General features: G+C 36.3%; 1 pseudogene; it reads right to left on the bottom strand.

Moving 5' to 3' along the window:
• Positions 1 to 214,666: 214,666 nt before the first annotated feature.
• On the bottom strand, positions 214,667 to 216,122 carry LOC149191015 (hydroxyacylglutathione hydrolase cytoplasmic pseudogene; annotated as a pseudogene).
• Positions 216,123 to 288,358: the final 72,236 nt, after the last annotated feature.

Here is a 288,358-nt window from a genome sequence, read left to right as displayed (position 1 = left end):
TCTACATAAGCCACCAATAAGGCATTGGTTCACTAGTGAGGTCAGCAGAGTTTAACCCAACCACCAGGCTTTACTATAACTGTTGTCCATGCCACCTAAATGGCATAACAGAAAAGCACCGGGCGATTTTGGTAGAAAAATTACCATCCAGACTTATCACCTAAACCAACGGAAGTCACTCATGGGCAAGTTTCTTGCATTAATTCTTATAATTAAACAATAAAAATGAAATGTAGTTACCTACCTCTTGAGTGGGTTTAGTATCCTCTAGAAACCTCTCCTCTGGCACAGAGCCTCGATCCTGCTTGTCTTAACTCACATCCATTTCCTCAGCATCTGATTTCATTGCTCCGGAACTCTCGGAACCCTGTGGTACAAGCAAATCTGAGGCCCTTTTTGTGTCTCTGACATTTATAGGGACGACTGGATCATCACAATCCACCTATGGCAGAGCATCTAGATGGTGACCTCCTATAGTCTTGGGACATTTTATTTCCTCGTCTTAATCAACACATTTTTGCTCTCTTTTCTACTTAATTTCTTCACTGATTTCAGGGTCGGAAAGACACCTATCGCTTCTTTGGAACATAAGACATACCTTCAGCTCCATATTCCTCTGTGGAATCTTGTACATACAGCCTCTTGAGTGCCTCTTACACTTGTCTAGAAGTATTTTAAAGTTGCAAAGAGTGATGGAGGCTTGGGGATGGGCCATCGCACAGGAGTGTGGGGAACCTTGTACAGATCCCTTCGTAGAATGAAACCACCACGATTGGAGACACCTAGAATCCAATTTCTTGTATTCAACCAAATGTATCAAATCAAACCTGCGACAACATGGCCGCGACCTTCCTCTTTCTTCCCTGGAAAAACCTTGCAACGTGAGGGAAAAGAATAAATTTTGATCTTTGAGAAACATAATGGGATGATATGGCGACCTTCCTCCCTGGAACGCGAGGGAAATGAAAAATTTTTGATATTTGAAAAACCCTGGAATGCGAGGGAAATGAACAAGCTTTGATATTTGAAAAGCAGAAATGCCGTGAAACCTTGAATGGAACTTAAATGAAATGCTTTTGTGTTTTTCAATTGGAATTAAATGAAATGTGTAAGTGTTTTTTTTGGCTTAATGGGGAGGTATTGCTTATGGTAAAGAATTCTATCCAGGAAAAATTATTTGAGGGGATTTTAGTTGAATTGGAATTAAATGAAATGTGTAAGTGTTTTCTTTGGCTTAATGGGGAGGTATTGTTTATGGTAAAGAATTCTATGTAGGAAAAGTTATTTGAGAGGATTTTGGTTGATTTTTTAATGTAATCATGTTACATTAAAGGTGAATTATGGTGACATAAAAACAAGTTGTGTGTGGTCAAAAAGTGCAATGAAGTCGTAATATTATAAGATTAATGATTATTTCTAATAAAATGTTTGGTTTAGTAAGGTTAACTAATCTATGGAGATGCTCCAATATTAGATAAGAAATTGTAGATAGAACAGAAATCAAATGGAAATAAGGAATTTGTCTAGAGAAGATCAGATGGAAGAATCCGAGAGGAATTTCCATGGCGGTCTAACCCTAGGGTTTTTTCTCATGCGAAGATGGGTTTTCACCTACACCCGGGAGCGATAACAGCGTGAGAGAATGGTCACAACGCTAGCAAACAAGGGTCAATACACTTGGTTTATATTTATCTGTGGCGGTTTTGCAACTTATGGTATCGCGGGTTTTCTTAGTCAACTAGTAAGGGGATCGAACAGTGGAGGTGAACGTTTTGTTCGGTTGGGCCAATGTCTCTCGGAGGGTGTTGTGCACAGCATCACATGGGGATAGTATAACAGAGTACATGCAAACATCATTTTATATCGATGAGGAACTTGTGGATTATTCTTCTCATTCTATGGAGGCTTCCCAAATTTGGGTTGAGGGGCCACATCAACACCAAACTGGGGTTTCACCGGCGATACACCATGAACTGGAAATCTAGGTCAACGCATTTATGTCAGAGATGGATGATGTGAAGGTTTCCCTAAATTCTCTAGGGTTTTCCCACCCGGGCTTGATGGTAAATCCAAACTTTCTTCAACTGCAGGAGGACCAGGCTCAACCGGTCCTGAATATCCCATCACCATCAGAGTTATAGTATTGGGAACTCGAACAACAAGGTCTCGCAACAAATGTACAGGGGGCATCTTATGTGGTGGTTGGGGGCATGAGCGTTCATGGAACTAATACATATGGTGTCTTAAATACTGGGAATAATGTACCATGCTCATCAGGAGCAGACCCCCAAGGCTAGCAGCCTGCTCATGTGGCTCGCACTTCAGGACGTTTTGATGGCATCACTCGTCAAGAACCTTGTATTGAGGATACTAGAGCAGCGGATTCGAATGAGTATGAGTCAGCAGAGGACGAACAACACCCAATAGACCACACATAGAGAATGGGGGGGAAGAAAAAAACAAAATGCACCAAGGTGCATGAGAAGGGACATCTATTGGTATTTGGAGAAGGTATTAGTATGGCCCAACAAGCTAGACAACTTCAAATTGTATGTCCCTTTCCGAAAGGGGCTTCCTTCTAACAACCATCTAAGAACTCTAACCACAATTGGAGGGATCTTAAGGAGAGAAGGGGATCCAAAAATTCAACTAGATAGGGAAGAGACAACCCACAACATCCTAATACATTGAACAATAAATCTTAATGCATTCAGAGCATATTATTTTGGATTAAATATTCCTCTACACGTTTCACTATAGAAGTAGATATGTCCCTCTAAAGTTGATCTAGTGTCTACTAGTAGATCTGTGCTTAAGGTTGATTGCTACCTTGTTCCATGAATTAGGATAAACTTTGGGTCCTCTTTTAGTAGACACTCAAGCAACTTTGGAGGGACATATCTGCTTCTATAATGAAATGCATAGAGGAATCTTTAATCCAAAACAATATAATCCAAATGCATTAGAATTTATTTCTTAATGCATTTATCTATGTTCAATATCATCTTTCTATTCATTGTGGTACTCACAACTTTGAGCCCAAGAACTAGCATGAGGATAGGGGATATTGGTTGAGCCATATATAGGGGATATTGACCTACAATGTGGATAGCATAGGAGGAAGACATCTAGCGATTAGGTCAATTTTGAATAATGTTTTGGCATATGACCATTATTAGCTTAGTGAGAATAAATTAGATGATGTGGGAAATGTGTGGGTTAACCCAATTCATTGTGTGCACTAATAAGTCTTGATTGTGGTTTGATGATTTGTCATCATGGTTAAGTAGAGATCTATGCTTAAACACAATTGTGGAGCTCAATGATAGTGTATGAATTATGGTGCATGTACTAAAATAACTCTGGATAGAGAGATAGAAAGAGTGAGTGAGAGGGATAAAGATATGTATAGAGGGAGAGAGAGAGAGAGAGATAAATATATAAAGAGAGAGTGGGCATGAAAGAGTAGTAGATAAAGAGAGAAGCAGAGGAAGAGATAGAGAGGGAGGAAGGGAGAAGGAGAGAGGGAGTGAGGGAGAGAGAGGGAGAGGGAGGTAGCGAGAGATTTAGAGAGTGGGAAAGTGTGGGAGAGAGAGGGAGAGTGAGAAGGATACGGTTCTCAGATATATTTGAGGTCATTAGGTCATATCAGATATATCATATTCTTTGGGCCACTCACATAAGTGTATCTTCCATCTTTGTCTGGCCTCCAATACCTCCATTACACAACAATACCCTTTTCCAAAAGATTCGAGAGAGAATGACCATAGGTAGAAATATCACCAGTCATCCAACCCATGAAAGGTATATTTTTAATAACATTAAAATTAAAATTAAAATTAAAAATTAATTGCTCGAATAAACTTTGAACCAAAGCCTTATTAATTCCAGCACAATACCCCTTTCCAACCCGAGAGAGAATAAGCCGGGAAGAAATATCACCATAGTCATCCAACCTATGAAGGATAGGTTTTTAATAACATTAAAATATAAAAAACTAAATTAATTTCTTGGATGAACTTTGAACGAAAGTGTTACTAATTGCAGCTGGTGAACGCTTAATATCTTTTCATCAGTGAAAATCACAAAGTCTTAAAGAAACCATGAAAACAAACTCAAAGGCTTCTATAGATCGCTTAATTGACTTTTTCTCAGTCTGGGACATTGAAGCTTCATTACTATTGTTCAAGTCGTTGGGATTCGACCATAGCTTTGAGCTAGCCTCCTTCTCCCCTATCTGTCGATCTTTATTTCGTTGGATTTGTCCACAATTTCACTGTCAAACCCTTAGCGTTAGGGTTTTTACTAAATATATTTTCTTTCAATCCTGAGCTTTACCAGGCTTGTTAAGCTGGAGTGGGTATGCAAAGACCAACAAATTATTAGATTTAGTCATAAGTCGTTGTTCCCGGACCCCGTCTTGTTCGAGGTATCCAGTGATGTTTTTTCCTATGGGAGGAAGAGGGCAGCCGCAACAGGGGGCTAGTAGCAATAATACTCATCGCAGTAATAGCAATCACAATGCGAAGGTGCATTAGTCCTGGGGATTTCATGGACCAGGCAATCGGTCCATCGGGCAGACATCCTCAAATATGGGGAGTGAGTGCATGGCCTAGATAGGGCAAAAACAGGACATTGCTACTAGTCAATGAGTTTCTTGTCACCCCTTTATGTCTTCATAGTCCTTGTCATGGAGCCACAGTAGCTCACAAGACCACTCACTTTTTATGTCCTCTGGTTATTCCTAATAACACTATGATTCTAGGTTTTCCTTGTTATCATCAATATTTAGGAGTCTCATAGTTAAAATTTGTATGGCATGGCCCCAACATGGCACACCATATGGTACCTCAACTCCTCCATGAGTTCATGCACGAGAATCCTTTTCTTGTGTCCAAAATAGGCACACATTGACATGATTGTTTTGATTGAGTTGTGATTTTACCTTGTACATAGAAGTGTGTGTGTTGTTTTATATCCTTTTGGTTTGATGTGTGATGCAAGAACTTTTCTACTATATAATTTTTGACAAAAAATACCAAAAAATTCTAGGGAATGAAATATTCTAGAAAAAATATATGGATGTTGGTTAGAAATGACTAATCTGATGCTTTGAATGCCAAACAATACACTAAGTATGGATGTTGGTTAGAAAAGACTAATTTGACGCTCTCAAAGCCAAACAATACACTAAGAATGAATGGAGGAGGCATATTCCTAGTGTTGAACTAATGTTCGTGCTCCAACAAGCTCAAAATGAAGGGCCCAATATATGCAAAAGGGTAAAAAACACAATGATGACTACAAATAAATATAAGGAAGGAAATTGGTTGATAACACTTCATATTATTTTCTTATGCCATACACAATACACTAAGATTATATTTAAATTTTAAATTAATATTAAGTATAAAATTTATTAAATTGCATAATAATTGATAAACTCAAAATTTGTCTTCTCAATTAATATATGTGATGAGTCTCCCATAAGGTTTTTCTAACCACTCCTAGGCACATAAAGGCCATATTGAACCTAATTTTGTTCACTTAATAATACTTTCCTAGCTTAATGAGTTCTTAGGAGAGTCCAAGATATTTTTCATACTTTATGTGCCTAACATGACTATTGTGTAATATTTGAATGGATTTTACACAAATTTCAAGGAGAATCATCTAGAGATATTTGTGGGGCCTACTACCTTCTACAAAATAAAACCAACACGACTTCCTAAGGATAGTAAATCCTCCTTACTATTGCTACGTGGTGATCTAGGAAACAAGATCTAGGTTTTTATTGATTTTTGGAGGGAAAGCAGTCCTCCACTCAAGGAGTTTTCCTCCTATCCACTTGTACAAACAATAGGCTTGAGTAGCATAATAGGATTAGAAGAAATTGTAGGAAAGCATGTGAATAATACGAGAGGTTTAGATTCTAAGCATTTTTTGTAACTTTGTCATGTACAAACAACATTTTTGCTAATCGAAGTGATATTTGATTTCAGCTCTTAGTTTAGCTTTCTTCTAAGGTTTTTAAGTTTCCTTGTGTTAAGGCCCAACCTACGTGGTCGATATCCCTCTTGTATCATTTCTGTTCACACATTTGTTTATGTCTACAAAATATTTATGAACATTACTTTCATGCACGTTTATTTAGATAGTTTATGAGCAATTTTTTCTTGTAGAGTATCTTAACATTTGTTGATGATAGTTGTAGCATTGTTATATTAGTTATATAGAATTTTTACTTTGAATTTAGTTCATTTCCATTACTATTTTTAATTTTTTGTTCATTATGTATTATTCATTATGTATTATTCATTGTTTCTTACACTCTACTCTACTTTGCAAGTACAAGAAGCACTACAACCTTGCATTTTGTTAGATTAACCCTACCACAAGTTGTTTTGATGCATTGGATAGGTGCACTTTTCAATTTTCCAACTTCTCCTTAGCATCATTGCCATCCAATATCACGTTTAGCATATTCACCTTCACATTACACTATTTCTTGTAGAAAAATAAGGACACTTGTAGTAGTTTGCAACTCGACTTCTAAGCTTGCCCAAATTCACATGAAACACATGATTTTCCTTAATGCTCTATACATACTTACTGTCTTGATACTCGACACCTAACATACAGACAAGCTTGTAGATTGAAGCCCTAATTTCTCAATACCCAATATATTGAAAGGCCAATGGTCGAGCTATCAAGCCACTGGGCCCTCAGGAAGAGGCTAAAGAGTGTCATTGATACTAATTAGTTGATATCTTAACATCCAAAAGCCCAACATCCACATCGCCACTATATGGTTACCACCTATACATCACCTTGGTGCCAAGTCAACCTTCCATTGCCATGTCAACATCCCACATCACTTGCCACATTGGTATGCCATATCATCTAGACCCACATTGGTGCCACATCATAATGAGACGTTAGCATGTCAAATCAACTACCACACAATTTACATGTGGTATCCTCGGGTCCACATCCACTAACCACATCATTACTCTATAGTTATCAAGGTTTCTTGTTGGTGACTAGTGTCCTACTTACTAATGTCTACTACCCAATATTGTGACATTTTGATAGGTCAATGTACGAACAACTAATACATTGCATTAGTGTTAGTTGACCTTGAGGTGTCCTTAACACAGTTAGCCCGACATTTGACCTCTTGATGGACTATAGTCCCCAACCATCAAGTGAGCGTCCTTGAACCCTCTATCTCCATGAGCTAATGGATAATGTAGGATAATATGTTAATATCGGGGACATCTAACCTAGACTAGGTTAGTTGGGGCTTTTTGCACAATTAGGTGATGAGGAACACTATTATCATCCTAGGGCCTACGAATAGTTTTTAAGATTTAGCAATAATATAAACCATGCACATTGTACAAAACCACTTCCCAATGCCTCTAAGATGAATAGTTTATAGGATGCAAATGTGTGTTTATAATATTTTTAGGATGAAAAGGTTAGTTAATATTATATGGTTTATACTAATAAAATAAATGCGCAAATTAATAGAACTGTTGGCAAATAAACATTTAAAAAATTATTATGATGAAGAATTTTCAAACATTTTTGTGAAAAAATTTAAAATTTTATGGGAAAATTTAAAATTTTGTGGGAAAATTCAATTAATAGAACTGCTGGCAAATGAACCTTTAAAAAAATATTATGAAGAAGACTTAAATTTAAAATTTTGTGGGAAAATATAAAATTTCGCTTATCTCCTTGGTTGGGCTTGGCTTGAATCGGCTGTTCTTATCTCCTTGGCTCGAAGTCCCATCGCCTGAACATTCTCTTCCAACGATTGATTAAGGTGTCACTGTCAGGGTTCACGCCCAGGAGGAAAGCTTATTTTCTGAACCAGCTGGCTTATATTATTATATGATATTTGGCAAGTTGGGCTCTAAATATTTGGTATTCAACGATTTGGGAAACTTTTGAGCAGACAGATAAGCGTGCTTTGAGGAGTAATAGCCAAGACAGGTTTACCAGCTCTGCATTTACTATTATTTTTTCTGTGAGGCCGATCTTCCATAGTTTTTGCCTAAAACAGGTATGTGTTTTAGCTTTCTGTTTGTTTTCTTAAAAAATAGCTCTTTGAAGATAGGGTTTAGAAACTGCACGCAAAATTTTTATGTATGTTTTAGCTTCTCGATCCTCTCGAGTGCCATTCCTGCCTCCTCTGTAGCCCCCTTTATATCCACCTCATGCACCTCCTTAGTTGTTCCTGGGGTCACCTCCTCAACTCGAAAATAATTTCTTTTGAATCATTTTTCGATTGTATGGAGGGCGCAATAGTTGTTCCTGGGGTTTTCGATTTTATGGAAGTTGTTCCTAGGGTCACCTCTTCAACTCGAAAATAATTTCTTTTGAATCATTTTTCCATTGCATGGAGGGCACAACAATTTTCATTAGTATTAGTATTTGGAGGGCATTTCTCTGTCGAGGCATACCATCCCACTTTCTTTGGTAATCAAAGATTTTTCCCTGATCAGTTCCTGCCCTGCAATCATCTTTGACATTGCTCCCATGCCCATCATAACTAAAAATGGGCGGATTAATTCAAAGGCACCTCCACTTCCCCTGAATTGCTTTTTCTGTTTGCACATCAAATCGAAGGTTTGAGGACATGATTGATCAAGAGGGAGCACATTTACGGCTAGTGCCGATTTGGGTGGAGATTAAGGAGGGGACCCTCCACTTTGAGTATTTTGTAAAGTTATGATTATGCTTAGGGAATTTCTTATGAATCATTAGGGGAGATGAATCCTTTGGGTTAAAAACCTTGACAAATTAGATCTCTTTTGTGGAGAGTAGAGTGAAGGTTAGCCATTTCATCTGCAGACGGGGAAGATTTTCGATCGTATACATAGACATTTGAATTGCAGAGACGGAAGTAGAAGAGACAGGGACCATAGCAGAACGAGGAAAGTAGAAAAGACGCACAACAAGCGATATCATAGCAGAACTAGGATAGTAGAAGAGATAGGGACCATAGCAGCTTCCTCCCACTCCAGCGAGAATCATTACATCCCATCGTATACCCTACTGGATTCCCAGTCGTTACAGATTTCGTCATAACCTGTCATCTCAGGGATAAAATTATACTAAAACACCCGCAACTATTGACCTTCCAAAAAATCATAAATTTTTTTTCTTGGCACTTCTACACTTGCTAAGAAAGTGATGAAGGAAAAAATACTAGTTGTGGCTGAGCAGTATACGTATATCTACACCGCAACCCAAAACTGGGTGAATCTAGCCGATCTTGCATTTCAAGACCTTGATAGGGGTATACAGATTTTATCAATAGGATGCATATGTTTGTATAGCTTTTTAGTGTCTTAATTAATCATATGATGAAAACCAGAGTACAAGAATATGGTTTCAATGCTTCCCAACTGTTAAGTTCTTGAGGCTCGGTTGCGACTTGGAGAACTAGGAATATTTTGAGAAGAGTATATATATTCTTCTCAATCCATGTCCTTGCCTTGCAAGACCTTGAGAGGGGTATATAGATTCTTCTCAATGGAAAACAATTACCGTTTGTGTGGTTGTTTATGATCTTGCCATTTATTCACGTATTTTTGTAATATGTGAAATGTTGCAACCTCATTAAATGACACTTACACAACTATAATACACCAGCGCTACCTCTAGAGAGATAAAATCAACTGTGTTCATCTGATTCCTCAGTGCTCAAGATACTGGCCCATTGTATACACATAATTGAAGGGAATATCCTTCTCTTTGACAAGTGAAATAACCAGTAAACTCAAGGCAGCAATATCAAGATGAGTCCATATGTGCCACATTATTAGATTGACTTGGTAAACTGATATCCTGTTGCCTGCTCAGATTGTTGGGGCTACCTTTAGATTCTTTCTTTTTGATTGTACAAACTTTAAACACATACCCAACCCATTTCCTTGTAAGCATTACTAAGCATAGGATGATAATATGGGGCATTTTCTTGGATCAGATTCCAACTTAGTTATTTCCTCTGCTTTTGGGCATATGTAAAGTTAAGTGCATTTTAATGGAATGTGATTGCTTGTTTTGTGTTAAGGTATCTGCAAATTTCCTTCCTGACACTTTCACATCAATGTAAGAGAAGTCCTTATAATCAAATGGGTATTTATCCCAGGAGTTTATTCTTGCGCATTCTCACACTTTCAAGGCATGCATATGTGCCATAAATCATAGACAAGTACCCAGACTAGAAGAAAACTCAAAGTTAGAACCTCTTTTGACAGCGTATAGGTCCTCCTCATAAGACAGTTGTAGAGACTTCTCCCTTCAATGCGGTTGGGCTTCAAGACTACGGCTAAGATGTGTTAGGTCTCCTTACTTGAACAACACCTAAATCACATCCTTTAGGACTATCTATTGAGTCTCTTTCTTATTGTGGATTAGGGGTTCATTTAGTCTCTCTTTGACTGCGTCTTAGCTGTGAATAGAAGACTGTGGCTAGGGCTCTTTTGGAGCTTCCTTTGACAGCGTATGGAAGCCTCCTTGCTGTGATGAAGAGCCTTCTTTTGGGACATCGAAGGAGCCTCTCTTCACTGTGATTTAATCCAGGCTTTAGGACAGCATATAAGGCTTGTGGCTAGGCCACGTTGTACAACAACTAGGGCTCCTCCAAGGCTGTGGCTATGACTCTTCCTTTAAGACTGCTTTTAGGGCAACATTAGCCCTCCCTTGATAGCAGATTAGTGCACAACTGAACAAGAATTTCAACTCCTAGTTTGGACTACGGTTAGGGCATCATATCTCTATTAGGACAACATATAGAATAATTCTTGACTGTGGCCAGACTATCTCATTTCCTCTTGCATCTAGGGCTTCATCATCTAGATCTCTCTAGCCAGCAAAACCCAAAACAAGTGGAGAGAGATCAAGAGTTAAGTGTGTGTACAAAGTGACTTGAAAACCTCTTCTATTTATAATAAAACATTGAGGCTAAGATAAAGATCCAGTAAATGAGCAAGAAGTAGGAAATGATAGATCATGATGTGGAACACCTTTCCATGAGGTTATATGTCATGATTGAACCCTAAACGTCTCTCTAATAAAAGAGAAAGAGAAAATAATGTGACAAGTATAAAATAACACTAACAAATTGCAAAAGAAATGTTAATCATGATTTCTTAGACTCTAATGTGGGATCAAAGACCCACCATATTCCAAAAATCGATATGAGGAAGTTTGATGGCAAGGATCCCTCAACATGGATATTACAGATGGAGCAATTTCTCGATATCAATAATGTGCAAAACACACAAAAGGTACGTATTGCAACTTTATATTTGGAACCAAATCAATTTGTATGGTATCAATGGTTTTGCTCTCATAAAAAAATTATCACTTGAGCAATTTTTACGAAAGAATTGACAGCACATTATGAGGATACAAAAAGCAACACTTTTTTTAGCCAATTGATAGGTCTCAAACAAAAGGGTTCAATAATGGAGCACATTGAGGAGTTCCAAAAATTGAACATAAGGGTAAAAAATATTCCAAAGGAGAATAGGATTGATGTGTTCATAGGGACTTTAAGGGATAATATCCAACATGATGTTCGCCTTTGGGAACCTGATTCATTAGAGAAGGCATTCAGGTTAGCAAGAAAAATGGAAAGCAAAATTATGGCAACCAGGAGGCATACCACTCACAACTATATAGATGGAAGTGCTGTTGCCCCTAGTCTTCCACAACCTATAAGGTTGACACCACAACATTTGGAATAAAAAAGACCAAAAGGGCTTTGTTACAGTTGTGATAGCAAATACACTAAAGGTCATAAGTGTGCTGAGAAGAAATTATTCTACATAGATTGCGAAGAGGAAGAAGAAAAGGAGCAAGAAAGGTCAAAAGAAGAGGATATACTCCATGAACAAAGCTTAGATAAAGAAGAAATGAATCCGACCATATCTTGTAAAGCATTGGCAAGAATTACCACTCCTTAAACCATCAAGATACAAGGACAAATCAAGAAGAAAAAGGTAATAGTGTTGATTGATTCAGGAAGTACCCACAATTTTATTCATTGTAAGGTAGCAAAAGAATTGAATTTCTTCTTATATCCAACACCAGAGTGTCAAGTGATGGTTGCAAATGGAGGAACAATAAATTTCTCTAGAAAGTGCCACAATATCAAGCTATCAATGGGAGAATATGTATTGACTAGCCCAATGCTTTCCATTCCAATGGGAGGTGTTGATTTTGTACTAGGAGTCCAATGGCTACAATCCTTGGGTACAATAGCTTTTAATTTTCAAGAAATTTCATGAAATTTTCTGTGGAAGGAAAGGAAGTTGAATTAAGGGGTATTGCAGGGAAACCGGGAAATATAATTAGCTCTAACGATATGACAAAGCTTCTAAGAAAGGAACAAAGGGGTGTAATGGCACAATTATGTTCGCTAGATGTTTCCACATTGCAATCATCTATTTTTCCAGATCTCAAAAATGTCTTGGACAATAATTCCAAGGTATTTGAGACTCCCAAAGGTCTCCCATCTATTCGTGATCATGATCATGCTATTTGTCTAATTCCAGGAAGTGTTCCTCCAAACATCAGGCCGTACAGATATCCCTATGCCCAAAAGAGTGAAATTGAATGTATGGTTGCAGAAATGTTAGAGGCTCGTATAATTCAACCGAGTCAAAGTTCTTTCTCTGCTCCAGTAGTATTAGTGCACAAGAAGGATGGATCATGGCGCATGTGTCTGGATTATAGGGAGCTCAACAAGCTCACTATTAAGGATAAGTTTCCCATTCCCGTCATTGATGAATTACTAGATGAATTGCATGGATCAATTTACTTCACCAAGTTGGATCTGCGTTCAGGTTATCATCAAATCAGAATGAAGACTGAAGACATTCTGAAAAGAACATTTAGAACTCATGAGGGTCAATATGAATTTTTGGTCATGCCTTTTGGCCTTACCAATGCACCTTCAACATTTCAAGGTTTGATGAATTCCATTTTCAAACCATTCTTTAGAAAATTTCTGTTAGTATTTTTTGATGATATACTAATCTACAGCAAGTCTTGGAAGGATCATGTTGAACATGTTGACAGGGTGCTACAACTATTGGAGGAGAAACAATTATATGCAAAAAGATCCAAATGTTTCTTTGGAGTACAAGAGGTGGAATATCTGGGTCATATTGTATCTCATGACGGAGTTAAGGGAGACCGTAGCAAAATTAAAGGCATTAAGGAATGGAAAATCCCCACATCCGTAAAGCATCTGCGAGGATTTCTTGGGTTGAGAGGGTATTATCACAAGTTTGTTAAGAATTATGGGAGAATAGTAGCACCTCTAACAACATTATTGAACAAAGATGCATTTTCATGGACTCCAGAAGCAACAAAGGCCTTCGAACATCTTAAAGAGGCAATGTGCCAAGCACCGGTCTTAGCTACACCGGACTTCACAAAAACCTTTATTGTGGAATGTGATGCTTGAAGAAATGGAATTGGTGTTGTTTTAATGCAAGATGAAATATCCATTGCTTTTGAAAGTTGTCCAATCGAGGGAAAGTTTTTACACAAAGCTATTTATGAGAAGGAAACGTTGGCAATACTCCATGCACTTAAGAAATGGTGACCCTACCTAATGGGAAGACACTTCAAGGTAAAAACGAATCATGATAGCCTTAAATACTTTTTAGAACAAAGATTATCCTATGAAGACCAACAAAAGTGGGTCACAAAGATGTTGGGTTATGACTTTGAAATCATCTACAAGAAAGGGAAGCAAAATGTGGTGGTAGATGCACTCTCAAGAAAGGATGAGGATGTGGAAGCATTGTTGTGCGCCATTTCTATTATCAACCAGATTGCATAAACGAAGCAAGGGAGGAATGGAATAATGACGAAGAAGTGTGGGCATTTATTCGAAAGTTACAACAAGATTCCAGTATGTCTGATAAATTTAGCTGGAAAAATGATTCTTTATGGTACAAAGATCACTTATACCTCTATAAGAATTCCCAACTAAAACAAAAGATTCTTATGGAATTGCACACTTCTCCCTTAGGAGGGCACTCAGGATTTTTAAAAACTTACCGCAAGGTTAAGAAGGAATTTTTTTGGGATGGCCTTAAATCGGATATTCAAAAATTTGTGGTGGAATGTTTGGTTTTCCAACAAAATAAAGTTGAAACAATTAAGACACCAGGTCTATTACAACCTTTATCCATTCCAAGCCAACGTTGGGAGGAGGTTTCAATGGATTTTATCACAGGGTTACCCAAGTTTGGGGGAAAGAGTGTCATCATGGTGGTAGTTGACAGACTTACCAAGTATGCACACTTTTGTGCATTATCACATGCATTTAAAGCCAGTACAATTTCTACTGCATTTATGGAAACAATTCAAAAGCTACATCGAAACCCAAAGATTATTGTAAGTGACAGAGATCCCATTTTCACTGGAAATTTTTGAACATAATTATTTTCTTGTCTTGGTACTCAGTTAGCTCATAGCTCATCTTATCATCCTCAATCTTATGGGTAAATTGAGATAGTAAACAAATGTTTGGAAGGATATCTTCATTGCTTTGTATATGATAAATAGACACAATGGGTCAAATGGTTGCCTTTGGCTGAATGGTGGTATAACACTTCCTTCCATACAGTAACAAAAATGACCCCATTTATGGCACTTTATGGATATCAACCACCATCCATCACATCATATTTAAGAGAAAATTCGAAGGTCCAAGTAGTGGAACATCACATCAAACATCAACAACAAGTCCTCCAGCTCTTAAAGGATAACCTCGTGTTTGCACAGAATAGAATGAAACAACAGGTAGATCAACATTACAGCGAAAGAAATTTTGATGTAGGTGATTGGGTATTCCTATGGCTACAACCATATAAACAAATTCCCCTCAAGTAAGCTAAGAAGAATAATAAATTATCACCAAAGTATTATGGTCCGTACAAGGTGTTGCAAAAGATTGGTACTATGGCATACAAATTGGAGCTTCCTGTAGCTTCTCGATTGCACCTAGTTTTCCATGTTTCATGTTTAAAGAAGGTTATAGGTGACAAGCTCCCAATTCAAACAATATTTCTAGAACTTGACGAGGAAGGAAAAATTATATTGGAACCGGAAGCAGTCACAGAAACAAGAACTCGACAGCTATGAAATCGAACAATTTCGAAGTATCTTATCAAGTGAAAGAACTTATCTGCTGAAGATTCCACATGGGAGGATGATAATTTTATACAGAAGCATCCAGGACTACTCAAGCATTGAGGACAACACTTTTTTGAAGGAGAGGGGCATGTTGGGTCCCTATAATACTAATGATTACCCCATTACTATTGTAGTTGCATCCCTTATTAATATTTTTGTGCCCCTATTATCCCCATATTGTTATTACTGTGCCCCATAGAATCCCTCTATTGTTATTTTTGTGGCTTTATATTATTATTGTTAGGTCGGCTAGGTTATATTATGACTCCTTAGACCCCTATATATAGAAATGAGGTTTTTTCATTTGTATCATCCAAGAATTGTTCATTTATGTAATGTAAAGGAGGTTTCCCCCTCAAAGAGCTGAATTCTAAGGCTTTGATCTATCTTTTCTATCTTTTCTTGAGCTAGTTTCATAATAGGCAAACATGTCGCTTTGTGTTTGGCGAGCTTAGCGTCAGTGAGACTTGTTCTTGTTTGGGGGGAGAAGTTTGTCGCTATTGTTTTAATGAGTTTAACGACAATGATAACTCGGTCCTTTTCATGTTTAGAGAGTTTGAAAATGGACGAAAAGGAGACTCCAACAATCCTTTTTCATGGCATAATCCCTTAAGTTTGAAAAGGTGTAAAATAATACGAAAGGGATGACTTTTTGATAGTTTTAACGAGCCAACAAAGACAAGCACTCGATATTTTTGTTTAATAATCCCTCAAGTCTAAAAATATTAAAATATATGAGAGGGATGGCGTTCCCCTTACTTTAATTAGCTAGGAAGGCCAATAGCTCGACAATCTTTTTATATTTAATGAGTCTAAAAAGAGTTTAAAAGAGACTCGTTTTGAGGAACGAGTGGTATTTCTGGGTAGCAGCTGGTTTCAGGTAAGTTTGGATCTTCTCAAAACATGGCAGTGTGAAGAGGGTGGCAATCAGAATCACTCGTCGCAGATGTTCCTCAAATGGGTAAACAATCAAGTGGAAGCATATAGTTGGCCGAATGAAATGGAGGTGACGGAAGGAACACAACCAAGGTTTAAAAGGGCTGATAGCAAAGCGATCACAAAGTTTATTTACCAAAGGCATGCTTATTTTTTAATGAGCTTAAACCTTGTGCCAACATGTGCTCAGTGCAGGTTGATTTTTTAACGAGCTTAAACCTTGTGGGAACATTTCTCTTTTTCCTTTTTATGTAAGCTCGGAATGACCAAACTATAAAGCTAAAAAGCTAAAAACGCTAAAAAGATAAAAAATGAAATTGGTCATTTTTGCTTGTATAAAAAGGTTTTCATGCCCCTAGCATAAAAAAAAGGACTTCATTAACCATATGGAAATTTATTGTGGTTAAGCAGGATGATTTTCTGTCAATACTTAGACAAAACACTTCCTACAGTTTGTCCACCAAATAGACAAAGGTGAAGGGTCACTCGGACCAATCACATAACTTACAGGGAAACTTATCTCTACAGCTGGGTTTGTTTGCAAAATAGACAAGGGTGTATGCTCCCTAAGCTTCGTTACATTCACCAGACTACTTGTGGTAATTAGGTGGATGGAATGAAGGTTCCTTTATGAGATCAAGTGAAAGACTCGACTTGGAACTTTGATCAGCCTTGTTTCATTTTTTAGCGAACTTGACACAAGATAAGGAATTCTGCTCGGATCCTTGGTTTCATTTTTTAACGAGGTTGACACTAGTTAAGGAACTATCCTCTGGCAACCTTTGATCACAACTCATAAGGGGTCATGAAGGAAAGATCTGGTTCTAATGCCCCCAGTACATATTGTAGAACATCACTTAATTGAGTCATGTAAGTCATATTTTCAACTATGAAAACCTTGCTATGATCAACACTATCAAAATGGTCAGAGTCCTTCTTAATCTTTGATGATGTAGAAGATATCATATGACAGGTTTCCACTATGGCCACTTTTGCCAGATTACTTGGAGGCGGAAGGGCAAAAGTACCCATTAAGGAAGGGTCTTTTAGGAGACCTACTCCAATATTTTGAAGCAATTGAGAGCTTCCATGGATCAAAGGAATGCTTCCGGTAACTTGAGAACTGTTGGGGAGGAAGGTTAGTTAGTCAATGATTGTGATTCCGCATTGAAAGGGGAATGCAATATTTCTAAAATATGTTGACACAACAGTAGCCATAGCATAAATCCAAGGCTTGCCCAGTAGGATGTTGTAGTCAAGGTTTCCATCAATGACCTCGACTTCAATTTCTACTGTCTTGCCCCCCAGTTCAATTTGTAAGTTACTTAATATCCCATATGGCGTGTATGTTCTTCCATCAAACATTTTTAATGTCGTTGATGATCATGACAAGGGTAGTGAGCCTAAAGTGTTCCAGCAACTCATTGACATAATACAGGTAGATGCCCCCTCATCAATGATTGTTCGATGAACAGTTTTGTTGAGGGCTTTTACCTGTATAAGGAAAGCGAGCTGTGCCAGTAACTGAGGTTTGTATCCTTTATGGTTGAAGGCCACAAGGTTGGAATCTGTATCCTTTTGGGAAGGGAAGTTCTACAGTACTTCAAGTGTTGACATAGCAGATGGCGATTGGGCCAGATCCTCCACTATGTTATAATTCTGTGCTGCTTGGGCATGAGGATTAAATGTTGATTTATATACTACTCCATTTGGCGGTTTTATAGTCAGTTCAGGAATGATGGGTGGAACATCTTCAGGCGAAGTTGTTGTCAAACTACTATGTTGATCCACAGGCTTGTAGTTTGACGACTATAGATTCCCATAATCTTTATTCCTTGTCGATATCAAAGCATCACTTTGTTGTTTCAAGATGGATAGCATAAGCACTTGGTATGGGGAAGCATGATTGATAGCAACCAGGTTTATTTCTGGGCTCAGAAACGGATTATTCAACACCGCTGGGGTATTTGAAGTTTTTAAAAATTTCATAACCTTAGCTTTATGTGGACAATCTTTGGTGAAATGCTCGTCGTCGCATATGTAACATGGATAACGTGGTTTCTTTTGCCCAGTAGGGTTTTCAGAAGATTTTTCAAGAGGTGAATTTTCCTGTTTCTTCTTATTATTTGTCCCTTTCTTCTTGCCCCCTGGTTTCTTAGGATTTTTTCCTTTGTTGGTTGACACGACATTAACCTCCGAGGTGAGAGGTTCTTCATCTGCTTTTTGACTAGAAATCGTACGGGCTTTTTTAGATGTAGCCTTTGCAGTTTTCATGCTTTTGGTACTGATCACACCATCATCCGCATGAGAGTCCTTGTTTGATTTAGGAAGTGGAGGAATAGAAAATTCTGGTCTAAGAGTGTCAAGAATTTTGTCATAGAGTGTGCCAGACTGAGTGTAGATCAAGTCTAAATATTGTGCACAAGCAATGACTTTCTCTTCAGTGACAACTCCTCCCTTAGCCACATCCTCTGTAATAGAGAGTAATAATGAATTTATAAACCATTCAGCTAAAAGCTGATCAGGAACAAACGTCTTTACCATTTTTTGACGATGCTGCCACTCATGAATATGAGTGGCTGTCATCTGCTTAAAGTTGGTAAGGAGTTCTGTCCCTGTTTCGTACCTTATGGGTAACTGAAAATGGGTTAAAAAGGTAGTGGCAAGGGTGCTGAAGTTATCAAACAAAGATCTAGGCAATTCTATATACCATTTTGCTACCGGACTAGTTAATGTTCGCTAGAAAAGGCAAAGCCTAATCAAATCATCATTCAGGGTGTTGGATGAACAGCACAAATGGAATGTCATCACATGATTCGATGGATCTTCACTTGGATTTCCATTGAATTTAGGAATATCAGAGGGAAGTTTATGAGGGATCGCAAGCCACCAAGGGGTGTAAGAAATTGGATAATTCATCAGCTCGTTTAGATCTGGTAATTCTAGAGTTGCCACAAAAGGAAACTGTTGATTCAGGCTAGGTGAAGCATACCCAGGATAAGATGGAATCGCCTGAACAACAGGTCTTTGCATACTAGCAAAATGTATTTGATGCTAGTAACTTTGATAAGGTTGATGGGCATAACCACTATAGTATGGTTATTGATAACCACTTTGGAAATGTGGTTGCCCATTACTTACAAAGCCTTGTTGCTTAGGTCCTTGCTATGACTGTTGGAACTGCGGTTGTTGATATTGCACTAGCAATGGTTGTTGGACCATTTGTTGTTGTCCAATACTGGACGATTGACCAAGATGCAGAGTGATAGTACATGTTTGAGCTTAAGTTGCTCCAGATAAGGAGGCACTAACTTGAGGTTGTGATTGAATCGCTGAGATAAGATGCTATTGTATTGCAACCTGAGAGACTTGAGGTTGACATATAATAGGTAGCGCTTGTACTTGCGATACAGTCACAATAGTAGGTGTAGTGGGAATATTCGACACAGGATGGACTGGTTGTATTGAATATACAACCCTTGGTTGTTGAGGCTTTATTGGTACCTGACCACTGGATGTAATTCCAGTTTGACCTAAATTTTGTTGTAAACTCTCACATGGTTGTTCTCCAGGAGGGAACAATGAAAAGGCATACTACCCCCCATATGGTGGCAATCCAGTACTTGAAGGGTAGATTGGCGTTTGAAGACACATTGGATCAACTTTTTGAGTTTTAACATAAGAAATACCAAATGAGATTCTGGATGAAGAAATAGGAACAGACCATGTCGTCGAAACAGTCCCTGAGTGGACTACAGCTTATTGTTGATAACTAGTCGAGACAGATGGTATACCAACAATCATTGTAGGAACGACATTAGGAATTTCTGCTGTAGCTGTGTTAGTTAACATAGTCCTAGATGTTGATGGTTTCTCAGAAATATTTAGTCTATCCAAAATATTTTCTAGTGATTCGACAGGAACTTGTGATGAAAAAGAACTAACTTCTGTAGTAGAAGGATGTAAGTGGATCCTAGTTCCAAAATGCACTGGAGTAATGGGTGGAAGATTCTCTACTATCTCTTCTATAGCAATCAATCCAGGTGGAAGAGGTAGACCATCAGGTCCGTAAAATATTTCTGGAGCCGAAGAAAGTGTAGCTTCTACAGTAATAGATACTGGAGGGGTGACACCTTTCGAATTCTGGAACTCAACTTCCACATGTTCAGGCAAGTGAACTTCAGTTTCTGGATTAGTCCTAGGTGGAGCTACTTCAGGAATAAAGGCATCTACCATTACACTAGGATCAGTTCTAATGTCCTCTTGTAATTACGAAAATTCTTCTGTAAAGGCAGATGTACCAGAGATAATTGGAGTAACTGTAGTCTCTGACGATTTTGAAAAAGTTTCAAATAAATTAGGTGAATTCATGTTATGCTCTTAACCTGCAAAATGATACCCAAATACAGAATATGCGAAGAAAAGATACCCAGAACACAGAATAGCAATGATTTTATTATTCAGAGAGTAATGTTCACTTGCCTCTTCGAGGGGGCAACCTCCAATAGAGCAGAGCTCGATTACAAAATAAGACACGATGCTCCTCGCAGGGAGTCTCTATCCTTTATATATGACTCATACATGCAATACCACAGACCAATACCGTGGGTTTTATTAATACCATCTATCTAATACTACGGCCCATTTGCAACTAATTGTGGTTCCGTCATTAATTGCGGATTAACCACTTACAATTATTAATATGGGCTTTATTGACTCTTGACTATGACGTGATCCCATTACATAAATAAGAGGGTTAGGGTGGGACCCTAACATGCCCTCCCCCTTAAGACTAGCCTTGTCCTCAAGGCTGAAGCTGTGGAAACTGCTGAAGAATAGTGGCTGGTTCCCAAGTTGCATCTTCTGGAGAGGTGTCTTTCCATTTGACGAGGACTTCCTTAATCATGTAGCCGCGCAGTTGCTTGTCTCGTGTGTCTAGGACCTGTTCGGGTTGAAGCCAGATGGACCCTTCTTCATCCAATTCAGGTAGACTGGTCTGAATTCTGCAATTGTTCCCAATCACTTTCTTGAGGCATGAGACATGGAAAACTGGATGGATTTTTGCAGTAGGTGGCAAGGCCAACTTGTAAGCCACTTCTCCAATGCGCTGAAGTACTTGATATGGTCCGTAGAATTTGGGAGATAGTTTCTGACACCCCTTGTCTTTGAGTGATGTTTTCTTATATGGTTGTAGCCATAAAAAGACCTGATCCCCTTCTTGAAATTGGCGCTTTGAGCGATGCTGTTCTACTTGTTGCTTCATGCGGTTCTGAGCTTGATGAAGATTCTCTCGAATATGGGCGAGCATGGTTGCGCGGTGTTGTAGGAGTTGATCGACTGCTTGTACTTTTGAGCACCCCTTGAGATACGAAGTAGGTGAAGGTGGGAGTTGACCATATACTGCTTCATAGGGAGTCATCTTGGTAGTGGCATGATAGTTGGTGCTATACCACCATTCAGCTAGAGGTAACCACTGTACCCAAAGGTGTTGCTTTTCTGAAGTGAAACACCTAAGGTAGGTTTCTAGACATTTGTTGACGGCTTCGGTTTGACCATCTGTTTGCGGATGATAGGAAGTACTGAGTTTTAGTTGAGTGCCTTGTATCCTGAAGAGTTCCTGCCAAAAATGACTGGTGAAGAGCGGGTCGCGGTCGGACACAATAGAAGTGGGCATGCCATGCAATTTGAAGATCTGATCCATGAAAGATTGAGCGACCAAAGTTGGTGTAAACGGGTGAGGTAGGGCGCAGAAATGAGCATACTTCGACAGTCGGTCCACAACCACCATGATGACTGACTTGTTCCCTGTCTTTGGAAGACCTGTAATGAAATCCATAGAAACCTCCATCCAAATTGATGCCGGAATGGGCAATGGTTGTAATGTGCCTGGTGTGTTGACGGTTTCCCCTTTGTGGCGTTGACAGACATCGCATTCTGCTACGAAAGGAAGGATGTCCTTTTTTGATGCCTGTCTAAAAAAATGATCTTCTGGTGCGAGCATACGTCTTCTAAAAGCCCGAATGTCCTGCAATGGGAGATGAGTGCAATTCTGCCAAAATGAGACTTTTGAGGGTGGATGTTGGTGATATTACGACTCGGTCCTTGTAGCGAAGAATATCATCCAGCCACGAGTAGCCCTTGGTGGAATTTGGATCTACCTGCAATTGAGAAATGAGTTGGGAGAGCCCGGGGTGTGAAAACCATTCCCTGCGAGCCTCTTCAATCCATTCTGGAATGGGGAGGGAAATTGCTAGCAGAGTACTTTCCTCCTCAAATTGGCGAGATAATGCATTTGCTACACTATTGTCTTTCCCTTTCTTGTAAATGATCTCATAATCATATCCCAGCATTTTGGCGAGCCATTTATTTTGTTGTGGGGAGGATAGGCTTGCTCCAAAAAATATTTAAGACTGTGATGATCTGTGTGGATTTGGAAATGTCGCCCCAATAAGTAAGGTCGCCAGGTCTCGACTACATGTAAGATGGCCATCATTTCCTTCTCGTAGGTAGATTGGCCCAGATTCCTCCCACTTAGTTGTTGGCGTGTGAAGGCCAACGGTCGCCCTTCCTACATTAAGACCACCCCAATACTTGTACCCGAAGCATCACATTCAATGACAAAAGATTTGGTGAAGTCAGGTAGTGATAAGACTGGAGTGGAACACATGGCATTTTTTAGAGCTGTAAAGGCCTGTTGTGCTTCCTCATTCCAGAAGAATGAATTTTTCTTTAGGATTTGGGTGAGGGCCTTCACTATGTGACCATAGTTGCGAACAAATTTACAGTAATAGCCTGTGAGACCCAAAAATCCTCTCAAGCTCTTCAAGGTCTTTGGTTGAGGCCATTCCTGCATTGCCTGGATCTTTTTGGGGTCCACCTTGACACCTTCATGCCCCACAATGTGGCCCAAATACTCTACTTCTTCCATGCCAAAAGAACACTTGGACATCTTGACAAATAATTTATGCTTGCGGAGCAGTTGCAAGAGTAGATCTACATGCTGAAGATGTGTGGCCCAAGTGCAACTATAGATGAGGATGTCATCGAAGAAGACAAGGACAAATTTCCTGAGATATGGTTTGAGAATGTGGTTCATAAGGCTCTGAAAAGTAGAGGGGGCATTACAAAGACCAAATGGCATGACCAGGAATTCATAATGGCCTTCATGAGTTCTGAAAGCAGTCTTGGGAATGTCGACTTCCTTCATACGAATTTGGTGGTAGACTGAGCGAAGATCCAACTTAGTGATGAATTGAGCCCCATTGAGTTCATCCAGCAAATCATCAACCACCGGGATGGGAAATTTATCTTTGACTGTCAACTTATTGAGGGCCCTAAAGTCGGGACACATCCACCACTCCCCATATTTCTTGAGCACCATGACCACTGGGGATGAATAAGGACTACTGCTGGGACGAATGACACCTGCTTCCAAAAGTTCCTTGATGATTTTTTCTATTTCATTCTTTTGGGTGAACAGATATCTGTATGGGCGCACATTTGGGGGTTGGTCCACTGGAACCAAGGTGATGGTATGATCATGTTCCCCTTGCGAGGGTGGAAGCTCATGAGGCTTGTCAAAGACTGGCAGATGGTTATTTAAAATCTGTTGCATCTCAGGATGAATTGGCAGAGGCTTGGTTTCGACTGCCTGGATGGCATTAAATTGAACTACAACTCCATGATTGCCCTTTTTTAACAATTTTTCCATCCTATGTGAGTTGATGATAGAGGGGGCTCCCGCCTGGAGTCCACGGAGAGTATGTGTGTAGTTGTTCTGCTTAAAACTCATATATAACTCCTGGAAATCCATTGTGATTGGCCCAAGAGTGCGGAGCCATTCAGCGCCGAGGACAATGTCGCAACCCCCCATGTGTATGGCAAACATGTGGGTTTTCAACTGACAATCCCCCGTTTGAAGTTTGACATTTTCACAGCGGCCTTCACATTTCATTGTGCCTCCATCCGCAATTTGAACTTGGAAGTTAGAAACTGCTCGTACAAAACAATGCACTGCTTCTGCGACTTTTTGATGGATGAAATTATGTGTACTTCCACTATCAATCAAGACTACTACTGGGCGATGTTTAATAAAACCTCTGATTTTGAGAGTTTGAGGGGAAGAAATCCCTGCCAAAGCATGCAACGAAATAACTGGTTCATCAGAGACATTGTCCTTTTGGTTGTCTTCTTCTAGCGGCTCATGTTCCTCAAGTGGTGGATCTTCCTCTGTTGAGTTGTAGTCAGTGGCATCAATTTGAAAAAATTTGGGCTCCTTGCATTTATGACCTCAGGAGTATTTTTCATCACAGTAGTAACATAGGCCTTGCTTTCTTCTTTCGGCCATTTCCGCAGGTGACACCTTTTGGACCTTAAGTGTTTGAGTCGTGTTGTGAGCCTGTGGGGGGCGACTGTATTGGGCTGCTAATGCACGTTCCATGTTACGAGCTACCTTGAAAGCCTCCGTCCATGTGGGAGGGTGGTGCAGTAGGACTTGGGCTTTGATAGCTTCTTTAAGACCGCTGATAAAACATTCCGTGTAGAACACATCTGAGAGACCCCAAGTGTAGAAGGCTAAGGCTTCAAAAGCTGTAATATATTCATCCACTGTACCAGTCTGTCAGAGCTTAGTAAGACGACCCAAAAAAGAAGATTCCTGGTCAAAGCGGTCTTGAAGAGCTTTTGTGAATTTGGTCCAAGTCCTAAAAGGTCCAGTGCAACGTTGATGCCATTCCCACCATTCATTGTCCAAGTACATGCTCCCCAACATAAGCTGAGTCTCATCATCTAAGATGTGATTTAGTTTGAAATACTGCTCCATTTGTGCTATCCATGCCGACGGGTGAGAACCGTCAAATTTATGCATATCCAACTTGGTAGGTCGTTGACTGGGTTGTTGGTGGGTGTGCCAGACGTGAGGAGAGTGGCTAGACTCACCCTCATTGTGTCCATTTCCATTATACGCCTCCTCGTGGGCTTGCTCCTTGCCCTTCGGGATTATTTTCTCGACCATGCTACATAATCCGCTAAGCTGAATGTGGAGGGTTTGCACTGATTCTTCAAGTTTTTCCATCCTTTCATTGGCCATCGCTTGAGCTCTAGTTTCTACCATACACCAACCTAATTTTTTGAAAATTGGGACCGCCTAAAAAAGTTTTTCACTAAGAAGTGAGTGGTACCATCGTGCTTAGCTCGTCGTCCTGATTCTGATGGGCTAGATCACCAATAAGCACCCCAAAAGATCTCAAACTTTTTTTTTTTTTTGAAAACTCCTAATGGAGTTTTACTCCTTCCTTATCAATACTACAGTGGCCAAATCCTCAAAATGTCAATGCGGCCAAAAGCCCTGCGAAAATTATACCCCAGTATAGGAACCCTTCACAACGACTCCGATCTGGTGGATCTGAGAGATCTGATAGCTCTGGGCGGTGGAACAGACTGCTTCTGCATATCTGATGGATCTAATAGATCGAAATGGCTGATCTACGAACTCGAAACTGTGGGACTGATGTCTGCTGCTGCTGCACCCCTTTGCATAAGCGGATTTGGAAGAGATGATGTGTGATCCCCCGATAGAAAAGGGAACTATGGTCTTGAGGAGTGTCAGGTGCTACAGATCGCAATATACATAAGGGTCTGGCAATAGTACTCGGCCCAATGTTTCAGGGCTCTGACTAAGGAGGATCGACCATACCCTTAGTCATACAACCCAACTACCCTATCGTATGGACGAGTAATCTCTCCGAGTGCTGTTCTCGGTGTACTATAGCCGCAAGACGGCCGACGGTTTAGCTATGGCAAGGTTTCAAGGGAGCCTAGGGGGCTTCCAATATACCCAGAGGGTACGTGGAAGACAGTCCGTGCATGGTTCTGTCTAATGTGCTACTACTCGAGGGGGTACCCACAGGGGTTACAAGGGAGTCCAACAGACGTGACCACCTCTTGTATTTCCTGCATGCATGCCTCCCCAAATCTGCAGGTTTATGCGCTCAATGACAGATCCGTGGTTTAAAGACATCGGAACACGTCTCTAGCCAAAAAAAAAAAAATTGCTAAGAAATGGAGATCCCACTGGCCTTGGAAAGTGCTCTGATACCACTTGTTATGCTCTTAACCTGCAAAATGATACCCAAATACAGAATATGCGAAGAAAAGATACCCAGAACACAGAATAACAATGATTTTATTATTCAAAGAGTAATGTTCACTTGCCTCTTTGAGGGGGCAACCTCCAATAGAGCAGAGCTCGATTACAAAATAAGACATGATGCTCCTCGCAGGGAGTCTCTATCCTTTATATATGACTCATACATGCAATACCATGGACCAATACCGTGGGTTTTATTAATACCATCTATCTAATACTACGGCCCATTTGCAACTAACTGTGGTTCCATCATTAATTGCGGATTAACCACTTACAATTATTAATATGGACTTTATTGACTCTTGACTATGACGTGATCCCATTACATAAATAAGGGGGTTAGGGTGGGACCCTAACAATTCAAATCAGTTAAACGAGAATGCTTTGCCTGGGATGGTTTCGTTTCCAGGGTCAAAGATGGTTGACTCGCTAGTCTCCGTGAATGACGGGGTTTTGATTGAATTTCTTCCACAATTGCGGATTTACTTGATCAACTCAAAAATTAAAGGGGAAAAAGTTATTCCGATTTAAATGAATTTTAAGACACTTTGACGAAACTTGCTTTTTCAATTTTTAAGAGTTGGGAAAAAGTTAAAGGTGACTCTAGTCGCCTTTGATTTTTAATGAGCCTAAAGTGATAAGTGCTCAGATGGACTTTTTCTTTGAAGGAGTCATAAAGGAACAAAAGTAACTGCTCTGCAAGTCTAGATAGAGGGTTTACCAAACCGATCGTAAAATTGCAAAATACACCTTGGTGTTAAATGATAGAGAAATTACCAAGGACTTATGTACGCCAGTCAATCTTCCTGAATGTTGTGTTCAGTGCATTACGATCGATAGGGAAGCAGACACGACTTCCTAAGGATAAAGGATATCAGCCTATTGTGGTCTCCCAATATATACTCAATGGTACGAGGAGCACAAGTCCATACTGGAACTTGTCGTATCAAAGAGGAGGAATCACCCAACCTTCAACGAAAACGATAGTTACCAGGTTTTACGACGCTAGAACACATCTCTAGCATAGACTTCTAGATGTGTTTCGTTAGGTTCCAAAGCATTTTTATGTTCATTGAGATTTATTTTAGAGTTGATCTTGCTTAGAAGTTTGTCTTTCAAGGTTCATTGTGTGATGTAGATGTGAAATTCCTAAATATGCAATCTAAAATGATAAACAGTCATTTATGTTCTTTTAACAATGAAAATCCAAGCTACAAAGGAAAGAAGATTATGATTTTCTTTCAGCAGAGAGCGTAGAGCACACACTAAATGCACTTTTCCTAAATCAAATTTCACAACCAGTCAAAATGCAGATGCACATGCATGTATTTGTTTTTTTTCTTCCTTAATGTGTGAATGCCAAAAAAGGAAAGCTAAGTATAGATCTGAACTTTTTTCTTTCAAAGCAACAATACTAACAATTTCTTTTCAAAATGAAAGGAAGACTAAGACGACACTTTTCGATTTCGAATTTAAAATTGTTTTCGACACTTCAAATACTAATAATTTCAAATCAAGTACAATGACAAAAGTACAATCACTAGAAGAGGAAGACTTTACGACACTCTTCTTTTGATTTAGAATGACAATTACGATACTTGCATCAAAAACGATAGTTCGATTAGGCTTCTGTCAACAAAGGAAGACTGTAAATGATTGACAAATACACAAAAAAAATTACAATTCCTAACTAATGGAGGCTGAAATATGTGAAGGAAGAAGGTTTCAGGAAGAAGATATTGATCATGTACAACAAAACTACTGAATAAAGCTGAAAACAATGAGGAAAAAACCAAATTTCAGAGAAGAAAACAACATCACTCAATCATCGAACCTGCAACACAGGGAAATAGGGATGCATATCACCTGCAACACATGGGAGGTGCGATGCATCTAGGTTGCACAGTTACAGACAATGCGATGGGCCAGGGAGCGAAACTGAGCTTGGTTTTTGCTCAAAACTTGTAGCTATGGACAGTAATAATAAAGCATAAGGGTAGAATCTGATGAGGTTCTGAGCTACCACAAGGTCACTTAGAATGCTTTGTATGTCAGATGTTCAATTCATAAACCAACCCGGAGATTGACTAAAGCAACATTCATCTACTTCACAATTGCATAGAAAAAACATTTCAAAGGCTAGCTGGCTAACTTCAGGCTCCGTCTGTAGTTTATAAAGCAAACAATAAACAAACAAACAAACTATTCGATCCCCAGCAGAGTCGCCATTTTGTTTCAGGGAAAACTAGTGTCGATTCGAATTGCTAGTCCCATTAAGATAGGTAGCTATCTTAAAAACAAACAATGAAAGCTTTTCAAGAGTTCCTTTAAGTGTGATAGTTGGAAGAGAAGAAAAGAGGACCAACCTGGATCTTCCACTTTGACCCTAGCTTGATTTCTCCTTTCCTTGATAGAATTTGCCACTCCTCTCCTACTTGTCTCGCTTCAAAGAGTATCTGTAGATTCAAAGTAACAGCGAACTATCAAATCATCTCTATCTAGAACATTATAAACAATGCGGAATCAGAAACACATTGACCATACAATTGCATTCATAAACAATAAGATTCACAAATACAAGATTATATGGAGAAAAACTCAAAGAAATTTATTAATAGTAATGTAAGAGAGGATTACAACTTAGCTGTCTGATCCAAAATCATCCTCCCAGTTGTAGAAGACCTCTTCACCTCATGAACAAGCAAATCACCCAACAATGCAATGTCTCTTCTCACCAACAAACCAACAACACTTCCTTACAAAATACAAAATTCTAGCCTCCAGATCTCTCAGATGAGGGATCCATTTATAGATGTCTTGCAAGGGTGTGAGTTAGCTCTGGGTTTTTGATTAGTGTCATTACACTGATAGTTCTTGGTTCCACTTGGAGATTTCATTGATCTCTTACTCATCCCTAACCGAATTCAGAGAGGCAAGTGTCACAGGAGAAGTTTCTGGAAGATTCCATGATCATCCACCTTGCAAAATGTTTCTGCCATTTGTCTATTCTCGCTCATCACACCCCACAGAAGGCCATTTCAGTATGCATCGCACCTGGTCGGTTAGGCAGTCAGTATGCATCGCACCTTGCCCATGGAGCAGTTTGTATGGTCGAGCTTTGGCCAGTTCTGAATAGTTTTTTAGGTGGAACTTCTGGGAAATGATGTAATCAGTTGACCTTGATCCTTTAGGGTATGAAACAACACTTTTAGGGACTTAAAGATCCCTTAGTTTATGGATATATGAGTTTGGGGTTGCAGTGCCCAAATATGTCTATAACAGGGCCAAACCTCCACACATAGCCATTGGACCACAACCTCGGGGACTATATAGCAATTAGTACAAAATATAATCTTTTTGTAGCTTGGGTCAGTCCTTCCTGTGAGGACATTCTGCGAGAAGAATCAATGTATTTGATTTCTCCAATATTTTCTACTTCCAAGCTCAATTTTTAATGAAATACCAAGTCATCTTTGTTAAGAAATAACATTTTCATTTCATTTTCTTTGGAAAGAGGATTTCTTCTTGTCAAGTAGCCCCATTGGATTTAAAATTTGTTTACTTTCATAATCGTTTAACTCATTACCCACAATTTTTCATAACAATTACAAATATCAATTTTCCCCCAAGGTCAATTTCACCCTTTTTGAAGCAAAGTGGTTATTCCAATTCTTCACAAAAATGACAAGATTATGTTTCCTTTGGCTCAGTCTCATTGTGATGTTCGTCATTAGTGTTTGGCATCCTTATCCCCAATGTTCACTTTCTCCTGTATATTGCATCAATTTGGACAATTCCTATTCGAGATTGACAAGTCGAAAATTGTTGCAAGTGATGTATAATGAAATATATAATATATTTTAAATATTATATATATTTACATTTTTTTTTGTTCTTTTATGATATCTATGGAGATATTTGAATATAAACATTTTTAGGGGGTTAAAGTTTAATATTCTATAAGGATTCTAATGTATATGTGCAATATATATATAATAAATTGATTTAATATTAATATTTTCATTAAATTATTAATTCACGTTTTATGATAAAAATTTAAAATAGAAGCTATCTGTAAAGATAAAAACTGTTCCATTTAATGTTCAGGTTCACCATCTTGATGATAACAAATTAAACTGTTCATCTAATATTTACACTAACACCAACGTATATTCAACCTAATTAGAAAATATGCTTTCATCGTAAACGGGAAAACATATTTACGAATTTGGAGTTTGCTTCCTGTAATTCGTATAAGAGGACCACTGACTTTGTTGGGGTTGATTTTGATATTTGATTCCGAAGGGCGACTTGTCGTTGTTGCGTTGGGTTTTACATTTAAAACAGACACCTAGGGCACATATCGATGTTGTTTTGCCTAATCGATATCTTTAGAAATAATGATAATTATATCACAGCCTTTTCCCAAATTATTTTGGTGTTTAATTGAAACCTTGAACGCCAAGCCTAATGTCAGTATTAGAGTATTTGCATATGCGCCAACTCCCAGCTCATAAAATACTCTGGTTGTGGCCAAGTTTCATAAGTGATTGTCGGGTCGGAAGGTATTGGAGTGACAGGAAAATAGAAGCTGATTTTCCTATGTCTCAATGCCTCTGCTTTGTCTTAAAGAGAGAGTGGTGATTGGAAGGGGTTCTCAGTTGGTTCATCCAATATACCAGCAACCAGAGCACTGGCAGTTCTTAATGCTGCCCTCACCATTTTCCACGAATGACAATTCCATGTGCTCCTTGAATAAACACATATCTGACGAGTTCAGTGTAAACTGCGGCGGGTGTCAGCATTCAGAGGTTTCTTAATCGTTCTGTCCCCACATGAACCACAATGTCATGTTCTCGTTGAATGAACATATATCTCATGAGTTCAATGGACATGGCCGTGGGTGTCAGGGTTCATAGGTATTCTTATGATAATTTTTTATTACGATTTCTCAACAATTATAGAGAACAGTGCGCTCAAATCTAAGAGTGCCATGGTGGTGATGCTATATGGAGAGCATCAGTGGCGTTGTCTAACGAGGGCACCATCTCAAGGAAGATTTCTAGATTTTTTTTCCAATTTTTTTTTGTTAGGAAAGTGTTTGAATTAATTTTTTTTATAGTAGATTTTGACTTACCCAAAATTTTGAAGCTTAACAATTGTAATTTGAATTTTCAAAATTTTTCACTAAATTTAATCAACATGGTATTTGATTTTCCATTTTTTTCTAGGTGAAAATCTTACTTTCTTAAAGTACTGCATGGAAGGAGTTAGGGACGTAGCTTGAGCTATGGAGATCTGGGACTTGTAACAAAAGATGGTAGAGGCATTTTGTGCGATGACGATGCATGGACTTCCAGAAAAATCCATGATAAAGTCAAATGGTTGGGGAATCCAGTAAGTTTCATTTCTAAAGTGAATATTATGTTGGGGAACAGAGCAAGAAGTGCAATTTTTAATGGAATCTACAAATGTTGATAAGAATGACATGTTGGTGGATTTGGCCCTTGTATCTACTAGATTTATCTCTGTCTCAGGACCACATAGTGGCTCGCTACATCTCTAATTGTGGGGAATTGAGACTAGCATGTGTAGGGTTGTGATTTGGGTGGTTACCTCTGGGAACTGTGGTCGGGGTGAGACTGGTCTTTGTTTTTTAGTTGTCATATCACGACCTCTATACCAAGTGGTTCCTAAAGTGTTTTTCTATGCATTGCTGCATACTGGGAATGACACTCCACCCTGCATGGGAGATATTCATTACATGTTGTGTATTTCTCCTCGCTATACACTTACTATATCAAATTTATGTGGGAATTAGACATCCACGGAAAGGTGCACCCATGATAAGTTGGTTAGATATCCTCAGGTATATTGCAACATTGGTCAATATTGAGATAAGGGATAAGCCGAACCAGTCTAGATATGTCTTTCTCTGGCATAAATGGATAGTAACATTCAATATTTCTCGCCCCTGCAAGCATATCAGTTTCAGATGTTGTCATAAAAGATAGATGTGTTGGGATTGCTAGTGTTGTTGTTGTTTTCATTGAAGACCATCACCTCCACCTACTTGCACTAGGATTTCCCTCCTACAGTGCTCGGGATTTCCATGTTTTTTGGCCCATTTCTGGCTTAGATCACATTTTTTCGGGGGGGAGAGGGGGGGTCATCTAATTTTCCAGGGAATTTTGAACATCTTCTCGATCCCTGCCATTTTAAATGTGGAACTAACTCTCCACATCTTAGATGGACTATCTTGCATGCAAAGTTAGATATTGGGTGGAGTCCATTTATTTCACCTAGGCACTCTCATACTCGCTCTTATTACCTACACTACAACTGCTCTGATATAGATTATTGTAGATTACGGTTTCATCCCCCAATCGACAACCATCAACGGTTGCCCCAGACACAACACGACGGATTGGGATTTACAGTCTTTACATTGATATGTGTGAGGGACTGACTATATATTTTCATTATTTAAATTAGGCATTGAGGCTGGTGCATATGGGACCTTGATGTAGTTATTTTATTTCCCTCTTTTTGATTTTGGTACAATCCTCTCTTGTGGATTTGTGCACTATTATATACTATAACATCATGGTTGTTTCTATCTATATCTGGTGGCATCCATATATGACAAACCAACTAGGGGCTACTGGTATTTATTCTCCTTTATTAGCTTGATTTATCCTCTTTATACTCCTGCACCTACCTGTTTTTTCACTTATATTCATGATTTGTCCCTCATCTTGACCACTTTTGTACTCGATGTGGACCTTGTATAAATTTAGCATGGCCCACCTGGCATACATTCTCGCCTCTCTAGATGTGGAGGTGTCCTCACATGAAGCCTTCATATAGGACACCCATGTTGTGGAATGTGCTCGCCTCCCTCAAGGCTACTACCCCTCATGCTCGTCATTATTGCCTTCATTGGTTGATTAACCTCCTACCATTCATCGTCCGCTTGTCCACCATGCATGTCGTGAGGGACTTTCTCTCTCCTCTCAGTCTGGACAAAATTCCAAACATCACTATCACAGGAAACCAATTCATCCTGCACCTGTGACTAAGCTACTGAGTCTTGGATACGATGTAATGTGGGATCATATTAGTAGTTTACAAAGGCGTGCACTAGTTGGAAAATGGTATTTTGGTGACATGCCAGAATCGGAAACGCAATCTTGGGTACATGAGAAATGGTCTCCTATCCTGGGCTATCCTCCAAAAGTCAACAAGCTCATGAGCGCATGGTACAATTTTCATTTTATGCACCAGGAGGATTTGCAGAAGATCTTGGCCCCACCTTGCGTAAGAGGTCAAAGTTTTCTCTCATTCCATAACTGGTATGTGGGGTTCAATCCACTCTGGGACATGCCGAAGAATAACTTACATTTGGGTAAAACACCCAGGCCTCCCTCTGGAGTTCTAGACTCGCAAGATACTTGCAAAAATTGGAAATTATATTGGAAAGTTTATATATGTTGACTTGAAGTGTCTTGGTGCTAAGGAAAAGTGAATTGCATGGATATTGGTCGAGCTGAGCTTCTTTGGGGGACCTAACAGGTCAGATTGACATTGCATGGGAGCTTGTGGTTGATCACCATCGTTTGGATTACTGGTGCATCCTCTGTCATTGCCTCCTCTGTCACTAGACAAGACACCTTCTAGAAACTTGCCTCGGTGTCATTTGGGGTTTCAGAGGATGGGTCACCGGGTTGGGGATCCTCAACAAATATTGATGGAGGACTCACTAGACCCACCGTAAACCAAATTCAAATGGAATATCGGGTGTTTTGGTGGCTCTTTAGGACCCTAGATGAGCCACTTTCTTGCCGTACAATTTCTTTGCTGGAACTTTTTTGCAAGGGTATATCAAAGGTTTTATGTCCAAAATACACATCCTTAATCTGTATGCTCCTTATGCTGGTAGACAGGATTTCTGGGACAGGGTAGAAGCATGCAACTTGCTAAAAATAGACTCATTGATTGTGGCTGGTGATTTCAATGCCACACTATCGAGGCAGGAATGTTGGGGGACACGGTGCTGGGGGATCCACTCGAAGAGTGTTTATCCCTCCTATTCTTGACAAATCATTTGTGGGATATCCACCCTCTCACTCTTACCCTGACTTGGTACAATGGAATATTGGGTGAGGACCACATCGACAAGAGATTGAACCATTTTCTTGTCCACGAAAACCTCATTGGACTATTTGGTGTTATGCACTCGAGGGTTATCAAGGCTCACATCTCTGATCACATGCCCAATATATTACAATGGAAATTGGATGCACTACGCCTGGAATTTCCTTTCAAATTTAATCGTACATGGTTGGAGGACGAGGGATTTGTCGCAGTCATCACTGATAATCTAAAGTCACGGCATAAGTGGATGGCCATCTCCCTGAGTCTACATCTCACGTATTTCAAGACTTTCTTCTAGAGGAGACTTGATGTAAACATTGAAGACCAAGTTTGGGTATATTAGAATATCCTCAAATTCTCAATGAGGACTTAAATAATCTTGTATACAGACCGATCAATACTTAGGAGATCCACCAGGCCCTAAAAAAATTTGCTAAGGATAAAATTCTAGGCCCAGAAAACTTGACTGTGGAATTCTTCCTATACTTCTTTGATTTGATTGTAAAAGGCTCTCCTGGATATGGTGGAAGAGACTAGAACACTAGGTTGCATATCTAGTTATACAAACTCAACATTCATTTCACTGATTCCAAAGACATCACAGACACAATCCTTCTTGGACTACCGACCCATATCCCTTTGCAATATTGTGTATAAAATTATCTCAAAGATTATTGTGGAGCACATAAAAGGCACCCTCTCGGTACATATCAGCCAGGAGAAATCGGGTTTTCTGCATAAGAAGTTGATACATGATGCGGTCACCATTGCATAAGAGACTATACACTCAATACATTCCAGGAATTTAAAAGCTCTGGTGATGAAGATTGACCTTTGTAAGGCTTATGACTACTTGGATTGGGAATTCTTGAGATTTGTATTACTGAAGATTGGACTCTCAAATCCTATCATTGAATGGATTATGGCATGTGTATCTGGTGCACACTTTGTTGTTTTGATTAATGGTTACCCATCAGATTTTTTTTGGTGCTGGGTGGGGACTCTACCAAGGATTCTCACTATCACCACTTTTATTCATACTGGTAATGGACTATTTAAGCAACAAGATTAGAGCAGCTACTGCAGAAGGTCTATTTAAGGGAGTCCATATATGCTCAGGTATATTGGTTTCTCACAACCTATTTGTAGATGATATATTGGTATTTGGTGTGTTGTCCAGGGTCTTATGGAGAAACTTCCACAACATATTGGCTCGATTCAGGTCTGCTACAGGATTGATGGAAAATGACTGTAAGTCATACATCCTATACTCTGCGGGGGATATGAGGGATATCACCGACATTGCCAACATGTTCAATTACAACTGTAAACCATTGTTGGAGGGACTCACATATCTGGGATGTAAATTAAAGCCAGTAAATTACAGGAATGAAGACTAGTACTGGATTCTAGATAAATTTAAAAAGAGGATAAATGCGTGCACTCACAGATGGTTTTTACTTGGGGGGAGATACATTCTTGTTATGGGAATGTACTAGGCACACCTATTGAGTCTTCTTGCAACCATGATCCATAAAATAAAAGCTATTTTGGCGCACTTCATTTGGGCTGGTCGAAATACTAAAGGCAAATATCACCTTACAAAATTGGATAATCTAACAGTTTCGAAGGAAGTGGGTGGATGGGGCATTTTGGATACCAAGGTATTTGGATGGGCACTCCTCTTGAAGTCCCTTTGGTGAGGTCTGCACATAGAAGGTTTGTGGCGTGACATCATATTTACAAAATATTTGAACAGGAGGGACCTTTTGGCATGGAGTAGGACGAGCACACTTGGGAAGGTAAGTGGATCATATATTTGGAGGAGTTTTCAGAAGGTGAAGGGACTTTTTCTTCAAAGACTTTGTTGGAACTTCGGTAGTGGCTTGCAGATAATTATCGTTACATATTCAATTAAGGATGTTGCTCACACATAACAGTTATTGCAACATCTGCTGCACAGTCTGCATGCACATGGCATATTCTATATGAATCATATTATCGCTGGATGGAATGATAACACACCTATATGGATATGGGCTGAGGATTTTGGCATACCTGATGATCTGATTTTGGAATGGGAAACATTCATTTTCACACTCAGACAGGTGGGACTGTGCAATGGGGGGGAGGAGGATCACATTACTTGGGTGGGTGCACTGAACTCAAAAGGAGTTGTGGTTGCAGATATATATAGACACCTTATATGCACTTCTCGAGGACTGTAGCCAAATTGGTACCATAACGTATGGAAATTTCATATTCATCCCATAATCACTCTGTTTAATTGGTTGTTGTGGCATAATAAAAACCTCACATTGGATAATCTATGCAGGAAGGGTATCCAGGGTCCTGGGAGATGCTCATTGTGTTGTGACACAACTAAACACAATTCCCATCTCTTTATTGAATGTCCTATCTCTCTCTCGGTCTGGCTGGGCATATGCCATTTTCTTAATATGTCTTATAGGAGTTTGACAAACATCCAGGATTTCTACATTTGGTGGTTGGAGTGGGAAGGCAAAAAGAAAGCCACCCCTTCTGGGTTACACAAAAATCTAGGTTACAATTGTCAAACTTCAAGATTTTGGGTGCCTAGGAGGTTTCTAATGGTGCTGAATATATTGCCACCATAAAAAATAAATAAAAATTCAAACACTTCTATGATCAATTGAAACACACTTATAATCAAATTTTTTTTTTTTTTGTCAAAATCATACGAAAAATAACTTTCCAAACAAATTTGTAACTTATGCAAACACAAGTTGAAATTGTCAAGAAAGACCATATGGTTCGTTCAATAAGCTCAGCATTTATTCAATATTGGAGTTTGTTATTTTGGACAACAACAAAATGAGACCATGCAAAATCTCAACGAAGTCTCTCTTTAAAATATTTTATTGTTTCTAATATATTTGATAAATGCCATATTTCAATTTCATAAATGTCATTTTTCAATTTCCTATTGCGTAGGGAAGGAATGCCAAATCATTTTAATACAGATAATTTTTTCCCTTTCATTATAGAGAGTTTATATGTACACCTATATTTTAGTGTGCAACTAAATTTTAGCATGGTGTTTATCTTATGTATTGCTTAATGGTTGTTCTTTTTACCTTGTGGCTTGTTTTAGAAAATTCTCTTCTTTTTGGTAGATGTAAGGGTGGTGACTTGTATATTCCATGCAAAACATCTAAAGGTAAAAGGAATTCATTTTATCTAGTGACCACACCAATTTGGACTCGTAAGTTGTCCCAAAAAACCTAAATGGGAACCACTTATACATTTCTCTACCTATTTTTTTATCTTTATATCAAGCACTCCATCTTAGTTTTGTTGTCTCTAACTTACTATTCACATACCTTTTTTTCTTCTCATTTAACACAATGTTTTCCTTGTGTTTCATTTACTGTTCAATCTACTTTCCTTGTGGCTGCTCTTGGAAACCCAGTATTTTTGGTAGATGTAGGGATCATGACTCATTTTACCTATGCTACTCAAGTCAAAAAAAATAAAAGAACCAATTTTGTTTGGGCTAGTAATTCCTTCCTTATGCATAGGAAGGTTTGCCAATTTGGGCTTGCAAGTTTTCTTAGAAAAGCTAAGTGGTGACCTCTCCCTAATTGGTAGTTTTGTTGTCTTTTTTACTAAGCACTCACTTATGGTTTTATTTCCTTTACCTAGTTGTTACATTAATCTTTCTCTTCTTGTTCTGCATGGTTGTTTCATTGAGTTTCATTTAGTGTTTGCACTTCTTAGGTTGTAGGTACACTGATGTGTTGACAAATTATAATAACCTAATCAATAACAAGGGGTTCACCCCAATCAAAAGTCCTTGTTTAGTGTAGGGAACCCACTTGATGGAAAGCATTATTAATTTAAGGTTTACGAGTTACAACCTAGTGCATCCTCTAGTATTTTTTAATACAAAAAAAATGAAAAGTAACTGTATATGATGCATGTATCCATACACAAGAATAAAGACATGTTAATAGAATTGAGGAAGCAAGCACAAACCAAACATATCACCACTAATATACCAAATAATGAGTTTATTGTGGAAACACAAACCAAACATATCACCACTATTATACCCAATAATAAGTTTATTGTGGAAATAAAAATAGGAAACTCAATAAGTAAATAGATACAAAACACAAAATAATATTAAATTAATTAAAGTTCTAACACAATTTTGGATAAACATTCCTATAAATAAAAATAAGAATAAAAACTATAAGCATCACATAGTTTACATGGCAAAAAAAAAAATCTTACAACAACACTAATGCTTAATAAATACACATAAATAAACTATCCAAAAGTCAAAACTATCTCTAAAATGTTTAACCCAAAAAATTATCCTACTAATAGTATCCCTCGTGCTTATTCATAACACCTCTCAAATTATCCATCTATCCCTCCGGCTTATTCATAACACCTCCCAAAGTAACCATCTATCCCTAAGGCTTATTCATAACACCTCACAAAATAACCATTTTTCCTAATTTAACAATCACAACATTATTGGAGGAGTTTTAATTTTCTTCTTTTACATTTCCATTTTATTTGCTTTCTAACTTAGTTTTCCATTTTATTTGCTTTCTAAGGTGGTTTTCTTCGAGTCAAATAGTCTAGACAGATTTCAAAATTTTCGACCTTTCATAATTGTTTGACTCATTATCCACAAATTTTTATAACACGTTATCCACAAAAATTTTCATAACCATTAGAGAGATAATTATGGCTTCATTTTAGATTTTTCTGAGCCATACTAATTTTGATAATGTCTCTTAAGTTGCTAGTAGACATTTCCAGTTCCAAAGATAACTCTTAGGAAAATAAAATATTTTAATAAAGATTTTGAATGTTAGGTTAGAGAATTGGTTAATATCTTATTATATTGTTATAAAAATAAAAATGAAGAGGTCAATATATTATATTATAAAATATCCAAAAAATCCCAAAAAAATCCATAAATTAGTTAAAGAAACTCTTAAAAAAACAATAATAATAATAATAAGATTAAATAGAAATAAAATAGATGAAAATAAAATTAAAGAAATAAAAATAAAAGATAAAAAAATGAATATATAAAATGGAAAAGAACAATAAGGGAAATGGTAAAGAAAACTAGAAGAAAAAAAAAATTAAATTAATATAAAATTATTTTATTATAAAATAAGTATTATATTATTTTATTCTAATATAAGCCTAAATAGCATTATATTCGTATAATACTAAAATATTTATTTGAAAAAAAAAAAGAAAAAGGATACTTTCTTATTATTATTGATAATAATGGAATAAAGGAAATATATGTTTAAAGGCTGGGAAACACTCAAGAAGAGAGAGTAGGAATGTAATTCCTATTTAATACCATTATCTTTGTTGAGATTAACTACATCTTTCTCAATCTCAATGGCTTCCCCTAACTTGTTATGATGGATGTGATAAAACCTCACGATTATATGAGAATTCTCAATACAGACAAGGTATTTAGCTTTCTCAAAGATCAATTTCTCCCTTATAAAACTAAATAATTATTCTTCACATAAATTGACTCACTCTTGTTGTTAGTATTTCCGGGTCCTTATCGCTATTATTTGCTTTCTCCTATATACTACATGAATTTGGACAATGTATATAAAAGGTTTTTTTTTTGAGGGTGTAAAGCTTAATATTCTCGAAGTATCGAAGTATCACAATATGTATATTCATTTTTACAAATATGTATATCTTTCCTTCCAAATATATATAGTTAGAGCTTTTGTAGATACTTTTATGATTTACATATAAATACTTTTATGCTTTACCTTTTATGACAAAGGTTTACGGTGTGAATTATCAATAAAAATAAACATTTATCGCCACGATAAAAATTATATGACTAGTTCACAATCCCATTAGTAAACACATTATTACTTCATTTAATATTATTCAGGCTTATCCCAACATAAATTCAACCTAATTTGAAAATATAGTACTCGTAAACGAGAAAACTATTTATAAATTGAGCTGTTTGAGTTTGCTTCCCTAGATTCGTATAGAGGGCGAGTGAGTCTCTTGGTGTCAATTTTGACATTTGATTTTGACGAGCTATTTGTATCATTGTTCTGTTGGGTTTTATATTTAAAACACGTTTAAAACGGTCATCTAGCCCACATATCGATGTTGTTTTGCCTCACCACAGCCTCTTCCCAATTTTTTTTTAGGTCTTTAACTGAAACCTTGATCACTAAGTAGAAGTATTTGCATATGCACCAACTCCGTTCATAAAATACTCTTGTTGTGGGCTAAGTTTCGTAAGTGTTTGTCGGGTCGGACAATACTGTCTTGAGAGAAAACTAGAAGTTATTTTTCGTATATCTCAATGCATTGCAAGGGTCGCAGCAGCATAGAGTAAAACCTCAGGTCAACACAAACAGCTTCATCTTTGTCTTAAAGAGAGAGGTGATTGGAAGGGGTTCTCAGTGGATTCATCCAATATACCAGCGACCAGAGCACTGGCAGTTTTCTTAATCCTTCCCTTCCCATGCTCCTCCAATGATAATGCCATGTTCTCCTTGAGTCAACACATATCTGACGAGTTCAGTTAAAGTGCGGCGGGTGTCAGGGTTCAGAGGTCCCCTTAGTCGTGCGGACCCAACTTTCCTGAAAGACAATGCAATGTTGTCCTTGAATGAGCATATATCTGATGAGTTCGATGTACAGGGCCGTGGGTGTCAGGGTTCATAGGCATTCTTACTATAAATTTTTATTACCATTTCTCAACAATGGTAGCAAACAGTGCCCTCAAGTCTCAGCTGACGAACAGATGCACTCAGCCCAAAAGAGTGCATGGTGGTGATGGATCGTAAACGTTCAGGGTACGAATGGCAGAATTTTGAGAAAATTTGATCGAAATTTTTTGAAATCTGAGTTACAATTGTCAAGCCAGGCTGATTCCATTTCCACTATAAAACAAGATTTAAACATTCCCACAATTATCTGTCCAATCAAAATCGCGACCTCTTTATCACGCCGAATACAAGATTCGTCTTTACAACGCCGAATACAAGATTTCACATTCACTGCTTTTCTAGGTAGTTGCGAAGACAACGGGACTGCCATCACCACGGGCAAGGTCAAAATATGTCCTTGAGTGCTGCCGTGTCTTGTGTATGTTTTGAAAAGTTTGATGCAAGGACAATCCTTGAATTGCTTTCCTATTTTGGTCTTACTGTACTCGTATCGAGGACTGGAGGACTTCAGGACTTTGGACTTGATGCACCCTTTGTCCCCTCATGGAAGAATTTTTTGTTCATGACCTAGCCAAATCCTTTATGCCTCTGAGAAATCCTTTTTCGGTAACACTCTAACCTACTCATCACTTAAGCCGAAGCTACATGCCATTGAAAGTAAAATTTGGACAAATCTCGGCCTCTTTGATGGGAAAAGAAGCATAAGCATTTTGGTTGTGAACCTTCAATGCCACTTTTAGTTCTATCTAATAGTGAAAATTTGAATTCCTCACTCAAACTTGGGATCATCTGAACTATTGTTATATTCCACCTGTGCATGGAAGCTGACCCATATGTTGAAAATATATGCCCAAAATATGTGTTTTATATTGGTTAATTGACAGAAATTAGTTATGGACGTTGCACATGTTTTTTGTCTCGTTTTGGTCAACAATATTCTGTGCAAGGATAAAGCACCGGGTAAGGGCGTAATTGCCAAAAGCAAATTGCACCAGTAGAGACAAGTTAAGAAGACTATATGGTCCGTTCAATGCACTCAACGTTCATTCAATATTGGAGTTATTTATTTTGGACCGCAACAAATTAAGATCATGCAAAATCTGAACGTGTGCTCTATATAAAATATTTTATTGTTTCTAACATTTTTCATAAATATCATGTTTCAGTTTCATATAAAGGAAGGAATGATAAATCATTTTAATAAGAATTTTTTCACTTTCAATATGAGGGATAGGGTATATATGTAACTTTAACTGTTAATCAAGTTTCTTGTTTCACAAATAAAGTCTTATATACTAATTTGATGTTGACTTTCCAAGTTTTGCTTTCTTTCTTTTTTTCTTAAAATTTGGTGATAAAATTTTTTGGTGATATTGTAAAAACCCATGGGACACTTGGATTATGTAGCCTTCACACTTGAAACTTGTGATTCCAGGAAATCTATGTAGGATTATGGACAAATTTGACTAGGAAACATGCTTGAAAAAGAACCCAGATGCAGAATAAGTTTGTGGTTGTCACATGCAATTTAACTATTTTACATTTTTTTTTCCAATATACAATGATGAATTTTTGTCCATCGCGATTTTATGTTATTTAAAAATGAGATGTCGAATAGATAAATGGATTCAACAACCTGAAAAACTCCTAAAGCAGTAGGATTGTGCAAACTTCACAACTGAAACTTGTGATTCCAATAAATCTTCATCGGATTCCAGAGAAGTTTAACAAGAAAACATGTTAGGAAAAGAACCAAAATGTAGAATAGTCAGGGTATGGGAAAGAAAAATAAAAGTTATTTTTTGGATGTCTCAATGCTCTACAAAGGTTGCAACATAGAATGAAACCCAAAGCCAAGCCAAAGAGATTTCTCTTTGTCCTTGAGAACTAGTGCTTATTGTAAGGTGTTATGAGTTGGTTCATAATATTACAACATTCAAAGGATACAAGATTTTCTTAATCACATCATCTCCCATTTCCTCAAATGGAAATGCCATGTTGTTCTTAATGAACATCAATAAAATGTATTCAAAATTGAGAAAGAATTTGTTAGAATCACAAGCTTTAGATGTGAATACTACACAATTCAAGTGTCACAAGTTCATTGATTAATCACATGTCCTTTTCATGAGATCATTTAATCACTTCCATTAGTTTCAATACAAATGATACTCTTGACTATGATTATATTGTGGGAGCATTCTTGTCTGAGGAGATACAAAGGAAATCCAATAGTCAAACCTCCACATCAATGGAAATGGTTGCTAGAGGTTCATCGAGAGCAAAAGGAGAGAAGTTAAGAACTATATCCAAATCATGATTTGAAGGTGATAATGGTAAAATCAAATTTTAGTATTGTAATAATTTAGTTCATCTCAAAAATGATTGTTGGAAGGGTATGAATAAAAGAAAGATTACAAAAAGAAGGTAATCTAGTTGAGTCAAGTCATGGTATGATTGATGAAGTTATATCTATTTGTAGTATCTCTTAATACTATGAAGACGATTCATAGTTTATGGTGCTTCTCATTAACTTTTTTGATATAGAAGTTGGTTTTGTTGTTATCAAGCTATTGATGGTGATATTGTTCTTATGGAAATAATGTTTATTGTGAGATTATTAGGGTTGGAAACATCAAGATTAAAATGCTTGAAAATATTTAAGGACATTGAAAAAGGATACACATGTTCCTAAACAAAAAATGAATTTAATTTCATCGAGAGTTTTGGACTCTTGAGGTTGCAAATGGACAAGGTGGAGCATCGAAGGTATGCAAGGGTGATTTGGTGGCTATGAACGTTACAAATATGGGAAACCTTCACAAGTTAATAGGGAGTACTAAAATCAATGAAGAAATGTTTGATTTGAGGAGGAGAATGAATATGCATGTCCATGGCTATTGATTTTTGATAGCTTGGAAGGTACTCCAAGCCTTAGGGTTCAGGGTTTGGAGAATGGAGCACCACAAGAGTCACTTGTGGGCTTGGAATCCAAGGTTTGGGTTTTGCAACCATCGTGATTTGGACCAAAACCATGGACACATTTTGACATCTGATGGATGAGGATGATAGATCTCATTAAGATGAATCTAATGCAATGAAAACCATCCGATTATGAGTTGTAGAAATGGATTTATGATTTTTTGAATGAATTTGGGGGTTAATGTGGCACTAAATGGATGTCGACTTGACAATCTGAAGTGCCACAAGTTATGTATTGACACCACATAGAATTGTATAAATATGATTGACATTGGAGGTTACTTCAATTCATCCAAGGGCATCAAATATCATCACACATCTCTGAAATTAGGCTGAGCTCAAGGACAGGACAAAACATGGGAATTTGTTATAGACATTTTTGTGCCCTACAACTCCAAGCATGAAATGTCCATAAACCAAGGGCTCCTAAGTCCCTAAAAGTGTTGTTCTAACCCCTAAAGGAACAAGGTCAACAGATTACTGCTTCTCCCAGAAGTTCTCCACCAGAAACTGCTCAAAATAAGTCAAAACAGGATCATTTCAGCTGCTCCACTGGCTAGGTGCGTTGCATTGCACCTAAATACACTGTAAGGGTGCGTTGCATTTCAAAAGTCCCTTCTGTGGGGTGCGATGGGAGAGAAATGACAAATGGCAATGTCATTCCGCGAGGTGGAGAGACAATGGAAGCTTCCAGAATCTTCTCCTGTGACACTTGCCTCACTGGATTCGACCAAGGATGAGTAAGAGGCCTTTAGTCTCCAAGTGGAAGCAAGAACTGACAGAGAGAAGACACTAATCAAATCACAAGCTGACTCATCCTCCTTACACATATCTATATATGGATCCCTCATCTCAGAGATCAAGAGAATGGAATTTTGCATATTGTAAGGAATTGTTGTTGGTTTTTGAGACAAACATCAAAGTATTGGGTGATCTATGCTTTGTTTGAGGTGAAGAGGGGCTTCTTTGCTGGGAGGTTGATGCTGGGTCAGAAACCACCGGTTGTAACTCCTCCTGGATCTTTTCTTGTTTATCAATAAAAACTATTTGAGTTTTTCCTCCATGCTTTTGTATCATTGATGCTTGTTACATTTGTATGGTTAACTTAAATCTGATCCTAAGTTGTTTATGAATATAGATCCATGTCTTTGTATAGTGTTCTTCTTCTGTGATCTTACAAGTACTTTGTGAAGCTGGGCAAGTAAGGGAACAGGTAGCTGGAGACTGTCAAAGAAGAGAGGGATTGGATCAAAGGATTAGTGCAAGACACAGGTTGGTTCTTTCTATTCCTCTCTATCTATAGTTCATAAAGGAAATACAAAAGTAGTTTTTCTCTGTTTGTTTCTAAGGCAGCTGTCACACCTTAGTGGGATAGAGCAGTTCTAAATAGACACTTTTCCCTGTAACAAAATGGCGACTCCGCTGGGGAATGTCTAATTAGTTTGTTTGTGTATCTCTTTGTTGTTTGTTTCATAAACTTATAAGTAGCATTCGAACTACATTTGCCATAACAAATGCAAAGTAGACATCTGCTGCTTCAATCCATTCACTGGATCTGTTTATGATTTGAACAACTGATTCACAAACTATCTGATTGCCCTTGTGATAGCTCTTAGATCCTCCTTAGATCTACCTCTGATTGTTGAATTACTGATTGCTTTTACTCAGCCAAAAACCAAAGACTGAACTGCAAACTGTGACCCGAAACCCCAGACAGATTCTCGTTTCTGGCCCAGCGCAGGTACTGTTAAGAGATCCTGAATTTCAGCGCACTTCCCGAAAGGGCAACCTGCGATGTATTTCAGATTCTCTGTGTTAGAGGTGCGCTGATCAGACTAGCCCTGTGCAGCTGTGGTTCTTGTGCTTCATTCTTTCCAGTTCTATCTCTGAATTTTGCTGCCTGTGATCAGTATATGTTTGTTTGAAACCTCTTTTCCTTGCTGTTATTCCGCCTCCTTTGTACAAAAGAACTGTAGATGTTTTTGTGTGTTTGTTGAGTCGTTTACAGTTTTCCATTGCAAAAGTAGAATAGTCGTACTGTCGTCCTTTGATTTGGATCTATCGCAAGTGTCGATTTCAATCATAGGAGAAAGTTTGATTGCTGTTGATGGTCGATTATACTGTTACTATTGCTTTGGTCTGAATTTGTGATTTTCTAGTGTCAAGAACAAGTGTTCATTTCAAAATCGCAAGGTGTCGTAATCATCTCTGTTTTTTATTTCGGAAAAGAGCTTGTTTATATTTGTCGCTTGAAAAGAAATTTAGATTTGTACATCAAATTTCTTTTTAGCATCAATACTAAGAAAGTCGAAAACAAATACGTGCATGTGCATTTGCATATAAACAGTCTGTTTGGCTTGATTTAGGAAAGTGCATTTACAGTGTGCTCTTTTCTCTTTGTGAAAAGATTGTGTCTTTCTTTTCCTCTAGTAGCTAGGATTTTCATTGCACAAAAGAGATAAAAGTTTGTTTATCATCTTTAGATTGCATTTTAGGAATTACATGTACATCTCGTGGTGAACCCAAAAGGCAAACTTCATAAGCAAGATCAACTTAAAATAAATTCAATGAATCTAACAACGCTTTGGAACTTAACGCACAACATTTAGAGGTCTAGGCTAGAGACGTATTCCGGCGTCGTAAAGCCTGGTAACTGTTGTTCTCACTGATGGTTGGGTGATTCCTCCACTTTGAGACGATAAGTGCCAGTATGGACTTGTGCTCCCACGTATCGTTGAGTATATTTTGGGAGACGCCTATAGGCTTAAATCCTTTTTCCATAGGAAGCTGTGTCTGCCGCCCTATCGATCGCAATGCACTGAACATAGCATTCGAGAAGATTGACTATCGTACCGTAAAAAGTATTCTGCAGTTTTGCGATTGGTTTGGTACTCCCTCTAGCTAGATCTCCAGAGCAGTCCCTTTCGTTCCTTTTCAGACTCCTTAACGGAAAAGGTCCATCTAAGCACTTGTCACTTCAGGCTCATTAAAAATCGAAGGAGACTAGAGTCATCTTTTGTTTTTTCTCGACTCTTAAAAACTGAAAAAACAAGTTGTGTCAAAGCGTCTAAAATTCATTTAATTCGGAAACATACCTTCCCTTTATTTTAGTTGATTGAGTAATCCGCAATCGTGGAAGAAAGTCAATTGAAACCCCGTCGTTCGCGGAGGCTTACAAGTCAACCGTCTTTGTCTCCGGAATCGAAACCAGTACGGACAAAGCGAACTCGTTTAACCGGTTCCAAATCTCCTATCAAAGTTAAAACAAGTGTTCCAACGACATCAGAGACTCCGGTTACTCCAAACATTTCTGGAATCCCTGCCTCTACAGAAGAAGTTCAACAGCCACAGAAGGACAATGATACTGATCCTAGTTTGAGAATAAACACTTGCGTTACCGAACTAGTTCCATCTACAACTGGTTCGGAGAGTCTTACTCTTCAAACATCTGCCGCTACCGATTTCACACCTTCTTTGGCACCAGAAATATTTTACAGACCTGACGGTCTTCCCCTTCCACCTGGTCTGATTGCAATAGAAGAAATTGTAGAAGATCCTCAAACAAGTACTCCAACGCACTTTGTAGTCGGGATCACTCTATATCCTTCTTCATCAGAAGTTAGTCTACCACCAGCGGAAACTCCTGTGGAATCGCTAGGTAATCTTTTGGATAGACTACAAATGTCTGAACAACCGTCAACATCTAGGACTGTGTCGTCTGACACAGCGACGACAGAACTCCCTGCTATCACTCCGACAATGTTCGTCGGTATACCATCTGTCCCGACTAGCTCTCAGCCGCTAGAAGGAGCCCACTCAGGGGCTATTTCGACAGTATGGTCCATTCCTGTTTGTTCATCCAGAATAATATCCGGAAACTCTTATGTTGAGTCTCAACAAATTGATCCATTTGGAGGTCAATTTGGGCAGTCCGGTCCCCAAGGGCAAACAATTCCCTTGAGTTCCGGATTACCACCGTATGGGGGGCAGTATACCCTTTCATTATCCCCTCCGGGAGGATATCCATACGGGAGTTCACAACAACATTCAGGTTATACTGGAATTACCTCAAGTGGTTGGGTACCTATACTACCTCAACAACCAAGAGTTGTGTATTCAATGCAACAATGCGTACCTATGTCGAATATCCCGACTACGCCAGCTATTGTGACGGTGTCACAAGTTCAAATGCTGCCTGTTGTATGCCAACCTCAGGTTTCTCAGGTTGTAATGCAACAGCCCCTTGACCTTGCGACTCAACCACAATCACCGACTAGTGGAGCGACACAGGTCCAGACGGGTACAATTACCCCTCACCTTGGTCAAACGGTTAGTATCGGGCAACAGCACATGGCTTCACAACCATGGCTGGTGCAATACCAACAACCGCAATTCCAACAAGTATACCAAGGTTCTGAGCAACAAATCTTTGCTAACAGTGGACAGCCGTACATTCAAAACGGTCAAAATCAACCATTTTACAATGGTCATGTCCACCAACCTTACCAAACATACCAGCAGCAGATGCACTATGCCGGTATGCAAAGACCAACTGCTCAGGCAATCCCATCTTATCCTGGGTATGCTTCACCTAACCTGAACCAACAGTTACCCTTTGTGGCAACTTTAGAGTTACCTGATTTAAATCGATTAACGAACGATCCAATTGCTTACGCCCCTTGGTGGCCAGCGATTCCGCATAAACTTCCATCAGATATTCCTAAATTTAATGGAAATCCAGGTGAAGATCCATCGAATCACGTGATGACCTTTCATCTATGGTGTTCATCAAACACCTTAAATGATGATTCGATAAGACTTCACCTCTTTCAGAGGACGTTAATGGGTCCGACGGCAAAATGGTACATTGAATTGCCTAGAGCTTCGTTCGACAACTTCAGTACCTTAGCCACAACCTTTTTAACCCATTTTTAGTTACCAATAAGGTACGAAACGAGAAAATAACTTCTTACCAACTTCAAACAGACAACTCCCACTCACATATCTGATCATATACATGAGTGGCGACGTCGTCGTAGGATGGTAAAAACGTACGTCCCCGATCAGCTCTTAGCTGAATGGTTTATCAAGTCATTACTGCCTTCCATCACGGAAGATGTGGCAAAGGGGGGAGTCATAACAGAAGAGCAAGTTATCGCTCGTGCGCAATATCTGGACTTGATTTACACTCAGTCCGGCACGGTCTACGACAAAATGCCTGACACCCCTAGACCGAAATTCTCAATTCCTCCTCCTCCTAAATCAAACAATGACTCTCATGCCAGTGATGGCGTGATTGGCACGACAGACACAAAATCGACAAAGGCTACATCCAAAAAGGCCCGTAAGATTTCAGGTCAAAATGCAAAAGACGAACTTCTTGCTTCGGAAGTAAATGCCGTATCGACAGATAAAGGCAAAGAAACCAAACAACAAGGAAGCAAGAAGAAAGGCAAAGGGAAGAAGAAGAAACAGGATGAATCATCACCTAAAAAATCTTCTTCAAACCCTCATGGAGATAGGAAACCAAAATTTCCATGCATGATATGCGATGAGGATCATCGGACCACAGATTTTCCACACAGATCTGAGGTTAAAAAATTCTTTAAGAATTCGAAAACCTCAGCAGTGCTAACTGATCCGTTTCCAACTCCAGGAACGAATCTGGTTGAAAGAGAAGATGCTTCCGGGTGTCAAGTGCTAATGTTGTCGGTTTCAAAACAGCAAAATGATGCTTTGATATCGACAAGGAACAAAGATTATGGGAATCCACAGCTATCGAACAACAAGGATAAAGATCAACCAAGTAGTTCGACAATGACTTCGACAGAAGTTGTGCCACCCACCATTCCTGAATTAACGATAAAACTGCCAAAGGGAGTAGTACACAAGTCGACATTTAATCCCCGCGCTAGAGCGGCACAACATTATAACATAGTGGAAGATTTGGCCCAATCGCCATCCACTATGTCGACTCTTGAAGTACTACAAAATTGCCCGTCCCAAAGGCAGGCTTTATTATCGGCCATTGGTGGGATTGACCCAAAGGATTCCAATCTTGTATCCTTCGATCATAAAGGATACGATCCTTAATTACCAGCTCAACTATCTTGTCGCGAGTGCATGTCACCAACAAAGGAATTGTCCAATCTATGGTAATTGAAGGAGCACCATGGAATGATTCCCACCATCGTTCTCTTCTTCCGGATTGTGGAGAAGATACTCAAAATGATCTTTGTCATCCTTCAGTCTTTGATTTTTTGTCAAATACTGTAAATATGGTGGATTCCGAGCGAAATTTGTCCAACATTGAAGAGACTATAGCCATAAATATCTCGACCAAAACAGATGTTATAGAGAATATTTATGTTGGCAAATGTTGTTCTCCTTCAGAACTGGAAATATATAACGCTCTTTTTCGCGAATTCAGAGATGTCTTTGCTTAGTCATACAATGAAATGCCAGGCATTGACTCGAGTATCGTTGAACACGAAATTAAGATGTATCCAGATGTCAAACCAGTACGACAACGGCTAAGACAGGTGCACCCCAAGAAAGCCGCTGCCATTAAGGCAGAAGTTGAAAAACTTCTCCATGCTGGTTTCATCTACCCGGTTCCTCTAACCGATTGGGTATCGAATATTGTCCTTGTTATGAAAAAACAGGGGACAATTAGAGTGTGCGTCGATTATAGGGATGTAAATCAAGCTTGTCCAAAAGACAACTACCCTACACCCTTCATTGACCAGATAATTGATGAATGCGCTGGATGCGAAATCTTTTCATTCATGGATGGATTCTCCGGGTATAATCAAATAAATATCCGCCCACAGGACCTGTCAAAGACTGCATTTATTTGTCCGTGGGGCACATTCGCATATCGAAGATTACCCTTTGGTTTAAAGAACGCAGGGGCGACATTTCAGAGGGCAATGAATTATGCCTCCCATGACATCAAAAACATCGTTCAACCGTACCTCGACGACCTTCCGGCTCATTCGTGAAAGCGGACTGATCATCCGCAGCATTTAAGAGCGATATTTCTATGTTGCCGACACTACAAGATACGACTCAATCTGCACAAATGTGTATTTTGCGTTAGTTCTGGTCGTTTACTTGGCTTTGTAGTCTCCAAGGATGGGATTCGTCTCGACCCATGTAAGGTCCAGGCAATCATAAATTTGCCTCCACCTTCGAATTTGCTTCAGATTCAGAAACTCCAAGGGAAAGCAAACTTTCTGAGGAGGTTCATTCCAAATTACACCGAACTTGCTAAAGGTTATACACGTCTTTTGAAAAAGGAAGTACCCTTTGTCTGGGATCAGGTTGCGCAAGCTTCCTTTGATGCTTTAAAAGAATCCCTAATGAAAGCATCATTAATGTACGCTCCTGATTATCAAAAAGACTTTAACCTGTATCTGGCTGCAGCAGATACAACCATCGTAATAGTTTTAGTTCAAGAAGTCAATGGAATTGAGCATGCTATATATTATTTAACTAAAAACTTAAACGATACAGAAAGCAAATATTCTTACGTTGAAAAGCTAGCGCTTGCAGCTGTTCAAGCGATACAGAGATTTCGACACTATGTCCTCTTTCGGAAAACTACCATTCTGTCAGATTGCAACCCCATGACTTATATATTGTCGCGACAGTTGCTGGGGGGCAAATACTCAAAATGGATAGCAATCCTACAAGAGTTTGATCTGGAATTTGTAAAATCCAAATCAAAGAAAGCTCTAGTTTTCACAGAATTATTGTGCGATCTCCCATTGTCGTCCAACGATGAAACATCCGAAGAATCAATCGTGGATGAAAGTTTGTTTCTGATATCTACAAGCAATGAGTGGTATGGGGATATAATCATTTATCTCCAAACCCAAAAATTTAGGCCAAACACCTCCCACTATGAACAAAAACGTATTCGATACCAAGCAAAAGACTACATGATCGTCGATGATACACTTTACCGTCGTGGTATCGATACAGTTCTGAGAAGGTGCCTCACCCATGAGGAGGCCGAAAAAGTCCTGAATGATTGTCATTCAGGCGCGTGTAGGGGGCATCAATCCGGATATGCTATAGCACAAAAAATTTTACGAGCAGGATACTTCTGGCCAACAATGTTCAAAGATTGCATAACCGCAGTCAGAAGTTGCCATGCTTGTCAAATTTTTGATAGCAAAACCAGAAGACCACCCACACCTCTGCAGCCAATAGTTGCTGTTGAGCCATTCGCCAAATGGGGCATCGATTTCATGACATGTAACCCCACCTCGACCGGGGGGCATGGGTATATCATAGTCGCAGTTGACTATTTTACCAAATGGGTCGAGGACGGTTCTTATCTCGTGTTGACCTCGTTAAAAAATGAAACAAGGAGTCATGAGGATAGTTCTTTTACTGTGTCAACCTCATTAAAAAATGAAACAATCCCCTTTCCTAATCTCAAAGGTAAACCTTCATTCCAACCACCAAGTCGAATGCAATGAAGCCTGGGGGGCATGCACCTCGAATTGCGTTATTATGCTGGGGGCATGAAAACTTATCATGATCAGTTTTACTGTAGGGTTCAAGCTCATTAAAAAATAAACCCGCCACGAGCAGTGTTACTGCAGGGTTCAAGCTCATTAAAAAATAAACCCGCATCGAGCAGTTTTAGCACATAGTTCAAGCTCGTTAAAAAATAAACATAAGAGATGAGCAAATGTTTCCACCCGCGTTTAAGCTCGTTAAAAAATGAACTATTCCCCTGTAAATAACCACCGTGAATGTAGTACTTCAGCCATTAAAGCCTTGGTCGTGTTTGCACCATCACCTCCACTTTTTCTTTGGCCGATCATTCACCTCCATTTGATTGTTTACCCATTTTGAGGAACAGCTGCGAAGAGTGATTTCACTAGCCATCCTTGTGACACTGCCGTGATTGGAATATTCCAAACCTTACCTGGAATCAGCTGCTACCCGTTTTATCACTCGTTCCTCAAAAGACGAGTCTCCTTTAAGCTCTTTTCAACTGACTCATAAAATATGAAAAGATTGCCGAGTCCTTGGCCTTCCAGCTCGTTAAAGGGATAGGAAGTGCTATCCCTCATCTAGATTTTAATCTTTTTTGGACCTGAGGGATTATTACACAAAAAGATCGAGCGCTTGTTTTGTTCGGCTCTTTAAAACTATCAAAAATTCATCCCTTCTGTATTGTTTTATACTTTTTCGGACTTAAGGGATTAGATGACGAAAAAGGAATTTTGGAGTTACCTTTACGTTTCTTTTCAAACTCTCTAAAATTGAAAAGGACCGATTTATCTTTTTCGTTAAACTCGTTAAAAAGATTAATAGCGACAAACTTGTCTTTAGACGAGAACGAGTTTCACTATCGCTAGGCTCGTTAAAACATAGCGATGGATTTGCCCGAAGGGAAAATTATAGAACAAGCATATGTTATCCTCCTCAAGCTTGACAAAAATAAAGAGGTACTGGTCAGCAATGACTGGGGAAAATTGGGAAGAAAACTCAAAGAATCTTTATTGGTAGCAAGTCGCTCTTGAACATGACACTTCCACTCCGTGTCCGAGTCGGGTTGGGTTGTTTCATTCACCGGTCACATCGCCATGGTCACACCATACCATCCACATTTGGGGTTAATGCTACCAATCCATCACATCAGTGTCACCGATATGTTCAAGAGAAGTCATCCATATAAGTCACCTGTGTCCCACCCACTACCATACATTATACTCCATTCTTTCATGACCGCCACCCTGAACATTATATCATCAAATCATTTTCACCTCCATCAAAATCATTTGCTCCGTTCCGTGTCATTGATGTGGGATTCATTAAGGCCCTCCTGTGACGGATCACTTCTTGTCGAAATCAGCTCATTATCCAAGAAGTTGATCTAGGAGTTCACCCCATTCAGTACTTTGAAGCTTGCATGCCTCAATGGCAAGTTTCTCACTTCCGGCAACAGGTTTACATCAATGACCTTCGACCAAAAGAATTTGCGTGGTGTTCGACGCCAAGTCCTTTATTCACACCACGTGGATTGTACTACAGTACCTTGAGGATCATTATCATTATCGGTGATTCCTCTCGCGCCGGTTAACAGTTTACATCATTGACTGGTAATCAAGCGATGTCTTTCCATGTTCGACTTCAAAACATTTCTCACATGGATCGACTTGTACTTCGAGTAAAGATCGGACGAGATTGAAGACCCCGGATCTAGTTTCATCCATCTGGGCTGCGATATATATTCAGGGAAATAAAGACATCAAATGTACAGCATTGCGACACAGATAATCATCCTACCAAAAGGATGATGGCTCTATCAGAATCATCAGTCTGCCCTCAGATGATTGTCTGTCCTATGTACATGAAAATGAATTTATAAAGCTGAGCATGGGAATGCCCCCCTCAGCTAGATCATGAAAACAGTATGAAGATAATGTATTGTATTGTATCTTATTACAGGTCTCCTCCCAGCATTGAAATAACTTCGGATCCTCATAATAAATCATTTCACCCGACACCAAAATGTTAACGGCCTCATACTTTAAGGGGCAACTGTTATAGACATTTTTGTGCCCTACAACTCCAAGCATGAAATGTCCATAAACCAAGGGCTCCTAAGTCCCTAAAAGTGTTGTTCTAACCCCTAAAGGAACAAGGTCAACAGATTACAGCTTCTCCCAGAAGTTCTCCACCAGAAACTACTCAAAATAAGTCAAAACATGATCATTTCAGCTGCTCCACTGGCTAGGTGCGTTGCATTGCACCTAAATACACTGTAAGGGTGCGTTTCATTTCAAAAGTCCCTTCTTTGGGGTGCGATGGGCGAGAAATGACAAATGGCAGTGTCATTCCGCGAGGTGGAGAGACAATGGAAGCTTCCAGAATCTTCTCCTGTGACACTTGCCTCACTAGATTCGACCAAGGATGAGTAAGAGGCCTTTAGTCTCCAAGTGGAAGCAAGAACTGACAGAGAGAAGACACTAATCAAATCACAAGCTGACTCATCCTCCTTACACATATCTATATATGGATCCCTCATCTCAGAGATCCAGAGGCTGGAATTTTGCATATTGTAAGGAATTGTTGTTGGTTTTTGAGACAAACATCAGAGTATTGGGTGATCTATGCTTTGTTTGAGGTGAAGAGGGGCTTCTTTGCTAGGAGGTTGATGCTGGGTCAGGAACCACCGGTTGTAACTCCTCCTGGATCTTTTCTTGTTTATCAATAAAAACTATTTGAGTTTTTCCTCCATGCTTTTGTATCATTGATGCTTGTTACATTTGTATGGTTAACTTAAATCTGATCCTAAGTTGTTTATGAATATAGATCCATGTCTTTGTATAGTGTTCTTCTTCTGTGATCTTACAGGTACTTTGTGAAGCTGGGCAAGTAAGGGAGCAGGTAGCTGGAGACTGTCAAAGAAGAGAGGGATTGGATCAAAGGATTAGCGCAAGACACAGGTTGGTTCTTTCTATTCCTCTCTATCTATAGTTCATAAAGGAAATACAAAAGTAGTTTTTCTCTGTTTGTTTCTAAGGTAGCTGTCACACCTTAGTGGGATAGAGCAGTTCTAAATAGACACTTTTCCCTGTAACAGAATTGAGGTCTGTTTTGGAGAGAAATTGCATCCGCAACTAGGCTAAGGTACCATAGCAAGACAACCACACGTCTAAAGGTAAGTTATGGGCAGTTTGTGGGTTGATTATAGGTTTGAATTGAGCATAGAGAGAGCTGCACTAGAAGAGGGTGTTGAAGAATGTTCAAGGGTGGTTTTTGTGAGGGTATTACCTATGTTTATGAGGTCGTAGGAGACTGAAGTAGGCCACAAGCCTTACTGTCCCTAAAACAAGGATACATGAGGGAATTAAAGGGTCGAACAAGTGTCTAAAGGAGCGACGTGATAAAGGAGTAAGATTAGGAAACCATGTCACACCATTTAAGGGAACTTTTGGTGGAGAAAAGAGGAGTTGTAGCAGTAAGCTATCAGCCCTAACCAGAACCAAAATATACAGCAGTCAAACAAGTCCAAGAACAAGGTATGTATTGATGATTGTTAGTTGATTTGATGTAAGGGATGGAATCCATATGTGGACATAATTTGTAGAAGCTTGTGAGAGCTATTTAGAGGAATTTCCATGATGGTTCAAAGTCCCTCCTAGGAGTAGATCGTGTAGTGAGTGCATTGGGAGCCATTGGATTGGTGGAGGGAATCATGTTGGCTCCCCAAAGTAGCCCTTGACAATCCATCATAAAGTGATGTTGACAACTAAAGGTTGGGTTAATATTGGAGCCTAATGTGCAACACTTTGATGGAAAAAAGTGACTGATAGATTGGAAGTTTGGAGGTCAAGTATTGGCCAGCCTAGAGAGCAGATTGGATCTACCCATTTTCTTTGTAGCAGAAGTGACCTACAGTAGTGATAGGTGGAAGCCATCTTGGAGACTCTATGTGTTTTCCTTTGATGGACTAAGGGGCAGTTAGAGAGAAGAACGGGAGTGAAGGACTGACAAGACAAGATACAACTTAGATTTGGTAGTGTGATTGTCATTGTATCTTGTATTTCAAAGACTATTGTATTATTCAGATTGGTTTAATATAACGAAGATTGGGTTGTACATTATTGTACAATATTTAGTTAAAAATTGTGTATACTTGTGCATATGTGATTTACTACTATGTTATATTCCGCTATGCAAAGTAGTTATTGTTGAGATTGTTGGTTTGGTAGCATCAGAGATTCTAAGATTCTATCCTAGACCCAAGATCGTGGAAAATCAACATGGTACCGGAGAGTGTCTAAGCTACTTTGGAAGTGAGTGAATCAAAGTGTGCACAATGAAAGTACAACCTAAGAGGGATTTGGTCACATTGTAGGTGAAGGACTCACTACAATGTTGAAGTTGCATGTTGGTCTTTGTTATGAGGACAAGTTGGAGGGGTTGTCCAACTATAGTCCATGGAAGATAATGATCAGGTAGGTCTTCTAGGTCAACAAGATCTAGGAGCTCTCCAAGAAAGCCATTAAGAGGCTAACTGATCAAAAGGAGATGGAAGTATACAAGGATTTGCATACAAGGACAAGATTAATCATCCTAGATGGTGTGAAGGATCCCCTAATACCTCATTTGTCCAGGAAGAACAATGCACATGAGATGTGGATGGTTCTTCAGAATCTGTTGTAGAATAAGAGTGAGAACCAGTTTTGGTATTGGAGGATAAGTTGAAGTCCACCAAGATGATACATGGTGAAGGAGTGACTTCATATCTAATGAGATTGCCTTAGGTTCGAGATGAGCTTATTGTCATCGGTGTGACTATTTCAGATTCTGATATGGTGAGGACTGCTTTGAAAGGGTTCACCGAGGAATGGAAACCCTTCATCAAGGGGATTATTTCCAGAGAGAAGTTTCTGGACTAGAATAGGTTGTGGGACAACTTCATTCAGGAAGAGTTGCGAGATGATGATCTTCATCTGAAGAAGAGGGCTTTAGATGATGACATGGCACTTGCATTATGAATGAAGGGTAAGCAGAAGAAGGACTTGAATAAATTTAAGTGTTTCAACTGTGGTGAGACGGGTCTTTTTTCGTTGAGATGTCCAATGAAGAAGAAGGGAGATGATGAAAAGAAGAAAGGGAAGCGGGTCATCAGTGTTGCCATTTTTGCTGAGATAGATTCTCTCACCAGGATGTTGGAGGAGGAGGAATTTGTTATGATCTTTCATTTCTCGTAGGGTCTTATCAATGAGGATGGATGGTACGTGGACAGTGGTGCATCAAAACATATGACAAGATCATAGGAGGTTTTTGAGATTCTAACTGAATGAGACTCGAAGTTGCACATGCTATTGGGAGACAAGAGTTAGAAGAAGATCCAAGGATCAGGAGTTTTGCCATTCAGCATGGAGACATGACGAGTGATACAGGTCCAGGATGTATTGTTTGTACCAGGACTCATATATAGTGTGATTTATGTCTTGATGATTAAGAAGAAGGGGTTTCATGTCTTGTTTTAGGATGGGAAGGCAAGACTTAGGCCTAGAGGCTCTAACTCCGATGGGAGTGTGCTTGGAGTTAGAGAGCAAGGTCTATATAGGATGACGAGAAAGCTTATGGATCATGAGAAAAAGAAGAAGAAGCAAGTTCTAGAGAAGCAGTTATAGGTGTAGGCTTCAAAGGGGCAGGTATAGGTTCCCAAGAAGAAGGTCCAGGTTCTAGAGGCTCAAAGGGAGTCAATATCTAGTAGGATCTTGCATATTTAGAGGGAGACTTAGTAGCCTAAGAAGAGCGTGTGGTTAGTCGGGAGAAAGGGTGCTTCCACTTATGCCAAGAAGGAATCATGGAGGGATTGGAAAGTGATACAGGAAGAGAATAAGAAGCATGATGCTTCTAGTGACAATGACACTTCTGAGAGAGGCATAGTTCATGCTAGAAGGATTGAGCCCTGTTTTGGAGAGAAATTGCATCCTCAACTAGGCCAAGGTACCACAACAAGACAACCGCAAGTCTAGAGTTACGTTATGGGTAGTTTGTGGGTTGATTACAGGTCTGAATTGAGCATTGAGATAACCGCATTGGAAGAGGGTGTTGAGGACTATTTAAGGGTGGTTTTTGTGAGGGTATTACCTTTGTTAATGAGGCCGCAGTAGAATGAAGTAGGCCACACTCCTCATTGTAGCTAGAATAGGGATACATGAGGGAATTAAAGGGTTGCATAGGTGTCTCAAGGAGCAGCGTGATAAATGAGGAAGCTCAGGAAACTAAGCCACACCAATTAAGGGATATTTTGGTGGAGAAAAGAGGAGTTGTCGTAGTAAGCTATCATACCTAACTAGATTCAAAATGTATAACAGTCAAACAGGTCCAAGAACAAGATATGTATTTATGATTTTTAGTTGATTTGATGCAAGGGATGGTGTCCATGTGTGGACAAAATTTGTAGAAGCCCATGGGAGCCATTTGGAGGACTTCTCGTGATGGTTGAAAGTCCCTCCTAGGAGCAGATCTTGCAGTGAGTAGATTGGGATCCATTGGATTGGTGGAGGGCAGTATGTTGGGTACCCAAATTAGCCCTTGGAAAGCCATCATAAACTGACGTTGACAACTAAAGGTTGGGAGAATATTGGAGCCTAGTGTGCAACACTTTGATGGATAAAAGTGACGAATAGATCGACAGTTTGGAGCTCAGGTATTGGCCAACCTAGAGAGAAGATTAGATCAGCATGTGTTCATTGTAGCAAAAGTGACTCGCAATAGTGATATGTGGTAGCCCTCCTGGGGACTCTATGTTTAGTCCTATGATGGACTAAGGGGAAACTAGAGAGCATAACGGGAGCAAAGGACCGTTAGAACAATATATGACATAGAGTCTGCAGCGTGATTGTCATTATATCTTTTATTCCACTGGCTGTTATATTATTCAGATTGTTTTAATATAACGAAGATTGGGTTGTACATTACTGTACAATATTTTGTTAGAAATTGTGTATACTTGTGCATATGTGATTTAATATTATTTTATATTCTGTTGTGCAAAGTAGTTTTTGTTGAGATTCTTGGTTTGGTAGCGTCAGAGTTTCTAAGATTCTATCCTAAACCCAAGATCGTGAAAATTCAACAATGGCATCAACAACTAGGTCATATGAGTAAGAAAGAGTTACAGATATTGATAAATCACAAATTCTTCAAAATTGAAAATCTTTAAGTTTGAACTTCTACGGATAGTGAATATTTGGAAAGTAGTATAGATAAAAATTCAGAGTAGGATATCATACTAGTAAAGGTATTTTAGGTTATATCCATTCAAATTAAAGAAGGTGCACAAATTTCAAAATCATTTAGATCTATTTAATAACCTTATATGCCAACTGAATAGTATGAATGCTAAAATCGATGAGGAATACAAAGAAGTTACATTATTGTGTTCATTTAGTCACTTCCATTAGCTTTAGGAGAACTTATACTCTTGAATATGATTATCTTGTGAGAGTGTTTTTGTGTGAGAAGGTGCAGAGAAAATCTAGTATTGAAACCTCCATACCATAAGAAATAGTGGCTAGAGGTCGGTCTATAGAAAAAGGAGAGAAACCATTAGGTACATCCAAATGAAATTAAAGATGGAAGAAGGGTAAAATAGAATGTTGGTTCTGTATAAAGTCAGAGAATCCCAAGAAATATTGTTGGAAGAGGTAGAAATCCAAAAAAGTCTTCAAAAAAGTAGAAAATATGGTTGAATCAGGTCCAAGTATGATCAAAATGAAGTTTTATCTATCAGTAATGTCCCTTAATATTATGATGGAGGCTTGTTATTTTTTAGTGTTTTTCATTAGATGCATCAACATAGAAGTTGATTTTCTTCTTATGAAGATGTTAATGGTAGTGTTTCTCTTATGGGAAATAATGTCTCTTGTAGGAGTGTTGTGGTTGTAAACATCAAGATTAAAATGTTTGATAGTTTTATAAGGACATTAATAGAGGTTAGACATGTTCCTAATCTAAAAAGGTAATTTAATTTATTTAGGGTTTCTGGTTTTTGGGGGTTACAAATATCAAAGTCGAGGTGGAGCACTGATGGTGTCTTAATAAACTTTGGTGGTTATGGAGGCTACAAAGACATGAAATATTTACAAGTTGGAAGTGAGTAATAAGTAGTTGTATCTAAGGAGATGAATTAATCTACTCATTTATGGAAGTGACTTGGTCACATGAGTGAGCAAGGGATATAGGTACTAATAAATAAAAAATTACTTTTAAATTTAAAATATTTGAATTTGAATTTTTTTTTTAAACATTGTACATTTGGAAATTAATGTAGACAGAAATTTCAATGGAGAAGTCATACTAGTAAAGGTGCTTTATACTATACCCATTTAGATGTTTATGGGCCATGTTCTATATTTTATTTAACATGATCACCATAACTGATAAGATATATGATTTCTATTGGAAAGTGTGGGTTTATGTCCTAGAAATAAAGGCTTATTTGTTTAGAAAATTCAAATAACTTAAAGTTACAATATAAAAGAGAATTAGAAGAATAATAAAATATTTTCCAGAAAAAATCATGGTAATGAGTTCACATCTTTAAAATTAAAAAATTATTAGAAAGGATTTGAGATTGAAATACTTGAAACCAGTAAACACACTCCCCAAAAATATGTCATGGTAGAAGAAATGAACATGACTCTTCTAGAAAGATCAAGGAGCATGTTCAACAATGTCAATTTGTAACAAGAGTTATGGGAAGAGGTAATCACTATTGGTTGCTATCTTGTAAGTTGATTGACATTTGTTGCAATAGATTGTAAAATTCCTAGAAAAGTATGGACATGTCTTTTATGAACTAGGGTTTCATAAGGTCATCCTTATGATTATTCGTTTATTATTATTATTATTATTGTGAAGCTAATGGTCTTACTCCTAAATATCAACATTCTAAGTTAGACCCCAAGTTGAGGAAATATTTCCTTGTTGGTTATGATGATATAGCTAAGGGATATGGATTATGAGATCATATTCCCACAAATTCATCATTAGCATAGATGTAGTATTCGATGAATCCCTTCTCATTAAATTTGATATGGTAAAAGTTGATTTGAAATAGAAACAAGTACCACTAAGTCAACAAATTTAGTTAGAGACTCAAACACCTATGGAAACAAGGGAGTGAGAAGAAACTTTTGTGGATAAAAAATATATGGATATCAAAAATATTTAGGAAAATGTGGAAATTCCACAACCAATACTAAGAAGATATATACGAGACATTAATCCTTCTAAAATCATACAGACTTTGTTTCACCTATTTTCTTTTATAACGGACGATGGGGAACCATTTTTTTTATTAGGAATCAATATATGATATCCATTATCCTAAATTAAAGATGGAAATGAAAGAAGATATGGATTCCTTGGAGAAAAACAAAATTTGGGACTTGGTAGAACTTCCAAAAGATAAAAAGTTATTAAGTATAAGTGGGTCTGGAAATTAAAGAAAAGCGTTGATGTTAAGGTTGAAAGATACACATACAGACTGGTAGAAAATGGGTACTCTTTAATGGAAGGCATAGGTTTTCATTTTAAAAAAAATCGAAATGTTAAGCTTGTTTAATCATATTATATTGCCACCAATTATTTTACTTGATTTAGATTTGAAGAAATTAGATGTTAAAACAACAATATTACATTGATATATCGATGAGGAGATATACATGGAAAAACCATAAGGATTTGTTCGACATCACAAAAAAAGTTAGTTTGTAAGCTCAAAAAATTATTGTACAACATGAAGTAGTCTCGTAGGAAATAATACAAGATGTTTGATTCCTTCATGATGAGCCATAATTGTAATGGAATAGTGTAATGCCATTGTATTTACTTCAAATTATTAAATTGTATAAATCGTGGTGTTATATGTTGAAAATATGCTCATTGCAAGCAAAAGTATTGAAGAGATCAACAAGATCTAGGAGTAACAAAACGTATCCTGGGCATAGAAATACACAATGATAGGAAAAATGGTAATCTTAGTTATCAAAACAAAAGTGGAGAAAGTATTCGTGAAATTCGATATGAATAATGTGAAACCTATTAACATCCCTTTAGATTCCCATTTTAACCTTTCTTAAGTTTATGTCCTATTAGAGAGGAAGAAGAATATTATATGTCTTGTGCACCATATGCTAATGTAGTATGAATTTTAATGTATGGGATTGTTAGCAGTAGACCACATATTTCACATGTAATGAATGTTATCAACAGATACATGAGAAATCTAGGAAGAGAGTATTGGAAGGTAGTGAAATGTGTGCTTTGGTATCCTAGAGGAACAAGCGGTTATTACATTACCTTTAATCATTGTAGTGGTTGATAATGTAGCATATATTAAGTTTTTAAGGAAATTAATCTCAGCATCCTTGCCTTTGTTTCAATTGGTAAGTGAATCAAGTTGCCAATAAGGTGAATCCATTTTTGGTACTTGAAAATAATTTTGTGGGACACATTATCAACACTTAGGTTCTCCTAAAAGTAAATTGTTAGTTTTCTCTCAATTTTCTCAAGGTGATAATAGCTCATTTGTAGATATTTTGGCTTCACCTAGTGTGTCATTAATTTTTTATGTTTCAGCAACCCCAAGTCCACTAACCTAGGACCCCCAAATTTCAATCTTAAATCAAGCCTTCACAACTTGACTTGTTTTTCTTACGCTTTACTCTTTTAAGTTCAATATATGATTTCTCATGGGTGACTAGATAAATTCTTATTGGGTGCACACTTGATTATTATGCTTCATATTAATATTTGATAATTGCATTATTCAACTAGCTTGTTATTGAATTCATAGTTTTGTATTTGTCATATTTCAAACGTCATATACTTTTCTTTCTTAGATTTACAGGTTGTGAATAGCTTTATCCTATGTCAAATTGTTTTATTTTTAACTAACCCTATGAAAATGTACCATTTGCTAACATACACTTGATTCTTAAGATCAATTAATGGTTTTGCTAAATGTTGGTTACCATATGCCCTACATAATAGTTCGAACTCTTCTCATATTAAAATCTCTCCACTTTGGATGAACCATGCTACTTAGAATCTTGAAAGGTTATATAACAAACATGTAAGAAGATACTTATAGAGAAAAAAATTAGGCAAAGGAATGCTGTGAACAAAGTCTGCATTTTCATTAATATTTGTTTGTTGCACAATTTTTATCTTGACAAAGTGTGACATTTTGAACTTGAAAAAAGATTTTCTATAAAATTTATGGCATTTCATAATAAATATAACTATGAAAAAGTAATATGAAAACATGTAATTTGTCCAAGAAAAAATGCTAATACATTACCCATAACAAACACTATAATTTGACACGTAATTTTGACATATGACTCATTTCAAATTCATATCCATCTTCTACTACTTGGAAAAAACTGTGGTTCACTAATCACAATTTATTAAAAAATTATAATATCCCAAAAGTGTGCAGCTCCAAGACCCTTTCCTAAGTCCAATCTTATCTTCCTAGAATTTGAAGTTATTTTGGTTAAAAGTATTGTTGACCTTAGTTTCATAATATATAATAAGTTATTTTCAAGTTATCCGTCTAAAATGAATGCATATTTTGAAATTTAAAGAAATTTTATCAACTTTAAAAGATTCATAAAGTATTATTAGAGATTAGAGATGTGTATTACATAAATTTATTTATGGCGTATCAAATTTTCTTAGGATTTTTTGAATTTTTTTATGATAAATATAAAAAATATGTGTAAATCTTTTTTAGTTTGTTTAATATGGAAGTAATATATAAATTTAAAAATATATTAATAATAAAAATGTATTTCAATTTATATATAAAAAAATATTTCAATTTCCACTGTAAAAATTATTTCAATAATTACTTCGAGTTTTTATAAATATAATTGAGAAAAAGAAACTTTTATTTTATAAATAGACTTTTTTTAAAAATTAAGATATGAGGATGATGTGCATTTTTATTTATCCTTAACCTGAAGTGGATGTATAGGATTGAAAAAAAATACTAAATGATTAAAGAATATCTCAAACTAAATTATAAATAAAATATTTAAATTTAATTCTATACAGTAATTAAAAATTAATTTTAAAGTTATAGAAAATTCAAACATTAAACCATAGTTATCCAATTAGATTAAATTTGGTAGTTTAATTTGATTCGACCACTAATATACCAAACTTGATTCAAGTCAGGAAAATATTTTAGCAAGTTGTGCTCCATTTGCACTTCACTTATTTGTAGGATTATGAGCTTGCATCATAACACTAGAATCATTAGGAAACCTCGCCTAGCCAATGGAAACACGTGATTTAAGAACCTATGGGTGGAACTAGTTGTCTGGGTGATATTTTCTCTTCACCATTACTCACTTTGGCCCTCCATCCTTCAATCTTTTGATACTTATAATTAGGAAGGTTTCCTTAATAGTGCAAGCCTTGCTTGAATAATTTTACATATGCAAGGATAACCATAGAGATTCGTAGAATGTTTTGATACTTTTAATTAGGAAAGTTTCCCTAATAGTGTAAGCCTTGTGTGAATAGTTTACCATACTCAAGAGTAACCATAGGGATTCAAAGCCTAGGATAAATGGGATGATTAGGGATGAGAATAATGTTGTGCTCACAATTAAAAAAAACCCCTAGTTATTTTCCATATGCAAGGATAACCATAGAGATTCGTAGAATGTTTTGATACTTTTAATTAGGAAAGTTTCCCTAATCGTGTAAGCCTTGTGTGAATAATTTTCCATACTCAACAATAACCATAGGGATTCATAGCCTAGGATAGATGGGATGATTAGGGATGAGAATAATGTTGTGCTCGCAATTAAAAAAAACCATAGTTTATTAGCTAACCCGTTTGCTTTCTCACCCATTAACATGCACATAAGAAGTGCCATCAACTCACTTCTTTTGGGGAAAAGGTTTTCCTTTTCTCATTTCCTTTCTTGGGCTAAACCTTTTAAGTTCACTTTCATTAGGTGTAAATCATAGATGCACTAGGTAGGTTGGTTCTTTTATTAACTCGGGAGAGTCAATGGTGTCCTATAAAATAATAGATAAATTTGATTTGAGGTTTATGTTTTTCGTATTCTTAAAAATAATATAACTATGTCTATACTTGTTTTTGTTTAATAAATTTAAATAGCTTAACTATAATTAAAACGAGGTGAAAAGTGACCAAAATTTTATAAAATATATATTCCTAAACTTTAAAATATAGACTATGATATTTGTTAGATATATATTACCAAATTTTTTTCAGTGACAAATCGAATTCGAAGTTGTAGCTATCCACTAGACAATTGGACTGGGCCCTTCGCACATTAACCAGAAAACAGATTTTGCTCACTCGGAAAGAGTGCCATCGTGGTGATGGATAGCCATTCGCAGCTACCGGAACTCACATTCACTGCTTTTCAACGTGGTGGCCAAGAAAACGAGACTGCAATCACCGCAAAAATGTTAGAACATGTCGTCTTAATTGCCGCGATATCTGCCGGTGTTCTGAAGAGTTTGATTGGGCGTAAGTTTTGAAATGTTTACCATTTTGGGCTGTGTGCCCGTATAATAGTACTTTTTGACTTCGGTGTTGTCCACCCTTTGTCGTGGCGTGGAATTTATTTTCGCTTGTTCGCCTTTTTACTTCGACACACGTTCTTCTTACGGACCAGTGAACTGTGATACCCTTTACATGTAGCACCTGTCATTGACAAGTTATTTACTTGCTAAAGCTCTAACCCATTTATGACCTTTTTTTTTTCAGACGAAAAAACAGAACCGGATGCTATTAAAAGAGCAAAATGAAAAACCAGTCACATATATGTCATTGGGTTGCATTTTCTGTGTTAATCATAAAAAGTCATCATGTTCTAAAGTACAAATTAACATTTCCAGCCTATGTATCTATAAAACTCATCATTTATTATAAACAAAAACTTGGATAATATTGACTAAGGTCCAAAGAGGAACAATTATTTGCATATGTCTGAAAATAGTAGTGAAAATAAACCAGTGGTGTTGAGAAATCTATGATAGAGCGATGCACCCCTCCACTTTGGTTGCTCCATCAAAAACAAAGGAAAAGTATATATTTCTTTCTGTATCGTTCAGTGTTTTTTTGGATAAGGAGTTAGTTATCACTATTCATTTCTCTATAGATGCATTGAATATCAAAATTAGTAAAAGATAAAATGAGAGCACCCACCCACTCCCTCCAGCCTTTGAGATTTGGAGGGTCAAATGTCATGTTGCCCAAGATGCCCTGAATAATAGTCATGGAATCCCCATACACATGAATGTTATGGACTTGTTTTTCTGTAGCAAACCATAGAAGGCCCCATAATGCCATGACTTCTACCGTGGTATTAGTTCCCATGCCCACATACCAATGCAAATTGTAGCGAGAATTTTCACTAATGCGAATCCATGTTCCAGAACTGCATCCCCCCCTTTGTGTAGCACCATTGAAAACTCCAGTAGGTAGGCTGATATGTGTCCGTAGATACCTCCCTGATAGGTCCCTGTAAGTCTTTTTCAGTGGTAACTCCATACATTTTGTTATGTAACTAGCTCATAAAATAGAAGAAAATACAAACCAACGACTTCAAAATCAGCCTCTTCGAGGAAGCAACCTCCTTTACATTACACAAATGAATAATTCTTGGATGATACAAATGATAGGACCTCCTTTCTATATATAGGAGTCTAAGGGGTCATACTATAATCAGAGCCGACATAACAATAATAATGTAAGGGCACAACAATAACAATAGTGGGCTTCTATGGGGCACAATAATAACAATATGGGGACTACATTGGCACAACAATATAATAAGGGGGTTGCACTAATAACAATAAGGGGTTACACTAGTAGTATAGGGACCTAACATGCCCCTCTCCTTCAAAAAGTGTTGTCCTCAAAAGTTGAGTAGTTATGGATGTTTCTGTATAAAATTCTCATCCTCCTATGTGGAATCTTCAGTGAGTAAGTTCTTCGACTTGATGAGATACTCTGAATTTGATCGATTTCGTAGCCGTTGGGTTCTTGTTTTCATCACTGCTTTAGGTTCCAGTATGATTTTTCCTTCCTCGTCAAGTTCTGACAATATTGTTTGAACTAGGAGCTTGTCACCTATAACCTTTTTTAAGCATGAAACATGGAAAATTGGGGGCACTCAGGAATATGTAGGAAGCTCCAATTTGTATGCCATAGTACTAATCTTTTTCAGCACCTTGTAACGACCATAATACTTTGGTGATAATTTATTATCCTTCTTATCTTATTTGAGGGAAATTTGTTTGTATAGTTGTATTCGTAAAAATACCTAGTCGTCTATATCAAAACTTCTTTCACTTCAATGTTGATCTATCTATTGTTTCATTTGATTCTGCATGAAAGTGAGGTTATCCTTTTTCTTCTTAATATGTAATGATATCTTGAGAGTTTGAGGAGTGGTAATTCCTACCAATGCATTACAAGATATGGTCGGATTCATTTCTTCTTTCTCTGGGGTTGGTTCCTGGTGTATATCCTCTTCTTTTGACATTTCTTGATAATTTTCTTCCTCCTCTTCACAATCAATGTAAAATAATTTCTTTTCTGCACACTTATGACCTTTAGTGTATTTGTTATCACAAGTATAACAAAGGTGATTTTCTCCTTTTTCTTCCAATTGTTGTGGTGTCAACCATGTAGATAGTGGAAGGCTAGGAGCAACAACACTTCCATCTTTATAATTGTGAGTGGTAGGATTTCTTGTTGCCATAATTTTTCTTTCCAACCTGAATTCCTTCTCCAAATAATCAGGTTCCAAAAGACGAACCTCATGTTGAATGCTATCCTTTAAAGTCCCTATGAAGACATCAATCCTCTACTTCTCTGGAATATCATTTACACTTATATTCAATTTTTGAAAGTCCTCAATGTGCTTTGCCATTGAACCCTTTTGTTTGAGATTCATCAATTGGCTAAAGAAGGTGTTTCCTTTTGTATCCTCATAAAGTGCTATCATTTCCTCTGTGAAAATTGACCAAGTGACAAGTGCTTTATGAGAAAAAAGCCCTTTACACCATAAAAATTGATTCGGTTCTAAATATAAAGATGCAATACGTACCTTTTGTAACAGTTGCACATCATGTAGATCAAAATATTCCTCCATATGTAATATCCATGTTATGGGATCCTTGCCATCAAACTTCCTCATATCGATATTTGGAATATGGTGGGTCTTCAGTCTAATATTAGATTCTATGAAATCATGATTAACATTTTTTTTTCTCATCATGAGTTTCCTCTTCTACCTTTTCGTCATTAGTAGGCCCTTCTTGTAGCAGCTTTGTCCCACCTTCATTCAAACCCTCCATGTATTTATTCAAATATTCCAAGTTTGTCTTCAAATTTTCTTCAACGGCACATATAAAAGTATTTATCTTAGCCTCGATTGCATTCTTCAAATCATCCATCCAATTTTTCTTACTAGGTGTTTATATTTTCTTGATTCAAGTCATTATTTTTCTGTCTTTTAGGAGCTCAATATTTAAATGAATATAACTCTTTAATTACGGATCTCCAAGGTCTGAAATTATGTCCCGCGGTAACCCTCTGAGTCCTCTTTCCAACTCCACAAGCATGATCAAGATTGGATTCACCAAGGAAGAGTTATGCCAAATCTACTACGATGACCTAATTATGGACTAGTTCAGTAAAGAAAACTTGTACGAAGTGCCACATATCATTGTTTCGACCTTAGGTCCCTATACTGATACAAAGAAAAACACAGGCCATCCTCTTTCTGTAACGTTTTACGGAATTTTAATCTGATGCTTAGAGGGAAGGTTATGACGATTTTCCCCAGGTCACATGTTTGGAATGTAATTTGAGAGTCTCCAAAAACCCTAAATTTCTTGGACCGTATCTACGAAAATATAGCGAAACAATATTTGAAATTCAGACCTGAACTTTAGCAAGGTTTTGGCTCAAATGGGTTTTAATTTTAGATTTTGAACCTTTATAGAAAAATAATTATAGCGAAAATTCCACGATGGACTATTTGCGATGGAATTTTGGAGCTTGCAAAAACCCTAATTTTCTTAGATCATATCTCCACAAATATAGTGAGACAAGATTTGAAATTCCGAACTGTAATTCAGATGGATTTTCGGCACAAATGGTATTTTTTTTTAGCTTTTGAAACTTCGTAGATAAAAATTTATAGCGAAAATGTCACGATGGCCTGTTTGGAGCAGCAAAAACCTAGAATCCAAAGCTTTGATATCAAATGCTATGTAACCCGCTCACAAAATAGAAGAAAAGATAGATCAACGACTTAAAAATCAACCTCTTCGAGGGCGAAACATCCTATACATTACAAAAATGAATAATTCTTGGATGATACAAATGACAAGGCCTCCTTTCTATAAATAGGAGTCTAAGTGGTCATAATCCAATAAGAGCCGACATAACAATAATAATGTAAGGGCACAACAATAACAATAGTGGGCTTCTATGGGGCACAATAATAACAATATGGGGATTACATGGGAAGAAAAATATAATAAGGGGGTTGCAGTAATAAGAATAAGGGGTTACACTAGTAGTATAGGGACCTAACACATTTTGTCCAACCAATAATCTTAGAGCTTATCTTGTGACCATTAAGTTATAGTCCTTGAAATATGAGATGATTTTGCGCCTTCCGAATCTCCCAGATGAAAAACGTGGGAATGTATCAATTAATTTCATTACTATCCATCCCCCACTGAAAGGATTGCTATAATGAAGTGAAATGCCTGAAAGTAATGTTAAAATGGGAAAGAGTGGTCGCCCATATCTCGAGGGAAAACCTGCGTATGAGAAAAAGATGAAGTACAGTTTCCATATCCTCACCACAAAGGGGACGCTGCCCAGGACTGTGAAAACCCCGTCTATAGAGATTATCCCATGTCAGAACGTTGTTCTTCCATGCCAGCCATCAGAGAAGTGTGATTTTTAAAGGGCCTTCAGACGCCACACAGTCATGGTCCACTACACCAAAGTGGACTCCTATGTGTTGCACATGTACTGAAAATAATTTTCAACAACCACCACAACCCCTTTCCTTAGAGGCCTGTTCCATGAAGGGGAATCACCTCTCGCACTTTGACACAAGCCAACTCTTTTAAGTGCAGTGACATAGTTATCCCAATCCTGAGCATGTTGTCTCGATAAACCAAAGTGTGATGCCTCTTTCCAAGTAGGATGAACACCATGTCACCCTTCGATAACCTGATACAACATTAATATACCCTTCTGATGTAGAGCATCAATAGTTTCCTCCCTCAATGTGATGGAGTCTAGCACACCAACTATCTGATCCCTCCCAACAACCAAGAGATTCCCATTACCAAATGACCACCATATCCTCTACAAAAACAATCTCCTCACTTTTTGGAAACCCCTCCATATATATGAACCCCTCTTGATTCCAATCTCTTGCATCTTGATCGAGTATATACTTGGCGTTTGTAAATGGTATTTGACGGAGATGATTTATGCACAAATTCCATCTCTAAATAAGGCACGCTAGAGTGACTTTATTAGCAAAGATCTACCAAAGGCCAATGTGTTCAATATTCCTTAGCCTCCAAGTTTTTTGGGCTTTAATATGGTGCCCAAGAAATTAAATGATATTTGCTTTCCCCTCGACATCGTACTACAAGAATTGAGCTAGTATAGATTGGATTTTGCATAGGATATAAGCAGGAAGAATAAAGGGATGCATCCAATATGTAGAAAGTTGTTGTAAAACATATTGTATTAATATGTATCTCCCACCTAAGGTGAGACAACGATTTGTCCACCCCTTGAGTGTTTTATCAAATTTTTAAAGGAACCAAGTCTAACCCTCCAAATGATAACCAGTAGGCTTCAATTTGAAAGCTAAATACAAAAAAACCATCCTAAAGTCGCATAGTTCCAACTCCAAAGATGTCAGAAATATGTTGTATCTCACCCATATCACTGGATGAGTATATGAGAAAATATTTCAGCCCGTTTTCAATGAGACTGGAAGCCTCACTAAAGAAATGGAATATATAATGGAGGGTCTCCCATTGCGCTATGGAAATAATACCAAATGTAAGTATATCATCGAAAAAGAAAAGATCAGTGACAATGACCTCCAGAGCCATGTGGACTCCCCTGGAAGTGCCCCAAATATTTTGTTGAGATAATCTTCCTATTGATTTCGTCCATAACCAGAATAAAGAGGAGTGTTGATAAAGAGCATCCCTTTCGTAATCCTCTTCTAGCTTGAAAAAAGTCAGTTGGGAAACTGTTTACCAAAACAACAAGCTAGACATTTGTTACACATGCCATGATCCATTCCATATTTTGTATTTCCAACCCAATCTTCAGTGGTATAATCCTAAGAAAGGCCCAGTCCACGCAATCATATGCCCTTTTTAGGTCGATCTTCATAACCACTACTTCCAATTTCTTAGTGTGTATTGTGTGGACACACTTCTGTGCGATAGCAATAACATCATGGATTGACCTATCATATAGAAACCCAAATTGTTCTATGGATATATGAGATGATAGGGCACCCTTAATTCTTTCTGCTATGACCTTTGATATAAGTTTGTATATAATGTTGCATAAGGATATGGGTCTGAAATAGGCGAAAGTGTCTGTTATGGATACCTTCAGAATAAGAGAAATGAAGGTCAATTTTTTAGATCCAGAAATGTACCTCCTTCAATGGGATTCCTCAACCATATCTAATAAATCTTGTCCCATAAGTTCAAATAAATGTAAGGAAAGTTAAACCATCCAACTGTTCGGGCCAGCACACTTATCCCTAATGAAAGATTTCATAATTGAGCGTATCTCTTCAATTGAAACCGACTTGTATAATGTATAATTTTCCTCCCGATCAAACATCCTCAGGTATTCCTCAGCAACCCAGTATTGATTTTCAATAAGGACCTCCCTCCTATCTAAAAATATATTTGGGAAATAATGTACAACCTCCTTTTGAATCTCAGCATCTGAAAACCTGTAATCCCCATCCGCCCCCCTTATGCATGAGATTTCATTGATGTTCCTCCTATGATAGGCATAACGATGAAAAAAATTAGTGTTACGATCCCCCTCTCGAATCCAGATGGCTTGAATTTTAAGCCTCCAGATTTTCTCTTAAATTAGTAAAATATGTTTTTTCCTTTTCTCTAGGAACTTCAATCTCTCAAAGGTATGTACAGAGGGAAGCATTGTTGCCAAACTCTCTCCAATCACATGAATTATTCAATCACGATTTTCAGTTTTCGATAAATTTCAACCTTTTTCTTGCACTCCCATATGCGAATGTCAATTATAAGGACCTTTAATTTCACTGTAATATGATCCATGGTAGTGCCACCCGATTCGACCAGATTAGATTTCCATGTCTCAGTAACCATATTATTAAAGTCATTGTCTTCCAACCATGTTCTATTAAACTTTAAATGGATGCCCCTTCTCACCAATTCCACACGCCATTAGAGTACAATAGGGCAATGATCAGATATATATACCTTCTCCACTTTAGATCTTAGGTTTATGGAACTTCAAATAAGTTTTGGTGTACCATGAATCGATCCAATCTTTTTCCAATGTACTCATCGCCACTTCTACCATTATGCCACATAGGCTCGATGGGAAAAGTATAGATATCCACCAAATGATTTTCATCAAAGAGTGTATTGAGGAGGTCTGAGAGGGTGTCATTACAACATTTTGGCCCCCAACACTCATTCTTGGTTAAAACATGATTGAAATCACCTACAATGATCATCAAGCCAATCTTTAAAATGTCCGAAGAGACCACCTTATCCCAAAAACAGAGTCTGCCATCATATGGTGCATATAGTTTCCAGATGTGAATCTTCCCTGACATGCCTCGAATGTGACCGGAAAGAAGGATCTAAGAAAAAAAACATTGGGCTTTTAGTTTAATCCTGTAAGGGTCCTAGAGAGTAAAAAATCCCAACGAGTTAGTGGCCACCATACACCAGTGTTGACTGATCAAGCTAAAATATGCAAGGGATCACACAATATCAACGATAGTTTCTTGTATAAGGACAATCGAAGGTTGAACAGAGAGGACAAGGTGTCACGAGGACAACATTTTGGCGGTGTCCCCCAAACCGTGTAAGTTCAAATAAATGATGGAGGACATTGCTCAGCTACAAGGGGATTTTTCACTCCAAGGGTCCCAGATGTAGAGATATCAATAACAGGAATATCAGATAGACCAGCTGAGTCATGAAAAAGTTGTCTCTTGAACAATTTACCCCAAAAATGTCTATTTCCTTTCCCCCCACAATGACTAGTGGTGATGTTCATAGCCAAGTTAGGGCTGATGACTGGAGAGACAACTCAGGATTTTCCATCATGGATAGTGAGGGTAGAGAGATCCATCGTCGGGTTGAGCATCAAAAGCTCCAAATCAGTATCAACCAAATTGTGTGGGGGTGAGGAAGGAAAGGTTTCTGATGGAGGATGGGGCGAGGGAAATGGGGGTTCAAACTGTAAAGGGCCGAGGGTGGGAGGTTGGGCCAATGGGTGGTACACCAGGGTTGTTACAACATTATGCAAATTTGAAGGGTTCAATAAAGAAGTGGAATTGGGTACCAATCCATCCATAGTAATAGGGGATTCACGTCAGAAGATCTAGGAAAGACATGAATGGGATAGAGGACCCCCCCTAGGCAGCAATCTGATAATTTGTGATGAACAGAAAGATTATAATCCTAAGGAACCAAAATATTCTTTTCTCCATTAGAAATAGGATCATTAGAGGATGTAGAATTATCAGGACCTTAGACCCAAAGATAGGTTGAGAATAATACCTTCCATGTTCAAACGACTTTAGAAATCCATCATGGTGTGACTCGCCCCCTCCATGAAATTTCTACAGGTCTCTCTCCAATGAGTGGTCTGCACGGTGGCATAATAAACATCAAAACAAATTTCCCCAATAGTTGACCCTCTTACTTATATGCAAAGTGTTCCATTCCAGATCAATGCTCCCCAAGAGTCCTACAGAGTATTTCACCTTCACAAGGATCCATTCCACCCTATTGTCATGAGTCCCTGAGACCTAAGGATCCATGTAAATGAAATGCCCAACCGCATTCCCAACCTCCAATAAAGCATGCCTAGTCCAAAATTCAGGCAGAAGGCTTACGAGTTTGACCCATATGAAAATTTTCCTATGGGTGTCCAGAAGAGGGTTAAACCCGAGATACCATCAATGTAGTTTCATGAAGCTCTCACACTGAACCCATGGTGTCATGAGGATCCGTTTTTCATCCTCCTTATGCAGGAAATGGAAATAGAACCACTAGCTTAGCAGTTTGCTAACCTTAGTGGTGTACCCTAGTATGGGATTCCACTAATACGAAACCCACCCCATCATATCCATGTCCTGAGAGCATGAAAACACCACCGACCAACCAAAGCCCTGTTTTGCAGGCTTACCACCCTATCCCATAAAATGTCTTGAACAAAGCTCAACAACTTTGGCTCCTCTACACATCTGATGATTTTGTTTAATATTCTTCTATGTGGTGCAGATCTAGAAGATTGACGACAATATTGAGAGTCCCCATCAGGCAGAAGAGATACAGGTGGATGTCGCACCACAGTTAATGTGCGCCCCACATTCATGATGGGTGATTCAGAAACTCGATCATAGATCCCCTACTTGTGATTTCATTCCACCTCTAGCGTGGCATTAACAAATGCCTCCTGAACAAATATGTCAACATCAAGTATGCCAAGTATGTCATCCATCCCCCACCACCTAGGATTCCATCAATGATCCTCATCACCCCAAAAGCTAGCACAATATCCCAAGTCATCTCGCAGTGCAATAGGAAAACAATTCCGCCCTCACACAATTTGGAAAATAACACTAGCCCACATAAATGAGAAGTGGTACCTATGCCACCTAACCAAGGCAAAGCCCTAAAAAGGAAATTAATGAAACTTGTTCCAAGATAGGAATTCAACTAAGGAGTCAGAGAAAAAGGATCCACAATCAGGTACAAGGATATACAGGGAAATGTGATAGATCCATGGACATAAGTGCCCAAAAAAGTAATTGCCAACACTTGAAAATAAACCTCGGGATAGGAAAAGTTGGGTCGGAATGTCAAAGAATAAACACCCTGAGAAATGTCAAGAAAGACCAAATCTCCCAAAAAATGCACCGAGAAGGAACCAACCAAACTGAAGTAATGATGTTAGAGCTTGAGAGAGTCTATAGGATTGTGAAAAAATATGACAGAGAAATAAAGGATCACTGTCATATTGCATGCCCCAGAAACCGACACCATCACCTGGAAACATCCACCATTAATGTAGGAAATATTGGACTGAATTCAGTGGAAAAATGCCAAAAAAAGTAGCTGGGAAACTTCCTCCACTCCTACCTCATCGACCCAACGTCAAAACTCAGCAGCGTCCACCCAGACTAGAACTAAGGAAAACGAAGAAACACTACTAGCCCAGAGGCCCCATTCAAAACTCACAATAACAACACCACCAAAACCAAAGATCCTCCCCAATCTATAGCAACATCTACAACCAATATCTTTGAAAGGCCAAGAAATGATAAAGGAGTTAATCCACTTGTGCCACAAAATCTTGAGGTCCTTCTATTCAAGTTGCACCTCTGACCTAGGATCAACCTATACCAAAACACCTCAGTGAGACTTCCCCCTATGTGGCATTTGATTTCCGACGTAGAGGGCGTGAATGTTCCTCCCAGTTGAGAATCAAAATGAATAGTGCACAACGAAACAATAGTGTAATATGAAACATTTCCAAAAGTGGATAAAGAAACATTCATAATATGGATGGTCTCAATGGGCAAAACAAGCCAGCTCCATCCCCAACAATCACCACCCCATAAGTAGGAAAATATGTCCAAAGACCCCCATAAAATAACAAACTCTAATGAAATTCCAGACACCCAACTTATACATCTCGAGAGAAAATAGACCTAGGCCACATACCCCACACTGAATGTCATAATAGCCAAGTAAACGACCATTAATCCAAAGACCCATGCATACCCAACAAGCTCATGACAACTAGAAAACCAAAAACATCTACATGGCTAGAAGTCAAATTCAGAGGGAAAAAATATACATACCTAAAGACCACAACAAAGAAGATGTGGTGTTGGGATAAGGTCCCTAAGGTCAATTTTGGGTTAGTTTAACCATTTTTTGTAATAGATTTTGTAATGAATGTAAAGTCTCCACAAGATGTGGAAGTGAAGCACATAATTAAGTAGGAGTCAAAGGGGCTTTAGCCCCTTGTTTGGGTAAGTAACAGATCAGTTTTGAGACTAAACCATAGGCCACGAGCCATGGTATTGTATTGGAAATGCTATATATATATTTGAGTCAAAGCGAGTCTAGAGGTGGTAACTAAGTCAAGATAGAAATTGTTTTGGGCAAGCGTTAAAGCATGAGAGCTCTATTTCCTGTACTTAGGCAAAAGGGGAAGGCTTCTATCTCTGAGTGTGCAGGAGACCTTGTTATGTCTACAGTTGAGTGAGCAGACACCTGCAGCTGAGTACACAGGGTGTAATAAGTTTGTAAACTAAATGCTGAACTTAATAAAGACTAATTTTGGGACAATTATCTTGCTTTTGAGTACTATTCTTATTTTTGTTCATGTTATGCTTTATCGCTCAATAATATGTTTTCTATGGAATAATGTGTAATTGCTGCGCAAACTTACAGAACCTTTAACATTCATGCATGAACTAAGTAACTATCTTTTTTCGTGAAGATAAGGATTAATTCTATTATGATTTTTGATGAATTTGATAGATCTACATGAAAGCAGATCTAGGGTTATTAATTAGTGTGTGAAACTAGATAGTTTTCTTCTTTACAGTCTATAAAGTCTGATTACAATCCTTCACGAAGGTCTAGAAGCCATTTCCTTAGAGTTGCAGTAACAGGCCATAGAAGGATATAGATTTGCACGAAGGAAGATTTGAGTGACAAAGGCTTAAGATCACTTATCACACTATCTTTGGATGCAGAAAAATGGTTCTAACATCCCCCAATATTGCTTTGGGTGAGACTACATCCTGCATTACGTAGGTTGTTGCCGAAAGGGCCATCATTTAGGGTTTTGTTGGTTGGCGCAAACAACTCTGAACTTGGGTCAGGCCCCTTAAGCCAAAAATGGTTTTGTTTCCGGGACCAGGATCTAGCTAAGAGATGTGTGATAAATGGTTTCCTACGAAGAAAGAGATTTACAAGTGGATTGATCGAATCGTGCACACAATTGTGGCTCAAGAGAACAAGAGCTACATGAGTGGTTATCTAAATTGGCTGAGAGCTAAGGGACATGGGGGATCAACGGTCTTATAGTGTGGACTCCTGAATTGGTTCAATGTTTGGAGGCATCAGAAATAAATATCACACGGGCTGTGGATCATTGGATTGATTGCACCCTGGGAAGTTTCGTGACTTATTTTGCAATCGACATAAATATCATCTATAGTGAAGCAGAACGAAGGCTCTTTAGAGGACCACGAGGTAGGTATTTGAAATCATTAAAAATTGGGATTAAAATGTTGTTATGTGAAAAAATGGTTATGCAATTACCTTGATTTTTGGGGCTACATGAAGCAAGATATTATTTAGAAGAAATGAACCCTCAAGCCTAGAATATAATCCACTCATTGAACCCCCTTCAAGCGACGACGAAGGGACGGTGATGACTATGCCATGAAGTGCAGTCCAGTTAATTACATAGGGTATCCTGAGGATTCCTCATCCATCCACTCCACCTCCACCTCCAGCTCTGCCTCATACACCTATACCTTTACCTCCTCCACCTCCACTTCCACCATTCAACATGGCGAACATGATGAAGATGCCGATTTTTACAGGAGTAGGGAGCAAATATCTTGAACAATTTTGGTTTTTCACATGAGCTGTATGGACAACACAACAAATTACAGATGATAGCATTAAGAAAGTGCAGCTAGTCACAGCTTTATAGGATCGTGCATTAACATGGTACATCAATAATTTCACTGATTACCCCAATGAGATGTTGGCAGAGACACAACAAGCTTTGAATAAGGAGTTCAGTAATCCTATGTCAGAGGCGAAATCAGTAATTGAGTTTAAGAAAATTTGGAAGAAGGTAGATTAGACACCTTGGGATTTTGAAATGCCTGATCAGGCAGGCCAATATGAGAATCACGGATTCCCAGCATCGTAACTGGTATATAGTGTCACTCTTGTCACATTTGAGAGTGCCTTTGTCACAACAAAGGATAGCAATGCAAGCAGAAGCTTTGGAAATAATGATGAGGCCAGATGCCTCACCCATACATGATACGAACCTAGGAGAGAAATAGATTCACTCATAGCTGTAAATCCTGCACTTGGAGTTGCAGATTATGAAGTAAGGAAAGGAAGCCCAACTGGAGGTGCAAACTGAGATCTGGTGTTTTAAGTGTAAGAGTGATGGACATTACAAGGACCATTGTCTGGTCTATAAGAACTATATTATTGGGGGAGGGTATATCCCCCTGAAACCATAGAATAAAATTGGGACGAGCACGAGATCTATGATGTGGTGTGCTATCTGTCAGGTTATAGGACAACACACCACTGATAACTGCCATTTACTTCAGAAGTTTGTACAAACCCCTCAATAGTTGTTTTGAAATTTCTCCAAATTTGTGGAACATGATGAACACCATTGTAGAAGTTATGAGCTAATGATGGATAGAACCCCTACCTACCGAATGCAGGTAGAGAATTGGCCTGAGGATCAGGGTGTAGGAGCTGCATGTGGAGGATTCCAAGGCCGAGGACGAGGAAGAGGTGGTAGACTAGGTCGAGGGCATGGGCAAGTAATCTGCTATAACTGTGGTGAAGTAGGGCACTTCGTGCAAGATTGTACAAACCCCATGCATTCGTCGTGTCAGTATTGGAGACATTTTAACCATGTGATAGAGGAATGTCTGGTCCTTATTGAAAATATGCAAGGAAATAAGGTGCAACCCCAACAACCTACGCAGAACATCCAAATGATGAGGGATGAGCCCCGCAAAGAAGATCAGAGCATACATATAGTGACAGGAAGTGGTATGGAAACAAGTGCAAATAAAGGTAAGAAACCTGAGGACGATAGGTGGGTGTGCAAGGCTGTTGAGAAGGAAGTATAACTTGATCTTAATCGCACTAAAGAAACCTTCATGGAAGAAAAGAAGAACTTCGTTGCGGCCTTTACCTTAGGAATTCAGGAGAAAATTCCAGAAACAAGTGTGATGCAAGAGGTAGATCCTTCGGTACTAGCTACTTTTCTAAAGACTTGTATGAAGCTTTTGCGTAATCAGAAAGTGGTAGAAGGGTTGCAAGAGTTAATTGACAAGTGCACAAATAAAGAAAAGACTCTTGTTGAACAACACATTGTGAGGAAAATTGGTAAGCATAAGAAGCAGACAGGGAGTGAGATGAGGTTGACCGCGCAGATAGGTGAATACAAAATGGACCAGGTAATCTTGGATTTGGGATTTGATGTGAATGTCCTGCCTATGAAAACGTGGGAAAGGATGGGGAGACATGTGTTGTAGTGGTCTCCTATTCAAATGTGCATGGCCAATCAACAAAAGATTATCTTGATGGGGTGCTTATATGGTGTGATAGTAGACGTTGAGGGCGCAAGCATGCTAGCTGAGTTTGAGGTCATTGAAATAGTGGATGATAGTAACCTATACCCCGTGCTAATAGGAATTTATTGAGTTTTTGATATAGATGCAGTAATCAATTTAAAGAAGTGGAAGATGACATTTGAAAGGAAGTCACTCAGGGTTGTAGTGCCACTAGACCTTGGAGAAGGAGCGCGTTATACCGAACCCGTTCGTGACTTTGTGGAAAGTGACGATGATCTACATTAGATATATAAGATCACAACACAAGATGGAGATTGGATCAATCCTACACTAGATGGACAAATTGCGTGGGATAGGGATAGCTCCTGCACCTCAGATTTGGATGAAGAACTGGAACACTCGCATAATTAGTTGCATGAAGTATCTATGCTCTGTTGCAATGGGATGACCAAATCACTGAGGTGTGTCTCGACTGAGGTAAGGAACCTTCTGCATTATGATGGTTTGACTATTGTGGATATGTTTCTAGATGAATTTGAAAGGGAAGTGCTGGAATAACATCGCTTCCAGGCATTGGAATTGGCGTTGTGGGCTATGACTACCTGTTGGTAGGGTATGAACAAGGAGAAATTTGCTAGAGATAAGGAATACAAAAGGATGATTAAATTAAGGTTTGGATATGATAATACTCGGATGGCAGAAAAATGCAGTGGGAAGGATGATCCGCACGATCATTTGGCATGATGGACTAAGGCCTGGGGAACAAAACCACAACTAGAATAGGTGAACATTTTTTGTCATACTTTAGATACAATTCCAATGAATTGGTATCTGGAGATGGAGCTTCACCATGGAGCAACTAAATGAGACATATTAACGAATATTTTTCTATTAACTTTCAACTTTGAGGATGGTTTTGAGAGCATTGATGAAGCGCTCCAAGAGATAAAAGTAGCTATATTCAGAATACCAAAGCTCAGCCGGATTGGAGTATGTAGTTGCACCATGCGCTAGAGTGTTACAATTTAACTGTTGAAGAAGAAGAAGAAGATCCACAAAATATTACTATTCCAGAGACAGAAGCAAAACACGAAGTCAAAGGACTGAAGGTGGCGAACCCAGATATATCAGAACCTTTGAAAACTCGACAAGTAAACATTGGATCTGAAGCAGAGCCTAAGTTCATGAAGATAGGTGAATATTGGGATGAAGACACGGTTGATAAGGTAGTTGAGCTGATGCACAAATACGAGGATTTATTCCCAAAGAAGTTTTCAAATTTGAAAGGGATCATTGAAGATTTAGGTGTTATGAAGATTACGTTGAAGCCAAATGTGAAGCCTATCAAGCAGATGCCTTATTGACTAAATCCAAAGTATAAGGAAAAGTTGCATGAGGAACTGGATAAGATGCTTGATGCGGGTATTATTGAACGAGTAGAGGAATCAAATTAGGTAAGCCTAATGGTGGTTCAAGACAAGAAACAAGAAGGCAAAATCCGTATATGCGTGGATTTGAGAAAGTTGAATGATGCATGCGTGCATGATCTGTTTCCATCACCATTTACTGATGAAGTGCTAAAGAATGTTGGCGGACAGGAGATGTATTCATTTACTAATGATTTTTCAGGATATCATTAAATAAAGATCGAAGCAAGACAAATTTTCGAAGGAATGGGGTTGCTTTCAATATACAATAATGCCTTTCGGATTGAAGAACATGCATGCAATTTTATCCTGAGTAGTAATCGGGGTGTTCAAGGAATTTATTCATAAATTTTTGGAGGTGTATTTTGATGATTGGACTGTGTTTTGCCTCGTGAAGCGCCATTTTGCGAGTCTGCTTCTTATGTTGGATACATGTCGAAGGTATCAAATTGCGCTGAACTTGAAGAAGTGCATATTCTGTGTGCCCTTTGGAATTTTTCTAGGTCATGTTGTATGTAAGCAGGGATTGATGGTGGACCCTGCGAAGATCGCTGTAATTGTGAATTTGGAAGCTCCTAGGAATGTGAAACAACTATGCGCGACATTGGGGCACATTGGGTATTATATGAAGTTTATCAAGGCATATGCTCAGATAACTATGTCAATGGAAAAATTGTTGAAGAAAGATGTGATGTTTTGCTGGGATGAAGACTATTAGCGCAGTTTGGATGTCTTGAAGGAAAAGATGGTAACTACGCCTATTTTGGTATTTCTAGACTAGAAGAAGGAATTCCATGTGCATGTAGATGCCTCTTGCATTGTGCTTGGAGTAGTATTAACACATGCAGGAGAAGGAGAGATTAATAATCTAATAGCCTTCGATAGCAGAAAGTTGTCCAAGGTTGAGAGGAATTACTCTACTACAAAGCATGAAGGGCTAGCGATGGTCTACATGTTGCAAAAGTTTAGGCATTATTTGTTGGCTGGACACTTTAAAATGTATACATATCACTTTGAGTTGAAGTACCTGGTGAATAAGCTAGTGTTGGGGGGGAAGATATGCCGGTGGTTATTTTTGTTTCAAGAATATGAATTTGAAGTCATTATGAAGCCTAGAAGGTTGAATGTAGGACCAAACCATTTGTCAAGGATCTAAACTGGCAAAGAGCTGAATAGTTTGGAGGAAGGACTGCCGGATGCACAACTCTTTACCGTGCACGTCGCGGACGATAATTTTTCCGATATCATTCAGTTTTTAACAATGAGAAGAGCTCCAAAAGGATATTCTGTCGAGCAAAAGAATGAGTTAGTAGTCCGTGCTGTGGATTTTTCAGTGATTGCAGGTCATTTGTATAAAATGGGAACAGATGAGATATTGTGAAGGTATGTTATAGAAGTTGAACGCGCTAGTATCCTCGTTGAAGTACATGGAGGAGTGGGAGGATGTCATTATGTAGGAAAAGCGACCACACAGAAGATTTTGCGTGTTCGGTTATGGTGACCAACATTACACAAGGATTCTAAGGCATATTGCAACACATTCGATGCTTGCTAAAGGACCAGGAAACCTTGCTGAAGAGGTGAGTTTCCTCTAAACCCTTAGGTTTCATTGTAGTTTTTTGATAAATAGGCCATTGACTTCATAGGTCCAATACAACAACCAGGTAAGAAGACATGCGCAATGTATATCATTACTACAACAAATTATTTACCCAGATGGGTAGAAGCATAACCAGTGAAGGATTTTTCAGCTGCCACCACTACGATGTTTTTGTTCGAATATGTCTTAACGCTATTTGGATGCCATAAGATATTGATGAGTGATAGGGGTACACACTTCTTGAATGAAACAATCAGTGCAATGCTTGAGGAATTCCAGGTGTATCATCAAAAGAGCACTCCCTATCACCCATAGGAAAATGGAACGATGGAAGCATTTAAAAAAAATAATGGAGAACGCGTTGACAAAGGTCTGCAATGCACAAATGAATGACTAGGATATGCGAGTGCCAGCAGTGTTATGGGAATATGGGTCGACCTGCAATAAGTTGACAGGCCAAACACCATCTAGGTTGGTCTATGGAATTAAAACAGTCATGCCCATGAAGTATATTGTGCCAAGTTTATGTATTACATCTTTGACATAGATGGCAGATCGCGAGACCTTGGAGGAATGTCTCATGTAGATCATGGAGCTAGAAGAGGACCGCTTTCTTGCAGGATTTCACTAGAAAGTGCAAAAGGAACGTGAGAAAGCATGGCATGATAGGCATATTAAGTTGCACACTTTTAAGATAGATGATTTAGTGTTGTTATATGACAACAAGTTCACAAAATTTCTAGGGAAATTTCAAATGCACTGGTTAGGGCCATATGTTGTTAAGGAGATCACAGATGGTGGCACAGTTTAGCTTGCAAAGCTAAATGGGGAACCATTCCCTGGGAAAGTGAATGAAAGTAGGCTAAAGTTGTATGCAAGGAATCCTACCCCTGTACAATGACTGTATGGTAGTCGGAAAATCTTAGTAACCTACGAAATTCTAAGGGATTGGAGGATTATAAATTATGCTGCCCAACGAGGAGAAAATTGTAATATGGAGGCTACACGATGGAAGACAGGAGTGCGACTGGTGAAGATGCGTTGGATGAGCTGCGCCATGGAGGATGGTGCCACACAGAAGGGTCCAAAAGTAGCAGTTGGAGTCACTATTCATGATTTGATGGAAAAAAATTGTTAAGAGGAGCAGCTAGGTGCCATTTATGGCAAAAATATTTGATGATTTTCTACCAAAGATGGATTTACGATTTAAAAAATAGAGGGAACGGTAGGATTTCAATTCAAAACTTCCTATAAATTGGACAGGTTGGCTCATCGAAGCACACTTTTCCTTCTGTGAATTGTATGTGAGCTATGTTGTTTTAAGTTTATGAGTCATTAGTTTTGGGAGGATTTAACTTCTAGCCCAATATTTGCAACCGTACGTGAGTGGAACTAGAAGATCATTCTTGCCAAAATTTATGCACTTGTCAGTTCAAAAGCCATTGTTTCTCAAGCGGAAGGATCAAAGGTTGTCTCTGTGGAAGCTACACCCGATATGCCTACGACATCGAGGTTTCCTAGGCCAAAGAAATGAACTTCAAAATAGAAGCAAAAGAAACCGATACAGGTGAGACATTCACTGAGAAAGAACCTAGGGGTGCAACAGAAGGAGAAAAAGGATAAGAAATGGGAGAAAGTTGTGGATACAGCAGTTATAGACTGAGCGATGATGTTTGATCAGGCCATGAAGCTATGACAGGCTTGTAGTTGGACCCAAACTTCCAAAGGATTAACATAGATATTGAGGAGACACAACACAAGTATGATGAAGTTCAAGCAACTGCACACACTTTGGTGCCAATCCAACACCTCGTGTGATTTCAGGAAGGAAAGCAATTGCAATCACAGATGGAAAAGCTACAGAGGGAACATGCCCTTCTTAAGGCCATATTAGAGCCATGGATAGAGGAAGTTTGTCAACTTAATCTATCACTTCAGGAAAATTTAAGGACACTACACCAGACACAAAGGATGATGTGCCTCGCATTTGAAGGCTCGACGACAGAGAAATTGGTAGAGGAAGTGTAGTAGGTTGCGGTGCAGAGTTCTACTGACATAACATCATTACAGGTCGAGCTCACTGACCTCTGCAATAATATCGAGGTGCCAACCTAGTGACTCGAGGGCGAGTCACCATATTTGTGTTGGGGGCCTGTTGGGATAGGGTCCTTAGGGAAAATTTTGGGTTAGTTTAACCAATTTTTGTAATAGATTTTGTAATGAATGTAAAGTATCCGCAGAATGTTGAAGGGGAGTGTACAGTTAAGTAGGAGTCAAAGGGGCTTTAGCTCCTTGTTTGGGTAAGTAACAAGTCAGTTTTGAGACTCACCCATAGGCCACATGCCATGGTATTGTATTGGAAAGACTATATATATTTGAGTCATAGCAAGTCTAGAGGTGGTAACTAAGGCAAGGTAGAAATTTTTTTGGGCAAATGTTAAGGTAGGAAAGCTTCATTTCATGTACTTAGGTGAAAGGGGAAGGCTCCTATAGCTGAGTGCACAGTTGACCATGGTAAGTCCATAGCTGAGTGTGCAAACCCCTGCAACCTAGTGTGCAGGGTGGAAGAAGTCTGTAAACTGAATGCTAAGCTTAATAAAGACTGATGTTAGGACAATTATCTTGATTTTGAGTATTATTCTTATTTCTGTTCATGTTATGCTTTATTGCTCAATAATATGTTTTTTATGGAATAATGTGTAATTTCTACACGAAATTATGAAACCTTTAATATTCATTAATGAACTAAGTAACTATCTATTTTAGAAAAGATAAGGGTTAATTCAGTTATGATTTTTGATGAATTAGATAGATCTGCATGAAGGCAGATCTAGGGTTGTTAATTAGTGCGCAAAAGTGGATAGTTTTCTTATTTAGGGTTTATAAAGTCTGATCACAGACCTTTGCAAAGGTCTAGAAGCCATTTCCTTAGAGTTGTAGTAGCAAGCCATAGAAGGATACATTTTTGCGCGAAGGAAGATCTGAGTGACAAAGGCTTAAGATCACTTATCACACTATCTCTGGATGTAGAAACCTAATTCTAGCATTCCCTAATACTACTTCGGGTGAGACTGCAGCCTGCATTATGTAGTTTTTTGCCGAAAGGGCTACCAGTTAGGGTTTTATTGGTTGGCATGAACAACTCTAAACCCGGGTCAGGCCCCCTTAAGCCAACATGTGGTCTAGAAACCCACACAAAATCTAAAACCCCTCTGGTATGTTCCCTTCTCTACAGGAGAAAGATGTAGAACTGTGCAAAACCATGGCCCACATTGCCGATGAAAACAAATGCACTCATCACTTACCTCTATGATCCAGACATGAAGCATAAGCATCTTGAATCCATTTATAGGTGAGGTTGAACCTTCAATGTCATTTCTAGTTTTATCCAACAATTGACTAACAATGTATTGTAGATTCCTTCTAGAAAATTAATGATCATCTAGACTATTTCTCTATTTCGGCTACAAAAAATATTAAAAATAAAAATAAATAAATAAATTGTCCCATAATACCTAGATTCTTCCTAGCTCATCTCGTAGAACACCATAAAGTATATGCCCAAATTCTATGTCTTATATTGGTTTATGGAACAAAATGCAAAGTAAATTGTTATAGATGTTGTTGTAACTTAGTTATTTTACATTTAGTTATATAAACAATATTCTTGTAAGAATATTGACATAGATCCATCTTAAGCACATATGTAACATGAGCCGAGAGGGATTAAATTTCTTCAGTTGCAAATATATTTTAAAGTGAAAAGGATGTGTAATTTTTCATTGTTTAAATAGTATTTTGAATTCTATATAGATTATCTAACTCAAACTTGTTAGTCCAAAAAACCTTTGTTGGATTTCCACAAAAAATCATATACCAAAGAAAGGATTAAAGAGTAAAATACTAAGACCACTTCAAATGTTGTAACCATAAGAACTTACATAATTTTTTAAAACAATATATAAAACATTTTACATAACATGTGCATTTTATCAGTGTACATTAACATGGTTTCTTTTATTATTAATATATTTTTAAGTATACACCAACATTAATGCATATTAAAATATTTTATTCATAACCCATATTGGATATTTTACTATATACAACATTAAAAGATTTTCTTTTAAATTATATCTATCTATCTATATATATTTATATATATATATCTATATAGATGAGTTAACATAGATCTTCAAATAGTTGTTTATTTGAATCACGTGTTAAAACATTAAACCTTGTTTATTTTACTTGTAATTACTTTATATGAAATTATATTAGGTCATATAACTAATTAAACATGCATAGCATATTCATTTCTACATAGAGAATATTTAATTTTAATTTTAAGAGGGACACGTGTCAAGTCCAAGTTGAGCACTAATATACTTATGCATCACCTTCACACAGGGTTGTAGAATGAGCCTCTCAACTCAAAATTATTGGTGAAGGGCATACTTTCTAGTGAATTTCACCCATCATATATAAGTTAAGATGATTACCAAACCCCTTCAATACATTCAGGATTCATTCAATCTTGTTTTGGACCACAACAAATGGAAATCTAGCAAAATCTCCATGTGGCCTACATGCAGGTTTTCCAAAAAGTTGATTGAATGAAGGTTGGGGAGTGATTTTGGGATAACTAGTCAGTAGTTTCCTATCTTTTTGTTTAAAGCTAGTTGGGTACTTCGAGAAGTTTCTATTTTTTTTCGATCATGATGAATAACTTGTTAGAGTAATTTGGCCAATCTCAAGATGAAATTTAACTATTGTCTCTATAACACCAAAAGTATATCCAACAATTTATTAGCCAAAAGTGAGGGAGTCTACTCCTTGAGCTTTATTACAAAATGTGAAAGATATCCTCCTTATAAAATTTGAAACTTGGTAGAGAAAATAATATCTCATTGTTCCCAACAATAATTTCTCCAACAACGTAAACAACTTACAAAGCCCCTAGAGTATTGAGATAAGAACAAAGTTTTAAGTTTCCAATTGCTCTGATGTACTAGGTGAATGAACCAGGTTCAAGTTTGAAAAGTTTTCTCTCATAATTCTTTTGTAGAAGTCCAAAGTGTAAAAGTTTGCCTAGCGGGTGAGTGTAAAAGTTTGGTTTAATAAAGCCAGAGTACAAGTGCAAAATTTTCTATGAGAATTTTAAAATTCAAATTTATTTTTCTGTTTTGTTAATGGTATAACATACTCAATGAAAGTGTCATTCAAGTAATACTCTCTTGGGTCTTTTTTAAGCTTCACAAATATCTTTGAATTCTAAAATTTGGCTTTTTGGATTGTCCCTATATTTTGAAATAAAAGATAACCATACCAAAATCAAAATAGATAGAAATGTTAAGAAGATAATATTTATCTTGGTCAAGAGTTTTGAAACAATTTTGAGAGAGGTTAATTTTTGTATATGAACTTTGATTAGTAAACCATGTTTATTAATCAAGAATATGAATAGGACTTTAAAACACATACTCACATGTTAATTTAAAAGTGTTTAAGATGGATAGGACTTTAAAACACATGCTCATATGTCAATTTCAAAGTGTTTTATTATTGGTAATGTACAACTTTTATCTTCGGTAAAATTATAAACTTTCAAATTTTTAGGCATCAAAATTGGATTTTGAGAGTTATTTTGAATTTGCAATCAATGAAAACCTATAGGTAAATATTTTACATTTTATCAAGATAAAAATTGCACAAAATGTATTTCTTAATAAAATTTAAAACTTTGTTTACAAGGTCAATTTGGCAAATTTTATTATGTTTGATTTTCTTGCATATTTGTTATATTTTATTTCAATTTGCTAATTAACATGAGCATGATTCATCCACTTCAGAGAGATTTGATTTGAGAAATGATCCAGGTGGATATTGGTGGCCACCCGCCTATTCCACCTAGACCTTCATTTGGTTTCATATGTTTCCTTTATTATTCTAAATTTACTATTTTTAGCAATTTTTCAGGGCCGAAATTTCCATAGTTGTTTTGACCCCCTAAACGATTTCTTTTTAAATCCATAGCAGACCCATTGCCTTAGGAAAGGGCCTGTAGCAAATCATGTGGTACCCAAAGATATCTTTTGAATGAGGTATCATACACACCAAATGGATATCATATGACCAAGTTACGACCCCAGGAAGTTGGATGCCCAACTAACCCCAACAGGGCCCACAAACTCTTGGCGTTTCATCCCCTAGGGTTATGGTATTGGTGGTTTAGGGTTTTCCCTTTTGGTTCTATAATAAAAATTTTCCTTCAGCATCAGTGTAACACAATTCAGAGTTATAACAACCCTGGTCAAAATTCGATGTAAATATAGTTAATAAAGATAAAATAATTACCATGGTCATGAGACAAGTATTCCAAGCTGAGTGTTGTGAAAAAAATCTTAGTGTGAGTATTTATTTAGTTTATTATGGCTAAAGAAATTTGTAAAGCAATGGAAAAGGCTTTGGAAAGGCATGAGGAATTAATTGGCATTTTATTTATGAAAATAATGGAAATTATGAGAAAAGAAAGGTGAAAGGTCACAAGCTGCATGTGAGGAGGAAAATGAAGGAAAATAATGGAAAATTGAAGAAATTAGAGGTCTCTGGATCAGTTGGTATCTTTTTCCATATCATTTTTGGAGCTCTCTCTCTATTCTCTGTCTCTCACACTCTTGGACACTTGGAGCATTTCAACTTTTGATGAAGGAAAGAAAAGAAGGAAAAGAGGAAGGAAAAGATCAAGCAAGGAAGAGTAGGATCAAGCAACTACATTGATATTATTTGCAGGTATTGATTTGCATGTGTGATTTCCTTTCTATATTTGGCATGCATGGTACATGCATGTGCGTATTTGGTTCTCTTGTTGTCATTGGCATGGGTTTTGCTAGGTGTAACAATGTTCTTAAGCCTTTCCATTCCATTTCTAGATAGGCATGGTGTGATGGGTTCTCTTGTATTCAATTGAGCTCGATTGTTGGATGGTTTCGAAACTGAATGAGGTGGTCCCTGAAGGAAGGAACACATGGCCTAGGAACCCCTGAAACATACTAGAATTGTGGTAAAGCTGTATTTTGTATGCCTCAGTGTTCATAGAAATCCTCAACTGTTAAATGGCGGGATATACGGTAAAGCCTAGAGGTGTGTGCCCTCGATCAGGCCTAGAAATCCTTAACTGGTGAATGGAGGGATATAAGGTAAATCCTGGAGTGTGGAGCCTTGATTAGGCCTAGGAATCTTCGACCATTGTATGGCATGATATATGGCAAACCCTAGCGACTAGTAGATAGGAAAATTCCTCACAGTGTAGGTGGAGAAATATGGTGGTATCCATGCTTTTTTACGACCTAGTGATCCAGTAGGGATTGCAGTAAAGCCTGAGGAAACTTGGTTTGGTTTGATTTTGAGTCCCACATTCATGCTTGGAATATGGCATAGGGGTGATTAGATGAAACTGAGATTTGGTTCAGGTCGAGTGGTTCGTGGAAGTCCCATACTTGGTTGGCTTTTGCATTGAACAATTAAAGTTCCTTTTCCTTGGTATTTCATGTATAAATGTATTAGCTTATATGTGGATTATATGGATGTTATATCCTTATTATTTATGTTGGTTATATGTTGGTTATGAATATGTTTTATGATTGACTTGATGTATGGCTTCCATCATGTTTTAATTTGAAAATGAATGTACAATGAATATATGACCTAATAGATCATAATGCAACTATTTTGATATGGAAACAATGCTTCTTTACAAATCTTAGATAATTATGAGACCCCTATGCTCAGATCTATTGTTATAACATGTAGAATGCATATTTGTGACATGTTTGATGAAATTTCTATCATGGCTAGTGGGGGTCCTGTCAAGTCATTTATCAAGTGTTTGCATTAGTACCTTTGTTCCAATGTTATTTATCATTTCTAAAAGTTTCATGAAGTTTTGGGCAAAGGCTTCAGCCCTAGCCCTAAAAAAGTGGCACATAATCTGGGGTCGCTAGCTCAAAACTAGCTAGAAAAGTCCATAGAGACTGGCATGCCCTTGTTGTGGGAGAGACTAGAAGGCCTCAGTCGCATGCATGGATTTTCATGGGAGCGGTTGGGGGTCCAAATCAGTGAAATGTCATGTTTCCTCAGGGGTTGGTCACCTGGAAGGTTTGGTTGGCTATTAAAGGTTTTGTAACATGTGTCGAAGGTCATAATGGTTTTTTTTTTTGTGGATTCCACTTCCTTAAGTTTACACAGGGAGTTAAATCACATCATAGTAGCCTCTCATCACATGTTTACCCCAGTGGACCAGTTAACTTGGGTAAATGTGGGAGTTGAGTGTTATAGAGTGGTATCAGAACATGTTTCACCCCTTGGACTGGATGGGCAGTGTGTTTTTCATGCATTCATGTCAGTTTCATATATATGTTCTCTATGCTTGTGGTATATGTATTTGTTTTGTATGCATGGTGATGACCATGGCTGGAGTGGTGTTGCCATGTGAAAGTGGATGGTTTGTTATTGGATGTGATCGTCATAAGTGTATGTTGGTTATGAATTGGTTATGCATGTCAGTGCTTATATATTGTTATGCATACATTGATGTGGTTCTAGTTGTCATGCATGAGGCCATGATATGTGGTCGGTATGGTTACGAATTGATAACTAGATAGTGGTTAAAATGGTTTTATATACTGATGTGATTATCATTACATGTATCGTCCTAATCTCGTTGGTCTTGCAGATGATATACCCTCCCCCAAACTATATTGAGGTATGTTTATTATGTTATGTTTTGGTTTTAGCTAGCATGGTATGCTTGCAGGAAAGTGATCAAAGATGACTAGCAAGATGGTAGACTACATTTCATGCAATTATCCCTATGGATCAGATCCGCAGTGTGTTATTGTGCACTCTTTTGAGTTAGCAGACATATTGAGAAGTTTGAAGGAAAAAATAAGAAGTTGCAAAGAAGATATTGACATGATCATTTAGGGACAAAAGAAACAAGCAGAAGTCAATGCAATAACCTTTCAAAGTTTTTTAGAATTGCAGAGATAGGGACCACTTAGGATTAACCATGGGCAGGAGTATTTGACTAATGGGGCATATGGAAGTAGATCTCACGGTAGGAATAGGTCAGATATATATGACATGATCAGAGATGGTCAACTCTTGGATACTCTGTATAGGAGAGGTGATGGACACATGTTCTATTCTAGTTCTAGTTCTTATAGGCACTGTGATCATCATCAGTATCATCTTTATAGGAGGAGTGACAAGGGATATTTTCCAGATGAGTTCAAGAAATCAAATCCATCTACCTTTGATGAAGAGTTGAAGAAGTCAGAGGATGCAAAGGCACGACTACTTGGGATGAATAAATTCTTTTAGTTGCATGATTACATAGAGAATATGAAGGCCAAAATAGATATCTCCAGCCTCAAAGGGAAAGAAGACATTTGGTGGGAAGATGTGAAGCGAGTTAGAGACAACAAGACAGAGGAGTTGAGTTGGCATGAATTCAAGAGACTTTTCAAGAAGAAGTGCTTATCAGAGAGGTATTATGACAGTAAAGCTAACGAGTTTTATGAGCTAAAGATCGGATCAATGACATATGAGGAATATATGACAAATTTCTTGGAGTTATTAAGGTATGTACCGTATCTTAAGGATGAAAAAGCTAAAGTTCATATATTTTTCACTAGATTTCCATTAGCATTTAGAGATCGGATTGAATATCATGAGCCTCGGTCGTTTGATGAATTTATCTAGAAATTGAAGCATTTTTATGAGAAATCAAAGCATATGATGAAATCTCAACATTGTTGGAAAGGGAAAGACAAAGTTAAAGATAAATGGCAGCCAAAAAGAATAAGGCCCCAAGATGCAAGTGAGAAAGAAAATTTTGCACCTTACAAGAAGTTTAGTGGGTCACAACATGGAGGGTAGAGAAATATAGGTGATGGTACAGTATGGTTGTAGTGTTGGAAATGTGGTAAGGAGCATCTTAAGAGGGATTGTCCGCAAAATCAGGGTGGTAGGCCTCAGATTTACACTGCATAGGAAGCACAGATAGTTGGGGATGTTGGGTAGAGCATTCCATGAATTTATGTAGCATTGGATAATAAGAAGGAAGAGCACCAAGCAACTATTATCGAGATTGATGGTAAACTTTGTGATCGAGTTGTTTCCATTTTCATTGACCCTAGATCTAATTATAGTTATTTTAGTCCTGACCTCGTGGATTAGGGTGGTTTGAATAAATAAGTTCATGTAGAATCTTGGTTAGTTCAGTTGGTTACAAGTACAAATAAGAGAGTGTATCATTTGGTAAGAGCTTATGCATTCAAGTTGAATGGTATGCCTACCTCAACACATTTGAATGTATTGTTGTTGGGATCATATAGTATGTTTTTGGGTATGGACTAGTTGTATCTTCAATAAGGATATTGAGTGTTTTGATGTCAATGGAGAATCGAGAGTCTTGCAGGGTAAGAAGAAGGAAACATCAGTTAGAGTGGTGAAATCTATGCAGGAAAAGCACTGTCGCAAAAACATGTGTGTGTGTTATTTGCAGTGCATATTTTTAGCGATAAAGGTAAGGATTTTGAGGATGTAGAGGTATTGAGAAGGTACTTGATCTTGTAGTAGTTTCAGAATGTGTTTCTAGTAGAGATTTCAAAGTTGCTGCCTCACAGAGAAGTTGAATTTTCCATTAAGTTGGTATCAGGGGAAGCACTAGCATTGAAGGCACCAAATAGGATGACCACTCTAGATTTGGTGGAGTTGAAGTTGCAGTTGAAGGAAATGCTTGACAAGGGATACATTATTCCAAGTGTATCGCCATGGGGTGCAACAATAGTGTTTGTGAAGAATAAGGATGGTACTCTTAGGCCATGCAGTTAAACAAAGTGACCATCAAGAAGGAAGCAACAATGTTCTCGAATAGTTTGATTACATGCAGTTAAACAAAGTGACCATCAAGAAGGGAGCAAAAATGTTCTCGAATATTGATTTGATATTAGGATATTATCAGGTACACATTAAATAAAAGGACATTTACAAGACAACTTTGAGGACCAGGTATGGGCATTATGAGTTTGCTGTAGTTCCATTTGGTTTGACTAAAGCTCTATCTACTTTCATGTGCTTAATGAATAGTGTGTAGCATCCTTATATGGACAAGTTTGTTATTATATTCATTGATGACATCTAGATATATTCTAAAAATGAGTAAGAGCATGCCAAGCACTTAGCAATAGTATTGAGATTGTTGAGAGAGAAGTCAATTATATGCTAAGCTTAGAAAATGTAGTTTCTTTTAGATGAAGGTACACTACTTGGGGCATGTGATTTGCAAGGAAGGCATAGAAGTGGATCCATAGAAGATAAGAGTTATCATGGAACGGAAAACTCCTAGAGATGTGGATGAGGTAAGATCATTTATGGAGCTAGCAGATTATTAGAGGAGGTTAATCATGAAATTCTCTAGCATTGCGTATCCTTGTTGGAATTGACGTGTGTTGCGTGGTTGTAGATGTGTTGGTCAGTTGTCATTGATTTCAACCTAGTTTCTTGGGTTACAGATGTGTTGGATGGCTGTCATTGGTGTCAACCTGGTTGCTTGGATTGCAAGATTGTTATATATGCATGTGTATGTGTGGCTACAAATGATTGAGGTGTAGATGGTCCTTAACATGTCTACGTGCTTGGACTAGCTTGGAGATGGTCCTTGGCTTGTATACTAGCTTGGAGATGATGGTTGAGGTGTAGATGGTCCTTGGTTGGATGACGGTGTGTGTCACTGGATTGGAGGCCTTCCCATGATGATGGTATTCATGATCATGTTCCTGCATATAGATATTTGTGGTTTCGATAGAGTTTAGAGTTGAGGAGATGTGATGATTAGGTTTCTTTGGCCTCCATGTTCCCAATTAGGTCTCCTATGATGATGATGTTATACATTGGGATTGGAGAGGATATACATGTTTCTATGGATGTTTCATATGGTTGTGTAGATGTTGGAGAATGTCTGATAGGTATTGGAGTTTACTATTGGTGGAAGGGATGTTGCGAAGAAGTTTGATGGCCTAATTTCTTAATATGATTATTAGTTGGCATCCTAGTCAACCTAATTTGACTTGTGATGATGTTGGTGATGTTGCAGTGACTTGTAAAAGTGTTTTAGAGGTGTTAGAGACTTCCATAAGTCCTACAGAGGTTGGTAAAGATTTGGAAAAAGTTGATTCAAGTTCTGAGCTGAGAAAGCATGATTTTGAGTCTCCTTAACCTGAGTCGCATGCATGATGGGTCAAGGGAGTGTTTTTAGGCTCCAGTCGCTTGCAGGATAGTCTCAAGGGAGCGGTTATAGCTCCAGCCACTTAGAGGATAGTGCTAAGAGAGAAACTAATGGATTTCACGAGTTTTTCTCCACATTCCTCGCATTCGTCAGCCAATTTTGGTGTTGTGGCACTGTTATTGATCGCAAATGTTTAGCATATGGTTGGAAAACATTTGTGGGTCCTCTAGAAGATGATCAAGGTTGAAGATATCAAAGGGCTAGTGGATTTAGTGATTTATTTTGTCAATAAGCCTTCCTCAACCAAATCTGAAGCATGTGAATAGATTTGTTGAGTCTTCCATAACTTGTTGCATTCGCTGAGTTAATCATCTCAAAAAATGATAAATAGAAGAAGGCTTTGAGTTCATTTGGTTGGTTTTGTGAGAGGGTGAGAGTATGAATTTGTGATGTAATCATGAGTGAATAGAGCATGCAATAGTTGCTTACATATTTTATGCAGAGATATATCAGAGCTTTGTGAGTAGAAATCAGAGTTTGAGTTAAGAACAAGATTTAGAATTTGCGTGTAGTTTGTAGCAGAACATTGGCAGCTTGTTGTATGTTTGGGAGAGTGTTTTGGTGTGTGAAGTAGTGAATAAATTCCTTTCTCTAGGTCAAATTATGATTAAGATTTGATGATCATAACAATAGAGCTGTTAGGTTTCTCATGTTGAGCAAATTAAGAACCTAGTATGAAACATTTCTGAAATGTGGTTGACATGGAGGAAGTGACGGCGTGGAGGATTTAATAGAGACAAGGATTCGAAGATTCATAGTAAGAAGAGTTTTGTTAAATAATGAATCCATATAGGTGAGGATAATTTTAAATAGAGGAGGAATGACCTGTTATAGAGTTTTATGAACCCATCGTTTCGGACTACAAAGTGAGTCCATCATTAGGGGATGCGTCAATAGATATTATAAAGATATTAATAATGTATCCATGAGCTATAAATTATAGATCATGGATACATTATTAATATCTTTGGAATATCTATTGATGCATCCCTTGATGATGGAATCACTTTGTATTCTGAAACGTCGGGTTCATAAAAATCTATAACAAGTCATTCCTCCTCTATTTAAAACTATCCTCACGTGTATGGATTCAATATTTAACAAGAAGAGTTTTCCCAATCCAATATGAGTTGGATAGTCCAATGGTGGTCGGGTGAGGATTGTTGGTCATGGGAGCTTCCAATGGATGGTAGTCTATAGATCCATAAGAGAAACGAATTTTTGAATTGATAGATGCCAACATACTGTAGAGGAAGCCAAGTCTTCTAGCTTATGGTTGTAAGATAATCCGTGTAAATTTGTTCAGTAAATTAATAGATGATTTGAGCAATGCAACAACAATAGCGTGGTTTTCTCCTGAAAAGGTTCCCACCAGAAATACTTGTGTTCTTTTGTGTGCTTGCTTGTATTTCTCATCATTGTTATGATTTGAGTTTATTGCTTCTTATATGTTTTGATGATCTAATGATGTATATGTGCAAGGATAATTACGTTTGGAAATAAGTTTAAATTGGTGAATTTGATACAAAGGTCATCAATACTAATTCACCCGCCCCCCCTCTCAACAGTGAATATATTTCCAACAATTGGTATCAGAGCTAGTGCTCTTAAGTGAAGCTTGAATAATTGGAGAGTGGATCATGGATCATGGCCAAAAAAAGGAGAAGGATGTCTCAAAAGACAAGAAGTTTGAAGAAGGAAGGAAATTTATCCATTGCAAAAGAAGCTAGAAATTCTGAATCAGATGTGTCATGAGGTAACATTTTTAAGGAATTTGCTAATTATAATTTTGATGGCTCTTTTGAGTTTGATAGTGATGATGAGAAGGATGTTTTTCACGTTAAGGCTGAATATGAATCAACAATGGCTGTAATCAAGGAATTATCTACTAAAGTAGGAAAGCTAACCACTGCATGTAAAGATCAGAAAAGAATTTTGTAGATTATTGATGAGAAAGAAAATGGCCTAAGAGAAGAGATCAATGGATTGAAAATTCAACTTGAGGAGGAAAATAAGATTGAGGAAGAAATAAGAAAGAAGTATAGAAATAAGGAGGAGGAATGTGAGAGATTGGAAGCATAAGTGGTTTCACTAAGAAATGATTTAGAGAAGAAAACCACTTCCTCACCTATCAAATCAAATTGAAGCATACACAAAGGAGAAACTAGTTTAATTGTTGCTACAAGAATAGCCAATGATAGCAATAGAAAAAATAACAAGAAAGGGAGCCATCAACACAATCAATAATCAAAGATGGAGAAAAATAATAATAAGAGAAAAAGATGAAAGAAGGAGAAAATGATCTACGAATGTTGACTTGTGGAGTAAATGGACACCAAGCAACAAATTATGAGAAAGAGATAAAATCTTCTCACCTAATAAGAGTAGCTGAAAGAAGATTAAAAAGGAGAAAATTATACAACTATCGAAAACGTGGACATATGGAAGAAAACTGAAAAAGTGATAAGATCATGTATTCTCATCAAAAGAAGTAGCGAAAGGAGAAGCAACCTCAATCATGGATGCAGAGAAGTTAAACCAAAATTAGGTATATTAGTCATTTCTATGGTTATTGCTACTCATGCAATGATTTTGGCACAAGGCTATTGAATGCAGGTTGCATACAATGAGGAGTAAAAGGAGGATCAAAAGATTCGAATCTTTTCCTCCATTTCTTGGTCATATCAGATGCTACATATGTGATAATATTGGTCATCTGGCCAAGGATTGAAACACTGTAAAACACTTAAGGCCACCAAATCAAAGAATGAAGAATATTCAAAATAGGCCAAACATGAGGATAGTTGGACATTTGCATGCAATAGAGCAACCACCCAAAGTTTGGAGGAAGAAGGAGCAGCAAGGACTGGCAAGAAGAAGATGAGGCTTGCATGGCCTCAGGGGGAACTATGGTGCATCTTGTTTTTCATGTAGAATCATTGTTGGTGTTTCCATAACTAGTGAAGTATATGTGAATATATCTGCTTGTTGAGAAGTTGTTTTTGATGATGCTTATGATTTCATGATGATGGATTTTATTTTTGCTACTGATGTTGTCCTTGCTAAGGTGTGATCAGGAGGAGAGATGACACATGTTTAGGGGGAGAAATTTATATCCTTCCATATTTTGATGGCTCCATGATTCCTTGGAGGAGTTGGCTATGCATCTCTTGCTATGTGCTCATTCGTTGTAGATGTCTATGTTTGATCATATATGTTGTCTATATGGTTTTCCATGCAGTTGGCATGTACTATGCAACTTGGTTTGATGATTTAATGCATGTGTTTGTGCCATGGATACTAGTATGATGATGGTACATGATGCTTATTGATGTTGCTGCTACATATGATGATGCTTATGTTTTCTAGTATGGTTGTTGATGAGATGCTGCTATTGTCATTACCTCATTGAAATTATTAGCTTTTATTATCTTGTATAGGTTCATGCTCCATGTGATGGTTATTGTTGCTACTAATTTTTTTTTTATAGGGAGATGATATATTGGGTTGCTTGGTTGCTAATTTCTCAATAATGATGATGATATATGTTGTTGGTTCATGATGTTGTTGATGCATATTATTGTTGAGCACTATGTATTATGGGCTGCCAATTACTACTGCTGAAATATTGATTCGTGGTTGAATTTTTGGAGAGGTTGTGTTGATGATTCTAGACCCGCTAACATGTGAGGGGATCTCCTTAGTAAGAATTACCAATTAGACCTTAGACCGTTTGGTGTAGGAGTCCTAGTAGTGGGTCATATGATAATGCCTTGACCATGATTTCGCACAGAGGCAAGTAAGATCAATTTGTTGGTAGCAAGGGTGTGACAGTTGCCGTGAGTCAAGGAAGGTGCATTAGAGGTTCTAACACATGGGGGTTGAGATGAGTGCACCCCTTGGAAACCTATGATAGAATACAGTTAAGAAGGGAACACATGAGCGAAGATGCATCGCAACATGGAAGGCAATTTAGAAAGCAATACAAAGCGATGGTTAAACCAACAAAAAATTTGAGAAAGATTCATACATACATACCAAGATAATGCGTAAGCAAACCAATATATATATATCATTTAGAGTAAACCAAATAGCATAGAATACAATACAACATATGCATGCAACATGCTAGCTCTTACTATATTAAGAAGTGTAAGTTCCAGTCATACAATACATCCGTGTCCAACCTCTAGTTCCAATAGTGGAATGTTACAACCACAACCGCCTACTCCTCCAAAGAGATGTACCAGCTTTGCACAGTGGAGAAGCCAAGGTTCATTACAATACTATCCAAGCTCTCTCCAAAATAGTCTTATTGGAAGCTTGGATGAACAAAAGCCTTTACAACGACTTATGAGGTCTTATTTATAGCAAAGGGTGAGGTGACCCTTGACATTCCCCTTTGTGATAGTTCATCTACTTTCATGACTCTTCATCTACTCTATTACTGTTACATCCAACTATCAACACTTGAACTTCCACTTGATTAGACGTTAGTTTACAATGCACATGTGCTCATGTGAGACAAAATGGCTCGAGCAAGACATGCAAGACATCACTGAAACTCAGTCTGTTGTGGTGAGACCAACTCTTTGACATGCTTGTGATGGTGAAGGTGATGAGTTGATGCCAAGCTTGATTGTCCATGATGGTGTGCATGCGCTCCATGGTGACATCTTGCTGAAGCAAACTCTTGCCTCCATTGCATCCAAGTGCATTGGTATGCCTCCTCCATCTAACTCGTCTGTTAACATGTGCATGGTCTTATTGGGTACAGATGAATCGAAAATACACTGATGAACAATGTCCATGTTGATCTTCCAGCATGTGCTAGTAGTCATGTGCATCAATTGTTAACTACAAGTTCAACTCCAGTTGGAATTACTTCTTGTCTTCACCTCGGTGAGTGTGCCAAATGGGTGGGATTGCATGCATGCGCACAATGACATGCATGCTTCTATATTCCCTTGCATGTGATCAAAAACACTGCTCAACATGTATACTCCATGCCAGCTACTTGGATGAATGTTTAACTTGTACGGGTGTAGTTTTATCTGTGAGTGCATGTTGTGCCCGCATCTATACCTGTTCTTACTGCAATTCATTCTCTTGTCTATGCAACTCTTGTTCTTCCTTGAGTTGTTGCTTGAGCACATGCAACTCCTTCTCTGTTCTATTCTTTGCCTTCATGTGATCTTCATGTCATGCCATCACCTCATAACCTGAGTCTCCAAAGTTTCTTTCACCACAAGTGGATTTGCTTGAGCTTGCAACTTTGTTCCACTTCTGTGTTGTCTAAAACCTTCTCTTGCATTTGTTCCATCTGGCATGCTTCCTTTAGCTGCTATTCATGATGTTTCTCAATGTGATGCCACTACCATCATATCTTGATGTCCTTGTCTACAAACAACTTGATGTCTTCATGGGTAGGAAAGTCCATAGACACTTGATCGACTGCATGCCCAAGTGTGCTCTGAATGGTGTCTTTAACTCTGCTCTCTTGTAAACCATCATACTTATATTTTTGAGAGGCAGATGAGCACCTACGATACCTGGAGACATGGAAAAACTCATGGCAGGTAATCCATCAGTAGAAAACAAAAATGAACTTGAGAATTGACTTGCAACATACCTGTGTGACTGATCATGAAGGTTGAGCAATTTTTGCCAGTAAGTCAGGAGACTAACTGCCAAGAATATGCAAGGCATATTCTGGGTTGCTGGGAGGCTAACTGATTGCTAGAACTGCACAGTGTATATTCCAGTCTAGCTATTGACCATTGGAATTGTGTAATGCACAATCTCAGCTGGAAATGGTTGCGAGCTCAGTCAGTGCATTGCACAATTTTTTGGGCCAGTAGTACCTGTCCCTCAAAATTATGCAATGCAAGACTAGAGGACAGTCACTGGGTAGAAATATGCATTTTCCAAGAGGAAGATAGAGCCTTCCCTCTCAGGATTGCGCAATGCTGTCTTAGTGAGGCAGAGTCTGGGCGAAGGCTGTCAAGACTCACTAACAGGCAAATGAAAGCGAATGTGAATGTGAATGCATGGTGATACTAAGTGTAAGAATAAGTGAATGATCATGCATACAAACGGTGAATGACAGATTCAAAAAATGGAACATCATGCATGTGGGTGAGGCGAGTCACCGAATCGGTTACCATTCATGAAAATCAGTGAATTCATGCATGCGACATCACTGAGATGTTAACAAAAACTAAAATGGTGTTAGTACAACCTAGTATTTATCACAATGACAGTAAGTGCTCACTGAAATCAAGCAGACAACATTCATATGAAGCGAAACACAAAAAGTGCCAGAAATGCAACACAAGACATGGGAAGCAGGCTTACCCCTAAAAAATTAAGTTGAATGTGACAACAACTCCCAAATTCAATGTTGATGTCAAAGCTGCAAGGTTAATGTTAGGAATGAGCTCTGCAACATTCAGTTCATCAGTTTTGATAAAATCGAAGATGTGACATGCATGCCACAAATCTAGGAAGAGCCATACTTGGTGGGAGGTTTCCAAGATGATCCTTGCATGCAACCTTCATTTTTTAAAAGTAGATCCATGAATAAAGGGATGCCTTAGCATGCTGCCTTTGGAGAAGTAGTCCATGCATGAAAAGTGGTTTTGCTCGGTCCTGGAGGGAACTGGTCAACCCAACTTCACATGCAAGAGGCTGCTTAATTGGTGGGAGAAAATACACATTTCTGGAAGGGAGCTGGGCTAGCTGCCCAGGGGATTTACTCAATTTTTTGGTAGAGCAGCTGAATGCTGCCTAAGATTGCACAATTCCTGGGCTAAGTAGCCCTGCTGGGAGGAATTGCACAATTTTCTAGATGAAGCCTGACTGGTAGAATTACACAATTATGGAGCCCTGCAGGCTGCCAGACAGAATTGTGCAATTTCTGGAGGGAAGGCTGGTTGCCCTCCAGAATTGCGCAATTTCCTAAGGGAGCTTCTTAGCCTCAAGCTGGACCAAGTCCAGAGGAACAACCTTTGAGGGGAATGCAACAAGCTCTAATGGACATGTTATCATTCTGCAAGAAAATCACTAAAGCTTGTGTACTTGACGAAGCAAGACATGCTGTTGTGAAACGTTGGTACGGAGGCTCCAAAACGAAGCTAAGGCAAAATTTTGGAGGGTGGCTGTAGCCACTATAACACTTGGTGACACACTGGTAGAAGTCTAGATCTCTGAATGGACCTTGTTTGTGAAAAACAAGTCTAACACCTTCAGAAGTGTTGTTCAGTTCTCAATTCGTCTTAGTTTCCACACTTTCTTGATTGTAAGATGTAGCATCTTGCCAAGCTCTTGGTTGATTGAAACACATTCCAAGCCAAGTCAACACAGTTGTTTCGATTGGAGTTGAGGGATATATTGGTGCACAAGCAGTATAGTCGTCAGAGTCTTATTTTCATCTCTAATGTTGCTCCATTGTGAGTAGGCCTGGACAGTACCCCGGCAGAGTCACATAGGAACACAAGCATGGCTTCGCTGCCAGCAAGCCTAGTCAGTACCCCAGCAGAGTTACTTGCATCACCTCTCTACATAGGAAGCCTTTCTCTTCTTTCACTTTTTTCATTTTCATTTTTTCAAAGTTTTTTCATTTTTTCATTTTTTTCATTTTTCATCTTCATAATTGTGCATAAAACTTATTCATTTCAAAGGTAGAAGAGGGATCTTGACTTATTGAGAGCATAAGAGGTTGTTCCTATGGAGAAGTAGTTTATTATAATTCTAACGTGCCTGTTAAGGTTTTCCCCCCCACCTTACTCTACTTGACTGAGATGACAAGGGTTAACCCAAAAACAATCGACATGAGTAGGTGATACTAGTTAGCATGCAAGCGTTGTGTTTTCACCAAGGTTCACTTCGAAAAGTACGTATTTTTCATCGATGTATCATGGACTAAAAGTAACAAGTTCTCCATACAAAGGCAAGATGACAAATAACCAAGTAGTAATAGCTGCACAAGGCCTCTTGTACTTTTCCTAGCTTGTTTGAAGAGTCATGCATTGTTTCATGTGAAACTAACCTACGAACAAAAACATGAAAACAAACAACAAAGAAAATCAGAAGTAGAAGTAAATGTAGAAGCAAAGTGAGTAAGCAAACAAATAAGAAAATAGACAAACACACAAAGAAAGAAGCAAACATGTATGCAAGCAAATAGCTCAAAAGCAAACACTACTCCTACTCCTAAGCTAATAGTGCATGGGTCATCTCACGTGAAGTGATACTTCCAATGTAGCCATTGGTGCATTGGTAGACCCATGTTGGTGAAGGCATGGCTCGCGAGTAAGACAACTGTTCAAACCAACAAACAAGAAAGATGTAACAAGTGAAGAAAAAAACACTCCAAGCTTACCAGTATCCATAGAATGAAAATGAGTGAAAGGCATGACATGAATTCTGTGGAGTTGCCATGGTGTTGTGCTACACTGCATGCAGATGTTGAGTGTATGCATTCTCTTGACTGTGACAAGCAAGCAAACGTGAGAGAGGTAGACCACTTAAGTTGCGCATGTGTGCTTGCTGTGTAAGATTGCTCCAATGAATGAACGATGGGGTCATGTAGTTCGAGTGGAGGAAGTGAAATCTAGGTGTTTGGTTGATCCTTAATGCAAAGAAGAGAGTGATGAGGAGCCTTGAGTGTTTCAAAAATTTCCTGACTAGAAGTGAAACCAACCTCAGGATAGCTCGGGCCTAACATAACCATCAGCTCGGGCTGAAGTGCCTCGACAGTCTTCGGAGTTTCAACTTCGTCGATAAATATATCATCATATACCAGTGTCTTGGACAAATTAACAATGATTGAATCAACATCGTGATCAGATGAGGAAGTGGATAGATCACGACAACCAAGATCAGAAAATTTAGGATGTTTGTCGGCATCCTCATGATTTGATGAATCGGGCAGAGGGGTAGATGGGAAGCAAAGATGTTCACCCTCTATGTTTTCAGGAAATATAGATGACAGATTGGATGGATTTTCTGAGGAAGATGTGTCCTCTCTGTACTTTAATGAAAGACTAACATCCGAAGTGTCTTATGAATGATGAGAAGTAGAAACATCTGAAAATGGGTTTTCACAAGGGAAATCAGTAGTGACAGAATCACAAGGGATGTTAGGATAAGTGGATGAGGTGCGACTAGAAGGGAGTCATCCTTCATCGCGGGTTCTTCTTTAGATTCTCACACAAACTCATCATGAATGATGGCACAAGTTGGCTACATAAAACCAATTCTATCGACAACTTGATCCTCATTCGCAAGAGGTGAGGAGTCCGGAATGGGAGAACACAAGACAGTACAATCTGGAGGATCAAAAAAATGCGAGGACAAAGGTTGAGGGAATGAATCCACGTGACAACCAACAGGTTTGCAAGCCAAATCTACACAGATATCAAGAGAAGGTGGGGTGGGACGATGTGACAGTTCAACAGAGGTGTGTGATCTCCCACATCACTCTGTGGTGGTGTAGCCATTTGATGGGGTGAAGGTGGATAGTCACTTGTGACAACAACTATGCCTGCCTATGATTGCGTAGCTCCATCACCGAAGTGTGATGAGTAGGGTTTGGATATGTGAAGAAGATACTCAAATCTTCCATCGAGAAATTCCCAATCAATATTATCTTCGAGGAATTGATATGCAAGATTACAAAAGCATGTGTAAAACTGATCAATGGATTCATTGAGTGCTTTTTGTAATTTCATAATTTCTTTTTTGAGTGCTTTATGGTCAAAGTGATTGAAAGCATGGTCTATGTCTATGACCAAATGAACAAGAGAATGAATATATTTTTCGGGCAGCATGGCACACTAGTCCATTGGGTTCCCTCGAAGCGTGTAGACGAACATCATGTAGGTCATGTATTCTTCAAAGATTCTACACCTTTCACATGAGCCTACAATGCCGACTACGTGCCTAAACAAGGCTACATGGCCTCAACCATCATATTTTTTATGCGACAAGTTATCCGAGATAATGAAATTGTTTCCATAAGACATACACTCCAGAAGAGCAACTCTGTACTTAGTCATGATAGATATGTAGAGATTCAAAACAGATGTCAGGACTCATCTTGTCATCTGGCCCTCCCTCTAGTGCCAAAATGTTGATGGTGCTGGACCCGTCAACATGTAATGGGATCTCCCTGTTAAGAAGTCCCAATTAGACCTCATACCGTTTGGTGTAGAAGTCCCAATAGTGGGTCGTATGGTAATGCCTTGACCGTGATTTTTCACAGAGGCAAGTAAGATAACTCTATTGGTAGCAAGGGTGTGACAATTGCGGTGAGTCAAGGAAGGTGCATGAGAGGTTCTAACACATGGGGGTTGAGATGAGTGTGCCCCTTAGAAACCTGTGATAGCACGCAGCTAAGAAGGGAACACACGAGCGAAGATGCATCACAACATGGAAGGCAAGTTAGCAAGAAATCCAAAGTGATGGTTAAACCAAAAACACATTTGAGAAAGATTCATACATACATACAAATATAGCTATACATGCATGCGTAAGCAAACCAATACATATATCATTTAGAGTAAGCCAAATAGCATAGAATATAATACAACATATGCATGAAACATGTTGGCTCTTGTTATATTAAGAAGTGTAAGTTCCCGTCATATAATACATCCATGTCCAACCACTAGTTCCGATAGCAGAACATTATAGCCACAATCGCCTACTCCTCCAAAGAGATGTACTAGCTCTGCGTAGTGGAGAAGCCAAGGCTTGTTACAATACTATCCAAGCTCTCTCCAAGATAGTCTTACCAGAAGCTTGGCTAACCAAAAGCCTTTACAATGACTTATGAGGTTCTATTTATAACAAAGGGTGAGGTGACCCTTGACATTCGCCTTTGTGATAGTTCATCTGCCCTCATGACTCTTCATCTACTCTATGACTGTTACAAAACATTAACGACACTTGAACTTCCGCTTGAAAATATGTTACATTACAATGCACATGTTCTCATGTGAGACAAAATGGCTTGAGAAAGCCATGCAAAACACCACTGACACTCGGTTCGTTGTGGTGAGACTAACTCTTTGATATGCTTGTGATGGTGAAGGTGATGAGTTGATTCCAAGCTTGGTCATCCGTGATGGTGTGCATGCGCTCCATGGTGACATATTTCTGAAGAAAACTCTTGCCTCCGTTGCATCCAGATGCATTGGTATGGCTCTTCCATCCAACTCATCTGTTAGAATGCGCATGGTCTTCTTAGGTGTAGAAGAACCAACAACACGCTGATGCATAGTGTCCATGTTGATCTTCCAGCGTGTGCTGGTGGTCATGTGCATCAATTCTCAACTACATGTTCAGCTCTAGTTGGACTTTCTTCTTGTCTTCACCTCGGTGAGTGTGCCGAATGGATGGGATCGCATGTGTCTACAAAATGACATGAATGTTGCTATATTCCCTTTCATGCAATCAACAACACTGCTCACCATGTCTGTTCCATGCTAGCTGTTAGGATGGATCTGTAACTTGTACAGGCACAGTTTCATCCATGAGTTCATGTTGCATCGGCTGCTATACTTGTTGTTGCTGCAACTCATTCTCTTGTCTATGAAGCTCTTGTTCTTCCTTGAGTTGCTGCTTGAGCACATGCAACTCCTTCTCTGTTCTGTTCTCTGACTTCGCGTGATCTTCATGTTGCGCCATCACCTCATAGCCTGAGTCTCCAAAGTTGCTTTCACCACAAGTGGATCTGCTTGAGCTTGCAACTTTGTTCCACCTCTATGTTGTCAAAAACCTTCCTCTTGAATTTGTTGCATCCGATATGCAACCTACAGCTGATGTTCATGATGCTTCTGCCATCATATCTTGATGTCCTTGTCTATGAAAAACTTGATGTCTGCGTGGGTAGGCAAGTCCATAGACACTTGACCGACTGCATCCCCAAGTGTGCTCTGAACGATGTCATCGAATCTGCCTCATGGAAACCATTGTACCTATACTACTGAGAGGTAGATGAACACCTGCAATACCTAGAGACATGGCCACACTCATGGCAAGAATTCTGTTAGTCGAAAACATAAAGGAACTTGAGAACTGACCTGCAACATACCTGTGTGACTAATCATGAAGGTTGCACAATTTCCACTAGGAGGTCGAGAGACTGACTACCATGACTGCACAAGGCACAGTCTAGGCTACTGGGAGGTTGAATGACTGCTGGAACTATGCAATGCATAGTCCAGTCTGGCTACTAACTACTGGAATTGCACAATGCACAATCTTAGTTGGCAATGGTTGCAGGCTTAGTGACTGCATTGCATAATTTTCTGGGCCAGCAGTCATTGTCCCTTAGAATTGTGCAATGCAAGACTGGAGGATAGTCACTGGGTAGAAATGTGCATTTCTCGAGAGTGAGATAGAGTCTTCCCTCTCAGGATTGCACAATGTTGTCTTGGTGAGGAAAAGTCTTAGCCAAGGCTACCGAGACTTGCCGAAGGGCAACTGAAAGTGAATGTGAATGCGAATGCATGGAAATATTGAATGTAAGCATAAGTGAATGATCATGCATGCAAATGGTGAATGACAGATTCAGAAAATGGAACATCATGCATGTGGGTGAGGTGAGTTGCCTAATCGGTGACCATTTGTGAAAAACAGTTTCATGCATGTGATAGCAGTGAGATGCTAACAAAAACTGAAATGGTGTTAGTACAAGCTAGTATGTATCAAAACGACACCAAGTACTCACTGAAATCAAGAAGATAACATTCATATGAAGCGAAACACAAAAAGTGCCAGAAATGCAACATAAGACATGGGAAGCGGGCTTACCCCAAAACAACTGAGTTGAATGTGCCGACGACTCCTGGATGCGATGTGGGATGTCAGAGATGCAAGGTTGATGTTAGGAATGAGCTCAATAGTGTCTAGTTCATGAGTTTTGATAAAAATGAAGATGTGACGCGCATGCCACAAATCTAGGAAGAGTGACACTTGGTGGGAGGTTTCCGAGATGATCCTTGCATGCAACCTCCAGTTGCTAAAAATAGATCCCTAAATAAAGGGATGCCTTAGCATGATACCTTAGGAGAAGTAGCCCATGCATGCAAATTAGTTTTTCTTGGTCTTGGAGGGAACCGGTCAGCTCAACTGCACATGCAAGAGGCTGCTCAACTGCTAGAAGAAAAAGTACATTTTTGGAAGGGAGCTGGGTTGGCTGCTTAGGCAATTTTCGCAATTTCTGGGAAGAGCAATTGACTGCTGCCCAGGATTGCGCAATTCCTGGGTAGAGCAGCCCTGCTGGGAGGAATTGCATAATTTTCTAGATGAAGTGTGAAGTGTGATTGGCATAATTGCAGAATTCTAGAGCCCAGCAGGCTGCCAGACAGAATTTCACAATTTCTGGAGGGAAGGCTGGTTTCCCTCCAGAATTGCACAATTTCTTGACGGAGCTACTTAGCTAGTAGCTGGACCAAGTCTGGAGGAACAATGTGTGAGGGGAATGCAACAAGCTCTGATCAACATGCTGTCATTCTACAAGAAAATGACTGAAGCTTGTGTACTTGACGAAGAAAGACATGATGCTGTGAAAGGTTGGTAGGGAGGCTCCAAAACGAAGCTAAGGAAAAATTTTGGAGGGTGGCTGTAGCCACTACAATAGGTTGCTACATGTCTCTTATGTGATTCATATTAATACTATGTTTCTTTCATAGAGAGCACATGTGGCTGAACATATGATCTATGTACTTGCATTATGACATTGTTTTACACATTCATAACATTGAGAGTCATGTTTTGCATATGTTGTGAAATGTGTTACGAGAGTTAGTGTAGCTATGTATCAGTTGCATGGGTTGTTGGTACAACCATGTATTTCTTGTATTGTCTTGTACACTCTCATGCTTATCATGGAGAGATGATCTAGAGTCATGCATGTAATGAGAAAGAGTCATGTGAGACATAGTTCAGCCTAATATGGGCTTATTGATGTAATTGTACAAAAACATATTATCATATTTGTAGCCGTGTAATAAACCTATGAGATCATGCATTTTGTTACATATCTTTTGGTCATAGTCATTGGTCCATGTGGAGTAGCCTCTTACATGTGGCAAGCAAGCATTGACAACTATGTAAATCAGTTTACATTCAACCATGGAGATGCTTCAGTAGAGTATTGTTGGTCATACTATTGTGTCCTATTATCACAATTTTTTGCTACTATGCCTACATCAGAGAGATGCCACTTGTAGACAATTATTTTTTTTGCTGGCATATAAGTTTTCTGCTATTGGGGACTACATTGGGGAGAGGTTTTATTTGTTGTTGTTGCCTCAAAGTTGGTTGGATGTTTTGGTGTTGCTTCTATGGGGTTGATCAGTGTTGTTTCTGCTAGTAGTTCACATTATGTTATTGCTGCTATGTGTTGGTGATATGATTTGCTGATGTCACTATTACTTGGATTATGATGTTGTTTCTTCAAGGGAGACAGTATGTGTTTCATTGTTTGTTGTTGCTGAGTGAGAGTCTTACACTCCATTTTTCATCACCTACATATGACTTTGAGTGGAGTTTATGCTTTTGTTGATGGAGCCCCTTGGATGTAGAGGAGTATATAGCATTCATCCTTGACATGTTTAGCCCTTTGCCATTGTTTTCAAAGTGGGAGATTGTTGGCATTGAGGTGTTTTGCACAGTTTCATATGTGTTGGATAGTTGTCATTGATGTCAACCTGGTTGCTTGGGTTGCAGGATTGTTGGATGTGCATGTGTATGTCTGGTTGTAGATGACTGAGGTGTAGATAATCCTTAGCATGTCTAACAGCTTGGACTAGTTTGGATATGGTATTTAGCTTGTTTACTAGCTTGGACTAGCTTGGAGATGATGGTGCGCTGCAATAGCTTGGAGGCCTTCCCATGATAATGGTATTCATGATCATGTTGTTGCATACAAATATCAATGTTTGCTACAGAGTTTAGAGTTGAGGAGTCATGATGATTATCTCTCTTTGATCTCCATCTTCTTGGATTAGGTCTCCTATGATGATGATGTTATAACTTTTGTTGGAGAGGATATACATGTCTATGGATGTTTGAGATGGTTGTGCAAAAGTTGGATGATGTATGACAGTATTGAAGCTTCCTACTAATGGCAGGGATGTTGTAGAGAAGTTTGATTGCCCTGTTGCTTAGTATGGTTGTTGTTAGGCATCCTAGTCAACTTAGTTTGACTTTTGATTATGTTAGTGATGTTGCAGTGATTTGTAGAAGTGTTGTAAAGGTGTTAGAGAATTATAGAGGTCCTACATAGGTTGGTCAAGCTCTAGAAGAATTTGAGGCAAGTTATGAGTTGAGGAAGCATGATTTTGAGTCTCCTTAGCTTGAGTCGCATGCATGATGGGTCAAGGGAGTGGGTTTAGGCTCTAGAAGCTTACAGGACAGGCTCAAGGGAGCGGTTATATCTCCAATCACTCATAGGAAGTTTCCAAGGGAGTGACTAAGGTATTTCACGATTTTTTCTCTACATTCCTCACGTTGCTCAACTAATTTTGGTGTTGTGGTGATGTTATTGATCAGGAATTTTCAATATATGGTTGGTAAAATGCTGTGGTCCCTCTAGAAGCTGAACAAGGTTGAAGATATCAAAGGGCTAGTGGAGTTAGTGATTTTTTTGGTCAAGAAACCTTCCTCAACCAAATATGAAGCATGTGAACATATTTATTGAGTCTTCCATAACTTTTTTCATTTACTGAGTTAAACATCTCATAAAATGTTAAATAGAAGAAGGATTTGAGTTGATTTGGTTTGTTGTTGTGAGAGTGTGAGAGTAAGACTTTGTGAGGGAATTGTTAGTGAGTATAGTATGTAGCAGTTGCTCACGTATTTTATGTAGAGATATATCTGAGTTTTGTGAGAAGAAAATAGAGTTTGAGTTGGGAAGAATATTATGAATTTGTGTGTAGTTTGTGGCAGAAAATTGGGAGCTTGTTGTTTGTTTGGGAGATTGTTTTGGTGTCTAAAGTAGTGAGTAAATTACATTCTCCAGGTTATATTATCATTTATATTTTATGAGTATAATGCTAGAGCTATTAGGTTTCTCATGTTGAGAAAATTTATAACCTATTATGAAGCATTTATGAAACGTGATTCACATGGAGGAATTGAAGGTGTGGATGCTTCAGTACAGACATTGATTTGGCGATTCATATTAGGAAGAGTTTTCTCCATCTAATAGGAGTTAGATAGTCCAATGGTTGTTGGGCTAGGATTGTTGGTTGTGGGAACTTCCAGCGAATGGCTGTCCATAGATCTGTAAGAGAAACAAATTTTTGAATTGATAGATGCCAACATACTATAGAGGAAGCCAAGTCTTGCGGCTTATGGTTTTAAGCTAATCCATGTAAATTTGTTTAGCATATTAATAGAATATATGAGCATCACAACAAAAATGGGGTTGTTTTCTACTGAAAGGGTTTCCACTACTAAGACTTGTGTTTCTCAGGGTGATTTATCTTCATTGTTATGATTTTAGTTTATTGCTACTTATTTGTTTTGATGATCTAATGATGTGCATGTGCAAGGATAATTAAGTTTGGGAGAAAGTTTAAATTGGTGAAATTGATATAAAGGCCATCACTATTGATTCACCCCCTCTCTCAGTAGTGAATATATTTCCAACAATCCTATTACATCATCGCAGAGGCAAGGTAATAAATTTGAATGGATAGAGGAATGTGCAACAAGTTTTGAGTTGTTGATCTAGTTGTTGACAACTACTCCAATGTTAAAGATTGCATATCTATAGAAATAATTTGTGGTGTGCACAGATGCTTGGAAGAGAGGACTTGGTGGAGTCCTTATGAAGGAAGGATAGGTAGTATGCTATGAGTCAGAAAAATTAAATGATCATGAACAAAATTATCTGAAATATGATATTGAGTTGGCAATGATCATCCATGCTTTGAATATGTGTAGACATTATCTTCTTGGAAAATAGTTCATCTTGATGAGCGATCACAATGGATAGAGGTATCTATTTGACCAACTAAATATGAATGTTAGGCAAGCTAGATGGTTGGCCATGATTAGTGAGTGACTTTGAGATTAGTCACATCAAGGGTAAGGAGAACAAGGTCGCATATGCTCTTAGCATGAGGATACAGGTCAATAATTTAGCAGTGATGAGCTCCTACGAGACAGATCTACAGGGTCAGATCTTACAGGTAGGACAACATGATGACATGTACATCAATCTTATGCATAGGTTATAGTAGGGTATAGGTGGTCGTGATGTGGAATATCATCTTACATCAGATGGTTTGATCATATATAGGGACAAGATATATGTTCCTGACAATAATGAGCTCAAGAATATTATCTTCAGAGAGTTTCATCCAAAATCGTATTCTTGTCACCGAGCATACCAGAAGACATTGACAACAGTCTATAATTTTTATCATTGGCCGAATCTAAAGAAGGGCATGGCAAAGTTTGTGGCTAGATGTTTGGACTGTTAGAAGGTGAAGGCAGACTGTAAGCATCCAAATGGACTATTATAGCCAATTCTAATTCCGAAGTGGAAGTGGGAGGTAATTTCTATGGATTTCATCGTAGATTTTCTAAGGACATCTAGATATCATTTATATTTTATGAGTATAATGCTAGAGCTATTAGGTTTCTCATGTTGAGAAAATTTATAACCTATTATGAAGCATTTATGAAACGTGATTCACATGGAGGAATTGAAGGTGTGGATGCTTCAGTACAGACATTGATTTGGCGATTCATATTAGGAAGAGTTTTCTCCATCTAATAGGAGTTAGATAGTCCAATGCTTGTTGGGCTAGGATTGTTGGTTGTGGGAACTTCCAGCGAATGGCTGCCCATAGATCCGTAAGAGAAACAAATTTTTGAATTGATAGATGCCAACATACTATAGAGGAAGCCAAGTCTTGCGGCTTATGGTTTTAAGCTAATCCATGTAAATTTGTTTAGCATATTAATAGAATATATGAGCATCACAACAAAAATGGGGTTGTTTTCTACTGAAAGGGTTTCCACTACTAAGACTTGTGTTTCTCAGGGTGATTTATCTTCATTGTTATGATTTTAGTTTATTGCTACTTATTTGTTTTGATGATCTAATGATGTGCATGTGCAAGGATAATTAAGTTTGGGAGAAAGTTTAAATTGGTGAAATTGATATAAAGGCCATCACTATTGATTCACCCCCTCTCTCAGTAGTGAATATATTTCCAACAATCCTATTACATCATCGCAGAGGCAAGGTAATAAATTTGAATGGATAGAGGAATGTGCAACAAGTTTTGAGTTGTTGATCTAGTTGTTGACAACTACTCCAATGTTAAAGATTGCATATCTATAGAAATAATTTGTGGTGTGCACAGATGCTTGGAAGAGAGGACTTGGTGGAGTCCTTATGAAGGAAGGATAGGTAGTATGCTATGAGTCAGAAAAATTAAATGATCATGAACAAAATTATCTGAAATATGATATTGAGTTGGCAATGATCATCCATGCTTTGAATATGTGTAGACATTATCTTCTTGGAAAATAGTTCATCTTGATGAGCGATCACAATGGATAGAGGTATCTATTTGACCAACTAAATATGAATGTTAGGCAAGCTAGATGGTTGGCCATGATTAGTGAGCGACTTTGAGATTAGTCACATCAAGGGTAAGGAGAACAAGGTCGCATATGCTCTTAGCATGAGGATACAGGTCAATAATTTAGCAGTGATGAGCTCCTACGAGACAGATCTACAGGGTCAGATCTTACAGGTAGGACAACATGATGACATGTACATCAATCTTATGCATAGGTTATAGTAGGGTATAGGTGGTCGTGATGTGGAATATCATCTTACATCAGATGGTTTGATCATATATAGGGACAAGATATATGTTCCTGACAATAATGAGCTCAAGAATATTATCTTCAGAGAGTTTCATCCAAAATCGTATTCTTGTCACCGAGCATACCAGAAGACATTGACAACAGTCTATAATTTTTATCATTGGCCGAATCTAAAGAAGGGCATGGCAAAGTTTGTGGCTAGATGTTTGGACTGTTAGAAGGTGAAGGCAGACTGTAAGCATCCAAATGGACTATTATAGCCAATTCTAATTCCGAAGTGGAAGTGGGAGGTAATTTCTATGGATTTCATCGTAGATTTTCTAAGGACATCTAGATATCATTTATATTTTATGAGTATAATGCTAGAGCTATTAGGTTTCTCATGTTGAGAAAATTTATAACCTATTATGAAGCATTTATGAAACGTGATTCACATGGAGGAATTGAAGGTGTGGATGCTTCAGTACAGACATTGATTTGGCGATTCATATTAGGAAGAGTTTTCTCCATCTAATAGGAGTTAGATAGTCCAATGGTTGTTGGGCTAGGATTGTTGGTTGTGGGAACTTCCAGCGAATGGCTGCCCATAGATCCGTAAGAGAAACAAATTTTTGAATTGATAGATGCCAACATACTATAGAGGAAGCCAAGTCTTGCGGCTTATGGTTTTAAGCTAATCCATGTAAATTTGTTTAGCATATTAATAGAATATATGAGCATCACAACAAAAATGGGGTTGTTTTCTACTGAAAGGGTTTCCACTACTAAGACTTGTGTTTCTCAGGGTGATTTATCTTCATTGTTATGATTTTAGTTTATTGCTACTTATTTGTTTTGATGATCTAATGATGTGCATGTGCAAGGATAATTAAGTTTGGGAGAAAGTTTAAATTGGTTAAATTGATATAAAGGCCATCACTATTGATTCACCCCCTCTCTCAGTAGTGAATATATTTCCAACAATCCTATTACATCATCGCAGAGGCAAGGTAATAAATTTGAATGGATAGAGGAATGTGCAACAAGTTTTGAGTTGTTGATCTAGTTGTTGACAACTACTCCAATGTTAAAGATTGCATATCTATAGAAATAATTTGTGGTGTGCACAGATGCTTGGAAGAGAGGACTTGGTGGAGTCCTTATGAAGGAAGGATAGGTAGTATGCTATGAGTCAGAAAAATTAAATGATCATGAACAAAATTATCTGAAATATGATATTGAGTTGGCAATGATCATCCATGCTTTGAATATGTGTAGACATTATCTTCTTGGAAAATAGTTCATCTTGATGAGCGATCACAATGGATAGAGGTATCTATTTGACCAACTAAATATGAATGTTAGGCAAGCTAGATGGTTGGCCATGATTAGTGAGCGACTTTGAGATTAGTCACATCAAGGGTAAGGAGAACAAGGTCGCATATGCTCTTAGCATGAGGATACAGGTCAATAATTTAGCAGTGATGAGCTCCTACGAGACAGATCTACAGGGTCAGATCTTACAGGTAGGACAACATGATGACATGTACATCAATCTTATGCATAGGTTATAGTAGGGTATAGGTGGTCGTGATGTGGAATATCATCTTACATCAGATGGTTTGATCATATATAGGGACAAGATATATGTTCCTGACAATAATGAGCTCAAGAATATTATCTTCAGAGAGTTTCATCCAAAATCGTATTCTTGTCACCGAGCATACCAGAAGACATTGACAACAGTCTATAATTTTTATCATTGGCCGAATCTAAAGAAGGGCATGGCAAAGTTTGTGGCTAGATGTTTGGACTGTTAGAAGGTGAAGGCAGACTGTAAGCATCCAAATGGACTATTATAGCCAATTCTGATTCCGAAGTGGAAGTGGGAGGTAATTTCTATGGATTTCATCGTAGATTTTCTAAGGACATCTAGATATCATTTATATTTTATGAGTATAATGCTAGAGCTATTAGGTTTCTCATGTTGAGAAAATTTATAACCTATTATGAAGCATTTATGAAACGTGATTCACATGGAGGAATTGAAGGTGTGGATGATTCAGTACAGACATTGATTTGGCGATTCATATTAGGAAGAGTTTTCTCCATCTAATAGGAGTTAGATAGTCCAATGGTTGTTGGGCTAGGATTGTTGGTTGTGGGAACTTCCAGCGAATGGCTGTCCATAGATCCGTAAGAGAAACAAATTTTTGAATTGATAGATGCCAACATACTATAGAGGAAGCCAAGTCTTGCGGCTTATGGTTTTAAGCTAATCCATGTAAATTTGTTTAGCATATTAATAGAATATATGAGCATCACAACAAAAATGGGGTTGTTTTCTACTGAAAGGGTTTCCACTACTAAGACTTGTGTTTCTCAGGGTGATTTATCTTCATTGTTATGATTTTAGTTTATTGCTACTTATTTGTTTTGATGATCTAATGATGTGCATGTGCAAGGATAATTAAGTTTGGGAGAAAGTTTAAATTGGTGAAATTGATATAAAGGCCATCACTATTGATTCACCCCCTCTCTCAGTAGTGAATATATTTCCAACAATCCTATTACATCATCGCAGAGGCAAGATAATAAATTTGAATGGATAGAGGAATGTGCAACAAGTTTTGAGTTGTTGATCTAGTTGTTGACAACTACTCCAATGTTAAAGATTGCATATCTATAGAAATAATTTGTGGTGTGCACAGATGCTTGGAAGAGAGGACTTGGTGGAGTCCTTATGAAGGAAGGATAGGTAGTATGCTATGAGTCAGAAAAATTAAATGATCATGAACAAAATTATCTGAAATATGATATTGAGTTGGCAATGATCATCCATGCTTTGAATATGTGTAGACATTATCTTCTTGGAAAATAGTTCATCTTGATGAGCGATCACAATGGATAGAGGTATCTATTTGACCAACTAAATATGAATGTTAGGCAAGCTAGATGGTTGGCCATGATTAGTGAGTGACTTTGAGATTAGTCACATCAAGGGTAAGGAGAACAAGGTCGCATATGCTCTTAGCATGAGGATACAGGTCAATAATTTAGCAGTGATGAGCTCCTACGAGACAGATCTACAGGGTCAGATCTTACAGGTAGGACAACATGATGACATGTACATCAATCTTATGCATAAGTTATAGTAGGGTATAGGTGGTCGTGATGTGGAATATCATCTTACATCAGATGGTTTGATCATATATAGGGACAAGATATATGTTCCTGACAATAATGAGCTCAAGAATATTATCTTCAGAGAGTTTCATCCAAAATCGTATTCTTGTCACCGAGCATACCAGAAGACATTGACAACAGTCTATAATTTTTATCATTGGCCGAATCTAAAGAAGGGCATGGCAAAGTTTGTGGCTAGATGTTTGGACTGTTAGAAGGTGAAGGCAGACTGTAAGCATCCAAATGGACTATTATAGCCAATTCTGATTCCGAAGTGGAAGTGGGAGGTAATTTCTATGGATTTCATCGTAGATTTTCTAAGGACATCTAGATAACATGATTCCATCATGGTTGTGGTGGAAAGGTTGAAAAAGGTAGCACACTTCATTCCAGTAAAATCTACTTATTCAGCTAGTCATGTGGCACATGTATTGATCAGAGATGTTGTGAGGTTGCATGGTGTTCCAAGGAAGATTGTGTTAGATAGGAATGATAAGTTCACATCCAAGTTTTGGAAGGATTTGTTTGCAAGTTTGGGGATAGAGTTTCCCTTCAATACAACTTATCATCCACAAACAAATGGACAGACAGAGAGGGTCAACAAGATATTGGAGGACATGTTGAGGATGTATGCGACACATCAACATAGGAGATGGGAGGATTAGCTTCTGTTGGTTGAGTTTTCTTATAATAATGGTTATTAGGAGTCACTAAGGATGATTTTTTTTAAAGAACTATATGGGTAGAGTTGTAATAGTCCCATCGGTTGGAGTGATCTAGTGAAAATGTTGTTAATTGGACCGAATATGCTGGCAGAGATGGAATAGGAAATGCAAGTAATCAAGAATAATATGAAAGAAACACAAGGCAGGTAGAAAATTTATGCAAGTTAGAACAAGTTTCTCAAGGAGTTTTAGGTTGGGGAGCATATGTACTTGCATATCAAGTCCAAGAAGAGTTCCTTATGGAAAGCACCATGTGCCAAGCTGGAACCTTGGTTTTGTGGAACTTTCAAGATCCCTAAAAGGATTGTACCAATAGCCTATCGGCTTGCACTGCCCCTGACTATGAAAGTCCATGATTTTTTCCAGTTGTCATTTCATAAGAAGTACGTTAAAGATGCTGAGATGTAATTGACTAGTTTGTATTTTAGGTGGAGACAGATGGAGAATTCTAGCTTGAACCTTAGTGTATATTGCAGAGAAATATGCTCATGCTTTGGAACCATGAAATAGAGAAGGTTAAAGTGTAATGGAAGCACTTCGGGCCCGATGAAGCTACATGGGGGATGACAGATCAAATGCGGGCTATGTATCCTTCTTTATTTGATAGATGAGTGAATGTTTTTGATATATCTTTTAGTGTGCTGTTTCAGTGTATGTACATATGTACATGGATGTAAATACTACCACGATTTGTGTTATAAAGCTCCAATAAGCGGTATGGGTGTCATGTTGTTATGGTTGTTTTGTGTAATTTTGGTTGGCTTCTGAGTAGGTTGATCATTGTAAATACTGCATCGAGCTAAGTTATAAATATCCATGGGCAATATAATTTTCTTACAACAGTATTGTAAGCAAAGATGGTGTTCCCCTAAGGGTGAGAGCTCTATAACATCCCTGGTCAAAATTCCATGTAAATAAAGTTAATCAAGGAAAAATAATAACCACGGTCATAGGACACGTATTGCAAGATGAGTGTTGGTAAAAACATCCTAGTGTGGGTGTTCATTTGGTTTATCATGGCTAAGGAAATTGGCAAAGGCAATGGCAAAGGCTTTGGAAAGGAATGAGGCATTAATTGACATTTTATTAGTGAAAATAATTGAAATTAGGAGAACAAAAAGGTGAAAGGTCACATGTTTCATGCGAGGAGGAAAATGAATGAAAATAATTAAAAATTGAAGAAAATAGAGGCCTCATTAATAAAAAGGCTTCTAAGGACCAGTTTGTACCTTTTGTCGGTTTAGTTTTGGATCTATTTCTCTATTATCCCTTTCTCACACTCATGAAAACTTAGAGTTTTCTTAGAGCACTATAGATTTGGATCAAGGAAAGGAGAGAAGGAAAAGAGGAAGAAAAATATCAAGCAAGGAAGAGAAGGATCAAGCAACTACAACACGATTATTTGCAGGTATCAATTTTCATGTGTGATTTCTTTGCTATATTTTCCATGCATGATACATGCATGTGTGTATTTGGTTCTCTTGCTGTCATTGGGATGGATTTTGCCATGTGTGATAGTATTCTTCAACCTTGCCTTTCCACTTCCAAATAGCCATGGTGTGATGGGTCCTCTTGTATTCCGTTGAGCTGGATTGCCAGATGGTTTCAAAACTGAGTGAGGTGGTCTTTGAAAGAAAGAACACATGGCGTAGGAATCCCTAAATTAGACTGGGATTACGATAAAGACAGATTTTTTGTTCCTAGGAATCCTTGACCAATGAGTGGCAAGACATACGGTAAAATCTAGAGGTGTGCTCCCTCGATCAGTCCTAGGAATCCTTGATTGGTGAATGGTAGGATATATGGTAAAGCCTTGAGGGTGGAGCTTTGATTAGGCCTAGGAATCGTCGACTATTGTATGACTGGGATATATGGTAAATCCTAAAGACTGGGAGACTCGAAAATTCCTCACGGTGTAGGTGGAGAAATCCGGTGGCATCCATGCATGTTTAGGGCCTAGTGATCCGGTGGGGATTGCAGTAAAGCACAGGGATACTTAGTTTGGTTTGGTTTTGAGTCCCACATTCATGCCTGGAATATGGCAGGAGGGTGATTGGCTAAAAGAAAGATTTCATTTAGCCAATCTATGGTCGTTGGTTCATGGAAGTCCCATACCTAGTTGGATTTTGAATTCAATAATTATAGTACCTTTTCCTTGGTATTTCATATGTAAATGTACTAGGGTATATGTGGATTATATGGATTTTATATCCTTTTTATTTTTTTTGGTTATATGTTGGTTATGAATATGTTTTATGATAGACTTTATATATGGATCTCATCATGTTTTGATTAGTAACTGAAAGTACGATGAATATATGAACTAATAGATGATAATGCAAGTATTATGATATGGAAACAATGTTTCTTTATGAATCGTAGATGATTATGAGACCCCTATGTTCATATTTGTTGTTATAACTTGTAGAATGCATATTTGTGACATGTTTAACGAAATTACTATAATGGATAGTGGGGGTCTAGTCAAGTCATTGATAAAGTGTTTGCATTTTTACCTTTGTTACAATGTTATTTATCATTTCTGAAAGTTTCATGAAGTTCTGGGGAGAGGCCCAAGCCCTAGCCCTGAAAAAGTGGCACAGAATCCTAGGTCACTCGCATAGAATTCGCTGAAAAATTCAATAGTGCCTGGCACGCCCTTGCTGTGGGATTGACTGCGATGCCTCAATCACATGGATGGCTTGTCATGGCATGGGATGGGGGTATAGATTAGTAAAATGTCAAGTCTCCTCAGGGGTTGGTCACTTAGAAGGGTTCGTTGGTTCCTTAAGGTTTTGTAGCATGTGTGAAAGGTCAAAAAGGTTTTGTTTTGTGGGTTCCAGTTCCTTAACGATACATGAGGAGTTGAATCACATCATAGTATCTTCTCGTCACATGTTTACCTCAACAGACCGGTTAACTTGGGTAAATGTGGGAGGAGGGTGTTGAAAGAGGCATGTAGTCACCACATCTCTTCTCAAAGATAAGTTACCATCACCCGAGCTAATTTATTTCGATTCGATATGTAAGCATATTTAATTTCATCGATATTAATGAAATGAAGTTTTATTTATGCTGAATCTCAGTGTTTATGTTTGTATCTGTAAGTTGTTACGTTCCTGTATAAGTCTGAATCAAGAAAGGTACTTATTATCATCTAGAACAACAAACGCTTAGCATTTAGAAAAAATACTGATTGATTCTAAGGAATAGTTCTAAGCTAAATAACAATGTGTAAAATATTTTATAGGCCTCATGAATGCAAATTTTTTTTGACATAAATTAGATCCATTTACATCCTAGAAATGTAGGAATGAAAAGGTTTTGATGTCTAAAATGCAATTAATCCAGAAACAATGAATTTAAGATGTAAGCTAACTCAATGATGCAAATGTCAAATATTAGTATGAATAAAAATAATCAGATGTGTATCCAACAAGTGCTATATAGTAGCTAGTACTTTCCATTTAATTTAAATTAAAGTAAAAATAATGAATTCACATTAGTAAAAATAGTGAATTCAAGTTAGTGTCAAGGTTTAGAATCTCGTCAAATTAGGTTTTATCGATTGGTAAATTGAGGTATGAATAATGTTGAATAATCCAGTAACTTATTAACAAATTATGTAGCCACATAAATAGTGTTGAATAATGTTTTTAGTGTTTAAACCTAATAAAATTTCACAAATATTGATGGCGGTATAAACCTAAAAAGGAAACTTACTATAAAATATGGTAAAAACATGTCACATGCTCTAAACCTCAATTAAAATAGTACCATCATGGAATTAATTTCCTTGCAATTTTATGTTATATTGCCAAATTATTCGAACTTATGACCTTGGGTGTGAACATGTTAAATTTGTTATAAAAATTCGAGCTCCCTTGTATATATATCTTGTTGTATGGATAATTTTATAAACTATGTCAAGATAGTTTTAGTATGAAGTTCTAGAGAGGTAGGCATTAGTTACATTCCGTAAGCACTATAAATATAGAACTTAATCAAATTACTAAGGTTTATTTAGAAGTCTCTCAATCTGTCAAAGTATTAGCTTCATTAAACACTTACCTGTCACTTTGGACACCTAGATTTGGATCTACCCTCCGTCCTTCTACTGCTTGATCCTACAGTTTAGAATTAAACTAAGTGGTTAGGGAAGCTAACCCTCTCTCTGTTGAGCTTACTGTCCACTCGATCTGTTATGACTTCGAGGATTTCAGGGTTCTGCAACTAGATTGATGAGGCTAGGGTTTAAAGTTACCACCGACATCGATAGGTATACACACAACATAGTGTTTTTCGAAACTTCTCGCATCTTGTAGTTTTGTTCCCTACTGTCTCATGCAAGTTTAATGGTTTTATAGGTAGCGACAGGGTTTCTCCTCTCTTCTTGTTGGATGAAACAAGGAAAGGTGACCATGGCACATGTAAAAGAACTCTTACCTTAACTCAAGTTCCTCTCTTTTAGTCAATAGGTCCAGTACACAATTACCGATGGAAATAATGTTTTTCTCTTAGCGTATTGGCAACAGGTACCTTCTAATTTTATCAAGTATTGACCCTCTATGCCAGCTCCATTTTCTTTTATTTTTTTCCTTGTGTAAGGTATAACTAACTCGTGTTTCTATTGGCTCATTACAGGTTAAGTGATTCTTACCTAGTTGTTTCAGTTCTCTCTTCTTGAACTTTAAGTTGCACTTACACAATCTTTCCATTCACGTAGGTTATACCTATAACCTATCTTGCTTCGGCACAAGGTTTCAATAATTATGTGCACATTTCTAGCTGATAATCTTTGTCTAAAACTGTTTTTCTGTACTAGGGTTTCTGTGGTAGTAATATTGTTAGCAGAGAATATCTGCTAGGTTGATCCAAGTTGAGGTTTTTTATGTTAAGTTTGTTATTACATTTTATAAAAATGGCCACGATGCCTTTTTTAACTTGGACAGGGTTCTACCCACTATGTTATGGAATTCTTTATGTTTATTTCTAATGGATTACCGCCTTACTTCTGGAGTTAATAATTTATAATGTCTCTTTTTAAATTGAAAATTTATTTATGTTCTCATGTGGTTCTTATTCCTGTTTTTTCTATATTTTCTAGAATGAAGCCTCAGAATGCTCTCGCTTTTATGCATCCCATTATTGATCACTGTCATATGTACACAATTTCATATAAATTTAGACGTTGTTATGAGAAGTTGAATATTTAGTTCTTTTATGCACGTTCTTTATGTGTTTTTAAGTTCTAGGTTGTATAGTCACATGGTTTTCTTGTAGGTTGTGTTCATCATAAACTTCTAGCATTATCACCCATTATGTGATGAAGTTTCGAAGAAATTTATTTTCCTTTTCTTCTTCTAATACATATATGGTGCCCAATAGGAAGTGGGGCCTGAGGTTCTCGGGGCCTACTTATTTCTCATGTGGTATCGATTCATTTCCTTTAAAGGTTCTGGAAATATGTCACAAACGAGTCCCATTCATGTGGGGTTCAACCAGTTCCCTATTTTTATTAAATGTCCCAAGTCTCATCATATTCCTTATGTTAAAGCCATATTCCTATTATTTAGAGATAAAACAAAATAGAAAACTAATTAAGATATATTAGAAACCAGAAGGCACACCTTTCCTTAAAACACAATTTATAATTAGGAAGATTGTCTCAATAAAAGACCTCTGCAGGAACCCTTTGTTTCTCATAATTAACGTGTTAAACACACATGGAATGTGGACAACAGATAGGATAGATAATCATGAGATCCTTTATTATTAACAATATGTACATTTATAATACATTGGTGTGACTCTTGGATTCATCTTCCAAAATCCCCTGGAATCCCTTTGACTTTTCAACTTCTGCACCATAAGCCTTAGCAGATTAGGTGTCCAACATTCCCCCCTTAATCTGAACGGATATATATGAGTCTAAGAAGATAGTTATAATACAAAACACAATCATGCATGAAAACAATTGGCTGAATGAAGTCTTTGAAATGATGGTATAAGGCAAGAGAACTTGAGGTCTCAACTGATTATGGTTTAAGGATGACCACCAACACTGGAACCCTTAGTGTAGTTCTGTGAACTCTTCCAAATCTGGAAAGAAGTTGAACTCTTTTGTTAGTGGAAGCGTTCCAAATATTTTTATGAAAAGGGAGACCTTTGGGTCTCAACCTGGAATGCTTAGTGCAGTTCTTGGAACTCTTTAAAATTTGGAAACAAGTTGAAATATTTTGCTAGAGACAATGTCCCTAATGCCTTGAAGAGGGAGAACTTCAACCTGAAAAAATGGAGGTCTACAACCCGTGGTGGTTTAAGGAAGGCTACCAATAAAAGGCATAATTAGGGGTTTTTCTGTCTATGGATACAACACTGAATCTATGTATGGATGTCTCTGGTTGTAGGCTCAGGAAGTAGGTTTAGGCTATGGCTTAGGCTCGCTTTATGTTGCTTTGAAGCTTGTATATGACTGTCAATTTCCCCCCTATTTGTAATAACCTTGGTGAAAATTCCATGGAATAAAAGTTAACAAAGGAAACATAATAACCATGTTTGATGGGACACTTAGTCCAAGTTGAGTGTTGGGAAAAATCCTAGTGATGGGGATCACTTGTGATTATTTATGGCTAAGGAAATTTGCAAAGGCATGACTAAGGCTTTGGAAAGGAAAAATGGCATTTTCGACACATTTTTTTATTAAAATAATGGAAATTAGGAGAAAATGGAGGTGAAAGGTCACAAGTTGTAAGTGAGGAGGAAAATGAAGGAAAATAATGGAAAATGAAGAAAATAGAGGCCTCATTCATAAAAAGGCTTTTCAGGATCAATTGGTAACCTTTTGTTAGTTTAGCATTGGAGCTCTCTTCTATTCTATCTCTCTCTTACTCTTGGAGACTTAGAGTTTTCTTGGAGCACTCTTGGTGGGTGTGGCATACTTGGATTTTTGGAGCAAGAAGGCAAAGAAAGAGCAGGAAAGCACAAGAAGGCATCGGGATCAGTAGCTACATCAGATTTTCTTGCATATAACGAGTTGCATGTATGTTTCCTTCAATAGTTTTTGCATGAATGTCACATGCATGTGGTTTCTTAGTTTTGATTGGTCATTGGCATGGATGATTGTCTAGATTGACAATGGCTTTCCTAGCCTTTCCATTTCCTGGATAGCCATGGTGATTGTGGGTTTACTTTCGTGACTTTTTTTTTGTTAGTTCTCATGCTACCTTAGCTTGGGTTGAGTTATTAGTTCCTGGAAGCCCTGATTGTACAAATGCTTTGGAAGCCCTCTAACAGTTGGGTTGAGTTACTAGTACTGGAAGCCTTGGTTGGAAAAATGCTCTGGAAGCCCTTGGCGGGTTGAGTTACTAGTCATGGAAGCCTTAGTTGGACAAATTCTCTGGGAGCCCAGTGGTAGATGTGGGTTAAGTTACTAGAATTGGAAGACTTGGTTGGAACAAATGCTCTGGAAGCCCTGGAAGGCTTGGATGGAGACCAATCTAATGATGGTTTTGTGATGTCCAACTGTAAGGTGGAATCACTATTTGATGGGTTGAGGTTGATGGCCTCTGGAAGCCCTAGATCAGTTTTGATTGATTTTTTCTATGAGATCCCACATTCATAGTTGGAATATGTCACAGGGGTGAATGGCTGAAGAGAGATTTGGCTCAGCCATTCTATGGGCGAGTGGAACATGGAAGTACCATCCTGGGTTTGGATTTTGAATCATTAATGAAAGTTTATTTCTCCTTTTATTTCTATGAGAATTTTGATGGATTATATGTGGTCTATATGATTGTACTTTCATGAGTATTTTTGCTACTATTATGTTGGTTATGTATGTGTTTTATGACAACATCCATGTGTGGATCTCATCATTTTTTTACTTGTAATTGAATGATCAACGTATCTATGACCTATTGGATGGAATGATAGTTGATGTTTTGAGGAATCAATGGTTCTTAGTGATTCTCAGCTAAGTATGAAACCCCTATGCTAAGAAATTTTAATTACACCTATAGATTACACATTTACAATATGTTTAACGAAATGTTTGTCATGGCTAGTAGGGGTCTAGTTAAGGTCTTGAACAAGGGATTGATTTAGTACTATCCTTTCCATGTTATTTCACTGATTTGAAGAGATGATTCAATTATGGCCAGTGACCTAAGCTCTGGGTGTGAAAAGGTGGCTCAAATCCTAGAGTTACTCGCATAACACTGACAATTTTGGTCTTTGGTTGCTAGCAAGCAAGATTGTGAGAGAGACTTTGGGTTTTTGGTTGCCATCATGCCTATAGCATGAGAGTGACTGAGGCCTAAGTTGTCTAAAGGTTCAGTGGGAGCCCAAGGAAAACTATCCAAAGCATTGGATTGGTTCCTCAGGGTCCTGTAGCTGATGATTAATGTCTGTATTGTGTGTTTCTGTCGGTTCCACTTGCTTAAACTGACTTAGGAGGTTGAATCATATCATAGTGACCTCTCGTTGCATGTTTACCCCTGCTCGCCAATTGCTTTGGTAAATGTGGGAGGAGGGTGTTATAGAGTGGTATGAGATCATGGTTCACCCCTCGGACTAGATGGGTTATGTGTTGGTCATTCATGCATGCCAGTTGTATGCATGTCTCTCACACTTTCATTCCATGCGCTTGTTGGATTTGCATAATGTTGTTCATGGTTGTAGTGATGTCGTCATGTGAAACTTGAGGTTGTTGTGGTGGAATGCAATTTCATGAATGTATGACTGATTACATGTTGATTTATGTCACTTACATGTATTGTTGTACTATTTTTGGTTGCGATCTTGCTTCATTGGTTACATTCTTGTATGCTTGGTTGCATGTATCATTTAGCAGGTTTGATTTCAAGTATCGTTTATTCACACTTGATCAGACGTGTTTATGCATATGTGTGGATGGTCATGCATTGCTTATGCATGTTCATGGTTTCATGTGGTCAAGTGCATAGTGACGTAATGATGGCGGTTTTCATGCATGAGGTTGTGTTGCGTATTGTTTTTGAAGTCAAGCATTGATGACTGGACCCTAGCTAGAATGGCAGTTGCATGGTCATACACTTATGTTTTATGTTTCTATATACTGTCATGATTATGTTATACATGTATCATGTTGATTTGTTGATCTTGCAAACAAGGCATCCTGCCCGAGCTATACTAAGATATGTTGGTTTATTGTGATTTGGTTTAACTAACATGATACACCTTGTAGGAAGAAATATCAAATGGCTAGCAGGATGGTTGACTACAAAGAATCTTCCTATGAATCCAAAGAGCAATATGGTGTTGGGAACCCTTCTGATTTGGCAATTACACTAAGAAGATTAAAGGAAGTGATAAGGATTTGTAAGGATGATAATGGCAAAATCATATAGGCATAGGAGAAACAAGTAGAGGTAAATGCAGTAATACTTTAGAGTTTGTCAGATTTGCAATGACAAGGACCATGTTGGATCAACTATGAGGAGGAGGATAGAAATAATGGGGATATGGTAGTCAACCACATGGTTGTCATAGATCAGAAAGAGATGACACAATCAAAGATGGCAGATGGTTGGACAATGCGAAAAGGATAGGGGATAGACACAAGTATTATTCTAGTTATGATTCAGATAGGCATCATGATCATCATCGTTATCATCCTTACATGAGGAGTGATAGGGGATATTTGTCTAATGAGTTTAATAAAGAAAAACCGCCAACATTTGATGGAGAGATGAAGAAACCACAGGATGTAGAAGCATGGTTGTTTGGAATGTAGAAATTCCTGAGGGTGCATGATTATTCATAGAACATGAAGCCTAGAGTGGCTACATTCAGTCTCAAAGGTAAAGAAAACATTTGGTGGGAATGTTATAGCACCATTTACCACTCTTGGTATTTGTGATGCTTGGTTTATGGCCTAGGGCAACCCCTCCTTCCAGACTTGGTCCAAATATATTAAAAACAATGTTTTATTCCCTGTATGCTACTTTGCCCTGAGCTAAAAGCGTGTACACGTGGGTCAGTCAATACCCAACCCATGTATATGTATTAAAACACTTAAAAAAATTAAATTTTCTTAATTATGAGTGGAGTTCACGAGCTTTACCTATTGATTACCTCCTATTTCCGATGGCCCAACTATTTTCCAACTGTTTCCCAACTAAAAAACTAATTGGGAGAAGTATAAATAGACTTCTATGGGAAGGCCTTAAGGAAGAGAAGAGATAGAGTTATTGTACTAAGATTAGCCCTGACTGAGTGTCATGAATCCCTGTGCCTCATGCACTTCCCCAAGCTTCAGGAAACCCTTGTTTTGTTGATTATAGATATTATCCCTTTTGCTTGAGATATCATGGTGTTGGTTATGGAAGAAGATCGTTGAAGGCTGGGATAGGATGAATCCAGAGGAAGGTTCTGCTTGGAGCTGGAAGAAGAAGACTCAGGTGAATTCTCTCCATGTTATTTATAGCTTACTGCAATAAAAGAAATGCTATCTTGTTTCCAAAATTAACTATGTTTATGCATCAAATTATGTTTTAATTCATATATGAATGATGTTTTGATGTATGATCAATCAATTGTTTATACGATATAAATTCAATTTTGTGAATATGATTTACTTCTATACTGCTATGTATGTTCGAATTGAATGATTTTCAGGTTTGAGGAACATCGAGAGTTGCAGAGGGTCTGAACCCTATGGGACCTACTCGAACGAAGGAAATCTGGGTATGGTCACTCTTAGGTAGTTTGATTATGTAAGAATTTTGCTGAACTGTATGAGTGTTTTTTGTTGTAGTTTGCTTCTGCTCTGTTGGGGTTCTAACCCAAAGCCCTAGGGTGCTTCCACCCGAAACTAGGAAGGTGTGAAGAATGTCAGATGCATTCATTAGGAGGATTTGACTTGGAGTGAGTTTGAGCGACTATTCAGGAAGAAGTACTTATCAGAGAGATACTTTGATGATAGGGAAAAATAATTGTATGAGCTAAAGATGGGATCTATGACAAATGATGAGTACACTAGCAGGTCCTTGGAGTTACTGAGGTATGTGCCTTATCTCACAAAGGAAAAGGCTAAGATTGAGAGGTTCATTAGTGGGTTACCAGCTGCATTTAAATATATAATTGAGTTTAATGAGCCTATATCATTGGAGGATTCCATTTGGAAGCTAAGGAATTTCTATGGACAATCGAAGCACAAAACTAATACTAAGCCAGACTGGCGAGGTAATGCAAAGAACAAAGGAGAATGGGACAGAAAGAGAGAAAGGCCTTAGGATACATGTAACAAAGAGAATTTTTCATCACCTAAGAAGTTCAATGCATCAGATATAGGACAAAGATTTTTATCAGGAGAATAAAACAAGGAAGACAGGCTGGAAGCCTATAGAGTCTTCAATTTGTGGGAAGGATCATTGCAAGAGAGATTGCCTGCAGAATCAAGGTGCTAGACCTCAGATATACAGTGTGCAGGAGGCAAATATTGTTGTGGATGTTTGTTAGAGTATTCCACGTATTTATGCAACATTGGATAACAAATAGGAAGAGCATTAGGCATCTATCATTGAGATGGATGGCAAGATTTTTGATCAAGTTATTTCTATTTTGATTGACCCTGAATCTAATTATAGCTATGATAGTCCTAACTTGGTGGATAAGTGTGGCTTGGCTAATCAATTACATGCAGAGTCTTGGTCAAGTGCAGTTGGATACAGGTACAAAGAAGCGAGTTCATCATTGGGTAAGAGATTTTGCATTTGATTTGAATGGTATGCCTACCATAGAACATTTGAATGTATTATCGTTGGGTTCATATAGTATGATGTTGGGGATGGATTAGTTGTATCTTCACAGAACCGAGGTAAACTGTTATGACAAAGCTATTGAGTGTGTTGATGAAAATGGAGAACCAAGAGTCTTATAGGGTAAGAAGAAAGTTGCATCAGTTAGGATGGTGACAACTATGCAAGCAAAACATAGTCGCAAGAAATGCTGCAAGCTATTTGCAGTGCACATTTCTAGTGGTAAGGGTAAGGAAGTTGAGGATATAGATGTGTTGAGAAGGTACCCAATTTTACAATAGTTCATGGATGTATTTCCTTAGGACATTACAGATTTTCCACCTCACAGGGAGGTAGACTTTTCTATTGACTTAGTACCAGGGGCAGCTCCAGCATCAAAAGTATTGTACAAGATGAGCACACCTGAGTTGGTTGAGTTAAAGTTGGAGTTCAAGGAAATGTTGGAAAAGGGGTAGATTAGGAGAAGTGTATCATCATGGGGTGCACTAGTATTGTTCATAAAGAAAAAATATGGAACACTCAAATTATGCATTGATTACAGGCAGTTGAACAAAGTGACTATCAAGAACAAGTATCCATTACCAATGATTGATGACTTGTTTGATCAGCTGAAGGGAGAAACAATGTTCTTGAAGATTGACTTGAGATCTGGATACCATCAGGTACACATCAAAGAGGAGGACATTTACAAGACTACGTTCTGAACCTGATATGGGCATTATGAGTTTGTTGTTTTTCCATTTGGCTTAACTAATGCTCTAGCTACATTTATGTGTTTGATGAATAGTGTGTTGCATCCATATTTGGATAAGTTTGTTATTGTGTTCATTGATGCTATACTGGTATATTCTAAAAATGAGGAAGAACATGATGAAAACTTAGCAGCAGTGTTGAGGTTGTTGAGAGAGCATCAGTTGTATGCTAAGCTAAGCAAGTGTAGTTTCTTTCAGAATGAGGTATACTACTTGGGGCATGTTGTCTCCAAGGATGGAATCATAGTAGATATAGAGAAGATAAGGGCCATCACAAAGTGGGTAGCTCCTAAGAATGTGGATGAGGTGAGACCCTTCATGGGTTTGGTACGCTGATACAAGAGGTTCATGAGGAACTTCTTATAGATTTCTTATCCTATTACATCATTGCAAAGGAAAGTTAAGAAGTTTGAATGGACTGAGGAGTCTGTGGCTAGCTTTGAGAAACTCAAGAAATTGCTGACACATGCACCAGTTATAGAGTGCAAATCTGGAAAAATAATTTGTAGTATGCATAGATTCTTGTAAGAGAGGACTTGGTGGAGTCCTTATGCACGATGGACAACTGGTATGTTATGAGTCTCGGAAACTAAATGAGCACAGGCATAACTACTGGACACATGATTTGGAGTTATCAACGTTCATACATGCATTGAAGATGTGGAGACACTATCTTCTTGTTTGGAGATTTATACTTATGAGTGATCACAATGGGTTGAGGTATTTGTTTGACCAGGCGAAAATGAATGCCAGGTAGGCTAGATGGTTGGCCATGATTAGTGAGTTTGATTTCAAGATCAGGTACATCAAAGTTAAACAGAACAAGGTGGAAAATGCTCTTAGTGGACAGGTACATGTACACCACTTGGAAATTATGAGCTCCTATGGGAAAGATTTACATTATATGATCTTGCAAGCATGCCAACATGATGTCAGTTATATGGATATTGTGCACAAGTTACAATAGGATGCTGGTACACATACATGTACAGGTACAGGTGCAGGTGCATAGGGTATGTATTATTGTCTTACAATAGATGGGTTGGTCAAGTTTTGAGACAGGATATATGTACCAGATAATAGTGAGTTCAAGAAGGTGATATTGAGGGAGTTTCACGCGAAACATTATTTAGGTTACCCAGGTTATTAGAAGACATTAACTAGAGTTAAGAGATTTTATTATTGGCCTAATTTGAAGAGGGATGTAGCAGAGTTTATGGCTAGATGTTTCAATTGTCAGCAAGTGAAAGAAAAATGCAAACATGAAGGTGGAATGGTACAACTGATTGTGATTCTAGAGTGGAAATGGGAAGTTATTTCCATGGACTTCATCACAGGGTTTCCGAAGATAGTAAGACAACATGTTTACATTATGTTTATTGTGGATAGGTTGACGAAGGTTGCAAATTTCTTTCCAGTGAAATCTACATTCTAAGCTAGTGATGTAGCACAAGTATTCATTCAATATGTGGTTAGATTGCATGGTGTTCCGAAGATGATTGTGTCAGACAGGGATGCGAAGTTCACTTCCAAGTTTTGGAAGGAGTTCTATGTAGGTTTGGGCACAGAGTTGGCCTTTAGTACGAGTTATCACCCGCAGACAGGTGGACAGACAGAGAGGGTCAACCACATATTGGAGGACATGTTGAGGATGTATGTGATGCATCAACATCGAAAGTGGGAAGAGTATATTCCATTGGTGGAGTTCACGTACAACAACGATTATAAAGAATCATTGAGGATGAGTTCTTTTGAGGAATTTTTTGGGCAAAGTTGTAAGACTCCTATCAGTTGGAGTGATCCAGCTAGCAGTTTGTTGATTGGACCAGAGATGTTGGTAGACATGGAACAAGAGATGTAGGCTAGAAAGAAGAATCTAAAGGAAACACAGGATAGGTAGAAAAGCCATGAATATCAGAACATATTGTTTAAGAAGTCTAGGTTGGGGAACATGTGTACTTGTGCATCAAACTGAAGACGAAAACCTTATGGATTAGATCATCCACCAAGTTGGCACCATAGTTTTGTGGACCCTTCAGTATCATTGAGAGGATTGAGCGAGTAGCCTATCGACTTGCACTGTCTTTGATAGTGAAAGTCCACAATGTTTTCCATGTATATTTTCTTAAGAAGTATGTTAAGGATGCTGATCATGTGATTGAATGGTTTGTATTGCAGGTGGAACCATATAGAGAATTCTAGCCGGAGCCTCAATGTATATTGCAGAAAAAGGTGCTCATGCTCTGAAATTGAGAAATCAAGCAAGTTAAGGTGTAGTGGAATAACTTTGGCCCGATGAAGCTACATGGGAGATGATGGATCAGATACAGGCTATGTATCCTTCCTTGTTTTCCAGTTGAGGAAAAGCAATTTTGGCTTGGTGTTTGGGTGTTATTTTGGTAAATGTTGTGGTATATGTTTTGATGACGTTGTCTTATGTACATATTTATATGGATGTAAATGCCACCATGAGCTATGTTATAAAGCTCCACTGTGTGGTATGTTGTTATGATGTCATGTTGGTTTGTTTTTCAGCAGGGTGATCATTGTAAATACTGCATCAAGCTAACTTATAAAGTTGCATCAAAAATATATATTTTTCTTATAGTAGTTTTTTGGTTATAGGTGTTGTTGAACACCAAGGATGATGTTCCCCCAAGGGGAGGGTTCTGTAACAACTTTGGTGAAAATTCCATGTAATAAAATTTAATAAAGGCAAAATAATAACCACGATTGATGGGACACTTATTCCAAGACGAATTTTGGGCATAATGCTAGTGATGGGGATCACCTATGATTGTTTATGGCTAAGGAAATTGGAAAAGGCAATGGCTAAGTATTTGGAAAGGAAAAATGGCATTTTTGGCACATTTATTTATGAAAACAATGGAAATTAGGATAACATGGAGGTGAAAAGTCATAGGTTGCATGTGAGGTGAAAAATGAAGGAAAATAATGGAAAATGAAGAAAATAGATTCCTCATTCATAAAACGGCTTTTTAGGATCAGTTGGTAACCTTATTTTAGTTTAGTGTTGAAGCTCTCTTCTATTCTCTCTCTCTCCTACTCCTCTAGACTCAAAGCTTATTGGAGCACCCTTGGTGGGTGTGGCATACTTGATTTTTGGATCAAGAAGGAAAAGGAAGAGCACAAAAGCACAAGAAGGCATCGAGATTAGTAGCTACATAAGATTTTCTTGTAGGTACCAAGTTGAATGTATGTTTCCTTCACTAGTTTTGGCATGCATGTCACATGCATGTGGTTTCTTTGTTGTGATATATCATTGGCATGGAGGATTGCCTAGGTTGATATTATATTTCCTAGCCTTTCCATTTCTTGGATAGCCATGGTGATTGTGGGTTTACTTTCATTGCTTGTTTTTGGTTCATTCTCATGTCTCCTTAGCTTGGGTTTAGTTATTAGTTCCTGGAAGCCCTGTAATAGCTTGGGCTGAGTTACTAGTCCTGGTAGCCTTGGTTGGAAGAATTCTCTAGAAGCCCTTGGTGGGTTGAGTTACTAGTCATGGAATCCTTGGTTGGACAAATGCTCTGCTATCCCGAATTCAACTATGGGTTGAGTTACTTGTCTTGGGAGCCTTGGTTGGAAAAAATGCTCTAGAAGCCTTGAAAGGCTTGGATGGAGACCAATATGATGATGATTTTGTGATGTCCGACCATGAGGTGGAATCATTGTTGGATGGGTTGAGGTGGATGGCCTATGGAAGCCCTAGATGATTTTTGATTGATGTGGTCTATGAGATCCCACATTCATGCTTGGAATATGGCATGAGGGTGAATGGCTGAATTGGATTAGCCATTCTATGGTCAGGTGGAACATTGAAGTCCCATCCCAGGTTTTTATTTTGCTTCATTGATGAAAGGTTATTTCTCCTTGCATTTCTATGAGAATTTTAATGAATTATATGTGGTGTGTATGGATATAATTTCATGATTATTTCTACTGCTATTATGCTAGTTATATATCTGTTTTATGACAATAGCCATGTGTGGCTCTCATCATATTTTTACTTGTAATTGAATGATCAATGTATCTATGACCTAATGGATGAAATGGAAGTTGACATGTTGAGGCATCAATGGTTCTTACCGATTCTCACCTAAGTATGAGATCCCTATGCTCAGAACTATTAATTACAACTATAGATTACACATTTGCAATATGTTTGACGAAATCCCTGTCCTATCTAGTAGGGGTCTAGTTAAGTTCTTGAACAAGGGATTGCTTTAGTACTGTCATGTCCATGTTATTTTGATGATTTGAAGAGATGGTTGAATTTTGGGTAGTGACTTGGGCTCTAGGCCTGAAAAAGTGGCTCCAATCCCAAATTCACTGGCATAGCACTAACATTTTTGGTAGCTGGTTGCTGGCAGGAAATCTTATGAGAGAGACTTTGGGATTCTGGTCGCCCTCATGCCTATATCATGAGAGAAATTGAGGCTTAAGTTGTCCAAAAGTTTAGTGGGACCCAAAGGAAAGTTTTCCAAAGCATTATATTGGTTCGTCAGGGTCTTGTAGCTAATGATTAATGTCTATATGGTGTGTTTACGTTGATTTCACTTCCTTAACATCACTCAGGAAGTCAAGTAATATCATAGTGGCCTCTTGTTGCATGTTTACCCCAGCTGGATGATTGCTTGGGTAGATGTGGGAGGAGGCTGTTACACTATCAGATAAAAGGTGAGAAGATGAAGAGATCTCAACTGCAAGACCTTTTAATATTGTAGAAGAAATTATGACATATGATTGAAAAACTTCTTGGTTATTGAATCCCATTGCCAAGAAGCGATCCATCTGAGGTGAATCTTTGTTCTTGCAGGAGGCTTGTTTTTGAAGAACATGTTTGAAGAATGAGTGTGCTAACCACCATGATTGCATGGGTGAAGATCAAAATAGTGATCTTTCACATGGCCAAATTGGTCATAATATTGGAATTTGAAAATATTTTATGATGGAGGAGGAGAAAAATCAGAAATAAGTGAAGATAAACTACAATGAAGAAACTGGACACTTTGAAATTTGATGTGTTTTGAATAATATGGAGTATGAAATGATTCCTTCTTATCATGTCCAAGATCTATTATGTTCTTGTTGCTTACAAGCTCTTCCCAATGTCTGTTGATTGGCTTGGGAAGTGTAGGCTAAATTTCCACACCCAAATGCAAATCTTCTCCTGAAATGGGCGCACGATGGGAGTCAACCTCAATGTTACTGCTTTGAACACTTTCTAGTAGTTGATGGGATTCTGTCTTGAACTCAAAAATAGGATATTTCTAAACAAAAGCAAGTTCAGAATGGTGCATAATGTGCTATAACTTATCTTGCTAAAGTTGTAATTTAAGCTGCAAAAACTCTATCTTTTCCTGTGCATTTTCCAAACATATTCTAATGTTAGAAAGAGTGTCCTTGTTGATGTTTACCATTCCATCAACAATGGAATGTATTAATGTATTAAAAAATTCTAATGCATCATCAAGTCTATCCATCTTAACACAAACTCAAGGTAGGTGTTAGTTTTGACTAGAAATGAGCTTGTAAAGATAGATATATGTAAATGGTAGATCACTACATTTGTGTAGCATATTATGAACAAAATAGTGAAAAATATTTTCTCAATGGTGAATCAAGTGAATATCACAAGAGCTTCTCCCTAAACTTTTACCACACATGAAAAACCATGGAATTATATCCTTTCTCTCTACAATGAAAGAAGAATCTATGGTGAATACAAGTATTTATATAATGATCTAGGATGCCTTTGATGCCTCGCTAACATGGCAATACACCATGAGATTACTAAATTTATGAATTTTGTCTGAAGTTTGCAGTTGAAGGATTGTTTTTTCTTTTTGAAGTATGATTGTAGGCATACCAATAGAACATATATACTCTCATCCAAACCAACACATATGAATATATTCATTCAACACATAATAGCAAGAGCACGAACATATATACGCAACAAAATCAACACAGGATTTTAATTAGCATCGGTCCATGCATTCCACTATTTCAACGTTCTAATCCATGCCATTTAAATGTGTTATTCAAATGAACTACCATAATGAGAAATCAATGTAGGCATAAAATACGACCTTCTACCAACTCACCATGAGTTGTAAACACACCTTAAACACATATAAACCAGTCATTGATCACAAAATTCAACACATAGGGTGCAATTTCGAATGCCGTATTCAATTAAAGCAAGACCAGGAATAAAAAAGGGATTTTAATGCCCTTATAGTTCCAATGCACCTATAAGTACACTCTTCCTTACTTCTATTGGTCATAGATCTGGTGGAATTCTAATTACCACTCAATCGGATAAAAAAACTACAACATTCTTCTGCTCTACCCAATTATCAATTCGAACAGAAGCATAAAATAAACTACCAAAGGAGAATCCAAAACAATCGAATACTATCTTCAACAAGGTCATAAAATTATGTGTGAGCAAGTGTGCTTGCATTAGACAAGCCACAACCACCTCATTAGTTTCACTAAACCTTCTCTACTAATAAATAGTGTCACGTGGAGTGTAGTAACCATGATCACTAGAGATTTATTTGCAACAATAACACATGAAAATCCAGAGTGCTTGTAATTAGAGAAAACCCAGGAAATTGGTGGCAGGGTATCCCGCCTATCAACTTTATGATCATATGCATTCCATGGACCATTGATTTTTTATTTTGTCAACACAAAGATCCAATTAACACACGAGCCTTCTTGAGATTTAGCATGAGCATACTCAGAGCTTCTAAGTAAAGAAGGTCATTTCTTACACAACTTCTAGCAAACCTATGATATCCATGAGATATATTTATTAGAAATATCAATGTTAAACCTTGATGCCTAAATTAGAAATTGCATAGGTTGATCAGAAGTAGTGAACAAATAATAGGGTCATTGGGGCATGCTTAAGAGGCTCGAAGGAAATGCAGTGAATGAATGCTTGCGGTGAATATACAAAAACACCAAATTCAGTATAGCAATTGGAACATGATGTAGTGGCTACAACCGCCCTCCAAAATTTTGGCTTGCACCCAATTTCGAAGCCTCCCCTAAGAGTTTCACTTGATGACTACACACACTCGAGTTCACTCCATGAGCTCGTATGAGTCTTTGCATCCACCTTTCTTTCTCATTTCATCCAAGTTTTGCATGTTGATGTTAGTGTCATGCTTGTGATCATGTTCTGCTGTACTTTTTGTGTTCACTATGAAAACATCTGTTGCACTCACACATGACGTCACATTCACTATCACACAAGCATCATCACGATCGACCAATGATTAATCACAAGTTTTGCGCTTATCGCTCACACCGTCAGTCAGTCATATTGAGCATGTGTGTCTGGATGGTTTGAGTCATCTCGTTGTCAATTCATGTAAGTGTGTGTTTACAAGATCACATATGCATATTTCACTCATTTACACACTTAGTCATATTGCTGAAGTTCTAATGAACAGATTCCCCTCTGACAGATGAACCATCACCCCGCTATCAACTTGATCAACTGTCACCCAAAACACTGCAAAAGCACCAACCAGGTCATTTCAAGCTACGCTACCTGCAAGAAAATCAATCAGCCTTCATGCTGGTCAACCAGAGAGTTTGACCCTGCAACCACCCTGGGACTGACTCCCCTCAAAAATTGCGTAGAGGCTGCAGACTTTTCCTACTCTACTGGCTAAGAAAATTGAGCAGATAGGCCAGATAGACACCTAGTGACTGTCCCTGTCTCCCTCAGAAAATTGAACAATTTTTCCAGTGAGTCCTCCCAACAGTTGACCCACTATTCACTAAGAAAATTGCATAGTTTTCATGAGAAAGCACTCTACTGCTTAGTAGTCTGCTCAACTTAGAAACTATGCATAAGTGATTAGTAGGACAACCTCCCAGCATCAGCGTAGTTTTTCCTACCAGTAGTTCCCAGTAGCAGATTGCCAGTTCCTTTCTTGAATTACACAGTTTTTTGTTGCTAGTAACCCAGCAGCCAACTGCAAGTTCCCTCTAAGAATTGCACAGTTTTGGTTGTGAAGCTTCTAGCTCGTTGCTCCAAAAAATTGCGCAATTCTTGTGTACTAATCCTCCATGCAACCCAGCCTGTTCCTCCAAAAGAATGCACAATTTATTTTGCCAAGCCCCACTGCCCACTCATTCCTGAAAATGCACAGATTTTTCCTACCCTTCCTTCCCATAGCACGGATTGTTCCTCCCAAAAATTGTGTAGTTTTGTCCTCCTACTAAGCCAGACCTTGCATACAGTCACTGTCAATCTGGATTGCCCCTATTCATCACCCAGTGACTCTTGTGTAGTTTTCATCAGTAGTGCCTGGAGTCTCCATCCCACCTTACAACCTTGTTACCTCTCTTGGTCATCTGCATCCGAAATGATCATGTATCATGGTAGACTAGGAGGTTTTGGATTTTACATCATCTCGACATGAGTGACTGTAGGTACAGGTACACAGACAAACATGGTGCAATGACGAATGGGATGAATGAAGGGAGCACATGTAGAAGGACAGGTTCACCAATGGACGAACAAACAATGCATGCGAAGAGATGTTCTCGCGAATGGATGATCATGCAAAGATGTGTTCATAGATAGAAAAATGAGAAAGCATGCAAGATGTGCTCATCGACATACGAACAGATGAACATGAACCTTTTGCAAACAGATGAACCTATCAAGCCTTCCAAAATACAAGAAAGGAGCAACGTGAAAAAGCAACATCAAGTGAACCAGTGACCATCGATGACTCCACGCACTTTGTCATGTGGAGGTGAAGTTGTGACACACCATGAAGACATCTATCAACTAGCAACAACACGAATGTACCAGCACTATCATGTCAAGTCATGTCATGAGTCATGTCTTCCACATCTCTACTGTGGGCCATACTATCTATCAATGTAATGTAATGTGGAAGTCCAAGAGACCCACTTGTTGTAGAAAGACTCATGTAAAGTCGAAAAGTCATGGAAGTCAAACAGTCATGAGGGTAGTCGAACAACCACAAGGATTAGTTTCACTCTTGTCTATAATTACCCCCTCATTTGTACATGCAAAGGACTTTTTCACCTCAGATCCTCCCACATAGCCAAGAGAGTCTACAATCTTTTCCTTGAGGAGTAAGCAGTGGGTCCAACACCCCTCAGACAGGGTTAGTGATCTATGGTGTAACGATGTGTCTTGGAACTTTCACTTAATTCAGAAGTCCGTTAATAGGCCACCACATTTTCGCACATGTATTGTATCTGTTGTAAGACTAATCTTTAACACTTGAACTAATTCACTTGTTGTAATACACATATTTAATGAAAATGTGTTGTATATGTTGTTAACATTGTCTCGCCCATGTAGACGACTCTTCCGGAGATCAGACAAACCTTTCACATAAAATTTTCTATAAAAACCATTGTACTCATGTGGACCAATCTACTGAGTTTTATACATGTTAACTTCCCTTGTGTGTTGTGACTACCACTTCCGTGTGCACTATTCTCTCGGAAGTTGTGCATGTCCTATTATGTTGTGTATTCCTAGCACAGTTGGGATTTCTCCCAACCGACTCGGGACTCACTTTCACCCTCTCCCTCTATAGTGAAAGTACCATTGACACAAGTAACACTTACAATCACCAGGCATGCGAATCTCACTTCTTGAAGACAAATCAAACCACTCTCTTGTGCTAACAAGCAAGAGTTGAGACAAATCTTTAAGATAATGGCAACCAAGCCATCATATCGGATGGGAATCCCACACCAAACAGTGTGAGGTCTAGTTGGGACTTCAAACTGGGGTGATACCCTGAATGTTGGTAGGTCCAACACCATCAACATTTCTAGCGTTTGAAGGAGGGAAGCTAGTTGTATATGACTGAATGTCCTCTCACAGTCATTCATCAACCATCAGATCAAGGGAGTAACTCGCACTCCCTCTCACCTACACGTGACTCTGTAATTGGTTACTCCTCACCTCCCACGATTGAACATGAGATTCTGTATCATCAAATTTCCTCCGTCCATCCCATCACTTGCCAGTTCGCGAAAGAAGTCGGACTGATCCCACGCATACATCATCTTCCATATGTGTCAAGAAATCCAAAATACTATCCTACATGAGTTTTTGTATCATCGATGGAAGAATCAGTCCTTTCCACACTTGAAGGTCTGGTAGAAGCTATTGAAGATGGAGAGGAACCTTCAGTCTTCCAGCAAGGTGAACAAGACACTCTTGTGATCTTGATGTTAGAGTCCAGTACAGGAGGCAGAGGGGAAGGCAGTGAAGGAGGCGGAGGTGGAGATGAACCAACAGACTCAGAGCCAAAACCATCAGATTCTGAAAGAGATGAGGAGGAAAAAGAGGAGGAAGAAATGGCTAACCCAAATCTGGAATGGATGACTGAGGGGCTGTTGGCTCTCTCGGATGTTTTGCACAAAATGCCGAGGCGAATGGTGAGAATGAACATCAAGTTCAACCCTGATAGCACGGTGAAGGTAGAAGATCATTTGGACAACTTCTACTTGCAGTTGCAAACCCTTGAGGTACGACATGATGATGTAGCTTGCATATTGTTCCCATGTACCTTGGACGGTTGCGCAGCTGCATGGTATCACAACCTTCCACCAAATTCCATACAGAACTAGGGTGCATTCAAACACATGTTCCTTGAAAATTTTAACAATGATAAGACCCCAGCTATGTTATTGAAAGAATTGGGTAGCCTGAAGATGGAGGGGAAAGAAAAGGTAAAAGACTTCAACAATAGGTTTACACCCATATTGAAGAAATTTGCGGTGGACACCAAACCTCATGACTCCATCACCATTGATTACTACATGTCTGCACTACCGACCAACATTGCACAATTCGTCAAACGAGCTGTGAAACCAACAATCTTCGAAAATTGCAAAGAGGCTATTGTTGTCGAAAAATACCTGTGCATGATTGGAGTCATCAAGGATGGTGAGCCAGTGAAGGACTCCATATATGCAAGCAGGAAGTCCCAAGCTATAGAGAGCAAGGGTAGAGATAGGGAATCAAATGATATTGAAACCCTCACTCGCCTCATAAATAACTTAACAACGGAAGTGTATGAGCTTAAAAAATGGAAAACAAACACATTTACAAGAAACCATCTGCCTAGACAGAGACCTGGAAGCAACTCATTAGGCAACAACTGGTCTGCTCAAAAAACTGCGAAGAGATCTGTGTTCAATGTCAATCAATGCATAGACCTAGAGTTCTGTTTGTTCCACGAAGAACATCACCCCGAGAGAAGTGTGCAAGAGCAGCTAGGTTACAGAGATAATGATAAAGGTATTGCACCTGATGAAGAATCAAGTTTTGGGCATGTGGTGAACACATATTAGAGCTCACAAGCAATGCCGAAGACGAACATCGAGGAGCAGCCCCCAAGAAAAAATGACCATTACAATCATAGGAGTAAAGGTGCTCCCATTACACTTGGGGAAGTACAAGAAAAGATGAGACTGTTGATGAGGAAGGCTGATCCACTGGCCACCCCAAAGCAGAAAACACAAAAAAAGTCTAGGAAGATAGCGGTGGGAAAGAGTACTTCCATGAGCAACAAACTATAGAACACTCCACTGGACAATGTGAACAACTGTCTTTCCCTAGACACCTCGATGAGTATTCCACCTCTGGACTACAACATTGTAGATGACATGAAGAAAACTCCAGCGAACATCAGTTTTTTCAAGTTAGAAAAGATCCAAATTTAGCGAGACATCTTGTTGCATGCATTGGGATAGACAACAACGAACAGCGCAGCCTCTACTACTAAGGGAGTAAGCACACCTCCCAGATCACTTTGTATTGTGCTCAACACGCTCTGGATGGAAGAAGAAAACTTAGGTTTCCCTCCATTCCTGCTATCATTTGAAATTTTTAGCTGCAATGTTCACAACTTCTTGGTTGATTCTAGCCCTACAGCCAACGTCATGCAACCCTCCATTGCAAAAAGGATCAATGTACAATGGAGAGAGACATCCATGCAGATCATCCAACTTGATCAAACATCAGTACTAGCCATTGGTGAACTACGAGACGTGATCATCTGACTATCTCATGATGATTGATTCCACCAATGCATCAACATAGCTTTTGTGGACATACCAGAATCATATGGTCTACTACACAGCATAAACTGGTCCAGTAAGCTGGATGAATATTTGGCTATAGACTGGTTGTAGATGTGGCTTCCATACAAGGGAAAATGCAACCAAATCTGGGTAGTGTCCAAGAAGTATATGAAGCACAATGTTACCCCGATTAATGGTTAGAATGAATCATTAGCCTTCACAGAACACATGTTTGGCAACTGCCTCCTAGAAACAACATTGGGGTGTTATCCTGCATGACTAGCTCCAACCCTATGAGACACACAGTTGGGTCTCCTTCCTTGCCCAAGTGATGGAAAAATCCTGATGAAATTTTCCTTTCACAAGGAAAATATGTTATGAAGCTACTGGAGAAATTTGGAGTGACAAAATGCAAGTTCCTACCCACACTGATGGAAATACACTTCAAGAAGTTATGCGGAGAGGCCGCAGGACTTGATTTGGTAAATCCATCTGAGTATAAAAAACTAATTGGGCATATGATGTTCCTAGTGAACACCCGTCTAGACATATGATATGCACTGAGTATGTTGAGTAAATTCATGACTCAACCTCTTCATGTACATTGAATCGCTGCCAAAAACATTTTGAGATATTTGCATGAGACGACCACACTTGGTCTGAGATATTTTTCTGGAGATGTTTGAATTCATAGAAACACCAATGTTGAATGTGCAGGACATGTTGTCGATAGGATGACTACATCTGGATTTTTTTTTTTAGCCTTCGGCCTGCCATGATATCTTAGAGAGTAGGAAGAAAAAGTTTGTAGTATTGAGTACCACCGAGGTAGAGTACATTACCTCTAGCGTGGCTAACTGCGAAGCAATTTGGTTGAGGAATCTCTTTGGAAAAATATTTGAGCAAGTGCTAGACACCACAATGAAATATCATGATAATAAGAGTGGGAACTGTCTAAAATATAATCTCATATTTCATGACAAGTCGAAGCACATAGAGATTTGATATCACTTCATTCGAGACATGGTGGATAGAGGAGACATTAGACTCCAACACATATTGACAAATGAATAGATTGCAAATATTCTCACCAAGGATTTTTTGAAAGGGAAGTTGTTGGTCTTCAAAGAGCAGCTTGGAATGACAGATGTGACCCTTTTTGATAAGGGGCATCGCTGATCGATGACACTTGGCCAACTCTTCCCCCCCTATTTAAGCTCCCAGGTTGTAGAATTTAGATTGAGGGATCTTAGGGTTGAGGGATATCTGGATAATAGGGTATCACCCCTCTCTATCACCCATAGGGTTAGATATGTTTCTAGGCTATCTTGTTCTTTGTAGAGTATCCCAGAGTCAACATCATACCCACAAGTTGGGCTTCTTGGGATTGCCCCTCCCCTCCTGGAAAATGGATTGAGGAGGCTTGGGGCATGTGATTCTTACCTATTGGTATGTTAGGTATCTAGCCCAAGCTCAGACTATGATGTAGGTTTTCTACCACATGAATCTTGGGGGTCAATGTTGGGAACATCAACAGGAAACATGATGGGTTGAGATGTGCTCCCATATATCACCTATTTCTTGATATGGGGTCAAATATGTTTATCTCCCCCATAAGTTCCAGATTGAGATGTTCTCTACAACGATGTAGAGGGTGGTAGCATTAGATCCCTAATGATTCTTCTTCTTTATATTCAATAATGTTCTAGCAAATAGAGTTGAGAAGAGATGGGACATGATATGATAGGATACACATGACATAATGCAGGCGGAATTCTCCCTAGTTGAGAGGGAGTGTTAAAATTGGAAACTAGGGCCTAATTCCACTTTGGAAAACTCATTTTATGGATATTATGATTGAATTTAATTCCTCTTTTTGATAGGACCAAAATCAACAAAAAGATCAACAAATTTGGACTAGGGAAAGTGTAGTTATGAAGAAAATACCACATATGCACATTTGGATAGGTCAGCCCTAATTGTAAATTCATCACCCTTGGAAGCCTATAAATAAAAGTGACATCAAGCTCATTTGGACATCACCAGGAATATTCTTCTTCTCTTCTTCATTGATTGATTCACATAGGCCTGAGGCTAGGTCGACAAAATAACTTTGAAATGATACGAAATTATATGGTGCAAAGCTCACATCTCTTTCTAGGGTTTTTGGGCTACAGTCATTGGCTTGTCAAAGGATAACTTTGGTTATAGTCATTGGATCGTAGGCTGAAGGGAGTGACTAAAAACTCTTAGTTGCTCCTACAACTCCTTCTCCATGCGACTGGAAATTTGGACTGAAATTTGACCGTTGACCACATATAGGAAAAGTTGTCTTTGATATATATTGATGCTAAAAACAGACTTCTAAATGTTATTGGGATATTTTGCTGCTTGATATTACATTGGGATTGTTGTACTCTCTACTAAACATTTTATGATAATCTCATAGAAGAAGAATTTCATAGGGTTTTCCCCTTGTGGGGATTTTGCCTAGTCTTTGACTAAATCTAGTGCTTCTTATTGACATGTTGATTGTCTCCTTTTTCATTCCATTTATTGTTCTATATTCAATTACTATTGATGGCTAGAAATATTAATTAATATTGAAAATATTGCTAATTTAAGTATCGAATTGGGCTAAATTAATTGGTAGAACATAAAATAATATGAAAATTTAATAGTCGGGGCATTGGTAAGCCTAAACGTAATTAACACAAACTTATCGTGACCATAATGTTGGAAATATTGAGAGGGGGCGTGAATTAATATTTCTTTTCAAATGTTATTTTTACTAGTTAGATCACTTATATTTAGAACAAAAAATGAATAATGATAAAGTAAATACTTTTATCAGCTTCTTCTTTCAATAAATCAAGTACAATATATGTAGGGCTTGAACCCTAGATGAAGACACCAATCTTCAATCTCCCAGGCTCCAACATGTAATATGCCAAGCAACGACTTAGAATTCCCAATGCACCAACCTTGTCAATTTCGAGGCACAAACCTCTAGTGCTCCAACCCTATTTCTGGTTTAGGCTCCAACCTGGTTTCTTGAGGACTCCTATCCTTTAGGGCTTCAACCCTATCTTCCAAGGCACCAAACTTGTCTCTATGAGGCTCCATCCTCGTGGAATCCAACCCTTAGCTTTACTTCATCAAGATATGTTTGGTTATTATTCATGGCTCCCAATGTCTTCTTCAATGAGCCCTATCAATCTTCAACTATGTCGTCACTTAGCATCCACGTCACATCATCAATGACAACCTTGCTCTCTTAGAAGGTGTCACCACTGCTCTTCATCATACGCAAACAATTTCTCCAAGGTTACCTCTTGATGGCTAGTGCATCATGTCCTTTAATGTTATCTCCAAGTCAAGGCTTCTTTAACAAAATGTCATCAAATGGCTGCAAGACAAATATACAATGCTTGTTCAATATGCTTACACACCACTGTTAAAGTGCTCTTTAATAGGATATCAAAACTTTAAGCGTCTTTCAATTATGCTTCAATATAGGATTAACATTGAACCAAGACTCAAGTATTCTTCACACAAGCTCCAAGATCTATATCTAAAAAACCTTCAAAATTTTTCAGACTATCAACAAAGTCTTCTTCAAAGATCATTCAATAGTTTCTCTAAGGAGGTTGTTCTAGGTTTTGAAGTGCTTCAAATAACTGTTCAAACTAAGTCTTCAAACTTGCCATAAATCCACCTTGAAAAGATCTTCAATGTGATACAAAAGGGTACCTCAAGACTGTTTCAAAAAGACTCTCGATTGCTTCTATAGCTAGTCCAAAACTGGATTCTAATAGCCTTAAATGGTGCTCAACAAATACCTTCAATAAACTGCTATAAAGATATCTCCCAAAACTAGGTTTTAAGTTTGAGAAACACTGCTTCAATATGGTGTTAACGTCTTCTCTTTATTTATGAAGAAAATTGTTCCAAGGTGAGACTAATCGCAGGTGGCTCCCACAACTTGCTCCACTAGTAACAGTCTTCTACAATTGAAGACCAACCTCCTTTAAGTGATTGTCTCATTGATTCAAGTCACTACCCATAAGAGTGTTTGAAAATTTTCCTCTGTAATCTGGGTTCTGAAGGTGATAGTCCACCACTATAAAAGGAATTAAACTAAACAATAGATATTCAAGTTTTCCTTGGCTTTTTGTAGTTTCTATCTGAATTTCTTTGTCTTTCATTGAAATTTGTTTAATGAAATGAGTGTTAGGACTTGTATTAATAGTGATTTCGTCTTCCAAATGAAGGGACACTTTTGTTGACTGAGAGGTCAACTTGCAATAAAATATATATATTTCTCAACTTAAAAATTCATTTTCTCAGCAACCAATGGGATTTTCAGGGCAAGAAAGGGTTTGTTAAAAAGAGGAAAGAATCCTCGTTAAGATGATCTAGGTCCCATTGAGAAAATATGCCTCTAAGGTGGAAAAATATTTTTTTCTTTGTGGATATCATTAAATTTTATACATAAAATGCTTGGGACAACATGAGGAATGTTTGGGAGAATATGACTTCTCCATTGTTTGGCTTCTTCATCATCATAGGATCGCGTAGGACATCCATGTCATCATGATAGTGTCCAACAATGAGTGTATCATCCCGTGTCATCATCTAATGATGCAGTGATATGCCATAGAAAACATCATTAGGAAAGTTCCAAGGTAGTCTTCCAACCATCAAATGAGATCTTCCACATCATCATCTAGTCTTCCAACAATGTTATCAAGACCTCATCAAGTGACATCACTAAGTATGGTCATTCATCAAGTTAGTCCTCCATATTTCATCAAAGATTAAGGTCTAGATCATCAAATAAGGCACGTGATTGACATTTGGCACTTGTCACTTCTTAAGGCTTCTTCATTAGTGGCTTGACATATTAATTGATGGCAGCCTTGTCAAACAAGAGTCATGACATAATCATTTGGAACCAAGCATCTCAAGAATATTTTCCATCTTGGTCGATGCCATATTGACATCAATGACAACCTTGATTAACAATATCTCCCTTCATAATTGATGGTAATATTCTTTTCCTTCCAACGTTCTCTCCCCCGTTGACATCAATGGAAAATGGGGTGCACCAATACTCCCTCTGTCAAGGTGCTTCGTTTCATCATATTTTCTTCATAAATAGTAGTTCTTCATAGGTATGTTACTCCCGCTATCATGGTGCTCTTTCATCTAGAAAAATGGTCCAAGCTGCATTTCTTCATGGATGAACCAACTCCCCCTATTTGCATAATCTCCTCTACCTCAAGAAGATTACTTGGTTAGTGATAGAAAAGAATAGATCCTCAACAATAGTCCACCGGATGAGAAAGGGATCATATTCTTCAATGGATTTTCTCCCGAGAGATGATCTATCAAAGGATGATTGTCCATGTATATGACTCATCAAGGATTTTATAGGGCCCATTTACGGATAGCTTCTCCAAGAATACTCAAGAATCAAAAACTCCCCCTAACTCTATGCATGGTCTCCTTTTTGGTAGAGTCTCACCAAAAAATACTTGGAATATATAGGATGAATTCATCAAATCAAAAACCTGTATTGTTGGTTGGAGTGATCAAGAGATTTCTAGATCCAATTTTGTTCCTTCTCCATACATGTTTAACTGTCTTCTCTGGCATGGTTGACATAGTTTTAGCTTGTTGAGGGACCCAAGTCAAGTTACAGTCACATGCCATATGTCCAATGTTATGGCAATTGAAGCACTCCATCTTGTTCATGAATAAGAAATCATGACTTCTTCTTTCAAAATTGCTTCTAGGAGATTGACGGGGACCATTATATTTTCCTTTGTGATATGCCCTACAATCTTTTGCCATGTGCCCAAAGTTTGTACAAGAATAACAATAACCAAGAAATATACTTTGATACCTGGGAGATGAATATTTCCTTGATGTACTTCTAAAGTCTTTTTGCCTTGGGATTCTTTGATGATATTCATTGTCTTATGTATTCTTGACACCATATACAAGTCTTCTCGGATTAGAATTTATTCTAATGTTGTCTTGAATCTTCTCCTTGACTTTGTTGGAACTGGGAGAATCAACATTTCTTCCAAGCTTCCTCGCATCCTTGATGTTCAAAGCATTATAATTCCTGCTTGAGGATTCACCTACATAGCCAAGTCCTGATTTATTTGGGGGAGACCTTTGATGACTTAGGATATCATACAGGGTTTGAGAGATTTTCAAGTTCTTATTCAACATGTCAACTTCCTTTTTAAGAAAGACAATTTCTTCCTTCATTTTGTTGCATTCTTCATTCTTCTTTGATAGAATGATCTCCATTTCTTCCTTCATCTTGGTTGCTTCACATGATTGGGTCTTAAGAGATGTGATTTTTGATCTCAACTTGGTGATGTAATCATCCTTTTCTTCTAGTTAGCATATCATGGTGTTTCTCTCCTTTGCTTCTTCATCAACTTGTCCTTCTATGAATGCCAAAGCTTCCATTACCTTCTTAGCTCCTTGTGCTTGTTTTCTTGCTTATTCTAGTTGAGATCTAAGGGAGGAGACCTCTTCCTTGTATTGACCAATCTTTTCTTCAAGTTTTTTCAAGTTCTTGAGTGTTTGTTCAAGATGGCTTGATAAAGTTTCTTCCATTTTCTTTGCCTTATCCAATTGATTTTTCATGGATATGACTTCTTCATGATGCTTTCTTTTGTTTTGATAAAATTTCTCCTTAAGTTTGGTGAGTTCCTCATCTCTTTCTTGTACTTGAATCTTGAAAAGGTCAACTTCCTTCTTTGTCTTGTTCTAGTCACTATCTTTTGCTTTCTTCTTAAGTTCCTCATTTTCCTTTTTCAGATTGTTAATCTCTTCCATGATAGTTATAAGTTTAGTCAAGAGATCTTCTTCAAAGCCTTCTTTTATTTCTTCTTCTTCTAGGTATTCTTTGGCCTTGATGTCATCATTCTTATTTTCAGCTTCCTTGATGGGTTCTAGATTTCCTTCTTTCTTTCCATCATATTCTTGACTAGAGGTCATGGTCAATTCTCCTTTTGAGTGAAGGTCATGAAGTTTGTCCCATATATCTTTCTTGGACGACCATTTTTCCAAATTGGAATTTATAAAATTTGGTAGCCCATTCAAAATTGTCTTCATTTCCCTTGTATTGTACTCCTTAGATTCATCATCCATTATGCTATCAGTAATCACTGATTCCCATACTCCAACGCCTTGAGTGATTAAGAAATTTCTCATTCTTACCTTCCATGCATCAAAGTTTCCATTGAACACTGGAACTTTCTCAATTTGATTGTCTTCAGTTTTCAAGGTTGAGGAAGAGACATCTTTAGGAACATTGGAGGCTTTCTTCCTTGGCTTTTCCATTTGTTTTCTAAGGATCAACCTTCAAGCTGTTAGGCTTTGAGTGAAGGTACTGGCCCTGATACCATTTGTCGGAAATACTGAGAGGGGGGTGAATCAATATTTATTTTCAATTGTTATTTTTACTAGTTAGATCACTTATATTTAGAACACAAAATGAACAATGATAGAATAAATACTTTTATTAGTTTCTTCTTTCAATAAATGAAGTACAATATATGTAGGGATCCAACCCTAGATGAAGACACCAATATTCAATCTCAGAGGCTTGAACCTGTAATATGCCAAGGAACGATGTGGACTTCCCAAGGCACCAACCTTCTCAATTTTTAGGCACAAACCTCTAGGGCTCCAACCCTATTTCTAGTTCAAGCTTCGACCTTGTTTCTTGAGGACTCCTATCCTGTAGGGCTCTGACCCTATATTCCAAGGCACCAACCTTGTCTCTATGAGGCTCCAACCTCTTGGGCTCCAACCATTAGCTTTACTTCTTCAAGATATTTTTGGTTATTATTCAATTCTCCCAATGTCTTCTTCTACTTGCCCTGTCAATCTTCAGCTATGTCATCACTTAGCATCCACATCACATAATCAATGATAACCTTTTTCTCTTAGAAGGTGTCACCACTGCTCATCATCGTACCCAAACAATTTCTCCAAGGTCACCCCATGATGTATAGTGCATCATGTCATTCAATCTTATCTTTAAGATTAGTCAAGGCTTCTTTAACAAAATGTATTCAAATGACTACAAGACGAATATACAAAGGCTTCTTCAATATTCTTACACACCACTGTTAGAGTGTTCTTTAACAGGATATCAAAACATGAAGTGTCCTTCAATTATGCTTTAATATAGGATTATCCTTCAATCAAGACTCAAGCCTGCTTCACACAAGCTCCAAGATCTGATATGAAAAAGCCTTCAAAATTTGTTCAAACTATCATCAAAGATCCTTCAATAGTTTCTCCAAGGAGGTTGGTATAGGTTTCGAAGTGCTTCAAATATTTGTCCAAACTAAGTCTTCAAAGCTACTACAAATCCACCTTCAAAAGGTCTTCAATCTAGTACAAAAGGGTACCTCAGGACTGTTTCGAAAAGACTTTCAATTACTACTATAGCTGGTCCAAAACTAGCTTCTAACAACCTTAAAAGGTGATCTACAAATACCTTCAATAAACTGCTATAAAGATCTCTCGCAAAAATTCCTTTTAAGTTTGAGAAACACTGCTTCAATATGGTGTTAAGGTATGCTCTTTAGTTATGCAAAAAATTGTTCCAAGGTGAGACTAATCATCGGTGGCTCCCACAACTTATTCCACTAGTAACAATCTTCTACAATTCGACCTCCTTTAGGTAACTATCTCACTGATTCGAGTCACTACCCACAAGACTGTCTAGAAATTTTGTTCTGCAATCCAAGTTCTATTGGTGACAGCCCACCACTATAAAAGTAATTATCCCAAACAATAGATCTTCAAGTTTTCCTCAGCTTCCTATAGTTTTTATCTAAATTTTTATGTCTTTCACTAAAATTTCTTGCATGAAATGAGTGTTAAGACTTGTATTAATAGTGATTTCATCTTCCAAATGAAGGAACACATCCCTTGACTAAAAGGCTGACTTGCATGAGTGAGCGTAGGTCATCTTGCAATAAAATATATATTTCTCAACTTAAAAATTAATTTTCTCAGCAACCATTGGGAGTTTCAGGAAAAGTAAGGGCTTGTTAGAAAGAGGAAAAAATAGTCTTTAAGATGGTTTAGGTCACATTGAGAAAATATGCCTCTAAGGTGGCAAACATATTTTTTCTTTGTGACTGTCCTTAAATTTTATGCATAAACTTCTCGGGATAACATGAGGAATGTTTGGGACAATATGGCTTCTCCACTATTTGGATTTTTTGTCATCATAGGATCATGTAGAACATCCATGTCATCATGATAGTATCCAACAATGAGTGTATCATCTCGTGTCATCATATAATGGTGCAGTGATATGTCATAGGTAGCATCATCAGGAAAGTTCCAAGGTAGTGTTCCAACCATCAAATGAGATCTTTCGCGTCATCATCTAGTCTTCCAACCATGTTATCAAGATGTCTTCAAGTGCCATCACCATGTGTGATAATTCATCAAGTGTAGTCCTCCATATGTCATTAAGGGTTAAGGTCTAGATCATCAAATAAGGCACATGATTGGAATTTGGCACTTGGAACTTCTTAAGACTTCTTCATTAGTGGTTTTCCATATTAATTGATGGTATCATTGTCAAACAAGAGTCATGACATCATCATCTAGAACCAGGGATGTAAAGAATATTTTCGATCTCGAATGATGCCATATTAACGTCCATGACAAACTCCTTGATTAACACATAATGAGCTCTAAAGGCTAATTTTCAGAATGTCTTCTTCCCTTATCCTTATCTAATGATAGCCTGATCGCAAATGAATTTTGGAAAATATTGTAGCACCTTTTACTTGATCGAATAAGTTGTCAATCCTTGGTGAGGATTATCTATTCTTAATGTTTAGCTTGTTTAATTGTTTATAATCAATACAGCGTATCATCATACCATCCCTCTTCTTAAAAAATAACATGGGGGCTCCCTAAGGTGATACACTTGGATAGATGTACCCCTTATCAAGTAGCTCCCACAGTTGCATCCTTAATTCAGTTGGTTCAAGGATACTCATTTGATAGTGGGATTTTGACATAGGATCAACTCCTAGAATCAACTCTATACTGAAATCAATGTCTCATTTGGGAGGTATCCGTGAAATTTCTTCTAGAAACACATTGGTAAACCTAGACTATTGGCAAATTTTCAAAGGCAAATATTTTATCCTTAGAGTTGGTATACCTGACTTAGACAATATAAATCTAACATCCCTTCTTAATACATTTTCCTAACCAAGAAGCTTTGATCAACCATAACCTCATGGGTCTCCTTATTCCTTGAATTTCTTGTCTGATGCCCTCCTTAGTGATATAACTAATGGTTTTATCCTTGCAGTTCACCAAAGATCAGTGCCCCTCCAACCAGTCCATTATAATTAAGATATTATAATCCCCTAAGGGTAGCACATTCAAATTTACACTAATTTGATGACCTGCTATATCAATGGGACAATTTTCTACTTTAGCTCACACCCTTCTTTTTTCCCCTGTAACGAACTATACCAGCTAGAGATTTTAAAATTTATGGGTTTGTAAATGAGACATTTATGTTAGCTTGGGGCTAACATAACTTAATACCTCCCCTAGATCAATCAAAATAGATACGACATGGTTAAATAATTTACCTTCAACCTCGATCATAGTAGGTTAGTACTCTGCTTAGTGATCCTATAGGGAGGCATTGATTTTAGGTATGCTCCTAGCCACATCGCCAACGGCACAAACTTCCTAAATATTGGAAGTTTTCTCTGTCCTAGTGTGGTGGGGACATTTTTTGTAGTAACGGGGCTGTCCACAAATCCAACATTGAAATTGGGGTCATTATGATTGACTAGCCTTTGGTTTACATGACACTTATACTTTCTTAGGATCACTCTGTAATCTGAACGTTTGCTAATTTTTCCTATGTAATCTGTTTTGCTTATTTTTGTGTGGATTTCTAGTGTTTCCATTCTTTGCATTTTTAGTTCTCTGGGAATTTTTCATTCCCTTCTTACTTAGACATCCCCTAGTTCCTTCTTCCCTTTCCTTCATCTGCTAATATCAGATTCATGCCTTCTGATTGACCTCATCCTTGGTCTTGGGATTATCAAATTCCAAATGTTCCTTCATAAGTGTTGATAAAATGCTCATAAAATGTTGCACCTCAGCCTATTACTCATGTATATAAGATACATACCTTAGTAGGGATGTAAATTTAGTCACGAATTCATCTATATAAACTTATCCTACCCATAGATCATGAACCATTCTCCTTGTCATCGTAGAAGCATTGAATCAAGTACTTATCATTGAAATATTTTTGGAAATCTCCCCAAGTCACTCCTTTCTCATCAACTGCATAAACAACCATGACCTCTTCCCACTATAGGGTGGATTTTCCCTGAAATTGATAAATGGCTAGTATTTCCTTCAAATTATCCTCATATTCATAAATCTAGAAATACTTGTTCATATTAATTAACCAATATTCAACAACTTTCTTTAATTCTTCGTCAAATGTTAGGGGCTTAATTTTCTTGAACTCACCTTGCAATTTAGTTTTCCGCTTCTTGTTTTTCCTATGGTTAGAGGCATTACTAGATTCCTCCCCATTTTCTCCTCTACCACATTCTATTCTCTGAGTATGGATCCCTACTGGCATATGTTCCTTTCCCTACCTTTGCACCTTGTCCTTGTCTTCCCGACCAGGGCTTAGTATGGAGTTCCTATGGTTTTTCTAATCAGGAAGGCTTTTTCATTCTTGGTCTCGAATCAACCTCTTATTTTCAGCCCACAAATGATCCATCTCATCTCTTAGCTGGTGAACTATTTCCAACAATGTAGTGGTAGGATTTTGGTGTTCTTCCCCCAATTGTACCCACATCTCTGAATTAGTTATCGAAATAAGTGTAGATCTAGATTCTACAAATGGTCTTAATGGTCGCATACTTCCAACTCCTCTCTTCATTATGCTTCCTATGTGAACATACATATACATACGTTATTCAGTTGCCCAATAGGCCATAGTGTTGTAATTTGGCCCTAATACCACGAATCACATGATCCAAACTTCAACAAAAGAAAAAACAAAAATCTCATAATTTATAGTCCCATTATGGAATTAAGTTCCTTTCAATTTTATGTTATATTTCCAAATTATTCAAACTTACGACCTTCGGTGTAAACATGTTAAACATGTTATAACAGTCCAACCTGCCTTGTATATATATCGTGACATATGGGATAAGTTTATAAACTATGTCAAGGTAGTTTTGGTGTGAAGTCCCTTAGATCTAGGCATTAGTTACATTCCCTAATCTCTAGAACTATAGAAATTAATCAAATTACTCAGGGTTATATAGAAGTCTCTCAACCTGTCATAGTAATAACTTCATTAAATACTCATTGGTCACTTAGGACACTTGGCTTTGTATCTTCCCTCGTTCCTTCTACCGCTTGATCCTATCGTTCAAAATTCAACTAAGTAGTTAAGGAAACAAATATTCTCTCCACCAAGCTTCCTAGTCTTTCATTTTGCTGTGCCTTGGAGGGTTTCATGGTTCCACAACTAGATTGATGATGCTACAGTTTAAAGTTACCACGAACATCCATAGGTTTACACAGTACTCAGTATTTTTTTAAACTTCTCACATCCTGTAGTTATATTTTCCTACTATGTCATGCAAGTTTAGGTTCTATAGGTAGTGATATAGCTTCTCCTCTCTTCCTATTCTATGAGACAAGGATCGAAAACCATGACATAAGTAAAATAACTCTTCCCTTAACTCAAGTGCCTCCCTTTTAATGAACAGGTCCACACAGTTACTGATGGAAATAATGTTTTTCTCCCAATGTATTGATAGTGGGTAGCCTGTGATTTTATTAGGTATTGACCCTCTCCCCGAACTCCCTTTATTTTTTTTTTGTTTTCCTTGTGTAAGGTATAATTGACTCGCGCTTCTTTTGGCTCATTAGAGGTTAAGTGATTCTAGCATAACTGTTTTAGTTCCTTTTTCTTGAACTTCCGGTTTTACTTACACAATCTTTCCATTCCTCCAGGTTGTACCTATAACCTATATTGCTTCAGCACAGTGTTTCAAGAATTATGTGCACATTTCCAGCCAAGATTCTTAATGTAAAACTCTTATTCTGTACTAGGGTTTATGGGGTAGTAATATTGTTAACGTAGAATATTTTCTTGGCTTAATCGGAGCTAAGGGTTTTTACAGTAAGTTTGCTATTAGATTTTATAAAAAGGGCCACGACGCATTTGTAAACTTGGACAAGGTTCTACACAGTATGTTATAGAATTTTTGATGTTGATTTCAGATGGATTACCCCCTTACTTCTAGCGCTAAGAATTTATAATGACTCTTTTTAAATTGCATATTTATTTTTGTTATCATTTGGTTCTTATTCCTATTTTTATCACATTTTTCGGAAGGAAGTCTTAAAGTGATCTTGCTTTGCTGCATCTTATTATTGGTCACTGTCATATGTATAAAGTTTCAGATAAATTTAGATCTTGTTACGAGTAGTTGAATATTTGGTTCTTTTATGCATGTGTTTTTGTGTTTTTAAGTTCGGCGTTCTACAGTCACATGATTTGCTTGTAGGTTTTCATTATAAACTTCTAGGATTTTCACCAATTATGTGAGGAAGTTCCGCAGAAACTTCTTTTCCTTTGTTTTTTGTAATATATCTATCATGCCCAACAGGAAGTGGGACATGAGGTTCTCAGGGCCTACTTCTTGCCCATGTGGTAGTGTTTCATGTCCTTTTAAGGTTCTGGAAATACTTCATGAACGAATCTTGTTCATATGGGGTTCAACTAGTTCCCTATTCTTATTATTGCTAGATATATTCTCCGATTATTATTTACTAACTACTAAATGTCTCGAGTCTCATCATATTCCTAATGCTAAAAAAATCTTCTTGTTATTCAGAGACATAACATAACATATAAATAATTAAGATATATTAGAAAATAGAAGGTACACCTTTCCTTAAAACACAATTTATAATTAGGAAGACTATCTCAATAAAAGACCTTTGCAACAACCCTCCACTTCCCATAGTTAACAATATCCATTTCAAAAAGAGAAATATTTAACCTATAACATTCATTAATCTAAAATGAGTTTTGGAAAATTAAATGCACTTATCTACAAGTAGTTCAACCAGTCAGGGAATTAATCTAGAAAGGCGACTCCAATACCCAACGAACGAGATTTTGTGATTACGTCCAAGTCTCCCCCTAAGACTCCTTAATTTCCAGAGTAGTTGACAAATATCAGTGAATTGATCCAATACCCAACGAACGAGATTTTGTGATTACGTCCAAGTCTCCCCCCAAGACTCCTTAATTTCTAGAGTAGTTGACAAATATCAGTGAATTGATTGGGCCTCAAGACTCCTAGTCCATCCATGAACTTCCAAAATTTAGGGCTTCCACTGGCTCTTGTCCAACTGAATAATACCCATAGCAACATCTTGCTTTACCTTGGTAGTTTCGTGCTCAAGGCTGTTTTCCTCCTTTTACATGCCTCATGCCTCTCTTGTACTCTTTCCTCTCTCTCTTCACTTCCATTTTGAGATGTTTTAACTCTCTCAACTATCTAGAAATTAAATATTTTCTTTCGGAATCCTTTTATTCCATAATACCTAAACTTTCTACACATTTTAAAGAAAATAAACTTGTAATCATCTAAAGTTTCTTATTTAGACTTTCACCACTCCTGAATTTACCAAGTCTTGTAGCGTAAAAGTAAATAGCAAATATTTTCGTAGCCGGGTGTTACAAAACACCTTGTATCATTAAACTTATTTAAAGATATAATATGTTAAGACATAACTATTATTCAATAATTTAGTAAGACAAATTTAGCATATTTAAAAGGAAGGCATAATATATAAGTATAATTATTTTAAATTTATAACATGTTTAATAAATTTAATATACTTATCTATTTTGACAAGTATAATTGATATTAAATTTTATTATATAAAAATTACATAAATAGAATTTTATAAAATTATTTTTTATCAAATTAATAAAAATGGAAAAAATCAATAAATTCAATATTAAAAGAGGGGGAAAAAAGGAATTATTGGTTAAAACTAAATTCCTCGAAAATAAGATAATAAAAAGTAATAAAACATAAGGAAACAAAAATAAGTTAATAAAGAGTAATAAAAGAGAAGGAAACAACTATTTACTTCTCGGATAAATTTTCGCTTCTCTTAATTTCCCTAGAGCTATCATCCAGAAAATATTAACAAAATTTTCGCCCCATTGGTTCAGAAAACATTACAATCTTATAAGGTTTCAAAAGCTATCGTAGAGCTAACGAAAAGTGGAAGCTTGTTGGTAGCCACTTTTGACTATACCTTTGTGTGTTGAAAAAATGGTTTTCAAGTATTACAACCTACAACCGAGGATATATCCATAAACTAATATACGATTTATTGAAAATACTTGCATTTTAGTTGGCATTATAGCGATGTTGGGTTTTAGAGGGCATTTGAGTTAATAGCTTTGATAAGAAATTAAATAGGGCAGAAAGTCAAAATATTCAAGCATGACAATGGTTGAGAGTACAAATCAAAGGAGTTCATTTATTTTTGCAAGAAGGAAGGTATCAAGAAAGAAACAATTATGCCCTATACTCAAAAAAAAAATGGAGTGGCTGAAAGAAAGAACAGGTCCATTATAGAAGCTTCTAATGCCATGCTCCATGATCAAAAGTTTCCAAAGTTCCTTTAGGGAGAAGCAACAAATGTCGTTGTGTATGTTCAAAATAGGGTACCTCATCAAGAATTGGACAACAAGATGCCCAAAGAAGCATTCACATGCGTCAAGACTGATGTTGGCCATCTTCGTATCTTTCGTTGACCCATATATTTCCATGTGCCAAAGGACAAAAGAAGCAAGTTGGAAGCCTCGAGAAAAAAAGGCACATTTTTTGGATATTTTGAAAATGATAAAGCTTTTAAAATATATATTCCTAGTCAAAGGAAGGTTTAAATTAGCATGGATGTTACATTTGATGAAGATTTTGCCCTTGGAAAAGCAAGGGACCTTCCTCTGCATCCTCCTCCTTAGAAGAATAGTGATATGGATATTTTAGATGGTCCTTCCATGCCCAAATCTAAGACAAATATTGTTGATGATCCCATGGAGCCCATGGGTACCTTAGATCCTCCTCCATGTGATCCTCCCACCAGGAAGAGGCCACTTTGTCTTCATGACTCATTACAGGATAATGAGAGATGTTTTCATGTTCAAATATCATTCAAAGAATGCAAGAAGCCATGCAGATACCAATGATATGTTGTATCCATGAGAACTATGATTTAAGATGAACATCCCACCTTTGAAGAAATTGTGAAAGAACAAGTTTGGAAGGAAGGTATGGATGAAGAATATGACTGAATTATGAAGAATGACTTATGGGATGTTGTACCGAGACTAAAGGGGAAATCCGTGGTGACTTCAAAGTGGCTATTCAAGATCAAACATGGAGTTGATGATAGAATTGAGAGATATAAAGCAAGCTTTATGGCTCGAGGATTATCCCAAAAACATGGAGAATATTATGTTGATATATTACACCTGTGGCTCAATATACAACCATTCGTTCAATAGTTTTACTTGCTGAAAACCAAGGATGGACCCTTCATCAGATGGATGTGAAGACAACATTCCTTCATGGTATGTTACAAGAAGAAGTGTACGTTGAGAAACTGCATGTATTTGAAGTAAAGGATCAAAAGACACATGTTTCTAGGTTGAAGAAGGCATTGTATGGTTTGAAGCAAGTCCTCAGAGCATGGTATGCCCACATTGACAATTATTTTGTGAAGTTGGGATTCACAAGAAGCAATGTTGATCCCAACCTTTACTTCTAGGTTGTCTAAGGTATGTCATTGATTTTGGTTTTATATGTTGATGATCAATTATTGACAGGTAGTGAGCCCCTCATGATTGAGTGTAAGAGGGAGATAGCATCTTAATTCAAGATGAAGGACCTTCGACTCATGCACAACCTTCTAGGACTTGAGGTGGCAAAAGCCCGGAAAATTTTTCCTTTCACAAGGAAAATATGTTATGAATCTATTGGAGAAATTTGGAATGAAAAAATTCAAGTCCCTACCCACACATATGGAAGTGAACTTAAAGAAGTTATGTGGAGAGGTTGCAGGACTTGATTTGGTGAATCCATCCAAGTATAAATAGTTTATTGGGGCTTTGATGTTCCTAGTGAACACCAGTATAGACATATGCACACTGAATACATTAATTCAATTCATGACTCAACCTCTCCATGTACACTGAATCGCTGCCAAACATATTTTGAGATATTTTCATGAGGCGATCACACTTAATCTTATATATTCTTCTGAATATGTTCGACTTCATGGATACACCAATGCTGAATGTGGAGGAAATGTTGTCAACATGAAGAGTACATCTGGGTGTTTTTTTAGTCTTGGGTCTTCCATGATATCTTGGATGAGAAGGAAGCAAAATTTTATAGTATTGAGTATGCCCAGATAGAGTACACTACTACTAGCATGGCTAGCCGCGAAGCAATTTGATTGAGGAAGCCCTTTGGAAAGATATTTGAGAAGTTTCTAGACACCACAATGATATATCATGACAACAAGAGTGGGATATTTCTGGAAAAGAATATCATATTTCATGACAAGTAAAAGCACATAAAGTTCCAATATCACTTCATTCGAGACATGGTGCAGAGAGGAGCCATTAGACTCAATCACATAATGATAGATGAATATATTGCAGATATTATCACCAAGGCTTTATTGAAAGGGAAGTTGTTGGTCTTCATAGAGTAGCTTGGAATGATAGATGTGACCCCTTTTGATAAGGGGCATTGCTAATATATGACACTGAGCCAACTCTTCCCCCCTGTTTGAGCTCCTAGGGTGTGTTATTGAGATGGAGGGATCCTGAGGTTGAGGGATATCTAGACAATAGGGTATCCCTCCTATTTTTCACCCATAAGGTTAGATATGTTGCTATCCTGCCTTGGCCTTTGTATAGTATACCTGAGTTGACATCATACCCACAAGTTGGGCTTGTTGGGATTGTCCCTCCCCTCCTAGCCAATGGGTAGAGGAGGCTTGGGGCATGTGATTCTTACCTCTTAGTAAGTAGGGTATCTAGCCCAAGATTAGATTATGATGTAGGTGTTCTACCAAATGAATTTTGAGGTTCAATGTTGGGAAGATCGACAAGCAATATGATGGGTTGAGATGTGCTCCCATATATCACCTATTGTTAGATATGGGGCCGATGATGTTTAGATCCTCCATGAGTTTTAGAGTGATATGTGCTCTTTGAAGATGTAGAGGGTGGTTGCATTAGCTCCCTAATGACTCTTCTTATTTATGTTCGAGAATGTTCCAATAAATAGAGTTGAGTAGAGATGGTACATGATATGATGAGAAGATACACATGACATAATGCAAGTGGAATTCTCCCTAGTTGAGAGGGAGTGTTAAAATTGGAAACTAGGACTTAATTCCACTTCAGAAAACTAATTTTATGGAGATTATGATTTAATTGAATTCTTATTTTCAATAGAACCAAAATCGACCAAAATATCATCTAATTTGGACTAAGGAAAGTGTAGTTATGAAGAAAATCCCACATATGCACATTTGGATAGGTCGACCCTAATGGTAAATTCATCACCCTTGGAAGTCTATAAATACAAGTGACCTTAAGCTCATTTGGACATCACCAACCATCTTCTTCTTCTCTTCTTCATTGATTGTTTCACATAGGTTTGAGGTTGGGTCAACAAAATAAGTTCGCAAAGGTCTGAAATTACAAGGTTCGAAGCTCACATCTCTTTCTAGGGTTTTTGGGCTACAGTCATTGTATTTTCAAAGTATAAATTTGGTTGCAGTCATTGGCTCACGGTCTCAAGGGAGTGACTAGAAGCTCATAGCCTCTTGTAAAGCTCCTCCTCCTTGATACTAGAAATTTGGACTGAAATTTGACTATTGACAACAAACAAGAAAAGTTGTCTCTCATATATATTGATGCTAAAAACATATTTTTGAATTTTATTGGGATATTTTGATGCATGATGCTAAACATTTTATGACAATCTAATAGAAGAATAATTTCAAAGGGTTTTCCCCCTTGTGGGGTTTTTCCATTGTCTTTGACCAAATCTAGTGTCTCTTGTTGATGTGCTGATTGTCTCCTTTTTCATTGCATTTATTGTTATATCTTCAATTACTATTGATGATTGGAAATATTAATTCATATTGAAAATATTGCTAACTGAAGTATTGAATTGGGATAAATTAATTGATACAACATAGAATAATATGAAAATTTAATAGTTGGGGCATTAGTAAGCCTAAACGTAAATGCCACAAACTTACAGAAACCATAATGAGTTCTAAAGGATTTGTTGGAATGTCTCCTTCCCTTATCCTTATCTAATGATAGCCTGATCATAGATCAATTTTGGAAAATACTGTAGCACCTTTTAATTGATCAAATAAGTTGTCAATTCTTGGTGAGGGATATCTTCTCGTAATGGTCAACTTGTTCATTTGTCTGTAATCAATACAGAGTCTCTTTGTACCATCCTTTTTAAAAAATAACAAGGGGTCTCCCCAATGTGATACACTGGGACGAATGTACCCGTTATCAAGTATCTCTTGCAGTTGCATCCTTAATATAATTAATTCAAGGATAATCATTTGATAGGGTTCTTTTAACATAGGAGCAACTCCTAGAAAAAACTCTAAAGTGAAATCAATGTCTCATTTGGGAGGTAGACCTGAAATTCCTTCCAGAAACACATTGGTAAAATCTTGGGTTATTGGAAAATTTTCTAATGTAGATATTTTATCCTTAGAGTTGGTACACTTGACTTGCACAACATAAATATAACATTCCTTCCTAATACATTTTCCAAACTGAGAAGTTGTGATTGACCGCAACTTCACAGGTCTCCTTATTCCTTGAATTTCTTGTTTGATGCCCTCCTAAGTGATATAACTAATGGTTTTGTCCTTGTAGTTCACCAAATATCAGTGCCCCTCCAACCGGTCCATTTCAATTAATATATCATAATCCCCTAAGGGTAGCACATTCAAATTTACACTAATTTGTTGAGCTGTTATCTCAATGGGACAATTTTCTACTTTATATCACACCCTTATTTTGCCCCAGTAACGAACTGTACCAGACAGAAATTTTTAAATTTATGGGTTTGTAAATGAGCCATTTCTATTAGCTTGGGGCTAACATAACTTAAGACCTCCCCTAGATCAATCAAAATTTATACGACATGGTTAAATAATTTACCTTCAATCTCGATCATAGTAGGTTGGTACTCTACGAGGTAATCCTCTAGGGTAGCATTGATTTTAGGTATGCTCCTAGCCACCTCGCTAGTGGTACCAGCTTCCTAAATTTTAGTATTTTTCTCCACTCTAGTTTGGTGGGGACAATTTTTGTAGTAATGGGGCTCTCCACAACTCCAAAATTGCAATTGGGATCGTTGTGATTGACTAGTGTCTGGTTTACTTAACACTTCTAATTGCTTAGGCTCACTCTGCAATCTGAAATTTTGGTTATTTTTCCTAGGTAATCTGTTTTGATGATATTTGTGTGGATTTCTAGTGTTTCCATTCTTTTCAATTTTAGTGCTCTCCAAATTTTTCATTCTCTTCTTACTTAGCCATCCCCTACTTCCTTCTCCGTTTTCCTTCATCTGCTAATATCAGATTCATGCCTTCCTCTTGACCTCATCCTTGGCCTTGGGATTACCAAATTCAAAATGCTCCTCCAAAAATGTTGGTAAACTACTCATAAAACATTGCACCTTGGCCTTTTCCTCATGTATATAAGACACACACCTTAGTAGGGATGTAAATTTAGTCATGAATTCATCCATAGAAAGTTTTCATAATCATAGATCGTGAAATTCCTTCGCCTTATCATCGTAGAAGCATTCATTGAAGTACTTATCATTGAAATATTATGGAAATATCGCCAAATCACTCCTTGCTCATCAACTGCATGAACAACCTTGACCTCTTCCCACCACAGGGTGGCTTTTCCCTGAAGTTGATAAATGGCTAGTATTGCCTTAAAATTATCATGATATTCATAAATCTAGAAATATTTGTTTATATTAATTAACGAAGCTTCAACAACTTCCTCTAATTCTCCGTCAAATGTCGGGGGTTTAATTTTCTTGAAATCACCTTGCAATTTGGTTTCTCGTTTCTTGTTTTTCCTATGATCAAAGGAATTACTATATTCCTCCCAATTTTCTCCTCTATCACCTTCTATTCTCTGAATATGGCTCCCTGATGTCATATCTTCACCTCCCTGTCTTTGCACCTCATCCCTATCTTCCTGACCATGGCTTGGTATTGAGTTACTATGGGTTTTCCGATCAGAAAGGCTTTTTAGAATTCATTCTTGGTCTCACATCAACCTCTCATTATCAGCCCGTAAACGATCATCTCAACTCTTAGATGCTGAATTGTTTCCAACAACATAATGGTAGGATTTTGGTGTTCTCCCCCTAATTGTACCCACATCTCCAAATTAGTTGCTGAAATTGGTGTAGATCTAGATTCTACAAATGGTCTTAACGATGGCATGCTTCCAACTCCTCTCTTCATTGTGCTTCCTCTGTGAACATACATATACATACGTTATTCAATTTCTGAAAAGGCCAAGGTATTATAACTTGGCCTTGTTACCACCTATCACATGCTCCAAACTTCAATAAGAAAAAAAACAAATCATATAATTTATAGTCCCATTATGGAATTAAGTTCCTTGTAATTTTATGTTATATTTCCAAATTATTCAAACTTATGACCTCGGGTGTCAACATGTTAAACATGATATAACAATGTAATCTCCCTTGTATATATATCTTGACATATGTGATGAGTTTATAAACTATGTCAAGGAAGTTTCAGTGTGAAGTCCCTTACAGGCAGGCATTAGTTACATTCCCTAAGCTCTAGAACTATAGAACTTAATGAAATTACTGAGGGTTATTTAGAAGTCCCTTGACCTGTCAGAGTAAAAACTTCATTAAATACCCACTGGCCACTTCAGATACTTGGCTTTGGATCTTCCCTCCCTCCTTCTACCACTTGATCCTACGGCTCAAAATCCAACTAAGTGGTTAAGGAAACTGATCCTCTCTCTGTCGAGCTTCCTAGTCGCTCATTTTGCTGTGACTTGGAGGGTTTTAGGCTTCTGCAACTAGATTGAAGATGACGGTGTTTGATGTTACCATCGACATCCATAGGTATACACAGTACTCAATTTTTTTTGAAACTTCTCGCATCATGTAGTGTTTTTTTCCCTACTATGGCATGCAAGTTTAATGGTTCTACAGGTAGCAACAAAGCATCTTCTCTCTTCATGTTGTATGAGACAAGGAACGCCGACCATGACATAGGTAAAAGAACTCTTCCATTACGTCAAGATCCTCTCTTCTAATTAGTAGGTCCACACAGTTACTGCAGGAAATAATGTTTTTCTCCCAGTGTATTGGGAGTGGGTACCCTATGATTTTATCAAGTATTGACCCTCTCCGCCAACTCCCTTTGCTATTTTTTGTTTTCCTCATGTAAGGTATAATTGACTCACATTTATATTGTCTCATTGCAGGTTAAGTGATTCTAGCCTAACTGTTTCGGTTCCTTTTTCTTGAACTTCTGATTTTACTTACAAAATCTTTCCATTCCTCCAGGTTCTACCTATAACCTATATTGCTTTGACACAGGTTTTTGAGAATTATGTGCACATTTCCAGCCAAGATTCTTAGTTTAAAATTGTTGTTTTGTACTAGGGTTTATGTGGTAGTAATATTGTTAACAAAGAATATTCTCCTAGCGTAATCCAAGCCAAGGGTTTTTACGTTAAGTTTGTTATTAGATTTTACAAAAAAGGCCACAACGCATTTTTAAACTTGGACAAGGTTCTACACAGTATGTTCTAGAATTTTTGATGTTGATGTCGATGGATTACTACCTTACTTTTGGTGTTAAGAATTTATAATGACTCTATTTAAACTGCATATTTATTTCCGTTCTCATGCAGTTCTTATTCCTATTTTTGTTATATTTTCTAGAAGTATATCTCAGAATGCTCTCACTTCATTGCATCCTATTATTGGTCACTGTCATATGTACAAAGTTTCTGATAAATTTAGATCTTGTTATGAGTAGTTGAATATTTGGTTCTTCTATGCATGCTCTTCCTGTGTTTTTAAGTTCTGGGTTCTATAGTCACATTATTCACCTGTAGGATTTCATTATAAACTTCTAACATTATTGACACCCATTATGCGAGGAAGTTCCGCCCAAAGTTATTTTCCTTTGCTTTTTGTAATATATCTATGGTGCCCGATAGGAAGTGGGACCTGAGGTTCTCAAGGCCTACTTCTTACCTATGCGGTACTAGTTCATGTCCTTTTAAGGTTATGGAAATATTTCATGAATGAATCTCGTTCATGTGGGGTTCAAATAGTTCCCTATTCTTGTTGTTTACTAGCTACTAAATGTACTGAGTCTCATCATATTCATGATGTTAAATAAATATTCATGTTATTCAGAGATAGAATATAAAATGAAAATAATTAAGATATATTGGAAACTAGAAGGTATACCTTTCCTTAAAACACAATTTATAATTAGGAAGATTGTCTCAATAAAAGACCTCTACAGGAGTCGTCCACTTTCCGTAGTTAACCATATCCATTTGAAAAACAGAAATATTTAACATATAACATTCATTAATCTAAAATGAGTTTTGGGAAATTAAATGCACTTATCTGTAGGTAGTTCAACCAGTCAGGGAATTAATTTGGAAAGATGACTCCACCACCCAACCAATGAGATTTGGTGATTACATCGAAGTCTTCCCCCAAGGATCCTTAATTTCCAAAGTAGTTGGCAAATATTAGTCAGTTTTTTGGGCCTCAAGACTCTTAGTCCATCCAAGCACTTCCAGAATTTAGGGCTTCCACTGGCTCTTGTCCAACTCAAGAATCCCACAGCAACGTCCTTCTTTACCTTGGCAGTGTCCTACTCAAGGTTTTTTTCCTCCTTTCACTTGCCTAGTGCCTCTATTTTACTCTTTCCTCTCTCTCTCTCTCTTCAGTTCTGTTCTGAGATGTTTTAATCTCTAAGGGAGGAGGAATAAATAACTCTCTCAACTACCTGGAAATTAAATATTTCCTTTTGAAATCCTTTTTCCCATAATTCCTTAACTTGCTACACATTTAAATGAAAATAAAATGAAATAGAACTTTTAATCATCTAAAATTTCTTATTTAGACTTTCACCACTCTTGGATAATTTTTCGCTTCTCTTAATTTCCCTAGAGCTATAGTCCGGAAAAAAATTAACAAAATTTTTGTGTCATTTGATTTTCCTAAATCTTTTAATGGTTCGAAAAACATTACCCTCCTATAAAATTTCAAAAACTATCGTATAGCTAACGAAAAGTGGAAGCTTGTTGGTAGCCACTTTTCACTATACCTTTGTGTGTTCTTGAAAAAACGGTTTTTCAAGTATTACAACCTACAACCGAGGATAGATCTGTAAACTAATATATGATTCATTGAAAATACTTGTATTTTAGTTGGCATTATGGCAATGTAGGGTTTGAGATGGAGTTTCGTCATCTTCAATATTGTCAAAAGAAACTTATGATCCTTCCTCGATGCAAGGTTTAGGATTGAACATTAGCAATTTGGCTTGTTGCAATAAATATCTATCATTTGTAGAACGTGTAAAAGACTTAGTAAGTAGATTGACATTGACTGAGAAAGCCCAACGGATGGGGGATAATGCAAGCAGAGTAAAGAGGTTGGGAATTCCCAAGTATATTGGTGGTCAGAGGCATTGCATGTGGTGTCTAAAGTGGGTCATGGTGTCCATTTCCAACCCCCTGTACCTGCTGTGACTAGTTTTCCTCTAGTCATTTTATCTGCATCTTTTCTTAAGGAAAATTTGTGGAGAATGGTCCGACAGGTAAGTCACCAGTGCAGATCTATATTCACCTTCCAATCACATTTAATGGTTACTAATTTCAAGATTTATATAGTTGGAACTTGGAATGATAAAATTTAGTTTCTCCAAGAATCAATAGATACATGTAATGGTAGTAATGGTTTTGTCTGTCAACATCTGCAATAAACGATGTATCAAAACAAAATTGTTTTCAATTCTCTTAGGGACAACATATACTTATGGAGAAATAAGAAACCTTGTTGTCTTGTTACGATTGGTCAGTTGGTGGACCATATTTGATGTGGAGTAAAGTGAATGGAGAGGCATCATTGGTAATCTGCATATGTGAGGAAGTAAATGGAGTTACAACATAGGGGTGCAACCAAATGTGCTAGAATTGTAGTCATTAATTGGAGTGAGAAGATAGGGGTGGAAACCAAATGTGCTAGAATTGTACTCATGTTCCAATACTTTTTGGGTTGGGTAGGAGGATGAAGAGTCAATACCCAAAACAATCATCACATAATAAGACTTGGACCAATCATATTGTATATAATTAATTTTAAATAATAATAAAAAATAATAAAATTTAATATATAATGTTAAATTATTGAGACTGTAAATTTTTTGGGTCAAAAACAAAGTAAAATACCAGTCCAAGTAAAAATTGAATGTGTAATACCATTTTTTTTGCAGGGATAATTAAAATCAATCCATTCATGTGAAACCAATCATTTATTAAGCTCCAAAGAGTAAGGTTTGGGAAAAGTAGCATAGGTTGTGAAGATTTGAATTAAAATTTGGATTAGGGCTTTAAGTTAGTGGATATCGGGTTTATTAAGGTCCGAAGAGGAAGGTAACATGTTGTTCCATGGCACTTGTCTCAACGAATATTGCAACTCCATTTTCATTAAGTTTCCTTAGTTTTTCCTTGTGTATAAGTGGGGATGCCAATTTGGGCTTCCAAGTATTTTATGACAAGATAAGTGGCCTCATCACTTAGACCTTTCTATGTGTTGAGAAATGTAACTAGTATCAGTCTTCATAATTGTATTTGAGTCCTGATGTAATGCATTTCTCGAAATGAAATTTATTATAAAAAGGAAAATTATCATTAAGCATGTGTTTAACGCTTTGTTTATTTTTGTTTCTGGGTTAAAAGCACCCAGTGAGTGCTCTAGGGAGTCAAAGTCAAAATGATGATGTAAAAGATGCTTCTTAGGCTCCTTGTGTCAAAGATTTTTATATTTTTATTTTATGTCAAAAATGTGTCTTGTATTTCCTCCATCAAGTTGGCCCAACCTCCTACCAAATCTGGCTCAATGAAGGAATGCCATCCCACTTGAAGACTATATATTGGCAAGGATACTTGACCTAGTGGAGCATCAATTGAACATGGATTAGATCTGGAATTTATATTGATGAGAAAGGTATGAAGACATATAAATAGGAAGATCTACCCATTACAAGAAACTTAAAGAAGCTAAGATGAAGAAGACCGAATATTTGCAGGACCGAAATTTACTAGTTTGTCACAGGATCGAAATTTGCTAGTTTGTCACAGGACCGAAGTGTACTAATATGTTACAAAACAAAAAAATTTAGTCAATAAGAAGATGAAGATCCTGGTTTGATGAAGAAATATTCTTTGTAGATTATTGACTTGAACATTTGTTGGAAGGCTAACTTGATGGATGGAAGAGGACACAGTGTTGGTCTTGGTTGTCTCATTTTGAATTGGTTCTAAAGTAAGAGAAGAAGAATTTCTAGTTTTTATGCTAAAAGAGGGGTTTTTCCATGGCTAAGTAAATAAATCTTGTGTTCCTTGTTGTATTTGTGATATTCACTATTTGACATTTGCCTTGATGGTAAGAATATAATAACTACAAAGAAGAAGTGATAAGAAACATACAAGAAAGTGTCAAGAATAAGAGAAATAAATTTAAATAAGGCCTAATTAAGATGCCCTAGCTTTCTCAACATGGTACTAGAGCCAAGGACAGTAGACTGAGGCAACTTGAAGGTCACAACTGAGAGAAAGAGGATGGCTACAAAATATTATGCTTAGACCAAATTTTCTAGAAGATTTATCGAGCTAAGATGATACATATTTTTGGACTATAAAACCTCTGTTACAAGGCCAAAATATTAGGTTTATTTTCTATGATTGGGTCTCACACCTAAGGTAAAATAAGTGATAGAGCTTGAGAGGCCGATAATCACGTTTATGAGGATCTGAGAAGATTATCTTTAATTTCATACAAGGCCAAGTCCCTTATAAAGGAGATTGAGGTCCTGTGCTTGAAGTCTGAAGTTCTGTGCTTGTGTTAAAACCAATCTTGAAGTCACTGAGTTCTGTTACCACAAGTTCTATCAAGATAAATAGGTCATAGAGTATGGATCCTATAGGTAGTCTTTGAATCCAACAAAGGAAATGAACATAGGACAAGTTATTTAGTAGCTTTGAAAGGACTGCTACAAAGCTGCAGTCACCCCTAAATTAAATGAGCCAAGACATATATGGAAAATGGATGAGAATCTATGCACACACACACCATATATAAGATCTGAGTCTCAACAATCACATAAAGCTGACCAGGAAGGATGACATGATCAAGGTCTACATGCCTTTTGGAATTGGTGTCTAGAAAATTAAAAGGATACCTTTTTGCATAGTCTATCATTGAGCAAGCAAAAGTAACTAGTTTATATCAGTGTGAAGAGGAGTATATCTAAATAATTGTAATAACTCATCCTTGGAAGTCTGTCTCTACTATAGTCAATAAAGGGCATCTAACATCTAGATGAAGTAAGTATTGATATCACTCTTTATGTTTTAGTCACCTAACAATGTGTCCTTTGTTTGAATGAAAAGAAACAAGATCAATAGAACATCAACCCAAAGCTATGTAATCTTGACTTATGTATAGCATATTTATTTAAGAGTCTAACATGAAATCTATAATAATAATGTCTTTCGGATTAATCACATCATGATGTGATTAATCAGAAATACATTATTATTTACAATATGGATCACAAAAGACTAAGATTAGACATGAAATGTCTAGTTGCTTATGTTGGCAAGTTCTCATTGTGTTAAAGGTTGTGAATATTTAGAATTGTAAAACCTAGATATTATATATAGGAAAACCTCATTCATTGTTCTTTCCTAGAAACCCTATCTCATAATTTTTAGGGTCTATAAGTTGTCAAAGATATATGACAAACTCGGCAAGAATGAAATTGATTGATGTCTTGGTTTTGACTTAATATCCCTAGAGCTAGTTAGGGTTCAAAATCCCTTGGAATTCATTCTCTAAAAGGTAATGAAAACCCTAGATAAACTTTGCGCTATTATACTTGTATATTTTGGCTGTGCTTGTCAATGAATATTGTAGGTATATATTGAAGGGAGCAAATATAAGGTAGAAATGTTTATCCAAGGAATAGTTACTTGGTAAAACAAGTTGGATCCTTGGGCACAAGTTGACTCATATGGAAATACTAAGAGGGAGCCCTTCAATAAGAAAAACCTACAAGGTCTGTAAGAGGAGAAACTCAAGGTATGTATAAGACCACATGATTTGTAGTTAGTCTTATTTATATTAAAAAGGGTACAAACATTTTTGAAATTTGCTTTATATTACTAACTCTCTCATGTCTAGGGCTTTGAATCATCAAGATTATTGTTTAGGGTGATTAATCTCTAGATTAAATCAACCCATTTCATAACTTGTTTTCACTTTGGTAAAACTTTAACCTTTAGGGTTCATTGTAAAACAATAGTCTTTTGATGCTTAGGGTATGCTGACATTAATGATGAAACCTTAGTCTTATTAGGATTTGCTGATAAATTATAGAACCTATAATGAAATCCTAATCACTTGATGTTTAAGGTTTGTTGATATGAAACTGTACTTGTTAGGGTTTGTTGTTGATGTCTAGGTTATATGATGAAACCCTAAATTTGTAGGGTCTGAGGAATTAGGATTTATGACAAAACCATTATAATAATTAATGAAATATCTTTAGAATGAATCCCTAGGTGTATGCTCTTCCGTGTGATTGAAACCCTAGCTTGATCAAAATGGTTGGATATCTAAGATTGAAGTTTTGATGTTCAGATATAGGGTTTACGACAAAAACCCTAGTAGATATTGATATGAGATTCTAGAACATGATAATGAAACCCTAGATGTAAAATGCTTTCGTTGTTATTGAATTTAGTTACTAATACCTAAAGCTTAATTTTGGTAAAGGAATCTAGGGTTTTTGGTAAAACTCTTGCATAAATTGCTATGAAAGTCTAGGGCATTAAAAGTGTAATCCTTATTGATTTTAAACCTAACTAGGTTTAGGTTTTGATATCTAAAGTTTGATTTATTATGATCCCATTGTGTCAACATGCTAACACTATGCTAATAAAGTTGACGTCATGCTCTATATATGTCGTTGGTTGGAATTGTTGTTAAAGATTTTTAAGTACATAGTCTTGAAGATGTTGAAGATGCTTACCTGTGATGATGATGATTTTGAGCATGATAGAGGGAACTGTACAAACCTTGAAGTATACATCGTAGATAACCTTGTTTCCAAGTAAGAATAGAAGGAATAATGTTCAGGAAGGTTGAAGTTCTCCAATAATATGATTGTTAGAAAATTATATATTACAGAGTAATGGAGCACATAAAATATATTGCAGAAATATAAACACAGAAAATGCATAAAACAAGAGAGACACAGATATATGTGGTTCACCCAATTTGGGCTACGTCCATAGAGAAATGGCCAGTCCTTCCTTTTGTATTATCCAACAAAATGAAGAGATACAAGCTACAACAGATCTGCTGTGATTCACTCTTCGATGTCACACAATTTCCTCTCTCTTTCTCACTCAGAATATAGATGTACATAGATGTAATTCAATTCCCTCATATATATTGAGAGGTTTCCTCCTAGGGAAAAAAACCCTAAATTAAACATAACTTCTACCATTAGATCTCTTCCTAATGAACAACCCAGATTGACTACGAAATTACAACATTTTACAAGGAAATTTTACATCTATTTTTAGCTTTGGGGGCACTGCCCCCCTAGCGACATACATTTTATGGGTGGCGTTGCCTCCAAATTACGAACTGGGGTTCAATGTGGTGATACCTCTGAATAAATAAGATAATCAGGCTCCACAACAACCATATGATGATGTGAAAGAAAGAGCCTATGTGGCTGAGTCATTGATCGATTTGTCCCCTAAAATAAAATAAGCTTGGATAAAGAAGGTGTATAAATCCCCAGTTAAGAGGGAGGGAATAATGTGACAACTGTATTAAATACTTGTAGAAAGAGTAATATTAGAGACATGCTAAATCACTACATATGGTTATTCATGATTAACAAAGTTGTGATCATGACTGATGAGATTGTGAACAAATAATGGATATTTTGGAGAGTGTTGAGGCTAAGTTTAGGTGATGCTAAAGAAGTTGAAGAAGGAAGTTTCCATCAAGATGTGTTTAAATTTTGTGATGACCTAAGCAGTGCCATAATAGTTGAAGACCCCGAAGATAGTGCTAGCATACAAGATCATGTACATTGGAAGGTTAAACACTGGTTGGGGTCATGAGGCTAGAGTACGTGCCAACAAATGAGCAAGTAGTTGATGTGTTTACAAAATCTCATCCCACAAGAAGTTAGTTTTAGGAGCATGCTCAGATTGGTGGATGCATTGATCTCTTCCTAAAATGTTGGCTTATTGATAAATGTCTCTAATTTGGTTTGGAGGGAGAGATGAAGTACCATAAAAAATTCTTGTATGTTGGTACTTGGTAGGACAACATGGCGTGGTTAGTATTGAGGTCTCTGTTGATGTCTAGATCCCATAGGGAGAGTATTGGTTGGAGCCTTGGTTTAGTGTTGGTACCTGGATCCCTGATGGATTGGTGTTAGGGAATGAATGCCTAGATGGTATACTGTTGGACGGATACCAGTGTTGTAACCTGATGGTACATATTGTGGAAAATTCCTAGATAACACCTTAGCCCTTGTTAGTATCTTAGATTCTTGCATACGTGTATGACAATAGTGTCATGACACTTGGATCATTTTTTTTTTGGATACCTTGAAAATAAGGGTATCTCAAGCATTACGTATGTTGTTGTATTCATCTTGGAAAATTTCAAATGGAGGTCAACCTTGTATTGGTTGAAAAATTATGAATACCTCCCTAATTAAGAGGGAGTGTTGAGAAATGTAACTAGTATCAGTCTTCATAATTGTTTTTGAGTCATGATGTATTGTATATGTCAAAAGGAAACTTATTATAAAAAGAAAAATTATCATTCAGCATGGGTTTCATGATTTGTTATTTTTGTTTCTAGGTTAAAATCACCCATTGAGTGCCCTCGGTAGTCAAAGTCAAAATCATGATGTAAAAGACACTTCTTGGTCTCATTGTGTCAAGTAAAATAAAATACTTTTATGTCAAAAATGTGCCTTGCCTGTCCTCCATCAAGTCAATCCAGCCTCCTACCAAGTTGGCCCAACCTCTTGACTACTTTTCCATTTTCATTTAATTCATTCTTAAATACCCATTTGGTCCCAATTAGATTTTTATTTTGAGCTCTTGGAACCAGTTCCCATGTATGATTCTTTTCTATTTGGTTCAGTTCTTCATTCCCTTCCTTAATCCAACATTCATCTTTGATTGCTTGATTCACATTTTGAGGTTCAATAGTGGAAAACAAATTCAAGTGACTAGATGATCCAACAAATGTTCTTCTAGTTTGTATTCCAACCTCTTTATCACCTAGAATTTGGGATTCAGGATGATTTTTCTACACATACCTAGATGGAGTCTTTTCTAGCACACTTACATTTTGATTCTCTTATTATGATGCTTCTCCTTCTCCTTCACCTACGATTTCTTGGATCTTATTAGGGAATTTTTCATCATCTAATTGAATCTCTCTTTTAGGAAATGTATATCCTTCAAATCCTTCATGAACCAATACATCTACACATTCAACAATATTTTGAAGCCCTTTATTATAACATTTCTTCCCTTTACCTTTGGAGGAATATCGAAGAAGAATTCATTCATCAACTCTGGGTTCAAATTTGCTAATCGTATTATCATTTCTTTTGATAAAACATTTTCTTCCACAAATTTTACAGTACTTAACATTTGTAGGTTTTCCATGCCATAGTTCATGCGATGTTTTGTCACAGTTGACTCATACATGGGCTTTGTTAAGGATATAAACTAGTATTTGTACTCCTTCTACCAAAAATGTGCCACGACATTCCAGATTCATCGAGCATAATGCATGCCATTTTTTGAACTGTTCTGTTAATTATTTCTACAAAACCATTTTGTTGAGGATTTTTTAGAAAGGATAATTGTATTTTGATACCATGTTGATCACATAAATTGAATAATTAATTTGATATGAGCTCCTATCATCAAATTGCCAAGATTTTCAGATGTTATTTTATGGTGGTATGATCTTTGGCATGTCACAAAAAACTCCCTTCTTGCTTAGTTTATATATCTTATTGAAACTAATATGTCCTAACCTCTTGTGCTATAGCCAACATTCTTAATATTTTATAAAAGAGGAATGTTCAATGTCACCTTCTAAGATGTATACATATTTTGGAATTCTAGTTTGTTTGATTATGGTTTTACTTATGCCCAATTCTTTGACTAATAACTTTTTAGACTTGAAAACAACTTCATGTCCTTGGTGACACATTTAATTGACACTAAATAAGTTATGTTTTAATCCATCAACAAATAATACATTATTAGATTTGTTTTTTTCTTTTAAGATCACATATCATTTTTCTTTAATAGTAGCAGGTGATTTGTTACCAAAGGAGACATTCTTTTCTTTATTAATTTCAGTAAAATAACCAATCGTATCTTTGTCACTTGTTATATGTTTTGAGAAATCGTTGTCAATGTACCATATATTATCTTGATTTCTTGCATATAGGGCTAAACCACAACTTTAAGAAGAAGAAGTAATCTTTCTTTTCCAAATTCTGGGAGGATCTAACCTCTGCTCATGCTAATAAACTAGAATCATCCTACTTCTGCATTCAATTTCTTAATGTCCAAATATATTGAAAATAGTACATTATACCTCATTCAAAAGAGGAGAGAAAGAATTATTGGAAGCCTTCCTTCACTTGTCTAAATTATACTGAGTTCTTTCTTCTCTAGTCTTTATAGTTTTATAAGCTACATAATGAATTTCCTTTTGACCAAAGTTATGAAAAGTAAGACATTGGTCATTGAAGTAAGAATACCTGGGAGTGAAGAAAATTATTAAATAGCTCGACCTTTGAATATGGAAAGAGGGTATTTATGTTATTTGTTGCTTTAAATTTATATAGCTTGATCCTTACTTCTTTTGTTGGGCCTTGCTATCTTAAGAATTGCTTCCCTTTACAACATTGACATATCTCTTAGTATCTGCTTCAAAGGATATCATAGATTCTGATGCTTGATCATTTTTATTTGCATTGTATCCGAGGCCTATATTAATTAATGGAGAATGTTGAACCTTAATAATTTCTTCTAATGATTTAGATCCTTTTGTAGATTTGAGATTTAGATTCACTATGCCTTTGTTTTCTCAAGCTCTTTTCTTAGTCCCACAATTTCAAATTTTAGGTTCTCACATTGTTTTTCTTTTTCATGGATATGTTTCCTTAACCCTTCCTCTAATAATTTAGCCTCTTCTAGACATACCTTTAGCTGCGTTATTTCTTCAACTAGGATATTTTATTTATAAATATTATAAATATTGATTTCTTTTTCTTGATTCTTTTTTATGATCCTAAGTCTATTAATCTCTTTTAATGCATCCATTAAATAATAACAATTATTTGACTTACTTTCAGATTTATATTTAAAGGCCATGAGTATTTTGTATTCTTGATTAGATTCTGAGTCATCATCCTCATCATCAAGAGAAAATTCACTATCTTCATGAGTATTAAAACTTTTCTTTCTATTGAAACTTCTTTTGACATTTTTCTTTGAGACATTATTTCCCTTTTCCTTCTTATCATGATTTTCTTTATAAGGACATTTAGTAGCATAATTACCTACTCTTCCACAAGAAAAACATTTAAGCGAAATTTTACCTTTGAATTTACGAGTCCCCACTTGCAATTTCTTGAAAAAGTTTACCTATTCCTAATTTCCTCATTTGAAATGTAGTTTGAATCATCTGGTTCTTTCTTTCGTTTCCCTTTCATTGTATATTTGAAGCCAACTTCTCTAATTTCTGATGTATTCCCTTTTGTTCTCATTTTGTGGGTAGTCAAAATGCTATGGAGTCTTTCCAAAGTAAGCTGATTCAAGTACTCCATTTCCTTAATGGCTAAAACTTTAGCATTAAACTTTGGCTTTAGCTATTCAATAATAGTAGGATCCTCTATCTTGTCCCCAAGCCCTTTCATAGTGTTAAAAACTTTATCTAGTCTAAGGAAAAAGTTTGCAATGCTTTCATCATCATGCATTTTAAGGGACTCACACTGAATTTTGTATGATTAAAGTTTGGTTTTTTTACCTTAGTCTCACATTCATAACCCTAGACAAGCTTATCCCATATTGGTTTTGTAGTGTTGAGCTGCATGTCTTGCATGAATTCAAAATTTTCAAGTCCCCCAAAATAGAATTTGTTGCTTTTGCATTGTTCTCATATTGCTTCTCTCCTACATCATCTATGGGAATAGAGCTTGGATATTGATATCCACCTTCAAAAACTACCCAAACATTAGACCCTAGAAAATTCAAATACGGTCTCATTTTGACCTTCTAGAACATGAAGCTTGTTCCATTGAATAAAGGTGGCTTGGTAAAGAAAATTTTATCATGGCTGCTCATTGTGTTGGGTCTCCCTTCAAGCGATCAAGCTTCTTCTTAAGGTATTTCTCTAATACCAATAGTCATAAATATTGAGAGGAGACAGTGAATCAATATTTCATTCCCAAACAAGCTTTACTTAACTTATGATTTTATTTTCAAGTCTTCTTGAACCATTAGAAACACCTTATTTTGTAGATCTATGCATATTAGAAAATGTGAGCATCATTTAACATAAGAGTAGATAAACCATCAAAGTACAACACACCATAAACACATAAAGACACTAAAATTTTAGGTGGAAAACCAAAATGGCAGAAGATCATCGCTGGTATTGTTTGTTTTGTCTTCTTCTTATTAAAGAAATTCTATACATCTTGGACCAGTGCAGGCTTTTTCCAGTGCACAGGTTTATGCCTGCTGACGACTTCTACCTTCACTGTGTTTTCCAGTTTCCATTAGAAGGAAGCAACCACTTCCTATAATTTCTTATGATCCAAATTTTACAATGTTTCAGACCAGGATCACCTGTAACATCAATAATATGGTAGATCACTAGACCCACAATACAACCAATAACTCTCTGCCCTCAAACTTGTTTAAACACACCGTTAACTTTCATTAAATTGAATAAATACATTATTACTATAGCTCATAAATCACTTTTCCTCATCAATATGACAAATTTAGATTTGAAAAGATACATCAACAAGCTTCAATATAGACAACAATAAAACTTATAAGAAATACAACAACAACATATCATGAGTAGAAATTTGGAGCAATGCATGGCTTATGTTTTGTTCCCAATTCTTCACACAACTTAAATAAAATAAGGATTTGTCCTTACACTATCACAATTAGTGTATTACTTTTGCTCTCTGTTCTATGTATTGCATACAATATTTGAAAACATTATACTTCCGATTTGTTTACTGTATATGATCTCTGAAGATAATACTACATTCTAATATCATCTACTCAACAGGACATACATCCTCTACATAATTTCATTAAAAAACGAAAACAATTTCCCATTGAAAGCTAAGAATATCCCTGAAAACACTTATGAAAGTCACAAAAGCCTTTCCTAACATCAAGGTTGCACACTAGTAAAGCACAAGCTACACAAATCAATAACTGCAACACATGCAAAAAACAAGAGTATGTGTCATTAAATCTATGTCACACTTACGACCACATACTAATATCTACATACATACACTACCATAAGCACCAAAATTCTTTTTTTTCAACACAAACAAGTGAGATATTACAACCTTTGATTTATACAATTAGATCTTCTACAAACAAATCAACCAAAAAATTCACTGTTACGCATATGGCATCCAAAATACCATTATGTTTTTGCAAATCCTTCCAATAGTTATTACAAAATGGTTTCATAAGCCTACAATGTACACTACACAATCCTTGTATAATGTAATATAATGAATACTGATCTATGTATTCAATGAATTAGATACCAACACATAGAGGGAAATCTAAACAAGTGATATGAAATGATTTAGAAACTTATGCACATTTTTTAGAACCAGATCTGACTCATTCCTTCCTAAATTGAATAATAGGCACAAAACATTATATATATGTTCTATTTTCCTTCCATTATACCCACATAAGAAAAATTATAGTGAGATGGATCTATTTACCCTTAGTTCTCTCATTTCTAGACCTCCTCCTTGTGCTCTTGTGCACACCTACGAGAAAAATAAGAGAAAACTCAAAGAAGACACAGATTGACTACTCAACCTTCATATCCTTTTATAACCTCTATGCCTTACCAATACAAAGAGAAAATCCTATGTATTTTTTGAAAGGAAACTTTGAGAGGATCAAATGGACCTTTTTAGGAGATTACCTTTGGAAAAAACTAGGGTCTTAGTCCCAAGTTTTTCTTTTTCTACCTCTATAGGAAGTAACAAATTTATCCCATTCAGGAAGTGAATTATAACTCATGTCTTGAACATACAACCTGTGTTACCATGGGTGGTAATTCTCCTCTAGAAAATATATTCAACGTTACTCTCTCTCCATGCCCTGAAAGTTGTCAAAACAAGGTCAAAATTTGCTCAATTTTTCTCCAACTTCTAACTAGCCTTTTCCAACACTTGGGGGATATTTAAAGATATTATAAGGCTTCAATAAAACCTCACAAGACTCAATAAATATTCTACAATAAGCCTCCTATATCTCCTTAGTTGTCTTCAGCTTCAAGTAGCTCCAATCCTTGTCGATCCTTCTGCAATTGATCTAGACCTTGTGCAAGATTTTTTAACTCATATGCAATCAACAAGTCACCTTTGTAATCATAAGGACACCTGAAATATATTTATAATCATAAGGAAACATTCTCCACCATGACCTATATAGCAACATCAAATTTGCATACATACTAATAGTGTAATAATATGACAAATCCACAAACATAATGGACAAGTTGACATCTAGGTTGATACAAGTGGAACACATTAGTTATAATGCAAAAAAAAAAAAATTGAATCAACCTTCCCAATTGGACTTAGCATGGTGTATTCAAAATGGTGTTTTATATGGAGGTTGGACTGCCTTTTTCCATTGATGTCAAACAGGGAAAGTAAGGAAAATATTTGAGGAAGATTTAAGACCATCTAGGTTGTAATGATTGAATATTAGATTTGTGTGTGGTTGTATATTGACATCAAAGCCAAAGGGGGAGAATGTTGGGAACATGGTGCCAGTCAAGTTGGCATTGGTGTTAACGGACTTTTGGAGTTTGCATAATGAGATATTGATTGCAGTGGTTTGATGAAGTGTTGTAGAGGTGTCTATAGGTCCTAGTGGTTCCTAGAAAGTTGTGGGAGATGCGGAAACACATTATGAGTAGTGAAAGGTTGATTTCAACAAGCTTAGAGAAGTGTCATAGTCGCTGAATCATCACAATGAAACACTAGGTTATTGATGCTCCCTTCCCACTCCATGTGTGTGAAATTTAGTGCTAGAATTCTAGTTCAATCCTACCGCAAATTCATGCAGGTGACAAATGTGAAATACCATGAGCAAAAACCATTGATTTTCCAATGGATTTGCTAATAAAGTTTGATGCTCAACATGAATGTGAACAAATTTATTTTTTGTTAATCTAGTCAATGCTTCGAGGGTGTGAACACAATTACCCAATGATCAATGAAGTGGTTAAGGAACACATTGATTAATGCAGTTTCAAATTAATGGAATTGATCTTCTCATTGTTTGATATGATTGAATTGGTCCTCCAACGTTAGAATGATCTATTCATCAATAACGATTGAGCATATTAATTTCCAGAGTTATTTCCCACATTGATCTGGTCTGTATGGTCAAGATGGAAATAATTGGTATGCACGATCTAGAAAAATTTGTTGATAATGGTCCTTGTCTATTATGAAATAGATCCAATGGTTAGAATTTGTCCATGATAACCATAATTTCTAAACCCTCTCAATTCTTGGACAAAATCACATCTAGTGCAAGAGAGTGAGCTGGAGATAATTTAACTAATACAAAGAATTTGTTCTGGCCATGCATTAATTGTATATCCTTTGTATTTTTTCTCTTCTCTTTATTTCCTCACATTGGTATCTCATGATCTTGTGTTGACAGAAGTTTTTGGTAATTTTGTCATAGAGAAATGTGTATGCATAGTTACTCAATGCATGAGTATATGCTTATAGCATGAGTTCTAGAAATTGTTAATATATCTCCCTGTTTGGTTTGATGGTAGGGTTTCAATGCATATGTCTTGGCTTTTAGGTGCATGAGATGTCAAAATATCTATTGTTCCATTTTGAGGAGCAATTGTGTTGGTCTCAGTTATGAATTTGGTGTGTGGAGCTTGAAGGTCTACACACAATATCTGAATCTTAGTGCAGAGGGTTGATTTATAACATTGTGTTAGTAATTTCTTGTTCATTAATTGTCATCATTGAGACATTGTTAATTAATACCTTTATAAATGTATACAAAGATTAAATGATTGACATAGTGAAAATTTCACATTAGTTGACGAGAGATTGAGTGTGGTTGAAGTTGAAGAATGTGATAAAAGTGTGAAAATACACAAACATAGAGTAAATATCCTCTTCTTGCATGTGACTACGTGACCTTTTTGCATGTCAGCGTATGAGGCATTAGGATTGTATTTGACTCATTCTATATTATGCATGTATCATTGGAAGATAAACGGAAGTTCTAAAGTATTAGATTTGATTTAATTATTGTCCAATCATGCATATGCTTAATTTTGAAAGTTTAATACACAATAAAATACTTGTTTTAAGGTAAATGCACTTTTCATCTAACTTGAAGAAGTTCCTAGTGGATAGGCTCATCATGTTCCTCCTTCCTAGGGATAATGAGGTGACACATATCACCCTTAAGAAGATATTTGGGTAGAAAAACCAATTTTATAGAGTGATCTTAGTCATTCCTCATGATAGTGCGACTCAAATATCTATGTTAATGATCCTAGAGATCATTGAGGAGTTGATGGATCTCCATCAAAGTTATACATAACAAAGTTCCCATTAGGCGAGTGTCATCAGGATGAGGAGGTGAATTCAATTATTGAGGAAAAATAAATAGGAGAAAATTAAAGTTATGATGAGAGGGCATGATGTGATTAGTACATTATTTGAGTAATCTCCTAAATTGTAATAGTTTAAAGCCATGCTTATTCATAATTATGATATATTTATTGGAATGTGGGACATTTCCCACCACCATGATTATGTTATATTATTTTTTGTGACATATATCTATGTTGACTTTGTGTTGTGCATGCTCCTTACTATTATATAAAACCATTACATTTTTATGGTCCTATTAGAGCACATTGTTATGAATATCCTAGGTCTTGTAGAGTGATCCAGTGATCAAAACTTAGCTCAAAAATGAAAGTGCCTAGAATCCTTCAAACTAATGTCAAGTCAGGGTGTTTTACATTCTGAATCCAACGAAACTTGTTTCACCTCAATTAGATGTTGTATGAAAAAGTTATGATGTTCTGATCATTTGGCCCAACAATTAAAAAAGTTATAGAGTTGCTAACTGGGCTGCTGACAAGGCAGTTGTATCTGTGAAATCAACATACCTACTAGGAAAGTAAGAGCTAATAAGGGCTTGCCAAGTAGCAGCCCTGTAGAGGTGCAAAGCAACTTGTTTTGATTTTTCAAATTTTTATGTGGTGTGGTACTGAGGGTTTGCAACATGTCCCAATCAAAGGCTACCACATGGCACCTCATGTTTGGTTAAAATTTTGGTAAGGGTCGGAAAGCCTTAACCATGTTTGAAAATAGGACCTCACTCAACCAAGTCAAGTGCCTCGCTAATCCTCCTACCAGATGTTTCTTAACACCATATGACACTAGTTCTTTTGAAATTTTACCTTGGCGCATGTTTGGGAGGAGGCATCGGGCGGTCAGCCCTAACCCCTGATCACCTCCTTACCATACAACTAGACCATGATGCAAAAGGGTTTTGGGGCTTGGGACCTAGCCTGAACCCTGGTCACTAGTCCACTGCACAAGACCATAAGCAGAGCTAGAATGAGCGCTCATGGAGTTGGGGATTGGGTTTAGCCCTAGCCCATTGTATTTTCAACCTGCACAGGACCATGGTGAGGATCTATGACGGGGAACATTGTATGAGGACCACCTTAGGAAATATGGCCTTGTATATGACCCTAGTGCAAGGAAAAATGACTTTGTGGTAAGGGTGGGTAGTTAGCCCTATCCTCAAGGCATTTAGCACCAATAAGACCATCAATCTGATGATTAAGGGGTCTAGGCCAATAGTGGCGAGTGGTTAGCCCTGACCCTCGGTCACATGGCCAAAATTTTCCACATAAGATTTATTGGACATTTTAAAGGTCAAACAAATCGCACCTTCAGGGGGTAAATTTTTCGCCAACACAGCAGAAAAGAGGGAAAATTTTTAGCACTATTAGACTATTTATCCAGTTTGTAGGACAGATAATAGAGTAGGAGGTTTGAGAACTTGTGAGAGCCATAACTTGATGACTTTTTGGCCTTGGTTCAAGAAGAGTCCAAATAGGGGATTTTGGATATTGTGGATCCAATGGTGACCTCTATTTGCTAATTGGATCACATCTGAGGAGACTTTTTGCAGGTTCATGTCCATGGGTGTATGGATCAATCATTGTTTTGGAGTAGTTCTTGAAGGTGTTTCGGCATGGAGAAGGCCTTGTAGGGGTTTTCTGACCTTCAGATGTTTACTATGGCAACCATAACTTCTAGGGTGCAACTCATTTTGCCTTTTCTCACTATGTCTTTTTGAGGAGAGCTTTCTTTTTGTACCTCAATGTGGAATTTAAGTACATGTATGCTCATTTTGAGATGCAGTACTAGTTATTTGTATGAGACACCTTTTATTGTTGATGTTTCATGACTGACTATAGGTTGTCATTCTATTTATAACAAGATTTGTCTGCAAGAGAACATTTCCTTGAAAGGAAAACTATCCAGTTGTTTTATCAACAAACTTTATATACTCTTTTTCATTGAATATATGGAGCGGTCTAGCTATGTTGGTAGGCCCGAAGATGTAGCCTAAAAGGGGTGAACCACGTCACCAAACTCTTTGTTATTTCTCTTCATGAATGCATGTATGAGTTAACTGATGAGATGTTGCTTATGTTTTAAGTTTACATGAAAAACGAACTCATAGTCCTTGAAGAGACCTTTGAAAACTTGTTTTGTCATAAGACCCATTTTTCCTTGCAAAGCATTAGAGAACAATCACTTTTTTAGGAAGGAGAAGTTCTCCTCCAATTTTAGATCAATTGGTATCCGATTTGGTTCTGACCAAGTTGCAGTATTGGGAAATAATATGGAGACTCTCCAAGAGCTTGAGGAGAATTGAGAATATTGAATTGAGAATGCTTGAAATTTCTAAAGAGAAGAAGAGGCATATGTTCCTTCAGTTGTAGCATGTGCTTGTGGAACAAGTTGATGAGAGTTCCACTCCAGTGACAACAAAGGAAACCTCCAAAGTGAAGCCAATGTGTGGGGATGGTTCAAACAGAGGTTATAGACCTTATGAGGAAAATGATGCATGTACATTTTGTTAGCATCATCAAGATTCTCGTCGTATGCCTGTTCGTAAAATTGGAAGGCTTGAGTCATCTGCAAATTCTTCATCATCATCTAAACCAGAAAATATGGATGGAATGTTCAAGGAGCTAATAACAATTTGAAGTTCAAATCCTTCTATTTATGTTCATAAAACCTCTTTTGTAGCATTTGAACAAAATACTAGAGGCATTGGTATGAACGTTTTATCTAAGATGGGTTATGAAGGAGGACGCCTCGACATCAATGACCAAGGGATCACTAATCCAATCATTGTGAAAGAGAGACCAAGATATAAGGATTTGGATATGGTCAAAGATAGTTTGGAGAATGCACTAAATGGTTTGAGGCATATTAATCATGAGAGGATGGTATGTCACACCAAGATGGTGGTGACAATCTTCATTTGTCTCCTAAGAGAGACGAATGCTTTAAAGTACCTTTCATGTCATCATCCACTCCACATCGTCAAAGCTACAACCCAAGGGACAAGTATGAATCTCATGGGTGTTTTCCAAATGTTGCTAGTTTTGACTAATTTCGGACCCTGTATTGATCCAGGTGGACGTTGGTGGCCACCCACCTATCCCATTTGGACCCCCACAAATGTCTCTTTCAGTTTTTCAGTTTCCTTAATTATAGCACAGTTTACTGTTTTTAGCAGTTTTTCGGGTCCTAAACTTCCGGAGCCGTTTTGAGGCCCTAAACGATGTTTTTTGGGAAATCCACCGCCAGCGATTTTTTTGATAAAAATCGTCTTTTCCGTCGTAGCCCTCGGAGAGATCTTTCCAATGGGCTATCATGCGCGTCAAACGGAGATAATACGACCAATTCGCGACCCCGGGAAGCTAGTTGTCCAACTCACCCCAAAATGGGGCCCACAATGTGGCGTTTCATCTTCTAGGGTTAGGTTTTGGAATGTGAAGGGTTTTCCATTGTTTCTAAATAATAAATAGGCCTTCGAGCCTCATTGTAAGGACACTTCAAAATAGTTCAGAGGCATGTATCCGACACATCTCTTCTCAGAGATAAGCTACCATCGCCCTAGCTGGGTTATTTCTATTTGTAAGCATATTTCAGTATTCTCCATTAATGAAATGAAGTATTATTTCCGCTGCATCTCTGTTTTTATGGTTATCGCATCTCTGTATTTATGGTTATCTCTGTAATATATTGCGTTCTTGCTTAAATCCGGATCAGTGGTATCAGAGCGGTCTTCTTTTTCTCTGTTTTTCTTTGCATGTCCCCAACGAGGTCGGGATATAAGGAGTTAGGGCTTGAATTGGTCGAACCTTTGCAAGGCTAGCCTCGCAAATCTCGACGACCTCCCATGGCGGATGAGAAGAAAGACGAGGGCGCAGGAGATCCTATCAGAATCTTGCTCGAAGAAGCCCTCGAGCGGCAAAGGAACGCGATGATGGATAGCTTTGCGCACATCCTTCAGCGGCTACCCAGAGGCGACGCATCGGCTTCCAACAGCTACTCTGGAAACACCACACCGTTTAAGGTACAAGTTAATTTTGAAATCCCCATCTTCGAGGGTCAAATAGACGCAGATGCCGTAGATAAATGGTTAAATCTGCTAGATGGGTATTTTTCTTTTCATGAATTTTCAAGTCAGGAAAAGATTGTTTTCGCTCTTCTCAAAGCAACCCCCCACGTCAAGGACTGGTGGGAAACATACTGCGAGCAGAAGGATGAAAGTACAGGCTCATTGTTTTCAGTCGCCCCCACTTGGAATGACTTCCGGGATGCCATCAAGGAGCAGTACTACCCTGTAAAAAGCTATGAGGACAAATACATCAAATGGACCACATTGCGGCAGGGACGAGACCAAGATGTACCAGAGTTCACAAATATTTTTCATACCCTTCGCACACAGTTGGGTATCAAAGATTCTGTGCTGCATCTGGTACTCAAATACCGTGGCGGCCTACACAGATACATCCAGGAAGAGATGGAGTTCTTGAACATCACCTCACTCGGCACAGCATACCGATACACTGTCAAAATCCAGCAAGCTCATCTCACAGACTAGGAAATTTATTTTCTGCCTGGTTCGCTCCTAAAGTAAGGGGAAGATCGGTTCTACATCCATGACCCCCGTGAAGGGTTCCTCCACACAGCAGCAGCAATAGAGGGATACAGTCTTGACAGAACACAGGAACAACTTCTCCTTACCCGGAGGGGTACCACACAAGTTTCAGGTGGGCAACAAAGTTTGGTTACATTTGCAGAGGAAGCGCCTTACTAGAACCCATCAGAAACTCAGATCGCTTCGACATGGTCCTTACACCAGTAACAAGGCTTTGGGCAACAATGCTTTGAAGCACAGCATTCCTCCATTCCTTCGCTTGCACCGATTGTTCAATGTGGACCATCGCCGACCATGCTTCCCACCATTTCTGGACACATCAGAGATTGCAGAACAACTCACTAGAGACCCGGCTCAGCAGAAGCTTCCTCATCTCAGGGAGGAACTCAACGCAATGGGGACCATTGCTTCCTAAGGGGGGAGGAATGATCCAGGTGGACGTTGGTGGCCACCCACCTATCCCATTTGGACCCCCACAACTGTCTCTTTCAGTTTTCCAGTTTCCTTAATTATAGCACAGTTTACTATTTTTAGCAGTTTTTCGGGTCCTAAACTTCCGGAGCCGTTTTGAGGCCCTAAACGACGTTTTTTGGGAAATCCACTGCTAGCAATTTTTTTAATAAAAATCGTCTTTTCCGTCGTAGTCCTTGAAGATATCTTTCCAACGGGCTATCATGCACATCAAACGGAGATAATACGACCAATTCGCGACCCCGGGAAGTTGGCTGTCCAACTCACCCCAAAACGGGGCCCACAATGTGGCGTTTCATCTTCTAGGGTTAGGTTTTGGAATGTGAAGGGTTTTCCATTGTTTCTCAATAATAAATAGGCCTTCGAGCCTCATTGTAAGGACACTTCGAAACAGTTCAGAGGCATGTAGCCCACACATCTCTTCTCAAAGATAAGCTACCATCGCCCTAGCTGGGTTATTTCTATTTGTAAGCATATTTCAGTATTCTCCATTAATGAAATGAAGTATTATTTCCGCTGCATCTCTGTTTTTATGTTTATCGCATCTCTGTATTTATGGTTATCTCTGTAATCTATTGCGTTCTTGCTTAAATCTGGATCAGTGGTATCAGAGCAGTCTGCTTTTTCTTTGTTTTTCTTTGCATGTCCCCAACGAGGTCGGGATATAAGGAGTTAGGGCTTGAATTGGTCGAACCTTTGCAAGACTAGCCTCACAAATCTCGACGACCTCCCATGGCAGATGAGAAGAAATACGAGGGGGCAGGAGATCCTATCAGAATCTTGCTCGAAGAAGCCCTCGAGCGGCAAAGGAACGCGATGATGGATAGCTTTGCGCACATCCTTCAGTGGCTACCCAGAGGCGACGCATCGGCTTCCAACAGCTACTCTGAAAACGCCACACCGTTTAAGGTACAAGTTAATTTTGAAATCCCCATCTTCGAGGGTCAAATAGACGCAGATGCCGTAGATAAATGGTTAAATCTGCTAGATGGGTATTTTTCTGTTCATGAATTTTCAATTCGGGAAAAGATTCTTTTCGCTCTTCTCAAAGCAGCCCCCCACATCAAGGACTGGTGGGAAACATACTGCGAGCAGAAGGATGAAAGTACAGGCTCATTGTTTTCAGTCGCCCCCACTTGGAATGACTTCCGGGATGCCATCAAGGAGCAGTACTACCCTGTAAAAAGCTATGAGGACAAATACATCAAATGGACCACGCTGGGGCAGGGATGAGACCAAGATGTACCAGAGTTCACAAATATTTTTCATACCCTTCGCACATAGTTGGGTATCAAAGATTCTGAGCTGCATCTGGTACTCAAATACCGCGGCTGCCTACACAGATACATCCAGGAAGAGATGGAGTTCTTGACCATCTCCTCACTCGGCACAGCATATCGATACGCTGTCAAAATCGAGCAAAAGTTCAAACAGAAGAAGCAAGACTTTGGATCTGCAAATCCGAAGCCCAAAGGACAAAGCCAAGGCGGGGTGACCCAAGACAACCCCTCTACGCTGCAAGAAAAGAACAACAACACGAAGCAGAAGAAGGACACAGGAAAGTGGTGTGAGTTCCACAAGAGTCCCACTCATAACACAAGTGAGTGTCAGACCAAGCAGTCGCTGGTGGCCGAGTTGAAGGCTTCTGAATCAGATGCATGTTCTGACTCTGAGTCAGAACCCGACAAGGGGAATGACAAAGGGAAGTAGATCATTGATGCGGATCCCAGCGCCACTATTGCTACTGCCAAGATCCAGAAAAATGAGCCCGAAGATCCAGAGGAGGGGGAACGTCTTTTCCACTCACAGATGTGGGTGAAGGGTTCACCGCTGCAATTCATTGTCAACAGTGGCAGCCAAAAGAACCTCATTTCAGCAGAGGTCGTGAAGCGGTTGGGCCTACCAACTACACCACACCCACAGCCGTACAGTATTGGTTGGCTTCACGAAGGACGAGATCTCAAAGTTCGCCAGCAGTGCCGCCTTCCCTACATCATCAAGCCCTTCACAGACGAGGTATTGTGTGATGTTACACCTCTGGATGTTTGTGATGTACTATTAGGCCAGCCATACTTGTGGAGGCGACATGCTGTGTATGATTCAAGGCCTCGCGCTATCATCATTTCATTGGATAATTCATTATACAGGATACCGGAGGTAGCCCCACCTACCGCCACCTCTATGATCACTGCTAAGGAAGGCAGTAAGCTCATCTCACAGACTAGGAAATTTATTTTCTGCCTGGTTCGCTCCCAAAGTAAGGGGAAGATCAGTTCTACATCCATGACCCCCGTGAAGGGTTCCTCCACACAGCAGCAGCAACAGAGGGATATAGTCTTGACAGAACACAGGAACAACTTCTCCTTACCCGGAGGGGTACCACACAAGTTTCAGGTGGGCGACAAAGTTTGGTTACATTTGCAGAGGGAGCGCCTTACTAGAACCCATCAGAAACTCAGATCGCTTCGACATGGTCCTTACACCAGTAACAAGGCTGTGGGCAACAATGCTTTGAAGCACAACATTCCTCCATTCCTTCGCTTGCACCGATTGTTCAATGTGGACCATCGCCGACCATGCTTCCCACCATTTCTGGACACATCAGAGATTGCAGAACAGCTCACTAGAGACCCGGCTCAGCAGAAGCTTCCTCATCTCAGGGAGGAACTCAATGCAATGGAGACCATTGCTTCCTAAGGGGGGAGGAATGATCTAGGTGGACGTTGGTGGCCACCCACCTATCCCATTTGGACCCCCACAACTGTCTCTTTCAGTTTTTCAGTTTCCTTAATTATAGCACAGTTTACTATTTTTAGCAGTTTTTCGGGTCCTAAACTTCCGGAGCCGTTTTGAGGCCCTAAACGACGTTTTTTGGGAAATCCACCGCTAGCGATTTTTTTGATAAAAATCGTCTTTTCCGTCGTAGTCCTCAGAGAGATCTTTCCAACGGGCTATCATGCGCGTCAAACGGAGATAATACGACCAATTCGCGACCCCGGGAAGTTGGCTGTCCAACTCACCCCAAAACGGGGCCCACAATTTGGCGTTTCATCTTCTAGGGTTAGGTTTTGGAATGTGAAGGGTTTTCCATTGTTTCTCAATAATAAATAGGCCTTCGAGCCTCATTGTAAGGACACTTCGAAACAGTTCAGAGGCATGTAGCCGACACATCTCTTCTCAAAGATAAGCTACCATCGCCCTAGCTGGGTTATTTCTATTTGTAAGCATATTTCAGTATTCTCCATTAATGAAATGAAGTATTATTTCCACTGCATCTCTGTTTTTATGGTTATCGCATCTCTGTATTTATGGTTATCTCTATAATCTATTGCGTTCCTGCTTAAATCCGGATCATGTATCCTTGCACTTTTTGTGATGCATTTGACCATTGTGTGGTTATTTGTGAGAAACACCTGGTAATGGTCAAAAGAATGGATCATATTTTTGGAATCAAGCATGACGAATCTCCTTCACGTTTGAGTACTTCCTTGTCAAAAAGAAAGAGAAAGTACTTTTGTACCCATTGCAAGATGCATGGGCATGGTAATGATCAATGCTAGAAACTACATCCAGAGCTTCGTTCCAAGAAGGATAATGAGGTTATGCAAACTAATGCCAAGGGAAGAAATAGGTGGAAAAGAGGACTCATAGCATTCCTAAGGAAATGTTCGAAAAAAGGTTCATGCAAAAAACAAACCCATAAGCCTAGGAGAGGCAAAGATTGGGTAGACTGTTTGTATAGTTTGTTGTTTTGTAAGTTGTAAATGCTTGTTGTTGTCGTTACCTATTTTGGGTAATTTTGTAAAGTGAACTAGAATAATCACTATGAGAAATAAGTATGTTTTTCATTGACATGTAATTTTGTTGGCTTATTTATAATTCCACATGTTTCAGGACTTTTGGGATGTACAACGTTTGTCATCCAAGTTTGTTTATAGTTTGTCATGTACTCACCGATACAAGTGTTTAAGATGAAACTTGTTGTGAATAGAATCTTTGTTTAAGATTATACAAGATGACTATGCTTTTGTAGGAAAAGCCAGTGGTGGGATTGAATTTTTTCATCCAGAGTAATTTTGTGTATAGGTACAGTTTGAGGACAGTAAAGAAAATTTTGTTTCAGTGCATGACAAGAATTGCATTGCTTCTGATTTCAAAGATGGAGAGTCAATTTTCTCTTCCACAATGGAACTTGAAGATGAAGTTGTTTGAGACATGAAATATGGGTTTAAATAGAATTTTTAAATTCCACTCAGCAATGGTTTTGTTCTTTCATAGTGACAAGAATTGTGGCTCGATTCTTAACAAGATGGTAGGTCTTCACGAATTAAAAACAAGGCATATATGGATTGAGTTTTGGGAAGTTTTGAGTTTCAGCGTAATTTTATTTATTAGGAGAAGTAAAATTTTCGAGTCCAAAAGTTCCTAGTGGGGAGGTATGATCCGGTGATCAAAATTTAATTTAAAAATGAAAATGCCCAAAATCCTCTGAATCTAGCATCAATTTCAAGTGTTCGTCATTCTGAAACTAGTGACACTTGTTTCACCTCAATCTGATGTAATATGAAAAAGTTATAATGTTCTGATCATTTGGCCCAACAACTAAAAAATTTGCAAGGTTGATTAGTGGGTTGTTGTCTTGGAGGTTGTACCACTGACATGAACATGACTACTAGGAAAGTAAGATCGAACTAGGGCTTTCTAATTGACAGTCCTGTAAAGGTGAAAAGTGGCTAGTTTTGACTGGTCAAATTTTTATGTGGTGGTCCAATGAGCGTATGCTGCGTGGCCCAACCAAAGGTCGCCACATAACACCCTATGGGTGGTTAAGTTTTTTCAAGGGTCATACAACCTCAGCCATGTTCTAACACATTACTTCCCTCGACCAAGTCAATCTCCTCACAAAACCTCCTATGCAATGTTTCTTAACACCATATGTGAGTAACACTTTTAAAATTTTACCTTGGCACATGTTTAGGAGGAGGGAATAGGTGGTCAGACCCAACCCTCGGTCACCTGCTTACCATATGACCAAACCACGGTGCAAAAGGACTTTTTGGCTCATGACCTATCTCAGCTCCTAGTCACTAGTCTTCTACACAAGACCATAGGCGGAGCAATAACGAGCGTCGATGGAGCGGGTGCTCGGGTTTAGCTCTAGACCATGCTCTTTTTGACTAGCACAGATTGTGGCGATGTGCTCTGATGGGAGGCATTGTATGGGGACAAAATATAAGAAATATGGCCTTGTATATGACCCTAGCATAAGGAGAGAGAGGTCTGGTAGTAAGGATAGAGGTTAGCCCTATCTCCCGATCATATCGCACTAATACGACCATGGAATTGATAGTTAAGGGGTCTTGGCCGGTGATGGAAGGAAGTTAGCCCTGACCCTCGGCGGCATGACCCATGTGGCCAAAATTTTCTGCATAAGGGTTATTGGATGTTTTAATGATATAAAAAATTGCACTTTTGCCAGGTGAATTTTTCATCTCCGCCGTGGAAAACAGGGCGGAATTGTAGCCCTGTTAGACAATTTATCTAGTTTGTAGGATAGTTAACAGAGGAGGAGGTTTGAGAACTTGTGAGAGCCATAACTTGATGAGTTTTTGACCTTTTGGAGCTCAAGAAGAGTCCAAATAGGGGTTTCTGGAAATTATGGATCCAATGGTAACATTCATTTTCTGATTGGAGCACATTTGAAGAGACCTTTTGTAGGTTCAAGTCCATGGATGTATTGATCAATCAATTTTTTGGAGTAATTCTTGAAGGTGTCTAAGCATGGAGAAGGCCTTGTAGGGGTTTTCTTAGCTTCAGGAGTTCACTGCAACAACTGTGACTTGCAGGGTGTAGCTCATTTTTTCTTTTCTGACTATGTGTTGTTGAGGAAAGATTTGTTTTTGTACATCAATGTGGAATTGAAGTACTTGTATGCTCATGTACGCTCACCTTTTATTGTTGATGGTTTCATGACCAATTGTAGGTCTTCATGATGTTTATAGCAAGATTCCTTTGGAGGAGAACGTTTCCTTGAAAGGAAACTATCCACTTGTTTTATCAAAAAACTTTATGCACTCATTTTCATTAAATATATGGAGCGATCTAGCTATGTTGGTAGGCCTGGAGATGCAGCCCAAGAGGGGTGAACTTTGTCACCAAATTATTTGTTGTTGCTCTTCATCAATGCCTGTATGAGTTAAATGATGAGACGTTTCTTATGTTTTAAGTTTACATGGAAAACTAACACATATTCCTTGAAGAGACCTTTGAAAACTTGCTTTGTCATACAACCCATTTTTCCTTGCAAAGCATCAGAGAACAGTCACTTTTTCAGGAAGGAGAAGTTCTCCTCCAATTTCATATCATTAGAAACCCTAATATTATATAACCTTCTATAATTTTGGTACCATTTCTAGGTAGGAATATTACTTTTCCTTAGTTTTTATTTAACCCATTACCTCTAAAAGTTGAGGGAATGGATGTGATGGTGGACATCATTCACACTACATCGAAAAATATATCAAGTGCTTTATGAGAGAGAGGATTATACTAGCACCTACTTTTGTTGATACCGATTTTTGTTTTTGCGACAATACTATATATGGTATTACACCACAAGGACTTGTTATAGTATGCTATTAGTGTCTGAGATATATACTTTTGGTTGAATGAGAGATGCAAACCAACTCATAAAGGCAAGGTATCATTTTGTAAAATTATTCATATTAAAATTATCTTTATTTATAATCAATTTATCATCTTAATATACTTAGAATCAATCCGATCAATAATCTTCTTTTGTTTTTTTATCATGTGTATATGAATATATTACTACATGAACTTTACTCAAGCGAACAATCAATTTCTTATCCATACTTATGGATGGAGAAGACCTAATTAGCATATGGTTACATTCTAGAAGTTTCAATTGATGCAAATTACGCAGATGTGTTTAAGTATATTTACAATTTTGGTTATTTCATTATAACCTTCTTCATCGCGCTTATTTGGATTGTATAGTGTAAAGGAAAGGGTGTTATTGATGGTCCTTCACCCTCACATAAGTATGGGAATATGCCTAAGATTGAATCTCCACATATGCACGCTATAAAGCTCGATATTTATCTTCAATGACCAATTGATCCAAATATACATCATGTTTTTGACAATGGTGGTATATGTTGTGAATTTGATTGTTTACCTTTGATTCCATCACATAGATTCAGGTATAGGGGGTTGTCAATGCAATAGTAATGTGGGCACATGACTAGGATGCAATAATTCATTGATATCTTGACGTGGGCCCAACGTGAATCCTAAGATCTATCGCAAAAAAAATCCCATTTACATAGTTTTTTTGTCGACTTGACATAAGTGACCTAAGCCACATAGTCAAAATTTTAAATTATTGTGAGCACATATTTTTTACTTAACTTGAACTTTAATTTTAATTGCACTACAATGTGTTTGGAATGATTATTATGAGTTATATGGGTATCAATATTCCTACTAGTGATAATGGGCCTCGTGTAGATCACTCTCACCTTTCTATGTTGGTGATAATGATCAGGGGTATGGGATGCTTGGTGAGGGATTTTGCTAACAAAAATGGTTATCTAGATAATACTTCTAGATGATTTTAATTTATAGTTTTCTCTTACATTTTGATGTTGATGCCATGATTTTTAATTTAATACTTTGATTCATACCATATCTAATTATCAAATATTTGGATTTTATTTTTTCATAATCCATATATGAATTATATAATTAATTTTTGGAATTTATGATGGCAATAGATTTATTTTGTCATCAGTAATAATGATTACGTATTAACATCGAGTACGTCGATGTGTGTTATTTTATAATAGATATTTTATCGCTGTCTCATTATTGTTGTTTTATTAGTGTTTTTTATCATTATCTTTCCCAATTTCCTCATGTATACCCTTGTTGATATATTTAATTGCTACCACTATAATATTAGAGTTTTTGGTTTTTTCTTTGTGCGTTGTGATTTTACGAAGTTTTCAAATAATTTCCTTTTAATGGGTTTCATTAAATGATTAAAATTACTTTAAATTTCATTAAATCAATATTTTCTCCACATTTGAAATGACATTATACTATGCATTGAAATTTAAAATATAAATTTAAACTAAACATGACATAATAAGTATGAAATATTGGAAAAAAGATGATGTAATAAAATAATAATTAGATAAAAAACATATTAAAGGTTCCAATTATATAGTGAAGATGATTTTCATTGGGGTTACCATATTAATGGTTTTTGAAATCGTGTGACTAATTATTTAATCAAATACCGTTTACATTGTTTTAGATGATAACTTAATAATAAAGTTAAGTGTGCAACTTTATATTTCTATATAAACATATTCCATGTAGCACAAGGTATTAGAAAGTTATAACAATCAAGGAAAAATTTCTATTGTAAATTGGGAAAGAAGGAAAAAATTCTCATTACATTTATTTTAGTGAAAATTCCCAAAAAACATTATGACACATTTTTATAGTTTTCATGTTGAGTAGAAAATTTCTTTGCAAGATTTTAGCTTGAAAAATTGAAGAACATGCATGAAGGAGTACAAGTTGAACAATGTTAATATCTTGAGTGTGGGTCAAATGACTAATAGAGGACATGTAGTCATATTCACTTCAAGAGGATGCAAAATCATAGAAGAAGACATTGTAAATCTAATAGAAAAAGGAATCAAAAATGAAGACAAGGTATATGTATTGAAGAAAACTACAGGAAGAAATAAGATATTGACAACAATCCCTTCCCCTTCATATTAAGAATAGGGAAAGATTACCTCCACTATAGTTCATTATTCTTTGATTTATTCACTCAAATATTGAAAAAGAGTGCTTGATCTCAAGGGAAGCATATGGAAGAAATATGACAACATGATGAAAAAATGAAGATTGGAGTTGCAATAGTAGTAGCATGATGTTGCCAAAAGCCTCAAATGCATATTCAAGTCCGTAGTTTCAAACTACCTATGAGAGGTGCATAGCCTCAAGGGGATCATTTGGAAATTTGATGATGTCTTCAAGAGGCCTAGCAACAAATATTGAACCAATGAGGAGATTGGATCAACAAGAAGGTATGATGAGCTCAGGGGGAGCTATGCATCCATTAGGGTTTTATGGCTTGCTTGTTATGTTCATATTTCTTTTTCACTCATGTCTTTTGTAGTTGATGCATTTATAGTATTTATGCATGGAAAGGAATTTTACTTCAGCCTTGTATGCACCTTTGAGTGCATTGGTGTAACAATGATATACTTAGTTTGTATATCATTGTCATCATTGAGTTGTTGGTTGAAGAGTCATAGTGTCTTGGTCATACATAGGAGAGAGGTTTGAGTTTATAACAATCATATATGGGCATTTTAGAGTCACTAGTGTAAGCCATATATATACTTTCATATCATTAACATGGTTGTTGAAAATTCCCTAGTTGATCCATGCATGAGAGTCACTTGATCTATGCATACATTGTAGAGAGTAATTTCTTGGCATGCATCATAGCAGATCATCATATTATTTCCATATATGCACGATTAAGTATAAGTTTCATCCTTGCATTTTCATTTCTTTCTAATGGATGGTGGAATGGTCTTAGTGTCTGAAATCCATAGAAGATATATTCTTGACTATTGTTGCAACTATTTATGCAGGGATATAAAACATCATTGAGAAACCCTTTATTTCCTTAATGTAGCCATATATCATTCTTATGAAGCCTTTTACTAATTGTATATCTAGCCATGATTGGTTATGAGCCCTTGGTTCATGAGATGTAGTCTCTTGCAGGTGGAAAGAAGGCTTATTTCAAAGCAACATAAGTGTTTGTACAACAATGTGGAGAAGATATTTGCATCCCCCATTACATGTGCAAAGGAATCATGTTCAACAAGAGGCACCATGGTGTTTTCACAAAGGCATATTAGCTTGCTTGTGATAACAATTTCTTTGGTCCCACATGAATATCTTACAGATGTTGGTAGCTGATCTAATTTCATTAGAAAAACATTTTGATCAACCTTTCGTATTGGACTCAACATGGTGTATTCAAAATGGTCTTTTTTTGTGGAGGCTACACCACACTTTTCCATTGATGTCAAAGGGGGAGAGTAAGGAAACCACTTAAGTGAGATTGAAGAAAAAATATCTTGTAGTGATTGAAGGCCAGGTTATGCATGGCTGTAGGTTGAAATCAAAGTCAAAGGGGGAGAATGTTGGCAGCATGGTTCCAGTCAGGTTGGAATTGATGTTAACGAACTTATAGATCTTGTGTAATGAACTAATGACTACAGAGGTTTCAGGAAGTGGTGGAGATATGTCTATATGTCTTTGGAGGTTCCTAGAAACGTGTGGAAGAAGTGTCAACATGTTATAAGCAGTGAAAGGTTGATTTCACCAAATTTAGAGGAGTGCCATAGTCAATGAACTATGACAATGCAACATTGGGCTAGTGCTGCTCCCTTCCCACTTTATGCATATGCAATCTAGTACCAGGATGTTGGTTCAATCCTACTGTAGATTCCTATTGTGAAAAGCATGAAATTCCTTGAGTACAAACCATAAATTTTCCAATGGATTCGTTAAGAAGGTTTGATCCTTGACATCAATTTGAACACAATTATTTTTGGTTAATCTAGTCACTAGTAGAAAATGATGAAATTAGTGACTAAAAAAGTTAGTTACTGCAACTTTTCTAGGTGAAATACTATAGAAAATTAGTAATATTAACTGACCCAACTAAAAGCAACTAACGTAAAAGACTAATTTAGTCTCATGTTAATTTATACGACTAGTTATTAAGTAATACAACTAAAAATGACTAACAAGAATGACTAATTTAGTCCAGGAACAAAACTATGACTACCTAACAAATAATACAATAATATAAATCAATTGTTTATGTTATTCATTTTAATTGTGTCAATAAATTAAACTTACATGTGATAATGGATTCAAAGGTTGTTATACATTGACTAAAAGATTATACTTCCTTAAACACTTCTTTATTGGCTAGTGGATTATTAGAGTTATGGATCTGATTAGAATATTCAAGGTTATATCCTTTGATCACATTCACAAGGAATTAAATCCAAAGGCTAACAAATTATCCAAAATGGGAGATGTGGGCTTACAACTGGGTCAAATACAATATGAAGAGTACTTGCAAGGGGAAGTGTTGGTTAATTAGTAGAGGACACATTTCCCTTAGTAATGAGAACATTCTAAGGAAATATAAACATTATAACCACACACAAATATTTCACTCACCTTTAGCAACAAATAGAAACTTTATCAAAAAATCAAAAGACTGGGTAGTAGAAAAAATTCAAATCTCAATATGCTTCACTCATCTTGATTACCCAAATTCAATGACATGTGGATGTGGAGTATATATATATATATATTTCATCCATAAACACTTGAAAATTCAAAAGTTGCTATCTTTCATCCATAGACTGTTATGAAACCAGCTCAAGAAAAAGATAGAAAAGATAGATCAACGCCTTAAAATTCAGCCTCTTCGAGGGGGCAACCTCCTTTACATTACATAAGTGAGCAATTCTTCGATGATTCAAATGACAAAACCTCCTTTCTATATATATCAGTCTAAGGAGTCACAATATAACCCAGCCGACCTAACGATAATAATATAAAGCCACAAAAATGACAATAGAGGGATTCTATGGGGCACAATAATAAAAATATGGGGACAATAGGGGCACAACAATATTAATAAGGGATACAACTACAATAGTAATGGGGTAATCACTAGTATTATAGGGACCTCTCATGCCCCTCTCCTTCAAAAAAAGTGTTGTCCTCAATGCTTGAGTAGTTCTGGATGCTTTTGTATAAAATTCTCATCCTCCCATCTGGAATCTTCAGTAGATAAGTTCTTCCACTTGATGAGATACTCCGAGATTGATCGATTTCGTAGCTATTGAGTTCTTGTTTCTGTGACTGCTTCCGGTTCCAATATAGTTTTTCCTTCCTCGTCAAGTTCTTGCAATATTGTTTGAACTGGGAGCTTGTCGCCTATAACCTTCTTTAAACATGAAACATGGAAAACTAGGTGCACTTCAGATGCTGCAGGAAGCTCCAATTTATATGCCATAGTACCAATATTTTGCAACACCTTGTACGAACCATAATACTTTGGTGATAATTTATTATCCTTCTTAGCTTGCTTGAGGGACATTTGTTTATATGGTTGTAGCCATAGGAATACCCAATTGCCTACATCAAAACTTCTTTCGCTGCGATGTTGATCTGCCTGTTGTTTCATTCTATTCTGTGCCAACATGAGGTTATCCTTTAAGAGTTGGAGGACTTGTTGTTGATGTTCAATGTGATGTTCCACTGCTTGAACCTTAGAATTTTCTCTTAAATATGATGTGATGGATGGTGGCTGATATCCATAAAGTGCCATAAATGGGGTCATTTTTGTTGTTGTATGGAAGGAAGTGATATACCACCATTCAGCCAGAGGCAACCATTTGACCCATTGTGTCTGTTTATCATATACAAAGCAACGAAGATATCCTTCCAAACATTTGTTTACTATCTCAGTTTGCCCATTAGATTGAGGATGATAAGATGAGCTATGAGATAACTGAGTACCAAGACAAGAAAATAATTCTTTCCAAAAATTTCCAGTGAAAATGGGATCTCTGTCACTTACAATAATGTTTGGGTTTCCATGTAGCTATTGAATTGTTTCCATAAATGCAGTAGAAACTCTATTGGCTTTCAATGTATGTGATAATGCACAAAAGTGTGCATACTTGGTAAGTCTGTTAACTATCACCATGATGACACTCTTTCCCTCAGACTTGGGTAAACCTGTGATAAAATCCATTGAAACCTCCTCCCAATGTTGGCTTGGAATGGATAAAGGTTGTAATAGACCTGGGGTCTTAATTGTTTCAACTTTATTTTGTTGGCAAACCAAACATTCCACCACAAACTTTTGAATATCTGATTTAAGGCCATCCTAAAATAATTCCTTCTTAACTGTGTGGTAAGTTTTTAAAAATCCTGAGTGCCCTCCTAAGGGAGAAGTGTGCAATTCCATAAGAATATTTTGTTTGAGTTGCGAATTCTTATAGAGGTATAAGCGATCTTTGTACCATAACGAATCATTTTGCCAGCTAAATGTATCAGATGTACTGGAATGTTGTTGTAACTTTCGAATAAGTGCCCACACTTCTTCATCATTCTTCCACTCCTTCCTTGCTTCATTTATCCAATCTGGTTGGATAAAATAAATGGCACACAATAACGCTTCCACATCCTCATCCTTTCTTGAGAGTGCATCTGCCACCACATTTTGCTGCCCTTTTTTGTAGATGATTTCAAAGTCATAACCCAACATCTTTTTGACCCACTTTTGTTGCTCTTTAGAGGATAATCTTTGTTCTAAAAAGTATTTAAGGCTATCATGATCCGTTTTTACCTTGAAGTGTCTTCCCATTAGGTAGGGTCGCCATTTCTTAAGTGCATGTAGTATTGCAAACATTTCCTTCTCATAAATAGCTTTGTGTAAAAACTTTCCCTTGATTAGATGGCTTTCAAAAGCAATGGGACTTTCATCTTGCATTAAAACAACACCAATTCCAATTCTTGAAGCATCACATTCCACAATAAAGGTTTTTGTGAAGTCTGGTGTAGCTAAGACCAATGCTTGGCACATTGCCTCTTTAAGATGTTCGAAGGCCTTTGTTGCTTTTGGAGTCCATGAAAATGCATCTTTCTTCAACAATGTTGTTAGAGGTGCTGCTATTCTCCCATAATTCTTAACAAACTTGCGATAATACCCTATCAACCCGAGAAATCCTCGCAGATGCTTTATGGATGTGGGGATTTTCCATTCCTTAATGGCTTTAATTTTGCTAGGGTCTACCTTAACTCCATCATGAGATATAATATGACCCAGATATTCCACCTCTTGTACTCCAAAGAAACATTTGGATCCTTTTGCATATAATTGTTTCTCCTCCAATAGTTGTAGCACCCTGTCAACATGTTCAACATGATCCTTCCAAGACTTCCTGTAGATTAGTATATCATCAAAAAATACTAACACAAATTTTCTAAGGAAGGGTTTGAAAATGGAATTCATCGAAGCTTGAAATGTAGAAGGTGCATTGGTAAGGCCAAAAGGCATGACCAAAAATTCATAATGACCCTCATGAGCTCTAAATGCTGTTTTTGGAATGTCTTCAGTCTTCGTTCTGATTTGATGATATCCTGAATGAAGATCCAACTTGGTGAAGTAAATTGATCCATGCAAGTCATCTAATAATTCATCAATGATAGGAATGGGAAAATTATCTTTAATAGTGAGCTTGTTAAGCTCCCTATAATCTAGACACATGTGCCATGATCCATCCTTCGTGTGCACGAATACTACTGGAGCAGAAAAGGAACTTTGACTAGGTTGAATTATACCAGCCTCTAGCATTTCTGCAACCATACGTTCAATTTCACTCTTTTGGGCATAGGGATATCTGTACGACCTGATGTTTGGAGGAACACTTCATGGAATCAGATGAATAACATGATCATGATCACGAATAGGCGGGAGACCTTTGGGAGTCTCAAATACCTTGGAATGATTGTCCAAGACTTTTTGGAGATATGGTAAAATAGATGATTCCGATGTGGAAACATCTAGCGAACATAATTGTGCAATTACAACTCTTTGTTCCTTTTTTAGAATCTTTGTCATACCGTTAGAGCTGATTATCTTTCCTGGTTTCCCTACAATACCCCTTAATTCAACTTCCTTTAAGACCCCAGGTCTATTACAACCTTTATCCATTCCAAGCCAACGTTGGGAGGAGGTTTCAATGGATTTTATCACAGGTTTACCCAAGTCTAAGGGAAAGAGTGTCATCATGGTGGTAGTTGACAGACTTACCAAGTATGCACACTTTTGTGTGTTTTGCACATTATTGAGATCGAAAAATTGCTCCATCTGTAATATCTATGTTGCGGGATCCTTTCCATCAAACTTCCTCATATCGATTTTTGGAATATGGTGGGCCTTCGATCCAACATTAGAGTCAATGGAATCATGATTAACATTTCTTTTGTTCTCATCATGAGTTTCCTTTACTACCCTTTCACCATTAGTGACCATTTCTTGTAGCAACTTATTCATATTTATCTTCAATTCTTCCATGTCTGTCTTCAAATCTATCTTCAAATCGTCCATCTTAGCTTCTACGCCTTTCTTTAAACAATCCATATTAGCTTCTACGCCTTTCTTTAAACCATACATCTTAGCTTCTACATATTTCTTTAAACCATCCATCCTAGATTCTGTTCCTTTTTGTGCAAGTGACACTTGTTGCACTTGGTCTCGTAATTTTGATATATCATGTTGCATTTCTTCCTCTTCTTCATGGGTCATGCTAGAGCTTTCACGTTGCCTACTAAGTGTTTGAATTTTCTTTCCTCGAGGCATCAATTACTGATAATAATGCTTTACTATGCCCTTTGAATTCCTTCAAACTAATTTTCAAACCAAGCTTATGCAAAAATTTTAAAAAAACTACACACCCTTTTCACTTTGTAGGAGCCTGATATTGAATCTGATGTATCTCTGTAATTTTGGATCCTACAGTTCTGAAGTTGTGACCAGTAGTAGCCCTTTGTGTCCTCTTTTCAATGCCACCAGTCTGATCCAAATTGGATTCTCTCATAAAGAGTTATGCACAATATCCCACAGTGACCTGATTATAGACTAGTTCAGTAGAGCGAACTTGCACGATGTGCCACGAGTCACTGTTTCGAGTTTTGGCTCTGAAAAATATATACAAGAAACTACAGTCCGTCCTCTTTCTGTACCTTCTTACGAAATTTCAATCCAATGCTCAGAAAGCGATTTATGACGATTTTCCCTAGGTCACCTGTTTGGAATGTAATTCAGGAGTATGCAAAAAGACCAAATTCCTCAGATCATATCTCCGCAAATATAGTGCAAAAAGTTTTGAAATTCGGATCCAAGCTTCAATGCAATTTCTTCTCAAATGGTTTTTTTTTTTAGCTTCTGAGATGTCATAGAAAAAAGGTTATAGCGAAAATGCCACGATGACCTGTTTGGAGCAGCGAAACCCTAGAATCCAAAGCTCTGATACCAAATGTTATGAAACCAGCTCAAGAAAAAGATAGAAAAGATAGATCAACGCCTTAAAATCCAGCCTCTTCAAGGGGGCAACCTCCTTTACATTAAATAAATGAGCAATTCTTTGATGATTCAAATGACAAAACCTCCTTTCTATATATAGGAGTCTAAGGAGTCACAATATAACCCAGCTGACCTAACAATAATAATATAAAGCCACAAAAATAACAATAGAGGGATTCTATGGGGCACAGTAATAAAAATATGGGGACAATAGGGGCACAACAATATTAATAAGGGATAAAACTACAATAGTAATGGGGTAATCACTAGTATTATAGGGACCTATCATAGACACATTGCAACTTCGAAACTTGTTATCTTAGTCAAAGAATTATGTCTAATGTTTTTTTTTAATGGTTTGTGGAACAAGCTATTTAGAGAGTTTTGGAGTGGCGCTCCAATCACTTCCTATTAGGATTATAACACCCAAATCCTATGTTGATCTACAATATCAATAACTAGGGGATCATCCCCATAGAATCATGTCTAACGATTTTTTTAATGGTTTGTGGAATGAGCTATTTAGAGAGTTTTGGAGTGTCCCAATCACTTCCTATTAGAATCAGAACACCCAAATCCTATGTTTATTTATAATATAAATAACTAAGGGATAATCCCATTAGTGATTTCACTGTAAATTCTACGAAGGCACACATGCTCCACCCCTTCTAAACTTGAACTTATGACCTCTTGGGAGGAAACACATGCTATTAAACATTAATCCAACTTCTGATGTATATACACATAAATAAAAGTATAAATATATTAAATTCAATGCGGTTTTCAGATAGCCGTTGAAATCAATTCATTCATTCCCCGTGCTCGTCAGGCTAAAAACACCCCGGATATTAATATTATAATCTCATTCAACATCTACCAAACCAATCCACTATAAATATAAAACTTTAAATGATAAGGTCAAGATTCTCGTCCTCTATCTAATATACTGAAAAAGATGGTAAATATAAATCACATCTCATATAAATATTTAAACATAAATTACGATTATATGATGTATCATCTCAATCACTAAAACACTAAAAGCACTAAAAATATAACCTCAAAAAAATCAAAATTTCAAAACATAAATATAAGAATGTCACTATAATAAAAAAAAACCAAATAAAATAATCAATTTTAACAATTATATAAACTTAAATCATTATTATAATATCTTATCTTAATCATTAAATTATTTTAAAATAAATTTAATATATAATATATTAACAAAATAAAATTTATATAATATATTAACAAATTAAAAATTTATATTGAAATAGGATATATTGGAATAGGAAAATTTTATATGTTATATATTAAAATATACATTTTTTAAAAATTAATCAAATACAAATTATTAAAAATATGTAAAGTTTGTCACGAATTAAGGGAAGGAAAAGGCCTACTTTTGGCTCTCTCCCTATATTGTATTTTTTAGTGAGTTGAAGATTGATCCGTCTCTAATTCTAATTCCCCTTGCTGATACAAGTTTATGAGCATAAGATAAGAATGCCAAATTTCTAAAATAGATGTCATTTGACCTCATGGGACGTCGTTACACTTAACCCAAACTAGGTTTGTATTCCCTAATGACAAGCTGTAATGCTAAATTAGATTGATAATGATCATTAGCATGACCACAAGCACATTCTTCTGGATTTGAAGTTAATAGTTGAGAAATTAGGTGGTATAGATCATATTCTGTTGATTAGCCGAATGAGATTTCTAGCAGTGAGCAATTTCTCCTTAGATGCGGTTCTCAATCTTAGAATTGGAACTTTTCATGCTTCCTTTCAGAGGTCGACATTCCATTATATTGGTATTGCTTTGTGCGATACACATTTTGTATTCTTATATGTGATGATTCATGGTAGAAAGTGTTTCACTTATAAAACATTTGTATTGTGATGCCTTCTTCCCTTTGACATTTGTAGAGAAAAAAAAAATCGTTTCATTCTTGAGGAGGGAGGTGATATTATTTAATTTGAGGCATCCATGACGATCACTATGAGGTCATTCGGATCTGCTTTACTTGTCACGTTACTACTCCTGGTCAGTGCTCAGAATACAATTTTAGTGTCGTATGCGTGTAAATTACAGAAAATGGAAATCAAGCGTCCTTTCTTCTATACTGTCAGAGACGTGCTCACATATCTAATACAAAACACAACCTTGAATGGTTTCGATTACATGACCTCACTTCTAGGCACCGATGTAAGAAGAGGCTCACCCACTTCTTATGGAGAAGGATTATGAAATTTTACACAAGCTACGTCTATATGCCAAGCCTTCCTTATAGTCATCACCAAGCAGATCTGGCACCTTTGTGACTATGCAATTGGTGTTGATGTTGAACTCTATGACTGTTCCTTGGAGGTGATCATTTCATTCTTGCAAGTGCTCCAGCTCATTCCATTCAAAGTTTATGGTAGCTCATTTAATGTATAAAACCTCTAACTTTGAATTTCTCAAACCTCATTGCTAATATTGACTCTGTGCTGAATATGAATGAAAGAATTGAGAGGAGGTGGAGCTCACGTTGGAAGGAAAAATCCACCTTGCTTTGAATTTCATTCACTAACACCATCATAGTATGCATCATGTACCACTTGCAGGGCAGGGCATTACAGCAACATTTTCTCAGGATTATGAATGTTGTGTGCCTTTATGTTTAGATCCACAAGCTCTAGACAATCCAAATATAGGGCATGGATACCAGAGCAACCCCAAAGAGTATGTTCTTTCGGTCTCAAATGCTTGAGGATTGGTTCATTAGTTATTGTATGTTCCTTAGAATGGTGATTTTTCCTCTGTAAAGATTGTTGGGCCCTAAATTTCTCCTATTCCTCAACATGGTTTATATCTTCATTGGCGTGAGTGTAACAAGAGGGGGAGTGCCTTTCCCTTGAGACAAATCAATGTGTTGACTCTACCAGCTCTACTGACTCTATCATCTCTACCAGCTATACTATCTGAATTCTTCTAGTCAGAGCAGCATAGGTAGCACAAGTTTGCCTACGCTACAAGGTATGCACTAGCTTCACCAGTTGTCGGAACAATAGTCGTAGAAACCATGGATTCAATGAATGTCTTTCTCTTTCGTAGCCTTATAGGTCTCAATTGTATCGAATATTCGAGTATCTATACATGTCTTTCTTTTTCAGTTGTTTTGCTTCATGAGCTTAACTACATAGACACTATTTTAAGTCCCTTATTAGTGATGCTTGATCCAATCAAGTCTAGCAACTACAAAAAAATTAAAACTTGATGCCTGAGAAGCCACAAATGCATTAGTAATGTCCAATCCAAATGTACGAGACAACATATATAAAAATCTAAAGTTGCACTTGCAAGTGCAAGTACTACATAGTGGCTTAAACAGGAAGAAGCAACATATAACTTGGACAATCTTGGGCATCCTTGGCCCAAGTTCTCTATTAAATTATAGAGGTCACTTGAATCATCTTCTTCAGGCACAAAAGTGAGATATAACTTTGTTAGTGATGGACAATCCATAGCCATGGTATCCAATGAATAGCAATCGGCCAACCAAAAAGTTCCCAGATGTGTAGAGCATATATTAAGATTTCTGATATCTTTTACAATTTTCTAGTTTAAAGGTTTGAATTTAATAGTTCAATCCATCCCCTGTCATGTTGTTGATTCCACCCTTGTTGATCTAGATTTCTAGAGAGGTGAGGAAAGGTGTCAAATTGGCTATAGTTCTTATAAGGGTATCCTCAATTTCACTCCTAACATCCAGGGTGAGATGTTTTGGACATTTTTGAAGAATGATAAAGACACTTCCTTTCAGTTCATGGGAAAACAAGAGTCAAGTCTCTTCAACAACAGACTAGACTAAATGAGAATATCTTTGCCATAGGGTACACATATTTCTTGTTACCAATCATTTTAAAACTTCTAGCATACAGGTTTTTGTAAGAATACATGTTCCTCTTTAGTTTGACAAATGCATGTTGAGGAATTCCTCCAATTCTCCACAATAAGAATGACCAGATGTATGAAAATTATCTCCTGGTTTACAACTTCTGGCTAGAATACCAATAATCAGAGTTACCAATTGTGACATCAAAGCCATGGGTTCAAAGCCAGAACCTATCAACTCCCTAACCTTTCTTACAATATTGGCTGCATCAATTGACAAGGCCAATCCAATAGATTAAGAAAATTTTCATCTTATACAACTTCAACAAGATCATACACCAGGGATAGAGTGATCCTTTACCCCAACAATCTCATGTTCAACAACAATACCACAATCAAGCATGGAAGAAATTAACTCAATATCCCTGGAAGTGGTACTATAACCAATGGAAGATTGTTATCCAACAATCAGGGCTTTTTTTCTGAGATACATCATCTAAGACTCCCATCTCTAGAGATAAACTCATGAATGTTGCCTGTAAAAACCATTTTCTTTGACTGGAATCAAGATGCTAGCCCTTCCATAAAGAAAAGCAAGCTGGATATTTGAGAAGTTCAAATAACATAGATGGAGATTGTTTAAAAATCAATCTTTCAACATGAAGTCTTGCCCCTATGAAGCAATTATCAGAAATATTGGGAGAGTGTTGCTCTAACTTTGATACATCTACTGGATTTGTAAGGTCAAAATTCTTGAACTAAAGGGAATTCATAGACATATCAGGTAAATCAATACCAGGATTTACCACAATGCCATCAGCCACAAAAGAAGTAATTCTTAAGTATGTTTCCTCTTGCAGATCTGCATAGTAATCTGAGAGTCATGTTTGACCCTCCATTACCATCTAGAAGGATTCCATTCCAAATGTATCTTTAACCTTGCTCTGATTAAAAACAATAGTTGTCAAAAGTATCATGTGCTACCTCTATGCTTCATTTGATTTAAGTTGTTCAACAGAGAAATGAGATACCTTTTGAAAAACAACAAATAAAAATCCTCCTATATCTTGATCATAGGGAGAAATCCTCATACATTGTTCTAAAGGGAGATTGGATACCTCTGCCTCTGATTCAACCACTTCATTTTTTGCAGCATTTCCCTTTAATGGTACTTCTAACAATTATGAAATAGTGTTTCCATCACTGCCATGTTGCCATGTGTAGCCACAAGCCTCTAACCTGTCACAAATCTTTCTCACTAGATTTTTCTTCCACATCTTTAGATCTGCTATCTTCTTTTCCTTTGACTTCTTTGAGGTCTTCATGATTTCCTCCACTACCATCACTCTTATTTTTTTGGAATGAGATGATTATTGGAGTGCCAGTTTTGCAAACGGATTTATTAGTTATGTGATATTCCTATTATAGTCTTCACAACTTTGCAAGAATTCATGTTCACATTTTTCATTGTGGCATTCACTTTTTCCACTGTGAGCTAATTCCCATGACAGTTGATTGGAACCCCCCAGGCTCGCAATATACTGTAATAGGCTAGGGAAATTGTGCACTAGGGTGTTTTTAAAACAACCGATAAAATTTTGTAACATGATACTGGATGTGGGCACTTCCCTAGTTGAACATATTTTCCAAATTCCTTTGGGTATATCATATTGTATGCTTGTTTGAGGTGCCTTGATATGTGATTGATGGTCACACCTTTTTTTTTTAATATATCCTTTGGTTATTTTGGTGTGTAATTCTGAAAATAGTTGGAACTTCTATTCATAAGATCATTCACTATAGAAAATATGTTGCAAATTTGTACTGGCTGATTTTCAATTAAAAAGAGAATGCCTTCCACCATATGGTAATTAATAGTAGCAGACTGTCTAATAAAGTTTTGTGGGTTCTTTACTTTTAAATTTTTTAGCTCTTTAAATTTCTAGGGCAATCCATTATAATGAGCAAGGGTTAACTTGATGCTTATCATTTGGAAGTTAGGTTTTGAACTATGGCTTGGGATGTTTGCATTGCCTGTGGATTTTCCTACTTTGCAGTTTACATGTTCTTGATTTATTTTTTAGTGGAACTTGTGTCCTTAACTCTATTTTCTCTAAAGAGAGGTATTTCGATACCCAAACATACTGCTTGTAGAGATCTTGCCATACCCAATCAGGTTTCCAATCATACTGCCTGTAGAATGCACCTCTTTATGCAATATACTATCATCAAGCAACCTAAAATGGAAAACGTGGAGGAAATATTGCAAAGGTTTTGGATGCAAAAAATTCCAAATGCCATTATTGTATGTAAGATGTAATTAGGAAAAACTTGTTACTATTTTCCTTGTAGGCATGTAAAGGATAAACCTAGTATTTCATGTCAAAATTCATACCTTTTGTTCTATTAAGGTTTGAAGCTATTTGGTGTAGATGATACCTTCTTAAATCAAAGGTTACTTCTCATCAAAAAATTGCAGAGAAAATTTGTGTAGAAACCGCTGAATTTTCAATAAGATTTCAAATAAAAGAACACTTCTGTAGAAAGAAAAATTCAAGGAGGAGCACTTTCACACAAGTAAGCAGCCAAAAGACAAGACAAATTCAGAAAGAGGTGGGTGGTATTTATGTAGTGGCAAGTTTATTGAGTACCTTGAAATAAATAGTTATTTGAGGAAACATTTTGCATGCAATGATCTGTATTGGTGAGGGTATGTCTTTTTCACTTGCGCAATAAGTAATGTGTGGCGCTGATTTGGAGAATTTTAACGGTCACTAGAACTAGGAAAATGAGACCCATGTCGCCTTCATGCCAATGTATATGCTTACATCCATGATAGAAGTTGTCTTTGATGTCAAACTAATGTAGTTATGTCCTTATTAGGGACCGATATGTTCTCACCATGGCTTTGTAGATTTGTACTAGCCACTTAAATTTTTTTGAACATCTCCATTTACTTTATCTTGCTCCCTATTTTGTTCAGAGTGAACTATTTTTTTTTTTTCTAGGACATAATTGGGTTTAGAAATTGGGCACCTAAGAAATATGGTGTGTATGATTTTGAAACCTAAATGTCTCCAAATCAAGACCATTGGGATATACGGTTGCAGTGGCAATCATGATTATATTAATCCATAAGATTTTTATTCCTGGAAAACCATACGCATAAGGCATACAACATTTGTAAATGGATAAACAAGAAGAGGTCTTTTTCAACCTTTTGTCCCTGAGTGCAGGGTTTACATTTAAAGGATGTTAAGTAGTTTCAATATCAACACATGACCTATGAGTTTCATAGATTTCAATTCTCTTGCCTACTGCATGAGTACTTGAATGGTGTTTGGTTGCATAAACATTGGATGAATGAACACTAAGCCTATAAGCACAAGTAAGACATATAATCATCATCCTTTCTGATACATTTTTTATATTCGCAACTTTACTTACTAGCCTAGAGGATAAGATACCTAGAATGTTCTATATAACTTAGTTTCACTTCATGTTATTCGAGTCCAATGCCTCCTTAGGCTCCAAAAATACGTTGCTCCAAAACCAGTAACATAAAAAAATAATCAAGATTGACTTATACTAGAAGTTGTTTTAGATACTTGTGTATTTCTTGTGTTTGGAAAGTGACCCACATTATTGCAAACTAATAACAAGGTAACCAAATCCATATTATGATTCTTTCATGACATACTTTTAAATATTAAGAGTAATTGATGCTATGGGTCATTTCAATGTTAGAAGCAGATCCTATTAAGCTAAAGAAAGTGTTTCAAATTTTAGATTTGCTAATTCAGCAACAATAAAATCCACAAAAATTCCAAACATGCCCCAACTTATTACAGAACTATTTGTCGTGTAATAGATTTTTCATCTTTGTTGCGTGCAATATTATTTTTATTAACATGGAGCACAAATAAAATTGATGGATGTTTGCCCAAAGAATGAAACAACCCACATTACTCTAGATTTTAATGAACACATTATATATAGGTGTCATGGAAGACTGCTCGCTTGAAAGTTGTCTTAATAATTTTATAATAGTACCAAATGCATATCCAATTGTAAATTTAACATCTGTTTTTTGTTGCAGTGATGTATGTACACTCATAGAGTATTGTTTCTTATGAATTATAATTTTTCATCTTCATAGGATGTTTGTGGAAGTTGAAGAATTCACTATAGAGGCTAAATGTAGCTTTCAAATCCTACAAAAATGGGTAATGGTAAAGAGACTAAGGCATAGATTTCAAAGCCTACAAAAATAGGTGTTAATAAAATTATAAATTTGTGTACTTGGCATTCAAATTATCAATTTATGTTTTTCATGGATTCTGCCATTTACTTGATGTCAACTTCTTCGGAAGAGTTGCTTCTAGCAATTTGAAGATCTCCTCACCTAATAGATACTTCTCCCACACATTGAAATTGGCTAGAAAGGAAGAAATATTATTTAATGTTAACTGAGAGTAAATCTCCTTGGTAACTATGATAGGGTCAATATACATTAGGCCTAGCTCATATGCATGTATAAAGTTTCCATTTTGGTAGCCAACCAAAAAGTGATAGGCAGCTTGACCAAATGTGAGTTTAGATATAGAAGGAATAACACCTAGGTTGTCAATAGAAAGCATGATTATATAAGATGACATTCTGAAAAGGTTTGGTGCTTCAGAATCTTCAATTTGAAAATATTGTTTCTATTCCATCAGGACCTGAAGCAACGCTTGCCCCATTTGAAGCCAAGACTTTATACAGAGATGGAAAACTCTAGATTGTATTTCCTTATGAAAATAACGGAAGTATGGATTCTCCATGTACAAGAAGCCATGCAGGTAGGGGAAGGGCACTGTGTGTAGATATTTTTGGTGCAACTACAAATTTTAGTGCTCCCTTCAAGGAAGAAGTATCTCATAAATATTTTCCTCATAGGATCAAGGATGGTTTTACATAGTCTACTATAATAAACTAACCATTTTCATTTGGCCCAAACCCAACATAATGACCATGCCTATATATTGTTTCCTCATAGAACCGATGAGTTTGTTAGACTCCAATATCATGGAACCAAGTTACTTTGCTATTCATTTCAAATTTAAATTTCAAAACCTATATACTTGTTTTTAAAATCTCACTTGTCACTTTAGCCTAATCTTGGTTTATTTTTCATCATAATTCCTCTTGATGTTAAGGAAGTTAGATTGATTCTTAATGACAAAAAAAATGTGAACCATATTGAGCCCAAACTTAATCAATATCATCATTTCTATGTACTCGGAAGTCTGGAGTGACTTCAAAAACTCTAATATGTGCCCAGAAGAGTATTACATATTAGGCCCAACAACTTATTAATGTTAAACTAGTAAATCTGTCGGAGGATTGGCTATGGCTAAGAATTCACTTTAGAGGCTAAATTTAGCTTTCAAAGCCTACAAAACTAGGTAATGGTAAAGAGACTAAAACATAGATTTCAAAGCCTACAAAAATGGGTGTTAGTAAAATTATGAATTTGTGTAGTTGGACTTCAAATCATCCATTTCTATTTTTGATGGAGTTTTCCTGTAACTTGATGTCAACTTCTTTGGAAGAGTTTCTTCCTCCAATTTCAAGATCTCCTCACATGACATATACTTCTCCCCCACATTGACATTGGCTAGAAAGGAAGAAATATTATTTTTTGTTAACTAAGAGGAAAGCTCCTTGGTCACTATGATAGGATCAAGGTACACTAGACCTGACTCATATGCATGTATAAAGTTTCCATTTTGGTAGCCAACCAAAAATTGATAGCCAGCTTGCCAAGATGTGAGTTTAGATATCGAAGGAATAACATCTGAGTTGTCAATAGCAATCATGATTATATAAGATGGCATTCTGAAAGGTTGGTGCTTCAGAATCTTCAATTTTAAAAATTTGTTTCTATTGCATCAGTTCCTAAAGAAACACCTACCCCATTTGAAACCAAGACTTTATTCAGATATGGACAACTCTGGACTATCCTTTCTGATGAAAATAATGAAACTATGGACTCTCCATGTACAAGAAGCCATTCAGGTAGGGGAAGAGCACTCTGTGTAGATATTGTTGGTGCAGTTGCAACTTTTAGTGCTCACTTGAAGGAAGAAGTATCTCATAAATATTTTCCTCATTGGATCAAGGATGATTTTTCATAGTCTACTGTAATAAACTCACCATTTTCATTTGACCCAAACCCAACATAATGACCATGCCTATATATTGTTTCCTCACAGAACCAGTGAATTTGTGAGACTCTAATATCATGGAACCAAGTTACTTTTCTATTCATTTCAAATTGAAATTCCAAAACTTGTACACCTGTAGTTAAAATCTCCCTCATCCCTTTAGCCTAGTCTTGGTTCATTTTTTTCCTTAATTCCTCTTGATGTTAACGAAGTTAGATTGGTTCTCAATGAAAACAAAAAAACATGAATGATATTGAGCCCAAACCTAATCAAGCTCGTCATTTCTTTGTATCCATAAATCTGGAGTGACTTTAAAAACTTTCATATGTACCCATAAGGTTATTACATATTAGGTCCCACAACTTATTAATGTTAAACTAGTAAATATTCCTGAGGCTTGGCTATGGATAAGCCCACCAGGCCACTATGAATGGTTGAAGGCATAATGGTCTTGTTATCCTTTCACTGTCGCTCAACCCTGTTAAGTTTTTTCTTGATCCTTTCATTTTTTGGTTCAACAGTCATTGCACACTAAACATTCTTCACTATATACTTATGTCCACAAAAAAACCGAGTTGACTTGGGAAAGGAGGCCAATATTTTTCCTCTATTGAGGCTTAATTTTTTTTCCACAACCAAAAATGAACATGGTGTGTGCAAGGCCTTGGTAGTCATTGTCCTGCCCAAAGATAATTGATCACTGTGCTCTAATGCAATAGTGCAACCTTTGACATGATATTTTGCTCCACCATAAACTTCAATACATGGGACTAGTTTCTTAAGTTCTTCATTTACCCCTGCCTGATTTCAACAATGATGGGTAGTAAGAAAAAATTTAATGTTTGTCCCATGTACCTCTGTTGCCTGTGAAATATTTTGATGTTCTAGAGGATCAACACCTTGTACATCAATGGCCGCACTAATTAACAACAATCACCTTACATTCCTTTTTTGTTTCTTAAATTGTATTGAACAGACTAGCTAAAAGCCTCTATAGCTTCTTGAAATAATTTGATTGGAATTTGTGATGTCTTGGGGTTTTGTCTCTTTACATTGGAAGACCTATGTACATAGATTATCCATGCTTGAGAAGTTGGGCATCTTGCAGTTGTAACAAGTTTGGAATTCTTTCAAGAACATGTGAGGAATTGTATTTTTCTCTCACTCATTGATCCAAAATCTTTTTCTTATAGATGTGTTAAAGAATTACATGCATAAATTGTAGCTTAACATAGAAAACTTAATGTGCACATGAGATAAGAGGAGAAACACATAAATCATGAAAGAAGACAACAAGGCTTGATAACGGATTTCATCCATCTTGGACTACATCTCTGTGCCCTGATCGATCAATGGGGATGCCTTCATTCATTAAGTGGCATGAAAAAGAAGAGTACACGCATCAGTTACAGAAAGGAGTCTTATACCTCTAGACTGAAAAATGGCCAAAAATGTAGAACTCTGATGGAGAAATTGATAGCTCCATTGCATTCGTGGAATCGAGAAGTGCTAAAACCATATAAAATTTGTCAAATTTTGACAAAATGAAATTTCAGCCCTCCTACAAAATTCTCTCGAACTGTGTGCACTACCTCCTCTACCTGAGCACACTGAAAATTGTGTTTTAAATAAAAAATTCGGGCAGATTTCTCAATAAGCCAGTTGGCAGAATTGGTTAAGGTTCTGGTTAGTATGGAGGAGGTTGGGGGGTCAAACCCCACCTCCTCCCTTTTTTTACATAAAAAATAACTAAAATGTTTTTTAATTTAAAGTTTGGTTGGGTCGGGCCCGCCTTGGGTGGCCCGCCCACCATACCCATCTCTGCCATGGTGGTTGCAATAAATGAAGGTGTATGTTGTGGGTTGGGTCTGTGCCCCAAGGGCCAGCCCACCCAACTCCCTCGTAAATGGAGCCATGAACGTTCCGTGGATGAAGGTTCTGGTGGTTCTGTGAGAGTGGGGAGTTTCGTGGTGTGAGGTGAGGGACTCGTGGGAGGGGCCAGGGGTTGTGGCCCACCCCTCCACCAATTATTTGATATGGCATGAGTTGGTGCGGATAAGGGTTGGGGTGGTGGGGTTGGTGGCCCACCACCCTTTTTTTATATTTTTTTTTGTTACATAAACCAAACTGGGCATTTTTGAAAATTCGGTTTTGGACCAAAGGAGTCTTTTTAACGAGGCCATAATTTTGCCTGGAATCTGGCTGGAGTTTGCCTGATTCCATCTGCTAGAAAAAGTCCAAATTGCGCCTTCATTAATCCTGCTCAGTCATCAAAAAATCAGCCCAACTTTGACTGCCTCTATCTCCATCATCCAGACTCAGATTGGAGTGTCATTCACACCGTTGGAATCAGAGCAACGAGCACTTCGATCTGATGTCAAGTTCATCGTCTTTCTGCCACTTTGAATTTTCTTCTTTTTCCATACCACTATGTTTGAATATCCACCTAGATCAATCCTCCCCATTGAGGAGCTTTTGGACTGCCAAAAGCTTTATCAGTCAATTGGTAAGTGAGGGAATTGTTCCCTCACTCTTTCTTTTTCTAGCCATTTTGCCTTACTAGGGTGCATCCCCTTGAAACCAACTCGAAGGTATTCCACATCTCCCCGTCGTGAAGTCCTGGTTCTTCTGTCAAGGATGATGTCTTCATGTAACTCATCGAGATACTCTGGTGCAAAGTCATCAACTGTAGGAACTCTGCCCACCTCTTCGATGTCCATAATTAATGGTGGCTCATACAACTCTAAGTTCTCCACATTCACTATGGAGTACTTGTACATATATATTGGAAAGTCAAGACAAAAGGCATTGTTTCCAATCTTCTCCAAAATGGTGAATGAACCATACCGGATTGGTCACAACTTCTTCCCTTCTCCCTTCATCTTATCCTTGCTGATGTGGAGCCAAACTTTATCGCCCACTTGAAATTGATGGTCAACTAGGTGTTTGTCATGTCGAGCCTACCGGGCTTGAATTTTCTCCAACTACTCCTGTACTACTTGGTGAATCAACTAGATCTGTTGAATGAGCCGCTGTGCTTTATCACTGTCATCATGTCCACTGGAGTCATCTTCCTTTCCAAAGACCATATCAAAAGGGTTTTTTGGCAGCTAGCCAAAACATGTCTCAAATGGTGAATGATGCGTAAATGAGTGCACTGTTCGGTTGTAGGAATGCTACACATATGGAAGATGCTCATCCCTCAACTTAGGATGTTTTCCACAATAGCCTCGCAACAAGTGTACCATGGTGCGGTTGAAAACCTCGGTCCGTTTGTCAGTCTGTGGATGGAATGCAGTGCTTCTTTTCAACTTGGTGTCCATCATCTCCCAGAAGATGGTCCAAAACTCTCTGAGAAAGCGAGAGTCCTGATCTGACACAATCGATGTGGGCAGCCCAAAATGGACCCAGACATGCTGAAAGAAAACATAAGCAGTCTGCTCTGCAGTGATCTGCTTTTTACAAGGCATTAAAATACACATCTTACTAAAATGGTCAATGAAAACATACAAATAGTCATGACATTTTCTAGACAAAGGCAAACCTCCTACGAAATCCATTGACACACTTTCCCATGGACGACTCAGAATATGGGGTGGTGTATAGAGCCTAAGTTTTCTATTAGAGGGCTTTGAAACATAACACATCACACACCCCTTTACATAGCGAGTCATAATGTTTTTCATATAAGGCCAAAAACAAAATATTTGTACATGACACAAAGTTTTTTTAATACCAAAATGACCAGACACAAGGGAGTTGTGGGCCTCCCAGATTACATGTACCCTTTCTCTTATGGGTATGCACAATTTGCCAAGGTGATACAACAGTTTCCCCTGCAAGTGATATTTGTCCACCAGTGAACCATGTGTTGGTTTTTCATAAATCTCCTTAAATTCATCATTATTAGCATATTGTTCAGCTTAACTTTCAAAAGAAAGCGAAGCATTATGGAAAATAATAGAAGCAGAAATAGGAGGGTGAGATAGCATATCGACCACTTTGTTGCTAGTGCCATTCTTATACTTTATTACCAGATGAAACTATTAAATAAAATCCATCCACCTGAAATGACGAGATTGTTGCAACTTGGTTTGTGACTGAAGACACTACAAGGGCTAATGATCTGTATGGATGATGGTCTCCTTGCCAATCAGGTAGTGTTTCCACTTTTTCACACTCTAGACCAAGGCATAAAATTCCTTGTCATAAGTGGGATAATTTATCACAGCCTAAGAGAACTTCTCTGAATGGTAACATGTCGGCTTCTTTTGCTGCATCAATACAGCTCCCATGGCATATATGATGGCATCTATCTCAATCTCGAATGGGTGTTGGAGATATGATAAGGTCAAGACCGGTGTGGTGTTGATATTTTATTTCAATGTTTCGAAGGACTTCTGTTGCTTTCCTTCCCATTGAAAGACTCTCTTTACACTTTTCAATGCGTGTAAAGGTGCTGCAATAATAGAGAATTTGACAATAAATCTCCTCCAATATTGTACTGGACCCAAAACGCTACAAATGTCGATTACACAAGTAGGTTTAGGCCAATTTACAAATGCTTCAACTTTAGAAGGATCAATTTTTAGCTGACCATGACCAAAAATATGACCTAGGTAAACCAAAGAGGTTTTCCCAAACTCACACTTTGACAATTTTACATAGAGTTTTTTGTTTTCCAATACATCAAGCACTTTCTTCACATGACATACATGTTCATTCCAACTTTTATTAAAGACAGGAATATCATCTAGATATACAAGAAAAAATTCATCAATGAAAGGCCTAAAGAGATCATTCATGACCCTCATGAAAGTGGTTGGAGCATTGCAAAGTCCGAATGGCATCACCATCCATTCGAACAACCCCTCTTTGGTCTTGAAGGTGGTTTTCCACACATCCTGCTCTACAATTCGGACATGGTGATAACCACTACGCAAATCCAATTTGGTGAAATAGATATCATTCTTTAATTGATATAATAATTCATCAATGCGGGGAAGAGGGTAACGATTTTTCACAGTGATTTTGTTTAGTGCTCGATAATCCACTCACATCCTCCATGTGCCATCTTTCTTCGGCACTAAAATAATCAATGAGCCACATGGAGACGTACTCGGTTTGATGACCTCTTGGTTCAATAGTTCCTGCACCTGCTTTTTGATCTCCTCCATCTCAATGGTTGACATCCTGTACATGCCAATATTCGTTAAAGGAGTGTCATGCTGAAAATGGATCTCATGTTGGATTTCCCTCTTCGGGGGTAATCCCTTTGGTTCCTGAAACATCTCACCATAGTTAGAAATTAATTGACATAATTCCTTTTTATGCACATGATCACAACCCTAGAAAGCATCGAATAATTTTGCATCTTTTCCCCTTACAATCATAAGAATGCAACCCTTACTGGAATTCACCAACCTCTTCATTTGTCCTGCACTTACAAGGCTGGCATTGATTTTAGTTTGATGAGCCCTTACAATATATTCTACCCAATCTTTTGCGATTTCGTATTTGTTTTCATGAGGGAAGAATATTGCCTTTCTATCATATAGATATGGACTCCCTAACACCATGCCACAGATATCCAATGGTATCACATCAAGTTTTACCTCATCTACTAACTTAGAAGCAATCACAAGTTTAACCTTACACTGCTTAGTTACATTCAGTTTTTCTTTATCATGTATCCATCCAAGTGGGTAAGGTTTTGGATGTGGTTTGGTTTCCAAGCCTAGCTTCTTTACCAAGGGCTTTGAAATTAAGTTTTCTTGGGATCCGGTATCAAATAGAGTTTCCACTTTTGTATGATTTATGATAACTCTAATATGAAATAGCTCAATTCTCTTTTTTTCATTAGGAAGAGACTCATCTATTGAACTAGTAATTTCATGTGATTCATAATTAACATGAGGTGTAAGATTACCTTTTGTTCCTGCTGCTGTGATCAATGCTTCATTTCTGGAATCGGATCCAAGGTCGTGCTGCATAGTTGCCAGTGTCTTCTGCTTGCCTTTTCCTCCACACTCTTTTGGAATATTTTCTGGGTACTATTTCCAACAATGGTCGTCATCATGACCTTCCTTTTTGCAGTGCTTGCAATAAGGTATTTCTCCTTCATCTTTCTTGGTTGATGCTATCCTCTTCTCCTTTCCTTTTCCTTTGACTTTCAGTTTGCCATTTGGAGGTTTGAAAGGTGGTTTCTTGAAATGATCATCTCTTTCATTTTTTCCCTTGTTCTCAAGATGGATTGCCTTCACACTGGCAGAGTCAATAGTAGTTGGTTCAAACAATAATAATGAATGTCTAAGGTAACTATGTAATGATCCAATATACTTAGTTAGTACTTCAGGTGAGTCAAGTGCAATGCCCAAATTAAGTGCCTATTTTCTAAATTCCTCTGTAAAGCTTTGAACATCCTGGCCTCTACCTTGCCTTAAGTATTGCCAGTACATTAAGGCTTTTTGTTTATAACCCAAGGGATAAATTTTTTCCTTTAATGTAGAAATGAAATTAGGCCATGAGGAAAGAAGATTACCCACACTCTTACTGCTTCACAATTTTCTCTCCCACCAAACGAGAGCGGTGCTACTCAACCAATGAGAAGCCAGCTGAATCTTTGCCTCGTCCTCATCGATTTACTGAATCCTGTAGTAGATTTCAATATGCCTAATCTAGTTGTTAAGATTTTCTGCATTACTTTCATCGTTAAATATGGGAAGGTAAAATTTGAGATATAATTTAAAGAAAGGTTTCTTAGATGCATCCCTTGAATTTCTATGATTATGGTGACGAGGGGAAGAAGAACTTTCACTCATGGAAGGAGAAGGAGGGGGTTCTTCTCCACCATTTCCAAGCACTGAACCTTGTTTTTCTGGTTTTCTCTCTTTTTCTTTCTCCAGCCTTGAAAGTAACTGACTGATATTCTCTGCCGTTGAATAGAAGGTTTTGTGGAAATTTCACTCCTCTTCAAGATGAACCTCTTCATCTGCCATGTTTCTCCTTCGATGTGGATGCCCTGCTTCTGGATCAAAAGACTTTAGTTTCCCTTCACCTCTTCGGAGCCTATTTCTTGTTAGCATACAAACATGCAATTCACATCTAAAAATACCTACTCTGATACCACTTCATCCAAAATCTTTTGCTTATAGACGTGTTAAAGAATTACATGCATAAATTGTAGCTTAACATAGAAAACTTAATGTGCACATGAGAGAAGTGGAGAAACACATAAAGCATGAACGAAGACAACAAGACTTGGTAATGGAGTTCGTCCATCTTGGACTATGTCTTCAGGCCCTGCTTGATCAATGGGGAGGCCTTCATTCATTAAGTGGCATGAAAAAGAAGAGTATAAGCATCAGTTAGAAAAAGGAGTCTTATACCTCCATACTACAAAATTTCCAAAAAATGCAGAACTCTGATGAAGAAATGGACATCGCCATTGAGTTCATGGAATTGAGAAGTGCTGAAACCATATAAAATTTGTTAAATTCTGACAAAACGAAATTTCAGCCCTCTTGCAAAATTCTGTCTCGAACTGCATGCACTGCCTCCTCTGCCTAAGTGCACTGAAAACTGTGTTTTAAATATAAAAAAATTGGGCTGATTTCTCAATAAGACCATTGGTGGAATTGGTTAATGTTTCAGTGAGTATGGAGGATATCAGGCAATCAAACACCACCTCATCCCTTTTTTTTACATAACAAATCTTTTTTAAACTAAAATGTTTTTTAATTTAATGTCTGGTTGGGTCAGGCCCGCCTTGGGCGGCCTGTCCACCATACCCATGTCCGCCATGGTGGTTGCAATAAATGAAGGTGTATGTTGTTGGTTGGGTCTATTCCCCAAGGGCCGGGCCACCCAACTCCCTCATAAATGGAGCCATGAACGTTCCGTGGATGAAGGTTGCGGTGGTTACGTGAGAGCAGGGAGTTTCTTGGTGTGAGGTGAGGGACCCGTGGGAGGGGTCGGGGGTCGTGGCCCACCCCTCAACCAATTATTTGATATGGCATGAGTTGGTGCAGATAAGGGTTGGGGTGGCAGGGTTGGTGGCGCGCCACCCTTTTTTATATATTTTTTTTGTTACATAAACTGAACTAGGAATTTTTGAAAATTTGGTTTTGGACCGAAGGAGTCTTTTTAACGAGGCCACGATTTTGCTTGGAATCTAGCCGAAGCTGACCCGATTCTGTCCGCTGGATAAATTCCAAATTGTGCCTTCATTAATCCTGGCCAATCATCAAAAATTCAACCCAACTTTGACTGTCTCTATCTCCTTCATCCGAACTTGGATTGGAGTGCCATTCACATCATTGGAATCAGGGTGATGAGCACTTCGATTTGATGTCAAGTTCATCATGTTTCTGCAACATTGAATTTTGATCTTTTTCCATGCCACTGTGTCTAAAGATCCACCTAGATCACTCATGAAGGACCTTATCATCTTTATGGAGAGTGAAACCCTTTGTCTAATGGGTTTTGAGTAACCACTTATTTGAGTAACATGATCATTTATGTGCAATCCACCAACACATTCATTTGTAAATGTTGTGATGTCCATGGCACTGAGTATGTAAATAAAAAAAATTATAACCTACTTTATGTTTCACCTAGGAATATGTGGGTTGATTACTAGTTCAGTGTATATTTGCAAAATAATATATAGTTTTTTTCTGAACATTTTCTTATGATTGTAAGAATTCACCACACTTATGATGAACAATGTTCATTGTTGTACAATGTGATTACTTTTTTTTGCATTTATTGGAAAGGAAAAGATTGAATGTAATTTTTGTGTTGTCAACATTGTTATTTTATCACATTATGTAATTGTGTCCACACATTTGGGATTTGTTATATATTTTGGATGAACATTTTTCATAGCTTGCATTGTAAATATGTCATTTTTGGAATTTAGGTTAGGTTACTACGTGGATGCTCTTTGTTGTAGACACATGTAATAAAAAAAATAAATCATGATGGGGAGGTCAATAGAGCTTAATGCATGCCACATAATCCTTTCATTATTATCAAAGAAACAGTAAGTGTAGAAGTCTATGTGTTTGACTACAAAAAGCATCCATGAAAACCCCCTCAAGATGGTGGTTGTAATCTTGATCTCAATGTGAGGGGTCATAATATAGAAGGTTATGGTTTATCATGGAGACCTTTTAATAATGGCCATATTCTAAGTGTTTCAAATGACACACGAATATGTTTGTGGGACAGTAATGCTCCTTCCAAAAACGAAGTGCTTGAGGCCCAATAAATATACAAGGTGAGTTATTTTGATAGATGTTATTAAAAGTAAATTTGTGTCCAACTGTAAATAAGTCCATCAATAATAATGAATTCTTATTATGATTATGTTGGTATCTAAATATAATTTAGGAGTTGGATGATTTTCCCATATAATAGGACTGGTTCATATTTTGCTGTTTGTCATGCTGTAGCTTAGAAAAGGATTCTATATGAAATTGAAGACACATAGGTTTTTAGGCTTCAAAAGTTATTTTATTTAGTTTTGTTAATGTTTCATGCTATTTAGGATATGTCAAAATCCATTTTCATCCTAAATTTGATTGGTTTTACATTATGGTAGCATGGAATAAAAAAAGGGGTAAATACACTATTAGAACTGAGCTCACACTCCCACAAATGTGACCATTAAAATATGCCAGGATTATTCTTAATGCTTAATATCATTTTTGTCTTTTTTTGTAGATATTTAATGGGATTCGTTGGTGAGTTTCTGTTTCTTTATTATTAACTTTACAATTTCAATTTCATTATCTTTGTTGAAAATGTTTGATGACCTCACGTCAATGTAGGTCCATGAGGGTTTCATGGAAGATGTGCATGGAATTTAAGGCACGAGTACCTTTTTGGGTCTATTAGAGATGACCAGCATTTTTTAATATGGGACTTTTGTACATTTGCAGCTAATAAACCACTACATTTAGTAATAGCTCATCAATGTGAGGTAAGTCAACTTAGTGTATGCAAATAATTATGAAAATTTTGTATTAGATGTAGTTTCAATATGTCATTTGCCACATTTTCTCTATCCAAATTCTCATTCATATGTTATATATTTAACTTTTCATTTAATAAAAAAGAAAATTGTCTCAGACATACTCCTGCAAGTCTAATTTCTATTACAATTTGGTTTCCTAGCTTTTTGTTTGGAAAAATGCCAAATACAGTGATTTCTTTTTTAATATAATGTATGTAGAAATTTCTAAAAATATAAAATTCATATTAGTTATATGATTCATTTCTTAATATATCATGTTTTGTGTGCCTCTTTGTCCCCTCACTCATCCTCAGCTGTAAGCTCTAATAGGGATTTTTGTCCTTTCTTCTCTTGCTCAAAACTGATATTTTCAGAGCTTTTCAGTTTATAACATCTATATTTGTAATGATAGCTTAACTTATATTCTCTTTTTCTAGACAGTTAATGTGCAGTCTGTAAATGACTTGGCACCCACACTTTGTACTAACACTAGATGTACTATCTTTGTTCCTTTAAGAGAATTTTGTGGTCGTTTGGTGGACACAAATAAAAATATCTTAGCTTATACTTGGAACACAACTTGTATGCTTATTTCTCCCTATTTGTTTTTTATTTTCTTGTTGTTGGGTTAGCCCTAGAATATTTTTTGTCTCTATAATGAAATCATCATTGATTGAATGTGTGTGTCTTCCTTGTCAATCCCATGGATGTCCTAGGACCCTGCCTGTGTGTTGTCTGATTGAATCTTCAGAATAAATGGGTTAAATGAAAATGTTTAATACAACCAATAATTTATTTATGGATAGTGAGACACAATCACATAAGTTTGAGAGGGTACGCCCTCATTTACCACTATGAATAAATGTTTGCATCTCTAGATTTACCACTACATTGCAATGTTATTTTTTTAAACTATACATGAATTTCACTTATATGACCTAGATTTATATATTTCTTTTAGCACCAAATTGACATCACAGTAAACATAAAATTATCTTAGTAAGTATGAGCTAAATATGATTCAAAGAACCTCACCTTTAGCCTAAGCACGTTGCAAAGTAATTTATGAGGTGTGAATTTTTATTAGAGACACAATTTTTTTGTTTGACTTGGTTAGAAAGGGCATGCACTTGGTTTTATGTGACTTTCCATTTATCGTTTGTAGCATTCTGAGAAATGGGAAAGAATAATGTGTGAAATTTATGTTATAGGAATTGATGTTGAATGAATGTATACAAAATTTAACCAAGATACAGTCCCCTTTGGTGAAGGAAGAGGAACATCTCAAAAAGTTTCCCAAGAGTACGCCATATATGAGTTTGAACACAAGTAATATATGGATTTTTTTTTTTTGTAGATATGTTTTTTTTTCCTACCTAAGACATCATAGAAAGAAAAATATTGATTTTGTAGGAATTTTTTGAGGACCTCATTGAGCTCGATTTTTTGATATCCTACTTGATTGATACCTTCTCATGACAAGGTGACTTTAAATATGAATTAATATGTTCTTAAAAAAATTAAAATTAAAATTTTATAGATGCAAAAGATAAAAACAAATTCCAATGCCTTTGTTTGATTTTTACTTGAATTCGGCATGAGTAGGTTACAAGAGATGGGATTGGAAAAAGGATGGGGAAACAATGCATAACATGTCTTCGATATGATTCATTTGTCATTGGAGATCCTTCAGGAACATGATCCATTGAATTTGGAGATGTTTCTAGTAGGGATTCCTATGGTTTTTAATGCTTGGATTCTTTCACCTCATAATTATTTTGGAAAAGTAAATGTTCTAGGAATTCTAGACACCAATGGAAAAGTAAACAAATGTTTTATAATTGCAATGTTCATTCATTATATCCTCTCTTTATTACTAATTGTATTTGGAACGTTTCGTTTGATTGTGTGTTTGTATTTTAACTATGAAATTAAAAATACTTGGTATCATGTCCATTTAAACAACATCCAGAGCTTGAAGATGAAATTAGTATTACATGATATTGATTGAAATATTTTGTTTTTTATTTTAACTATGAAATTAAAAATACTTGGTATCATGTCCATTTAAACAACATCCAAATCTTGAAGATGAAATTAGTATTACATGATATTGATTGAAATGTTTTTAGTTGCTCTGTGTTAAAATATTTTCGTGACTATTAGAAAAGTTTACTTTCATGTTGTTATTTGTGCACAAGTTGTCTATATAATTAACCAAGTTCATGTGTTAGAGAATGAAATGTTATTTAGAATAAAAAGACAAATATTGGGCATCATGCCTCATATTATTTGTTTTCACGAGTTATCTATAGCTTGAACTTTTTAGCATGTAACTTAGTTGGCATGATTGTTCTTAAGATTTTCCTAAAGGTTGAATAATAAGTTACTAAGGTGTTCTTTTTTATGGTGACATTTTATTTTCTTTGTTTACACAGGTCATTTGGTGACATAGTGGTCACTTTCGCCCAACTGAAGATTTTTTCTTTCGAGTTTCTTTTTTTTCTCGGGAAATATGGTACTAACATTGCCGATGTTGAGGTATATGTCATATAAATCCTTTATAGTCTACTTTATTTTATATTTCAATGTTCATCGTATTTTATTTCTTATACTCTACATTGTATCTTCTTTCATTTTTTGAAGAGGAACTCAGTATTGATGGTAAGGTGAAAATTTTGAAGAAAGAAGAGAACAATAACATTGGAGTGACAAATGCAGAAAGAGAGATAGAAAAGAACCAGTCTACTGATACCCTTAAATGTAATTTCCCAAATGAGACACATATGTAGAGACTGGTGGTAAAATCTTTAGAGCTGGTGAATTCACCTGTAATGCCTTGGAAACACAATGATAATGTTTTCAAGTGATGAAACAATATTTCATGTCTAAATTGTAGTCCAACCATTATTAAGTTGGAAACTTATATTGTAATACTTCACATTTCATTTAATATAATTTATGTGGTTGAAATTATTTATAGTTGTACTTGATATTGTTTATTATTGTAATTAAGATATGCAACTCTACATTTTCAATATTAGATGAACATTCTATGACATTTTTTTAATTTAGTCACATTTTTTTTTTTAATTTAGTTGCAAAATCATACTAATTAATTTATGTTGATTAATAATGAACACATAAAATCAATCGAAACTACTAAATTAGTAGTTTATAATAATTAATGATGAACAGAAACAAAATGAATATACAACTCAATTAGTAAACTACTAAATCAGTAGTTTATAATAATTAATGATGAACAGAAACAAAATGAATATACAACTCAATTAGTAAACTACTAAATCAGTCGTTTATAATGAATATGAAACTACCAAAACAAGATATATGATTATTGTAAATGATAAATTTATGATTACAAATAATGACTGAATTTTTCATACATATGAATATTAGTAACTAATTTACAGTCTCTTATAACACCACTGAAATTTAATCATATTTCTTTGGTCGTTAATTAGTTTCAAACGATGACTAAAATTTGGATATATATGACTATTAGTAGCTAATTTACAATATCTTATAATGCGCCTAACATTTTGGTCATATTTCATTAGTAATTAATATGTTTTCTAGGATGATCATTTAGTAGGATATTTTGTTGTGTATTTGGTCATTAATTATGGCAATTAATGACTAAATTAGTGATCAGATTTATGACTAAATATACTACTCGATGATAAAATTGAAACAACCAATTAATGGCTAAGCTAAAAATGACTAAAAATTTGTCGCGTTATAAGGTACTGTAAATTAGCCACTATTGGTCACCGACTAGAAAATGGTAGTTTATATGAAAATTTTAGTCATTTTTTAGTAACTAATTAGCCATTTTGTACTAGTGGGTCAATTATTTGATGGTGTAAACACAATTACCTAATGATTATTGAAGTGGTTAACGAACACATTGATTAATGTATTTTCAAATTAATGGAATTGATCTAGTCATTGCTTGATAAGTTTCAACTGGTCCTCCAACATTACAATGATATTATCATAAGTTAAGATTAAACGTATTTATTTTCAAAGTTATTGCCCACATTGATCTGGTCTATATAATCAATATGGGAACAATTGTTATGTATGATCTGGAAAAATATCTTGATAATGGTCCCTAGCTTCTATGGAATAGATTCAGTGGTTAGAATTAGTGTATGATAACCATCATTTATAATCCTATCAATTCTTCACCAAAATTATATCTTGTGCAAGAGAGTGAGCTAACAAGCATTTGAGTAATTTAAGGAATTTGCTCTGGCATCATTGCACTTTAATTGTATATCCTTTATACTTTTTCTCTTCTTTTTATGTCCTCGCATAGGTATTTCATGATCTGGTGGTGACACAAGTATGTGGCAAATTTTTCGTAGAGAAATGTGTATGCAGAGTTACTCAATGCGTGAGTATGTTCCTGTATCATGAGTTTTAGACATTGTTTATGTATCTCCTTATTTGGTTCAATGATAAGGCTTCAGTACATAAATCTTGGATTCTACAGGTATGAGATGTCAAAATACCCATTGTTACTTTTTTATGAGTGATTGAGCTAGTATGAGTTATGAATTTAGTGTTCAAAAATTGAAGATGTACACCAGTATATGAAGCTTAGTGCAGAGGTTTGAGTTATAACATTATGTTAGTCACTTCTTATTCATTGATCATCATCGTTGAAATGTTTTTCGTTCATACCTTTACCAATGTATATAGAGATTAAGTGTTGTACATAGTGTACATTCTACATTAGTTGATAAGCGATTGAGTGTGGTTGAAGCTAAATAATGTGATGGCAGTGTGGAAATGCATAGAGATAGAGCACATATAATCTTCTTGCATGTGATAGAGTGACCTTTTTTCATGTCAAAGGCATTAGGCTTGTAGCTCACTCATCCTAGATTTACATGTATCATTGGAAGACAATTGGGAGTTCTGATGCACAAGTTCTAGATTTTATTTAATTCTTGTCCAATCATGCATATATTTAATTTTTAAAGTTTCATACAAAATATAGCACTTGTTTTAAGGTATATGTGGCTTTCATCTAGCCTGAAGAAATTATTAGTGGATAGGCTCATGTTGCATCTCCTTCATAGGGATATTTGGGTGACACATATCACCCTTAAGAAGATATTTTGGTAGAACAACCAATTTTGTAGAGTAATCTTAGTCATTCATTGTGATAGTGCCAATCAACAATCTATGTTGATAATCCTAGAGAGCATCGATGAGTTGATGGATCTCCATCAAAGGGATAGATAACAAAGTTCTTGTTAGGAGAGTGTCATCATGATGAAGAGGATAATTGAGGTATCGGGGATAGACAAATAGGAGGAAATTAAAATTATTATGAAAGGGAATGATGTGATTAGTACACTATTAGAGTAATATTCTATTATGCAAGGGGGAATCACTTAAACTGTAATAGTTTATGACCATGTCAACTCACATTTATGATATATTTATTGGAGTATTGGCCATTTCCCCCCACCATGATTAGGTACCATTACTTTTTGTGACATATAATAGTGTTGAGTTTGTGTTATGCATGCTTGTTAACCATTCTATAACACCATCACATTTTTATGGTCTTATTAGAGCACATTGTTATGGATAGTCGAGGGCTTGCAGACACCGTACTACTATATCACCTTCTATAAGATTGGCACCATTTCCAAGTAGGACTATTATTTTTCCTTAGCTATTAGGTAACCAATCAATTCTCAGAGTTGAGGTAAGGGATGTGATGGTGGACACCATGCACACTACATTGGAAATTATATAAAGTGCTTTATTAGAAAGAGGATTATACCAATACGTACTTTTATAGATATTGATTTTTGTTTTTAGGACAATACTATACACAGTTTTACACGACAAGGACTTATTATAGTATGATACTAGTGTCGAATATCTATACTTTTGATTGAATGAGAGATGTAAGCCAACTCATAAATGCAAGGTATAGTTTTAAAATTTATGCATGTTTAAATTATCTTTATTTATCATCTCGATATACTTAGAATAAATGAATTCAATAATATTCTTTTGTTTTTTATCATGTGTATATGGATATATTACTACATGACATTTTCTCTAGTGAGAAATCAATTTCTTATCCATACATGCTAGATGGAGAAGACCTAATTATCATATGGTTACATTTTAGAAGTTTCAATTTATACAAATTATGTATGTGTTTTTATGTATATTTCAATTTTTATTCTTTCGTTATAACCTTCTTCATTTCCTTTATTTGGAGTATACAGTGTGAAGGAAAGGGTGTTGTTGATGGTCCTTCACCCTCGCTTAAGTATGGGAATATGCCTAATATTGACTCTCCACATATCCTCACTATATAGTTAGATATTTATCTTCAATGACCAATTAATGATGTGTATGTCCGAAATAAATTCAATTGAATCAAAATATACATCAATAATGGTTTTCATATGTTGTTAATTTGATTGTTCACATGCGATGCCATGACATAGGTTCAAGTATTTGGGGTTGTCAATGCAATAGTCTTGTTGGCACAAGACTTGGATGCAATAGTTCATTGATATCTTGATGATGGCCTAATGTGAGTCCTAGGATCTATCGTACAAAATTGGAGGTTGTCTTCGGAGAATCATATCCAACATACATAGTTTTTTGTCTAACTTGGATTTTAATTTTATCTCCACTACAATGTGTTTGGTACTATTTTTATGAGTTATATGGGTCTCAATATTCTTACGAGTGATAAGGGGTCTTGTGTAGCTCACTTTCACCTTGCTATATTAGTAACAGTGGTTGAGGGGGTAATGGGATGCTTGGTATAAGGGATGATGCTATTGGAAATGGTTATCAAGATAATATTTCTAGATGATTTAGGTTTGTAGTTTTCTCTTATATTTTGATGTTTATGCCATGTTTTCTAACCTAATACTTTGATTTATACCATATCTAATTATCAAATATTTGGATTTTATTTTTCATAATACATATATTGATTATATAACTAATTTTTGGAGTTTATGATATGTATTGTTTTTTTTTTATCACTAATAATTATTATTTATTAATGTCAATGTGTTTTATTTTATCTCATTTATTATAGGTACTTTATTGTTGTCTTAGTATTGTTGTTCAATTAGTGTTTTTGATCATTATCTTTCCCAAATTTTCCATACATACGCTTGTTGATATATTTTATTACTACCATTATGTTTTTTTACAAAGTTTCCAAATAATTTCTTCTAATAAGATTCATTGAATTATCAAAATTAATTTAAATTTCATTAAATCAATCTCTTCTCCACATTTGAAATAACATTTTGTTATTCCTTGAATTTCAAAATATAAATTTAAAGTAAGCATCACATAATAAATATGTAATATTGAAAAAAAAGTTGATGTGATAAAATAATAATGAGATAGTAAAAAATATTAAAGGTTCCAATTATATAGTGAGCTGATTATCATTGGGGTTACCCTATTAATGGTTTTTGAAATCGCGAATAATTGCTTAACTAAATCAAGCTTCCATTGCCTTAAATAATAGCTTACTGATAAAGTTAAGGGTGCAACTTTATATTTATGTATAAACATTTTTCATGTAGCACAACATATCAAAATGTTATATCAAGAAATAATTTCTATGGTAAATTGGGGCAAATTTTCTCACTACATTTATGTCAATGACAAATGCCCAAACAAATGCTATGACTCATTTCTATAGTCGCAATGTTGAGTAGATAATTTCTATGTAAGCCTTTTGCTTGAAAAATCGAACAACATGCATGAAAGACTATAAGTGGAACAATGTTAATATGTTGAGTGGGTAAAATGATTTACAGAGGACATGTAGTCATATTAACTTCAATAGGATGTAAAATCGTATAAAAAGACACTAGAAATATAATAAGAAAGGAAATCAGAAATACAGATAAGGTATATGTCTTGAAGAAAAGTCCACGAAGAAATAAGAGATTGAAGACAATCCCTTCTCCTTCATATTAAGAACAAGACAAGTCATTCTTCATTGTAATTCATTATTCTTCGACTTATTCAATCAAAGACTGTAGAACCGTACTTGATCTTAGAGGGAGCATAAAACAATAATATGATGAAAACATGAAGATCAGAGTTAAAAAAAAAATTAATACTATTAATATTAATAGTAAATATTACTATTAACCTTAGTAAAGTATTAAAAATACAATGGTAATATGATTCAATTTAACAAAGAAAATTAGAAAAGGTATAATAAAGAGAAAAACAAAAAAACAAAAACAAAAACCAAGCAATAAAAAAATTAAGAGCGATTAACAAAAAAAACCAAAACTAGTAAAACATAGAATAGGTAACATATGAATAAAAAAAAGGAAAAAATCAAAACTAAGACATGAAAAATAAGGAAAATACAAAAAAAAGGACACAATAGGCAAAGAAGAGTGAATAACAAAAACAAATGCGGAGAAAGGAAAATAAGGTAGAGGACCAGAAAATCAAAGGGAAAGGAAAAGAAGTGGAGGGGGCTGAGTAAGGATACCTAAGAAAAATTGGGTGAAGATAAACAAAAAAATTTAATAGAGAAATTAGGAGTTGATAAGCTAAGAGATAAAAGGGAACCAATTAGTACTTATTATTTTGTATTTTCTTGAAGGGATTTTTGAATCTTTTTCAAAAATAGTGGTCTTATTTTGAAATTATCTCGAAATCATTCAAAAATATATGGTGTTTAGAATAGGAGTGTTCTACAAGATAAATGGTGTGGGTGTGTTAAATTCATGTTAATTTATCCTTATTTTGAAGGATTTTCATATTTCACCAATGTAGTACATCTCACAGTAACAATAAATTTTGTAAACATTTTTTTAGTTGATGTCAGGTACATGGGATTCACTGAATGGATCCTTAAAAAATATTGTTAATTAGACTACATATTGGGAAATACCTTTAAAAATTACATTATTTAACCTCCTACCAATAGGAACCCAATACACCTTCCCAATTTAAATATCCCCTACTTTAACTAGATATTACACGTAAAAGACTACATATTGGGAAATACCTCTAAAAGTTACATTATTTAACCCCTACCAATATGAACCCAATACACCTTCCCAATTTAAATATCCCGTACTTTAACTAGATATTGCACATATCCATTTTTATGTTAATATTTTTTATACCCTTTTATTATTTTCATTAATTTTGAGCTTCATTTTTTATACTTACCAATATAAAAACTTTTTACCCCTTATTATATGCACAATATATTATGTCATTTTTTCGTCAATGTATATCTTCCACTATAAATGCACGTGGTACGATATTCCCCTCAATGAAGCCCCTTGATGTCGGGAAATATTATCTTTTATAAATTTCATTTTCTATCCCCAATATAAATGCACGTGGTATGATATTTCCCCAATAAAACTTCATGATGTCTAGCACTATATTTTTTTTTTCACAAATCTCATTTTTTTGCCCAATGGTTTTTAATAACTTAAACACAAACCAAAACCAATATTCGTTTTTCATACTAACTCAATTATTTTATCAATCACACCAGAAAATTATAAAAAAATTGTTATTATTTTATCAATCACGCCAGAAAATTATAAAAAAATTGTTTTTGTATTAAAAAGTTATATGTTTATTGAGTTTTATTTTGCACTTAAAACAATATTTGAATATTAATTTGTAAATAAATTATATATAATTTGTTTATTAAAAATAAAAAATTTAACAAAATTTTAAATATAATTTAAAAGTTATTTATTTTATCAAAAAATAAAATTAATTTAAATATATCAAACTTTAATATTAATATATATGACCTATAAAATAAAATTATGAAAAATACCAAAATATGAAGTTGAACTACGACATCAAGCATCATATTCAAGTATTAAAGGAATGCCCTCATTGTCTTAAAATAAAGCAAGCAAGGTCAATCATCTCTGTATCAATCTTTTATTTTTATGTAAGAAATAGGACAATGTGTATTATAGTTTATATTAATGGATACTAACATTAGAGATAGAGTTTCCCTTATAGATGATTCAATATTGTGGTGAAGAATGGAGATTAAGAACTTTAATTCTCAATTGGTAAATTAATAAACAATAAATTATTTAAATAATAATATGTTTTTAAAAATTTGTTTAAGTAAAAAAGATAGCAATTATTCTTCCAAAAACCTAAAGATAAAGTAAATTCACACAATATATATATATATATATATATATATATATAAAATTAAAATTATTTTTTATATAAATACTATAGATTAATAAATAAAATAATAATAATATTATTTTAAATGGTTAATTAAAATAATGATTGATATATTTTTTACTACATTACAAGTAATGTCATGGATTTTGATATAATGAATTCTAATATTACTGTTGAAAATAAATAATTAAAATAAACTTAAGTTTTTTTAAAGAAATAATAAATTATTATTATCTAAATGCAAACTATTTCTTCAATAAATTTATAATTAATAAAAAAATATAAAATTCTTTTTTCATATATATATATATGATTTTTAAAGAAATATATAGCATAAATATTAATACAACTCATTTTCTTGTTTCATTTTTGTCTTTTAAAAAACAATATAAAAATTAAACATGAATCAGATTGTTGAACTTGATAATCAAAGAGAATTCAAATCTTGAGTATTTATTAAACATGTAAAATATAATTTATTAAACATCTGAAATAGAATTAGATTTTAAATAGCATGAAGTTATTAATTATGAAAAGATTAAATATTATAGATTAAAGAAATATTTAGAAAGTTAAATTCAAAGGTGGTAGTACAATTGGCAAAAATATATATTGGCAAACTTTTGTGTATCCAAGTAATTAAAAGTTCAACCTCAAAAAGCAAATTCAATATTTAAAAAGTTATAAATGATAGGTATTTTAAGAATTTATAATTGTATTATTGGTTAGATTAAATTTTTAAGATTTTTATTTTTATTTTTTTTATATTATTTTTCACTTTTATTTCCTTATTAAAAAAAAAATAGACACTTTCATATAATAATTAAAAAAAAATTTTGTCAAGTCCTAATAACACAACACGTTGAGGAAAAAATTTATTAACGCTTAAAAGAGACATCTAATTTACCCAAAAATAATTTTTATTTAAATATAAGTATACATATATTTCAAAAAGAAAATTTGTATATATTTATAAGAAAAAAATATATAGATTTTACCTGTGATATAACAACCCAAAAATACTTTCAAATAATAGATGTCCTAAAGCTATATCATAAAAATACTAGGAGAAAGTTATAACAACAAAACTTAGTGGATGACTCATTACCATATACAGTCAGAAACAAATAATTTACAAGGAAATACTATTCTCCATGAATTCAATCTCTTCAGAAACAAATAATTTACAAGGAAATACTATTCTCCATGGATTCAATCTCTTCACCATCCTCAAGTTCAAAAATGACAGTAGAGCCAAATTCATAAATCATAGTAGGAGGGATGATGTTTCTAATAACAACCCATCAATTTCCATGTTGAGATCACGAAGAATATGATAATGATTTCCATGTTGATATCACGAAGAATATGATAATGTGACACATTCTCGAAAGAGTACCCAAACCAATGTTTGGCACCTCTACTTTTTTATTTTCCCAATCTATTACTAATTTCGAATCCCCAATCACCTTTAAGGAAAAAAAAATCCTCTTTTCCTAGAAAATCCTAGTAAAAACCACAAAGTAGTGATTTCAACATTTATATTCGTCCCTCTCCCCGCTAAAGATCTGGCATACATGGAATGTGTGATTGAACAACCCTTACTCCGTAACGAGGGGGTTGGCCCTGACACACAACATAAAAACAGTCAGGGATGATCAAAGTCTACGACTCGCATGATCAGGCCTCATTTCTTGGACTGATTAGGATCTGACTGAAATTCATGGGCTAGCGCAAAGACTTCTGCAGCACATATCTCAGGAGGCATGAAATAATCCTGAAAAATAATTAGATTTTTGGATTAGCATATCAATGCAATCAATATGGGAGGAAGAGCGCTAAGAGTCTTTAATGATTTGTCTACAAGCCAATATTTAAAAACATCATTAAGAGATGCACTGATCCATCGACATTTCGGCTTAAATTTAATCGATTAAATATTATAAACCTCTATACTATGCAATATTTAAAAACATCATTAAGAGATGCACTGATCCATCGACATTTCGGCTTAAATTTAATCGATTAAATATTATAAACCTCTATACTATACTTACAATTTAAAAATAGAGGTAGATGGGATTCCTCCACAATTTTTCAAAGGAGGCATTTATTCGACCCATATCACCCTCACTTGAGAAGAGAATACCATGTGAGGATTTTTCCATTAAGTTCCATCCAAGTGGGGAGTTCATATTTTAAAAGGGAAGTCACACTCCATATCAATTTCCACCACCACACCTTATCTATATTAATACAATCCTTTGCAATTACTTTGTATCCAAGTTTTATTGTAAAGTTGTTTTCAAAATATATACTGGGTTGAGTCTTTGATTTTTTTATTTTTTTTTGAAAAAATCATAATTTTATTCAACCTTGAAAAAAACAAAATTAATTTTTTATGTTTTAGATGGTGTTAAGTATTAGATCTTGTTATCTTATTTTCTAATGAGTAATAAAAATATAATAGTAAAAGAAAAGATATTTTTAACGGGGTTAAGTGTGATAAGAATCACTTCAAAATTTCTGTTTTTACTTTTTTCCTGAACCTTTTATCTAAGCCCCATGGTTGTGTTTGACAATTGCCATTTCCAATTCATTTCTAGCCGCTTATAAAGGGATTTCCTTTTCAGATTCAGAGCTCTCAGATACATCAGTTTTCTTTATACCCCATTGCCTATTTCATTGAAAGTGTCCTCTTTTGGCTAATGTGTTGATGTGATCTTTACTAATTCAATACCTTTATGGATGTGGGTTGTCGTTCCTGATTGATCCACACAACCTCAATCTACTTGGTTACCATGTTGTGAATATGCATCCTTATTTTCATTGTTCTCTGTGTTATATTCTTCTTCTTCTTCTTCTTGAGAAAGGAGAGGGCCACATACCTTCCATCTCTTTTTCTTAAGTTCTTTCCTCTTTTTTCCTTTTTGGGATATTTTTTGTCCGAGGGAAAGTGATCTATAAGGTTCTTATTTGAAAAAACATTCTACATCTAAATGTCATGTTCTCATAATCTAAGACTTGGGTCCATTGAATTTTTTTATGTTTTAGTTGGATGCGGTCACATAGACCTTTACTTAGGTCTGTCTCTATACAAATTCTAGCAAAAGTAAAGGTATTTTTCTATGTTCTGTCAAAGTCCATCTTTTTTATTTTCCCATAGTGTTTCCAATATCCTGTAGGACTTGATGGTGCTAGAAAGGAAGAGGGGTGTTTGTTAATATCACCCAAACAAGCAATGTTGTGACCACCATGCTTGTGCCATCAAAATATGGGAAGCATGGGGTAATGAAGAGAACATCCATACTCCAAAACCATGGCCCATCATTTAGGATGTTTGCTAGATATTTTTGTGTTGTAAATTGTACTTAAAAGAAAACTTTGAAACATAAATAGATGTCACAATTGGGTGTCCAAGAAGAAAAAATCCACTAGTGTAAATATTCAATTTTCGACCAAAATTCATTAATCTTGCACATTAAAACTTTGGATTAAAGATAAAAAAAAGGTGAATTTACCTCTGGATGTTTAACTTACATGGATGGTTCTTATTTTGTTTTTCAAAGATGTTGGAAACTCGCATATTTAAGAGTCAGTCTACAAGAATGGAAGCCTTAGCTTCCACTACATCCTTGAATGAAACTAATCCATTAGGGTTTTTGAAGCCCTAAGCTCCACCCCATACCCTTATATTTAGTATTATGGTGGAGTTAGTTGAACTTCCCTAATATTTCACGTGAAAGAAATCCTGTAATAATTGCCCTTCATATAACAAACATTGATAGCCTTCATATATAACCAGGTTGTTCTGGATGCTTTGCTTCATATTTTTCACTGAATCTGAGCCCCATATATAGAAAATGGAGGTCTTCCTGTTGAATTTCTTTTAGACAAATCTATAAATTTTCCTTTACTACTTACCTTTTGTCCAAATCAAGAAAAAATAGACTAAGGGGTATCCCGTGGAGGGGAAAGTCCCCTATGTGAACCTTTATCTTCAACTCGCCATCCCCTAGTTCAAACAAAAAATACTATGAGGAGCCATCAAGTCAGTGAACTTTAAATCTAATAGAGCAAGGCAAAAATGGCCCACAATTTGAAATACGAGCCCAATCCCAAGGGGACTTCCCATTTTTAGGCACATTGAAAGAGAAAATCCCACGCCGGAGCAATGATTTCGGAGGCATGAGGGTGAAATCTATATCATGTCTACTGGTATGTCGTGAACTTGAGCAAAATGAGATAGATATCCCTCCAGAAGATGAGAAACCATCCTCGAGCTGTTTGCAACAAGATCTAAGAGAAATGAAAATAGATTGCATCCCTGGAAAAATGCCCCGCTTCGGCTAGTATTTGTGAGCCATACCACTATTATATCTGCAATCCTGTCATTTCTTCTTATATAGGTGATATGTGGATCGATTTTCACATCAACCCTGGTTGCAAAAGACTTCCAAAGAGTCATTCACATGTTTATCCTCTTGAGTCTTACACGTAGGATAGTGAGGGAGGCCTAGCTTCATCGTAAGGATAAACGATGGCTTGCCCTGGCCTTCCTTCGTCGCCTATAACAGGCTCCCATTTGCCGTCGACATTAGACAAAAACCCACAGAAGAAAGCCGTAGCTCTTTCCATCACTCCCAACATCAAATTACCATCATATTAAACAGTATTTTAATATTGTTTTTTTAATAAACGGAGTCTTTTATATATATATATATAGTTTTGTCAATCATGTCAAATAATTTTACTTATAATTTTAAATTCCTATATCAAAAAATATGAAATAGAAAATATAAATACTAAATTTATAAAGTTACTTATTTATTTTATTTTTTTTGCCACTGAGGATTTAGCTATTGGGTCAGTTTTGTACTCACAAGATAGGGGTGAATTCTAATCACTAATACTATAACCCTTACGTGATTCACAGCACCCCAACTTACAATCATGGATATAAACTCAAGAGATTTGTATCTCCAACCTCATCGCAAATAACATTTTATTATCATAACAATCCATAGTTAAAATACTTAAAAAACCTAAATATATAATTTAAACTTATTAAATATTTTTTTAATATTTATTATATATAATAAATTTTCCAATTTATTTATTATTTTAATTAATTTCCTTCTTAATTTCTCCTTTTAACCTTTCACCTTTACAAGCTTAGTTATGAATCAAAAGTAGAAAAATATGAGCATAGAGACATCTTAAATCAAAAATTAAAACAATGTAAAGAAACATGACAATATATATATATATAAATTAAAAGGAGAAAAAGTAAACATACAGACATTTCAAATAAAAAAATTAAAACATTTAAAAAAAATCAGAAAATTATATAATTATATATATATATATATATATATATATATATATATATATATATAAAATATTTTTTTAAGGAAGTTTATATATATATAAACATTTTTTATTGCATTAATAAACCAAGTTACATGGGTATATAGAGAAACATGAACATATCTTAGGCTTACTTGCTAACTAAAAAGACCCATTTAAGTTTCGGTAAATAATTGCTTAGACTACTTCGTTTAGGCACCTTGAAATTAAAAGTTTGAGCGATTACAAAATGATATGACCATCCACAAATGAAACAAACAAAAAACTAGGACAATAACTATGCATCCACCATCAACTGAGGAGGCTAAGAATGAACAACTATCTTTATCCTTTGTTGTGAAAAACTGAGCATTAAACACATGAATCGGAGACCACTACTCTTTCTGCATTAGTATTTACAAAACCAACATAAGAAATAAGCCTGACACATACAATCATTAAACTATCAAAGATTCAACTATAGATCAACTAATCTAACATAGGAACAGAGGATTCTAAAGAGATAACAAAAGGTCTTGCTGTGGGATCTCCTAGGGGGTTCGTAAGATCCCCAAAAGTAGAATCCTATAGCAAAGCTCTCTCTACATGAGACAAATGGCCATCCAAGTCATTTACCTTAAAATTTATATTTTGTAGAATCATCTTAATGTCCTCTATGCTAGAGAATACATTATAGTTGGTTACTGGGTTATTCATCATAGCTAGACAAAGCAAAACATCCATCTGTAACCATGAAACCAAGGAGTGTAGAAAAACCAACCTCATTTTGCGCATTTTACTAGGGTCTGGAAGCCCTTTTAAATTTTCTTTGAGGATATTTGAATCTAAGTAATAGGAATGTTCTTTTTAGTCTAAGGCTTCTAGGAATAAAATTCCCCTTTGTAGCTTGATTAAAACTCTATTGAAGAATGACAAAAGGTTGCCACTTGTAGAACGACAATTCCCTCACTCGCGAATAGAAAAATTACTGCCCTGATGACTCATGACTTTAGACACCAACAAAACTAGTAAGAAAAAAGTAGAAAAATGATAATTTAAGGCAGTGACCCAAGACTCATTGAACAACTACGGACTGACAAAGACAATAGTATCATCCCAAAAAGACTAGAGAAGAGGACTATAAAATGAATCCAACCACAGACAGAGAAATTTAGGTCTCTACAAAACCTAGGTGATAGTTTAAGGGTGCCAAGGAAGAGCTATTTCCCAATGAACCCCAATATAATCACAATGTTTTAACAAGCCATTATCAGAATATGATCTAGAAGACAGGAATAGGATGAAGAGTAGACTAGGACAAGTAATTAAGTAAGTTAATTCTTGATGCTACAAAGGAAAGATGAAATAACGGGGGTGGAAAACACAACCAGACATTACATGGGACAAAACTTATATGATGTAATTGAACCCATTTCATAAATAAATAACAAGCCTCATAACCAAATGGAGAAATGATAAGAAAACCAAAAACTGTAATCCAATGTCGGGCACAGGTAAGAAATACTTGAGAATTCAGAGTCCACCAGAGTCAAATTCAAAAATACGACCACTAGTTCAAAAACCAACCCATGATTTGTTGAGTGCAAGAAAAGCACAAAATACATTGGTGTCCCTCAAAAAACACCATTGATAGTAGTGAAGAGAGAATGCCTCGCCAAACAACCACATTCAAAATGACATGAATTGAACCGCACAACACCGTTGAATTAACCTGGAAACTGATCGTGAAGCCATAAACGTGGGGGAAGGTGGTGGCATATCTCATCTCCTATGTATCTCACCCAAGTTCTTTGCCACCCCATGTGGGATAATCTAACATGAAGAGGCATCTAGGACCAATCTCAACTCCTCGCTCTTACCTTATGACATGCTCACTACTCCATATGCCAAATGCCCACCCTAGTTACATACTCCAATGTTTGGATTGATAGATCGAAGGAAGGTAGAGGCACACCCATCAGAGAAAACACCAGACCTTACTACATAATCTTCATCCATTCTTTGTTGTATATTACTATGCTTGATGGTGAGTAGCCATGACTTGTCTAGGTTGAAGTTACCACTTAATGAAGTTTATATAATATTAAGTACACCATTGTAAACAAATATATTGAAAAATTATTATAAAATATAAGAATAATTTAAAATAAAAAATACAAATTAATATAAAAAAACCAAATATTATTAAAATAGTTTTATAATTTCAAAATAAAATATAGAAATATAAAAAATTAAAAGATTTATATACTTCAAAATTTAAAAATTATTAGAGGCACTCCAAGTTAAACAATGGTCTCAACCTTGGCACAAACAATTATGCTGAATCACTTAGTTTGAAACATCTTCTCATTTTTGCGGTTAAAAAAGGCTGCTGATAGCTACAAGAATTTGGTGAAACTTGCGTTGTGGTAAGTTGGATCAATGAACAATCTATTTGTCATGTGCACACACTCAAAGCCATCTTGGAGGAGGTCTTAATGTTAAAAAATAATTTTGACCATGTATCTTGTTAACATATATATATGGAAATAAACAGGATTTCTGATATGCTATCCAAGGAAGGCATGAAACGAGCCCGAGGCATATGGAAGATCACTAAATCGATAGGTCATGATCATTACGAAGACTATCACAAATCCTTCATAGAGGGTATATAAGATGAGGTTGCTGAGGCATGACAAACAACATCTTCTCAAACACAAATATTTTTTGGTGGTCATTTTTTCTTTTTTGTTTTAGTTGTTACCAGCTATGATAGATATTCTATCACAATTTAAATGTATATGTATATGGGCTATTTAAAAAGATATCTTAAACAACAATTTTTGGGGCTTTTGATAAAAACTGAATAAACACTTGTTAGAGGTTATGGGTGCTTATGCATAGCAAGTTTTTGACTATAACTTTCATGTATACTTTAGTATGTAATTTTGAACTTATTAATGAAAATTATGAATGTTACTTTAAAGAGAAAAATTAAAATATTAAATATTATTATTTAACTCTTTTTTATTATTAAAGCACATTAATATATATTTTATCATTTTATAATGTTAACTAATTTATAATACATATACATATATTAAAATATTTTAACCAGATATATCATATATAAACTATAATTATATGAAGGATAATCTTTAAAATTGAAAACTAAAACATATGAATTATGAGAAATAAAGTCTTGAGTGAAGAACCCTTTCATTGAGTTATTGTCAAGGCCTCATCTTTTGTCTATTGTGTAAACGAGAGGTGGAAATAACGAATCTTCTCCTTGTCATCTTCGCTTTAATTCAACAAGTTTACTATGATATTAACAGTTGGAAGAAGAAGAAGATGTGGATTAAGAATGAGTTTAACACATGCCTCGAAGATCGGTTTGTGAAGGGGAATCTCAAATGATTTACAGAATTTCCCTAGTCATAGTAACTATGAACAGAAGGTAATCTCTTGTAAATTGCTTCGATTTTCATCTGCCCTTTTTTCACAACAAAACATACTAATCAAATCTTGATACCCATCAAATCTTGTAACGTACTTTCATGTTCTACGTAAGGGACTGCATTTTTTCAATGCCATATGTTCTAAAATAATGTAGATTTTTTCAATGCCATATATGTTCTAGAATAATGTAGATTTGAGTTTATAATTTTGGAGTTTGATTTTACATTTTGTTATACTTTTTCAATATTCTTCTTTGCACCGTACACCCATTTTTGTTTTTTCTAAGTAATGAAATTTAATATTCTATGTTTGTAGAAAGTCCGTGATAAAGTGTTGTTAAAGTGTGATAATCATTCGATTGTATATGTAGTTGCCACCATAAAAAAAAATGCATAACTGAAAATTTTTCATGTCTTTAAACATTTCAATAACATTATAATTTTCATAGTTTATTTAAACATTGGTAACCAACTTATTTATTTCTATCTTCATTTTCATATTGCTATGGATAACAAAAATACATAAAATTTCTTGTTTGAAGTCCATGAAATAACCATGCAAGAGGAATTCTTGTTAGGTTTTCCATTACACCAAACTTCCAAATCATTATCATTAATTTTTTGAGTGGTCCAAGGGTGGATCCTAGAGTGGCTGTTAGTCCATGTGATTGATTCCCAACGAGGTGAGTTTGAAAATCCAACACTTTCCCTCAAACACAAATTGGGGAATCGAACCTCAGCTGAGGCTTTAATACCATGCTAGGTTATCCATTACACCAAAACCATGAGACATTACCAAAATTCCAAACCATTATCATTACTTTTTTTAGTGGCCCCAAGGTGGATCCCAAAGTGGTCGTTAGTCCATGTGATCGATTACCAACAAGGCGAGTGTGAAAATCAAACAATGTAACACCCCTCCCTTGTGTGCTAAATTATTGTAAACCTAAGATGAGTTAAAGCTAGGTGTGATATCCCCCCTTGTATGTTAAATGATTGTAAACCTAAGCTAAGGTAAGCTAGGTGTGATACCCTCCTTTGTGGGCTAAACTATTCTAAACCTAAACTGGGGAAAGTTAGGTGATATGTAATATGAAAATAAAATGTGTTATTAAATAAATTAATAAAATAAATCACTTGGAGGGTCAAGCACCAAAAGAGAGGAGATTCTTGCCAAATCCCATGAAGAATGGGATCTAGATGAATCTTTCATGATAAAGCTTCTATATGTGATTCTAGGTAAGATTAGATGGATTGGAGATCCATCGGAAGGATGGGAGATAAAGATCCATCAGACATAAAAGCTTTGTGGAAGATAAAGGAAAGCTCCTCGTGGGAGATAAAGATGAGCTTTTCCAAAAAAGACCTAGGAAAATAGAAAAATCCATAAAAACGGTACACCACTAATGGTAACTAAATCATGAAAGAGGGTATTAAATACCCAGTGCATTGAACAATTGAGGACAGTTGATCCTTGTCAAGAACTTCAACTCAGGGGGAATCAGAGGTGATTCATGGTTGGGTGGTGGTGCTCCTCCCTCCAAGTGATAGTTTAGTTGGTGTCACATGCATGGAATGTGTGTATGATGATTCTTACTCTCTCTATGTGTTATAGTTCTAGCTGTTTATGAGAAGAGTTCTTAAGTTTCTTCATCATGAGAATGATTCATGAATAGTACAGTATTATGTATTAATAGATTACTGATGTTTCCCTCTAACCTGATGAGATTCACTCACATGGTATGTGCTTTATGTTAATCCTTATGCGTTATGAAATTAAAATCATTTCGCTCAGATTTAATGATGGTTGAATTTATCTCTACTACGGGAATGATGGATTTCTTATGCATGTTGCATTCCAGTGAGAAGTTAACTATAGAAGCATGTCTAGTGGGTACCAGTTTTAGGACCCATTCATGGTAGAATTTGCATGTGACGATTATTCATAAATAGATTTCCTATGTTAATGTTTTCTTATGAAATGATTGCATCAATTGTGGGATTGATGTGCATGTTAGTATTCCTTTTACCATGCTTAAGGAGTTGGAAAATGATACTAGATAATGTCTCCTTGAAGTCATTATTCTGAAATGGTCATATAATAGTGTTAAGATAGTTGTTGCATCTAACATCAAGTGGTAACTTTGGTGCATGTGGGACACTTAGGGGATCATGCTTCTAATTGCATAAGTAGAGGAATTACTTCCGATAAGGGTAGTTTAATTAGTTAGTTATGCATGTTGAACCAAGGGCTAGTCAGAACACTTTGATTATGTTTAATTATATTAATGATGCATGGAAAATGCTGGCCATAGTAAACGTAAGATAATACTCCATTAATGTCGATGTGGATTAACCAGAAGATTACATAGGTTGCATGCCATGATTATTCCTTCACACTCAATGATGGTTCTGATATATAAGTTGTTTATATGAATCTAAGGGTTCCCATTACATATCCGATAAAGCATAAAGAATGATGCGATATTATGCGATTGTATAAACTATTTAGAAATGAGTATAGCATCAGGAATAATACTTGTTCCTACCACGATAAAGATATTGCATAAGACAATGGTCAGATCTTAGCTGTAAAAAAAGGAAATTTTACAGAATTGGAACCCTAATAAGCTATTATTCTGGGGTAGGCTAAACAGGTATGTTACAAATGGTATCAGAGCAATAGGTTCAAACACTAGGGCCTATGGACCAATCCACTTCCATAGCGTTTTGCATTCATGGATTTTGATTATTAAAACTCCTATAAGAAAAATTACCCCAAATTTTTTGAAGGGTGGAGTTCGAAACATAGAACATGATTCCGTAATAAGGAATTGAACTATTAACATGGAACGATAATATATATATGTGTGTGTGTGTTAAAACTAATGAAAGTTTTTTATACATACAATTCTTATAAAGATATTAAAGTGCATGTTAATATGTGAACAGACTTTTTGCTGAGGCCCATGCCTCATTACTCATCCATTACCTTGACTCGGATCTAGGAAAAGAAATCAATCCTAAGACTTAAGGATTAAAGGTCAAATTTAACTACTATCTTTTCAGAAGATACAAATCAAGCATTGTCTATAAGAATTGTGCCTTGACTGATTTATTAATGGTTGACTACGTTTTGTATACGGCTCAAAGTGGGAAAGGGCTTGGTTGACTACATTTTGTATATGGCTCAAAGTGGGAAAGGGCTTGTTGCCTACATTAGATCCATTGAATCGAAATCATTCAAGGTCTTTCTTCTAAAAAGGCCAGAACGAAGCCCATATAACTCGTTAGTTGCATGAAAATTTCGATGGACAATGCAGACAATATAACTAATAAAAAAACATGAATGTTGTAGCTCTATCGCCTCCTCTCTCACTAAAGATATACAATTTCCCAACAATGATAACATTCTGTGACCACTTTTTTCTTTCCTCGATAGTTCATCCGTTAAAGAACAGGAAAGCAAATCAGTCATTCGGTTGGGGGGTCACGAAGAAGATTCATAGTTCCGTAAGGATGAAATCAATGGCTTCACCCTTTGTTGCCCCATCAGTGGACTTCCCTAGAGAGGACATCTCTTGAAAAGACATAGTAAGTTGGCATTCAAGTTCTAAATTACAATTTTTTTTTTGTTTTCACGCTGAAACTATTTCCACTTAGTCTATCTAGGTTCTATTTCTAAAAACTCTCTAGTACGAAAAAATAACATGGTTTCTTGCCAGCTCTCAATTGGGTAGGATAGTTTTCCATGGTGAATTGAGTTTTCTTTTGGGGCTCTCTAGATATGGATTATTTATTTTCCCATTTCAAGTTTTTGAACTGTGCTTAAACCATGACATCTGAGTGAGAAGGCAAAGCATCTCCATACTTAGAGCATTTAAATCATACATGATTTTGAAAGAATTTAATATGTTTGGTTATCAACGTATTGATCGTCCATTGTGACTAGGTGCTTGATGAGTTTGTTGTAGGCCTGCGACTCACCATATGGAGCGGCATTAGATGCTAAAAGAAAAAAGGTCACTTTCCGGATGGAATCACCAAAAAATTGTCTCTCTGTTTTCCGATCATACACATTCATTCCATTGATGATAGTAATATGCTAACCCTCTATGAAAAAAAATTAGAAGGTGAGACTGTCGGATGGGGTTCATTCCATTACCCATCTAGATTCAGATATGCTCACCCTTATATGTTCGATCTTATCCGCGACATTGGAAACATCCATGAAACGTTGGAATCAACCTCATCCAATGATCTAAAGAGGTATCATCCCAAAATCCAACTCCCTGCCTATGAATATAGAAATGTTATCCATGAAATGCTGGTAAAAGCTGTTGGAAGGAAAATTTTAACGTATCAGGGAAAAATCTATAGACGTTGCTTCTTTATTCTACTGTTTGTTGGCAGCGTAGGTGCCAATTTGGGGTGATCATTATCCTGAGTCGAGAAACATCCTCACGATCAAATAAAAATCTAGGATAATGCTGATCCTCATCGTCCAATATGCAGAGACTACGCATTGGTAAATCCTCTAACAAAATATCTAGTGTTATTGTTGATTCTCGGGTTGTTTGACTAAATTCTAACCATTGTTCTTTCCATCAGAAGTCATTTGTGTGCATGCGGCAGAGGAGTCATGTCCGTGTTACATATTCCAGATCCTACCACTCTTTGATCGCTCATGACAAGTTGATTATCATGGTGTTGCTGCTTCTAATTCTAAATCCTTCCAATGAGATTTCGAGCTTAAATAGACTCACATCTTGGAATCTGTGCAGAATATGGTCGCGACTCTAAAGGTATTGGAGCTCTATAAAATACTGCCAAAAGGTCATCAAGAAAAAGGGAACATCCATTGCTCTTGAAGAAGAATGATCAACTAGATGGTTGTTCGGAGATCAGTAATGATGATTTTTCCCGACGATGTAACCATCATGCTATTCATGTCAAAATTCTAAGCCCAACAATACGAAGGATATCCATCAATGAATTCTCCTGGGCATCTCAAAAATATAGGTTTGAGTCATTCAGTAGTGTCAATGATCATTTACTTAATGGCTTCTATGATGCTTGACGAGATTGCCATTTAAGGCATTGATAAACTTTGAAAAGGAGAACCTTTGCTTAGACACTAGGGAGATTTTGGATGCAATAGTTCTGTAACATGAATAATAAATTTCGTATAAATGTTTAAATATATTACAGTGAGTTAATGGGCTTAGTTTTGTCTTGTCTACCGGAAATCATGCAATATGAATTTAATAATGATAAAAGGGCACATTTCATCAACCATAGCCTCTTTACAGAGTTTTCCATCCTTTGAATCCACTGCTTCGTTCACAATTATTGAATCATCATCAGTAATAGATAAAGAAAAATTTGAACAGAAAGTAGATGGAATATACCTTTCTAGCTACCTTCTTTCTCGAACTAATATTCTCACAACTGGAGTTTGTGGCTCTTCATCTTTTGATTCCTCTTCTGCTGTAGAGCTTGATTCTTCCTCCTTTAGCTCAAACTCTATCTTCTCTGATGGGACTTCATGTTTAATAACATCTTTCACCTGTCTGAACACCACATCTCGGCTATACACAACCTTCCTTGTTACTGGGTTCCAAAGCTTATAACCCTTTAAACCATCCTTATACCCAATAAAGATGCACTTTTTAGATTTACTATCCAACTTGGTTCTTTTCTCCATTGGAACATGTACATATGCATCACATCCAAATACCCTCAGATGTGAAAGAGAGTGTTTCTTAGCAGTCCATACCTCTTGTGGATTCTTATTCTCCAACATTGATGAAGGTGATTTGTTTACCATGTAACATGTTGTCTACGCTACCTCTACCCAGAATTCCTATCCTAACCCGGCACTACTAAGCATGCTTCTTGCCCTTTCCATCAACACCTTGTTCATTCTTTCTGCAACTCCATTTTCCTCAGGTGTGTATGGAGTAGTCTTTTTTCATGCTATACCACACTACCTACAGAATTATTCAAATTCCTTGCTGCAAAACTCTCCACCATTATCTGTCCTCAGCACCTTTATCTTCCTCTCTGTCTTGTTTTCCACCAGAGCCTTAAATTCTTTAAACCTATCAAAGACTTCAGATTTCTTCTTGAGGAAATGTATCCATGTATTCCTTGAGAAGTCATCTATAAATTATACATAGTACATAGACTTACCCAGTGATGGAACCTTCACAGATCTAAACACATCACTGTGCACAAGCTCTAATATTTGTTTTGCCCTCTTACCACTAGAAGGGAAACTCACCCTATTCTCCTTCCCATATACACAATTTTCACAGAAATCAAAATCTAGAGAGCTATTAGTCATACCTTCTACGATACCTTTACCATGAAGTATTCAAAGGCCCTTCTCTCCAATATGTCCAAGCCTTTGATGCCATAGTGTGGTCTTTTCTCCAGAGACCACTAGACTTTCTGCTCCACTTTCAGGAACCAAAAAACTGTTGCACCCATCAACAAAAGTACTAACTTGTAATTTGTACAGAGTTCCAATCCAAACTCCCGACATCAATACCAGCACTCCCTGAACCATCTTGCAGGTATCTTTCTCAAACACTATTTTTACACCTGCATCATCTATCTTACTTACAAAAATCATATTTCTAGCCAATGCAAGAATATGTAGAACACTTAGAAGTGTTCTAACCCTTCCACCTTGCAACTTCAACTTTACTTTTCCGTGAACAATGATTCTAGCCTTCCTATCATCCCCTAAGAAGACACCACCACCATCATATTTCTCATACTCACAGAACCACTCTCTATGGGGAGTGAAGTGAAAGGATGCACCTGAGTCAATCAACCATGCCTCATGATCTACATATGTACTTGAAGAAGCCAAGTATACAACCCCACCTTCATCTAAGGTGGTTTTCGCCTCTATAGAAGGAGCATCATCAGATCCATTTTATTTATTGGGAGCTTTCGATTTATAGTCCCTTTTGTAGTGCCCTTCCTTTCCGCATTTCCAACATACCACATTTACACGTTTTCCTAGAGATTTAGATCTCCCACTCGATGACTTATTTTTGTTTCTGTTTTGGGACCGTCCTTGTACATACAAGGCATCACCATTCTGGCTCTCCATATTTTTCTATCTCATCTCCTTCTTTAGCAAGGATGAGACTATTTCAACAAATTGCAAGGCAGTTACATTACTCCCTATTGCAATAGCTAGACTATCCCAAGAATCTGGTAGAGAAAACAACAAATTGATGCACTTATCTTCATCTGAAATTTTAATATCAACAGATAATAACTAGCTTACCATAGTATTAAATGCGTTTAGATGCTCTGTCACCGAGTCTCCATCTTTCATCCTTAGGTTATACAACTTTTTCTGTAGGAACAGTTTATTCACCAAAGGCTTAGATTGGTACAAAGTCCCTAACTTGTTCCACAAAGCCTTTGCCATAGCTTCTCGTGATACATTCAACAATACTGAATCTGAGACACACGATCGTATTGTTCTCTTTTCCTTTCAATCCAACTTCTTTCATTCTTCATCAAAAACTCCCATTGGTTTAGTACCCAGATCTACCGTGATCCACTAATATTTATCCACCAACAGATCCTCCATCTTGAGTTTCCACAACTCAAAACTCTGACCATTAAGATTCTCGATCTCTATCTTTCCACTACTCGTCATCTTCTTTCACCACCAGAATCGATCTCGCAGATCTCCCACTGAACAGAGTATACCACAAGCCCGAGCGAAACCCCTCAGCAACAAAGGCATCCCTTTGACTTCAAAACAACTTTGATACCAAATGTAGGTTTTAACCCCGTACAGAAATTACCTGCATATGAATTCTAAAACACAGAAAATAAACAATGAAATAACATAACACATAAAACACATATACACAGAGATTTTTCCCCCAGATCCCAAAACCGGGACTACCAGCTTGAATTTTCATTATGTTCCTTCCAATGTTACAATACAGTTATATACATGTCGAATCATCCAATACCATAGACCGAAAAACCATCGCGCCCAAAATCATGTGCTAAAACCATGCACAAAACCATAAGTAGCTTCGTCCCACCTAATATAGGGTCCCAAAAAAATTTCCCCAGGGTGCTACCCCGCACCCTATAGAGGGGGCCTACCTGCCACCCTCAAGCCCCTTGTCACCCCCCAACTGCGCAATCGGCGCAACAAAGGGGGGGCTTCGCCCTCCCTCTAACCCCTCGGTTAACTAGGTGGTCTAGTCATGGAAAGGATATAACACAACCCAACAAGGTACATGGTCGAAGAGAATTAGAACATTAGAGGACATTATTTCTGAATGTAGAAGCATGGAAAGTAGAAGATCTAATGTGTATGTCATGTCAGTAACAATTGTTTAGGATTTAAATGGTCCACACATTAGTTATGAGTTTAGATTAATTTTGAGGGACAAGTTGATGGATGAATGAGAGAAGATAAAACAATTAAAGGAAACATAGTTCCATAATATAACTAATTTTAGTGCAAAGGAAATTAGCAAATGAAAAATTACTTTTGTTACTGTTAACGAAGAGTACTCTACCTTACTTGTGCAATTGCAAGAAGAAGCTAGGGAGATTGAGGAGGAGATTTTCAATGAAAGTGTCAAATAGGAGATTATTGTTGTTCCCATGAAATATTTCATTAAATCTAAAGCAAATGAGTTCCTTGGAGAAATCATGATTCCGAAAGACTGCTAGTAGTCAAACAATATCAGACTATGCTTACGAATATTATAAGTGCTTTAAGATCTTGGAACAATTCCTTTTTCTATTTATATTGTTTAATTATTCAATTTTCTTATATAGATGATCATGAACTAATCTAATTCTTAGAGACAGTTTGTTGTTTTTTGTTGCATGTGCCTTTTTGACATTATGGTTCACGGGAGCCCAATCTTAGTCTTGATTAGAACAAATGCATTTACTTTTCCAATTTAAGTATCAAGATTTTGGTAAGTGCTTTTCACAAGAAATATTGTTCTCTGGACCATGACCATATAGTCAATCCTTGTTTCAATTATGACTACTATGTGTTCTAATTCTCATTTTCTTTACCAATTATGTAAATAATTCCAACATAATTTTTTGCAAGAAATGTTGTATAGGTTTTCATTTTGTGACATTGTGCAAAAACACTATTTGAACATATTATTTCTATTATTTGTTTTGAGTTTTTATATATTAGAAATTTTTATGTAATTGATGATAATCAAAATGAATTTTTGATTACTTTGTTCTAATACTGAGACTATTTACCAATTTTGCCAAGAATTAATAGTTAATGGTTTGCATATGAAATTTTATAGCTTTGGATAACATTGGTTGAACATAAGTTTATGAACATATGCTTTTGAAATTTTATGTTTTATGTAATGAATTGTAATTGATGACAATGAAAATAAAAATTTAACAAGATTTTTGGATCTTAAATATTTGTTATATCTGTAATTTTTATTTTAATCATAGCTATCATGATTGTAATTTGAACCTAGTTATAGTTGTTGTTACTATAATTATGTTGGTTACCATTCAATGATTCTTATGCAAAAAGACTGATTACTATATTCCAGTTCTGAATTTGTTTACCAATTTTCTGTAGAATTCTATGATAATGTTTTTGTATAACTTTTCAATGATATACTTTGATCTTTTATATTATATATGAATTTACTAGTTTTAGATGTATGTTTGTATTTCATGCATCAATTAAGTGTAAGACTAAATTACACTATTCTTATACGGTTGTGCAAGGAATCAAATGATAGTTATTCCTTTAAATCAACAGATGCTTTACTTGTGAACATAATTTATTTTTGCAGAGCGTTTAGCTTGTCACATGTCTATATATATTCACTATTGCATATACAAACACATTTTTCTCTCCATACACTTTTTCAAAGCACTTATATCCATTAAAATCCAATCTAAGCATGCTCTTTCACTGTTTTTCTGTGCATGTCTCCAAAGGCTCAATTCCCATGGTATTTGACATATGCTAAATTTCTAATACACTTAATTGATCCTTTTCTATGGTCACTAACATTTATTTTAAAACTAATTGAGGTTTAATTGAAACTTAATTGAGACATTGCTCAAATTCTTAATGACATTTATTTTGATGCATTGTATAATGATCATTGTGTGTGTTGTGGAGATGAGAAAATGATTTCATTATGTGCACAAAGTTTTCATTGTACAGAGTGGAAAAGAATATCATATGCAATCTTTATAAATATGGACAGTGCAGAAGTGAAAAGGAAGAAAGGAGGGAGTGGGGGTTGAACGGAGTGTGGAGAAAGCTTTGTTCCTCTGCATCTCTACACTCAGGCTTGATTTTGTTATGATAATTCTTATATTCTTTTTGAATATTCTCATTAAAAAATTAAACTCATTAATAAATAATAATGATCCTATATTTTTGAAATGAAAATTTGGTGACAGGTCACTTATGAATATCACTAATGATGACTAGCATGATTTTTGAGAAGAGAAACGTTGAAGAAATATAATATTTAAGAAATATAACATTTGATTATATGGAATATTTGCACATGGAAATAGAACTAAATATTCTTGAACAATTTATTTTGGCTTTTTCAAATCACAAATAATAATTTTCATTGAGAAAATAAATGCATCCGAGTGTATAAATAATTGTACATAAGATTTTTCATTGTGTGGAGTGTGGAAGTGCAAAGAAAACTCCACAAAATGAAAGCTCTCTGTGTTCCACATACTAAACTACCTCAATTTTATTTAATCTAGTTTCTTAATATGAAATTCATTATACAAAATGTAGAGGTGCGTTTTGTGGAAATGATTGCAAGTCTATGTAAAGAGATTATGGTATTAGCTCACAAATAATATTTGCAAAGAGCCAAATAAGTCTAGGATTGAATGGCCTTTGAATTATGGTAATAACGAGAATGAGATGTATTTAGTGTGGGACAAACTGTAGAACAATACCATGTGTTTGTCATTTCTAAAAGCTCCAATTGTAATTCTTATTGATTTCTTGAGCTTCATTTCTATTTTTGATTATTGAAATTGTTAAAAAAGCTTGTGCTCACAAATTTAAGTCCCCACAAAATTAATACATCATCTTCACTACGAAATATAAAATAGAATTTCATTATGCAAGGTGAGGAGATGTGTATGTGTGGAAGAAACAAAATGAAAACTTGTTCCGTATCTCCACACTTTAAAGAAATATCTTTTGTATTACTTGTGAAATATATTTTATATAATCCCGAGCAAAGTTATAAAAATGATATGTGTAAATATCGATGTGCAATATAAGCTACCGATACTATGAATCAATAGATTTATAGGGATTTGTTTATATAATTTATTTGGAGATGGTATGTTCTGTGAAACTATTAATAAGCCTTGTAGCTGCAAACTATCTCCACAAGCTCCACAATTTTTTTCGACAATTCAATTTTATTTGAAATAAAACTTATAGTCTAGAAATTGCATTAATTAAATCAACATTTCTTTGAATTTCCCAGTACATTTTATGCATAGTCATGATAACACTTGGACTTTCAATTCCAAATGCATCATATAAAATTTTTATGGATTTGTTAAAAATCCTAATGTTTCTAGTTTTCCAATCTTAACCTATAACAACATCCTCTTGATATTAAATCCAATAATATTGAATGCATATGGAGATATAAAACATTGAACAAAAAAAATCTCTATTCCTTGCTCCACACACCTTTTCTCCCGCACAACACCTATTCCTCACACACATTAAAAATATTCTTAATTGAATATTTGATAGTAAATATTTAATCCGTAAATGTAAGATCATAATTTTACACAGTATTTGAAAGTATCCGACAAAAAGGTTATGCATAAGTAATTTTCCAATGGGAAATTTGCAACATACCTCAAAATGCAAAAAAAAAAATGTAATTTATATAGAAATATTATCTTCTCCCTTCATTTATATGCATCTTTAATGTAGATGATACTATGATTATAATTTTGATTCTACTATTATTTTTCTAGGGTAGGACTCTATTTAATGCATTATATGTAATTCATTTTGAACTTATTGGTTCAACATGGACCACCATGGTCATTATTGAGATTATTTTTTTATTTTTCTAGGGTAGGACTCTATTTAATGCATTATATGTAATTCATTTTGAACTTATCGATTCAACATGGACCACTATGGTCATTATTGAGATTATTTACTATGGTCATTGTTTAGATTATTTTCTTCTCCTTTTGTAAGTAAAGGGTTTCCTCATACATATACCAAAATTGGGTTTTCACTATCCATTATCATACATTAGAAACCTTTACAATTCATACTCTTAATTTATGAAATTAATTTAGAGTATTAAGGGTTTCCTCATACATATACCAAAATTGGGTTCTCACTATCCATTATCATACATCATAGTAATTTAGAAACCTTTACAATTCATACTCTTAGTTTATGAAATTAATTTAGAGTATTAATACCTCACAACATATGTATACACATATTTACCCTTCAAGTCCTGGGAATTTATATTTGCATATGTTAATGGAGAATGTAGCTATATACATATACCTTATGGATATTTCGTTGACATGGAATGTGGGATATTTAATTTATGAATTTAGGTCTTTGGTCATAATCGACCTTGTCGATACATGCCACTTTGAGTTCTTCATGTGATATTCACATGACTTATGAGGGTACATGCTCCATGGGAAACCATGGTTCAATGATTTCACCCTACGACGGCCTTTGATTTGTGTTCATACAAATCCATTCTATCTCTATTCGAAATTTCATTTCATTCCTTTGCACTAGCCAAGTGTCACTCTGCCTATCTTCCAAGGGTCTCAACTCTCTGGTTTCAAATAGTGAACTTTCATTTGAAAATCGTCATTCATAGTTTTATCAAGGGAAATCTTGCTCAGGTTTCATCGTACACAAAGAAGATAATTTCTATCCTACCTTTCCTTTATGGTGCTTTATGTAATGTATGCATACATATGTGTATTTTGGCATGATTCCATTTAAATTTTGACTTCCATTTTTTTGTGTCGTTGAACTATTGAAATCTTATTTCCTTATTGTAGGTACCTTAGGGAATGACTACTGAAGTTAATATGTTTTTTGAATTGGGTTCTTATGGTTTCCTTTGTCTTATCATGGTGGATGGACAAGTAACAATAATATTACCCTACTTTTCCAGTTAATATTTGACAATATTTTCACTTGTGGACTAAAACCTAGCTTTCTTTCATTATGGGTTGCACAAGAGTCCACCAAAATGGGTTTTTTTTCTCCCTTCCTTACACGTTAGATAAATATTATTCCCTGGACAAAATTGTGAGTTTCCACTCAATTAGACTAAAGAGGAAACTTTGGGATTTTGACATTGTTTTCGATTCTGCTCAGCTCTTTTTCCTACGCATTTTGAGATATTGATTTTTTTACTTGGGAAAACATTTCCTCTTGGGTTTTTTGTGCACAAGATATAATACCCATAGATTTGTTCTCTATTAGTGAAGGGTTTCGAACCCTAGACTAATTTTAGGTCTTGTGGGTGGCTTTCCGACATTACATCAGTTGGCCTTGGTGCATGTTTATGTATTTGAGGAGGTACTATTGTTTGTCTTTAACCTTCTCCATTTCTGTTAATAACTTTTGTAATGTGGTTGGAAACTTGTTGTCCCGAAGAGGAACATTTGATTTCTCCCATATATATTTTCGACCAATATGATACTTACAATTTTTAATAGTTCCCATATGTTATACGAATTCAAATTTCATTTTCTAATGAAATCTTTGGTTTGTGGACAACATAGGGTTTGAATAGGTGCGCGAACTAACTCTATCAGGTAAAAGGAGTTATTAAACTCCCCTCTGTTTGTATCTCTTGGTTTAGATTTTCTATTTCATATTATTATAATTCTTTTAAGATATTCTCACCCTAGCTTGTGTTGTATTGTTTTAGGAAACACTCATGGTGGTTTTGGAAAAGGGAATTAAATTTTGCGTTGGTTTAAGTTTCAATTCTTGTCAACACTTTGACTCGAGCATCAAATCCTATAGGTCGACATTCTACTTCACTTACCTTCTCTTTCTGGCTAGCCTGACTGCATAATTTATGGAAGTCAACTAGGGTTATTAGAAAACTCTTTCAAATTTTTTTTAAGTTATCACTCGTTTAATTTCAACCCTACCAGGGCTAGACTCACACTTTTATTAAAATTTATGGCAATGCATATCTCGACGGAAGGCCTCGACGATAATAATTGTTCTTCTTTTATATATATATATATATATATTTATTTATTTATTTATTTATTTATCAATCAGAATCATATACTTTGTACATGTGACAATTAAAAAAGTATTTATTGTATGCGACCTCTTGTATATATTTCATCAAATAAAGTAGTCACAAACTTCTATATGTTTTTAATTAAGAACATATCAGTTGATCTATGATTAAGGTATTTTATGTAATACTTGTTTCTAATCCATGTCAATCTTAATGAAAATCTTCTTTACAATGTCATTATTATATATATTTTTTAAAGATATTTACTCGTTCTACACTATAGTTTCATAGTTAACTAAATTTTATTGAACAATTCTTCTACAACAATATATTGAATGGCCTTGTTTTATAGTTTTCTCTATATAGTCCCTCCTTGCTAAGACCAAGAGCTACCCACTCTTTGATGGTAGTCTTAACTTTCCACCTTATCTTGTCATAATAGTTAGATTTCAATAGTTAATTATGATAGGAAATATTCCCTTTTATTGTAATCACTAGTGGGAATAATTCAAGTTATTTTGCTATAAAACACTTCTAGCATACTTTTTATGAAAAATAATAATTTTAGAATCTTCACTGTATATACTCAGTAAAAAGTTAAAATTAATCTACTGTATTTATAGGTACATGTACATGGAAACACTCTGTCTTTCATTTCCTTTTTCAGCTAGACTTACAAACAGAAAATATATTGTACATTTAGAATTAAACAATATTTCGATCCTGTGTATGCAAAATATGTTCCTTTATCTTAAGTACAAGTCTATCATAATCTGATCAATGCAATGATATTTCTTTTAATGTATCTATTTTCTATAATTTTGAGATACAAATACATCCACAATTTCATTATATAAAAGTTCAATAAAACTTATAATATCCAATAAAACTCCCTTAGATAACTTAGGGGAACCTTTCAATATAACACACAATATTTACTTTTACCTATCATTAGAATCACAACAAGATTGCTAAAATACCTCTATAAAAATTTGTTAAGTATTGCATGCTTCCTTAATCTCCACACTCCGATCAAGTTTTAAATTTAAATATAGTTTATCTCTAGAAATTCCTTTCAATTTATTCCTCTTACAAAAGAAAATAATAAATAATCTTGCATGGAAACCTTATAAAATGAAATCTAAACACAAGGATTCATATTTTTTTCTATTATATCGACACATATAATTAAACGATTAAACATCGAGATGAGAATTAAACAAAATTTCATCTACACATTACCACTTGGGGAATATTTAGGAACAAAGCATGTTCCACCCAACCTTTAACTATATCCACTAGTTCTCACTAAGCTAAGACTTTATTGCTTCGAGGAATAAAAATCCCTTTTATTCATAAGCGATTTCTCAGTAGAATTTTAGCAATGTCCTGCTTTATGTTTTCCCAGCTTTTGCGTAGGACTTTCGTTTTAAATTGAGTAAAAGATTCTCTTCTTTTTCCTTAAAGCACACCTTTCTCTCCTACTATACTTTATTCTTCTTTTTACCTCACTTAACATTTCTCTCCAACTAAGCAATTGACATAATATTTGTCTCCCAGTATGTTAATATTTTTAACAACTTTCTACTAGGGATTTTTAGGAGACTTTTAGGGAAGGTCCACCATGTGGAACTTTATCTACTTTTAAGCTTTTTGATGAGTTGGAAAATAGTCTTTTATACTCTAGTTCTATTTAATTAATATTCACAAGTAATATTATTTATTAATTGAATAAAATAAAACATAATTTCATCATCACATAATTTCCATCCTCGCTTCCAGACAGATTAAGTCCAACAGTAATTTAAAAGCCTAAAAAATAGCCATGTAGTAGAAAAGAAAGACATAGGAGTGTTACAAGAATTATGTGGAGGACCACAACATTGTGGATGAAAGTTTCCTTCACATTTTGAATTAAATTTTTTGTTCCTTGATCCACACACTCTTTCTCTCGGACAATGCTCCTTTCTCACACACATAAAAAATACACTACATTTAATATTGGATACTAAGTTTTTGCCTAAACTTTAAATAATTGCATGTATATGGAATAAAGTCCATTTGCAACACCGTCCCACATTATTAATTTATTAATAATATGTAATTTCATGCAGGAAAGACTGTATCGAAGGAAAACTGAAAAATTCTGGGAGAAATTATCTATTCCTTTCTCCTCACACGCATTCTCCCACACAACACTACTTGTTCACACACATTAAAAAGAAAATTTAATATTTCATAATAATAATAAGCATTTAATCCACAAATGTGAAATAAAGGCACATAGTATTTAGAAAGCTTGAATGCCAATATTTGCTATTTATACTTTGTAAACTATTGATTCTAGTTTTCAAAACGCAATTCCCACAACGATCCGCAAAATGTTAGGAATTAAAGTTTTTGTTCCTAGGTAAATTAATTTTGTGTCTGTGGAAAAGATTTCACGCTACACCACCATTATTTCGCACATCCTTCATTTCACATAGATTCATTACTCTATGCAACTATTCTCCTGCACAACCACGTAAGAGTTTAAAATGAAATAATAGGAGATAAATGCACTATAAATAATTGTCTTACTGTCAGTGTCAAAGCACTAACCGAAAAAATTCCGCACCCCCCTAGTGGTTTCAGTTGACATCAGTAAGGAAATGCACATGAAGTTTTCATTATAATGAGCTTGGAAGTAGCACAACAAAAATGAAAAAGCATAAAATGACAAATTAGCATCATTTATAGTAGAATGAGATTTCGCTGTGAGGAATGTGTTTTCTACATTTTCATATTCCACATAATGACATTAACTCAATACTAAGACATTTCAACCTTCTTTCACTAAATCAATGGATCAACATGTAATCAAGAACAGGAAGTGATACCACATACACATATACATTTATATAAAATAGAGATAACTGACATCGACATAGTAGTGGGTGCCAACCAAATTATGAACTCATTTCATAATAGAGATAGCCAGCTAGGTTTCTGCACAATAATTATTTACGGTTGTTGTTTCGTGCCTTTTGAATTAGATTTATTATTCACAGCATGTAGGCTAGCTATCATTATCACAAGGAATTCACATTTAATTTGGTTTGTAAGATTTCAACACTTAGGATACTCATATCGAGGATACTAAAGCAAGAGAAAAGTGGGAAGTAAATGGAGTAAATGATTTCGTAATTTCTAGATTTATTTCCACTTATTCTCGTAAACTTCAACTTTGCTATCTTGAATTGTTATTTATTGAGAGTGTCCTATAAGAAAAGAATCAAAAACAAAATAGTAACAAATGGTGACTATTTAATATATTGGGAATCTACACTTAAAGGGCATTGAAAATATTACTAATTGAGAGAATATTTTTAAATTTATTTCCACTTATTCTCGTAAACTTCAACTTTGCTATCTTGAATTGTTATTTATTGAGAGTGTCCTATAAGAAAAAAATCACAAACAAAATAGTAACAAATGGTGACTATTTAACATATTGGGAATCTACACTTAAAGGGCATTGAAAACATTACTAATTGAGAGAATATTTTTAAAGTACAAAGTGGAAATGGCTTGGAGAGGAAGGAAAGAAGCTATTTTCATTGATATGATTAACTAACTTGTGCTTATCAATGAAATATTTTAGTGGTCAGTTGTGTATCAATGATATATGAATCTATCAACAAAAGAGAAGAATAGTGATCAGATTTGATCTAGTGGATTAACAAATTCTGCTTGCATTCAACAAGTATTTAATTTCATAGAAATTATTTATTTATGCACAAACAATTTTTATTGAACACGAGAAGAATTATGCTAGAAGCGAAGAAAACTCCAATTCCTATGACTTCAGAGTCATTTATATGCATATTCAAGCTACTAGAACCTGATATATGCGTAAAATTTTCAGAAGCAAAAAAAATTATGGAGTCACAAGTAGGGGGCATGAACATCATTTAGGAATTATTTGTCCAAATTCTCAGGTTCTTTCTAATGTTTCCATTCTAGATATTTATTTGTTTAAACAATTGTTTAGAGACTTTTTTTTGCTTTGTGTCTATTTGATGGTCCAAGAAACTATGGCCAATGTCCCAAAATTCATTCTCTATATGCTCTATTATTCATATAAGAAATATTATTTATTCAACTGGACTGGTCTTATTTCAAATTAATCAGCCTTTCAGTTAGTCAATTTGTCCAAAAGAAATAGATTCTTTATGACGACATACTTGACGATAGCCCTCATCTCGAGCCATATCTATCATGGCTTACCACATTAACATCAATTCAATTCTAACAAAAAGCTAATGTAGTTTTGGTATCCCATACTATGGAATCGGGAAGTTTCTTTAATTTTTTCTCTAATCTAAGATGTATTTGTAAAGTAGATCATTTACATGGTAGTTGGAAAAGCGCCCCATCGAATATATACCCAAGCCTATGTTTTCATGTAGGGAAAATGGCTACATGAAGAAAGAGAAAATAATATGGTTATTCAAATTTATGGGTTTAAAGTTAAACTACTGTTGCTTCCAATAAGTTTTATAGATTGGTATTTTGTTGTGAAATTCTGTAGACAATACTATGGATGGATAGTTATATTTGAACAGAAAAAAAATATACTTCTTTTCCATTTACTATTGGACAAGTCACTCTGAAGAATGTGTCTCACGTTGCAGAGATTGCAAAGTCTTTGCATTGTTTTAACTTAAGAGAAGCTGAAAGCCAATGAGGCTTTGATCTAGAAGACCTATTTATTGCACACCTAGGTACTGTTAAATAAGAGAACTTGTTTACAATATTTGTAGAATAAATCAAAGAGAGCCACACTAATCCAATGAATAACCAAAAGTTGGTAATGAATAGTGGAGAAAATGATGACAGATCAAGCATCATCAATAAACAAAGTACAAGTAAAGAGGTGCAAACCCTCTATAACAATCTCTACCTTGCACATCTAGTACTAGTCTAAATTCATCTGCTAGTCAAAGAAAGAGAAGCAATACTACAAGTGTGAAATTGATTCAAGGTCAACTACCTCGTGGAAGAGATGAGGACGAACCCCTTTGGACATTCATTCTAGACATAATGCACATTGATGAATCAACCAAATCCAAAATGCCCTCAAAAATAGGAAGCATTGAACAAGCTATGAACGTGGAAATTGAGAGCGCTATGATACCTAATTGTTTTAGTACATGTTTAACAGAAAACTAGAGAATAATGGAGAAAATTTAAAAAAAATTCAAAGTAGCCACTAATTTCGATGATCTCCCTATCACTTTGCAGGATGCAAACTATGACAAGGGAATTAAAAAATTGAAAATTGAAAAATTAAAGGTCCATAATAAACGATTATTAATAAAGTAGAAATGGATTTTGATGTGTCTAGACTTGCAAACAGTGGACTCATGAGATTCCGTCAAGCTATTGGTAATGCACTTGAAGTGTTTATTGGCCAACAAGAAGTAGAGAACCTGATACTGAAATCAAGGATAAAAGATCACGGATATGTTGTACATTTGGGTCCTTAGTTAATGACTCTACTAGAAATATGGGAAATACCATTGGCAATTTCTACTCCCAGCATATCCCATGGACCTAATAAGCTCTAAAACACCTTAATGTAGTCAAATCTCATATTTTCACCAATATACTCCAAAAAATAGAAATCATTAAATATTCATGGCAAACAACTTTTGATATTCTATGTTTAGCATAAGGAATTAACTCATTTCTGATTTGGTTAAAGTAATGTTAAGGATGAAAAACATTTCATTAAAATTGACTTACTTTTATTCAAAGGCTCGGTCTTTTATCTGATGTGGACAAATAAAACAAATGGCTCCCAAATGCTAATCGAAAGAAGAAAATAAAAGCTAGATGGTCTAAAGCAATCAACACACTAGAAAATATTATTTCTAAATGTGAAAGCATAAAGAAGAGAAGAGATGATGCATTTATGAAGGTAGTGAAAAATGTTGAGAATCTAAGCGATCCATGCATCATACGTGATTCCAAATTAATTGCAAGAGATACACTAGTAGGTGAATTGGAAAGCCTAAAATAGTCAACGATAAGAGAGTTTGATGATATAATTGATTTTACTACAGAAGAAATTAGCAAATATTTTTTTTAGTATTAATGAATAGAAGTTAGTCTTGGATGCTCAGTTAGAAAAAGAGGTTATGGAAATTGAGAAGAAAATATTCAATGAACATGTTAGGCTAGAGATTACATTTGATCCAATGAAATATATCATCAAATATATGTTGGAGAAATTCATTCAAGACATCATAGATCCAAAAGATAACTTATAGTCAAACAATCATCGTATATGCTTTCACATATTGTAAGTGTCCTTAAATCTTGTCACATTTTTATGCTAGTGGAAAAACCTGTGAACAATTTATGAAACCAACGTTTCGAACTAGCTAGGTGAGTCCATCATCAGGGCAATGAGATCTGTATTTTGAGAAGAGAGAGTTGAGAAAATTATGAAGCTATTAATAGTTGATTAGAAAGATATCTGATATCTATTAGCTTATAATGTCGACCTGATTGATTTACAATTATTAATTAATTAATTCACTGATTTATATATATATATATTAAATTATTTAATAAATTTTATTTAAGTGTTTGTTTAATATTAATCTTATGATTTAAATTTTAGGTTTTAATGATTGAATAAATCTGAACGTATTTGTTTGCTATATATATTACATTATTTTATGTGTTAATCTATATATTTGAATTATATTATTTAATTTAATTGTATATCATTTATTTATTTGTTATTTGTTATTTATATTTATTTTTTTTATTTTTATATATATTAACTGTTTATTTATTAATTTTAATTACTTATTATTCATTTATTAAAAAAATTTAATATTATTATTATTATTATTGCTATTTTTTATTTTTTATTATTATTTTTATTTTTATTTATTTATTTATTATTATTATTATTATTATTTTAATTTTTTTTAATTAATTAATTTATTATTATTATTATTATTTTTGTTTTATTTATTTATTTATTAAATTATTGATTTATTTATTTATTTTTATTTTTTATATTATTATTATTATTATTATTTATATCTTTATTTAATACAATTTAAACATTATTCTTATTATTAGTTTTTTATCTATTAGTTTATTATTGTTATACATATTATTATTATTAATAATATCATTATTATTATTATTATAATTATTGTAATTATTATTCTTATTCTTTATGATTATTAATACTATTATTATATTTATATTTTTTGTTATTTAAATTATATGATATGTTATATAAATGAGTTATTTGTTATGAAATAGTTTGAATTGAAGAAATTATTATTTTTATTTATTTATTTAATTAATTATTTATTTTTTTGACTTATCAAATGTTGTCAAAAGGGAGTATTAGATTAATTTAATGTTTTTTCATTTTATTTAATAAGGGTTTCCAGGTACTACTTAATTTAAGACCGTCATCCCTATTCATGTTATTGGAGGATTTCTCAATTTCAATTGCCTCTTTTACTCTTCTTTTTAAATAATGGTCTTCCTTATGGATTAATTTAGCTTGTTCCATACAGATATAGTGTGAGGAGAAACATGCGTGCTCTGCTAGACCTGATTTTTCCGACCTATTTCTTGTAATATCATTAATGTGTTCTTTTAATCTTATTCCAAAGGATCTCCCTGTTTCACCTATATAAACTTTACCGCAAGAACAGGGAATCGAGTATACTCCTTTGTGATTTTTTGGGTCTATTAAGTCCTTAGCAGACTCAAGCATGTTTTTTAGGGTGTTAGGGGGCGTGAAAGCAACCATAATGTTATGCTTGGCGAGAACTCTGGCAATTTTTTCTTTTACTAGTATTTAATTATTGAGATTTGTTAATTGTGTTAATTTCACCTAACCTAATGCTTCGTGTAGTTTCTTATTTTCTTTTGTAGTTTCCTTTTTCCATATTACAATTCATGAGAGCCAAATCCCAGTGCCCATTGGGATGAATACATTTAATTTTAGGATTAGGTAACATGATTTGGATAACCTCTTTAGATGTCAAACATAAATGTAGGTTCAATTAAATAATCCCTTCAATATGCACATGCCTTCTTCGTACCAGATATCTTGTTTAAGAGATAAATTATAATTTATTGTGTTTACCTAATATACTAGAGAACAATTATTTCTCATTTTCCATAGATGAAAAAAATTTCATTAAAAATGACTTACTTTTATTGAAAGGATCAGTTTTCTATCTGATGTAGACAAAAAAAACAAATGACTCCCAAATTTTAATCGAAAGAAGCAACTCAAAGCTAAATGGTATAAAAGAATCAACACACTAGAAAACATTATTTCTAAATGTGAAAGCATAAAGAATAGAAGAAATGATGCATTTATGAAGGCAATGAAAAATGTTGGGAATCTAAGTGATCCATGCATCATACATGATTCCAAATTAATTGCAAGAGATACACTAGTAGGTGAATTGGAAAGGTTAAAATGGTCAATGATAAGAGAGTTTGATGATATAATTGATTTTACTACAGAAGAAATTAGCAAATGGCTAATTAATTTTTTTAGTATTAATGAAGAGAAGTTAGTCTTGGATGCTCAGTTAGAAAAAGAGGTTATGGAAATTGAGAAGAAAATATTCAATGAACATGTTAGGCTAGAGATTACAATCGATCCAATGAAATATTTCATCAAATATATGTTGGAGAAATTAATTCAAGACATCATAGATCCGAAAGATACCTTATAGTCAAACAATCATCGTATATGCTTTCACATATTGTAAGTGTCCTTAAATATTGTCACATTTGTTTTTCTGTTTACTAGTATTTAATTATTGAGATTTGTTAATTGTGTTAATTTCACCTAAACTAAATGCTTCATGTAGTTTCTTATTTTCTTTTGTAGTTTTCTTTTTCCATATTACAATTCATGATAGCCAAATCTCAGTACCCATTGGGATGAAAACATTTAATTTTATGATTAGGTAACATGATTTGGATAACCTCTTTAGATGTTAAACATAAATGTAGGTTCAGTTAAATAATCCCTTCAATACACATGCCTTCTTTGTACTAGATATCTTGTTTAAGAGATAAATTATAATTTATTGTGTTTACCTAATATACTAGAGAACAGTTACTTCTCATTTCCATGGAATGCAGGAACATATAATTAAAGAGAGGATGCTAGACTAACTTAGTGAATTACTAATATAGGTGACTTTCGCCGCAAGTGTTGCTTCTTAATTTTTTGCGTAAGATCTTGTATGGATTTGAATTTTGTGGTGTTTCTTAAAAACATTAATAAAATATAATTTTTTGAACACAAGCTTTTAACTTTTATATTATATCTAATCTTTTGTTACCACTCACAATGAAAATGAATAGTTGAGATCAGTTTTACATTTCAGATATATGTTCTGTGTATATAATATTTATTTTAATCATAGTTATGATGATTGGAATTTGAATCTCGATACAATTATGGTTACTGTAATTGTGTTACTTAATTTTCAAGACTTATTCTTTGAGCTCTTATATTACATCATACATACATATGGGAAGAATACATAGTAAAAATGTAGTTAAGAGTTTTTTAATTTTAGTAGTTCTATTTGCTATGAAGTTTGAATAATGTTGAATGTTTTAATATTTTAAATTTGTGTGGAGTGCGGAGGTAAGAGAAAGAATTTCATTGGCCTTCCCTCATATCTCTGTATTCTACACAATGGAAGCTTCTTCCACAATTCAAAATGGAATTGATATATTTATTTTTGCAACTTAGATTTCCAAGTATATAGTTTCTTGATATAAAATGTTTTAATCTTAAGCACATTGAGAACTTCCTCCACTTTGTTTTATATTTTCAATGAATATGTGAATGAGAGAAGTTTCATAGAGCTATGAAACTTTATTCCATAAACACAAAATTATTTTAACTTTAAACAAAAACTTTGTATCTAATATTAAATGAAGTCTATTTTTAATGCATAAATATTAACTATGTTTAGTGGCTATGAGTATGGAGATGCTGAAGAATAAAAATGAAAGATTCTTTGGCATCTCTGGACTCTCAATTACTTTAAATGATTTAAACATATAACATTTTTGAATTTTACATTAAAAAGAAATATAAAAGTGTGATGCATGAAAATTTTGGATAATTGATTAATTGTCTTCAGTACTATGTCTATGTGAAGTCATTTTATTTTATCTTCCCGAATACTTAGTGTCATTCTAGAATTGTGAACTAAGTGCTTATTATCCAATGTTAAATGAAGTGTACTCTTTCCCTTGTGATGACATTATTAGTTTCATTGTGCGAAATAGGAAAGTGGGGAGAAATCTTTCATTATGCACACTATGGAAACAAAGCGTTATAATTCCAAAAAAAAAAAATCTTAGTGTTTGTATCGCTTCTATTATTTAAATTTATTTAAAATAATAAAATATTTTTTCTATGCATTCATTCAAACATTTCGAAAAATGTTGGAAGTTTTAATTTTTTCAATTTTCGCAGAGTGTGGGAAAGGACTTCATCGTGCTTCTCTCGTATCTATACAATCCGAATAATGAAAGCTTATTCCACCCATGTACATAGGGATAATCACATAATATAAAAACCCTCACCTCCTGATTTCATACAATGTATCAAAAAATATTAATACTCCATTATAATTCTAAGATACATTATTGGGCAACCATATGTGCAGGCTGTGAAGCTGTGGAGAAGGAGTAAGTGTGGAGAAGCACTTCACCCAATAGAAGATTTGACTCCACTTCCTCACTCCGCACAATGAAAGAATTCACCACCCCTCCACAATTTTCATAATGAAAGTGTTCACTACCACTCCACACTCCACACAATGAGAATTTTCACCACCCCTCTACACTCATCACTTATCATTCTTCCCTGACACCCTTTCTCCTTCCTCTACATATATGTTCAACCCCAACCCCCCCATGGTCCGAGTTTGTATCTAAACTTTTCATCTTGCATGGGCATTCTGAATATTTCTATGTATCTTCTTTAAAGAATCCATATATCTCTACACTAGAGATATCTTGGGCAATGAGTTTTTAAACAATGCAGTGGTCTAATTATTGTAGACTAAGGTTAATTGAATCAAATTTCTATTCTTGAACATAATTCAATTGAAAAAATGAGAAAAAATGGAAACCACAACAATATATACTTGTTCGTGTCCTATAATTATGACCTAAGCTACTTCATGTATCTAAAATAGGTGCTTTTAACTCAAAGAATCTGAAATTTCCATGGTAAAATCAGAGCTACCAATGTTACATTGTTATTTCATTTTCAATTTCTGAAAATTTAAAAACAAATATGTGTAAATAAAGTATACAATATGTTGCAGTTAATAATGGGTCATTCTTAATATTCCATTATAATTCTAAGACGCATTTTTGGGTGGCCACATGTGCGGAGTGCGGAGGTGTAGAGAAGGTGTATATATGAAGATAAGGGAGTGCGTAGAAGCACTTCAAACGATAAAAAAATTGAATCCACCTCTGCACTGTGCACAACAAAAATGTTCACTGCCTCTTCACACTTTGCACTTCTTCAACACTCTTTCTCCTTCCTCCACATATTTTTTCTCTGCCTTCCCTACCCTCCCCCCTTTGCTCTTGTAACCGACCAGGAAACTTATTCATTCTAGCATCATTGTCCAAAGAAATAGTAATGTCTAAATTGAATATCTAATAATATTTATAGATATTATAATAAACATTAAAGATCAGCAATTAGAGAATGGGGTGACAACAACTCTAGGATTTGTTATGAAAAATACATAAGTGTAAAGAACTGATCATGAGATTTGGGTCTAGTTAGGTTATGTACATATGAAATGAGCCTTCCAAAAAAATGTAGCCATGGTGTTGACAGCGCTGGACCTGGCAACATTCAGGGGATCTCCCCGATATGAAGTCCCAACTAGACCTCACATATTTTCGTGTAGGAGTCCCATCCAAAATGATGGCTTGGTTGCCATTATCTTAAAGATATGCCCTACCTCTTGCTTGTCAACACATGAGAGTGGTTTGCTTAGTCTTCGAACAATGAGGTTCATGCACTGGGTGAGTGCTTAGTGTCACTTGTGTCAAGGTTCTTCCACTGCAAAGGGAGAGAGTGAAGGTGAGTCTCAAGTCGAAAGGGAATAGTCCCAACTCTATTAGAGAAACACAACACAACAAGACATGTGCAACTTTTGACAAGGTAGTCCACAAAAATGTAGCAATCAAAAACACAAAGTGAACAAATAACACATACAGAACCCAGCGGAATAGTCTACATGAGTGTGACGGTCTTTATAACAAGGTTACGAGAATGAATCATTCGAGTATCTATCAAAATAATCCACACGGGTGATACATCGTTAAACACTAATACAACAAATTTCCAACAACATATGTACTATAAAAAGCAAAATAGTTCAACTGTCTTAATATAGGTTAAAGCAACATGCATTACAAGCATCCAAAGAATAGTCTTACAAACGAATATAATACATGTATGAGAATGTGTTGGCCTGTCAAAAAGCTTCTAAATTAAGTGAAAGTTCTAAGACACATCCATACACCATTACATCACTAACCCCGATAGTAGGTCATTGGAGCCATTGCTCGCTCCTCAAAGAAAAGATTACAGATTCTCAAGGCTATGTGGTAGGAGCCAAGGTGAAAAGTCCATTTCCTGTAAAAATGAGGGGTATATATAGCCAAGGGTGAAACTGACCCTTGTGACTCTTCGTCTTCCCTCATGGTTGTTCGACTTACATGAATTTTCAACTTACATGACTCTTTAATTTCATCCATGGGTCTCTTAGAATTCCACGTTACATTACATTGATTACACAAGTATGACCCAAAATAGTGATGTGGCCGAGGCGACTCATGACACAACTCGACATGACATTGCTAGTATGCACATGTTGGCTATGTTGTTTGTGTCAAGCTGCTATGTTGCTGAGTGATGAGTGTGCCCGTGGTGTACCATAGATTCACCTCCGTATGGCAGAGTGCATGGAGTCTTTAATGTTCTTGGTTTCCGCTTGATAGTTCATGCATGTGCATCTGTCTCCTTCGCTTTCTACTTGGTATGCTTCATGTGTTCATCCAACCACGAGAAATTCTTCTAGCATGCACTCTTTATTCATCTCGTTCGTCGTCGCACCATGTCTCTTCCATGTACCTGTTTCTGCAATCACTCATGACGAGACGACATCAAATCCATAAATCCCTTAGTCTACCATGATGCATTATCTTTCATTTCCAAGTCTAGGTGATCAGGAGAGAGAACAGGGCTCTGAAACAACGCATAGCACATGTTAGGCCAGGCCGCGAGGCTCCAGGGCACTATCAAGAAACATTCCGTAGAGGTAACTGGGAGGCTGGGATGAGAAGTATAGAAAAATAGTGACATTATGCAAGACTTGGCTTAACTAGAAGGTAGAACTATGCATTTTTTCCTGAGAAGGTAGTGTGGGTAGCAGAGAACATTAGTAGTAAAAACTGCGTATACTTTTAGGGGAGGTTGGGAGCAGGTTGCAGGAGCTTGCTAGCCAAAACTGTGCAGAACTAGGAGGTAGTCATGCAGGACATGTCTGCATAGTTTTTGGGCTGAGCGGGACGTCGGGTAGTTGGTGGACAGTCCAAGAAAACCATGCAATTTTCAGGAGAAGCTACAGGTCGGCTGACATGGGGACTGTGTTACCGAACTATGCAATTTTAAGAGAGAGTGTAGTGATAGGACGCGGGTGCCTGTCCCTCATTTCTAGACAATTTATTCAGTCACTAGATGCAGGTACATTGACACCTTCTCTATAAATTTTTGGAGGAGAGATGCCCGAGGTCGCTGCCCGGTCAAACTCAGTAGTTGACCAATGGGGGGCTTGATGGATTGGTTTGCGAGTAGCATGGATTGAGATGGCCTCTTGCACAACTTCTCATTGTTCTAGATGATAGTTAGATGGGTTGACTCTATGATTGCGTAATGTAGACTACCTAGGAGACAGCCTCAAGCTCTACACAATTCTGGGTAGTAGTACTTGGTCACTGAGGGCTACGTAGTGCAACTCAATGAAGGTCCAACTGATGGAGGGTGGTCTGGTTGATAGAATTTTAGAAAAATGACTAAGTGTATGGGTGAGTGAAATAGTGAATACATGACCTTGCGAACACACACTCAAAATGACAGGACTTTAAGACACCTCAAACCAACAAGACAACATGTCCGAGTGTGAATAACTATGAGACTCTCTAAAAGTGGAAGTGATAAGTGTGACACTTTGGATAGACCTTCGAACGACCATGACGACACTTGCATGACAGTGATTACAACATCATGTGTGAGTGCGATAGATGTTTACATAGTGAACACAAGTCAAACATAAACCTTCAACATAACTAGAACAAGGTCGCAAGCATGACATAACAATCAACATGTCGAAGACGAAAGTTGGTCAAACAAGCGAAAAAGAATGCAAGACATGTAGAGGAAACACATGAAATGTACTTTTTTTATGCACAAACATGCTACCAAAGACATGATGATATGACAATGACAAGTAATCTTCCAAATTAAACTAAGAGATGTACTTAGAAAGTTTTCTTTACTTACCATACTTACCCTCAAGATGATCATGCATCTGACGGAGTTTACATGTGGTCCTAACATTTACCATGATTTAGTCTCTTGGTCCTTCTCCTCGACTCCTTGGGGTTGATCTTAGCATGTCACCTTTTCCTATAGTCACTAGGCGATGGATCAATGTGGTTTTAGTGGGAAGTGACTCCTTTTGAGATCAGGTGATGGGAGTCCCATCTACACAGTTTTTGAATGCAAGGAAGCCTGACTGCTCTGTGCATTTTTGGAGAGTAGTGCTCGCCGCGTGATTACTTTTCTGCATTTCTGGAGAGCAGTGTTGGTTGGGGTCTTTGCGGGCTGTGGGGTTTCAGCAGGCAAGGGAGGAAGCTTAATGATTGTAGAAGAAAAGTGCAAAGGTACGAGAAGTTTAATGAGGCTAGATTGCTTAGGAAATGGCTAAGTGTGAGATAAGTGGCACAGATGTAAGCAATGATACGACTCGACTATGATTGCACATAGACACGTATTGACACAATGTAGACCATCCAGAATGCATAAGACATACCTTTCTTGATGCAACAACCTTCGTGACAAGAGTGCGTGAAGTGAGTGTGAAACATGTCTATGTGATGACAACCACTCATACACACACAATTCCCTTGAAGGAAAACAACATTCCCTTTGCATGAAAAATAAAAAACCCTATGCCTAAAGATGACACATGCTACATAAAGATAAGAAAACGGGTAATTATTAAGGGGAGGTCGAAATCATAATCTTACGAAAAAGTGACAAAATATGATTGATCGTAGGATCCAAGGTACGCTCTGAAATTTTCATGCAAGCCAAAATTTTGGAGGGTGGTTGTAGCCACTACAACATTTGCGACACACTGGTAGAATTATAGCTCTTTGTATGGACCTTGTTTCATGAAAAGTGAGTGTAACCCTTCTGGAAGTATTGTTTGATTCCTTGATCATGATGGCTCCCACACTAGATTATGTGAAATATGTTGTCCCTACTATTCTCTTGATCGGTCAACACACATTCCAAGCTAAGTCAACCTAGTTGTTCTGATTGGGGATGAGGGGTATATTGATGCTCAAGTAATATAATTGTCAGAGTTTAAGTTTCATCTCTGGTATTGCTCCACCGCCAACAGGCCTAGAAAGTACCCCAGCAGTGTCACGCAGGAATACAAGCATTGCTCTGTTGCCAGCGAGCGTGGTCAGTACCCTGGTGGAGTTACTTGCATCACCTCTCTACGTAGTAAGCCTTTCTCTTATTTCAACTTATTCATTTTTTTTCTCATTTTTTTCATTTTTTCAAATAAACGTGCATAGGAACTTATTTATTTTAGAGGTGGGAGAGGGATCCCAACTTATTGAGAGCATAAGAGGTTGCTCCTATAGAGAAGTATGTTATGTATACCTCTAACATACACGTTAATGTTCCCCCCCACCCTATGCTACTTGACTAAGCTGACAATGGTTAACCCAAAAGAACTGATTAGAGTAGGCAATATGAGTTAACAGTGTAGGCGTTGTGTTTTCACCAAGATTCACTTTGAACAAAACGAATTTTCCATCAAGGCACCATAGGATAAAGACAAAAAATTATTCATAAAGAGAGAGGAAAACAGATAACCAAGTGTTGATAGTTTTACAAGTCCTCTAAGATTTTACCAGCTTGTCTCGAGAGTCATACATGGTTTCATGAGAATCTAACCTATGGGTAAAAGGAAGCAGTGGAAAGAAAAAAGAAAAAAGCAAAAGTAAAGAGAAAGAAAAAGAAGTAAGCAAAGAAAACAAGCAAGGAAAGAAAAACAAGTAAGCAAGCAAAGCAAACATGCAAGTCAAGAGGAGAAGCAAAGAAAGAAAGAAAAAACTACTCCTACTCCTATGCTAAACAATGCATAGGCCTACTCACGTGAAGTGATATTTCCAATGCAGCCATTGGCACATTGGCTAGCCCATGTTGGCGAAGGAATGAAAACTATGCATGTAAAACAATGAACCAGAAAGATTGATTAACGAAGACCAACAAGCTTCGAGTTCTAAAACATCCACATAAAAGAAAAGAGTGAATGCACAAGATAGACATTCTGCGAAATTAACATGGTGCTGTGACACAATGTGTGCATATGATAAGCATGCACACTCTCCTGACTATGACAGACAAGAAAACATGATAAAGAGAAACAACTTATGCCTTGCGAGTGTGCTTTTTGTGTATGATTCCTCCAGTGCATAAGCGATGGGATCATGTGATTCGAGTGGAGGAAGAGAAATTTGTGTGTTGGTTGATCTTCAATGCAAAGCAGAGACCGATGAGGAGCCTTGGGTGTTTTGAAATTTTTTTGATCGTAAGTGGAACTAACCTCAGGACAGCAAGGGCTTAACATAACCATCATCTCAGGTTGAACTGCCTCAATAGCCTACGAGATTTCCACTTCGTCAATACATAGATCATTAGAAACCAGTGGCTTAGACAGATTAACAGTGAGTGAATCAGCGTTGTGATCAAATGAGGAGGTACATAGATCACAACAACCACAATCAGAAAATTTGGGATGTTCGTCGGCATCCTCATGATTTAATGAATCGTGCAGAGGGGTAGATGAGAAATAATGATGTTCACCCTATATGTTTTTAGAAATGAGATATGATAGATGGGACGGATCTTCAGGGGAAGATGTATCCTCTCTGCAATGTATTGACACGCTGACATTCGTTGTGTCCTGTGAATGATCAAAAGTAGAATTTACATATGCAGATGATTTTTCACAGGGGAAATCAAAAGTGGTAGGATCACGAGGGATGTCAAGATAGAGCAGATAAGGGGCGAATGGAAGGGAGTCATCCTTCACCGCAGGTTCCTCTTTAGATTCTCGCACATGCTCATCATGAGTGATAATGTAGGTTGGCTACAAAACACCAACTCCATCAACAAATCAATCCTCATTCACGATATGTGTGCAGTCCGAAATGGAAAAACACAAGACAACACAATCTGGAGGATCAATGGAACACGAGGAGAGAGGTTGAGGGAATGAATCCACAGGACAACTAGCAGGCTTGCAAGCCAAATTTGCGTAAATATCAAGAGAAGGTGGGGTAGGAGGATGTGCCAGTTCAACAAATGTGCGTGCAACTTCTCCCACCTTGCACTGTGGAGATAGAGTTGTTTGATGAGAAGAGGATGGACAGATAGATTTGGCATCTCTAACACTGAGGTATGATGGGAGGGGTTTTAATGATTCTAAGAATTGCAAGTTTTTGGATATGCAAAGAAGATACTTAAATCTTTCATTGAGAAATTCCCATTCAATTTCATCTTTAGGAAATCAGTATGAAAGATTACAAAAACGTGTGTGAAATTTCTCAACAGATTTATTAGGTGATTTCCAGAATTTTAGAATTTCTTTGTTGAGCACTTTACAGTCAAAATGATTGAAAGCATGGTCTATCTTTGTGACCAAATGAGGGAGAGAGTGAATAGATTTTTCGGGAAGTGTGACACACCAATGCAGTGGGTTCCCTTGAAGCGTGTATGCGAAAAACGTGTAGGTCATGTAATCTTCAAAGATTTCATGCCTTTCACAGAAGCCTATAATGGAAACCATGTGTCTAACCAAGGCTAGTTTTCCTCCACCATAATAAGTTTTACGTGAAAGGTTATTCTAGAGCTCTTTTGAGATTTCACAATCGTTTCCATAATACATACACAATGGAAGAGAAATTATGTGTTTAGCCATGATAAGTACGTCGAGATTTAAAACATATTATGAGGACTCAACTTGTCATGTAGCCCTCCTTCTAGCGCAAAAAAAGTTGACGATGTTGGACCCGCCAGGATTCAGGGGATCTCCTCAATACGAAGTCCCAAATAGAACTTACATTGTTTGGTGTAGGAGTCCCATTTGGTATGATGGCCCTGTTGCAAATATCTTAAAGATATGCCTTAGCTCCTGCTTGTCAGCACATGAGATTGGTATTCTTACTCTTCGATAAATGAGGTTTACAAGCCTGGTGACTACTTAGTGTCACTTGCATCAAGGTTCTTTCACTGTAGAGGGAGAGGGTGAAGGTGAGTCTGAAGTCGAAAGGAAATAGTACCAACTTTGTTAGATACACACAAAATAATAGGACACATGAATATTTTGGTGGAGCAGTCCACACGGATGCGATAGTCACAAACACGAAGTGAACAGATAGAATGTACAACACCCAACAGAATAGTCTAGATGAGTGTGACGGTCATTATAACGAGATTACAAGAATGAATCTGTCGAGTGTCTGGAAAAATAGTCCACATGGGTAGGACAACGTCAACAACTGATACAACACACTTTCAAAAATATATCTACTAAAACAACTGAAATAGTTCAACTTCCTTAATACAGGTTAAAGCAACATGCATTACAAGTGTCTAATGAATAGTCTTACAAACGAATTTAATACATGTATGAAAACGTGTTAGCCTAGAAATAGGCTTATGAATTAAGTGAAAGTTCCAAGACACATCCGTACACCATTACATCACTAACCCTAATAGCGGGGCATTGGATCCACTACTTTCTCCTCAAAGGAAAGATTACAGACTCTCAAGGCTATGTGGGAGGAGCCAAGGTGAAAATTCCTTTACATGTACAAATGAAGAGTATATATAGCCAAGGGTGAAACTGACCCTTGTTACTCTTCGAATTCCTCATGACTATTTGACATACATGAATTTTCAACTTACATGACTCTTTAACTTCATCTGTGGGTCTCTTGGACTTTCACATTACATTACATTGATTACACAAATATGACCTAAAATAGTGATGTGGCCAAGGTGACTCATCACACAACTCAACATGACACTGTTGGTATGCAAATGCTAGTTGTGTTGTTCATGTCGAAGTGATATGCTACTGAGTGATGAGTGTGCCCATGGTGTGCCACAGCTTCACCTACATATGGAAGAGTGCACGGAGTCTTTGATGGTATTGGCATTTGCTTGATAGTTCATGCATGTGCACATGTCTCCTTCTCTTTCTACTTGGTATGCTTCTGTGTTCATCCAACTGCAAGCAAGTCTTCTAGCACGCACTCGTTCATCTTGTTTGTCATCACACAATGTCTCATCCATGTACCTATTTCTGCAATCACTCATGATGAGACAACATCAAATCCAAAAATCCCCTAGTCTTCCATGATGCATTGTATTTTGTTTTCGGGTGCGGGTGACCAGGAGAGAGGATAAGGCTCTGAAACAATGCAAATCACATGTTAGGTCAGGATGCGAGGCTCAAGGGCACTGTCAAGAAAAAATGCGTAGAGGTCACTAGGAGGCTAGGATGAGCAGTTTGAACAAGCAATGACATTCTGCAGGATCTAGCTTAGTTGGGAGACAGAATTGCACAATTTTTACCGGGAAGGAAATGCTGGCAGTAGAGGACACTCACAGTGAAAACTGCGTAGATTTTCAAGAGAGGCTGGAAGCGGGCTACGTGAACTTGTTGACCGAAACTACGCAAAACTAGGAAGAAATCATGCAGGACATGTCTAAATAGTTTTTTGGCTAAGTGGGAATCATGTCAAGCAGTTGGTTGATAGTCCAAGAAAGCTATGTAATTTTCAAAAGGACCAGCAGGCTAGCTAGCAGGGGGAGTGATTGACAGAACTACACAATTTTGAGAGATAGTGTAGTGAGAGGCAGCGAGTGCATGTTCCTCATGTCTACACAATTTCTTCAGTCAGCAGAGGCGAGCATGTTGAAATATTCTATGCAATTTTTCGGAGGAGTGAAGCCCAGGGTCACTACCCAGTCAAAATCTACAGTTGACTAGCAAGAGGCTTGAATTATTGGTTGGTGGGCAGTGTGGATTGAGATGGTTTCTTGGGAAACTTTTACACTATTCTAGGCAATAGTCAGCCAGGTTGATTCAAAGATTACACAATTCAGATTGCATGGGAGACAGCCTTAAATTCTTCCCAATTCTGGGCAGTAGTACTTGGTCTATGGGGGTTAAGACTACGTAGTGAAACTCAATGGAGGTTCGATCAATGGAGGGTGATTCGGTCGACAAACTTTTGGAAAAATGGCTAAGTGTGTGAGTGAGTAAACTAGTGAATACACGACCTTGAAAACACACACTCAACATGACATGGTAATAAGACACCTCAAACCAATAAGAAAACATGTCTTACTATGACTGACTACGAAACTATCTAATGGTGAAAGCAACAAGTGCGAAACCGACCATGATGAAACTTGTGTGACGATGCTTACAACATCTTGCGTGAGTGCGATAGATGTTTACATAGCGAACACATCTCAAAGGAAAACCTTCAACATCAATAGAACAAGGTCATAAGCATGACATATCAATCAAAACAGCGAAGACGACAATTTTTCAAACAAGCGAAAAGAAAGCATGACATGTAGAGGAAACACGTGAAATGACCTTTTGTGTTTGCACATAAGCATGCTACTGAAGACATGATGATATGAAAATGAAAAGTTGTCTTGCAAATTCAACTAAGAGATGTACTTAGAAAGGTTTTCTTTACTTACCATACTTACCCTGAAGATGATCATGCATCCGACAGAGTTTGCATGTGGTCCTGACCTTTACCATCACTTAGTTTCTTGGTCCTTCTCCTCGACTCCTTGTACTACAACAAAGCCCTATGATTAGCATCCCTTTTTTCTTCCTTTTTTGCATATAGAGCCCATTTTTGGTGCTATTTGTGTCCATTTATAAAATATGATGCAAAATTTGCACCTCATTTTGCACCAAGTCTTAGACCAAGTTTAGCACCACGTATTGTAATAGGTTTTTGGCCAGATTTTACACCAGGTTTTATGATAGGTTTTATGACAAGTTTTTTTCCATCCTTTGCCATGTTTTGCATCAAGTTTGGCACCTAATTTTGTTTCACCAAATTTTTCAAGTTTTGTATCAACTCTTGCATCCTCTTTTGCATCATCTTTTAGATCATTTTTTGCATCACTTTTTGGATCCCCCTTTCGCCAAGTTTTGCAACGAGGTTTGTGTCTAGTTTTTCATCTAATTTTTGATCTAGTTTTGTTGCATCCACTTTTACATCTTGTTTTGCATCCATATTTACATCCTCTTTTTCAATTGTTATTGTGTCGACTATTGCATCCAATTTTCTTGTGCTATAATTTGCACCTAGTTTGGCACCTCCCTTTGCACCCATTTTTTCTTCGAAATTTGCATCCATGATTGCATTGTCATATACATCTAGGTTTTCATCAACTTTTACATCTATTTTTGCATCCATTTTTGTATCCACTTTTGCATCAAGATTTGCATTAGGTTTTGTTTCTCATATTGCATCTACTTTTGCATCGAATTTTGTTGCATCAAAATTTTCATCCTATTTTTCATCCATTGTTGCACCCATGCTTACGTCCACTTTTGAATCCCTTTTTGAATCTTATTTTCCATCTTCATTTTCTTCTTTTTTTGCATCTATCATTACATCCACTTTTGTTTTGACACAATTTGTGCCATGTTTTTTACTTACTTTTGTACTGATGTTTTCTTCCAATTTTGCATCCATATTCGCATCTTCTTTTGCATAAAATATTGCATCTATTTTTGCATCCACTATTGTGTTGGGAATTGCTTCTCATTTTGTATCTTTTTTTAATCTACTTCCATTGCATCCAATTTTGTTTCTCTTTTTGCACCCATGTTTGCATCCATCTTTACATCCCTTATTGCATCTTGTCTTTCATCTAAGTTTGCATATTTTTTTGTGTATGTTATTACATCCACTTTCTCATCCACTTTTGTTGTGCCACAATGTGTGCCATATATTGTGCCTGCCATTGCAATCCACATTTTCTTCCACTTTTCATTCTCTTTTATGTCCAAGTTTGTATCAAATATTGTTTATGTTTTTTTATTCCCATTTTTCATCTACTTTTACATCCACTTCTGATGTGTCCAATTTTTCATCTAATTTTGTGTCCACTATTGCACCCATGTTTGGTCCATGTTTAAATCCCTTTTTGCATCCAAGTTTGCCTCCTTTTTCCATCCAAGTTTGTGTCCATTTTTCATTCATTGTTGTATCCACATTTGTTTCATCACAAATCATGCTAAGTTTTATGCCTACTATTTCACCCATGTTTTCTTCCACTTTTTCATCCATGTTTGCATCCTATTTTGTGTCCAAGTTTGCATCAACTATTGCATCTACTTTTTCATCCACTTTTGTGTCAATTTTCTATCTTGTTTTTCATCTACTTATGTTGTGTCCAATCTTCATTTGTTTTTATGTCTATTGTTTCCCCTATTTTTTTGTTCAGTTTTGCATGCATTTTCCAACACTCATCATACTTTTTGCATTGATGATATTTCTTATGACATTGGGAATTATGAACAACTAATGACAATGTCAATAATTATGACGATGATGATAATGAAGATGATGATGATGACATGAACTGTGATTATTATGATAATGACAATGATGATAAAGATGATGGGGATTACAATGACAATGATAATGATGATGCTAATGAACTTGGCCAATCTTCCCAATTTGTAAATGTTTTCATGGTCATAATTGTAATCATTATCTTTGGCATTGTATTCCAAGTCATCATAATCTGATCATGATTATCATTGTTTTCATCTTGGTCATCATCAACAACAATAATGGCATGAATGATGATTATGATGAATATGACAACAACAATGATAGAAATTACATTAATTATGATGATGGCGATGATGAAAATTATAATGATGATGATAATGGTAGCGATGATGATGATCAACGATCATATCTCAAAAATAAAGTTGTTATTTCTCTTGCATATATCATGTGTCCTAACAACCCTTTTGGAGCACTCATAATATTTTTTGGGTTGATGATATTTATTATGACACCTATAATTATGAACGAAAATGTCCATAATCATGATATTCTTATTCTTAGACATAATACATGACACATGAATAATATGGTGCCCACCCACACTCCCTCTCAACCAGGGAGGATATATCGACAAGCATAAGATTTTCTCAAGAATACCCATCATTTTCATAGAGAATAACATCATTAATTTTTTTTCATTGAATGATGCCTTTATGATTAAGTGTTCATATATTTGTGGCAAAATATTTCCCATTTTGTCATTTGTGATGAAATAAAGTAAAAAAGTGAAAGCCAAAATCATTAAAGATACACTATAATGATTTATCTAAGTCTAAAATCTAAGGTTGAAGTGAAAATTCATGTAAATGTTATATCAATGAGTTTTTCCAAACTTTTGAAAACCTTATTCCCTAAGTCCTATATATAATAAAAAGAAAAAGAAAGAAAAATAAGGCCCAATTAATGGTAACCATTGTATTCACTCCCACTTTGAAAAACATATGAATAGATACACTCCTAGTCACACTTGATGACATGTTTGTGATGGTTAAATCATGCATTCTTCTTTTCCCCTTTCATTTTCACTTCATCATTTAAGCACCTATTTGAGGATCTGGGGAATGTTTGTTGCCTAAGGGTTTCATGTCTACTCTTGGTTTACTTATGTCATACTACAGTCAATTTATGTGACAGAGTGAAATACTTAAGTTTGTGGAGTAATTAGAATAGTGTATTAAGTTAGTCACCACACACATATGCATTACATCTCATTGATCCACATGTGTGGGTCAGAGGCTCATTTCTTAAGATCTTTAAAGGAGACTACCTTAGGGCTTTGATGGTATAGATTGAAAAATCTCTTGGTAAACATTGTGATTCATCTTTTCTTTTGCTTGAGGCAGATGATCATATTGAAGTCACTCCAAATAGTCCATGGAGATGGGGAGTATAAATTACTTGTGTTGGAAATATAATTGAGAAATAGAGGTTTTCCATTTGCGATATTGGAGTCATAGACATTGGATACATGGTAATAGCCCTCAATGTCAATTAACTAAAATTGTGTTGTCATATGCAAAAATAGGTAAAAATTTTAATTTAGAAGCCGAAGAACCCACAGTATTAACCATTTCCTTTAAACATATTGGTAACGTTGATGTCATGATCATCCCAAATGATATCCATTCTACCCAAGTATCTCTAAGCATCAATCACTAATACTTGGCAATTCCTGCCCCATTTGCTAATTATATGAGGTAGAACCTCACTTAATATTTTTGTTTCATATATCAACATTATTGACGGGTGACTTGCATACCATTTTTCTTTCAGGAGTCTTTGTTTTCCTTTACTATTGAGGCCCCTAATATTCCATGATACTATTTTCATGGAGGATTTACAGTAAAAGGAAGTAGAATGTGACTAAAAAAACATGTTTCAAGATTTAAGTGCTTGGACAATGCCACTTCATGACCCCTATATTTCCTTAACCTGGGAATGAATGGTGGACTTGATGGCCTTAACTAAAATTCACCAATGAAAATCTCAAAAAGAGGTGAATTTTGAATTTATTACATACAAGTTATTATACTAAAAAAAGTATCCATAACAATTTCATCCATCAATGAATAATTAAAAAGAATATCCAAAACAATTTCATCAAGCAATGAATCATTACATTATGAAACAAAATCTATGAACCTTTTTCTGAAATTTTTCTAAACCATTCTCAAAACAAACATATTTAATAATAATATTTAACAATAATATGGACAATAACACTTTTTTTATAAATTAAATAACAAGTTATCAAGCCTAATAAATGTCACTAACATAAAACTAAAATCATGCAACTAATGGGAGAGACCACTCAAGGCCACCATAAGACAATTAATCTATTAAGACCAAGATTCATGGGGACAAAGATCTACAAAGGACAAAGGAAAACTGATTTTAACTTTATTGTTTTATTAGGTGCAAGTTGAACATCTCAAGATATAACGAAGAGTAGAATTAATTTTATTGCATTAAGAAAACCCAAGCACATTCTATAACTTAGCAAGGAAGAGATTTATAATACCTATCTCAATGACACGACACATGGGATTAATTTATTTTTTTATCTATAATTTAAAATTCTATCATAAAATAAAAAATTTAGCATGAACGGAATGTTTAAAATCCATTCTTATAAAAACAAAATATAATTTTTGTTATAAAAAGGATACCAAAATATATATATTTTTTAGAGAATAAAAAAATGCTAAAATTAAATATATATATAAAAACTAAAACATAAGAAAATATTTTTCTTTTTATAATTTAAAATAATTTTTAGAATTTTTGTAAACACTTCCCTCTATTCTAAGAAGCAAAAATAATAATAGAAATAAAGACAGACCAAAAATATTATTTTCCCTGGTAAGTGTTTCCCACCATTCATTCCACTCACTCAAGTTATTTCATAAAACATAGATAAGTTCTATTTCACACTGTTTTGGCAAAGGCTATTTAACTTCATGTGCGATATATCTATTCCTTGATGGAGTCCTTGATATAGATCAAGTTTTGACTACATGGAGATTAATTAGAGCAAATAAAACATGAGTACTCTTAATTCTAAGTTCAATGCCTCTGATGGTGGACACGAGGAAAGGAAGGGGTTGCTATCATGGTCATAACTCTAAGTTCATTGTGTCTGATGGTGGATGAGGCAAGGGTGGGGCTTGCGGTCATGGTCATGGTTTTGGAGTTTTTTCTTTTACATTATATGTAGGGAGTTCAAAGAAATTTCAATGTAATCATTGTCGTCACTAGGTATAATGGATTAAGTGTGATAATCGATAAAATGAAGTAATTATTTGTGAGAATTTGTTGTTGAATGAACATTAGGATCCATTTTATCATAGAGAAAAGTACATGCATTAAAAACAACTCAATATTTCATGTGACATTCATATTGTATGTGACTTATTTTTCATTAAAAACGATTTACTTTTTCATGTGACATTCTTGTTTTGTTAATTTTTCTTCTATTTCTAATCTGAATTACAATTGTAATTTGAAATAAAGCTTCGAGTAACTCTTAATTTACCAATTGTGCATGGACATCATAAGAAACATTCACAATATAATATGAATAACAAATGGGTACCTACTTCATATGCATTAAAAAATGCTTCTACTACATAATGTGAATTACAAGTGGAATCTTAGTGGGATCTCCAATACATCTTAAACGATATTTTTATTTTATTTTTAGTATTATTAAATGTTATTATGTTCTACCTCATTTTATGGTTAGCATTGTAATAAAAAATGCATTGTGCTTTAGAATTAGTACTAGCATCTAATATTGATTTTTTTCCAGAACACTACAGGTAATGACCACAAATATGATGATACATACTCTATTTAGATTACAACATATATCAGAGATGATGCTGTTGAGGATGGCGATGGAATTGGCGAAGATTATGTGGATGATATTATCGGGACGGTCAGGATGATTATCATGGAAATGATCATGAGGATGATCTTGACTATGATTTTTGTGGCACTAGCTAGCCATGCATTATTATTTTTATTTAGTTGGGATGTCTTAATATGGTAATCATACATATGAATTTTAGTTTATTCAAATAATGATGATGATACTATCAATACTATCTTGTTACCTTATGAATATGTTGAAAATTGTTTTTTTTTTTTTAAAGAATTATTGGGTATGATGAGATTCCTATTTTTTAATGGATGTAGTGAATTTACCTTAAAATAATTTTATCTATGAAACAATTTTATTTGGTAATCACACATTTACTTATAGTTTATTTGATTAAATATGATGGTGATATTATCATTTTTATCTTGTCATTTTATGTATATATTGAAAATTATCAACATTATTTTGATAGAGAATTATTGTGTATGATGATATTACTATCTTTTGATGGATGTTGTGAATTTACCTTAGAATAATGGTGCTCATGAAATATTTTGATCTCGTAATCACACATTTGAATATTAGTTGACTTGATTAAAGATGACGAGGATATTATTAGTATTATCTTGTTACTTCATATATGTGTTGAAAATTGCCAATGAATTTTGATGGAGAATCATTATGTATGATGATATTACAATTTTTGGGTGTAATGTAGTGAATTTACCTTGGAATATTGATATCGGTGAAAAGTGTTGATTTAGTAGTCATATATGTATATTGAAAACTGTCAATGATTTTTTGATGGAGAATTGTTATATATGAGGATACTGTTATCTTTTTTATGGATGTTGTCAATTACCCTTAAATTTGTTTACAAATATTAAGCTATCCATTTGAATTTTGATATCTTCTAAAATGTGTTATACATGAAAATACCTCCTCATCATCTTGGAGAAGAATAATATGTTTTTGGTTGAAATACCCCTTTCTCCTAGACTATATAAGACTATAATACAAGTTATGTACCATGAGGACAATGTTATCCTAGTCTATAATAAGTTGTCCCCTTCATCTAACTTTTGTTAGTAAAATTATCACTTAGTCACGAGGAAAAAAGCTCGAGTTAACTAGAATTTGACACTCTTGTTCACTTTCAGAAACTCATATGGTGGAATGTGATCTCTTAATCCTCATCTTTAGCCTTTTCCTAAAAAATAAAAGCATACAAAAGCGAGAAAGAGCCATAAAGCATGGAGAAGCTTTTTCCTAACCACAAAAGCATCTAAAAAGTGGGAAAGGCCATTTTAATATGAGGAAACATTATTCACCCAAATGGTTTTGCCGAAATTGAACAAATGATGAATTTGGGAAATCCTCATAGCCTTCACTTTCCTATATATTGGAGGCTTGGCCATTGAGAAAAGGATGGGAATTATTGTATTCTCATGCTGCTAAAATGTATCTTGAGAGGGAGAGTTTTGGAGCTAGGAATTGGGGGAGGTGTTGCTGCAATTTCATCTGATGGTCGTAACTTTCCTCCAACTCCTTTATTAATATAGATCGATTGTGCTTCCTTACATATGCTATTATTCATTCCTTACGTACTCTATTTAACTAATGAATGTATGGGATTTTGGTTTATATTTATTTATTCAGTAATATTTATATGTTTATGATAGTTTTGATTATTAAAATATTATCTTGTGAATGTTTCTTTGTTCTCTCTCTTATGTGTAGGACAAATCTTTGGAGCTAGCTAGGAGTGCTTCCCCGCTACACTAAAAACTCCAACAAGACCTACATGCGAGGACTCACAGGAATTCCTTCTCTTTTTCCTAATATATACTCTACATATTGAACTACTAAGAATCCCAGGCCCTAGAACAACCTTTCTCTTAATTGGTTTGTCCCAGGTTTCCAGGATAAACTGAGAGGGTTTTATGTTCATATAACTGTGAATTAAATCCTACAACCAAATGATATATATAAACTGTAACATATTTCACTATGTAATTAAAATTAGTAAAATGAACCCATAAAGGGTCATAAATGGAAATAAAAGTGAAACTCCAAACAAGCAGCCAAAAGTGGATGTAACCATGGATGAAAAATTGCGATTATAATTGGATTTTAAACTAGCTGTCAAAACAAGATATAGACAATGACCCAAAAATGGCTTTAAATAGAATTAAAAAATGGTGCAACACTAGACACAAAGAAGGGAACAAAATAGGGCATACAAAAGGATACCAAATGGACACCAAAATGAGGATGCAAAGAATGGTGTAAAATTAGGATGCAAAATTGGCTGCAAAAAGGATGTCAGAAAAGACATAAAACAAAACGCAAAATGGGACTAAAAAGAGGTGAAACCAAGGATGCCAAAAGTTATGTATAACTAGATAAAAGCTAAAACTAAAATTTAGGTGCAAAAATGAGATGCAAATGTGGACACAAAGTGTGGTAGAATAAAAGATGTAAATTTGGATGCCAAAAAGGATGAAAAATTAGACACAAAAAAGGATGCAAAATTGGACACAAAAAATGGTGCAAAATTGGATAGAAAAGTAGAAAAAACGGTGCAAAAATGCGAATAAAAATGGCTCAAATTTGGATGCAAATTGAGATGCAACACAGGATGCAAAATGAGGTGCATCAAATGATTCAAAACTTGGTGCAAAAACAAATGCAAAAGTAGACAAAAAAATGGCTCAAAATTGAACATAACATTAGAAACAAAATGGGATGCAAAGGTGGATGCAACACATTGTTCAAAATAGGACACAAATTCAGATGCTCAAATGGATGCAAAATTGGATGCAAGAAATGGTGTTAAAAATTATGCTAAATTGGATGCAAAAAAGGGAGACAAATAAAACGCAAAAGTGGATGCAAAAAATGTTGCAAAAATGGATAAAAAGATTTGGCACTAAATCAGATTCAACATATGGTGCAAAATTGGATGCAAAAAATGATGTAAAAAAAGGAAGAAAAATTGGCGCAAAAATAGATGTAAAGGTAAGTACAAAATTAGAAGCAAAAAATGGCATAAGACTAGATGCAAAAACTAGCACAAACTTGATGTAAAAAAAGACGCTAAATCATATGCAAAGGATGGTGTAAAACTCAATGCAAGTTACAACACAAAACTAAAAGTAAAGAATGGCACAAAACAGGAAGCAAAAAATGATGAAAAAATAGATGAAAAATGGCACAAAACTAGAAGCAAAACTTGTTGTAAATCCAAATGAAAATCTTGCTCCAAAATATGATGCAGAAAATGATACAAAATCTAGCATTAAAAAAGATCCAAAATTTGGCACAAAAAGGATGCTTTAAAAATTGTACAACAGAGCTAGATTTAGCGCCAAGATGATCATCCGAATTGAGAAAAAAAGGCACTAAAATCTAGTGCCAAATTTGGTGCAAATTTCCTATTTTGTTGGAGTGTTGGAGTTGATCTTAGCATGCCACCTTTTCTTGTAGGCACTGGGTCCTAGATTAGCACAGTTTCAGTGGGAAGTGGTTGTTGCCAGGATGAGGCCATGGGAGGCCCATCTACGCAGTTTCTGAATGCAAGGCAGCCTGACTGCTTTGCACATTACTGGAGAGCCTGACTGCTCTACGCATTTTTGGAGAACAATGTTG

The sequence above is a fragment of the Pinus tabuliformis genome, chromosome 3_1, assembly GCF_031772625.1.
Source record: "Pinus tabuliformis cultivar Carrire ecotype Pingquan chromosome 3_1, CPIR1, whole genome shotgun sequence".
In the NCBI taxonomy this organism is placed as follows: domain Eukaryota; kingdom Viridiplantae; phylum Streptophyta; class Pinopsida; order Pinales; family Pinaceae; genus Pinus; species Pinus tabuliformis.
This window is presented reverse-complemented; position numbering and strand designations above follow the sequence as displayed.